The sequence below is a fragment of the Aotus nancymaae genome, unplaced genomic scaffold (genome assembly GCF_030222135.1).
Source record: "Aotus nancymaae isolate 86718 unplaced genomic scaffold, 86718_ANA_hifiasm-v0.15.2.pri h1tg000058l, whole genome shotgun sequence".
In the NCBI taxonomy this organism is placed as follows: domain Eukaryota; kingdom Metazoa; phylum Chordata; class Mammalia; order Primates; family Aotidae; genus Aotus; species Aotus nancymaae.
The window spans coordinates 10,652,365-10,906,063 of NW_026988472.1; the positions used below are offsets into that span (position 1 = coordinate 10,652,365).

Genomic DNA, 253,699 nt, shown 5'->3' on the forward strand with positions numbered 1-253,699 from the left:
CCCAACATTCATGCTGAAGCTCTAACCCTTAGTACTTCAGAATGTGACTGTTTGAAAATAGGGCCTTTCAAGAGGTGATTAAGTTAAAATGAGGTTGGTGAGGGCAGGTCCTAATCCAATCTGACTGGTGTCCCTATAAGAAGAGATTAGGACACAGACATGCGCAGGCAGAGGGAAGACCGTGTGAGGACACAGCGAGAATGTGACCATCTACAAGCCAGGGACAGAGGCCTCAGGGGACACTAAACTGGCTGACACCTTGAACTTGGGATTTTCCACCTCCGGAACTGTGAGAAAATAAATTTTTATTGTTTAAGCCACAAGGTCTGTGGCATTTTGTTACAGCAGTGCTAGAAAACTGACATAGATCTTGGTCCTGCGAAGTCGGGTGCTGCAGTAACAAATACCTAAAAATGTGGAAGTGGGTTTGGAACTGGGTAATGGGTAGAGGCTGAGTTTTGAGGTGCATGTTAGAAAAAGTCTATGTTGGCTGGGCATGATGGCTCACCTCTGTAATCCCAGCACTTTGGGAGGCCAAGGTGGGTGGATCATGAGGTCAAGAGATCTATTTTTTTTTTCAGAGGTCAAGAGACCTAGACCAGCCTGACCAACATGCTGAAACCCTGTCTCCACTAAAAATACAAAAATTAGCTGGGCGTGTTGGCACGTGCCTGTAGTCCCAGCTACTCGGGAGGCTGAGGCAGGGGAATTGTTTGAACCTGGGAGGCGGAGGTTGCAGGGAGCCGAGATCACACCACTTCACTCTAGCCTGGCAACAGAGTGAGACTCCGTTTCAAAAAAAAAAAAAAAAAAAACCAAAAACAAAACCAACAAACATATGTTGCTGCTATGGTCTTAACATTTGTGTCCCCCTGCCACCTCCAATCCCTATGTTGAAACCTAATCCCCAGTGTAATGATATTAGGAGGTGGGGCCTTTGGGAGGTGATTAGGTCATTCCCTTATAAGTGATGAAGGGACCAGAGTTCTACTCTCCCACCATGTGAGGGTACAGAGAGAAGGAGCCACCTGTGAGGAAGCAGGCCCTCATTAGACACTGAATTTGCCAGCACCTTGATTTTGGACTTCCCAGACCCCAGAACCATGAAAAATCAATTTCAGTTGCCCATAAGCTACCCAGTTGATGGTATTTTGTCAGAGCAGTCCAAACGGACTAAGACAATTATCTTGAAGACTACTGGTAGAAATATGGATGTTGAGGGTGCTCCTGGTGAGGACTCAGATGGAAATGAGGAATATGTTATTGGAAAATGGAGGAAAGGCAAAGAACTTGGTTAATTGTGTTCTAGCGTTTTGTGGAAGGTAGAAGTTGTGAGACGTGAACTTGGGAGATTTAGCTAAAGAGATTTCTAAGCAGTGTGTTATGTGGCCTCATTTCTCTTTGCTGCTTCTAGTAGAATGGAAGAGGAGAGACAGAAATTGAAAAAGAAATTGTCAGGCAGAAAGGAACTTGAATGTGAAGATAAAAAAAAAAAAATTCTCAGCCTATCCAATACTGCAAAAGCTGAGAATGTGCTCTGGTGAGAAGACAAAGGGTGTGGCTAGACAATCATGCCACAAAGAGATCATGGGTGTGACTCTCTGACCTAATCAGCCATCTCAGCAGAAGCCAGAAATAGAGATGGGTAATACCAGCAGAAACACGGCCAGCTGGGACTAAAGAGGACAGAAGACTGCAGGACTTCTGGGATTCAACAGGACAAGACAACAGAGCTTTCTGGCTGTGAGCATGCATTATACTTCAAGAAAAAGGAAGAATAATCCCAAAGGTGAGACTGTCTCCTCCTCAGTTCCAGAGCGCAGAGGGACCTCTGTTTCAGTGGGCCAGGCTGCCACCCAGAGCTCAGGGAGCAACACTGCCTCTCCAGTGAGCCAGGAAAGTGGGGCCCCCAATCTTGTGGGCCCAGAGGACAGAGCATAGAGCCAAATAGGATTATTCTCAAGCCTTAAAAATTTAATAGAATTTGTCTTATTCAGTTTCAAACTTATTTGGGAACTGTGATCCTTTTTTTTTTGAGACAGGGTCTCACTCTGTTGCCCAGGCTGGGGTACAGTGGTGAGATCAGGGCTCACTGCAGCCTCGGCCTCCTGGGCTTAATCAATTCTTCCACCTCAGCCTCCTGAGGAGCTGGGACTATAGGTGTATACCACCATACCTGGCTAAGTTTTTAATTTTTTGTAGAGACAGGGTTTCACCATGTTGCCCTGAGTGGTCTCAAATTCCTGGGTTCAAGTGACCCTCCCATCTTAGCCTCCCAAAATGCTGGGATTACATGCATGAGACACCATGCCTGGCCTGTGATCCGTTTCTTCTTTCTGATTTCTCCTTTTTGGAATGGAAATATCTATCTCGTTTATGCTTGTCCTACCACCAAATTTCGGAAGCAGATAATTTATCTGGTTTCACGGGTTCACAGCTAGAGAAGAATTTTTGCATCGTGATGAATCATACCTCCAGTCTCATTCACACTTGATTCGGATGATATTTACGTAAGACTTGGGACTTAATGTTGGACTGGGTTAAGAGTTTTCAGAGGCTGGGCACAGTGGCTTATGCCTATAATCCCAGCACTTTGGGAGGCCAAGGTGGGCAAATCACCTGAGGCCAGGAGTTCGAGACCAGCCAGGCCAACATAGTGAAACCCTGTCTCTACTAAAAATACAGAAATTAGCCAGGCGTGGTGATGAATGCCTATAATCCCAGATACTTGGGAGGCTGAGGCAGGAGAATCACTTGAATCTGGGAGGCGGAGGTTGCAGTGACCTGAAATCGTGCCATTGCACTCCAGCCTGGGCCACAGAGCGAGACTCTGTCTCCAAAAAAAAAAAAAAGAAAAGAGAGAGAGAGAAAGCATGAGAGAGAGCATAGAACATTAGAACATTGGGTTGCTGGGTGGGCCCTAATCCAACACAGCTTCCCCTACCCTTTTTTTTTTTTTGAGACAGTCTCTGTTGCCCAGGCTGGAGTACAGTGGTGCCATGATATTGGCTCACTGCAACCTCGACTTCCAGGGTTCAAGTGATTCTCCTGCTTCAGCCTCCCAAGTAGCTGGGATTACAGACATGTGCCACCACGCCTGGCTAATTTTGCATTTTTAGTAGAGATGGGGTTTCACCATGTTGGCCAGGCTGGTCTCAAACTCCTGACTTTAGATGATCCACATGCATTGAGCCACTGCACCTGGCAGGCGCCCTTTTGTTTTTTGTTTTTTTTTTAAAGATAGGGTCTCACCATGATCATGGCTCATTGCAGCCTCCACCTCCCCAGCTCAGGTGATCCTCCCACCTTGGCCTCATGATGCCTGGCTAATTTTTAAAAATTTTTTGTAGAGATGGGATTTCATCATGTTGCCCAGGCTGGTCAAATGGTGTCCTCATAAAAGGAAATTTGGGCCAGGCATGGTAGCTCACACCTATAGTCTCAGCTACTTTGGAGGCTGAGGTGGGAGGATCACTTGAGTATAGGAGTTTGAGATCAGCTTGGGCAACATAGTGAGACCGTCTCTACAAAAAATTTAAAAAAAAGTTAATCAAGAATAATGGCATATGCCTGTTGTCCCAGTTACTTGGGAGGCTGAGATGGGAGGATTGCTTGAGCCTAGGAGTTCGAGACCAGCCTGGGCAACATAGTGAGACTCCATTGCTATAAAAAATAAACATAACTAGCAGTGTGTGGTGGTGCACACCTGTAGTCCCAGATACTCAGGAGGCTGAGGCAGGAAGATCGCTGGAGCCCGGGAGGTAGAGGCTGCAGTGAACCATGATCACATCACTGCATTCCAGCCTGGCACATAGTGAGGCCCTGTCTCAAAAAAAAAAAAAAAAGAGGAAATTTGGACACACCAGGGACACTAGTTCATAGAGACCACGTGAGGATACAGTGAGAATGTGGCCACCTACAAGCTACGGAGAGGGGCTGCAGGAGAAGCCAAACCTGCTGACAGCTTGATCTTGGACTCTGGAACTGTGAGAAAATGAATTTCCGTGGTTTAGGCCCCCTAGTCTGTGGCATTTTTTTTTAATTCTTTTTTTATTTATTTTTTATTTTTTTGAGATGGGGTCTCACTTTGTCAGCCAGGCTGGCGTGCAGTGGTGCAATCTCAGCTCACTGCTGCCTTGACCTCCCAGGTTCAAGTGATCCTCCTGTCTCAGCCCCCCAAGTAGCTGGGATTACAGGTGTGTGCCACCATGCCTGGCTGATTTTTGTATTTTTTGTAGAGACGGGGTTTCGTCATGTTGCCCAGGCTGGTCTTGAACTCCTGAGCCTAAGCAATTCTCCCACCTCAGCCTCCCAAAGTGCTAGAATTACAGGTGTGAGCCACCGTGCCTGGCCTTGCATATAATTCTTTTTTTTTTTAATTGCATTTTAGGTTTTGGAGTACATGTGAAGAACATGCAAGATTGTTGCATAGGTACACACATGGCAATGTGATTTGCTACCTCCATCCCCATCACCTGTATCTGGCATTTCTCCCCATGCTATCTCTCCCCAACTCCCCACCCCCCGCTGTCCCTCCCCTATTTCCTCCCGACAGACCCCAGTGTGTGATGCTCCCCTCCCTGTGTCCGTGTGTTCTCATTGTTCAACACCTGCCTATAAGTGAGAACATGTGGTGTTTGATTTTCTGTTCTTGTGTCAGTTTGCTGAGAATGATGGTTTCTAGGTTCATCCATGTCCCTACAAAGGACACGAACTCATCATTTTTTATGGCTGCATAGTATTCCATGGTGTGTATGTGTCTGTGGCATTTTGTTATGGCAGCTCAAGTTAAGACAAGGTGACTGTGGGGCCAGTGATAGGGTCTGTGTGGTGAGTTATGCGGTCTTGGGAGGTCAGTGATGGAGGTTTGTGAGGTCAGAGATGGGAGGTCTATGTGAGGCCGATGGGGGTCTGTGGGTTCATAGGGCATCTCTGGGGTTAGTAATTAAAGATTGCTCAGTATTACAGTCAAGATCTTTTATTTCCCGATTTTAAAAATTGCCACCATCATAGACCTCCTGGCTTCTCTTGTATCTGTGTCCCAATGGCTCCCAGCAGTGCCTCCACACAGCCCCTTTCTTCCCCATCTCGTGCCCACCCATGAGCCTGAGTGTACAGATCAATTAGCTTTGTCCCTCCAACCTATGGGAGCAGGACTAGACTCTTCTGGCAGGTGGAGAGCTCCTCCTTGGCCAGCATTTGAGCCCGGTCCACCACTCCTCAGTTCTTCTTGCTTTTGGCTTTCGTGGCCTTGGCATCCAGTGTGCTCTGGGCATGACTGAGGTGCTTCACAGCATCAAGCACGAGGACTCCAGGCAGCACCAGCCACAGGCTGTTCATGAAGACAAAGTAAAACCAGAAGTAGAGAGGGTGGCCCAGCTCCCCGTGCTGGAATCCATCACGGTGCTCCGTCAGGAAGTAGAGCACATCCCCATAGATCTGACCTGTGGGTGGCAGGAGGGAAAGCAGAAGCCCCTGTGAGGAAGGAGAAGCTTTCCCCAATTCTATTCCAAGGCACCTTCCAAGTCATCATTTAGGGTCTCAGAGCTAAGTATTTTGAAATCCTAAAGCTGAAAATTTAAGAAATCAGAAAAGTGGGATTCCAGATGGCAGAGAGCTGAGAATTTCTGAACTCAGGAGAGCTCACACCTTCAGATTTAAGGAAGTTCAAAATCCTAGAATCCAAGGCAGCTTAGGATTCTGGGACTAAAGATAACTCATATCTCTAGAACTAAAGAAAGCTAACAATTTAACAATACAAGATGACTGAGGCCAGGCACGGTGGCTCAAGCCTGTAATCCCAGCACTTCAGGAGGCCAAGCCATGAGGATTGCTTGAGCTCAGGAGCTTGAGACCAGTCTGGGCAACATGGCAAAACTCCGTTTCTACTAAAAATACAAAAATTAGCCAGGCACGGTGGCACATGCCTGTCTGTAGTCTCAGCTACTCAGGAGGCTGAGGGGGGAAGATTGCTTGAGCCTAGGAGGTGGAGGTTGCAGTGAGCCGAGATCATGCCATAGCACTCTGGCCTAAGTGACAGAGCCAGACCCTGTTTTTAAAAAAACATGACTGAGCCGGGCGTGGTAGCTCACGCCTATAATCCAAGCACTTTGGAGGACAAGGTGGGTGGATCACCTGAGGTCGAGAGTTCAAGACCAGCCTGACCAACATGGTGAAACCCCATCTTAAAAAAAAAAAAAAGATGACTGAATCTTACAGGAAAAGGATCTCAGAGTCCTGATCCTGGAGGTTCCAGGGGCTTCCTGCCACCCTGAGCCACCTCACGTAACCTTCACAGGAGACTTTGTGATGGAGGAGGAGGAAGAAAAATGAACCCTCCCCACCTGAGAGCACAGGTTCAGAGAAGGGCATGGCCGTTCCAGAGCCTCAGGGGGTTTGTCATTGAGTCTGACTCATCCCTGGAAGGGCACCATTGAGAGATCCCACCCACAGGGATGCACCTGTGTCTGTGGGTCCCCCACCTAGTGCCCAGTGCCCCTCTAGTGCCCTCTCCTCACCCACAGAGACCACGAGCTGTAGAACGAAGCGTAGGGGATGCTGGCGGAGAAAGGCAATCACCACCCACAAGCTGAGTGGTCCCCAAAGGCAAACTGTGATGCTCTCCATGCACACTGTGAAGTTGTCACCCCTGCAGGAGAAAGCATGAGGGGACACTGGCATTGCTGCGCTCTTCCCACAGGTGACCCCTTTAGTGCTCCCCAACTCATCATCCCCCCACAAAACCAATGCCAGTCTCCACTGACAGAGGCAAACACTTACAGGATGTATCGGCTGTCTCCCTTGGAATATTCTTTCCCTGAAGAAAAGAGAGAGACAGGAAGAATAAAGGCAGGGAAAGGAACCCACATTTGTGAGAGCTGGGGGCCCCTGCAAGTGACTTCATAACCTTCCCACACGTCTGCTTCCTCATCAGTGAAATGGGGTAACTGTTTGGATTCTAGTGGTTTATCTAAAACAAGGTAATGTGTGCAAAGCCTGACACAAAACAGTGTGGCTGTGATTGGTACTCAAGAAATATGTGTGGCATAAAAGGAGGCAGGTGTAGAAGATGGGAGTGAGTAAAGTAGCTAATGAGACAGAGAGAATGTAGGTGAACAGATGAGTGAATAAAAGAATGAGCAGAGTAGCCAGGCGTGGTAGTGTGCGCCTGTAATCCTAGCTACTTGGGAGGCTGAGGCAGGAGAACCACTTAAACCTGGGAGGCAGAGAATGCAGTGAGCGGAGATCACGCCACTGCACTCCAGCCTGGGCAACAGAGCGAGACTCCATCTCAAAAAAATTAAAAAAATTATATATTTAAAAAAAGAGCAGAGAATTGGGCTGGGCGTGGTGGCTTATACCTGTAATCCCAACACTTTGGGAGGCTAAGGTGGGATGATGGCTTGCATAAAGGAGTTTGAGACCAGTCTGAACAATATAGTGAGACCCCATCTCTATAAAACATACAAAAATTAGTTGGACATGGTGGCATGCACCTAAGCTGAAGTGGGAGGATGGCTTGAGCCCAGGAAGTTGAGGCTGCAGTGAGCTATGATAGCACCGCGGTGCTCAGCCTGCGTGACAGTGAGACCCTGTCTCAGGAAAGAAAAAAAAGAAAGAAAGAAAAAGACTATCCAATATAAAACTAGGCAGAAGACTTGAATAGGTTATTCACAAAGAGGATTTCTAAATGGCCAATAAGCACATGAAAGATGTTCAAACTTCCATTAGTCACTAAGGAAAAGCAAATTAAAACCAAAATGAGATATCACTCACATCTACTGGAATGACTAAAATTTAAGAAACATCTGACCAGCCATGCTCGGTGGCTCACACCTGAAATCCCAGCACTTTGGGAAACTGAGGCAGGTGGATCACCTGAGGTCAGGAGTATGAGACCAGCCTGACAAACATGGTGAAACCCCATCTCTACTAAAAATACAGAAATGAGCTGGGTGTGGTGGCACACGCCTGTAATCCCAGCTACTCAGGAGGCTGAGGTAGGAGAATTGCCTGGATCGGGGAGGCGGAGGTTGCAGTGAGCTGAGATTGCAGCACTGCACTCCTGCATGGGCAACAGAGTAAGACTTGGCCTCCAAAAAATAAAAACCAAAAAAAAATCTGACCATAACAAGTGTTGGCAAGGATGTGGAGGAACCAGAATTCTTCTACGTTGCTGGTGGAAATATAAAATGGTGAAACCATTTTTGAAACAGTTTGGTAGTTTTCCATAAAATTATACACACACCTACCATAAAATCCAGTCATTCCACTCCTATGTATTTACCCAAGAGAAATGAAAGCAGATGTCCACGTAAAGACTTGTATTAGAATGTTCATAGCAGCTTTATTCCTGAGGCCAAAAAACACTATTGTATATTTATTTTTTATTATTATTATTTTTTGAGATGGAATCTCGCTCTGTCACCCAGGCTGGAGTGTAGTGGTGCGATCCTGGCTCATTGCAACCTCTACCTCCCAGGTTCAAGTGATTTTCCTCCTGAGTAGCTAGGATTACAGGCACCTACCATCACGTCCAGCTAATTTTTGTATTTTCGTAGAGATGAGGTTTCACCATGTCGGCCAGGCTGGTCTCTAACTCCTGATCTCAAGCGATCCAATTGCCTCGGCCTCCCAAAGTGCTGGGATTACAAGCGTGAGCCACCACGCTCAGCCTATTTTATTTTTTTGAGACAGAGTCTTGCTCTGTTGCCCAGGCTGGAATGCAGGGGCATGATCTTGACTCACTGCAACCTCTTCCTCCTGGGTTCAAGAGATTCTCCTGCCACAGTCTCCTGAGCTGGGGGATTACAGGCGAGCGACACCACGCCCAGCTGATTTTTGTATTTTTAGTAGAGACAGGTTTCACCATGTTGGCCAGGCTTGTTTTGAACTCCTGGCCTCAAGTGATCCACCTGCCTGAGCCTCCCAAAGTGCTGGGATTACAGGCATGATCCACTGCACACAGCCTTGTTTATAATGGCAGAAGATTGAGGGAAAATGCCCATCAATACTAGACAAGTCAAATAACTGTATAATGTCTGTTTCAAAAGCTCTTTATGAAATCATGAAGAGTGACCTCATTGAAAAAAGCAGCCGGGCGTGGTGTTATAATCCTAGCACTTTGGGAGGGTGAGGTGGGCAGATCACTTGAAGCCAGGACCCCATCACTAAAAAAATATGTTGTTTTAAAAAATTAACTGGGTGTGGTGACACATGCCTATAATCCCAGCTACTAGGGAGGCTGAGGCAGGAGGATCGCTTGATTGCCCAGGAGTTCAAGGCTGCAGTGAGCTATAATCATGCCACTGCACTCTAGCCTGGGTAACAGAGCGAGACTCCGTCTCAAAAAAGAAAATGGCTTCTTTGGTTTTCTTGTAAGGAAAAAAAGAAAAAGAGAAAAGATCAGAAGTATATATAGCATGTTATCATTTGCATAAAAAGGGAAAAATGCAAACAACGATAATAATAATAGTGAATAGTTACATGGCATCCACTGTTTGCCAAACACTCTTCTAAGTGTCTTACATACAGCTGGTTATTACTATTATCCCCCTTTTACAATTGAGAAAAATTGAGATTTACAAATGTAAATAAACTGGAAAGAAACATAAACAACTATCAATGGTGTCTGGCCGGGTGCGGTGGCTCATGCCTATAATCCCAGCACTTTGGGAGACCAAGGCGCAAGGTCAGGAGTTTGAGACCAGCCTGGCCTACATGAGGAAACCCTGTCTCTACTAAAAATACAAAAATTAGCCAGTTGTGGTGGCAGGCACCTGTAATCCCAGCTACTAGGGAGGCTGAGGCAGGAGAGTCGCTTGAATCCGGGAGGTGGAGGTTGCAGTGAGCTGAGATCACGCCACTGCACTCCAGTCTGGGGGACAGAGCGAGACTCCATCTCAAACAAACAAACAAACAAACAAACAAACAATACCAGTGCCTAATAGCATTTGGGGAAACTTGGTGGATAGAAAGATTTTCACTGCAAATCTCTTTAAATGGTTTTTTGACCCATGTGAATATACATGGAACAAAAAGGTTAAATAACACTGGGCACAGTGGTGCGTACCTGTCATCCCAGCATTTTGGGAGGCTGAGGTGGAAGGACTGCTTGAGCCTAAGAGTTAAAGAACAGCCTGGAAAACATAGCAAGATCCTGTCTCTACAAAAAAGTGAAAATATTAGCCAGGCATAGAGCTATGCACCTATACTCCCAGCCACTGGGGAGGCTGAGGCGAGATGATAACTTGAGCCCAGGAGTTGGAGGCTGCAGTGAGCTACGGCAGTGAGTTATGATCATGCCACTGCACTCCAGCCTGGGCAACAGAGCAAGACCTCGTCTCAAAAACAAGTTATCTACCAGTTTTGGAGAAGGGCGAAAAAAAAAAAAAAAGAATGATAATAATTACAATTTTTTTTTTTTAAGACGAAGTCTCACTCTGTTGCCCAGGCTGGAGTGCAACGGTGTAGTCTTGGCTCACTGCAACCTCTGCCTCCCAGGTTCAAGCAATTCTCCTGCCTCAGCCTCCCGAGTAGCTGGGACTACAGGTGCGTGCCACCACACCTGGTTAATTTTTGTATTTTCAGTAGAGATGGGGTTTCACCATGTTGGCCAGGCTGGTCTTGAACTCCTGATCTCGTGATCTGCCCACCTCGGCCTCTCAAAGTGCTGGGATTACAGGCGTGAGGCATCGCGCCTAGCTAATTTTTGTATTTTCAGTAGAGATGGGGTTTCTCCACATTGGCCAGGCTGATCTCAAACTACTGACCTCAAGTGATCCTCCCACTTCAGCCTCCCAAGGTGCTGGGATTACAAGCGTGAGCCACCGCACCCGGTACATAATAAATTTTTTAAAAGGTTAAATAAAAATTTAAAATAAATCAAACGGAAGAATAGGTGGGTAGGTAAACATCCAAGCCAATCCCTGCCCAGCAAATCCCCTCCCACAGCATATGAAAGAACTCAGGACTCACAGAGTTGGGATAAGAAGGCTTGGTCTCCAAGCAGGTCCTCGTAGTAGAGAATGAACCAGCCCTCAATCACCAGGTGAATGAACCCACACACTGCAAACCAGCACAGGGACAGTCGCCGCCAAGTCCCCAGTGGGACCACCGCAGCACGACCCGACAACAGCCATGTGGTCACAACTAAGACCCCTGTGACAGAGAAGAGGCCAGCCAGTATATGCCAGGTGGGGCGGTCATTAGGCACGAAGTTGTCCAGTCTTAGGTGCTGAGGCCAGTATGGGTGCAAAGGGCCCGTGTTGGTAGTCATGTCTTTGTGGGCTGATGGCTGCGTGTGGATAGGCAGGAGTTAAAAAAAAAAAAAAGGAGCAGGAAAACCTGGACAAATAGAAAGCACAGAATGAGATAATAAAATTAAAATAGTTTATTACCAAAAGAAATGTAAAAGGACCGAATTTACCAGTTAACAGACAGGACTGTAACATTTCCAATTACATTCTGTTTTAAGAGTATGACTAAGGCCAGGCACTATGGCTGGTAATTCCAGTGCTTTGGGAGGCTGAGGCAGGAGTAGCACCTGAGGCCAGGAATTCAAGTCCAGCCTGGGCAACGTAGTGAAACTCTGTCTCTAAAGAAATAAGAAAATTAGCCATGTGTGATGACACATGTCTGTAGTCCCAGCTACTAGGTAGGCTGAGGCAGGAGGATTGCTTTGAGCCCAGGAGTTCAAGGCTGAAGTCAGCCGTGATCACATCACTGCACTCCAGCCGGAGACTCTGCCTCTAAAAAAGAAAAGAATGCCAGGTGCTGTGGCTCATGCCTGTAATCCCAGCACTTTGGGAGGCCGAGGCGAGTGGATCACTTAAGCTCAGGAATTCGAGACCAGCCTGGCCAACATGATGAAACCCCGTCTCTACTAAAAATACAAAAATTATCCGGGTGTGGTGGCTGCACCGGTAGTTACAGCTACTTGGGAGGCTGAGGCAGGAGAATCTCTTGAGCCCGGGAAGCGGAGCTTGCAGTGAGCAGAGATTGCGCCACTGCACTTCAGCCTGGGCAACAGAGCAAGACTCTGTATCTAAATAAAATAAAATAAAATAAAAAAGAAAAGAAAAAGAACATGACTGAAATAAGGCCACAGAAAGACTGAAAGCTTGTTCCAGCCCTGTAAGAGCCATATTATACTGTGGTAGAAACAGTCCCGATCTCAGTCCTTGGGGGTCAAAGTCTGGTGGGAGGCACATGGGAACAACACCTGATCCCAGCCCTCCCTGTCACAGTCTGGCGAGGGAAATACAGGACCAGGCTTGATCTCTTCCTTCAAGGATCACAAACTGGTCACGACCACCAAACCCAGTTCTGTGCTCCGGGGTCACGGTTTGGTAAGAGACACAGGAACCAGGCGTGGTCCCGTTGCACGGGTCAGCGTATTGGACTGTTCAACAGAAAGCTATTCCCTCCCCACGCCGTCCCCGTAGTCCTGAAAACTGCAGCTGGGGGACAGAGGAAAGAAAACGAATCAGAACTACAACCTTCAGTGCCGGCGTTTGGAAAGCCAGAGCCTCCCCGCGAAAGCGTGCAATGCCGTCAACCTGCCGGGAAGTGGCGGAAATTGAAAGGCTAGTAACGGGCGAGGAGAGCTAGAGCGGAACACAAAGCCCTCCAATCCGAACCAGACCCCTCCAGTCCTACTGCCCAATGAGAAGGCGGATCTTGTCGTCCGGACAACCGTGCGGTAGCAGGGGGTGTCGCGCCGGCGCAAGGGGGCGGTGTGTGGGGGAGGGGATGGTAAAGGGTCTCGCGCAGGCACGCCGCCGAGGGCTGGCTGCATAGCCTGGGAGAGCTAGGGGAGGGAGCAGGGTGCCGGGTGGAGGGTACTCACCCAGCCGCGAGACGGTAGCGGCCTCCCACAGGGCTCCGGACTCTCTCTGTGTTGGGTCTGGAGCGCTGTCACATCCCTCGTTCGGGCTCATCCCCCTCGTAGGTTCCCCCGCCTTACGGAGCAGGCCAATGGCGAAGCGAAGAAGGCGGCCCGTGCCGCTCCCAACCAATAGGCGCTCTCTGTGTGCTGCCGGCCCCGCCCCCACGCGTGGCGCCATTTTCACCTGAGTCAGGTTTGGGGTGGAGACTGGGGCAGGCCACGGTTGGTGGGCGTTTTGCGTCCGTAGCCAATCTGCATCGAGTCCTGACTTCAATTTCCCCATTCCCTCTTCAGTCGATGAAAACAGGGACTCATTAAGGGCTGCATCCTCATCATCTGCTGATGAAATCAGCGTTGTGTTGCATCCTCTCACCTCCGCCCTTTTCTAAGTAGAGTAACCCTCATTATAATGCAAGGAAACTGTTACAGGCAGATCACATCCTATACACTGCAACCACCCCCTCCCCAGCTCTTACGTGCTCAGAACTCCTCTGTTCTAATAGCGATCATTCTCTCTTCTCCCAACCACAAGTCAGAAGAACTAATCAGAACCCAAGCCTCTGAGTCCTACTGGCCAATTGGCATGAAGACCCTCAATCTCCCTGTGCCAATTCTAAAAAGTCAATCAAATGCCTAACCACCAGTGGGCCCCCAGACGGAGCAATGAATCAGAATCCAGACCCATCCCAGATCTCCCATCCAATTAGAACCCACAACCCTCAGTCCTAAGGACAAATAGGCACCAATCCATCATCTCTCTTGCTTTCTCTCCTCTGTGTCCCACTCAGAACAACCAATCAGAATGGAGATCCTTCAGTTTTCCAGCCAATCAGGCCTCCTCAACATCCAACTATACAATCTGTCCCTGCCCTACTCAAACCAAGCAGGACCAGGATCCTGCCATCTTCAGGCTCATCATCTAATCTAACAATCATAAACTAACCATGAACCAATCATAGTCTGCTGTCTCCTCATGGTTTCCAGCTTCCAAACCTTTATTCATGCTGTGCCCCCTTCCTCACTCATTCCTATTCCCCTCTGAGCAGTGAAGAAGAAGCCTATTGTATATTTCCTACTTTTATTTGACAATAACAAACTGTATATAAAAAGGAAGACAGAAGGCGGGGAGGCCCTGGATCTCTCCCTCTCAGTTTCCCCAAGTGTCCCCCACCCCTAGGTCCCAGCAGGGACTACCCCCTTCCCGCCTTGTGGTGGGGTGGGGATTGACAGGCATGGAAATAGTGTGACTGTGTGTGTGTGTGTGTGTGTGTGTGTGTGTGTATGAAGGTGTTGGGAATCAAGGATGGAGGGGGCCAAGGAGTAGAGAGAGGGCCTTCCCTCATCTTCCATCAGTGGCACCCTGAGAGGGGTCTTAAGAGGGTTATTAGGGTCCACAGATGTGCCTCAGCCTATGAGACGGTAGAAGATCCAGCATCCAAAAGTGACCCAGTGACTGGCCCAGCTGAGCTCTGACCACTTGTGGAGAGTGTATGCCATGCCGTAGCCCTGTGGGAGAGAAAGAGGTGATGGTCCCACTCAGCAAGGACAAAGAAGGTCTCAGGAAAACCCATCCTTTGCCCAAGGACGTTTCTATGATTGCCCTAGGTGAGGCCCTGCAGAAGGGCCTACGTACATATGAAAGGTGACCAGATATAGTTTTTGTCTTCTTTAAAAATCATTTTAAAAACAAAGTGATCCCATTCTCTGGCCTGTTATCTCCCAAATATATAAAGAGCTCCTAAAAATTTTGAGAAGGTGAATAAGTCATCCCAGTAAAGGAAAAACAAATGGCTCTTAAACATATGAAAAGATGCTCAGCCTCATTCATAATCTTCCTCTTTTAATTATTTTTTTTTTGAGACAGGGTCTCATTCTGTTGCCCAGGTTGGAGTGCAGTGACATGATCTCAGCTCACTGCAACCTCTACCTCCTGGGTTCAAATGATTCTCCTGCCTCAGCCTCCCAAATAGCTGGGATTACAGATGCTGTGCCACCATACCCTGCTAATTTTTGTACTTTTAGTAGAGACGGAGTTTCACTATGTTGGCCAGGCTGGTCTCAAACTCCTGATCTCAAATGATCCACCTGCCTCGGCCTCCCAAAGTGTTGGGATTACGGGTATGAGCCGCTCTGCCCGGCCATCTTCCTCTTTATTGAAGTGGCAAACAAATCCAGGAAGTTTGAGATGCACTCTATGCTGGTGGGGCAGCAAGCACATTCATGCATTGCTGGTGGAAGAACACAAAAGTACTACTCCATTGAGACTATCAGGAACAGATCCTACAGATCTGTCTGCACCTGTGTGGATCCACGTGGGTACAGAGTTCCTGCTGCAGCATCACTTGTAATAGGAAAGGACTAGAAATCACCTGATGTCCACCAATAAGAGAAAAATTAAACTGTGTTACATCCTCACAGTGGAAAAAATGAATGAGGACACTATATACTGATGTGGAAGATTTTCAAAAATTGCAGAATAGTATCATTCGTGTGTTATCTTTAGGGTAAAAACGGGGGGGGGTAGAATTTAAATATATATATATTTTTGAGATGGAGTCTCGCTCTGTCACCCAGGCTGGATTGCAATGGCGCAATCTCTGCTCACTGCAGCCTCTGCCTCCCAGGTTCAAACGATTCTCCCGCCTCAGCCTCCCAAGTAGCTGGGATTACAGATGCCCGCTACCATGCCCAGCTAATTTTTGTATTTTTATAGAGACAGGGTTACACCATGTTGGTCAGCTGGTCTCGAACTCCTGACCTCGTGATCTGCCTGCCTCGGCCTCCCAAAGTGTTGAGATTACAGGCCTGAGCCACTGCACCCAGCCTAAAATACATTTTTATATTTGTGCCCTAGGTGAGGGCACAAATATGCTTAAATTTTGTAAAGATATTTTAATAAAAGGATAAAAGTGGGCCAGGCGCAGTGCCTCACATCTGTAATCCCAGCACTTTGGGAGACCAAGGCGGGTGGATCACCTGAGGTCAGGAGTTCGAGACCAGCCTGGCTAACATGGTGAAACCCCGTCTCTACTAAAATACAAAAATTAGCCGGGCGTGGTAGCGCATGCCTGTAATCTCAGCTACTCAGGAGGCCGAGGCAGGAGAATCACTTAAACTGGGGAGCTGGAGGTTATAGTAAGCCGAGATCGCACCACTACACTCCAGCCTGGATGACAGAGAGACTCCATCTCAAAAAAAAAAAAGGGTAAAAGTGATTACCTGTAAGAGGGTGGGGGGCAGAAGGTGGGAGCAAGTCTTTTCTCTGAATATCTTGACTACTGTTTGGTTTTTGAACCACATGATAGACATTCACTATTTTAAAATATTTTAATGAAAACAAAACAAAAATTTTATTTAAAAAGAAGCAGGCCAGGTGTGGTGGCATATGCCTGTAATCCTAGCACTTTGGGAGGCTGAGGTGGGTGGATCATGAGTTCAGGAGTTTGAGACCAGCCTGGCCAACGTGGTGAAACCCCGTCTTACTAAAAATACAAAAATTAGTCGGGGGTGGTGGCACACGCCTGTAGTCCCAGCTACTCAGGAGGCTGAGGCAGAAGAATCACTTGAACCCGAGAGGCAGAGGTTGCAGTAAGCCAAGATCGCACCACTGCACTCCAGCCTGGGTGACAGAGCGAAACTCCATCTCAAAAAGAAAGAAAAGAAAAAGAAAAAAAGAAAAAAGCCAAGTGTAGTGGCATGCACCTCCAGCTACTTGGGAGGCTGAGGTGGGTAGATTGCTCCAGCCTGGGAGTTTGAGGCTGCAGTGAGCTATGATTGTGCCACTGCACTCCAGCTTGGGTTACTGCCTTAAAAAAAAAAAAAAAAAAAGCAAAACCCAGATTTTGCACACTTAACCTGGATTAAAAATTTTTTTAATGTCAAAAAACATGAAATTTTGTTGTAGACTGAAAAAACTAAAAGAGAAGCAAAAACCTGGATTCTGCAAGAGCCATATGAATAAATGTTATTTTAAAATTGTTGTTAATTTAAAAAGGAATAAAATCTGGAATTTGCATACTCAACATGAACAAAAATAGTGCAGACATTTTAATGAAAAATTTTGAAGTGCAGAATCCAGGGTTTGTATACTCAACCTAAGTAAAATAAAATATATATATATATATTTTTTTTTTGAGACAGAGTTTCACTCTTGTTACCCAGGCTGGAGTGCAATGGCGCGATCTCGGCTCACCGCAACCTCTGCCTCCTGGGTTCAGGCAATTCTCCTGCCTCAGCCTCCTGAGTAGCTGGGATTACAGGCACGCGCCACCATGCCCAGCTAATATTTTATATTTTTAGTAGAGACGGGGTTTCACTATGTTGACCAGGGGGTCTCGATCTCTTGACCTCGTGATCCACCCGCCTCGGCCTCCCAAAGTGCTGGGATTACAGGCGTGAGCCACCGCGCCCGGCCCAATAAAATATTTTTTAAATAAATTAAATAAAACAGGGTGCTCCTGTCTGTTATCCTGGCACTTTGGGAGGTTGAGGTGAGGGGACTGCTTGAGCCTAGGAGTTCGAGATCAGCCTGGACAACGTAGGGAGACCCTGTCTCTACAAAAAAATTTAAAAAAATTAGCTGGGCTTAGTGGCGTGCACCTGTAGTCCCAGTTACTCAGGAGGCTGAAGCAGAAGGATGGCTTGAGCCCAGGAATGTGAGGCTGCAGTCAGCCATGATCACACCACTGCACTTTAGCCTGGGTGACAGACCTTGTCTCAAAAAAAAATTAAGAAGTCTTGCAAATTCTACCTAAATAATAATGAAGTGAAATAATTAACAAAAGTAAAACCTGGATTTTCCACTCCATCTCTATAAAATGATTTTTTTTTTTTGAGACAGAGTCTTGCTCTGTGGCCCAGGCTGGAATGCAGTGGCATGATCTCAGCTCACTGCAACCTCTGGCTTCCAGGTTCAAGCGATCTCCTGCCTCAGCCTCCTGAGTAGCTGGAATTACAGGTGTGTGCCACCATGCCTGGCTAATTTCTTATATTTTTGGTAGAGATGGGGTTTCACCAGCTTGGCCAAGCTGGTCTTGAACTGCTGACCTCAAGTGATCCTCCTGCCTTGGCTTCCCAAAGTGCTGGTATTACAGGCGTGAGCCACTGCGCCTAGCCTAAAATGAATTTTACAAGTAAAATAAATAAACGTATCTTGCACACTTCACCCAAGTAAAAGACCCAACAGTGTCACTCAAGCAGAGGGACTACAGGAAAGGATGGAGGAGCACTGGCTGCCCATGCGAAGCAGCACAGTCTGAGCAGCTCAGGCCTCAGCTTCCCCGCATTTGTCCTCATGGTTTCCCCCTGGCAGGTAGCGCCACCCTTGGTTAACCACCCAGCCCAGGGCCCCGCCTCACCTGCTCCTCTGTGGTGTCGTCCACATCGACATCAAACAGGGAGCCCAGGTAGGCCAGGTGGAAGATGGCCAGGGCTCCAAAGAACAAGTTTAAGGCTCGCACCCCCAGGCCCTGTGGGGGAACAGATGGATACACTTGGCAACTGGACCTACTCACTGTCCCCCACCTCCTCCTGTGCAGGGGAGCCCAGGGGACACACAGGGCACAGTGGGTCCCAGGACAGAGGATGCCCAGGGTACCCCCTGAGATAGGAAAGAGATGGTTCAGGGAGCTTCCTATGGGAGTGCAGAGGCTTCCAAGGATGAGGGTGCTGTCCTCAGTGAGGGCATCCTGGGTTGGGGGAGGGCACGTCTCCAGGCAGAGGAGGAAGAGTGGCGGGGCTTTGAGTCGAGGCTTTATAGTGATAAACACGTTGGAGTCGAGTGGGAGACAAATATGAGGTTGTCTGTACTTCTTATTGCAAACAGAATGAAAAATATAAAACGAAACAAAACCAAATCCCCACCATGACCTAGAGGGCCCATGCCTCCCACCCATCTTCCCTCCCCACCCCACCTCTGCTCAAGCCACACTGGCTGCGTTGCTGTTCCTCAAAGATTCCAGGCCTTTCCTATCTCAGGGCCTTTCCTGAGGGTCCCTCTGCCTGGAACGTTTCCCTCCCTCACCTCCTTCAGTTAAAGGCCTCAAACGTCACCTCACCAGGGAGGCTTCTCTGACCTCCCTATTTCAAATGGAAATCACCCCCATACCTTCCGTCCCCCTTTCCCCGCGCATTTTCTCCTTAGCACTACTTGCAAGCTAACACACTATTATTAGACTTTACTGACTCATTTTTCATCTACTGTCCTGGCTAAAACGTTTGTCCCATAGGACTGGGACTTTGGTCTGTTTTGTTCACCATGGTGTCTCCAGCACCTAGAGTGCCAACAGGTGCTCCACAGATATTCAATGGGGGAAACGAATGGCAGGTGTGTATGCAGCAGATGCTCGATAAATGTCTGTTAGAGAAACAGATGCCAGTGAATAGAGGAGAGGTTATGAGAATGGCACCAAAAGAAGAAGCTGGGCACCCTGAGACAAATACAAGATAGAGACAGAAGGAACATTTTGGATGGGGAGTGTCGGGCACAAGGTTGCCTAGGCTGAACCCTCACCAAGCGATGCCGGTGTGAACAGTCTGGCGGGCACCGCTTTGACAAGACACAGGCACTGAGGATCCGAGCCAGGCGCTTCCGAAGGACTGGGGCGGTGGGGAGAGGCAAGGAGGTCAGGTTAGCCTCAGGGGATGCTGGTTCCAGCCCCCCACCAATCTTCTATCTATTGGCTGGGCTGGGCCATGCACTCACCATGCTCCACATAAGTGATAAAAGCCAGGGACATCAGGACCGCAGCCAGGTGGAAGCTGAAGCCCTGGGGGAGTGGAAGGGACAATGCAATGGGTGAGGAAGAGGCCCTGCCACCTGCCCCCATGCAGCTTCCACCCTGATCCTGCTCCGCCCTGCTCACATGCAAGAGGGCACTGGCTGCATAGGTGACCAGCACAGCTGAGAAGGTCCCCAGTCGGAGAGCATTCTTGAAAACATCTGGAGGGGAAGAGATGTGGGACAAAATTCTCCTGAGAGTCCCCCAGCCCCTCCTGGAGGGCCACCAGCAGGATGAGAGTACCCACAACCTGTTGGAGCCCCCAGGATAAAGTCCTTAGATGACCTCAAACTTCACATGCCCAAAGCCCAGCTCCCGATCTCCCCCCCAGCCTGCCTTCCCAGTCTCATCAAGTTCAGTGGATGTCAACTCCACCCTTCCAGTTCCTCAGGGCAAAAACCTGGGAATCACCCTTGATTTGTCCTCCCCAAACTCCCACATCTAAACTCAGCAAATTGTGTGAGTTCCACCTTCAGAATATGCCAGAATCTGAGCTCTCCTCTCTGTATCCACTGCTGCCACCACCATCACGCCCCCTCCCCTCTGTCTGTCCTCACAGCAGCCAAAGGGATCCTGTTGCAACCCAAGTCATCCCAGGGCCCTCGTCTGCTCAGAGCCCTGCCGTAGCTCTCATCTCTCTCAGAGAAAAAGCCAAAGCCCTTTCCGTGGCCCACAAGGCCCTCTGGGCCCTCCCTGACCTCACTGCCCGCCACCAGCCCCTCGCTCACTCTGTTCCTGCCTCACTGGCCTTCTTGCTATTCCCCACACACCAAGCAAGCTGCTGCCTCAGGGCCTTTGCATCTGCTGTTCCTGCCATCTGTTACACTCCTCCCACGTATACCTGCACTTCCTGCTCCCTCACCTGCCTTGCATCTTTGCTCCAATGTCACCTCCTCCGGGAGACTTGCCCTGACTAATTATTTTTATGATTGCAATACCCCACCCTCCCCACTCCTATCTCATACCAGCACTCCTGGATCACCTTTACCTGCTTTATCTTTTTTTTTAAACCATAGCACATATGAACACCTGAGCTATTAGGTATTTTTTTCTCTTATTTATCATTTGCCCCCCAACAGAACTGCAGCTCCACAAGGGTAGGGATTTGGGGTGCCTAGCATGTGGAAGGTGCTCAGTAAATGTTGTATGAATGTATGAAGGGCCTGGGTTACCAACACAGCTGGAGTGGTGACTTGTTGACTCACAGTTATTTAGCCAATAAGACATGGGCAGGTTCCAGCTTGTGACAACTTCTACCATTGACCGAGGCAGCTCCACATTCAGTGGCTTGGACACCGTCAGATCCCTGTGGGCAGAAGAGACATGCAAATTCATTTGGGATCTCAACTCATCTGACCGCCACACTTCTGTCTAGGCTGTTCCCTCCCCTGGGAGTACCCGCCCTCCTCCCTGCAGCTCCTCTAGGCGACACCCTGTGGGAGAGGGGGGTCCCCAAGCCCTCCCACCATTCCAGGTGATCCTTCTCCTCGGTAAAGCCGGCCCCCGCCAACGTGGCCGTGGCCTCGGACAGAAAGCCCACAAAATAGTTGCTGAAGTGGAAGGAGACAGCACTCTCGTAGGCTCGCAGCCATCTGGGGAGAAAGGGGCAGGGGAGAGAGGCATCACGTTTCGGCCCTAGCATGATACCCCACCACATGTCAGCATCCTGGGTCCCACTCTGTAGACTCACCTTACCATGGTGCCCCTAGGGCCCCCAGGGGTCAGGAAGGCAGCAGAGAAGAAAGAAAAGAGAGTCAGAGAGGCCCTGGAGGCTGGTCTGAATTGTTCAGACAAGACAGACGAAATGTAGCCGCAAAAAAAGGTGAACTATGATAGTCACACACAGACATCCATCCTCAGGTAGTTAGTCTTATGTGGCTCAAACAGATGCACGAGCTGTCCTAAAACATGGCATGGCCTTGCAGGCTCACGTGGCCAGATGGCCAAAGTCACCATCAGAGACCCGACCTCACAGACCTGCCCCCTCTAACAGCCAGACACAAATCTTATCAGACTCCCAGCCTTGCAGTGCTCTAACCTGACTCAGCAACCACAGGACAGTCGAAAATCCCTGAGCTGGGAACAGCATCAAACACCCTGCTGTGCACACACACACCCACTGCTAGTGGCAATCAGACATGGGCAAAAACAGGCAGCATCCTGCGTTGGAAGAAGCATAGGTTCTGAAGTTAGGCCTGGGATTCATGCCTGGCTGCTTAGCTGGGTGACACTGGTCAAGTCACTTGACCTTTTAGAGACTCATTCAGCATTAGACCTAATCAGCAGCCAGGGAGTAGGGGAGGGGCCATAAAAACAAAGAGCCAGATCAAACCCTGTAGTCCAACCAGAGGCAGTCAGTCCTGCAGACAGGCACAGACCAGAGTCGGTTACGACCCCTCAGCTAGATAACACCAAGCCATCAGACAAGGCAGACATACAGGCAGAGGTAGCCCATGAACTCCACAGACAGGCATATGACGTGCTACGGTCAGACCCATTCCTGGCCAAAGCTACAAAATGTCAGAATCATCAACACAGGTTTATCTGATCCAATGACAGCCACGCACCCTATCATTGATGATGGCACAGCCAGACAGCCACTCACAGGCTCACACTCAGGGGGTCAGTGACCAATAGACAAAACAACCCATACATGTCCCTAGCCAGAGTCGCTGACGGGTTAAAGTCACCCAACCAACACACATGTCACTCTCCATGACAGTTATGTGACTTGCTTCTAATAGCGAGACAGCTGAACAGATGGACAGCCAGACACATAGTATGTGTTGGAGTGTCAGTCATAGAGTCACAGAGCCAAGCTTGGTCAGCCAGCCAGCCACAGTCTCTGTCTAGTCGTGGAGTTGACGGTCAGACACACTTGGACACACAGAACCCACTGGTCGCGGGCTCTGCCCCCACTCACGTCAGCCCCACTCCATGAGCCCTTACACCTGCCCCCCACATTTACCTGGCTTTGCGTTTCTTGCTGTAGTAACAGAAGACAGAAAGAAGCATTAAGAGACAGATTCAGAACTGAGGAAACCGCGGGTCCCTACCCAACCCCCTCACTGCTGGGCAGGGGTCTCAAAGGCTATGCTCACTTGCGAAGGAGGCGGTCACCGTCGAGGGGGATGAAGTACGGGAAGAGGTAGGGGCCCACACAAGTGGAAAGCACAAGGCACAGCAGGGCCAGTGCCAGGCTCCGGGCCACCTTCTGCAGCCACTGGCGGCTCTGTAGGGAAGGGATCAAGGCTCCATGAGTGCTGCTCCGGGGCAGCTCCCACAGTCCCTGCCCACCTGTCCACCCAGGACCTCACCAGTGGGCGGCCTTGGACAGCATGTAGGTAGTTGTGGAAGGATATCCAGGGCCCGAAGACAATGGTGCCCACGAAGTAGAGGTAGCCCATGAACTCCACTGGCGAGGGCACTGCACCCACCTCGCCCCGGTCCAGGTCGAAGCCCAGAGACACTGCCTTCATGGCCACGATCATCTGGGCCCCTATGTGTGGTGCCCATGGTCAAATGGATGAGCAGAGGGCAGATCAGCATGGCAGGCAGGAGGTGCGCCAGGTGAGATGTAGTAGGAAAAGGGGGCACAAAGATGGATAGGTGGGCATGGGACAGGTAGGCAGGTAGGCAAGGAAACGCACGACAGATAGATGCCCTTACTCCAGAGAGTCAGGCACGTACATGACATGAGACAGACAGATTTAGGGAAAATGCACGGTGGAAAGAGACATGAACCTGAGGGTAATGTGAGGCCTGCATGTCCAGTGGGGTGGGCGGATGAGCGAGAAAAGCAGGGGAGGAAATGCACAGGGTGGGGCAGTTAGGAGACGTGGAGTGGGGCGGGGGGGGTGAGCAGGTGAGAGGGGCAGGGCTACCCACCTCGCATCTTGTGCCATGTCACGGTGTCTACCATGTGCATCTCACTGAGGAAAAAGGTGTTGGTCTTGGTCCCATGACATTCATGGCCTCCGAGACCACAGAGGTGGGGAACCAAGGTGCCCAGAGGGTTCTGCTTCCTCCCATCCTACCACAGTCTCATGGCTGAAAAATTATCCCAGGCTCCCTCCTCCAGGGGGAGCCCATGCTCAACCTGTCCCTTACAGTCCTGTGAGAGGACAAATCTCCCAGATTCCCTTCTCCACGGACACTCCACGCCCTCCTGTTTCGTGTCTCCTCATAGGTGAATGACTCTCCCAGACTCCCTTCTTTCTCCAGGGAATCTTACCCCCTCCCTACCTTGGACAACTTCATCTGGGGCCTGGGGACCCACCCACACACTTCAGCCAACAGTGTGAGGAGAAGGACGCACATCCATACCCCATGAGTAGGTAGATGAGGATGGTGACGGAGAGGAAGACGCCTCGATGGGAGGAATGTCGGCAGAGGAACAGCACGAGGTAGCACAGGAGGCTGAGCAGCACGACCCAAACCATGTGCAGCTGGAAGAAGTGGTAGAGGCTGAAGAACCCGCCTGCCACGGTGCTTGCATGCTTCAGGTAGGATGGCAACCCTTTGGGCAAAAGGGAGAAAGAAAGGGAGAGAGAACGAGAAAGAGAGAGAGAAAGAAAGAGAGTGTGGGAGGAAGGGAGGGAGGGAGAGAGGGAGAACAAGAAAGAGAAGGTTGGTGGACTGGTAGGAAGGGGAGGATGGCCTGGGCAGAGGCTATAGCCAGGGCAAAGGCCTACAGGCTGGAATGTAGTGGGATCAGAGGGGCCTGGAACAGGCGTTGGGGAGCTGGAGAGGGTGGCAGGGCCTGGGTTTAAAGAAAAGAAACTTCTATAAAGGGTATTTGGGGGACCGTGGAAGAAATTCAAGTATCAATTTATATAGGATAACATTATTGTATCCAGATTCAACATCTCAGGGGGTGATGGTGGAGGATGTGGTTGTGGGGGATGATGTCCTTGTTCTTGGGGCCACACGCTGAAGGATGTGGGGTACAGTGTCGTGATGTCAGCAGGTTATTCAAGCAATTCAGGAAGATGATAGATGGATGGATGGATAGATAGATAGATAGATAGACAGATAGATAGAGCCAGCTAATGTGGCAAGATGTTGAAGTTGGAGAATTTGGTGATGCATGCGTGGGCGCTCATTGTACTATTTTTTCAACTTTTCAGTAGCTTTGAAAAATTTCAAAATAATAAACCTGGGAAAAAATAAACCATCCATTTAAAATAAAATAAAAAGAAAAAAGAAAGTGTAAAACCTTCGGATCTCAGATTTCCAGAAATCTTCACCTCCTATAGGAACCTTGGGGACTTGGAATCTTTCATTAAGATACAGGCCTGCTATGACTGTGGAAACATTTCAGAATCCTAGAATCCAGAAATCGCATCATGCCCTGATTATAGAAATCCACAACGCCAACATTTTAGAAGTCTAGAATGTGAGATTTTCAAATTGTCAGAATCTCCAAGCCCTGTAATCATGGTACTTTGGGATTCCATAACCCTGTGACATCAGCATGCCAGTGTCTTATAACCTTGGGTTGTAGACATTTCAGCTTTCCGGAAGAAGAATCTCAGCTTTCTGGAATCCCAGAAGTCAGGAATACTGAAGGGCATGGCTTGGCATGGCAGGATGTGGCTCAATGTGGTGTGGCATGGGGTGGCTGGCATAGTAGGATGCGGTGTGGTGGAATGGGGTTTGGCCTGGTGGGACGTGGTGAGGCTGAATATGTTGGGGCCCGGCTTGGACATGCTGGGCCCTGGCAGGATGTGGCAGGATATGGATGAATGTGAGAAGTCTGATATGGCCTGGCATGGTGGCACACGGTATGGCAGGCACTTACCGAGCCTCCAGAGGAGGCGGCAGGCAAGGCAGATGGCAAGGAGCAGCCAAATCTGGTCAAGGCCCTGCTGGGCAGTAGGCAGGAGACAGCCTTGCAGTAGCTGTTGGAAAAATTCCTGGCGGCTGAAGGTGGCCATTGCGGACCCCCACGGATGGAAGACCAGATGGATAGATCTGTCAAAGCGGGGACACAGAGGGAGCGGGTGTCCGTGGGGCAGACCTCGCTCAAGGGATGGACTCTGGCACTCACATTTCAGTTTGGGGCTGCCCAACCAATGTAGAGGTACGGTACTGGGGGACTGGGGGAGGGTGTGAGAAGTCAGGTACATCAGGCTGAGCCGCCAACCGTGTGCGTGTGGGTGTTCGTTCGGCACGCACACGCACAGCCTGTGACCTGGAGTGAATGAAGGACCTCTGTCTCTCCAATGCTATGAACAGTCCAGTGCGATGGTGATGGGATGGCATACATTTCAGGCCCATATATCAAACGGGGCGGGCGACGGGAAGGGGAATCCCTGGTTTCCAAGGTAGAGTCGCTCTGGGTGGAGGGCAGAGAGGGGGATTCTGTGACACTTGGGGGCCGTGTGCATCTCTCCTTGTATGGATGCGGCGGGTTGGGGGGTGTCCTGTATCCTCCGTGCGCCCCATCTCATCCTCACCCGGCAAGAGGCCGCCAACAAAGTCCTGCCCAGGTCCGGGGGCTGCAAGGAGGTGGTGGTAGGGGACATAGCCGGAGGGAGAGTCGGAAAGGTGATGGGGAGGGGGTCCCAGCACTCGCGCTACAGATCCGCCAGGGGAGGCCGGCTCAGGGATGGGAGCGGGGGAGTCGCGTGCGCACTACTGGTGACATACCTGGCAGGAAAGAAGCCGTGGTCCTGGGGACCGAAGACGCGCTGCCGCCGCCGCCGCCGCCTCCGGGCAGCCTACCCCGCAGGCCGCAAGGCCGGGACCAGCAGCGGCTCCCAGGGCGGCGCGGCGAGCGGGCCCTTTAAATCCCGGGGCGGCCCGGCCGCTGGCTCGGCCAATGGGAGAGCGGGAGGGGGGCGGGGACGGGGACGCGGAGGAGGGGAGCGGGAGGAACGAGGGAAGGAGGAGCGCGGGGTTGAGGGGAGCCGGGCGCGGGGGGTACGTCGGCGCGCAGGACGTTCACGCCCGCACCTTTCCGGCCTGTGGCCGTTGCAGCCCCGGACCGCTTGCGTCCGGAGGATTTCTGGCCATCCAAGAACAAACTTCCAAATTTACAAGCCTTGGAAGCTGAGAAAGGAAAGAAGGGGGAGGGAGGAGGGAAGCCGCTGCACCCCCAAATGGTCACCCTGGCACGTCCTCTAGATACCGTGGTGGCCCCGTTTCACAGATGGGAAAACAAACCAAGATCTCTCCTTCCCCATCCTTTGAGAGAACCGAAGTAACTTCCAACCCTTCCCGCCTCCGGGGAACGGCCAGGAACATTTATAAATAATGACTGTGTCACCTAGGAACACAAATTAGGCGCCTGTGCTTCCCCTGGGGACAAGCTGTGAGCACTTGGCGTGTCGTCGTTGAGATGATTTGCATGCTTAATTCCCCAGCAGACTCTTTGCACTGAAGGTGACCCCAGCGACTAGTAAATGTTCCCTGTAAGCTAGAAGGAGGCTAGTACGGAGCACGTAAAAAGGGTATTTATAGAGCTCTTACACCTATAATCCCAACACTTCAGGAGGCCAAGGGTAGGAGGATCGCTTGAGGTCAGGAGTTGGAGACCAGTCTGGCCAACATGGTGAAAACCCGTATCTACTAAAAATACAAAAATTATCCGGGAGTGGTGGTGCAAACCTATGGTCCCAGTTACTCCGGAGGCTGAGGTGGGAGGATGGCTTGAGCCTGAGAGGCAGAGGTTCCAGTGAGCCGAGATCGCACCACTGCACTCCAGCCTGGGTGACCGGGCGAGACCCTGTCTCAAAAATAAACAAATGAAGACCGGGCATGGTGGCTCACGCCTGTAATCCCAGCACTTTGAGAGGCGGAGGCAGGTGGATCACCTGAGGTCAGGAGTTCGCGACCAGAACGGCCAATATGGAGCAACCCCATCTCTACTAAAAATACAAAAAAAAAAAAAAAAAAAAAAAAAAAAATTAGCTGGGCGTGGTGGCTGGCGCCTGTAATCTCAGCTGTTCCGGAGGCTGAGGCAGGAACCCCGGAGGCGGAGGTTGCAGTGAGCCAAGATCACACCATTGCACTCCAGCCCGGACAACAAGAGTGAAACTCCTTCTCAAAAAATAAATAAATAAGTAAATAAATAAGAGCAAAACTTCTTCTCTAAATAAATAAATAGATAAATAAGAAAGAAAGCACTTAAACTGGGCCCAACAATGACCCGCATAGGGTTCTATCTGCACCAACACTAAGGATTTATGTAGCACCCTCCTTCTACCTACCCTACTGCTGCAGTTTCTAGGCATTCCACTTTGTACCTAGGGTGATGAAGGGCCTATTTTTCCAAAAGAGCGCTTACTGCATGCTTAGCTGTGAGGTGGAAGGGAGAAGGAAGCCCAGGTCAAGCTGGACTCCACCCTGACCTGGGCAGCCAACTGAAACAAATTTTAATCAGATTAACAACGGCCTGTATGGAACTGGTAAGTCATGTTCATTCACCCGTCTTCAGTGTCATTTTCTGTTAAACAAAAGAGTGGGCTTGGCAGGTTTTTGCTGGGAAACACCAATGGTAACTGAAGAGAAATGTATGTTTTCTCTCTATTTTAACATGCAGTTAAGTGGAGTTCTAGCTCATAAATTAGTATTCATGTATAATAAACAAAAAATATTTAATATGTTTAATATTTTTTTACCTTATATATATAAAATGAATAATAGCTTAGACCAGATGCACAAATCCCAATTCTTTTCCTTAACAGCAGAATACAGGACATGTATTTTATGAATTAAATTTCATTTTAATTTTTTTCTCAGTTGTCAAACACACTCGAGTTGATTCAACAAAGACCCACAGCACCTACCAGAATACTTCCCTCGGCTGCAAGATCTGGCATTTAAAACTGGAAGATTCTTTAGTAAGCTGGTTTTCTCCAACAAGAAAAAAAAAAATCTGGAAGATTCTTACCACATGTGCTTCTGGGCTTTGAAAACTTGATCCTTTCCATCCAGGCTTTTGACCTGTGCAACAAAGAACTAGTATCTAGATTTTAGGGTATGTAACAAACGTCTACAAATCACTAAGAAGAGGACAAACAATACACTTGGCAATAGACATTGAATACAAACAGGTAATTCACAGCAGAAGAAACCGGAAATGGCCAATATGTATAATATATGAAAAGATAACCCAATCTGTTTACTTATCAGGGAAATATAAAATTAAAACAACGGTGAGATATAATACTATTTTACATCTACCAGATGTTGTGCTTCATATTTTTTATCACTGGAGCTTAGTAGAGGGTGGACACTCAGTAAATATCTGTGGTCATTCTGGGTTATGGTTTCTGGGGCGTTTTAAATGAGTAGTCTATACGTAAATAAATACAAATTAAAAACAATGATATACTGTTTTTCTCTTATGGGACTAGCAAAAATGCCAAGCCTTATAATGATAACTTATTTACTCTCTTTCTGTCTCTGTCCTTCTGTTTTTTTTCTCTCTATATATATACATATGTAATATATATATATAATTCTTCTGAATGATACATAGTGATTTTTCTGAATCGATAGTGATTGCAGATATGATGCCCTTTTAACTAAATACTTCAGTATGAATTTCCTAAGAACAATAACTTTTTTTTTTTTTACATTGCTACCAGCATAGTATGAGGCTTCCATTGCTTCACATCCTCAGAAATATTTGTTATCTGACTTTTTGCTTCTAGCCACCCTGGTGGGCATGTCAATAGCATCTTTGTATAGGAAAATCGAATCATAGATTAAAAGACTAATCATAGACTAAAAAAACCTGATAACAGAATCTTGTTATCAGGTTTTTTTGGTCTCCTCCAATGTGGAACAATGTCTTCATCTTCACTTAACTTTCATGATCTTGATGTTTTAGGAGAGCACAGACCAGTTCTTTGGAAGAATGTCCTTCAATTTGGGTTTCTCTGATGTCTCCTCATGATTAGATTTGAATTCTACATTTTTGGCGGGAATTCCACAGAAGTGACGCTGTGTTCTCAGTTTATCAGGAGGCAGGAGGGTTCAGTTAATCCCGAAATTGGCATTAGCATTGATCTTTTGGTTAAAGCAGTCTTCCAGTTTTCACCAGTGTAAATTTACTATTTTTCCCTTTGTAATTCTTTTTTTTTTTTTTTTTTTGAGACAGGGTCTTGCTCTATCACCCAAGTTTGAGGGCATTGACGCAATCATGGCTCACTGCATCTTTGAACTCCTGGGCTCATGTGATCTTCAAGGACTAAAGGTGTGAGTCACTATGCCCGGTTAATTAAAAATTTTTTTTGTAGAAACAGGGTCTTACTGTGTTGCCCAGGCTGGTCTCGGATTCCTGGGCTTAAGCAATCCTCCTGCATCAGCCTTCCAAAGTGCTGGGATTACAGCCATGATCCCTTTTATAATTAATAAGTATCTTGTTGGGAGGTACTTTGAGACTGTAACTCTGCATTTTTTAAAATCAAACTTTTACTCCCTACTTTAGCATCCATTGGTGGTTCTTGCCTGAAGCAATAACTACTCTGATGGTGGCCAAATAATGATTTTTCTTTTATACATACAACGGGATTTTACTGTGAGGAAGACCTTTCTTTCTCTTTCTTTCTCTGGGACTCATAGATTCTTATTTTATTTTTTGTATTTATTTATTTATTTATTGAAACGGAGTCTTGCTCTGTCACCCAGGCTGGAGGGCAGTGGTGCGATCTCCACTCACTGCAACCTCTGCCTCCCAGGTTCAAGTGGTTCTTCTGCCTCAGCCTCCCAAGTAGCAAGGATTACAGACACCTGCCACCATGCCTGGCTAATTTTTGTATATTTAGTAGAAACGGGGTTTTACTATGTTGGCCAAGCTGGTCTCGAACTCCTGACCTCAGGCGATCCACCCACCTCAGCCTCCCAAGGTGCTGGGATTACAGACGTGAGCCACTGCGCTCGGCCAGATTCTTATTTTGTTGATTGACTTTAGGGTCTCACTCTGTTGTACAGGCTGGAGGGCAGTGGCTCAATCATAACTCACTGCAGCCTACAACTCTTAGGCTCAAGCGATCCTCCTGCCTCAGCTTCCTAAATAGCTGGCACTTTTAAAAATTCTTTTCCAAAATGCCAGATATAGGTGATGGGGAGGAAGGCAGCAAATCACACTGCCATGTGTGTACCTATGCAACAATCTTGCATGTTCTTCACATGTACCCCAAAACCTAAAATGCAATAAAAATAAAAATTCTTTTCCAGAGATGGGGTCTTGCTATGTTGCCCAGGCTGTCCCTGAACTCCTGGCCTCAATCCATCCTGCCATGTCACAAATGCTGGGATTACAAGTGTGAGCCACCATGCCTGGCCCCACACTGGATCTTAAAAAAATATTATGAGATCTCAAGGTCAAGAAAGGAAGGGAGGAGGGTTCCGGGTAGCCCAGGTAGTTCCTGACCTGGGCAAAGGCAGAGGGAAATTGTGAGATGGGAATGAGGTGCTCCTGGTGACAGGGTCTGTGAGGGTGCATACTCTGGGACACAGCAGCTGGGCAGGGAATATGAGGCTCCTTTAAGCTGAGACCCCAGTGTGTGAGCCTTCTTGAGGGTAGCCCTCGTTTTGGGGTTCCTTTATCCCTTACCTCAACCTGGGATCTCACTGCGCCATTCTACAGAGAGAATGGTAGGGCAGGTAGAGAGTGAAGCCATTATTCAGAGATGAGCATGTGCGTATCTTGCCGGGTAGTTCTGTGGCCTGTGCAGGGAGAATACTGTTGTGGCCAAGGTGAGCTTGGGACGGGTTCCATGTCTGCAGGACATACCTCACCTTGGGACCAGCAGCCACCCTTTCCTGTTCCTATCCAGCTGCTAGCTTACAATGGGACTTTGAAGAAGTCAATCTGTCTAGACCTCAGTTTCTCCATCTATTTAATGGTGTTACTGATGCTCTAGACTCAAGACTACTTAATTAGAAGTTTGTGGACTAGGCGGATGCATAGATGGGATTCCAAAGAGTCCTTGAGCTTGTAACCAACTCTGTAAGTGTTGTCAAAGTCCTCCAGCCAAAATCCCCCAGGAACACGTGTGGTTGAACAAGTTGGGTTTACTGCCCATTGCAACAAGGGAGAGTGTACACGGGCACCATGGGGTGTCTCAGTAAAAGGGAGTTAGAACTTATATGATTGAGGCTTGTGTTCAGTGATTTTGGGGACAGTTTAAGGAAGCGGGGCTTTGCTTTGGCTAGGAAGTGGTGCTAATTCTTTTTGTTTGTTTGTTTTGTTCTTTTGTTTTTTTTTTTCAGTTTGCGTATTGGTGCTAATTCTATGATTGGCTATCACAATAAATTTTATCTAGAAGGAGGGCAGTCTAACTAGAGTGGAGGCTAAAGCTGTCATTAGCCAAAAAAAAAAATGCATTATATAGCCCAGTCAGGGGATATTTGGTCATTTCTGTGGTTTGGACGACGTATTCATGTGTCTGTGCTGGGACAAGATGACATACTGATCTTGTTTTTGTCTCGATCCATCACAATCAGACTGGCCTTGTCTGATATTGATGTTTTGTGAAATTGTCCATGTTCAATAGGAGGGCATTAAGGCCTAGCTGTGGGTACCAAGCCAGCTCTGGGATGTCAGGGGCTGCTTGTATTTTTCTCAACATGTTCCTAAGGAGCAGGCTCTCAGCTTTTATCAGATTTTCTGGGAAATCTGGAATCTCACAGAGAACCAAATGCTTAGTCTCTAAAACCACTTGTAGCTCAGACAGGTGCCACCCATTTTACAGAGGCTACAACTGAGGCTCAGATGGGATAAGTGGCTCCTATGGGGATGTGAGGTCGTGTGTGTGTGTGTGTGTGTGTGTGTGTGTGTGGCATAGGCACCAGCAGAGCCTGTGATAATGGTGAAATTAAATCACTCTGTAAAAACCAGTCTTTGTGAAATTAAATCCCTCAGTCTTAAAACCAATGCAGACTATTAGATGTCAGCAAGAGAGACTGTTTGGTTTCTTTGGCAAAGATCAGCTTTTCTTATTTGTGCTTTTTAAAAAGTCCTTTTTACAACCTCGATGAAGGGGAATTTGACATCTAACAAAAATGCATGTTTTTCTCTTGCCCCAGCACTCCCACTTCCAAAAATTTACCCTGAAGATACTCCCCCAAACACTGTGAAAATACAAATGCACAAGGTATTCATTGGTTGAATAAGCTGTGGTGCAGTCACACAGTGGAGTTCTATGCAGCTGTAAAATGATTGAGGAAGACATGAGGAATGATTAGGACACACTGTTTTTTTAGACAGAGTCTCACTCTGTTGCCCAGGCTGGAGTGCACTGGCACTATCTCAACTCACTGCAACCTCCACTGCCCAGGTTCAAGTGATTCTCCTGTCTCAGCCTCCTGAGTAGCTGGGACTACAGGCGCACGCCATCAGACCCAGCTAATTTTTGTATTTTTAGTGGAGACAGGGTTTTGCCATGTTGGCCAGGCTGGTCTTGAACTCCTGACCTCAGGTGATCCTCCCACCTTGGCCTCCCAAAGTGCTGGGATTACAGGGGTGAGCCACTGCACCCGGACAGGACATACTGTTAAGTAAAAAAAGCAAAGTGCAGGCCGGGCACGGTGGGTCATGCCTGTAATCCCAGCACTTTGGGAGGCCGAGGCAGGCGGATTACCTGAGGTTGGGAGTTCGAGACCAGCCTGACCAACATGAAGAAACCCTGTTTCTACAGAAAATACAAAAAAAATTTAGCTAGGCATGGTGTCGCATGCCTGTAATCTCAGTTACTTGGGAGGCTGAGGCAGGAGAATGGCTTGAGCCTGGGAGGCGGAGGTTGCAGTGAGCCGAGATTGTGCCACTGCACTCCAGCCTGGGCAACAAGAGTGAAACATCGTCTCAGAAAAAACAAAAACAAACAAACGAAAAAACCAAAGTGCAAGACAGTAAATATAGGATGCAAGCCTTCATGTAAAACAAGATGATATAAGAAAACATACATGTATTTGTTTATCTTTACAACAAGAAACATTGTGGAAAGATAAAGCAGAAACTATTGAGATTGGTTTCCTAGAAGGAGTGGGTGAGAGGGATGGAACAGAGAAGTGACAATAACATTTCTCTGAGTATTCTTTTTGGTCTAGTTCTGACTTTTGAAACCATCTTGTTTCATATACCTTAAAAATAAATAAAATGAACAAGGGTAGGGGAAATTACTGTTAGTGGGGATGTAAAATGGTGCAACAACTGTGGAAAACAGTATGGAGTTCCGGCCAGGCCAGGTGGTTCATGCCTGTAATCCCAGCGCTTTGGGAGGCTGAGGTGGGGGGATTGCTTGAGTCCAGGAGTTTGAAACCAGCTTGGGCAACACGGTGAGATGACATCTCTACAAAAACATTTTTTAAAAATTGGCTGGGTGTGGTGGCTTATGCCTGTAATCCCAGCACTTTGGGAGGCTGAGGTGGGCGGATCACTGGATGTCAGGAATTCAAGACCAGCCTGGTCAACATGGTGAAACCCCATCTCTACCAAAAATACAAAAGTTAGTCAGGCGTGGAGACAGGCACCTGTAATCCCAGCTACTCAGGAGGCTGAGGCATGAGAATTGCTTGAGCCTGGGAGGCAGAAGTTGCAGTGAGCCGAGATTGTACCACTGCACTCCAGCCTGGGCAACAGAGTGAGACTGTCTCAAAAAAAAAAAAAAAAAAAAGAAAGAAAGAAAGAAAGAAAAGAAAAGAAAAAATAAAAAGAAAAGAAATAACCAGGCATGGTGGCATGTGCCTATAGTCCCAGCTACTCGGGAGGCTGAAGTGGGAGGATTCCTCCAACCTAGGAGTTCCAAGCTGCAATGAGCTGTGATTGTGCCACTGTACTCCAGCTTGAGTGACAGAGAAAGACCCTGTCTCTACAATAAAATAAAACAAAAAAGATCCAGTTTGATATCACTTCCTAGGTTGGGGAGACCCTTCCTGCCTCTTGCTTCTGGGATTCCCACGCCCTGGGCAGACCCTGTCTTCATAAACCTCATCACACGGAAGTGTCTGTCTCCCCACAGGCAGTGCTGCATCTCTGTGCTGTCTGTGGCCTCCAGTGCCTGCACTAGGCTCAGCATCTAGACAACGTCTGGCAAGCATTGACTACAGGACTCCATCAACCAGTGAATAGCAGGGGTGACGAAAGGCTGGGTGCTGGCCTCTCCCTGTTTGGAGAGTGCTTGTAATGGGGCCACCACAGGACTTTTGGGTTTTGGGGGACGGTGCTCCTCACCCTGCAGCCCTATTGCCCTTGGTTTTCTACCCCACCTTACCTGCAAACTGCTGCCCCTCTTCCTTCTAGAGCCAGCTAGGGTCTCCCCACAGCTCCTGGCACCCCAGGGCCTCCTGGCACATCATCCCCTGGCCCAGGTTCTTCTGGCCACCCTGAGATCTGACTGCACTACTGTCACACCAAGCTATCAAGGCTAAGGACTTTTCCTGACCAAGCCTGACACCCGGAAAGCTGGCAGCCCTGGACAGAGGGATGGGTTTACTACTGAGCCCCATCCCCTGGCCAGGGTGTCATTCTTAGGACACATCCTCAATTGTCCTCCTGGTTCTCGCTCCCTGTGAAGGACATCATTTGACAGAGCTAACAGTACACAGTTTGAGGCCTTGGGATAGTTTCTTAGCATAGAAATGTAGCTACACTCAGGAAAATTCAGAAGCTGCCCTTGAGGAAATTTTTTTTTTTAAAGATAGAGTCTTGCTCTGTCAGCCAGGCTGTAGTGCAGTGGCACACGATCTCAGCTGACTGCAACCTTTGCCTACCTGGTTCAAGCAATTCTCCTGCCTCAGCCTCCTAAGCAGCTGGGATTAAAGGCACCCACCACCACACACAGTAAACTTTTGTATTTTTGTGAGACGGGGTTTCACCATGTTGACCAGGCTGGTTTTGAACTCCTGACCTCAAGTAATCTGCCTGCCTCAGCCTCCCAAAGTGTTGGGATTACAGGTGTGAGGCACCACTCCCGGCCCCCTTGAGGAAATTCTTAAGTGGCTTTGACCTTCTGGCCCTCTTCCCTCAGCAATGTGGCCATGCATCCTGCAAACCCTCCAAGCCCCGCAGAGCCAGATGAATTGGGGTGCGCATGCCTGATTCCCCTGAGCACATTGTTTCCCTGTTATGTGTCCCCAGAGTGTGTGGTGTGGACCAGAGTTTATGCTTGCATCTGTACACCCACCAGATATCTCAGCATCCCACTGTCCATCTATCTCAGGGACAGTTCCTGTAAATGGCATTCTTCCTGAGGTTTAGGGTCTTTTTCTTTCTTTGAATTGCAAGCTGGAGGTTGGCACACATGTTTCCTTGGGGTCTGGAGCAAGAGTGGGCTGGCTACCCCAGGCCTCTGGCCACACTCTCTGGGTGCTGGCTCTTTTGCTCAAAAGTCATTCCTGGCACCCCAGGGCTAGGAATTAAACCCCCTGCTCAGCTTCCAAGTGCCAACTTCTTTTATTATTATTATTATTTTTGAGAAAGTCTCGCTCTGTTGCCTAGGCTGGAGTACAGTGGTGCGATCTTGGCTCACTGCAACCTCCGCCTCCCGGGTTTAAGCGATTCTCATGCGTCAGCCTCCCGAGCAGCTGGGATTACAGGTGCCCGCCTCCACACCCAGCTAATTTTTGTATTTTTAGTAGAGATGGGATTTCACCATGTTTGTTGGTTCAGGCTGGTCTCTGACTCCTGACCTCGTGATCTGTCCACCCTGGTCTCCCAAAGTGCTGGGATTATAGGCGTGAGCCACTGTGCCCAGCCCAAGTGCCAACTTCTTCCTCAGCCCTTCATCCACCCTGTGCTTCAACCACACTCATTCTCTCTTACACCTCCCAGGGTTTACCTACACTGTTCCCACTTCCAGAAATGACCTTCCTCCTCTTCTCTTCTGGCAATACCAACAGATGTATCAGCACTTGTCTAAAATGTCAGGGTCATAATCAAATTCTCCCGGGGGTAACCACAGCATTGATCACAGAATCATGCAGCGAGATTTGCCTGTGGATGTCTCTCCAGTTAGACTGGGAGGGCTGAAAGAGCAGGAGGGGGTATGACTCATCTCTGTGCTCCCAATGCCTGGCACAAAGCTGGAGCCACAGCAGTGATCGGTTACATGGGTGTGCAGATGGGTGGCTAGATAAACAGATGAATAAATAAGTGGGTAAGTGGGTGAATCGTGGGTGGATGAGTGGGGGCAAGGCTGAGTGGTTGAGTAGATGATCTGTGGGTATCCACAAGAAAGAGCAGGTCGATGACAATTCTAATGTTCTAACCTGCTCCAACTGCTTCCCGATCCTCCTCTCTGACCCTCTCACACAGAACTCATCCTTAATAGTTGGATGAACTGACTTCCCTCTGCTAAAAAATCAGTGTTAGGAAAAAACGCTCGATGAATACACACCTACACAACAGCTTTGCAACAGAGCTGAACAGACAGGCTGATAGCTAGACAGACAGATCCCTCAGAGATGGGAAGCAGAAGAGTTGGGAGCTCAGATGCGCCTGGGAGGGCCATCTGCTCTGAATGGAGACAGAACATGGGAAGGAGGCTGCTCTCTCCTCCCGGGGCTGCCTTTGAGCCGCCTGGTCCATTGAGTACTTGGTACACTGCCTGACAGCTCCCCATCCTTTTGCCACACAGCTCTAAATCTCGCCAGAAGATTAACTCACATCCAGCGAAGCTTTGCCTGCTTCAGACAGACTCTGCCGCTTCTGGTAGTCATTGACATTTTAGTAGAAATTGCCTTTTAATCTGGCATGGGTGGCAGAGACGGGGTTTCACTATGTTGTCCAGGCTGGTTTTGAACTCCTGGCCTTAAGCGATCCTCCTGCCTCAGCCTCCCAATGTTCTGGGATTACACATGTGAACCATCATGTCCAACCTCCATTTTTTTTACTGATCCCCTTCCTCCTCACCTCACTCCAGTGCATGTTGTTCTTGTGGGGCCAACTCCCCCACCCCCCTGCTCCCACGCATATCTTCAGGAGTGTACTGATGACTAGACCAGCCAATCAGAGCAATCTGTCATTGTGACTATAGGGTCAGAATGGGTGTGACTCAAGCCAGGCCACATGATCTAAAGCTGGAACTGAAGGGAAAGAGGCTTTGCTGCCCTCTGGGGCTCCTTGCTGTTTAGGGATAGGCGAGGCAGCCGCCACCTGGGAGAGCCTGCTGAGGGCCAAGCTCTCAAAGAGAAATCAGACCTCCTCCCGGACAGAGAGAGAGTCCTCAGTCACACTGTGCACAGCCAAAGTTCACTCTGTCCCAGGTCTCTTCTATTACCTGAGTAATTCCCTTTTACCTTAAGTTGGTTTCACTGGAGTTTCTGCCACTTACAACTCACAGAACCCTGAAGAATAGAATACATCCATCTACCTGCCCTCTCAGCACACATGTGGTTATCATCCCATTTTGCAGATTTGCCCTCTGAGGTCAGAGCATGCCAGCCACAGAGAAGAGTCTGGACTGGAAGGGACCTCACAGGCCACCGAATCCATCCCTCCGACCCAACCCCCACAATTCCCCAGGTCGGCCTCAGGAGTGGCCTGGCTGCACACTTCCCCTTCACTGGCCACAAAACTTGGGCAACTGGACTCTCAGCCTGCTGGGAAGCTTCTGGTATTGAGGCAGGGACTGAGTTTTCCCTTTGTGTCTGGTATACTTTGTCTCCAGTGGCAGGGCTTGGGCTGGGAGAGGGTTAGCTTCCAGCTGTTACACTCTTGGAGAACATTTGTTCTTCCCCAAAAGGCGGCTGCAAAGGTCTTCAGCAACTCACAGCTTCAAACTATCCATTGTGCAGATGGGGAAACCGAGACCCTAAGAGATGACTTCTCCTAGGGCCCCTCGCCATTTCCTGTCGGGAATTCATCACTCCTTGTGCTCCTCCTCGTTTGTGCCTTGGGCCTCCTGGGTGGCAACATGGGGGTTCCAGAGAGCAAGCCAGGCCTGTCTTCCCTGGCCAGGGGTCTGAGCTCCCTGATCCATCACCCGGGGAGCACTTATTGGGTGTTTCATCCAAGGATGGAACAGCTAGGTCCTGCTAGGCCGGCATCTCGGGAGGAGGGTCCCAAGCATCCCTTCAAAAATGTCCACCACCGGAAGTTCTGCAAAGCAAACAGACCTAATGACTAACAGCTGATACATATTGAGCGCTTACTCTGTGCTGGGCAATTTGAAGAGCTTCGTGTCCATGATCTCATTTAATCCTCTTCACATCATATAAGGCAGGAACCAGAACTAACTACATTTTTTTTTTTTTTGAGACGGAGTTTTACTCTTCTTGCCCAGGCAGGAGTGCAATGGCACGATCTCAGCTCACTGCAACCTCTGCCTCCCGGGTTCAAGCAATTCTCCTGCCTCAGCCTCCTGAGTAGCTGGGATTACAGGCATGCACAAACATGCCCGGCTAATTTTTTTGCATTTTTAGTAGAGGTGGGGTTTCTCCATGTTGGTCACGCTGGTCTCGAATTCACAACCTTAGGTGATCTGCCCGCCTCTGCCTCCCAAAGTGTTGGGATTACAGGTGTGAGCCATTTCGCCGAGCCTACATTTTATGGATAAGGAAGCTGAGGCCAGCAGTTGAAATAATGTGCCTAGAATAAAGCTTTCCTATGGTCATCACAAGCATAGCAGTTCAGGATGGCAATGGGGGCATTTCAGCACTTCCTCTGGCTAGGATCACCTGGGGTGGGGTGGACGGCTGGTTGTGTTTTGAGTCTGAATCAAGGCACAGCACGGAGGGTGGGACCTGACAGATGACCCCCTCATCCAAGAGGGTCACTCCATATCCCCATGGTGGAGGTGTGTCACAGCCCCCGACTCCATACCTGTGTATAGCACATCCCTGTCCCTCCAGGACCAGGCCAGAGCCCAGAGCAGCTCGAGTCCAGCTCTATCTTCCAGTCCCAGTCCCTGAGGGTTACTTCAAGCAAGCCCCTCTCCCCTAACTTGATGATCTCATCTGTACTGGGAGCTGGTAGATGAAATTAAAAAATGATTTCCAAAATGGTAACATCACGACTCCTACAAATATAAAGTGAACATGTGTCAAAGATTTTTAGATCATTTATTTATTTATTTTTGAAACAGAGTCTCACCCTGTCGTCCAGGCTGGAGTGAAGTGGTACAATCACGGCTCACTGCAGCCTTGACCTTCCCGGGCTCAGGTGATCCTCCCACCTCAGCCTCCTGAGTAGCTGGGACCACAGGCACGCACCACCACACCCAGCTAATTTTTGTACTTTTTGTAGAGTTTTGCTATGTGGCCCAGGCTGCTCTTGAACTCCTGGGCTGAAGCGATCTACCCGCTTCGGCCTCCCAAAGTGTTGAAATTACAAGCATAAGCCACCATGCCTGGCCCAGATCATTTATGAATGAGGGAACTGGTAAGATGTTACACTAGACCCAGAGGAGAATGTGAAGAACAAACATATATAAGCTCCCAGAGATGCTGCAATGGATTTGCCAATAGATGCAATATAATATCTGGAATCATCTTTTTCTACAGGATAGAGATCAGTTGTATCTCTACAGCACAAAATTCATTTATTATGGATGGGAGTTATCAGTCCTGCACAGGTTCACTTTTCTCTCTACAGAGTTGCAAAATGGCCCAGCCAAAGACAAAAGTGCAGCCCGTTATAGAACCAGATAAGCCGTAAGGGGATCCACTAGACCACACCCAGTGTTCCATTGAAAGGACACCTTGGGAATAGTTTAGTCCATTTAAAAGGTTTTTAGAATTTTTCCTGATAAACATAGGGCTGTGCTAGACAATGGCTGAGTGTTTTTTTTCTAGCTCAGAGATATCCCGGGTGAAGGCATACCTGGCTCTGGGGCTGTGTCCACTTTCTGCCCATTCTCCAGACTTCCTTTACCTTTAAAAACCTGGACACTGAGAGGCGCCACTAGTTCACATAATGCCTGTGTGAACTTTAGGAAAGAATGCCCCTTCCTCCTGATGGATACAGCCCCAAGTCAGGCCTCAGGGATGCTAGAGGGGCCCAGGCTGTGTTTCTGTTCCCAGTGTCCTCTGTGGCCAGGCAGTTTCTGTTAGACCACAGCCTGCACAACTGTGCCCAGTGACCCGTGGCTGCCTGACCTCTGCAGTCAGTAGTGTTGACCTTCTGGAGGATCTAAAAGAAAGCCGTTGGCTCAGAGCCAGATGTGGTAGCTCGCTCCTGTAGCTGAGGTCAGAGGATCACTTGTGAGATCAGGGCTGCAGTGAGTTATGATTGTGCTACTGCATTCCAGCCTGGGTGACAGAGTAAGACCTCCCCCATCCCAGTCTCTAAAAAAAAAAAGAGAGAGAGAGAGAGAAGCTATTGGCTTGGGGTTGAAATGGGGGCACAAGAAGGTCTTGACCATGCACCTGGGAGTTTTTTGGGGTGAAGCTGATCAGGGCTGGGATGCCATGACTGGAAGGGGAGATTTGTGTCCATGTACCCCTAGGGGCCCATGCATGGGAATGCTTCTGTGTTCAGCTGTGCCAATGGGCTTGGATCTTGGTGTCTGTGTATGTACAGTTTGTGGGACAACTCTACATCCTGGCCAGCTTGAAATTCAGGAGCAGCAGCATCCTTCTCCAACTAGGGTCAGGAGGAGGGTTGTGGGTCCCTGTGCCTCCCCTGCTACGGTCGGGTGGGTTGGTGGGGGACCAGGGTTCGTGGTGGAAGTGCCCCCTCCTAGCCCAGAGTTGAAGCCCCACTAGGCTTCACCCATGCTGACTGGCCGGTGGCCGTGGCTCCCCCAGCCCATTTCCAAGCTTTGCCTCTAGGGCAGGGTATAAAGACTCTGAAGTGGCAGAGGAGCAGGAGGGTGGCCCAATCTTGGGGAGCAGCCAGCTGCCTGCCCACTATCCATGGGCTCCTCTCTCAGGCTAAATCCTTTCCTGGGCTGCAGACAGGCAGGCCATGTGACAACGGAGAAGACCGAGGCCCAGAAAGGGAAAGCAGCTTACCCTGGGTCCCAGGGGCTCGTGGAATCCTCGACAGTTCTATGTTTTTTGTTTTTTGTTTTTGAGACGGAAGTTCGCTCTTGTCGCCCAAGCTGGAGTGCAATAGCACGATCTTCACTCACTGCAATCTACGCCTCCCGGGTTCAAGTGATTCTCTTGCCTCAGCCTCCCGAGTAGCTAGGATTACAGGCATGTGCCACCATGCCCAGCTAATTTTGTATTTTTAGTAGAGACAGCATTTCTCCATGTTGGTCAGGCTGGTCTTGAACTTACGGCTTCAGGTGATTCACCCACCTCAGCCTCCCAAAGTGCTGGGATTACAGGCGTGGGCCACTGCGCCCGGCCTGGATAGTTCTTTAAGCCTAAACTGCCTGTTACAGGGACAGATAGAACCACCTCCGTCCCCAGTTCCAAACTCTGGTTCATCGCTGGGCTCCTCCCAGGCCTGGGTACTTGGTCTCCTACAAATGATAAAAGAGCTGGATGCAGTTTCCTGGGTGAACAAACACTGTTTCCCCACTCCCAGACATTAGCCTTCTGAGTGCCCCTTGTTGTCTGTCCCCCTGCCCCATCCCTGTAGTCTGACTCCTCTCCATTGCTGTGGGCCCTTCACTGCCTCTTCCTACCTCTCCCCTCTAGGAAGCCTCCCCTGAGGCTCCAGGCCAAGTCTCTTTTCCCTAACCCTAACCCTAACCCCTGCTCCCAGGGGCTTCCTGGCCCTTCTGCTTCCTATCATGGTGACTCACAAGCACTGCTCATCTTCCTGGCCCTCTGGAGCCTGGCCACATTGTCTCTGGGGGCTGAAAGAGGGAAGGGGTATTTTCTAAGCTCTAGCTTTGTCTCGAGCAACAAGGTTTGAGACAAGTAAAATGGTCCCAAATTTCACTCCCTTAGTTCTGCTGAAACATGGATTCATGGAGGTAGCTTAATCCTTGGTTTTCCTTATGATAGCCAGCCAGGTGGAGGCGGAGTTAAATCTGCACACAGATTCACCCCACGGTGGCACATAAGCATGCATGAATGCCATCTGTGGTCCCCCAAGGGTACACATACACAGACACCAAGATCCAAGGCCATTGGCGCCGCTGAACATGTGAGCATACTCATGCATGGGTTCCTAGGGGTACATGTACGCACATGCCCAGACCCAGGTCCTTGGCCACACTTGAAACCATGCGCACACACATGTATGAGCCTCCAGAGCTACACGTGCATACATGCACAGGCCTAGGCCAGTGGTGGGCACACTTGTACCCATGCATACACACACACACACACACACACACACGCACCCGAGGTACCTGTACACAAACACTGAGGCCTGGGTCCATGGGCACACCTGATCACATCCACACACCCGTGCATGTTCACACAGGGTATATGTTCTTTGGTTTTTTTTTTGAGACAGTCTCACTCTGTCACCCAGGATGGAGTGCAATCGTGCAATGTCGGCTCACTGCAACCTCCGCCTCCCTGCAACCTCCCCCTCCTGGGTTCAAGCGATTCTCCTGCCTCAGCTTCCCAAGTAGCTGGGATTACAGGTGCCTGCCACCACACCCAGATAATTTTTTGTATTTTTTTAGTAGAAGCAGGGGTTTCATTATGTTGGCCAGGATGGACTCGATCTCCTGACCTCGTGATCCGCCCGCCTCGGCCTCCCAAAGTGCTGGGATTACAGGTGTGAGCCACCGCACCCAGCCCACACAGGGTATATGTTCACAAATACCCAGACTGAGGCCCATGGACAAATATGCACCTGCAGTGCACACTCACACCTTTCTGGGCATCCAGGGGGTATATGTACACAGACAGCCAGACCCGAGCCCATAGGCATGCCTGCACTTTTGCACACATACATGCATGGTGCCCAGAGGTACATGTGTACAGACACCACCATCTAGGTTCCTGGGCACTTGTGCATCTGTGCACACACACACGTGGGAAATCCCTGCAGCCATGGATACAGCATACCCATGCATAAGCTCCGAGGGGTACATGTTCATGGACATCTACGCCCAGGCCTGTGTGGTACCTGTTCACTCACACTTGCACAGGGGTGAGTACCCAGGGTATACATGCATAGATACTAGACTCACCAGCTTGGGTCAATGTGCTCCCCTGCACTTAAGCATGCACACACAGCCATGCACGTGCACCCTGGCATACACATGTATACACACAGATATAAACACTCAGGCTAGCACCCACGGACATAAGGCATTGCACATAGAATCTCATACATAAGAACACCTTCACACATATGCACAATTGCTTTTCACAAACACCCTCGTCAGGGTACAGGTCCCCACGTGCCTGCTGTGCCCTAGCATCTCCATGAGAATACACACTTGAACTTGTGTTGTACACATGCACTTATAACCATACCTGCATTTAAAACAGCAAAGCACGAAGGCACACACATGCCATGTATGCATGCATGCACAAAAGGACTGTCAATGTGCACACACACGGGCATAAACATGCCACGCACTCCTGCATAACTTCACACGTGCTGGTATGCACACGCCTATGTGTGGGCATGCATACTAATTATCCCGAGGCTCTTATCCACCAACCCTGCCTAACTGGTGATGGCTTCCAGCTCCAGCATTGGGCAGAACTTTCTTGAGGTAAGGGCTGTGGCTCATAACTCACTCCAGCTTTCCTCGGCCCCTGTGTCATCTAGAGAGACTCAGACCTCAGAACACTTGCCCCTTCCCTTGGGCTGCCACCGAGCCTGAGATGACACCATCATACCTATTCTCCTGAACCAAGGCATCGACGGCTCTAAAACTGCATACGTGTTCTGCAGGGGGAACAACCTGGCATGAATCAGGTGTGGGTGGAGTGTTAGAGGAAGCGCCAGGGCAGTTCTGAAAGCTCCCCAAGCAATTATTAGTCATCTTGTAATGTGGTGGAGGATATTCCATGGACACCGCCCCCAGAACCTGCAGGAGTGCCACGGATTTCATCCCAAGCTTGCCCTGGGCCCCTCCTGCTGTTCCACAGCCCCCTTCAGCTAGACAAGAAGGATGTGCCGAGTTTTCCTTCCTTCACTCGAGCATTGGCTCCTCTCACTCCTGGCCAACATGAGTCTCCTGAAATCAGCCTTGAAACTGAGAGGCAATATATTAGCTACTCAGACTGCCTTAACAAAATACCTCAAACTGGGTAGCTTAAACCACAGACGTTTATTTTCTCACAGTTCTGGAGGTTGGAAGTTCAAGATCAAGGTGCTAGTAGGGTTGGTTTCTGGCAAGGCTTCCCTTCCTGGCTTGTAGACAGCCGCCTTCTTTCTCTGTCCTCAGGCAGCTTTTCCTCTGTGCACCCACAGGGAGAGAGGGAGGGAGCTTTGGCGTCTCTTCCTCCTTTAATGAGGACACCGGTTCTATCAGATTAGGACCCTGGCCTTATGGCCTCATTTAACCTTAATTACCCCCATCTCCAAATACAGTCACATTGAGGATTAAAGCTTCAAAAAGGAATTTGCTGAATTCACAGTTCAGTTCATAGCAGACAACAAAGGGAGCACTGCCTTGAGCAGTGGAGGGAGGTCCCGGCTCCCTCCTTTTCCTCAGGTGCATTCCTGAGACGTGGCTGTGCAGAAAGGAGAGGAGTAAGGACAGGCATGAGCACAGCCTCTCTTCGCAGACATAGAAATCTTTAATGCTTGCAAAGTACTGCACATTTTTGGTTTTGTTTTTTCTTTGAGACAGAGTCTCGCTCTGTTGTCCAGGCCGGAGTGCAGCACTATGATCTTGGCTCACTGCTGCCTCAATTTCCCAGGCTCAAACGATCCTCCCACCTCAGCCTCCCAAAGTGCCACGCTTACAGGCATGAGCTACTGTGCCTGGCCAGTACTGCACATCTTTCAAAAGTTGTAACTTAAATTTTAAAAGTTATAATTTATATATGATAAAGTTCACCCTAAAAGACATATAGTTCTCCAAGTTTTCACAAACAAAAACAGTTGAGTAGCCACCACCACAGCAGCCAGAGGGATCCTGTTGCAACCTGAGTCAGCCCAGGGCCCTCCTCTGCTCGGAGCCCTGCCACACTCTCATCTGTCTCAGAGAAAAAGTCAAAGTCCTCTCCATGGCCCACAAGGCCCTCCAGGCCCTTCCTGACCTCACTGCCTGCCACTGGCTCCTGGCTCACTCTGCTCCTGCCCCACTGGTCTTCTTGCTGTTCCTCAAATGTGCCAGGCATCTCAGGGCCATTGCCTTTCTGTTTTTGAGACACAGTCTTGGCCTATTATCCAGGCTGTAGTGCAGTGGCACGATCTCAGCTCACTGCAACCTCCACCTCCCAGGTTCAAGCAATTCTCCTGCCTCAGCCTCCCAAGTAGCTGGGTTTATAGGCATGTACCACCACGCCCAGCTAGTTTTTGTATTTTTAGTAGAGACAGGGTTTCACCATGTTGCCCAGGCTGGTCTCAAACTCCTGACCTCAGGTGATCCGCCTTGGCCTCCCAAAGTGTTGGGATTACAGGCGTGAGGCACCGCACCCGGGCCTTCACCTTTCTGTGGATCACTATTCCTCTAGATACAACCTCCCGGCCACACTGATGGGGAAGAGTGCACTCCCAGGTTTACACGGACTGCTGTAGGGCCTTCCCAGGGTCACACAGCCTGGGGTGTGGATCCTCTTGGAATCACACAGGTGAGGGTGTAGACACACATGACATTACTAGATTTTAGACTAAGAAATCCTGGGGTCAGTCTCGGCGTGGTGGCTCACGCCTGTAATTCTAGCATTTTGGGAGCTGAGGCAGGTGGATTACCTGAGGTCAGGAGTTCAAGACCAGCTTGATCAACATGGAGAAACCCCATGTCTACTAAAAATACAAAATTAGCCAGGCGTGGTGGTGGGTGCCTGTAAACCCAGCTACCTGGGAGGCTGAGGCAGGAGAATCGCTTGAACCCAGGAAGCGGAGGTTGTGGTGAGCCAAGATTGTGCCATTGCACTCCAGCCTGGGCAACAAGAGCAAAACTCTGTCTGAAAAACAAAAAAAAAAACCAAAAAACCAAACCAGAAATCCTGGGGTCATGCCGATTGTGGTGTAGCCCCTCCTGAGGTCACACAGAATAGGATGTGGCCACTCCTGAAGCATCACAAACTGGGATGTGTTCTCTTAGGGTTATACAGATTGGTGTGTGGGCAACACTGGAGTCACGTGGACTGGATTTAGGATACCTCTTGGATCACTGAGGTTGGGGTGTGGACACTTGGGGTCACACAGTCTGGAACAAGGACATGGCTGAGGATACATAAGCTGTGAAGTCGGCACCACTACGGTCAAGTGACTGATGTGAACACTCCTGGATTCCCATAGGCTCGGCTGGGGACACTCCTGTGGCTACACAACTTGTGAAGTGGACTCTGCTGGGGTCACACAGACCAGCTGTGGATTTGCTTCATTTTTGTGACTGCGGGGTAAATGCCCTCTGAGTCACAAAGATTGGGGAAGGGACAGCCCTGGGCCCCTAAGACTTGGTGTAGATCCTTCTAGACTCCCACTGACTGGGGGGAGGGACACTCCTGGAGTCACACAGACTGTGTTGTGGACACTGTTGAGGTCACACCCGCTGGAGTATAAACACCTCTCAGGACATGCAGATAGGTGTGGGCACTCCTGTGGTCACACAATTGTGTGAACATTCCTCTGGTCACACTGACTGGGGAATTAACTCCTGGGTGGTCACAGATAGTGGGGTGTGAAGACTCCTATGGTGACACAGACAGGGGTGTGCCCTTCTCTGGGCCACCCAGCCTGGAATGTGGACCCACCTGTAGTCTCTAGCACTGGAGTTGCACACTCCTGTGGTAACAATGACAGGGGAGTCACTAGTCTCCTAGTCATACAGATGGGGGGAGTGCCCCTGCCTGAGGCCATCAAGATGGGTATAGACACACTAATAGCTACAGAATATGGGGTTTGGACAACACCAGGGTCACATACACTGAGAACTGGACATTACTTGTGTCATAAAAACTCGGGTGGGGACACTCCTGAGGTGGCTGGACTGGGGCAACACCACTTCCAGAACACCACAGACGGAGCTGTGGACACCCATAGGGTCACCCAGACTAGAGTTTGGACTCCTCTCTGGTCACAGTTTGAGGTACACATTCATGGCGCCACTAAGATGGCTATGGAAACTCTGGCTGGGGGCGGTGGCTCACACCTGTAATCCCAGCACTTTGGGAGGCCGAGGCGGGTGGATCAGGTCAGGAGTTCGAGACCAGCCGGACCAACATGGAGAAACCCCATCTCTACTAAAAATACAAAATTAGCCAGGCGTGGTGGCACATGCCTGTAATCCCAACTACTTGGGTGCCTGAGGCAGGAGAATCACTTGAACCCGGGAGGTGGAGATTGCGGTGAGCTGAGATCGCGCCATTGCACTCCAGCCTGGGTAACAGAAACTCCGTCTCAAAAAAAAAAAAAAAAAAAAGGAAACTCCAAGCCATTCCACTGCTGGACTCACAGAGCCTGGCGTGAGGACACTCCTGAGGTCTCACAGGCTCTCATGTGAATGCTGCTGAATTTGCACTGTAATAGGTATGGCTACACCTGTGGTCACACGGCCTTTTGTGTGGACACTTCCACCATACACTCTTGGGCTGTGCATATTCATAGATTGGGGTGTGGACATTCCTGTGGTCACACAGACTTTGGTAAGAAGACTGCTGGGTTAAGTCACCATGGTGTGGACACTCCTAGACTGACACAAAGTGGGGTCTGGACATTTCTGGAGTCACATGGACTGGGGTGTGGTTATTCTTGTGGTCAGAAACTGGAGTGTAGACATGCCTAGAAATACACACTCCAGAGTTTAAACACCGTTTCTGACTGGAGATTGGACAATGCTTGTCCCAGACTTGAGTGCGTATACTCCTGGGGTCACACACTGTGACTGGGGTGAGTCACAGTCAGGTGTGGAAACAGCTGGGGTTGCAGACTGGTATGTGGATACTCCGGAGGTCATTGGACTGTGGTGTGGATAGTCCTTGGGTCACTGAGTGAGTGAGTGTTTCTAAGGACACAGGATTAAGCTGTAGAAAACAGTTCTGCTCATGTAGCTGGGGAGTTTCTGTCAGCTCCTGTTTGTCAACTTATAGAAATTTAGGACTGCAGTCCAGGTAGACTTTCTGATGTTTCTTTAAAACAGGTTCTTAACCAAAATAATTTGTTCTGGAGGCCAGGTGCAGTGACTCATGCCTGTAATCCCAGCACTTTAAGAGGCTGAGGCGGGCGGATCACCTGAGGTCAGGAGTTCAAGACTAGCCTGGCCAACATGGTGAAACCCCATCTCCACTAAAATTACTAAAATTAGCTGGGTGTGGTGGCGGGCACCTGTAATCCCAGTTACTCAGGAAGCTAGGGCAGGAGAATTGCTTGAACCTGGGAGGCAGAGGTTGCAGTGAGTTGAGATCACACCACTGCACTCCAGCCTGCGTGACAAGAGCGAGACTCTTTCTCCAAAAAAAAAAAAAAAAGAAAAAAGAGGCTGACGTGGGTGGATCACTTGAGGCAAGAAGTTTGAGACCAGCTTGGCCAATATGGCGAAACCTCCGTTCTACTAAAAATACAAAAAATTAGCTGGGCATGATGGTGCATGCCTGTAATCTCAGCTACTCAGGAGGCTGAGGCAGGAGAATCACTTGAACCCAGGAGGTGGAGATTGTAGTGAGCCAAGATCACGCCATTGCACTCCAGCCTGGGCAACAGAGCAATACTCAAAATAAATAAATAAATTTGTTCTGGGGAACCCTTAGGCATCTGATTAAATCAGTGAACCTCTTCACAGAATATTTTTAAAGGTATACAAACACACACACACACACACACACACACACACACGGTTATAATGGAAGCCAATTGCATTGAACTATAATTACTACTATATATTAAATTGAAACAAAATTGAGATGCAGTAATACATGGGTTTTTAAATTAATACATCAAATTATAAGATCTGCTATCATTCCAAGAGGTGACAAATATGAACAATACTTCAAGATGCCCTTTTTATGTTACATTACAGTTGTAACTGGTTTGTATTGGTGGGAAAATCCCAGGTACTGCTTTTACTATTGTGATTTGTTGCCAGCATTTATAACTTGGGAGTAAGGCTAAATTTCAGTTATATTACTGAAAATGAAGATGTAACATTTTCTTCCATCAAGTTCATGGTTACCCCTGGCTTTTATCCAGGTCTTTAAAAATCCTTCCCATTAGGGGAAATTCTGGATATAATCAGGACACTCCTGAAGATGTTTAAAGAGGTAAGACCTCACCCAAGAATTCCCACTGCCGTGCAGACAGACTTCTGTGGTTTCTTTCCTTGTTGTCTTCAGGGTTGCTGCAGATCCCTCCTCAGACCTTGTTTGTCCAGGCCTCATTGTTGAGATGATATTTTGAAAACAAGTTCATTAACAAGTTCCGGTTTTCCTGACATTGAGTAGTCTCTGAGTTGTATCAGCTTGCCAGCTAAGCAAAAGTCAAAGAAAGTTGTTTTTTTTTTTTGAGACGGAGTTTCGCTCTTGTTACCCAGGCTGGAGTACAATGGCGCGATCTCAGCTCACCGCAACCTCTGCCTCCTGGGTTCAGGCAATTCTCCTGCCTCAGCCTCCTGAGTAGCTGGGATTACAGGCACGCGCCACCATGCCCAGCTAATTTTTTGTATTTTTAGTAGAGACAGGGTTTCACCATGCTGACCAGGACGGTCTCGATCTCTTGAGCTCGTGATCCACCCGCCTCGGCCTCCCAAAGTGCTGGGATTACAGGCGTGAGCCACCGTACCCGGCCTTGTTTTGTTTTTTCACAGACAGGGTCTCGCTCTGTCACCCAGGCTGGAGTGCACTGGTGCAGTCATAGCTCACAACAGCCTCAACCTAAGCTCAAGTGATCCTCCTGCCTCAGCCTCCTGAGTAGCTGGGATTACAGGCAGGCATGTGCCACCACACCCAGCTAACTCTGCTGCTAACACTTCTGTGACATTTCCTCTTACTTTTATGGTGAACTGTAACATATAGAAAATGCATAAAACATATATATGTTCAGTTGAATGAATAAGTACAAGGTGTTACTTGGTATAATTGCAGGATGTTCTGTCATTGTTGCGCAGTTCTTCACCGTGAGTAGACCATGATGGAATGGGCATACTACAGATAGTGCTGCTAGCAACACTCTAGGACTCAATTCTTTTTTTTTTTTTTTGAGATGAAGTTTCATTCTTATTGCCCAGGCTGGAGTGCAATAGCACAATCTTTGCTCACTGCAACCTCCACCTCCTGGGTTCAAGCGATTCTCCTGCCTCAGCCTCCCAAGTAATTGGGATTACAGGCATGTGCCACCATGCCCAGCTAATTTTGTATTTTCAGTAGACAAGGTTTCACCATGTTGGTCAGGCTGGTCTCAAACTCCTGATCTCAGGTGATCCACCCACCTCAGCCTCCCAAAGTACTGGGATTACATGCATGAGCCACCCGCACATGACCTTTTTTTTTTTGAGACGGAGTGTCACTCTGTTGCCCAGACTGGAGTGCAGTGGTGCATTCTCAGCTCACTGCAACCTCCACCTCCCAAGTTCAAGCGATTCTCCTGCCTCAGCCTTCTGAGTAGCTGGGATCACAGGCAGCTGCCACCATGCCCGGTCTCTAGGATTCATTTCTTAGGAGTGGAACTGGCACCCATACAGCTTTAGTAGACAATGCCTAATGGTTTTCCACAGTGGCTGCACCATTTTACATTGCCGGTAGTGTGTATGAGACTTTGAATTGCTGCATATCCTTCCAAATACTTAGTGTTGTCAATATTTTGAGTTTTCACTTCCATTTTCCTGATGAGCAGCTTTTCATATGCTTACTGGCCATTCTCATTTTTTTCCTTATTGATTTATGGGACCCTTTAAATATTAGAAATTGTAAATCTCTTTTCACACGATGACTTGCTGTTTCAATTTCTCTTAAGGTGGCTTCTTGTGGCTGGGTGTGGTGGTTCATGCCCGTAATCCCAACACTTTGGGAGGCCTGAGCCAGGCAGATCTTGTGAGGTCAGGAGTTTGAGACCAGCCTGGCCAACATGGCGAAACCCCTTCTCTACTAAAACCACAAAAATCAGCCAGGTAAGGTGGTGGCACACGTCTGTAATCCCAGCTACTCGGGAGGTGGAGGCAGGAGAATCTCTTGAACCCAGGAGGCAGAGGTTGGAGTGAGCTGAGATAGTACCACTGAACTCCATCCAGCCTGGGCGACACAGCAAGACTCCCTCCATCTCAAAACAAAACAAAACAAAAAAGGTCAGGCGCGGTGGCTCACGCCTGTAATCCCAGAATTTTGGGAGGCCGAGGTGGGTGGATCACCTGAGGTCAGGAGTTCGAGAGCAGTCTGGCCAACATGGCAAAACCCTGTCTACTAAAAATACAAAAATTAGCTATGCATGGTGGTGGGTGCCTGTAATCCCAGCTACTCAGGAGGCTGAGACAGGAGAATTGCTTGAACCCAGTAGACAGAGGTTGCAGTGAGCCGAGACTGTGTCATTGCACTCCAGCCTGGGTGACAAGGCAAGCCTCCATCTCAAAAAAATGGTGGCTCTTTGTGATGGCAGACTTAGTCTGAATATCCTGCTATGTCATTGTCAGAAAGGACCATCCTCTAACATCGCAGTTTTAGCACATGTGGCTATGGATAAACTTTCCTCCTATACCATGTGCAGTTCCACCTTTGGGACTTGGCTATTTCCTTTACCCAGAATGCTCTTCCCTCCGATAAATACACAGCTTCCCTCCAGCAGTGCCTTCAGGTCTTTGCTCAAACATTACACTCTGAGGAATGTCTGAGGCCTTCTATGATAATCCTTTTTAAAAAGTGCAAACTGACTGGGCGCAACAGCTCATACCTATAATCCTGGTACTTTGGGAGGCTGAGGAGGGCAGACTGCTTGAGCCCAGTAGATCAAGATGAGCCTGGGCAACATGGTGAGACTCCATCTCCCCTCAAAATACAAAAATTTGCTGGGCATGGTGGTGCATGCCTGTAGTCCCAGCTACTTGGGAAGCTGAGGTAGGGAGATTGTTTGAACCCAGAAGATGGCACCACTGAACTCCTGGGCGACAGAGTGAGACCTTGTCTCAAAAAACAAACAAACAAACAAAAAAAAAAACACACCAAAAGATGAAAACTGCCATGCCTAGAATTCCTGATTCTCTTCACCCTGATTTACTTTTTTCTATTTTTTTACATCCCATATTGCTCTTACATGTTACATATATTGCAAGGTATGTAAATAGAGAAATGCAAGCTATATAGTGTGTGTGTGTTATGTAAACTCTTGCACTCACGGACTATTTCATTGATTGTTGCCTCTTTCCCAAACTGGAAGCTCTGTGAGAGCCAAGACGTTTGTTTTGCTCCCTGCTCTATCTCCAAACCTAGAACAACGCCTGGCACACAGTATGTGCTCAATAAATGTTTACTGAATGCCTCAAATGTAAAATGCTTAAAGCAGTTCCTAGTATATAACAACAGATATTTAGAAAAGGGCTTATTGATTAAAATCTTATCAGTTGACATAAAAATTTCAAAGGTGAAATTTTACTGAGGTTTTTCATAAAAGTGGCCCTTACTCAAACCCTTAGATGACAAGGCAAACTTACCGTAATGGGTTAAGGTGAACAACTCATTTCATTGTCTTCCAACTACCCAAGAAAAAGAAAAGTGACTCACATGTTTGGTGAAATTTTTCCCTTCATTATACTTGGTTTTACCGATTTTTTATAGCTATTGCGAGGCAGGAAAGAGAATTTTGGCCCCAGAAACCATGAGGTTTGGGTCAGAAAGAGGCAAACGGGGAAGGGGTCAATGCAGGCTCAGAGTCACATTTCCAGACCTCAGGGGCCAGCAGGGTGTGGCACTGAGGGGCAGCTAGGGGCTGGGGAAATGTGTCCACTCTGCTGATGGGGCAGTCCTGGGGGCGGATCTCCTTGGCCAGCTGCCCCTTCTTCTTCAACGTGCAGGCCTCCTGGTATGGTGGTGAGATGGGGGGCTGTGTAGGTGGAGTATACTTGTACTCTGAGCCGTCCTCTAGCTGCAGGGATAGAGGGGTAGGGAGACAGTCAGGACCTAGGAACCTAGGACAGCCCTTCCTCCCACCCACCTACTGTTGGTTGGACACTCACATCCAGTGGGTAACTGCGGTCCGAGTCATAGGAGCTCAGGTCCCCACAGGTCACAAAAGGCACAATGATGCGGGTGGGACCATCCAGCTGGTTGAAATCTGAGTCTTATGAACAGGGGAAGACAACTGAGGACAAGGTCAGGACGCCTGGGGCCAGTCATGACATAGGCAGCGGCATGGGTGCCAAGCCTTCCCTGCCGATCCACCAGCTACTCTCTTCCCACCCCACCATAAATCCTTCATTTGGTTCGGATCACCTCCTCGGGGATGCCCTCCGTAATTACCCCTTCTAAAACATCGGTGCTCTGCTCTTTTTCACTGCACTTATGTCCACCTGACATTGGATTATATGTGCCTGGATGATATCTCCCTCACTCAAATGTCATCCCAGGGGCAGGCTCTCTATCTCTTCCCACTAGAGGCTGAAGGGACCAAAGTTTCACATGGAGGAGGCTTCCACCTGGGGGCATGACTGAGATCGTCCTAGGAGACAGTGTCCTTAGGCAGGTGGAGACTCCACTGGGGCAGGGCTCAGGATCCTGCTGGGATGGAACTTTCACCAGGCCCAAGAGTCACCACTACAGGACTGCCTGGGCTGCAGCTCCCCCCGGGACAAAACACCCATAAAGGGTAGAATTTCTACCAGAAAATGTGGCTGAGGATCTCCTTGGGAAAAAAATTCCCATGGGGGGAATAGAGCCTCCACCAGCGGGTGAGGCTGTGGGCCCTCGTGGGACCTAGATTGCATAAGGTGGGGCAGAGTCCCCCGGGGGTGGCCCGTGCTCCAGCTCTCACCGTAAGAGTGGTCCAGCAGGGGTTTGCTCAGGTCCGGCATGAAGCCTTCGGGAGGGTCATAGCCCTGACAGACAGCGAAGGCCTCTGCCGGGGGAATACAGAGTGAGGTGTGACTTCCGCTTCCTTCTCGTGCAGGCAGCATCCCAGAGATGCCCCTCTGCCTGCCTGGCCCCTCCACCCTACTGACCGATGCTGGAGTTCCGGCTGCTCCTGGGCTTCGCACACAGCACGCTGGAGAAGAAGACCCGCAGCTGGCTGTAGAGGAGCGTCACATCCCGGCCTCGGAATATCTGCAGGGTGGGAAGGCAAAGATACCGGGTGAGGGTGGCCCTCAGCAACCTCTCTCTACTCCACCAGGTTCCTTGAGACTTACCTTGGCCACAAAGCAGCCCCCTGGCTTCAGGACATGTGTAGCGATGTTCAGAGCCTGTGGGCAGGACAGACAACTGAGGCCGAGGTGGTGACAGCCAGGAGAGGGCCAGTGGGTCAGGGGTGGCCAGGGTTACTCACAGCTAGGAGGAGTTGGGCCTGCATATACTCGTCAACATCATGGAGGCCGGTTACTGTGGCAAGAGGAACAGCGTTAGGGGGGCCCATCCGGCTCTGTGCAGCTTCTTGTACCACACAGATCAGAAACTAAAAACATTTTCCAAGCTCTCTTACTGCTAAGGTTCTGGATGCCAATTACTATCTGCCAACTGGATACATATTCTGAGCTCCTAACCTTATAACTCATTTGAATTCTAAAACAACCTCATGTACAAGCATTAGCATTTCCACCTCTAGCCCAGACTGCTCCTCTGAACTCGATTCACAAATCATATTCCACATCTCTAACACGTCCGCAACCAAATTCCTGACCTTCCTCTCCAAACCTGCGCCTCCCACCACCACCACCCCCATCTCATCTGAGCCTTCTAGTCATTGAGGTCCAAAACCTTAGTCATCTCTGATGCTCCTCCCCGCATCCTCTCCTCACACCCACATTCAAGCCATCAACACATCTACTTTCAAAAGATCTGACTTGACCTTCTTCTCCTCTCCACCACTGCCCCCACCATTCTCACTTGCCTGGACTACTCCACCCTGGAGCCCCTGCTTCTGCCCTTGGCCCTCACACAGCTCACAGCAACCCAAGCCTGGCATAGTCCTCTTCTGCTCACAACCCTCTCATGGTTTTCTCCAAGCTGTCATCTCGGTGAAAATGCCAACATCCTCACCATGGCCCATGAGGCCCAAGAGGACCTGTCCCCTGTCACCTCTCTGATGTCACCTCTTACCACTCTCTCCCTCACTCTGTTCCAACCACAGTGATCTCCTTGCCTTTACTCATACACAGCAAACACCCTCCTGCCTCAGGGCCTTTGCACGGGCTGGAATTTTGCCTGGATTGCTCTTCCTCCAGACATATCCATAGCTTACTTCTCCACCTTCTTTAGTCTCTGGTGTTAAGTCAGTGAGGCCTTCCCCATCCACTTCATTTAAAATTCTAACAGGTACTCTCGCCTTCCTCCTGCTCAATGATTTCCCTACGGTACCTATCTCCCACCCCCTTTTTTCAGAGACAGGGTCTCTGTTGCCCAGGCTGGAGTTGTAGTGGTGTAATCATAGCATACTGTAACCTTGACTTCTTGGGCTCAAGTGATCCTCCTGCCTCAGCCTCCCGAGTAGCTGGGACTATGGGCATGCACCACTATGCCCAGCTGATTTTTGAAGCCAGAGTCTTGCTAGGTTGCCCAGGCTGGTCTCAAACTCCAAGCCTGAAGTGTTCTTCTCACCTCATCCTCCCGAAGCACTGGGATTACGGGCGTAAGCCACCATACCTGGCCCTATCCCCTTTTAATGGTACAAAGCTCAGTCATTTATTTACTTTCCCATTTGCTCCCACTAGAACATCAGCTCCATGCGGTTAAAGATTAATGGAATTTTATTCATGAATGTCTTCCCGACACAACAGGTACTCAGTAAATGTATGTTAAATGGATGGCTGGCTGAAAATGAATGAACAGTGCAATGGAACTGGACAGTTGCAGAGAGAAGAGAGCAGGGAAAGGTAGGCAACAGACATGAAACTCAAAGGGTGGGGTGTGAGTGGGAGGAAGAGAGAGGCAGAGAGAGAGCAGGAGCAAAGGGAGGGAGAAGTTGCGAGATGTGGGAGAAAGCTGACAGCAGAAGGGAGAGGCAGGGAGTAATTGAAGAGGTGAAGTCAACCAGGGTGGGAGATCCAGAGAAGGACACACACAGGGACCCCGCCTGGCCTCCCACTTTCTGTTGCTATTTACCATCAGGAGCCCCGTCACACACCACTAGGTCCGCAGGGCAGCCCTTAAAGTGCTGGATGATCTCCTTGGCAGTGGACAGCTATGGAGAGAGGGAGGATGAGTGGCCCCATGGCCTTCCACTGCTGCCCTCAGATCCCACCTGCCCATGATCCTGGCCCACAGACCCTGGGTTAGCCAAATTCCTAGGCTTTGCCTATTTAAGACTGGGCTCCATCTCTGGGGACCCAGCACCATCATTTTCTGCTGTGTCTCTGCAGTGATGACCTGCTGGCTGTTTCTCCATGGTTACTCTCTCATTCTCTTTCTTTCTCTGTTTCTCTTCGACTCTACATAGACCTCAGGTAAGGGCCTTCACCCAGGATATACCCCAGCACCCTCAGCCATGCTCTTACCTGAGTGATGTCGCCCTGGATCTGTACTACACCTGGTAGTGGAGCCATAGCCTGCAGGTCCACAGCCACCACGTGGCCGGACCCTTGGCTCCTGTGGACAACACGGCCCAGGTCAGCCTAGTTTTACTCCCCGGCCCCTCCCACCCAGCCAGCCCTCCTCGGTCTCCCATCTGGAACCCTCACACTTACCCAATCTTCTGGCTCAGCACCTGGCTCCAGCTGCCCGGGGCTGCGCACAGGTCAACTGCCCGTGTCACGCCTGGGCACACATAGTGAAAGCATCCTGGTCAGCTGCACCTACTTCTCCAACCTGGAGACCCTTGCAAAGTTTACCCCTCTCCCCTGGGGAGCACCCACATCTCTCCACTACCCAGGTGCCCAACTCCTCTCCAGTATTCTGCCTATCTTCCTGCCTGTCTCCCTGCCCCAGAGACCCTCTGAGCCAGCCCACCTACCATAGGGAGCTCTGCAGACCCAGCCGACTTGTCTATCTCCTGTGCCCACCTCACCACCCAGTGACCTGCCCGCCAGTCAGGGACCTTGAAAGAGATGGAATTCCTTGTCCAGTTGTAGCAGTTTGAAGGCGCTGCGGGCACGCCAGCCATTCTCCTTGGCCAGGCGGTAGTAGACATCCCGCTTGTCCTTTGACGTCCGTCCCATCTCACACACCAGTTGCCCAAGGACCTGCGGACAGTCAGCTGATGCCTCCCAGTGTCAGTAACCAGATGACTGGGTGACCACCTACCTCTGTAGGGCGGAGAGAACCACACAAACTGAACTGGGCTCATCTGAGCCACATGACAGCTCACACAGAAGATGGGCTGACCGAAGCCCTAGCACTGACCCCACTGACCTTATAGGGCCCGAAGGACCCTATCACTGAACTCTCAGGCTCCACTGCTTATCACACAGACCCTCTGCCCCCATCACTTACCCCACAGTTCCCACAAAAGATCCCATAAACCCAGCATTCATCCCATAGATGGCCCACTTGTGAACCTGTCCACCTCCCATCACTGTCACCCACACTCCACACATTAAACCCTGTAACTGTCAATGTCAACCCTTCTCTACCCATGTCATGCCCATTAACATCTCACTGCCTGTCTCCCCAGTTGTACCCATTGTACCTAGATTCATATAGTCCTATTAGCCCCCCATTAATCCCTTGCTTTGCACCATTATCCTAATACAACCTCATTGTACCTCCCACTCCCTATATCTCTCTCATTCTACCCCATTCCCCATTAATCCCTTAAATAGTCCCATTATGACTACATCCTTATGAACCTCTATTAATGCCTGGAGAATCATGGCTATTAGCTCCCCATTGAGCACTCAATTACTGATTTATCAGGCCCCATTAACTTAGTTTTCTCCAATAGACCCTTCATAGATCACAGCACTAGTCCCCTGCCCTGTAACCCTTTCATCAACAAACACATTACTCCCTGATAATCACTCATCAGTTCCCCATTTTCCCCTCACTGTCTACCCCACTCTCCATGGATCCATCACTGGATGATCACACTCCAACAGTTTATTCACCTACTATGTACCCACAAAAGTTAAATCCCCTCAAAACCCTAGTTTACTACCTCTCTTTGCTCATTCTGTCCCCATTAATTCCTCGATGGTCATGCCACCATAGCCCAACTACTGACTCTGACTACAACACCATCAGCCTCTCATTATCTCTTCTTTCACCACGGCCCCTTGATCATGACCTCCATCGGCTGATTCCCCCGACAGCCTCACCATCATCCTTGCCATTACTACGCCCCATCACTTTCCATTAACCCGTTGAATATCATACCTCCATCAATCCATCGGGGATCACTTTCCCATCTACCACTCGTTGTATTCTAGTTGCTTACTCTGCCACCCTCTCATTAATCAATCAATGAACAGTTCGACTAAAATACTCTTATTCGCCCCCATTGATTCCTCAGTAACACCCGACACTTGCGCTCCATTCAACCTCCCATTAAACAGCCTTCTGACCACACTCCCCGTCCCTCCTCATCAATACCTCAAAGACCACAACTCCATTGGGACCACCAGGTCCCCCTCCAGGCAGCTCTGACCGCTGCATCCCACGTCCCCACCTTGAACCCATCCCGCCTACTGGTCCCTTTCTGCAGACAAACCTTGGGTCTGGAACCCACCAGGTGCCAGCCGCCGGACCTCTCTCCTTCCCCCACCGGTGGGACAGTGCAGGCGTGCCTCAGCAGCCTCCGCCCGCATCCCTGCCCTCCGCACCCCAGGGCCCACCTTAGTTTTTGGATCAGGGTGGTCCTCGAGCAGCCTGTGCCTCCGCGAGAGCGCAAACGGGCAAGTCGTAGGGCTTCAGTTTGTGTTCCTAGTCCACCCGAATGTCCGGCGGGCAAGCCTATGGGCTGTGGCAGCGTGGCAAACTCGGCATCGTAGACCGCCCAGACTCCGGCGTGCGGGACCTGATCTCAACGTACAACGTGAGTCCCGTCGTCTTGTGTCGACGTAACCGGGGCTCGAGAACTGCATTTCCCGGCATGCAACGGGCCCGCCCAAAGCGGCTAAATCCACGCTCTGCGTGGCTGCAGCGCCGCGACGCGCAAGCTGTCAGCGATTCTTTGTTCTTTTTATTCCGAGGCCAAGATCGATTTGCTTCCCCGCCCCTCCCTTCTTGGACCTTGTTTGTCATTGAGCCTGTAAACTACATTTCCCAAGATGCCACGCGCACGATGGCGCCCATTCATTTTTCGCGTGCCGGGAAGCTAAATTACTGCTGGGGGCATAAACGTGACAGTAAGGAAAATGCGTTCTTGAAGTGACTAGCGCCCTGAGGCTGCTCTGCTGCAATTTCAGATCACACTACAGCTAGTGGATGGCGCTGCCTGAGTTTTACCGCTTCAGAACTTCAGTTTCCCTGTCTGGAAAATGGGGATAATCAATAGTACAGACTTCACAGCATTACTTGGAGGTTAAATAGGTGTAGCTTAGCCACTCTCTGACCTTTTGTAATTCTGTCATCTTCAAACATTTTAAATTACAACCCAGACACAAAAAAAGACTATACATCCTGACCCAGTGGACAAACGGAAATATAATGAAAACGTTTATCATAGCGTTTACCATGTACTAGGCTCTAAATGCCCTCAGTGGTGTGCTGGTAAATGCTTAACCACTGGCTGGAGCAGGGGTGGTGGCGGGGGGAAGGGAGGCTGGTTTCTAGCGTTTGTCAATTTCCGTGGCTTAGGTACAATCTTCTTGTTAGATTTCAAGGTACCAACCTGTGGTCACTGAACAGGAGTTCAAAAGATATGCAGTAGTGCACTATCATGTGTTATTTTTACCATACAGATAAAATGGAGCTAAAGAACCTCAAGAACATAGAGAATAGTGGAATGGGGTAAAATAATTAGGAAGTGACGAATTTTGAGTAAGTTTATATCATTTCTTTTTTTTTTTTTTTTGAGATGAAGTCTCGCTCTTGTCCCCCAGGCTGAAGTGCAATGGTGCCATCTCAGCTCACTGCAACCTCTGCCTCCCGGGTTCAAATGATTCTCCTGCACCAGTCACTAAGTCTGGCTAATTTTTGTATTTTTAGTAGAGACGAGGGTTTCACCATGTTGGCCAGGGTGGTCTCGAACTCCTGACCTCAGGTGATCCACCTGCCTCAGCCTCCCAAAGTGCTGGGATTACAGGCCTGAGCCACTGCACCTGGCCACATAATTTCGTTTTTAACCATAGCTGTTTAACCTTAGGAGGCTGAGGCAGAAGGATCTCTTGAGTCCAGGAGTTCAAGACCAGCCTGGGCAATATGATAAGATCCGCATCTCTACAAAAAATAAAAATAGCCGGGCATGGTGGTGTGCATGAGTAGTTCCCGCTACTTGGGAGGCTGAGATGGGAGGATTGCATAAGCCTGGAAGGTCAAGGCTGCAGTGAGCCTTGATTGTGCCACTGCACTCCAGTGTGGGTGACAGAGTGAGACCCTGTCTCAACAAACAAAGCCAGTTGTTAAACCAGCTGTTTAACAAGCAGTTTGCAAAATTCCTGAAAATTGAATAGCTCCTCCCAACTTGTACAAGTTGGCTCCAGCATGTCCTTCCCTTTGTTCATTCATTTTAATCCTGACAACATGCATATGAGTATTAGCCAGGGACTGTGGCATACACCTTTAGTCCCAGCTACTCCAGAGGCTGAATCGGGAGGATCTCTGGAGCCCAGGGGTTCGAATCCAGCCTGGGCAACTTGGCGAGAACACATGTCTCTTTAAAAAATAAAAGGGCCGGGTAAGGTGGCTTACGCTTGTAATCCCAGAACTTTGGGAAGCGAGAGGCGGATGGATCAGTTGAGGTTAGGAGTTGGAGACCAGCCTGGCCAACATAGTGAAACCCTGTCTCTACTAAAAATACAAAAATTAGCGGGGCATGGTGGTTCGCACTTCTAGTCCCCGCTACTCAGGAAGCCAAGGTGGGAGGATCGCTTGAACCTGGGAGGCAGAGGTGGCAGTGAGCTGACATCTTGCTACTAGCACTTTGGGAGGCCAAGGCAGTAGGATTGCTTGAGGCCAGGCGTTCATGACCAGCCTGGCCAACATAGTGAGACCTCATCTCTACAAGAAATAATTTAAAAATTAGCTGGGCATGGTGGTATTCGTCTATAGTCCCAGTTATTTGAGAGGCTAAGGCAGGAGGATTGCTTGAGCACAGGAATTTGAGGTTTCAATGAGCTGATCATGCCACTGCACTCCAGCCTGGGCAACAGAGTGAGACCCTGTTTCAAGAAAAAAAAAAAATAAAGAATGGAATGATTGATTCCTTAGCACACGAACTTCACCAGGCAGGGATTCCTGTTGTGTCATGTTCACTGCTGCCTCCCAGTGCTTGGAACAGGGGTGGTGCACGGTTGATGTTCAATAAATGTTGGTTGAATTCGTCCTTTTGTTGCTTCGTTCCTTCATTTTTACCCCAGTGGTGCGTCCTGCATTTTCATGGAGCCCTGGGTGGAGGTGTAGAGATGCTGAGAATCAGGGAAAAAGCCAGACCTTTGTCAGCAGAACTCAAGGGCATTGTGGGGACTGTGGGAACAGGACTCCCCTGCAGAGGCGAGCAAGTGTGAGAAAGGAAGGGTTCGAGCCACCAGGCCTCCGCTCCACAAGAGAGGAGGGGGTGCCAGGCATTGGGGGCCTATGCTCACCCTGTGGGACGCTTCCCACGTCCTGTTTTCTTGCCGCTCACGAAGAGGATGTTTAACTTTTAGCAAAGGAACTTGCTTCCTCCAGCAGGGCCGGGGGTTTGGGGGACAGGAGCCAGCCTCTGAACTCTCCAGGATCTTCCCGAAGTAGGGTGTCGGCCTGCAGCTCCCACCCGGCACCCCACTGAGTGTAAAGGTGTCCTCCCCTTGGCCTCCTGGAGAGGTCAAGGAAGAGGGAGCTGCCAGGCCGGCTCTTTCCCGGAGGGGGCATCTTAGCAGTGGGAGAGAAAGAGGGGGGTGGCCCAGGGGCAGGGGACTAGGACTTTGCTGCCCAGGGGCTGCTTTGAGGAAAGGAAGCAACTGGAAAGAGTTACTCCGTGGGGAGCCTGCATGAAAGGACAGATTGGAATCCCATATGCAGCCCAGCAAGTGGGACTTGGCTTTCACTGAGAAGAAATCATTAATTCCTTCCACAAATATGTATTGAGCAGTTACTATGTGTCAAACACTGTCTTAAGTGCTTTGCCTGTGGTAATTAATTCAATCGTGTCAATAGCCCAGTGAGTTAGGCGTTATTCTGCCCTTGAGGAAGCTGAGAGGCAGTGAGGTTTAGGAACTTGCTTGTTTAGCCACGCAGCTAATAAGTGGCAGGGCTGAGAAAGCTTTTGCTGTTAACTGCTTCACTGTGTCCCTCCCTCCCCTAGATGCTACTGCGCAGTGACTTTAATCAAAGGTCTCCTTAGAACTGATGAGAACCCCCAAAGTGACTTTTAACGATTTCACAGGACTCCCAAATGTTAGACAAGGGTCTGCTTTACTGAACCAACAAAAACCTTAAATGACCCTGAGAAGGAGTCCTACTTTGATGAGCTAACAAAGTGTTCTTATCCCTGGCGTGGCCTCAAGGCCTCCGTCCCACTTAAAAACATCTGTTCCTTCTACAACAGGTTGCCCCATGCAGCCAGATCACACTTTTCCCTTTGTTTTCCCGCTGCTGTACCGGCTTATGTTGAGCGCCCACTATCTGCAGTGCCCAGAAACTTAGTGGAGCTGTGGGGTTCTTAGAGCTGCATAGAGGTTCATCTCTCCCCTAGAAGAGTTCCTCTGGCAGAAATAAGAGTAATGGTAATAATACGATATTAGATAAGTGGACTTTATTGAGCACCTACTGTGTGCCTGGTAGCCCTGTGTTGGGCCATGCTGGAAGGCCGGTGGGGGCAGGGCCTGGGAGGGAAGGAGAGCAGGAGGCTGTGCCAGGGAGGTGGTGAATGGATGCAGAGGGGAGAGGGGTTGTCTATTTATTTATTTATTTATTTTGTTGAGACGGAGTTTTGCTCTTGTTGCCCAGGCTGGAGTGCAATGGCACGATCTCGGCTCACCGCAACCTCTGCCTCCTGGGTTCAAGGAATCTCCTGCTTCAGCCTCTCGAGTAGCTGGGATTACAGGTGCCCACCAGCACGCCCAGCTAATTTTTGTATTTTTGGTAGAGATGGGGTTTCACCATCTTGGCCAGGCTGGTCTCAAACTCCTGACCTCAGGTGATCTGCCCACCTCAGCCTCCCAAAAGTGTTGGGATTACAAGCGTGAGCCACTGCACCCAGCCCATCTATTGTTTTTTTAAAATCCAGGATAAGGTATGCTAGTTCTTTGGATGGGACACTTCAGACTTGAAATATGGATACCTGTGACCCGCCCCCCACCTTTAGCCACGTGGGCCAAGGCCTCTGGTGACAGGTGTCTCTTTCCCTGGCCAGCTGGTAGCACAGATGTGTAATGACTCTGGGTGGGGGAGGGGTATGAGGGGGAGAGAAATCAGAGTAGATAGGAAAGGGGACAGAGGCAGGAGAAGGCTGGGCAGGGTGTTTGTGTGTGTGTGTGCGTGTGTGTGTGTGTGTGTGAATACGCTGAATGTATCTCACCTGCCTGTTCTCAGCTACAACCACGCGTATGTGAGCTGCACCTGTGTCTTCCTATGTAACTTGCCTGGTTGGTACTGTCTGCCTGAGCGGGTCATCTCTTTGGGGTTGTGTGTGTGTGTTGCTTGGGTGTTTGTCTCCTTTGTAATGGTTGTGGGTGACGAGTGTGTCAGAGTACTTGTCCCTCCTATGTGTGTATCTGTGTGCATGTGTCTTTCTTTGTGTGTCTGCTGCTGTATTTGTGTCTCTCCTTAGCAAGTGGCTGCAGGTATGTGTACCCTCGGGGCGTTTCTTCTGGTGCCATGGTATGAGTACTATCTGCTCCTGTTTCTTCCTTGTGCAGCTTTCGGTGTGGTTTCTGGATTTCTTCTTTGCGACGATAGTAAGCGTACTCTGCATTCCTGTACTTCGTGTTTGTGTGCTGGTATATGCCTTCCCTGTATGTTTCTTTTCTGACTTGATTTGTGACTAGCTGTGTGTGTACACGGCTGTGTGCAGCCATTTGCTGGAATGCAGTTGTGTGTGTGTGTGTCTGTGCTTGCACTCGAGAGAGAGACAGAAAGAGAGAGAGAGAGATTGTGGCTTTTCTTTTTTATTATTTTTTGGCTCCCCCACAATGTAGACTGTGGCTTTTCTGTTTGTACAATCACGTCAGCCTGTGAGTGCCTCTCTGTGTGACTGGAGCTGTATGCGGTTACATGTGGTCACAAGTGCACATGCAAGTTCACATACACAGAGAAATCATTCTAGAGTTTGAACCTGGAAGTTTGCCTCTGGGGCCATCTGAACCTGGATTGTGTGTGGGGGAAAGACCCAGGACCCATGAGCGATGTCATCAGCTGTGTGTAATGGTCTGTGTGCGGCTGTGAGTCTGTGTGCGGCTGTGAGTCTGTGTGTGTGATTTGCCTGTTGGTTGTCTTTGGCATGGCTGTGGGTCCACGGGTGATGATGATCAGGAATCTACAGTGTCTGGAAACCTGCATGAGCCTATCCCTGTTTTAGCTGTGCTCTCTGTGAGCAGCTCTGAGCCTGTGGGTGTTGTTAGCTGTAAGATTATGTATCGTCACTCTGTGTGGCCGCGTGTGGGACTGTCCCATGAGCCTGTGCTCTTCACGTGCAGTGGTGAGTCTGTGTGTGTTCATGTCTGTCAGTCTTTATTCTCTGTGTGTGGCTGCGAGTCTTTGCGCACCTCTGTGAGTGATGGTGAGTTGGCCCCCGTATCTGAGCCCCTCGATGAGACTGTGATTGGGCCTGTTGTGTCGCTACGATCCCTGAGTGTACAGGAGTCTCTCTCCCGCTGTGGGGAAGTAAACGCCCCATCCCTTGTCCTCCTCCAACTGCGGGTGGGGTGAGGGCATCTAGGCCAGCTTTGAAGCCCCAGCCAGCTCCTGGCCTTTCCGGGAATTCTGTGTTCCCTGTGGGGGGTGGGCAGGCGGGCGAGGGGCCCAGACAGAGGCCTCTTGTCCACCTGGGCTTCAAGCAGCCCAGTCGAGGTGGGCCCAGACCCCAAGTCCACCCTGCCTGACATCCTGTAGTGGACACGTGTGTTGTCCTGGACAGGCATGCCTGTCACATGCCTGGAAGGGAGTGAACAGACGGACTCCCATAGAAGACAGACGGACAGACAGATAGTGGGACTTCTCAGGGCTTGGATAAGCCCCACCCCATGCTTGGGGTGGGGTCCAGGACTACAGTGCCCGCCCAGTTTGCAGACAGTGTGAGTTCACAGTCCACATTCCCCACCCAGCCACAAATGCCCTCCCTGCCTCCCTCTGGGGGCCCCCAAGATCTAGGGTCCTCTCGTGACTAGGCTGTCTGCCTGAGGTCTGCCTGGAAGAGCCTGGCTGCTACGCCTGCACCTGTCCCCTGCTGTCCCCAGGCCTCTCTGCCTGAATCTGCCTCTCTCTGCCTCTTCGCTTCTGTCCCCTCCAGGTGTTTCTCTGCCTCAATCACTCTCTCTGTCCCTTCATCTCTCTCTGAGCTGGTGTGTCTGGCCCTACCCTCTGTTTGGGGATCTGTCTGGCTCTGTCCCCCACCTCTCTGCCAGCCCGTGTCTCCTGTCTCTGACTGAGCCTCACTGCCTGTTGCCTTTCTGCAGGTGTTTGCACGAGCCTATCCCTACCTACCTGTCTGTTTCCGAGTCCGCCTGTGGGTCCCTTTCTCCCTGCGGCTGCCCTCTGCCTGTCTACCAAGCTCCCCCAGCTTCCCCTCCTCCTGCCCATCTGTCTTTCTGTCCCTTCTGTGGTCTGTCTGTTCCTGTGCTGTTTCTCCTGCCTGCTTATCTCTCTTTGTAACTTTGTTTCTCCTACTCTGTCTGACTCCTCCTCTCTGCACCTCTTTCTGCCACCCATCCCATTCTGCCCTCTGTCTGCTCGTCTGCTCTGTGAGTCCATCCCCTCTGTCTGCCTGTCACTCTAGCTGTGGGTCTACGCCCTCAGTCTTTCAGGCCATTTTCCCCGCCACCACGACACAAACAAACCTCTGTTTCCCTCCAAGTGGGTCCAGATAGGGGGCGCCCCTTCTCCACCTCTTCCCCCACCCAGGGCCAGAAGGAGGGAAGCGAAATTAAAATTGACATTTCTTCTCAGAAAAAAAAAAAAAGTACCGCGCCAGAGCAGGAGCTGAGTCAGCCGAGAGGGTCCCTGAACCCAAGTCTGAGTTGCCGCCACTTCAGGAGCTGAGAGCAGCAGGTGGGTGAGGAGAGAGCGTGGGCTGCTGCGGGGATGGTATTCCTGGGGGCCCTAAGATCTGAGTAGGGGTCTTGGGAGGGGACTTGGGGTTCCTTGGAGAAATTTTAGCACTTGTGGTGAATGGCATGGCGCGTGTGCATGGCGGTGTGGGGGGGTCCTTTTGGTACCTTGATCCCAGGAAGTGAATTCAGGTGTGGGTGGGAGGCCCCAGAGGGTGCTGGTGGCAGGGGATGGGACTCCTTGAGATCCCTCCCTGTCCCAGGAATGGGATTCAGGACTTGGGGAAAGGATTTCCTGAGCCAGTTTGAGCTCTAACGTGGACCTTGAATGGGGGTTTCTGAGATACCTCCTTCCCAGGGAGTAAGCGTGGGGCTGGGGTTTCTCCAGAAATGCTCTACCCATAAGACAGGGCTCCAGGCTCCGGTGGGGATCGCAGAGGCTCCCCCAGGAAACTCGTTAGGCCACGGAATGGGGACTTTGATGAAGGTCTCAGAGACAGCTCTTCCTCCGGAGGGGAAATGCAGGCTCGGGCCAGGTTCCTGAGACACCCCACGCCCAGGAAGTTTCTCAAGTTTGGAAGCGTCTCCAAATTGACTGCTGTCAGAAGATGAGTGTTTAAGACTTGCTAGGGGCCTTGGAAAATACCTCTAGCCCCTAGAAGGGGGTTAAATGGGAGTCCCTGGGTCATTTCTATCCCTGGGAAGGGGCTCAGTATGGGGACTTGTGTTTGGTTTCTGGTGAGGATATTCAGAGTTGTGGCAGAGAGCAGTTTGCAGCGTCTGGGGCAGGGGTCTCCGAGTCTGCCCCCCACCCTCAGCTCACTCAACAGGTTGCATCAGCTCTGGGCTCGGGCTTGGGGGCCCAGGCGGGAAGGAGGGGGGTGAGGGCATTAGGAGGGGTGGGGCAGCCGGCCGACACGTGTCCCTGCAAGGAGTGAGCCGCCTGGCCACGCGGTGAGGGTGGAGGGAAGTGGGGGGAGGGCGCGGGGGACCGGGGAATGAAAGATACAGACAGCAAGAGAGACAGCGTGCGTGAGTCTGGGGTCTGGGAGGAGAGGCTATCCTTTCTCCACGTGGTCGGCTCATCTGCCCTGGGGTCCGGCTCTCTCTGGAACTTTCTGTCTGTCTCGTCCCCACTATTTCTCTCTCGCTGGTTTCTTTTCTCTGTGTCTCTCTGAGTAACTGTTGGCTTCTCTCCTTCTCTGATTCTTCATTCTCTCTCATCTCTTTCTCTGTTGGCCTGCTTCCATTTCTATCCCTGTCTGTTCCTGCTCCCCTGCCCCATCCTTTTCTCCCTCTTTCTATCTGTCGGTCTCTATGGGGCTCCCCTCCCCCCTTCTTCAGCTCCCCTCACTTTGCAGCACCCCAATAGGATGGAACTGCAGGATCCAAAGATGAATGGAGCCCTCCCTTCAGATGCTGTGGGGTGAGTCAGGGGTCCAAGGAGGTGGGCTCAGGGGTCAGGGGTCAGGGGTCAGGGTTACCCTTTTATCAGCTTCCATTTCCCTGCCCTATCCAGCTACAGGCAAGAACGTGAAGGCTTCCTGGCCAGTCGTGGTCCTGCTCCTGGGAGCAAGCCAGTCCAGTTCATGGATGTGAGTGGCCCCACAGGATCTGGCCTGGTGGCACCTTCCCCAGCTAATCTCCTCCCTGCTCTGCTCCCTCTTCCCTACTCCTCCTCCCTGCTGTTCCCCTGCCCAGCTATCTCCCCACCGCAGCTACGCACTCCTCGGTCCTCCCCTCTCCAAATACTCCTTTTCCCCAGATATGCCCTTTCTAGCTCTCTCCCTGGCCTTGCTTCTCTGCACCCGCTGTTCTGCCCAGTGGCTGCCTTCCCCAGCTGCTCCCCTCCCCCTATTCTTCCTCCTCCAGCACTCCCCATCCTCAGCCCATCCCCACCCCCAGCGTCTCCCCTCCCCAGCTGTTTTGCCTCTGGTGGCTGCTTCACCCTCCCCTGGTCCTCTCTATCCACTTCCAGTGGCTCCCTCCAAAGTTTGTCCTAGTTTCCCCCTTCCCAGCTCTTCTCTTCGCAGCCTCTTCCATTTTCAACTCTTCTTCCCTGCTAGCCTCTTCCCTCCTCGGATGGTCTCTCCTCGACTTCTCTCCACCCCGGCTTCTCTCCACCGTGCTTGCTTCTTCTCCAGTCTTTCCCTGGCCCTGGCATTGGTCTCCTACCCGGTGCCCCCTCCCAATGTGTGCCCGTGCTTTGCTCCTTGCGTGCAGTTCGAGGGGAAGACATCGTTTGGAATGTCAGTGTTCAACCTCAGCAACGCCATCATGGGCAGCGGCATCCTGGGGCTGGCCTACGCCATGGCCCACACAGGGGTCATCTTCTTCCTGTGAGTCCATAGGTGGCCTGCAGGGCCAGTGGTGTTGTGGGGCGGGTGGGAGGCCTGCGGCCAGGTCTGAGCTGTGCCACCTGCCGCAGGGTCCTGCTGCTGTGCATTGCTCTTCTGTCCTCGTACTCCATCCACCTCCTGCTGACCTGCGCTGGTATTGTAGGTGAGACTCAGAGCCTGCATCCCAGTCCCCACAACACCCCTTTGGACCCCAGACTCTGGACCCACATCCAGAGCTCAACCCAGACCTTGGACCCCAGACCCCAAACCCAATTCCTTGACTGCAGCCCCCAGATCCCGGACCCAGCACCCCAGAATCCACCCCCAGATGACTACACTCCACCTCTAACCCCACCCCCCAGTCACCAGATCCCCTTTAACCTGGAAGTCAGCCCCACAACCTCAAGACCCCCCACATCTCAGCCCCTGGTTCCCCAGCTCCCACCATGGTCCCAGTCCATAGTCTGGCTCAGAGACCCCTTACTCTCACCTCCAGCCTTCATCCATTTCCCTGGCCTCAGATCCCACCTCCCAGACTCTGCCCCCAAACTCAACCCCAACTGCTTACCCCCCACCTCCAGCCTCCATCTGTCAAACCTGGTTCCTCTAAGCCCCAGCTCCCCAGCTCCCAGGCCCTCTGGCCTGCACCTCTGGCCTGGCCTCCTGGACCTACAACCTGTTCCTGCCTTCCCCCACTAGGCATCCGAGCCTATGAGCAGCTGGGACAGAGGGCATTTGGGCCTGCGGGGAAGGTAGTGGTGGCCGCGGTCATCTGCCTGCACAATGTTGGGGGTGAGGACTCTGGGAGGTGGGGGTCCGCTTGCAGGGAGAGGGTGGAGTGAGGTGGGCTTCCCTAGTCTGGGCTGGGGAAGATGGGGTGGGGGCATGACGAGAATCCTTCTACTTATACCTCCCCCACCCGCACCAGCCATGTCCAGTTACCTGTTCATCATCAAATCTGAGCTCCCCCTGGTTATCGGCACCTTCCTGTACATGGACCCCGAGAGGTGAGTGAGCAACACCCCTTGGCTGGCCTGCAGCCCCTTGACTCTGCCTGCGAGGCCTGGCCGGTATCTTTGGTGCTGTGTGTGCAGCTGGCTCCCAGATGTTCCAGTTTGAGATGGCTGGGCAGGCCACTTGGGTCAGACTGATTCCTCTGCGTGACTGTTGCTCTGACCACAGGAGTCTAGTTGACCATGTGCTGATTTTGTGACTTATTCTGGCTGCTTCTGGCTGGAGGCTGACCCTTTACGTCCAGTTTACTCTGCTGCTGACCACGTGTGTGTGAATGTACATAGCCGGTGGACTCAGACTCTGCCTGTGGGTTTGACTCCGCGTCTGCCGTCCTGGCTGATTCTCTCGGGCTGGCTCTGTAATTGACTACAGCTGTGTCCCGTATACTGTGATTCCAACCATATGTGTCTGACACTCGGTCACTCTGACTTCCCCGTCCAGCTGATTGTTTGAGCTCGATTCTAGGTTCATTTGGCTGAATCTGTCTAGCTACAAGTGTACGATCGCTGACTCCAACATATGCTGTGGTACCAACTATGTGTGACTCACTCTGACTGTATGTGTCCAGCCAACTCCATCTCTGATTTGGTGGCTGTTCTGGTAAATTCTCTTTGCTGTGTGTGTGTGTGTGTGTGTGTGTGTCTGTGTGTCTGTGTGATTCCTGACTGACGATGTGTCCTCTGTATTATGGTTGCAACCATGTATGCTGGGCTGTTCTGATTATGTATCCGGCTGACTGTGTGTGAGTCTGGATCCACTGCACTGGCTCAGTCTGTGTGGGGGTGTGTGCACGATGGGACTCCAGCAGGTGTGTAGCTCTCTGTGTGTGTTTTATGCACAGCTCTGTGTGTCCAGTGGCTAACCCTGCCTATGGTCCCATAGACTTTGCATAGTGTGTAGATGTGTCTCCGGTTTTGTCAGTCTGACTCTGGGTTAGTTGGTCTCTGTGTCAGTCTGACGGGTTCTTTTTTTCTTTTTTGAGATGGAGTCTCGCTCTGTGGCCCAGGCTGGAGTACAGTGGCATGATCTTGGCTCACTATAACTTCTGCCTCTCGGGTTCAAGTGATTCTCCTGCCTCAGCCTCCTGAGTAGCTGGGATTATAGGTGTGCACCACCATGCCCAGCTAATTATTTTATTTTATTTTTTTGAGACAGAGTCTTACTCTGTTGCCCAGGCTGGAGTGAAGTGGTGCCATCTCGGCTCACTGCAACCTCCACCTTCCAGGTTCAAGCGACCCTTCCGCCTTGGCCTCCCAAGTAGCTGGGAGTACAGGTGCCTGCCACCATGCCTGGCTAATTTTTGTATTTTTAGTAGAGACAGGGTTTCGCCATGATGGCCAGGCTCATCTTGAACTCCTGACCTCAGGTGATCAGCCCACCTCAGCCTCCTGAGTTGCTGGGATTACAGGCATGAGCCACTGCACCCAGCCAGTCTGACAATTTTAACTGAGTGCTTGACTTTTACTGTCTGTGTGTATCATTTAAGATCTTTGGCTTGATTCTGAGAACACTAGGTAGCTGACAATGTGACCAGAGACGTGACATTATTATAGTTAGCTCCCATTGGTTTATTTCTGTGTAACTGTGTATGAGATAGAAAGAGACTGTGTGAATGCCTAGAACACAGGCATTCGATCAAGTTCTTTTGAATGCGTGAGCAGTTGTTTAGCTGATTCTGTCTTAACTGACTCTTGCCTGGTCACCTTCCTCCAACATCTGTACAGATTCCACCCTTTCTCAGAGCTTGGTTCTAAGTTTAGCCAGCTGGTTGATTTCATTTCTATTTCATTCTTTCTTTGACTGTATGGCCAAATCAGTCCACAGGCATACTTTCAGGCATCCAACAAATCTTGAGCTGTTCAAACAAGCATGTGTTTCTGACTTTTTGATTGACTCTGCATCGTGGCTTGTCTACCGGATCATCAGACTGTTGCTCTACCTGTCAAATATACCACGATCATGACTCACTTTCTTTGTGCCTGGCACCTTGTATTGGACTGATTTTCCTTTCTTTTCTTTTCTTTCCTTTTTTTGAGACAAAGTCTTGCTCTGTAGCCCAGGCTGCAGTGCAGTGGCGTGATCTCGGCTCACTGCAACCTCCACCTCCCGGGACCTGGTTCAAGCAATTCTCCTGCCTCAGCCTCCCAAGTAGCTGGGATTACAGGCATGCACCACCGTGCCCAGCTAATTTTTGTATTTTTAGTAGACACAGGTTTTTTCGTGTTGGCCAGACTGGTCTTGAACTCCTGACCTGGTGATCCTCCTGCCTTAGCCTCCCAAAGTGCTGGGATGACAGGCCTGAGCCACTGCGCCCGGCCATGATTTTCTTTTTCTTTCTTTCTTTTTTTTTGAGACAGCGTCTCGATCTGTCTCCCAGGCTGCAGTGCAATGGCGCGATGTTGGCTCACTGCAACCTCCGCCTCCTGGGCTTCAAGTGATTCTCCTGCCTCAGCCTCTTGAGTAGCTGGGATTGCAGGCGCGTGCTACCACACCAGGCTGATTTTTTATATTTTTGTAGAAATGGGGTTTCACCATGTTGGCGAGGCTGGTATTGAACTCCTGACCTCAGGTGATCTGCCTGCCTCAGCCTCCCAAAGTGTTGGGATTACAGGCGTGAGCCACTGCACCTGGCCTGGACTGAATTTCACATTGAGTCTGACCGATTTGGGTTGTTTGACTATCTGGTTGTACATCCACTTGTGAAGTCTGATGGCAAGTTTTGTCCAGCTGAGTATGTATTTTTAGCTGTGTCCCACCGACGGTATCTCACAATCTCATAGTCAGCCTGTTTTTGTCAACCCTATTGTGCCATTTGTCACTGTAACCCCCTGAATGACTTCTCACAGCTGAGGTTGTCAGCTTAACTCTCCTGACTTAGGGCAGAAAGCTGTCTGGCCGGCTGTCTTCTGTGAGTGTCTGCCTGACAGTTTCCTTTGGCTGGCAGCTGGGCACTGTGTCTTCCTGTCTTTCTAGGGACTGGTTCTTGAAAGGGAACCTCCTCATCATCATTGTCAGTGTGCTAATCATCCTGCCCCTGGCCCTCATGAAACACTTGGGTAAGAGGCTCCCTGGGTTGGGCATTGGATAGTGGGATTACACAGAAGGAGCCAGACTGAGAAAACCCCCATTCATTGTCAAGGGCTGCAGAACACCAGGAGAGAGCTTATTTGATGTTGGCTTTAACAGATTAGTAGGAGTTTGCTATGGTTTGCTGTGGAGGGGAGGCTTTTGTGGGTGGAAGTAGAAGCTTATGCAAAGGTAATTGGGGTGGGCAGACCTTGAAGGCCAGACTAGGTGTTTGGAGTTCACTGTGGCGGGGGGGGGGGGGGGCGGTCCATTGATTTCTTTCTTGTGTTTTTTTTTGAGACAGAGTCTCACTCTGTCACCAGGCTGGAGTGCAGTGGTGCTATCTCAGCTCACTGAAACCTCCATCTACCAGGTTCAAGCGATTTTCCTGCCTCAGTCCCCCTAGTAGCTGGGACTACAGACATGTGCCACCATGCCCAGCTAATTTTTGTATTTTTAGTAGAGACGGGGTTTCGCCATGTTGGCCAGGCTGGTCTTGAACTCCTGACCTCAGGTGATCCACCTGCCTCAGTCTCCCAAAGTGCTGGGATTAGAGGCATGAGCCACTGCGCTGGGTCGATATCTGAGACTCTGTTTTGCCCCTCTTAGGCTACTTGGGGTACACCAGTGGTCTGTCCCTGACCTGCATGCTGTTTTTCCTTGTTTCGGTGAGTCACAGAGAAGCGGGGAGAGAGTTTGGGACATTGGAACATAGCCTCCCCCATGACCTGGCTTCTCTGCTGCCCCCATCCTTAGGTCATCTACAAGAAGTTCCAGCTTGGCTGTGCTATAGGCCGCAACGAAACAGCAATGGAAAGCGAAGCTCCTGTGGGACTCCCCAACCAAGGGCTCAACAGCAGCTGTGAGGCCCAGATGTTCACAGTTGACTCACAGGTATGTGTGCAAGCGTGTAGGAGGTTGCAGCACACTCAGGCCCTCTGGTTCTGTCACACGGAGCATCCTGCTCAGAGTGGAGCTGGATATTGGACATTGGGAGCTTCTGTGTATCTGATATGGAGGACGACGACAGGGTGGGAGGGGGATGGGGAGAAGGGGATGGACCACTGTGGGCTCTAATCCTAGGTATTCTGGCATTCCCTAGATGTCTTACACAGTGCCCATTATGGCTTTTGCCTTCGTCTGCCACCCTGAGGTGCTGCCCATCTATACGGAGCTCTGCCGGTGAGTGGGCAGGCAAGTGGGCCTGCATGTTGGGGAGCAGGTGCAGCGGTAACCAGAATGTCTGACACTCCCTCCAGTAGTCCTGGGGCTGTAGCTTGGTGGAAGCTAGGTCGTGCCATGGGAAGAGTTTGGGGTGGCCATGAGGTCTTGGGGAACTCAGGGTAGTGACTGTTTGCTGATCAGGGCTTAAGTATTCTCCTGTTTTAATATCAAGCACAAATGTGGATGGACAGAGTTGAGAAGCAGAGATCAGATGATCAGATGATCAGATGAAGGGAGTGATATGCATGGCTGGTGGTATGGGGATGGGGAGGTACGGACAGACAGAGGGGGAGGCAGGGATGATATGATGGGGTTTGTGTGAATGATCAGACAGAGGGACAGTATGGATGGTCAGATGGAAGAGGCAGTGGAAGCCTGGGCACAGTGGCTCAGGCTTGTAATCCCAGCACTTTGGGAGGCCGAGGCAGGCGGATCACCTGACGTTGGGAGTTTGAGACCAGCCTGACCAACATGGAGAAACCCCGTCTCTACTAAAAATACAAAAAATTAGCCGGGTGTGGTGGTGCATGCCTGTAATCCCAGCTACTCGGGAGGCTGAGGCAGGAGAATAGCTTGAACCTGGGAGTCGAAGGTTGCAGTGAGCTGAGATTGCACCATTGTACTCCAGCCTGGGCAACAAGAGAGACACTTTGTCTCAAAAATAAAAAAAAGGAAGAGGCAGTAGCAGTCAAATGCAGAGCAGAGGCAGAGATGGTCATATGGGGCGAGATATGGATGGTCAGAGAGGGGGTTTTGGCTAGTCACAGGGGAGACAGAGATGGGTGTCCCCGTGTGTACCAGCTGAATGTCAGTCTGGGAGAAGGGGACTCTGGAGGGTGGAGGCTGGCTTTGAGAGACCTGGGCCAAGTCCCAGAGTCTGGGCATGACAGTTGCACAACCTCTACACTTCAGGCCCTCCCAGCGCAGGATGCAGGCCGTGGCCAATGTGTCTATTGGGTCCATGTTCTGTATGTATGGGCTCACAGCGACCTTTGGATACCTCACCTTCTACAGTGAGTGGGGCTGGGGGTAGGGCTGGGGGGAGGGGGAAGGCCTAGGGCGGGAGCCTCTGAGCCCTTTCCTTCCATGACCATGGATCTGTCAGTTTCCAAAGGGAAGGTGTGCCTCACTTGTGTGGATTTTGTCACTGTGCATGTATATATGGATTTCTGGGGCATTGGTCATGGTACTCTTGCCAAATCTTGCATCCCACATCCCCTGTCCCATGGCCCAGGCAGCGTGGAGGCAGAGATGCTGCACATGTACAGCCAGAAGGACCCGCTCATCCTCTGCGTGCGCCTGGCTGTGCTGCTCGCTGTGACCCTCACTGTGCCAGTTGTGCTGTTCCCTGTGCGTGGGGACCATGGGGCAGAGGGACATGGATGGATGGGTAGAGGGCATAGGATATGTAGGTGGAGGCTGGAGACAGGAGTGGATGGATGGATGGATGAAGGAGGCAAGCATAGACAGACAGGAAAGAGCAGCGTTGTCAGATGGACAGAGACGGCAAAAATTGATGGTCAGACAGAAGCAGGAGAACATAGCAGGAAAGAGAGGATCAGGGTACAGCATACTCAGTTGGAGGGAGGAGGCACAGATGGATGGCTAGACAGAAGAGGGAGGCAGGAAGGGTCAGTTGGAGGGTAGAATGAAGAAACAGGGATGGACAGAGAAAGGATGGAGGCTGAAGTGGTGGGATGTAGGAGGGACAAGGCTCTGAGATGGGGAGGTGGAACTAATTAGACAGAGGAGGGAAGTAGAGGTCAGATGGAGAGAGGCAGGGAGCTCAGACAGGGTAGAAGGATGGGTAGATGGTCAGACAGAAGAGGAGACGAAGAGGGTCAGCTAGTGGAGGAGGCAGGGATTTCAGACAGTGGGTGGAAGTGCCGATGGGTGTTCAGACAGAAGGAAGAGATGTGGATTGTCAGAGGATGGAGGCAGGAACTCATTCAGAAGATGGAGACACAGATGCTGGGTTAGGCAGGGTGGAGCCATAGATAGTCAGAGGGAGGGGAAATTAGGGATCGAAGACAGAGGGTGGAGCTAAAGTCAGATGATCACTTGGAAGGGAGCAGCACTTGGGTCCTGACTTCTGTCCCATCCTACTCTGGCCACAGATCCGCCGGGCCCTGCAGCAGCTGCTTTTCCCAGGCAAGGCCTTCAGCTGGCTGCGACATGTGGCCATAGCTCTGATCCTGCTTGTTTTGGTCAATGTCCTTGTCATCTGTGTGCCGACCATCCGGGATATCTTTGGAGTTATTGGTCAGTATCCCTCACCCCAGTCCTATACTCCATCTAATATGGGCTTTGTACCCAAGTCAGGTTGACTCCTGTTCCTTCTTCTTGTCCTCCAGGGTCCACCTCAGCCCCCAGCCTCATCTTCATCCTCCCCAGCATCTTCTACCTCCGCATTGTACCCTCTGAGGTGGAGCCTTTCTTATCCTGGCCCAAGATCCAGGTAAGCATTCCAGGGCAGAACTAGGGAGAGAGGGAGCACTCCAAGATGGCTGGAGGTGAAATGGACATGCAGATGAGGGGCTGGGAGAGCATCTGAAAGAATGGTCTGGAAGAATGAAGGTGATTGTCTTAGGAAGGGGCAGAGGAGACAGCAGCAGCAGGGTCTGGGAAGACAGGGAACACTCAAACAGGGGCTGGCGAGGGAGGATTCTCCAGACAGATGGAAGGAGCACTATTGGGAAGAGAGCTTGGAGCACTTTCAAGAAGAAGGATGGAGGAATGTACTCTCTCATGGGTCCTGGGAAGATGGAAGGAGGACTCACAGGAAGGGGCTAGTTGTAAGGAAGGAGAGGGCACACAGAGGAGGGTCAGGAATGGATATAGCACTCTCTGAAGGAGGTGGAAGACTTGAGAACATTCTCAGAAGGCATTTGGGTGAGGTGTCCCAACTGGCCCCATCTTGTCTCTCTGGCCCACAGGCCCTGTGCTTTGGAGTCCTGGGAGTCCTCTTCATGGCCGTCAGTCTAGGCTTTATGTTCGCCAACTGGGCCACAGGCCAGAGCCGCATGTCTGGACACTGACCAGGCCCTGCTGGCCCGGGTCCTTGTGCGCATGCACATGGAGGGGTCGGGGCTGCTCCCTAGGGTCCCTCCGTGGAGGTGGCTGGTTCCCATGAATGTGGTTTTCAGAGGTGGGGGACAGCAGAGGCTGCAGACTGGCCCACTTCCCTCCTTCCCAGGGATGCCAAGCTTCGATCATGGCCCTAATCCCAACCCCAACCCCACAAGAGGAGGAGGAAGAAGAAGAGGAGGACGCCAGGTCCTGGCAGAGCCTTTGCCTAGCCCAGTCCTCTCTGCCTCCTCCTGGCTGAAGCCATTTGTCAGGATTACCCTTGGGCCAAAGCGGAAAAATAAAGATGTTGAGATACAACTCTGGACTCAGCCTTCTGATCTTTCTCTTGAGACTTGGTGGTGGTGCCTGCTGGAGTCCAGGCTGGAGCACACTGAAACCTTGCGAGTAGGACAGTGTCTGCTCATGCGCTCACTCCCTTCACTTTTCCAGTAACCTGCTACTCAACTTCACATATCACTCACTTGGCCAGGAGCAGTGACACACGCCTGTAATCCCAGCACTTTGGGAGGTCAAGGCAGGCAGATCACTTGAAGTTACGAGTTTGAGACCAACCTGTCCATGGCAAAACCTCGTCTCTACTAAAAAATACTAAAATTAGCTGGGCGAGGTTGTGTGTGCCTATAGTCCCAGCTACTCGGGAGGCTGAGGCAGGAGAATCGCTTGAATCTGGGAGGCAGAGGTTGCAGTGAGCCAAGATTGTGCCACTGCACTCCAGCCTGGGCAACACAGTGAGACTCCATCTCACACATGCAAAAAAACTTCAGTCATTCACTCAGTAAACATCTACTGAAAGCCTACTGGGTGCCAGGCACTGTTCTAGGTGCTGGGGATATAGCAGTGAACGAAGCAGACAATAGTACCCTGGAGTTGATGTTCTGGCACAAGATTGGGCAAATCCAGCCTGCTGCCTATTTAAGTATGGCCCTTGAACTAAGACTGGCTTTCATATTTCCAAATGATTGAAAAAAGGTGGACCCAGCACGGTGGCTCATGCATGTAATCACCAGCACTTTGGAAGGCTGAGGCAGGAGGATCATTTGAGACCAGACTGGGCAACACAGCAAGTCCCCATCTCTACAAAAAATATTAAAAGAAATAGCCGGGTGTAGTAGCGTATGCCTGTAGTCCCAGCTACTTGGGAGGCTGAGGTGGGAGGATTGCTTGAGTCCAGGAGACTGAGGCTGCAGTGAGCCGTGATCACGCCACTGGACTCTAGCCTTAGTGACAGAGTGAGATCCTGTCTCAAAAAGAAAAGGGGCTGGGCGCCATGGCTCATGCCTGTAATCCCAGCACTTTGGGAGGCTGAGGCAGGCAGATCACCTGACATCAGAAGTTCTAGACCAGCCTGGCTAACATGCTGAAACCCCATTTCTACTAAAAATACAAAAATCAGCCAGGCATAGTGACACATGCCTGTAATCTCAGCTACTCAGGAGGCTGAGGCAGGAGAATTGCTTGAACCCAGGAGGTAGAGGTTGCAGCGAGCCAAGATCATACCACTGCACTCCAGCCTCTGTCTCAAAAAAAAAAAGAAAAGAAAAGGAAAAAAATTATTAAAAGAAATAATATTCTGTGACACTTGGAAATTATATGAAATTCAACTTTCAGTGTCTAAATCATTTACATGTCAATTTCAGTGCCTGTAAATTATTTACCTATCATTTACAGTGTCTTCTTCATTTACATATTGTTTATGGCTTTCTTGTGCAGAGCTGAGGAGTTGCAACAGAGACCATATGGCCTGCAAAGCCTGAGCTATTGACTCTCTGGCCCTTTTCCAAAAAGTTAGCTGACCTCTGACCTGTAATCCCAGCTACGTGGGAGGCTCAAACAGGAGAATCACTTGAACCTGGGAGGTAGAGGTTGCAGTGAGCCAAGATCGCGCCACTGCACTCCAGCCTGGGAGACAGAGACTGTCTTGGGGTTCAAAAAAGGTACAGAACATTTTCATCACCACAATGCTATCCCTTGTGCTACTCAGTTTTAATAATACTCTCCTCCCATCCACCATCCCTAACCCCTGGCAACCACTAATCTGCTTTTCATTTCTACAATTTTGTTTTTTCTAGAATGCTATACAAATAAAATATTATAGTATGTAACATTTTAGAGACTTATTTCACTCAGCGTAATTCCCTGGAGATTCATCCAAGATGTTAATATTTGTGTGTCAATAGTTCATTTTCATTACTGAGTAGTATTCCAAGGTATGGATGTACCACAGTTTGACCATTCACTTATTGTAGAAAATATTGATTATTTCCAGCTTTTGGCTATTACAAGTAAGGCTGCTATGAACAATTATGTACATGTTTCTGGATGGGCATAAATTTTAATTTCTCTGAAGTGCAATTGTTGAATTGTGTGCTCATTGCATGTTTAGTTTTATAAGAAACTACCAAACTGTTTTCCAGAGCAGCTGTAAGATTTTACCTTCCCAGCAGCATTTTACGAGATGTCCAGTTTCTCTGCATCCTTGCTAGCATTTGGTGTTGTCACTATGCCTTTTAATTTAGCTGTTGCAATAAGTGAGTAGTGATACTTCATCGTGGTCTTAATTTGCATGCAGTGAAGCAAATTAGTGTTGAACATCTTTTCATGTGCTTATTTGCTTATTTCCTCTTCAGTGAAATGTATGTTTATATCTTTTGATCATTTTCGAATTGGATTATTTGTTTGATTTTTTTTTTTTCAAGACAGAGTCTCACTCTGATACCCAGGCTGGAGTGCAGTGGAATGATCTTGGCTCACTCCAACCTCCGCCTCCCAGGTTCAAGCGATTCTCATGCCTCAGCCTCCTGTGTAGCTGGGATTACAGGTGCACACCATCATGCCTAATTTTTGTATTTTTAGTAGAGATGGGTTTTTGCCATGTTGCCCAGGCTGGTCTCAAACTCCTGGCCTCAAGGGATCTGCCCTCTGTCCACCTCGACCTCCCAAAGTGCTGGGATTACAAGTGTGAGCACCATGCCCGGCCTACAGTTGAGTTTTGAGAGTGCTGTACATACCCATTATAGATTCTGGATGTGAGTCGTTTGTTGGATATGTGGTTTGCAAACATTTTCTCCCAGTCCATACCCTGTTTTTTCATCCTTTTAACAGGATTTCTTGCAGAGAAAAAGTTTTAAATTGGATGAAATCTAATTTATTTTTTTCCTTATGGATTATGCTTTTTGAACCATTCACTGTGCCCTAGATCTCAGACGTTTCTCCTATGTTTTCTTGTAAATGATTTTTTAGTTTTATATTTTAGATTTAACTCTATGATCTACTTGAGTTATTTTTTTTATAAAGGTATGAAGATAAGGTCATTTTTTTTTTTTTTTTGGCCTATAAATATCCAACAGCTCCAGCACCATTTGTTAAGCAGATGATCCTTCCTTTTCTTTTTGTCTCTTTGTAAAAAATCAGTGTGGGGCTATTTCTAGGTTCTCTATTTTGTTCCAGTGATCTATGTGTCTATTCTTCTCCCAATATTACAGTCTTGATTTCTGTAGCTATATAAGAAGCACTGAAACATGGTAGAGACATTCCTCCCACCTTATTCTTCTTTTTCAAAAATTGCCCTAGCTACATAGATATATTTTTTTGAGATGGAGTCTCACTTTTGTTACCCAAGCTGAAGCTCAGTGGGGTGATCTTGGCTCACTGCAACCTCCGCCTCCCAGGTTCAAGCCATTCTCCTGCCTCAGCCTCCCGAGTAGCTGGGATTTCAGGCACCCGCCACCACACCCACCTAATTTTTGTATTTTTGGTAGAGACAGGGTTTCACCAAGTTGGCCAGGCTGGTCTCGAACTCCTGACCTTAAGCAATCCTCTCGTCTTGGCCTTCCAAAGTGCTGGGATTACAGGTGTGAGTCACAGCGCCTGGTATTGTCTTAGCTATTGACAATCTGTTACAGCAACAATCAAAAATGAATACACATAGAAACAGATTAATTAATGAAACAAAATAGAAAGTCAAGAAGCAGACTAATCTATATGCAAACTTCAGCAGGCATTTACAAACAGTGGCCAAAAGATGGGCTGTATGATAAATGATTGCTTGACAAGTGTCTATCCATTTGAAAAATTAAATGTTAAATCCTTACTTTAAACCACATAAAATAATAAATTCTAAAAATTCAGAGACTGGCTGGGTGCGGTGGCTCAAGCCTGTAATCCCAGCACTTTGGGAGGCCGAGGCGGGTGGATCACGAGGTCAAGAGATCGAGACCATCCTGGTCAACATGGTGAAACCCCGCCTCTACTAATACAAAAAATTAGCTGGGCATGGTGGCGCGTGCCTGTAATCCCAGCTACTCAGGAGGCTGAGGCAGGAGAATTGCCTGAACCCAGGAGGCGGAGGTTGCGGTGAGCCGAGATCGCGCCATTGCACTCCAGCCTGGATATCAAGAGTGAAACTCCATCTCAAAAAAAAAAAAAAAAAAAATTCAGAGACTTACATGTGAAAACGTGAGGTCATAAAGAACTAGATGACAATTTAGGAAAACATTACAGTATAATACATCTTGAGTTGGCATAGGCACTTCCTGACATTATACCAAGGCTATGAACAATGAATCTGACATATTGAAAGACGTAAAAATTAAAGTATCATCTAAGTCAAAAGACACCATAAACAACTGTTTAAAAAGGCAAATGTTGGGGAAAATGGTGACACATCCACAACAAATTAAAAGTAACCATCTCTAATATACAACAGCTTTTGCATATCAATAATAGAAACTGGAACAACTCAATGAAAAACTGTGTTCAGGCACGGCACTACTTCACAGTATAGCACAAAAGGATTAAGAAATAGAAAGTATAAAAGGAAAACAATAAAAGAAATGAAGACTAGATCCCAGAAGTTTCAACGTTTATCCAACAGAACTTCCAGACATAGATAATAGAAAGACTGAGCCGTGCACGGTGGCTCATGCTTGTAATCCTAGCACTTTGGGAGGCTGGGGCAGGTGGATTACCTGAGGTCAGGAGTTTCAGACCAGCCTGGCCAACATGATGAAACCCTGACTCTACCGAAAATACAAAAATTAGTCAGGTGTGGTGGTGGGCACCTGTAAATGCTAGCTACTTGGGAGGCTGATGCACAAGAATCACTTGAACCTGGGAGGCGGAAGTTGCAGTGAGCTGAGGTCGTGCCACTGCACTCCAGCCTGGGGACAGAGCAAAATTCCATCTCAAAAAAAAAAAAAAAAAAATACTGGAGAGAAGGCAGTACTTGAAGAAATAATGTTCTAGAATTTTCTGAACTGAACAAAGACAGGAATCTTCAAACTGAAAAGAGCCACCTAGTTTTGAGCCTGCTTAACACAAGTGTGCACACGCGCACGCACACACACACACACCCTAGGAGTAAAATTTCTAGGATAAAGATACAATCTTGAAAGATCCCAGAGAGAAAGAGAGAAGAGAGAATGGAATGGAGAAGTTTTTCAAGCAGCTGATTAAAAATAACTTTGGGCCAGACATGTTGCCTCACGCCTGTAGTCTCAGAACTTTGGGAGGCCGAGACGGGAGGATTGCTTGATCTCAAAAGTTGGAGACCAGCCTGGCCAACAAGGCAAAACCCATCTCTACAAAAAATACAAAAATTAGCCAGGTGTGGTGCCACGTGCTTGTAGTCCCAGCTACTTGGGAGGCTGAGACAGGAGAATCACTTGAGTCTAGTAGGTGGAGATTGCAGTGAGCCAAGATTGTGCCACTGCATTCCAGCCTGGATGACAGGGCCGGACACTGTCTCAAAACAAAACAAAAACAAACAAGCAAAAAAAAGCTGAGCCTAGATATCTATATACAGCCAGGATAATCCAGAATGAGGCCAAAAACTTTTTTTAGAAAATTCATGTTCCATATACTCTTCAGAAATGATTTCTGGTATACAGTCCTATGAGAAGAGAAAAGTAAATTTAAAAGGAAGGAGGTGATTTCAACAAGCAATGGTGAGGAGAAAAATAGTAAAATTTGTTGAAAAGTGTAAACTTTTGATTGTAAATTTAAAAAATTATAGTGTTGAACTAAAATTCCAGGTATTATAACATGGAAGATGGGAGGAGGGACAGGAAGGAAAAGAGAAATTCTTTTGTTGTTCAAGGAATGGATACAGATGCTAATGAATGATAGAATGGTAGCATGGTTAGAAGCTCTAGCATTTTATTTTGTTTTATTTTAGACAAGGTCTCACTCTGTTTCCCAGGCTAGAGTTCCATAGCACAGTCATAGCTCACTGTAGCCCTAGCCTCCTCAGTTCAAGTGATCCTCCTGCCTCAGCCTCCCATGTAGCTGGGACTACAGGTGTGCACCACCATGCCTGGCTAATTAAAAAAAATTTTTTTTTGGTAGAAAAAAGGTCTTGCTATGTTGCCCAGGCTGATCTTGAACTCTTGTCCTTAAGTAATCCTCCTACCTCGGCCTCTCAAAGTTGTGGGATTACAGGTGTGAGCCACTGTGCCCCGTTAACACCAGCATTTTAGAGTACAAACTCTGGAGACACACAGCTTGTGTTCAGTTTCTGGCTTATCAACTTATTAAGCTGTGTAACCTTGTGTAAGTCATATAACCCTTCTGTGTCTCAGGCTACTCAAGAGTAAACTGGGGATAACTATATTATCTCACTCATTTGATTGCTATGATTAAATGGGTAAATACATGCAAAGCACTTACTGTCATGCAGTTAAGTGGTATATATATTTTAGTTGTTGTTAGTAATGACTTCAAATTACTTTTAAAATGTGACGGCATATCTGGTTCCAGAAGAAGATGGTGAACCAGCAATAGATGCTGGCTTCCTTCCTAAACCCAACCCTGCAGATGCCACAGAAGAGGAGAAGAAGTGGCTGGCATTCAGAACAGTTCCCAGTAACAAAACCCTGGATGGTTTGGTCCCCACTGGGGGATGAGATGGCTTAGAGTCAGAAGGCTACAGATGGAGGATCAGCCCAGGTGGAGCTTTCTTTCTTTCTTTCTTTCTTTTTTTTTAAATAGAGACAGGGTTTCACCATGTTGGACAGGCTGATCTCGAAGTCCTGACCTCAAGTGATCCACCCACCTCGGCCTCCCAAACTGCTGGGATTACAGGCATGAGCCACCGCTCCTGGCCTCTAGGTGGAGCTTTCTAAATTGCATTCTTTTCTTCTCCTTGTTTTCTGGAAGGCTTATTACCTGTTCTGTAAACACTATACACCAGACACTTGGCAGGGCTGGTCCAGTGCTAGCCCAAAGTGGCGTGATAGCATTAAGGAATAGTGGAGTTAGAAAGCTCCTAGAAAAAGTGCAGTCTCATCGAAGCTGGCCAGTAACTGAGCATTCCTTTCCTACCCCTCCCTCTGCCCTCTGGGCTAGGCAATTACAACAAATATCACTCACCCATAGACTCCCTCCACACTGGAAGGCAGAAATCCTGGAAGCTTCTCTGGGGGCTCATAGGCTAGGGACTGCAAAGAAGAATTGGCTCAGCTCAGCACTAGAGGCTCTGTACCCTAAGACCTATCAGTCCACAAACCCTGTAACTCACGTGGAATGTCTGGGCTTACACATCTTCCCAGGAACAAAGAGTGATACAGAAAAACTACTGGCTAGGTCGGGTGCTGTAGCTCATGCCTGTAATCCCAGCACTATGGAAGGCCCAAGCGGGAGGATCATCTGAGTTCAGGAGTTTGAAAGACCAGCCTGGGCTACATGGTGACACCCCATCTCTATTAAAAATACAAAATTAGCTGGGTGTGGTGGGGGTGCACTCCTGCAACCCCAGCTACTCAGGAGGCTGGGGCAGGAGAACCACTTGAACTTGGGAGGCAGAGGTTGCAGTGAGCCGAGATCACACCATTGCACTCCAGCCTGGGCAACAAGAGTGAAATTCTGTCTTAAAAAAAAAAAAAGAAAAAAAAATGGCTGGGCCCAGTGGCTCAAGCCTGTAATCCCAGAACTTTGAGAGGCTGAGATAGGCAGATCACCTGAGGTCAGGAGTTTGAGACCACCCTGGCCAACATGATGAAGCCCTGTTCCTACTAAAAATACAAAAATTAGCCGGGTGTGGTGGCATGCACCTGTAATCCCAGCTACTCAGGAGGCTGAGGCAGGAGAATTGCTTGGACTCAGGAGGCAGAGGTGCAGTGAGCCAAGATCACACCACTGCACTCCAGCCTGGGCGACAGAGCAAGACTCCATCTCAAATAAATAAGTAAAAAGAAAACCTATTGGATAGATGGGATATGAAAACATTAACTGCTCAAATAAATAATTCCGTGGAATAGGTTGGATATTAAAACGGATATCATTGAAAAAGCAATTACTGAGCTGAGGAAATGAGTCTAAAGAATTCATAAAAGTAATCGGTAATGGATAAAGATGAAGTAAATGAAAGAAAAGTTAATAGGGAGGATAGAAGACTAAATGTGAAAACACATTTAATAGTAGCCTTATATGAATGAGAATTTCTCAGATTTAGACAAATGACTTAAGATTTAAAGGGATCATGGTACACACACACACACACACACACACACACACGAACAGTAAAATGTAAAACTGTGAAGACAAAAAAAATATTTTAAAAACAATCAGAGAGAAATAGCAGGTTACTTACAGAGGAAAAATAATTAAACTGACATTGGATCTCTCAAACACCACACTGGAGGCAATGGTATAATAACTCCAAAGTGTTGAAAGAAAGGAGTTATTTTTTTTCTGAGACAGAGTCTCGCTTTGTCGCCCAGGCTGGAGTGCAGTGGCATGATCTCGGCTTACTGCAACCTCCACCTCCCATGTTCAAGTGATTCTCCTGCCTCTGCCTCCAAAGTAGCTGGGGCTACAGGCATGTACCACCACACCTGGCTAATTTTTGTACTTTTAACAGAGACGGGGTTTGGCCATGTTGGCCAGGCTGGTCTTGAACTCCTGACCTCCAGTGATCTGCCCACCTTGGCCTCCCAAAGTGCTGGGGTTACAGGTGTAAGCCACTGTGCCCGGCGAAAGAAGGGAATTTTTATACCAGGTGGAGTAAGGACAATATCAGGCATATAAGACTTCAGGAGATTGAAGACATAGGGAAATGTTAAAGCAAACAAGTATCTATGACACTTATTAAAGACCGTAAGGAAGGGCCAGGTGCAGTGGCTCATGCCTGAAATCCCAGCAATTTGGGAGTCCAAGGCAAGAGGACTGGTTGAGCTCAGGAGTTCAAGACCAGCCTGGGCAACACAGTGAAACCCTGTCTACAAAAAACACAAAAATTAGCTGAGCATATCAAGTTCCTGTAGAGAATTAAAAAAAATAGCTGGGTGTGGTGGTGTGTACCTGTAGTCTCAGCTACTTGGGAGGCTGGAGCAGGAGGATTGCTTGGAGTTTGAGGCTGCAGTGAGCTAGGATTGGGTCACTGCACTCCAGCCTGAGTGACAGAGTGAGACTTTGTCTCTGAAAAAAAAAAAAGATCGAAAGGAAGATTTTACTCAGAGGGGACTACTCTGATAGGTACAGGGACCGCTGCAATGGGTCTCGCAGTGGGAGAGTGATATTGGGTTCGACTTCAACCCCACCAAGGACAAGTGGGAATGTATAGTCGAGGAGTAGGGTAGGGAGTCAGAAGATGGGAAATCACTAGGAGAAACATCAGGTGCAGGGGGATTCCGGCTAAACTGACTTCACAGGATGTTTGCTAAAACAGACTAAATGGGCAGAGTCCCTGGATGAAGGATAGAGCTGAGGTTGGAGCCTCGTCAGAAACAGGACTCAGGAGCCCGACTCAACTTTGGTCAAAGGAGAGTGTTTTTGTCTGGAAGTATAAGCAATAAAGACAACAGCAGTAAAATGAAAGGATGACAAAGGAGAATTTTTGTGCATTGCTAAGCAGGAATCTGCTTTAACTATTGTGAAAGTTGATTCTGTGAATTGAATCATTCTGTTTTTTTGTTGTTGTTTTTTTGTTTTTTTTGAGATGGAGTCTCGCTGTGTCACCCAGGCTGGAGTGCAGTGCATGATCTCAGCTCACTGAAACCTCAGCTTCCCGGGTTTAAGTGATTCTCCTGCCTCAGCCTCCCGAGTAGCTGGGACTACGGGCATGTGCCACCACACCTGGCTAATTTTGTATTTTCACTAGAGATAGGGTTTTGCCATGTTGACCAGGCTGGTCTCGAACTCCTGACCTCAAGTGATCTGCCTGCCTTGGCCTCCTGAAGTGCTGGGATTACAGGTGTGTGCCATCGTGCCCTGCCTGAATTGAGTCATTCTTGACATACGCAACTAGGTCAGAGTTGAGGGGCCAGGGGCAAAAGCACTCAGGGCACATTGCATTTGCTCCAAGAATTGAATTTGCCACAAGGCTGGTGGCTGAAACGGCCTGCTGCCACCCTAAGACCAATTTTACCTAGTAACTGCTGAAACCACCTGTAATGACTCTAAGGCTTGTTTTACCTATTGTCCACACTCACCAATCAGAGCTTGCCAGTTCCTAAAACCTTCTCTGGTGCCAATGGACTTTCTTTAAAAAATATAGGTAGCATTTCTCTTTCTAATAAAACTCTCAACTTTCTCTTTGTTCCTTGGACATACCAAAGACTACCCAATTCTATGATTCTCAAATAAAATGTTTAGAGATTCATGGCTGGGCATGGTGGCTCACGCCTGTAATCCCAGCACTGTGGGAGACTGAGGCCGGCAAATTGCTTGAGCCCAGGGGTTTGAGACTAGCCTGGGCAACGTGGTGAAACCTGTTTCTACAAAAAATACAAAAAATTAGCTGGATGTGGTGGTGCATGCCTGTAATCCCAGCTATTCCAGAGGCTGAGTTGGGAAGGCAGAGGTTGCAGTGAGCCGAGACTGCACCACTGCACTTCAGGGTGGGCCACAGAGTGAGACACTGTCTTAAAAAAAAAAAAACCTGGCTATGTTAGACCAGAATCAGAGTTGGTGTTAAAAAAGAAGAAAAATAATAAATTAAAAAAAAAAAACAACTGGTCGGGTGCGGTGGCTCATGCCTGTAATACCAGCACTTTGGGAGGCTGAGGCAGGTGGATCACAAGGTCAGGAGTTTGAGACCAGCCTGGCCAAGATGGTGAAACCCCATCTCTACTAAAATACAAAAAGTTAGCTGGGCTTGGTGGTAGATGCCTGTGATCCCAGCTACTCAGGAGGCTGAGGCAGGAGAATCGCTTGAATCCAGGCAGAGGTTGCAATGAGCTGAGATTGCATCACTGCACTCCAGCCAGGGCGACAGAGCAAGACTCTCTCCAAAAGAAAAAAACTACATAAAATAACATCATTAATATTGTAATTAAAAGAAGAGATTCATCTCCATAGTTTTTGACTTTGATATTTGTGGTGTCAGCAGTGGAGTCCAAAGCAGACTCACCTTGGAGAGATCAATGACCCCTGGAACTAAGGCTTGAGATCTGCACACTTGGGCCACTTGAGCATTTTGTTTTTGTGATTGCCTCTTTCCACCATGGTGAGTGTCTCTTGGATCAAACTTCATTTTTTTGGGGGGGGGGTGAGTTCAGTTTTATTTGGGAATTTGTTAGGAAGGGTCTTTCTCTCTCTCTTGGTTATGAAACCTCCTCTTTTCTCTTTTTTCTTTTCTTCTCTCTCTCTCTCTCTTTTTTTTTTTTTTGATAAGGTCTGACTCTGTCACCCAGGCTGCAGTGTAGTGGCGTGATCTGGGCTCACTGCAACCTTTGTCTTCCAGGCTCAAGTGATTCTCACACATTGGCTTCCCAAGTAGCTGGGATTATAGGCGTGCGCCACTATGCCGTGCTAATTTTTGCATTTTTTAGTAGAGATGGAGTTTCACCCTATTAGCCAGGCTGGTCTTGAACTCCTGAGCTCAAGTGATCCACCTGTCTCGGCCTCCCAAGGTGCTGGGATTGCAGGCGTGAGCCACTGCACCCAGCCAGAGACGGCTTGTTTAAGAGGGATTTACCCCCTCCTGGTTATGAGGTCTGGTTACAGGGACTTTTCTGTTAGAAAAGGCTTATCATACTTCCTGGTAAGTTTGTACTTTATTTTCTGAATCATTTGCATGCTTAGAGTTTAATTTGACTTTTGTGTATTAGGCATTAAACCAAATCACCTAGATTAATTTATTTACAAACAGGCTCTCAAAATTCAAAGGCATCCCAACGTAGTTCCCTCTTTCGGGGACGCCAGCTGATAATATGTGCCAACTTTATGGGGATCATTCACGCAGTCTGTTTTCCTCAAACTAAACTAAAATAATACTGTCCAAATGGGACTCCTATCTCAGTTGGTATCTTGAGGCTCCAAAACACACTCAAGACTCAAAGACTGCCTCACTGTAAAATACTGTCTAAATTTAGCTGAGACTTTCTTCTCCAAAGCCTTCCCCTCTCCTTCCTATACCACTTCCCCTTTATTCTTCTTTAAGCAAAACTCTTTTTCCAAAACTCCTCAACTACTCTGGCATACTATTAAAATAAAGACACTTGAAAAACAGCAGATACAAAATAAATAAATAAATAAATAAAATCACTGACCTTTGTACTGTTTCTTAAAAGCAAAAGATGAAATTCCCATGTAAAAAATCTTCTTCTTACACTAAAAGGAAAGACAACACTCTTATCTTCAATGATGAGGAGTTGAGACCAAGAGAACTGTATACAAAGCTTATTAGAATACCTCTTATCTTTTGGGCCTCTTCCCATAATTCAGTCACATTTTTTCAGTTAACTATTCTTGGTCTAATTCAATATGTTGGTAACTGACTCAAACTGCTTTACCCAAAATTTGGGTCACCACCTTCATAAGATTATCTATTGAAGAGAAAAATCTTTTTTTTTTTTTTTTTTTGTTTTTAAGACAGAGTTTTGTTCTTCTTGCCCAGGTTGTAGTGCAATGGCATGATATCGACTCACTGCAACCTCCACCTCCCGGGTTCAAGCAATTCTCCTGTCTCAGCCTCCCGAGTGGCTGGAATTACAGGCGCATACCACCACACCCGCCTAATTTTTGTATATTTAGTAGAGACGTGGTTTCACCATGTTGGCCAGGCTGATCTTGAACTCCTGACTTCAGGTGATTCGCCCACCTTGGGCTCCCAAAGTGCTGGAATTAAAGGCGTGAGCCACTGGGCCTGGCTGATAAATACATTTTTATCCTAAAATAAAATGATCAGTTGTTTTAATATAAAAAATAGTCTATGGCCATACCACCCTGAATACACCAAATCTTGTCTGATCTCAGAAGCTGAAAAGGGCTGGCTTGGTTAGTACTTGGATTGGAGTCGAATATACAAAAATGAAAAATTATAGAACTAAGACTGGGGGTAAAAAATTGATGGAACATCTAGGCAAGTTGTTGAGGGTCTATGAAGGATGAGCCTTGTAAAGGGAGTCTTATATATGATCAGGTTGATTGGGATTGAAATGAAATTGTTTATCAGTTTTTCTAAAAATGGAACATTAGTGTCAAGGGTGCACTGAAGCAGGGTGAGTCTGCTCCTCTATGTTTGAAATAAGGTTTGTTAACACGTTGACCTGTTTTTCTTTACCTTTTAAATAATCAGTCTAAAAAAATGGAGATTTTGTGTTTTAAGATAGTTTCTTAGACTGTATTTATTAGACTTTTTATTTTCTGAGGTGGAGTCTCCCTCTGTCACCCAGGCTGGAGTACAGTGATGTGATCCCAGCTCACTGCAACCTCAATCTCCTGTGTACAAGTGATTCTTGTGCCTCAGACTCCCAAGTAGCTCGGATTACAGGTGCACACCACCACACTCGGCTAATCTTTGTATTTTTGGTAGAGATGGGGTTTCACCATGTTGGCCAGCCTGGTCTCAAACTCCTGACCTCAAGTGATCCGCTCCCCCTTGGCATCCCAAAGTGCTGGGATTACAGGCATGAACCACCACACCCAGCTGCCCAGCTGTAATTAGCAATAGCATAATACATTTAGTTTGTACAGTGGTTTTGAACCAAGATCGCAAGCCTAGGGGCCACCAGCTAAACAAATCAAAAGACCATGGGGAAACTGAATGAGGCCTGATGGAGTCTTTGAGTAGCATTTTAGGACTGGGTTGAATTAAAGCTGAGTGCCAATTCTATAAAAGGGACCACTAGGTGAATTAAAGGATTTGGGGGTCAGGTTCTGTCAAGTGAAGAAAAATGTAGACATTGGGGGGTAAGAGTCTCATGATGATATGAAGACTTACTCTGACATCTTGGGAAAAGCTGTCTGCAGTGTGGAAACATCAGCTTCTCATCCCGATTTGTCATTCGAATGTCTCTGGTAATGGCATTGGACAGTTTGGTGATCTTTCTGTGTGGTCCATACATCAGGCACGAGACTTGTTCCTTAAAATGTATGCAGTTTTATCCTATAGCACTTGCAAACCAAAAATAGACTCCTAAGCACCCTCCGCCCCGCTTCCCGCAACCATCTGAATGGACTTCCTCCTCAGCCAGGGCTCTTTTAAAATTGAACCTGAGAGACTGTTTCAGGCCACGACAGGACGTGGGGGCCAGACGTGCCTCATTATACCTCTCTGGCATCAACATCAACACAGACTTTAAGTCTGATAAGAAGCATATTACAACCTATTCTCTCTGAAGCCTAGTACCTGAAGGCTTCCTCTGAAAATAAGAACTTGGGTCTCCACAATCCTTTATCTTAAACCCAGGCATTCCTTTCTGTTGATCCTAGGGTTTTGTTCTGTCTTTGTTTTGAGACGGAGTCTAGCTCTGTTGCCCAGGATGGAGTGCAATGGCGTGATCTTGGCTTACTGCAACCTCCGTCTCCCAGGTTCAAGAAATTCTGTCTCAGCCTACTCAGTAGATGGGATTACAGGTGCCTGCCACCACACCTGGCTATTCTTTTTGTATTTTTAGTAGAGACGGGGTTTCACCATGTTAGCCAGGCTGGGCTCGAACTCCTGTCCTCCGGTGATCTGCCTGCCTTGGCCTCCCAAAGTGCTGGGATTCCAGGTGTGAGCCACCATACCTGGCCAATCCTAGGTTTCTAGATAAACCCAACCAATTTTCAACTAGAAAATTTTAAAATCTACCTATAAGCTGTAAGTCCCTGCTTCGAGTTGTCCTGCATTTCTGGACCAAACCAATATATTTCTTAAATATATTTGATTGAGTCTCCATAAAATGTATGAAACCAAGCTGCACCCCGACCATCTTGGGCACCTCAGGACCTCCTGAGACTGTGCCATGGGCCATTATCACTCCTATTTGGTTCAGAATAAATCTCTTCAAATGTTTTCCAGAGTTTGACTCTTTTCATCAGCAGACGTCAGGAACAGAGCAGTTTCTGGTTTTAGTAATTTTATGAGAAAAAGTTGGATCTAGTCTAGTCTACATGTAGATAATGAGAACTCGGCTGGGCATAGTGGCTCACGCCTGTAATCCCAGCACTTAGGGAGGCTGCGGCAGGTGGATCACAAGGTCAAGAGATCAAGACCATCCTGGCCAACATGGTGAAACCCCATCTCTACTAAAAATACAAAAATTAGCCGGGCATGGTGGCGCATGCCTGTAGTCCCAGCTACTCGGGAGGCTGAGGCAGGAGAATCGCTTGAACCTGGGAGGTGGAGGTTGGAGTGAACCCAGATTGTGCCACTGCACTCCAGACTAGCAACAGAGCGAGACTCCATCTCAAACAAAAAAACAAAAAACAAAAAAAAAACCAACCAAGAACTTGAAACAATGCACAGAGCTACAATCTAATAACTGGTCTATTAGAGCTTTTCTTTAGAAACATAATTTTTCTCTATATATTGATCACTTAGGAATCTCAGATTTAAAAACTTGTTGAGGATAGAAAGTCAAACCAAGGCAGACTTTAGATTTCACTTGCATTCTTAAGGTTCCTGGGCCTGCCAGAAAGGGACTATTTTTATTTACTCACTATAAAGCTAAAAACACTTGAAGTCAGGTATTCCATGCATTTTGATGAAAGCCTTGGTAATATAACCAATGTTTTTTTTTTTTCTTTTTGAGACAGGGTCTTGCTCTGTCACCCAGACTGGTGTGCAGTGGTGAGATTTCAGCTCGCTGCAGCCTCCACCTGCTGGGTTCAAGCAATTCTCCTGTCTCAGCCTCCTGAGTAGCTAGGATACAGGCGTGAAGCACCACATCGGCTAAGTTTTTTTTGTATTTTTGGTAGAGATGTGTTTTGGCCAGGCTGGTCTCAAACTCCTGACCTCAGGTGTTCCACCCTCCTCAGCCTCCCAAAGTGCTGGGATTACAGGTGTGAGCCACTGCACCCAGCCCTATAACCAATGTTTTTCACTGTATGCTTCTCTAAAGAGAGAGCACATTTTTTTTTCGTGTTTAAAAAAAGGGGGCATAACGAGAGAGAAAGAGAAAGAAAGAAAGAGAGAGAGAAAGAGGAAAGGAAAGGAAGAAAGGAAAAGAAAAGAGAAAAGAAGACAAGAAAAGTATGATTTTATTACTACCTGCAGGCAGGACCTGCATGAGGTGGTCGATGTGCTTGGGAGAAGAGAAGAGAGGAGAGGAGGGGAGGGGAGAGGGACGGGGAGGGAACGGTTTCATTACTACCTGTAGGCAGTGCCTGCATGAGGTGATGGGTATGCTGGGCTCAGGGGCCTTTGGGAGGCCAAGGCAGGCGGATCACTTGAGGCCAGGAGTTCAAGACCACCCTAAGCAACATGGCAAAACCCTGTCTCTACTAAAAGGACAAAAAATTAGCTGGGCATGGTGGCCCACACCTGTGGTCCCAGCTACTCGAGACACGAGAATTACTTGAACCTGGGAGACGGAGGTTGCAGTAAACCAAGATCACGCCATTGCACTCCATCCTGGGCAACAGAGCTAGACTCCGTCTCAAAACAAAGACAGAACAAAACCCTAGGATCAACAGAAAGGAATGCCTGGGTTTAAGATAAAGGATTGTGGAGACCCAAGTTCTTATTTTCAGAGGAAGCCTTCAGGTACTAGGCTTCAGAGAGAATAGGTTGTAATATGCTTCTTATCAGACTTAAAGTCTGTGTTGATGTTGATGCCAGAGAGGTATAATGAGGCACGTCTGGCCCCCACGTCCTGTCGTGGCCTGAAACAGTCTCTCAGGTTCAATTTTAAAAGAGCCCTGGCTGAGGAGGAAGTCCATTCAGATGGTTGCGGGAAGCGGGGCGGAGGGTGCTTAGGAGTCTATTTTTGGTTTGCAAGTGCTATAGGATAAAACTGCATACATTTTAAGGAACAAGTCTCGTGCCTGATGTATGGACCACACAGAAAGATCACCAAACTGTCCAATGCCATTACCAGAGACATTCGAATGACAAATCGGGATGAGAAGCTGATGTTTCCACACTGCAGACAGCTTTTCCCAAGATGTCAGAGTAAGTCTTCATATCATCATGAGACTCTTACCCCCCAATGTCTACATTTTTCTTCACTTGACAGAACCTGACCCCCAAATCCTTTAATTCACCTAGTGGTCCCTTTTATAGAATTGGCACTCAGCTTTAATTCAACCCAGTCCTAAAATGCTACTCAAAGACTCCATCAGGCCTCATTCAGTTTCCCCATGGTCTTTTGATTTGTTTAGCTGGTGGCCCCTAGGCTTGCGATCTTGGTTCAAAACCACTGTACAAACTAAATGTATTATGCTATTGCTAATTACAGCTGGGCAGCTGGGTGTGGTGGTTCATGCCTGTAATCCCAGCACTTTGGGATGCCAAGGGGGAGCGGATCACTTGAGGTCAGGAGTTTGAGACCAGGTTGGCCAACATGGTGAAACCCCATCTCTACCAAAAATACAAAGATTAGCCGGGGTGTGGTGGTGTGCACCTGTAATCCCAGCTACTTGGGAGACTGAGGCATGAGAATCGCTTGACCTGAGGAGGTGGAGGTTGCAGTGAGCTGGGATGGCACCACTGCACTCCAGACTGGGCGACAGAGCAAGACTCCATCTTAATAAAATAAAATGATTGCTAATTATTTTTGTATTATGATCTTTGGACTCCGTTCTTGTTGCCTGTCTAATATTTGTTAAGCCAGTTCTCCCAACAGGATAATGTTGGCCCAGTGCTTCGAGATATTTGCTAGTATAGATGGGACTAATAAGATGGAACTTGATGCTGAACTCTAGACAAATCTGCCTGAATTTTTGTTTTTCCTTCTGGCCTTTTTGTTGCTTAAATGTGGCCCGTGTCCCTGATATAGACTCTCTTACCCTTTCCCTTGACGTCGGACAAAGACAACTGCCACAGGTCCACCTTGGCATGTAGGTACAATTAAGCTTACCTTTAAGATGGTTGATCAGTGAGGTTTTCAAAGAAAGATCTTAATCAAAAGAGGGAATGTCAAAGCTGATTGTGTGAATGAACCAGCTTCTCCAGGGCCAATGAGCCCTATTTCAAAACAATATGTAACGTTTTTCGCTCTAATAAAACTTCCAGCTTCTCTTTGTTTGTTGGACATACTGAAGACCACCCCAGTGTGTGTGTACGCCCTGAATTGCAATTTTGTGATTCCCAAATAGAGCATTTAATTTAGGGATTTGTCTCTATAATTTATTTTGACTTTGACACAATTAACCAGTGTGATGTGTTTAAAGGTTCCCCCAACGCTGACAAGGTATTATACTGTATTTAAAAATTCATTCTAGGCTGGGCATGGTGGCTCACGTCTGTAATCCCAGCACTTTGGGAGGCCAAAGTGGGTGGATCACCTGAGGCAAGGAGTTCAAGACCAGCCTGGTTAACATGGTGAAACCCCACCTCTACTAAAAATACAAAATTAGCTGGGCATGGTTGTGCATGCCTGTAATCCCAGCTACTAGGGAGGCTGAGGCAGGAGAATCACTTGAACTCAGGCGATGGAGGTTGCAGTGAGCCGAGATCATGCCATTGCACTCCAGCCTGGGGAAGAAGAGAGAAACTCCATCTTAAAAAAAAAAAACTCATTCTATTGTAATCCTGATAATTGCTTTGCTTTGCTTTGCATCTTACTATGGACTTGTTGGATATCTAGGTGGCTGCAAACTACCCAGAGAAAGGTAGAAACAGCAGTGGAGATAATTAGAAAATTGTCGTGTTACTATAAAATAACAAGAGGAGGAAACTGTAAGGGTAACTAAACATAAAATTGAATTTTTCCTGAAGCCAAAAGGACAAGAGTCCTTTCCCCATTTCACTTTTCTCAGAGCATTTCCTCGAGAAAATTTGTATTTGTAAATTCTTCCTTTGATATATAAGCCTCTTGCCAGCCTATAACCTAGGAATGTCTTGAACTTGAACTCCTTGGCCTCAAGTGATCCTCCAGCCTCAACCTCCCAAAGTGTTGGGATTACAGGAGTGAGTCACCACGCCCGGCCCCTAGAAATGTCTTTCTTCAGGGCCTTGGAGCCATCTCTTTGAAATGTGAACATTGAGGAAGCTGATGTCCCTGTCTCCCTGTCACCAGGAGAGTTTAGCCTAGGTGCCTTGCTCCAAGCTGTAAGCACCTGCTTGTCATAGAGATATGAGTTTTATTTTCCCTTCAGATAAAGGCAATTAACTAGCACAGATGGCTACTCCAATTACTATGTGAACTTAGGACTTGCCTAGGAGTATTTAGTTTTCACCCTTGGCTGCTGCTGTACAACTAGGCCAATTAGCTACATACCTGGACTTTCTGGTTTCTGCTAACACTTTTTGTTTGTTTGTTTGCTTCGTTTTTTTGAGACAGAAAAAACGAGCTCTGTCGCCCAGGCTGGAGTGCAGTGGTGCGATCTCAGCTCACTGCAACCTCTGCCTCCCGGGTTCAAGCGATTCTCCTACCTCAGCCTCCCGAGTAGCTGGGATTACAGGTATTTGCCACCATGCCCAGCTAATTTTTGTATTTTTAGTAGACACAGAGTTTCACCATGTTGGCCAGGCTGGTCTCGAACTACTGACCTCGTGATCCGCCTGCCTTGGCCTTCCAAAGTGCTGGGATTACAGGTGTGAGCCACCATGCCTGGCCTCTGCTACCACTTTTGGATTGTATGAAACACTACACTTCAAAGTGTGGGATCTGGATTCCCAGTCAGCTGCCAAAGGGGCAGATGATGCAATCTAGAAGTGTGGGGGAGTTCATGCCTGTGGAGTAAATTTTGACCAATAAGAAAATAAACCAGGAGTGAGAGCCAGGCACATAAATTCCCTCTCCTCTCCTGTCCCCATGCACTGTTCCAAGTATGGTTTCTCAGTATAGTCTGTCTAGAGGTGTCCTATATGGCCCAAAGCCTGTTTCCTTGGGAACCTGAGCTAAAACAATTGGCATTCAAACACTCAAACACAGTGTCAGCTGTTGTGGAGGACCCAGATACGGGCAGAGGAACATTATCACAATAAGGAAACGGAAAATTTGAGGATTTGGAAAAGAGGGAAGGACTAGAAGAGCCAGTAGTAGAATATCTTAAGGGTAGTATTTTTGGAGAAAAAAGCAGTCCTGGTGATTTTTGCAGTGAACTGCTCAGCTCTGTAAAATATATACTTCCTTTCGGCCGGGGGTGGTGGCTCATGCCTGTAATCCCAGCACTTTGGGAGGCCGAGGTGGGCGGATCACCTGAGCTCAGGAGTTCGAGACCAGCCTGACCAACATGGTGAAACCCTGTCTCTACTAAAAATACAAGAAATTAGCTGGGCGTGGTGGTGCGTGCCTGTAATTCCAGCTACTCAAGAGGCTGAGGCAGGAGCATTGTTATATACTTCCTTTCTTTCCATCAGGCTCCTCTATGAAATCTTTCATAAATTGTCCTTTTATAACTATCTATTGCCTATGAAGTAAATTTTTTTAAGAGATAAGAGTCTCTATCGCCCAGGCTGGAGTGAGTGCAGTGGCACAATCTCGGCTCACTGCAAACTCTACTTCTGGAGTTAAAGTGATCCTCCTGCCTCAGCTGCCCTACTACAGGTGCGCCACCAATGCCCGGCTATTTTATTTTTTGTGTTTTTAGTGGAGATGGGGGGTTTCACCATCTTGGCCAGGCTGGTCTCGAACTCCTGAACTCAGGTGATCCACCTGCCTTGGCCTCCCAAAGTGCTGGGATTACAGGCGTGAGCCACCACAACCAGCCTGTCAATTTTCTTTTGGAGAATAAAACAGATCGAATCTTGTGCCAAAATGCAGGGGAAGCTGCCCCCAGACAGGTAACAAAATATTATATACAATAATAGATAGGTTTTCCACATAGCAATAATAACCATTTAGAAAACCAAATTGAGAAAAATTACACTTATATAGTGACAAAAATACATAAAATATCTAAAAACAGGTGATTGGGGCAGGATGGCAGATATATCCCATGCCCCACTCAACATTCCATTGAACTGAGAAGAAAATGTTTAAGGGTAAATTCTTAACAGTATAGGAAAATAAGAAAATGTGTCAGTGGTACACCAGAAATATCGAGACATTCCTGGGAGATAGAGTAGATGGGATCAGATTGATAGAGAAACCCAAGGAGACGAGACCACAGCTCAAATCACTGTAGGCAAGAGATGCTCTTCGTTTTCTGAGACAGAGTCTTACTTTGTCACCTAGGCTAGAGTGCAGTGGTGTGATCTCGGCTCACTGTGCCTCCTGGGTTCAAGTGATTCTCCTACCTCAGCCCCCACAGTTACTGGGATTCACAGGCACCTGCCACCATGGCCAGCTGATTTTTGTATTTTCAGTAGAGACGGGGGGTTCGCCATGTTGGCCAGGCTGATCTCAAACTCCTGATCTCAAGGGATCTGCCTGCCTCGGCCTCCCAAAGTGCTGCGATTACAGCATCAGTCACCACGTCAGGCCAAGAGATGCTCTTTGTAACAAAGCCTCTGAAAAACTTCAAACCCAGAATCAAAAAAAAAAAAAACACGGAGCAGGAATGGGCCTTAGGCTAATCATCAGGTAGGTTAACCTGAAATTTCGTTAGAAACGTCTGAATCAGCCAGAATCCCCTCCAACACCACACACGGATTGGCTGGCAGTAGCCACTTTTGCCTCTAAGATGAAACTCTGATAATTGTTCATCAAAGAAAGTGAAGGCCTGGCGAGGTGGCTCTCACTTGTGATACCAACACTTTGGGAGGCTGAGGCAGGAGGACTGTCTGAGACCAGGAGACCGAGACCAGCTTGGGCAAAATGGTGGGATCCTGTCTCTACAAAAAATGCAAAAATTAGCTGGATGTGGTGGTGTGTGCCTGTAGTCCCAGCTAGTTTGAAAGCTGAAGTGGGAGAATCCCTTGAGCCTGGGACATCGAGGCTGCAGTGAGCTGTAATTGCATCACTGCACTCCAGCCTGGGCGACAGAGTGTGATCCTGTCTCAAAAAAACACAAAAAAGTCATGTATCAGAACTGGATATAACTTCAGCCCTTCACTGAAGGAGAGAAACACATTTGTGGAGAGGGGACCATGTTCACTCTTTATCCATGATAGTCAGATAGTTGGAAGCTTTATATACCCAAGGAACCCAAGAAAAAATGTTCTCTGTCATGACATCATCTTCCAGCCACCCTTCCTTGCACCTGTCTTGTGGGCTGGGGGACCTAACTTATAGATCCCATTTTCCCAGGGAGAAAGAAAAATCAAATCCGTCAGTATCTCTTTTGGGGGATCCTCTTCTCTATTTGCATGGAGGATACGGCACTCATATCTAGTAGCCGAATGTTACATTTGTGTAATACAGAACTATATTGGGATAAAATAGAATTTGTTTCCTCTGAGCCACAGGTAGAGGTACGTCCACAGTGACCTGGGTGGCAGCCACCTCTTCCGGCAGTTCCAGGCAGAGCATGCTCTCAGATCTGGGGAACGTCTGCTCCTCCTGAAGACCCACAGTCTCCTTCCTGGCACCTTCTCCCTCTGGTGGCTGTGATAGCCCACACTTGGCCTTGGGTCTCCTCTGCTTCTTTGCCTGCCCCTCTTCTGTCCACCCTGCGTGTCTCTGTCTCCCACTGTCACCACTATGACCAGGATTGCCTCTCCCTCCCTGTGCCCTCCCTCTCCAGGGGCTCCTTGTTTTGGGAAAATGATCCCACAGCCTCTACCTTGCAACTGGGGACAGAACCCGAGGCTTGTTCAATTCTCTCGCCCGCCACCATACACACCTGTCCTTAATGTTCCTAAAGTCGTTGAGCTCCAAACTCAGCCCCTCCTGCACCTGCCAGCTGTAGGACCTCTGACAAGATGCCTACCATCTCGCCTAGGCATCTCCTGAGGCAGGAGAATGGCTTGAATCCGGGAGGTGGAGGTTACAGTGAGCTGAGATCGTGCCCTTGCACTCCAGCCTGGGAAACAAGAGCAAAACTCTGTCTCAAAAACAAAAAACAACAACAAGAACAAAAAACACAGCTCCAATCCTGCCTCCACCTGGGGCTGGTGTTTCAAGTCCGTTGTGTGTGAATGAAGCCTTAATTTTTTCCATTCACACACGATTTGTTCTAAAATAGACTCCCCTTTGCCCTTCCCTTCCCCAGAACTGTTTCACCTCTGCACTGTGCAATGGTACACCTGAGAAAGAACTGTCCCATTCCCAAATCATTGTCCCCATCCCAGCCCCCAGGCCCTTAGTTGGTGAGACCCTTGATGGCCAGTCTCATGCTTCTGTACAGTGGACTTTCATGATGGCTCCGCTGCATAGACACTAAGTGGACTCTTCTATTCCCTGCCCACCATAGGGTCTACAGTGGACACATCTTCCTGATTCCTCCACATTCTGCAGTTGACAATTTCATCTGTGTCTCCTCCTACGTACCTCCAAATGGACCATCCCAGCCCTTGAACCCAAAAATCATTAGAGAGCAAAGGCCAAGATGCCTAACCACCTGCTGCAGAATCCTGCTCCAGGACTGAAGTGTATAGGCTCTATCAAAATAAAAACTGGAGGCCAAGTACAGTGGCTCACACCTGTAATCTCAGCACTGTAGGAGGCCAAGGTGTGAGGATCGCTTGAGCCCAGGAGTTTGAGACCAGCCTGGGCAAATAGTGAGACTCTCTTGAAAAAACCTAAAAAAATTAGTGGGGCGTGATGGGGTGTGCCTATAGTCACAGCTACCCCAGAGACTGAGGCGGGAGAATTGCTTGAGCCCAGGAGTTCAAGGCTGCATTGAGCTATAATCACGCCACTGCACTCCAGCCTGGACAGGGCAAGACCCCGTCTCTAGAAAAAACAAACAAACAAACAAAAACCCAACAACTGGAAACATCCTCCTCTAGAATGATAGTCAGGAACATGTCTGCCTTGTTCCCTGATGTCTCTCCAGCACCTAGAACAGCGCTCAGCAGCAGTACGCATTCATTAGGTTTTCACTGAATAAATGACTCCTTTGACACAGCAATTCCACTTTTAAGACTCCGTCCTAAAGAAATACACACGTGCACGGTGCTGTGTGCACAATAATGAGAGGCACAAACAACTGGGGAAAGTTTGCAAATGTTTATTACCTGTAACAGATACAGCAGATACAGAGAATCACTGAGGGAAGTCTGCAGCAGGGAGTGCATGTTGAACAGGAAACAGAGTGAGGGAGGCTTAACCAGGACACATGGCAGTGGGGAAAAGCAGATGGGAGATGCTTATAGTGGTACTTGGGCTGTGTGTGTGTGTGGTGTGCGTGTAAATGCAGAGGAAAGAATCTGAAATTAAACACTCAGAACAGCCCTCAGTAATCACATCTGGGAGGGTAGTGCTGTTCTGTGAAGAGAATACCTGACAATACTACAATACTTGCTTTCTGAGGTAGGTGCATTGATACACAAATTGGAATATGTATTAAGTATATCTTGCTCATCAATGGAAACTCTAGTATCTACCAATAGCACACTATAAGAAAATACAACGGAAACGCTACCATCAAATTCTTGGCACACTAAGAAACATGATGTTCAACTTTTCACTGTTGTGAACACTTGCTATACGCCTGATGACGAGGTGTTCGCAGCCATGCCCATGTTAGCGAAAGGTCACCAAGTTCTGCTTCTCGTCATGGGCATGTGTCATATCCCTGAGGCTGAGGCAAGAAGGGAGAAGGAAAAAAGTGGCAGTGGGTTCCCATTGCCCGATAACTCAATCTCAACTCTTGACCTGCAGACCCTGCACACACCCTCCACTGTTCCTCGAAGTGAACAATGTGCTCATGGCACAGTGACCTCCTCGCCTGGTTTCTCAATTCCTAGGCTAGAGGAAGGTGTGGCCCACGTATCAGGGCTGAGGCTGACATGGGATTTGGGAACCCACAGCATCCTGGGTAGGGAGGATCCCTGGATATTCAGGGCAGGGAGTAGAAAGAGTATGGGAAATCTCACCACTCAGCCTCAGTGCTGTACCCCAGAAAATTATGAGAAGGGAATGATTTGGGGAACAAGTGACAAGATGAGATATCAGTACTGTAACAGAATTGCATATCTGCAGGGATGTGGGGGATGAGCTGAAGATTCACTTACAGAGTTATTCGTCATCTTCCTCAGGGTCGCTGATCTCTTCATAGATCACCAGAGTCTTTCTCTCACGCAGTCTATGGGTCCAGGCATGTTTCGCCCTTTTGGGTTCTATAATGAAGAGTTGGAATATCAGAGTTGGGTAGATTTGAGAGTATTAGGCTCTGCTTTCTCAAAAGAAGGAGCTGCCTCCCTCCTCCCAAGTGCCCATGGCCCTTCTTTATCCAGTTTTCCACATTCTCTGGCTTAGAAAGGCTAAGACCTTAGACCCACACCAATACAGGCCAAATGCCAATTAAAGTTTTAGCTTTGGGCTCCTTCCGCTGTCAGCTTTAGATTCCCAGCCTCTTCACTTATGGGAACATTCACCCATACCTTCTTTCATTCGGCAGGTATTTGTTAAGGGCACACAGGCATACCTTGTTTTATAGCACCACATTTTTACAGTGCTTCACAGATACTGCAAGAAGTTCTCACCAATTTTATACTTTTCCATTATTATTATATCTGCTATGGTGATCTGTGATCAGTGAGCTTTGATGTCATTATTGTAATTGCTTTATAGTCTTTTAAGATGATTTTTTTTTATGTTTGTGGGTCCACAGTAGGCGTATATACTTACGGGGTACGGGAGATGTTTTGATACAGGCATGCAATGCATCATAATCACATCATGGAAAATAAGGTGTCCACCCCCTCAAGCATTTATCCTTTGTGTTACAAACAATCCAATTAGACTCTTTTAGTTATTTTTTAATGTACAATTAAGTTATTATTGACTATAGTCACCCTGTTGTGTGTAATTGTTTTGGGGGTACCAGGAACTGCACCCATAAAAGATGACAAACTTAATCGATCAATGTTGTGTGTGTTCTGACTGCTCCACCGACGAGCTGTTCACCATCTCTCTTCTTTTTCTTGGGCCTCCCTATGTCCTGAGACACAGCAATACTGAAATTAGGACAATTAACAACTCTACAATGGCCGTGTTCAATGAAGTGTTCAAATAAAAGAAAGAATCGCATGTCTCTCACTTTAAATCAGAAGCTAGAAATGGCAAAGCTTAGTGAGGAAGGCATGGTGAAAGCCAAGATAGGCTGAAAGCTAGACCTCTTGCACCAAACAGCCAAGCTGTGAATGCAAAGGAAAAGTTCTTGAAGGTGATACCACAAATACTCTGGTGAACACACAAATAAGAAAGCAAAACAGCCTTACTGCTGAAATAGAGAAAGTGTGAGTGGTCAGGATAGAAGATCAAACTAGCCACCACATTTCTTTAAGCCAAAGTCTAATTCAGAGCAAGAGCCAAACACTTTTCAAGTCTATGAAAGCTGAGAGAGGTGAAGAAGCTGCAGAAGAAACGCGTAAAGCTAGCAGAGGTTGGTTCGTGAGGTTTAAGGAAAGAAGCTGTCTCCATAATACAGAAATGCAAGGTGAAACAGCAAGTGCTGATGGAGAAGCTGCAGCAAGTTATCCGGAAGATCTAGTTAAGATCACTGATGAAGGGGGCTACACCAAACAACAGATTTTCAGTATAGATAAAATAGCCTTCTATTGGAAGAAGATGCCGTCTCGAACTTTCATAGCTAGAGAGGATTGACTTCAACTTTGAAAGAAGTTCTACTGTGGGTAAAATGCTATCAAACAGCACCACATACTACAGAGAAATCTTTCATGAAAGGGAAAGCTAATCGATGTGGCAGATTTCATTGTTTTCAAGAAACTGCCACAGCCACTCCAACCTTCAGCAACCACCACCTTGATCAGCCGGCAGCCATCAACACCGAGGCCAGACCCTCCACCAGCAAAGAGAGTGTGACTCACTGAAGACTCAGAAGATTGTTAGCATTTTAAACAATTACTTTAAAATTAAGCTATGTACATTTTTAGACATAATGCTATTGCACACTTAGTAGACTACATTTTTGTGTAAACATAATGTTTTCATGCACTGCGAAAAAAAATGTGTGACTCACTTTATTGCAGTGGTCTGGAACCAAACCCGCAATATCTCTGAGGCTGTATTGGTTATCAGACATTGAGCTGAGTAAGATATGATCCCAGGTTATCACAGATAGAATTGCTTGAGCACCTTTCATGTCATCAGGCCTTCCTGATTTAATGCCTCCAAACAATTTATCAACTATGATTCTTTATTTCTATCTTATGGACTAGGAATGGACTAGCTCAAAAAATTTAGAAGACTTGCCCCAAGTCACGCGGTTTTTTATATGGATGACAACTCAAGTCTGTGTCTCTGGAAGTCATGTCTAACATCTCATCTGGAGCTGGGCGAGCTCCTCAGCCCAGCCTGGACCCAGGCTTGTCTGGGGTCCATGCCACACACCCAACCCACACACCTGAACATAGGGAAGCCAGAGGGGTTGTTCCCAAATTATTTCCTCTTACCAGGTATCTTGTCCATCTTCTCAGAGGTACTTGGCTTTTCGGAGGAGTACATCGAGGTGCACAGTGGGTAGCACGGCGGTTTCACATCGTTTTGTGTGCCAGAGGTTTCTGGCACTGCCTCCGAATCATTTTCTTTCTCCTCTGGTGGCTCCCCGGGCATGATCTTTGTAATGTGAAGGTCACAGATAAACAGTATCAGTGGCATTTCTATAGTGCTTTAGAGCTTACAAAGTGTCTTCACAGGCATTATCTTAATCAATGTTCTCAACAACGCTGGGAGAGTTATACATACCCAAATTAGGAGAAACCTGGGAGGTTAGAAGGGAAAAGAATGGCCTAAACAAATGGGGTTTCCAGGGCTACAATGCTTATCTTCACATTCTTTTAAGACTGACATCCTTGCCAACAGCAAAAGTCTCCATGTCATTGAGAGTGTGGTGTACAGAAGATTTGGAAAAGAATGGCATTCTATGAATTCACAAGGTCTACAAAAGGAAGAGCTTCTATAAAATACAAGGTATCCCATATAAGCTTGTAGACAGCTGTCGAGTAAATGTAAAAACAGAGAGAGGGGACAAAACACCGCTGGAAAAGATGCTGTAGGGAGATGGATACAGGGAATGGAGAGGCAAATAAATGGTTTGCAGAAATTAGTCTAGGCAGCAAAGAAAGCAGTACCGGATATGGCATACCCCCTACCGAGGCACCAACAGTGAAAGAGGAATTAACTGAGGTGGCACTCATACCAACTTTGGTTGCACTGGGATGTGTCACTGACCAACAGTCTCAAGGTACTTTATTCAGGTATTTCCTCGTTTATGAAATAGTGAAACAATACATGTAAAATAGGCTAAAGGAAAGTCCTCTCTGAGCTGGTAAACACTGTTTGAATGTAATAATAAAAGTTATTATCTTTCATGATCCTTCTTTGAATTTGGTCTCCACACTGGCAACCCAACTCCCAGATCCCTTTACTCTCTAAGAGTTGAATCTGCAGTTGTGGGGTCACTCATTCAGGAGCCTCTGAGGGATCCCCCGGGCTGGGACTGGGGTTTCCCAGATGCCCCAGGTGCAGACAAGGCCCTCAGGCAGCTCACAGTAGGGAGGGGCCAATAGGAAAGTGATTCCTAATCCATGTGAATGGCCCCAGTAAACAGAGCAGAGGCCAGCTGGTCCTTTCCGTTGCAGAGTGGGTGTCTAAATGGAAGCACCAGCAGGCCCTATGGGGTAAAGCCCTGGTGAGCAACAGCTGAACTTCATCAACAAATGAAAACGTGAATGAGCTTTAAATGGCTTGGAGCTCTGGATTAGACTATCACTGCTACTGTGCCTCAGGTAAATTATTTAACATCTATCTCTGTACCACGATAGCCTCATTTTATGATTTTGCTGCTAACTATGATCTATAACATGAACTACGATTCCTTTTTCTTTCTTTTGGAGACAGAGTCTTGCTCTGTCGCCCAGGCTGGAGTGCACTGGCGCAATCTTGGCTCACTGCAATCTCTGCCTCCCAGGTTAAAACTATCCTTCTGCCTCAGCCTCTGGAGTAGCTGGTACTACAGGCACATGCCACTACGCCCGGCTAATTTTTTGTATTTTTAATAGAGACAGGGTTTCACAGTGTTAGCCAGGATGATCTCGATCTCCTGACCTCGTGATGTGCCCACCTCGGCCTCCCAAAGTACTGGGATTACAGATGTGAGCCATGGTGCCTGGCCAACTATGATTCTTTACTTCCAGTTAATGGACCAGGAATCTGGAGCTCAGAGAAATAGAAGATTTGCACCAAGTCGCATGGCTTTTATATGGATGACAACTGAAGTGTGTGACTCATTATTTGGAGATAATAATAGAAACAACGTCATGGAGGTTTTCTTAAGGATTAGATAAATTAATCCATGTGAACTGCTTAATATAATATCTGGCATCACTATGAAAATAAAAGAAGTATTAACCATCTCAACTGTTTGTTAGTATTATCAAGCCATCGATGCTACATCAGGTGTTGTGATAAACACGGGGAGAAGGAGGCAGTGAGGGCATTTTTGATATTCTTCCACTCTTACCAGTGTTTACAATCATGGAGGGACAAAGGTTCTTTGGTACTTCAGATCTGGGAGATACTCACCTGCGGGAAGAGTCCCTGGAACAGGCCAAAAGTCATCGTATGACTTTCAACTGAAAGAGAATATATCAGAATTTTTCTTTGTCAGTAAATATTTCCAAACTCTAGAGAGACTTCCACAGCATCAGGGTATTCTGCAGCAGAGGGTTACGAGTCCACTCATTGTTGAGGAGTTGAGATTTGCTTCTCAGTTATCTTTAGCAATGGTTGGTGCACTTAGCTGTGGCATCAACTCAGAATTTTCCTTCTCATCGTTTAGCAAAGGGGAATAAACCCATCACGGTCTCATCTTATTCCATTACATGTCTTTTACTTTTCCCCAAATGATTAAATTGGTTGGGAATCTGAATTGTATCCACTCAAAATGTGCAACAACTAAAAGTCACTGTACACTTAAAATGGGTGAATCTTATGGTATGTCAATTAAGCTGTGAAATGTGTGATGAACCGTGGATGATTTAGTCCAGTGGCTCTGAAATACTTTCAGTAGAAAGACACTCCTTTAATGTCAGAAACCTGGCAGATACTCAAGCACTGAATTTTCACACCTCTTATAGTGATTATGGGAGATTGTAGAATCTGGCTTGTTTAGCTGGGGAGTAATAGGTCTACCGGACAGTTGGGACATTCCAACCTTGTCTTATAATTGTGTTGTCAGAGCAGAAGAGCAAGTAAACACATATGTCCCATTTATATACTGAAATGCACAAAGATCTCTAACCTGAAATCTTTTTTCACCCTACATTATCTCTGCTCACTGACTAGTGGGAAAGCTCTCTGTATGTTGGATGAGGGATCACTCGTTCAAACTCTCTTCCAAGCTCAACATGGAGAATCGGGGTTGTCTGGGAATGAGAAGACTATTTGGTTTTGATAAAATACAGATAAACAGCAATCTTTGTTACATAATGTGTTTATCATCCTCTTTCATAAGAAATTTATCCAATACCTACATGCTGTTAATGAAACAAACTCTGGTAGTTTTTGGCACATCTACACTTTTAACATTTTCTTTTCACTTTTAACATTTTCTTTTCACTTTCAACTTTTTTTTTTTTTTTTTTTTTGAGATGGAGTTTCACTCGTTACCCAGGCTGGAGTGCAATGGCGCGATCTCGGTTCACCGCAACCTCTGCTTCCTGGGTTCAAGCAATTCTCCTGCCTCAGCCTCCCGAGTAGCTGGGACTACAGGCACGTGCCACCATGCCCAGCTAATTTTTTTGTATTTTTAATAGAGACGGGGTTTCACCTTGTTGACCAGGATGGTCTCGATCTCTTGACCTCGTGATCCACCCGCCTCGGCCTCCCAAAGTGCTGGGATTACAGGCATGAGCCACCATGCCCGGCCTAAAAGAAGTATTTCAAACACACAGAAAAGTATGTGGAATAATGTTGAGTCCAGTCAGATCTCAACATTATCCCACAACTATGTTAGATCTGATTTATTTATTCAGAATATTAGAAACACTGTAAACAGGCCAGACGCAGTGGCTCACACCTGTAATCCAGCACTTTGGGAGGCCAAGGAGGGTGGATCACAAGGTCAGGAGTTCGAGACCAGCCTGACCAATATGGTGAAACCCTGTCTCTACTAAAAATACAATAATTAGCCGGGTGTGGTGGCGGGTGCCTCTAATCCCAGCTACTTGGGAGGCTGAGGCAGAAGAATCGCTTGAACCCGGGAGGCGGAGGTTGCAGTCAGCTGACATTGTGCCACTGCACTCCAGCCTGGCGACAGAGCAAGACTCCATCTCAAAAAAAGAAAAACAAAAAACAACAACAACAAAAAAAAACCCACAAAAACCAAAACCCCCAAAACCACTATAAACAAGACACAGTTGAAGCTGTCTGTGCAGCCCTCACCAATCCCTACCCTCCCTCCTCCACTTATAGCCAGTCTCCTGAGTTTGACGGCTTTTTATTCGCATTTATGTTTTAATACATTTACCATTTACTTATTTATTATCCACAACAATATATATTCTTGTTTTGCATGTTTTAGAATTTTATATGAGTGACCTCTGTAGAACTTTCTGAATGCATTTTTTTTCACTCAGCCCTCATGTGTATGAGGAGGCAAATGCCTGAGTATCTTTCCCAGGTAGCTGAGCAGAAAAGCAGCTGGGCTTGAGGAGACCCTTTCCAGCCCTTTCCATCTACTCACCCAGATGCCCAGGGTTAGAGTCTCTATGAGAATCATCCTCCCAGAAGTTTTCGGTCCATTTACTATGCATGAAAAGTGGGAGGGGGATGTGGAAACCTAGAAAGAAGCAAAATGCTTATTCCTTAAGAGACAAGCTTAGGCCTGGCACGGTGGCTCACGTCTGTAGTACCAGCACTTTGGGAGGCTGAGGCGGGAGGACTGCTTGAAGCCAAGAGCTCAAGACAAACCTGGGCAACATAAAGACCACCATATCTACAAAACAAAATAAAATTAGTTGGGCATGGTGGCACATGCCTGTAGCCCAGCTACTCCAGAGTCTGGGGCAGAAGGATTGCTGCAGGAGTTCGAGGCTGTAGTTGAGCTATGACTGCACTACCGCACTCTAGCCTGGGTGACAGAGCGAGACTGACTCAAAAAAAAAAAAAAAAAAAAGAGAGAGAGAGAGAAGCTGAGAGAGAGAGAGAAGCCAAGGGTGGGGGGCCAGGATGCCATGGACAGTTGTACTCATCAGAACAGGTGCCTACGGGGGAACCACGCAGGTCCAGGTATGAGCTCCACTGGCCAGTCCCTGCCCTCAGCCCTGACAGGCTACAGAGGAGCAGAACACCCAGAAGCTGGCTTGGGATTTTTCCCCGCACAAAAGGAAAATGTGGGGTACTTTCGGCAGCCTGAGAAGTAGCCAAAGCAGGAAAAGGGATGCTCATGTGTCCCCAGACTTGGCTGTATCTAGAACTTTGTTACCTAGTCTACGCAAGGACTCATAGTTCTCCTTTATGTACGCATAGGTGCTTTTCTCCGAGTATTTCAGCTTTTCCCACTCGTTCTTAGAGAAGTATTGGGCAATATCATCAAAGTCCTAGAAAATAAAAAGGAAAAGAAATTCTGGCAGTCACTCAGCTAGGCATTTCTGCCATCCAGGGGGAACTGCTTCCTGTGTGCTGGATGTGGGGATGGTAATCCCTCCTGGTTGATGCCACAGCTAACTGAGGCGGCACGGGCAATCTTCCCTAGATTCTCCCCTGGCACACAGTAGGGCTTCAATATTGCTGGCAGGCTCTCTTTCCACCTTCCAGAATGGACTGAGAGTCACCTAATGTAGTGCCAGGTAACAGACTTGTCCTCAAGGATGCTAGGTGATGACAGAGCCAGGGTGGGAGACTCCCAAGGGCCCAAATCTCCCAGAGACCCTGCTCCTTGTCCCCAGCACCTCTGTCTTCCCCTCCTCAGAAACTTGGCCACCCTACACTGTCCCCTGGGCCACTACTCTGCCCCTCCAGGTCACCTCACCTCGCATTTATCCTCTAATATTTGCTCATCATCACCAGGTTTCTTTGCAGAGCTGTTGTCATCTCCGTTCATGGCTCCAGGAGTAGTCTGACCTGTAAGAGAAACAGCCTGAGTTAAAGGCCCTGTGGTGGGGGAAATCACTGAAGGCCGGCCGCAGTCACCTGGAGTCAGGTGCTGCATTTCTCCATCTGTGGCTTATCTATCCCCGAGTAAGGACATGGGGAGAAGTCAGATGAAAACAGGGAGTCAAGGGTCTCAGGGAGAAGTATTGATTGGGGATGACAGCTTTCCTAAGGGCAAAGCAGCCTTGAGTCTTTGGGAGGGGGTTGGCTACTGTTGTTGTCATTTCCCTAGAGGTAGACTTACCGTAAAAGATGTACAGACCCTTGTTGGGGAGGCAGGGACATGGCTGTGTAATTTTATTGAGTGGGGGCGTTCTGACACCTCAACTCACTAAAGGAAGGGAAGTGAGTCCCAGAGATCACATGGTCTCTCTGGTGATGGATCTGATCAGGCAGAGGGATGGGGGATTCTGTTCCGTTAAAGAGAAATGAGAGAAATGAACATTGCTAATATGAATGGATTTAGAGGCTATTACTGGGTTTTGTGTAAATTAATAGGAGGAAGAGAGCTAGAATCTCCAAGACTACGAGAGCCTGCCATCACTTGGAGAGAATATGGGGCATTTCAAGATGCAGCAATCAGCCAGGTGCAGTGGCTCAGGCCTGTAATCCCAGCACTTTGGGAGGCCAAGGCATGCAGATCACTTGAGTCCAGGAGGTCAAGACCAGCCTGGAAAACAGCAAAAAGCCCATCTCTACAAAAAAAATAAAAATTAGCTGGGGGTGGTGGTGTAGGCCTCTAACATCCCAGCACTTTGGGAGGCCGAGGCAGGGGGATCCCAAGATCAAGAGATCGAGACAATACTGGCCAACATGGTAAAACCCCGTCTCTACTAAAACTACAAAAATTAGCTGGAAGTGGTGGCGCACGCCTGTAGTTCCAGCTGCTTGGGAGGCTGAGGCAGGAGAATCACTTGAACCTGGGAGGCAGAGGTTGCAGTGAGCCTAGATGACGCCATTGCACTCTACCGTGGCGACAGAGTGAGACTCCGTCTCAAAAAATAAATAAATAAATAAATAAAAAATATCAGTAGGGGCAGGGTGGTGTTCGCCTATAGTCCCAAGGCTGAGGTGGGAGGATTGTTTGAGACCAGAAGACAGGAAAGAGGAGGTCAAAGCCAGCCTGGCCAACACAGGGAAATCCCATTTCTACTAACAATAACAACAAAAATGTACCGTGGGCAGGGTGGCTCCGGCCTGTAGTTCCAAGGCTGAGGTGGGAGGATTGCTTGGGCCCAGGAGGTGAGACCAGCCTGGGCAACGCAGCAAAATCCCATCTCTACAGAAAAAAAAAAAAAAAAAAAAAAAAAAACAACTAGCAGTAGCAGGGGCGGAATGGCACATGCCTGTAGTCCTGAGGCCAAGGTGGGAGTAGCCCTTGAGCCCAAGAGGTTGAGGCCAGCCTGGCCAACATGGCAAACCCAGTTTCCACTAAAAAAAAAAAAAAAAAATGCCATGGGCAGGGTGGTGCATGTCTGCAGTCCAGAGGCCGAGGCAGGAGCATAGCTTGAGACTAGTAGAAGGCCGAGACCATTCTGGCCGATATAGCGAAACCGTTTCTACTAAAAAAATAAAAAACAAGCAGGACGGTGGCCATGGAAGTCTGGATCTGCTGAGGATTGTGTAACAACTCACCTAACGAAAAACAGGAAAAAAAAACCTTAGTGGGGGCGGGGTGGTGCGCAACTGCAGTTCCGTGGCCGAGGCGGGAGGATTGCTTGAGGCCCGAAGCCAAGGCCAGCCTGGCCAACGTAGCGAAACCCGGTTTCCACTTAAAAAAAAAAAAAAATGCCATGGGCAGGGTGGTGCATGTCTGCAGTCCAGAGGCCGAGGCAGGAGCATAGCTTGAGACTAGAAGGCCGAGACCATTCTGGCCGATATAGCGAAACCGTTTGTACCAAAAAAATAAAAAACAAGCAGGACGGTGGCCATGGAAGTCTGGATCTGCTGAGGATTGTGTAACAACTCACCTAACGAAAAACAGGGAAAAAAAAACCTTAGTGGGGGCGAGGTGGTGCATGTCTGCAGTCCACAGGCCGAGGCGGAGGACTGCTTGAGCCTACGAGGTTGTGACTGTCCTGACCAACAGAGCAAAACCCCGTCTCTATTAAAATACAAAAAAATAAATTCGCGGGGCCGGGATGGCACGGGCCTGTAGACCTGAGGCCGAGGCGGGAGAATCCTCCATCATGGCGGTCCTGAAAGGCTAGAGGACTAGCCGTCTTTGTACTCAAGATTTCCAGAACCCCAAGGACTTGAGGGGTCTCAAGAGGCTTCCCGCTTTTCTATCTGTCCCCCTTAGCCTATCTAGGGTGTTCCTAAAAGAAAACCTACCTCAGAGACAAAGCAGCGGTGGCAAGGCCTACGACAGTGAAGGCGATGTCTCCAGCAAGATGCGAGGTCGGCAGAAACGGCAGTTAAGTATGGCTGTAGGAGGAGATAATATTCTGCAAAGTAACCGCCCAAAGATGATGGACCAATCAGGGTGGGGAGTGAACTCCATCTGGTCAGTCAGAAGTCAGAACAGTAGGCGGGACAAGCACAGCAGGTGTGGGGTCTGTGCGTTCAGGGCCCGGGGACAGGATACTCCGATTATCCCGCCTAAAGCATCTCTTGGGATTGGCTACTCCAAGTTCAGAGTACGCATGCTCTTATTTTCTCTTTCGATTCTCCCTGCACCCCACTCCCGCGACCCGTGCATTTGTTATTTAGTTTCCATAAACAGCGTGTATGAGGCAGGTTGCCATCTTAAATTCTTCCTATCGGTTTCTAACTTTTTCAGGTATGGAATTTTTCCTAGGAACTCTGTAGTAACAAGAAATTTGGCAGGCCAGGCGCAGTGGCTCACACCTGTAATCCCAGCACTTTGGGAGGCTGAGGCGGGCGGATCACGAGGTCAGGAGATTGAGACCATCCTGGCCAACATGGTGAAACCCCGTCTCTACTAAAATACAAAAAAATTAGCCAGGCGTGTCGATGCACTCCTGTAATGCCAGCTACTTGGGAGGCTGAGGCAGGGGAATCGCTTGAACCTGGGAGGCAGAGGTTGCAGTGAGCCGAGATCTCACCACTGCACTCCAGTCTGGCGATAGATTGAGACTCCATATCAAGAAAAAAAAAAAAAGAAAAAAAGAAATTTGGCGGCCGGGGCAATGGCTCACGCCTGTAATCCTAGCACTTTGGGAGGCCGAGGCGGGCGGATCATAAGGTCAGGAGTTTGAGACCAGCCTGAGCAACATGGTGAAACCTCGTCTCTACTAGCAGTACAAAAATTAGCCGGGTTTGGTGGTGGGCACCTGTAATCCCAGCTGCTCTGGAGGCTGAGGCAGGAGAATTGCTTGAACCTGGGAGGCAGCGAGCCATGACATGCAACTGTACCCCAGCCTGGGCAACAGAGCGAGACCCTGTCTCAAAAAAAAAAAGAAATTTATCTCTACAAAAAATAAAAAAATTAGCAAGGCGGAGTGATGTGCCTGTAGTCCCAGTTACTCAGGGGGCTGAGGTAGGAGGATCGCTTGAGCCCAGGAGTACAAGGTTGCAGTGAGGCATGATCCAGCCACTGCTGTCTATCTGAGCCACAGAGCAAGATCTTGTCTAAAAAAAAAAAGAGAGAGAAAGTGGGCCACAGGGCAAGATCTTGTCTGAGAGAGAGAGAGAGAGAGAGAGACAGAGATAGAGATAGAGAGAGAGAGAGAGAGAGAGAAAGAAAAGAAAAGAAAGAAAGATTGATTTAAACGAGTCAGTCCCGGTGGCTCAGGCATGAGCCACCCAACACTTTGAGAGGCTAAGGCAGGAGGTGGAAGGATCACTTGAGGCCAAGAGTTCTAGAACAATCTGGACAACACAGTGAAAGCCCCATCTCTATAAAAAGTTTTTTTTTTTTAGATGGAGTTTCTCTTATTGCCCAGGCTGGAGTGCAGTGGCACAACCTTGGTTCACCACAACCTCTGCCTCCCGGGTTCAAGTGATTCTTCTGCCTCAGCCTCCTGAGTAGCTGGGATTACAGGCATGCACCACCAAGCCTGGCTAATTTTGTAATTTTAGTAGAGACGGGGTTTCTCCATATTGGTCAGGCTGGTCTTGAACTCCCGACCTCAGGTGATCCGCCCGCCTCGGCCTCCCTAAGTGCTGGGATTACAGGTGTGAGCCACTGCGCCCAGCCTAAAAAGTTATTTTTAAAAGAAATTTAAACCTAAAAAAAAAAAAACACTTCCATATATGTTTTTTTCTAGAAGACCAAAGAACCAGAAATATATTTTACCCCTCGATACTAATAATATGTACAATAATAGTATTAAAAAGGATATGTAATTAGGGCTTACTGTGTTCCTCAGGGAGCTCATAAGTCACTTTCTCTGGTAAGTCTCTCCTACCCTCATCCCTAGCACTTCCATCAAGTCCCTATTTCTCGCTGGGCTTTCCATCAACAGCCCTGATCTCTCTAAGATTCTCCCAGAATGACAGTGAGCTCTCTTAGTGCAGGGACAGGGCAGTGGCCCTTGTGCCCAGCACAAAGCCCTTTATGTGCATCTTCCCATTAATTTCCACAATCTTCCTTTGAGTTAAATACTATTATCATCCCCAGTCTGCAGATGTTGAGACTGAGGCTCAGAGAATTAAGCAGTCTGCTCAAGGTCACATAGTCAGTGGGTGGCACAGCTGGGATTCACCCCCAAGATGAATTGAGTCCAAAGCCTGTGCTTTTATTTATGTATTTATTTATTTTTAATTAAAACTTTTTTTTCTAGAGATGGGGTCCTGCTATGTTGCCCCTGCTGATCTGGAAGGAACTCCTGGCCTCAAGCAATCCTCCTACCTTGGCCTCCCAAAACACAGATTACAGGAGTGAACCACCCTGCACCCGGTCTCAAAGTCTGTGCTTTTAATTACTCTACTATATTGCCTCGAATATTTGTTGAATGAATGAATGCATCTTACAACTGCAAAGGTTCTTTAACATAATTTGCATACTTACAGTCACCTCAAATTCCCTCCTGCTGCTATAACAAATCACCACAAACTTTGTGGCATAAACAACATAAATTTGTTCTTTCACAATTTTGGAGGCCAGAAATCTGAAATCAGCTTCACTGAGTTGAAATCAAGTTGTCAGCAGGGCTGCACTCCTCCAGAGGCTCTAGAAGAGAATCTGTTCCTTGCCTCTTCCAGCTTCTGGTGATTGCCCGCATTTCTTGGTTTGTGGCTTGATATGGTTTGGCTCTTTTCCCCCACCCAAATCTCATCTCAAATTGTAATCCCTGAGGATTACAAATCCCCATGGGGGCAGTTTTCCCCATGCTGTTCTTGTGACAGTGAGTGAGTTCTCATGAGATCTGATGGTTTTATAAGCATCTGGCATTTCCCCTGCTTGCACTTCTCTCTCCTGGCACCATGTGAACAAAGTCCTTGCTTCCTCTCCTCTTCACTTTTGACCATGATTGTAAGTTTCCTGAGGCTTCCCCAGCCACGCGGAACTGTGAGTCAATTAAATCTCTTTCCTTTATAAATTACCCAGTCTTGGGCAGTTCTTCTTCTTTTTTTTTTTTTTTTTTTTTTTGACAGAGTTTCGCTCTGTCTGTCACCCAACCTGGAGTGCAGTGGCACGATCTCCGCTCACTGCAACCTCCACCTCCTGGGTTCTAGAGATTCTCCTGTGTCAGCCTTCTGGGTAGCTGGGACTACAGGCGCCCACCACCATGCCCGGCTAATTTTGTATTTTCAGTAGAGACGGGGTTTCACCATGTTGGCCAGGCTGGTCTTGAACTCCTGACCTCAGGTGATCCTCCTGCCTCAGCCTCCCAAAGTGCTGGAATTACAGGTGTGAGCTACTGCACCCAGCTCGGGCAGCTCGTTATAGCAGTGTGGGAATGGACTAATACGTGGCTGCATCACTCTAATCTCTATCTCCACGGTCATTGCCTTCGTTTGTTTTCTGTTACTATAATGGAGTACCACAAACTGGGTGATTTATAAAGGATAGAAGTTTATTTGGAGTACAGTTCAAGAGGCTGGGGGGAGTCCAGGAGTGTGGTGCTGGTAACTGGTGAGGGTTGTCCCATGCTGGAAGGATGAGAGGCAAAACAAAAGCACGTGCAGGAGACAGACAGAGAAAATGTGCCTAAGCTCCCTTTTATAACAAATCCAGTCTGGTGATAGCTAATCCGCTCTTGTGATAATGGCATTAATCATTTCCTAACAGCTTCACCTCTTAATATTGTTACAATGGCAGTTAAATTTCAACACAAGTTTTGGCGGGGACATTCAAACCATGGCAGTCATACTGCCTTCTTCTCTTACGTCTGTGTCAGATCTCCCTGCCTCAATCTGATAAGAACACTCATTCTTACATTTAGGGCCCACCCAGATAATCCAGGAGAATCTCCCCATCTCAAGATCTTTAACATAATCACTTTTGCTGTTGTGCGTTAACACTCACAGGTTCCAGGGGTTATGATGTGGCTTTCTTTTGGAGGGGCATTATTCAGTCTACCACAGTCTGCCCTCTGGCCCCCAAGGATTCACATCTCTCCCACATGCAAAATACATGCACCCCATCCCCAAATCCTCAAATGTCTCAACCCGTGCCACATTAGCTGAAGTCCACTATCTTATCCAAATACAATCAGCTCAAAAGCATCAGATCTCCTCATCTAAAATAGGTATGGGTGAGACTCTGGTTATGAAACATCCTGGGGCAAAATTTTCCAGCTGTGAATTTGTGACACTAGAAAACAAGTTATCTGTTCCAAAAACATAGTGGCGGGACAAGTGTAGGCTAGTAGTTACAGATATTTTCATTTCAAATAGGAGAAAATGGAAGAAAGGAAGCAGTCGCTGCTTCCAACCATTTTGAAATCTAGCAGGACAAATTCCATTTCGTTTCAAGGACTCAGAATAATCCTCTGTAGCTTGAAGCTCTCCCTCTGGTCCTATGGCCCTCCTCTCAGAATGTACGTCATAGGGATTCACACCTTTAGACCAGCAGGTCCTTTGCGTATCTTTCCCAGATAATATCATTTCTATTACTGGCTATGGCTGAGCACAGTGGAAGAGCTCCTTGAGTCACGTGCCTAATCTCTTCAGCACTAGCAAACATTCTTGACTTTCTCTCTAGAGCATGATTCCTGACAGTGCCTCTCTTAAGTTTAGTGTCTTTTGCATTTTTTTTTTTTTTTTTTGACGGAGTCTCACTCTGTTGCGCAGGCTGGAGTGCAGTGGTGTAATCTCGGCTCACTGCAATCTCCACCTCCCGGGTTCAAGCAATTCTCCTGCCTCAGCTTCCCAAGTAGTTAGGACTACAGGCATGTGCCACCATGTCTGGCTAATTTTTTGTATTTTTAGTAGAGACCAGGTTTCAGTGTGTTGGCCAGGATAATCTCGATCTCCTGACCACGTGATCTGCCTGCCTTGGCCTCCCAAAGTGCTGGGATTACAGGCGTGATGCCATGTTGATAGGCTGAGAATTTCCCAAATCACCAAGTCCGGGATCCTTTTTGCTTAATTGTCCTTTCCTCAGTTTATCTCTTTCCTCTCACATTTTACTATAAGCAGCAAGATGAAATCAGGCCATACCCCTAACACTTTGCTTGTAATACCTCTTTAGGTAAATATCCAAGATCATCACTTACAATTTCTCTTTGGATTTCAGATAAATAACACACATTGCTTGTAATTTCTACTTTCCACATAACTGTAGGACACCATTCAGTTAAGTTTTCTGTCAGTATGTAACTAGGGTTGCCTTTCCTCTGGTTTCCGATAACATGCTCCTCATTTCCTTCTGAGCCCTTATTAACACACCTTTGATGTTTCTGTTTCTACCAGCATTCTGCTTATGATGATGTCTGTGTTCTTGAAGACGATATTGGCTTTCTTTCCCATGTTCCTCACTTCTTTCTGAGCCCTCATCAGAACTGCCTTCAATGTTTGCAGTTCTACCAACAGTCTGTTCACGTAAATCGAGGCTTTTTCTATCAAGTTCTTCAACATTCTTCTGGCCCCTACCCAGCCATTATTCAATTTTAAAGCCACCTTCACATTTTTAGGTATTTGCTACAGTAGCACTCCCCCTCTAGGTGCCAAAATTGGTATGAACTTCTGGTGGTTACTGTAATAAATTGCCGCAAACTTGGTGGCAGAAAACAACACACATTTCTTCTCTCAGAGTTCTGGAGGTCAGAAGTCTGAAAACAGTTTTGCTAGGGCAAAACCAAGGTGTTAGAAGGGCCATGTTCCCTTCTTAGGCTCTAGAAAGAATCCTTTCTTTTCTTTCCTTTTCTTTTTTTTTTTTTTTTTGAGATGGGAGTCTCACTTTGTCACCCAGGTTGGAGTGCAGTGGTGAAATCTCGGCTCACTGCAACCTCCACCTCCCAGGCTCAAGTGATTTTCCCACCTGAGCCTCCTGAGAACCTGGGACCACAGACATGCACAAACACACCAGGCTAATTTTTTGTATTTTTGATAGAGACAGGCTTTTACCATGTTGCCCAGGCTGGTCTCAAACTCTTGAGCTCAGGCAGTCCATCCATCTCGGCCTCCCAAAGTGCCGGGATTACAAGTGTGAGCCACCATATGTCTGGTGAGAATCCTTTCTTGCCTTTTCCAGCTTTTGGTGGCTGTTGGCATTCCTTGGCTTCTGGCGGCATTACCATCTTAGTGCATTTTGTATTGTTATAAAGGAATACCTGAGACTGGTTGATTTATAAAGAAAAGAGGCTTATTGGGCTCATGGTTCTGCAGACTGTACAAGCATAGCACCGGCATCTGCTTCTAGTGAGGGCTTCAGGAACCTTCCAATCATGGTGGAAGGTGAAGGGGGAGGAGGCATGTCACATGGCAAAGAGAGGGAGCAAGAGAGATGCCATGCTCTTTTATTTATTTATTATTTATTTTTTTATTGTACTTTAAGTTCCGGGGCACATGTGCAGATCTTGCAGGATTGTTGCATAGGTACACACATGCCATGATGGTTTGCTGCGTCCATCCCCCTGTCACCTACATGAGGCATTTCTCCCAATGTTATCCCTCCCCTAGCTCCCCACCCCCAACAGACCCCAGTGTGTGATGTTCTCCTCCCTGTGTCCATGTGTTCTCATTGTTCAACATCTGCCTGTGAGTGAGAACATATGGTGTTTGGTTTTCTGTTCTTGTGTCATTTTGCTGAGAATGATGGTTTCCAGATTCATTCACGTCCCTGCAAAGGACATGAACTCACCCTTTTTTATGGTTGCACAGTATTCCCTGGTGTATATGTGCCACATTTTCTTTATCCAGTCTATCATTGATGGACATTTGGGTTGGTTCCAAGTCTTTGCTATTGTAAACAGTGCCAGAATGAACATACGTGTGTATGTGTCTTTATAATAGAACAATTTATAATCCTTTGGGTATATACTCAGTAATGGGATTGCTGGGTCAAATGGCATTTCTTTTAAACAACCAGCTCTCGTGTGAACTAACAGTGAGAACTCACTCATTACCGTGCAAAGGGCACCAAGCCAGTCATGAGGGATCTGCCCCCATGATCCAAGTACCTCCCACCAAGCCCCACCTCCAACATCAAGGATCACATTTCAACCTGAGATTTGGAGGGGACAAACATCCAAACTATATCAATCACTCCAATCTTGAAGGCCAAATTTCTCTCTCCTCCATCTTCACATTGTCTTCTCTGTATACCTCTTCAAATCTCCACCTGCCTTTTTTTTTTATAAGGATACACGTGATTGCATTTAGAGCCCACTGTCATGGTTACTATTAGATGTCAACTCGACAAGATTAAGGACTGCATAGATGGCTGGTGAAGCATTGTTTCTGGGTGTGTCTGTGAGGGTGTTGCCAGAGGAGACTGACATTTGAGTCAGTGTTTGACTGTTTGTTAGAGGAAGACCCACCCTCAGTGTGGATGGGCACCATGCAATTGGCTGCCAGTGCAGCTAGAACAAAGCAGGTGGAAGAACAGCAGTTTGCTTGCTGAGTCTGTTTGGTCTCTCTCTTCCTCTCGGCTTCCTCTCCTCCTGCCTTTGGACACCAGACTTGGGTTTGTTGACCTTTGGACTCTGGGACTTGCACCAGCAGCCTCTCAGGGGCTCTTGGACCTTTGGCCTGAGACTAGGGCCTGTACTGTCAGCTTCTCTAGTTTTGAGGCTTTTGGATTTGGACTAAGCTATGTAAGTAGCTTCTCTCTTTCCCCAGTTTGCAGACAGCCTATCATGGGACTTCACCTTGTAATCATGTAAGCCAATTCTCCCTAATAAACTCCCTTTTATATATATATATATATCCTATTGTCTCTGTCCTCTGAAGAGCCCTAACCAGTACACCCACTCAGATAGTCTAGATAATCTCTGTATGTCCATATCCTTAACTTATCACATCTGCCAAGAACCATTTTCCAAATAAGGTAATATTTATAGGTTCTGGAGATTAAACCCTCATATCTTTGGGAGTCATTATTTAGCCCATTGCAAGGAGTAAGTCAGAAACCTTGTTCTAAAGTTCTGGGGTGACTGGGTTTGTAAAGGAGTGACGAGTTTTTTGAGGCCACGTGGGGTAGTAAGCAGTCCAACCTGTTGGGAAATGATATGATTTGGCTGTGTCCTCACTCAAATCTCATCTTGAATTGTAGCTCCCATAATCCCCATGTGTTGTAGGAGGGATCTGGTAGGATGTAATTGAATCATGGGGGCGGGCTTTTCCTGTGCCGTTCTTGCGATAGCAAATAAGTCTAACGAGATCTGATGGTTTTATAAAGGGGAGTTCCCCTGCACATGCTCTCTTGCCTGGCACCATGTTAGATGTACCGTTGCTTCTCCTTTTCCATCCACCATGATTGTGAGGCCTCCCCAGCCATGTGGAACTGTGAGTCAATTAAGCCTCTTTCCTTTATAAATCACCCAGTCTCAGGTATGTCCTTATAGTAGTGTGAGAACAGACTAACACAGGAGGGATATGGGCTGTGTAGTCACACAGACTTGAGTTCACTTCCCAGCCCCAACATTTGATGACCTTGGACAGGTCACTCAACCTCCCAGGCCCTCCAGTTCCTCCTCTGAAATGAGGCAATGATCGCACTTCCCACACAGGGCTGTTGTAAGGTGTGCTTGCAAAGCACTTAGCATAGGACTGGGAACATTGTGAGTGATCAATAAACAATTAGCCGTTGTTATTAAACCACAAACATGAGAATAATACTACGCATTTACTCTGCGCCTGCTCTGTTTCAGGTTTACGGGGAGTCATAAAACATAATCCCCAGAAACATACAATGTAGATGGCCTTATTGCCCCATGCCATAGATGTAGACTCAGAGACTAAGATTTGTCCAAAGTTAAATAGTCAACAAACAATAGAGGAAGGACAAAGACCTGTCTGGCTGATTCTTCCCCCCAACGCGACTCTCCACCATAGGAGATTCTAAACTCCAGTGTCTGCAGAGAGCATGTGTAAATGACAGGGACACATCTACAGGCAGGAAAGTCTGTGGCCAGCTGTGTACAGGGACATGCTGACTGTCAGGGCTGCAGACTGCGGTGTGAGAAACCAGAATGGTGGAGATCTTTTTGTGTAGCACTTTCCCGCAGAGAACAGCAGAGATCTTCTGCCCTGGTGGTGGCAACAAATCTCTGCGTGAGGGCAGGGCCTACCCTGGGACCCAGGATGCTGCAGACCTTCTGACCCAAGGATGGATGGATGAAAAAGCCAGCATTGGCCTGGTGGCTCATGCCTGTAATCCTCCAGCACTTTGAGAGGCCAAGGTGGGCAGATCACTTGAGCCCAGGAGTTTGAGACCAGCCTGGCCAACATGGCGAGACCCCATCTTAAAAAAAAAAAAAGGCCAGCATTATGTAGCTCCTGGAGTTCCCCATGATTACCCAAGAATATTATTTATTGAGCCCCAAATTATTTCAATCCATGATATATTTTCAGTTCTTTTTTTTTGGAAGTAAACTTTGGCCAGGCACGGTGGATCACGCCTGTAATCTCAGTACTTTGGGAGGCTGAGGCAGGCAGATCACTTGAGCCCAGGAGTTCGGGATCAGCCTGGTCAATATGGTGAAACCCTGTCTCTACTAAAAATACAAAAATTAGCCAGGGGTGGTGGTGCACACCTGTAGTCCCAGCTACTTGGGAGGCTGAGGCAGGAGAATTGCTTGAACCTGGGAGGCAGAGGTTGCAGTGAGCTGAGATTGCACCACTGCATGCCAGCCTAGGAGACAGAGCAAGACCCTGTCTCAAAAAAAAAAAAACAGAAGAAAACTTTACATTGGTGAAATATTGCACAAATAGCAACTATATCACTTGAAAAGAGTGGGAAAACCCAAGATGCGGGCGATGGTGTTGTCGTCCTCAAGGTAAACCGTTGCTGTCAAGTAAGACATCAGAAAAATATATGGGTCAGGCTGGGCACGGTGGCTCACACCTGTAATCCTAGCACTTTGGGAGGCCTGGGCGGGTGGATTACCTGAGGCTAGGAGTTTGGGACCAGCCTGGCCAACATGGTGAAACTCCGTCTCTACTAAAAATACAAAAATTAGCTGGGCATGGTAGTATGTGCCTGTAATTCCAGCTACTTTGGAGGCTGAGGCACAAGAATTGCTCGAACCTGGGAGGCAGAGGTTTCAGTGAACTGAGATCGTGCCACTGCACTCCAGCCTGGGCAACAGAGCAAGACTCCATCTCAGAAAAAAAAAAGCCAAAAAACAAAAACCAAAATAATAATGATAATAATAATAATAATAAAATAAAACAAAGTAAAAGAAAAATGTATCTGCCAGTTTTATGGTTCAATAACTTAGACTTTCATTCTTTTTTTTTACATATATTTTTATTTTGTAGAGACAGGGTCTTGCTATGTTATCCATGCTGGTCGCAAGTCCTGGCCTCAAGGAATCTTCCCTCCCTGGCCCCCGAAAATGTTGAGATTACAGGTGTGAGCCACCGCGCCTGGCCAACTTAGACCTTCTTGTATGTATTTCTGGTATAACAGATCGTCACTGGAGAGATTTTGTTATTATCTATAAAGGTTTTTTAAAATACCTTTGTACCATTTTACATTCCAAATAGCTGTGTATGAGAATCCCAGCTCCCACATATCTATGCCAACATTTGCTATGGTTGGCTATTTTTTTTTTTTTTTTTGAGACAGAGTCTCGCTCTGTCACCCAGGCTGGAGTGCAGTGGGTCACTGCCTCCTGGGTTCAAACGATTCTCCCATCCCAGCCTGAATAGCTGGGACTACAGGCACGAGCCACCATGCACAGCTAATTTTTGTATTTTTGGTAGAGATGGGGTTTCACCAAGTTGCCCCAGGCTGATCTTGAACTCCTGGACTCAAGTGATCCTCTTGCCTCAGCCTCCCAAAGTGCCAGGATTAGGGTGTGAGCCACCGCGCCTGGCCTAAATTTAGCTATTTTAATGAGTGTACAGTTGCATATCATTATATTTTTATCTATCCCTAATGACAATGATGTTGGGTAGCTTTTCATGTACTTATTTGTTATCTACATATTTTCTGCTCAAATCTTTTTGGCTTTTTTATTGGGTTACTTTCTTATATTTGAGTTTTGCGAGTCCTTTCTATATTGTGGCTACACGTCCTTTAACAGTTACATGCTTTACAAAAGTTCTTTTCCCTAACACGTGGCTTTTTTTTTTTTCATTCTCTTAACTGTGTCCTTTAAAGAGCAGATTTTTTTTTCGATGAAATCCAATTTATCAATTTGTTCTCTGGGTTGTGCTTTTGGTGTCGAATGTAAGAAATCTTGGCCTGACCCAAGGTCACAAACTTTATTTCCTGTCATTTCTTCTAGAAGTTTTATACGCTTAGGTTTCACATGTAGGTCTAAAATCCATTTGGAGTTAATTTTTGTATGGGATGTGTGAGGTAGAAATCCAGGCACATTCTTTTGTATAAAGCTATCTAGTTGTTCCAGCATCATTTGTGGAAAAGGCTATCCTTTCTCCATCACTGCCTTTGCATCTTAAAAAAGGGCTGTCCACATATGTATGGGTTTATGTCTGGAGTATGTACTTTGCTCTATTTATCTATTTGATTTTAATACCAGTATCACACAGCGCTGATTACTACAGCTTTATAATAATTATTGAGCCGGGTAGTGTTAAACCCTCTAGCTTTGCTTTCCTTCTTTTAAGAGTTGTTTTTTCTCCTCTTGATCCTTTGCATTTCCGTATAAATTTCAGAATCAGCTTGCCATTTTTACCAAAAATCTTGGTAAAGTTCTGACTGATATTGTGTTAAACCCATAGATTAAATTTGGGGAGAATTGACATCTAAACAATATCGACTCTTTCAGCCTATGAACAAGGTATAGCTCTTCATTGATTTAGGTCTTAGTTTCTCTCAGCAGTTCTGTAATTTTCAGTGTACAGGTCTTGCACATCCTTTGTCAAATTGAACCTTAGGTATTTCACATTTTTAACGCTATCGTAAATGCCTTTTTTTTTTTTTTTTGAGACAGGGTCTAGCTCTGTGGCCCAGGCTGGAGTGCAGTGGCGTGATCTCGACTCACTGCAACCTCCGCCCCCAGGTTCAAGAGATTCTAGTGCTTCAGCCTCACAAGTGGCTGGGACTACAGGTGAGCACCACCACGTGTGGCTAACTTTTATATTTTTAGTAGAGACAGCGTTTTACCATGTTACCCAAGCTGGTCTCAAATTCCTGACCTCGAGTGATCTGCCCACCTTGGCCTCCCAAAGTATTGGGATTACAGGCATGAGCCACTGTGCTGGGCCAGCTATTTTGTTTGTTTGTTTGTTTTTGAGAGTGGATCTTGTTCTGTCACCCAGGCTGGAGGGCAGTGGCACAGTCTCAGCTCACTGCCATCTCCACCTCTTGGGTTCAAGCAATTCTTATGCCTCAGCCTCCTGAGTAGCTGGGACTACAGGCATGCACCATCACGCCTGGCTAATTTTTTGTATTTTAGTAGAGACCGGGGTTTCCCAATGTTGCCCAGGCTGGTCTTGAACTCTTGACCTCAGGCCTCCCGTCTTGGCCTCCCAAAGTGATAGGATTACAGGAGTTAGCCACTGTGCCCCACCTATCATCATCATTATTATTATTATTTTGAGATGGAGTCTTGCTCTGTCGCCCAGTCTGGAGTGCAGTGGTGCAATCTCAGCTCACAGCAACTTCCACCTCCTGGGTTCCAGCGATTCTTCTGCCTCAGCCTCCCAAGTGGCTGGGACTATAGACATTTGCCACCATGCCCGGCTAATTTTTGTATTTTTTAGTACAGATGGGATTTCATCATATTGACCAGGCTGGTCTCAAACACCTGAACTTGTGATCTGCCCACCTCAGCCTCCCAAAGTGTTGGGATTACAGGCGTGAGCCACCGAACCCGGCTGACATTATTTTTTAACTTTAACAATGAGCTTACCTTTAACCACAAATTTGTTATTTTAATGTGCCCCTCATTTAATATTTTTTTTTCCTAAAAATAGAAGCCATTCCACAAAACCTTTTACTTACTACTCACTACCACTATCAATAAACTATTGGAGTGGTGGTTCTCAACCAGGGGTAATTTTGCTTTCCAAGGGACATTTGGCAATGCCTAGGAAATTTTCATTTGTCATAGCTGGGACTGGGAGTGCGCTGGCATCTAGTAGGTGGAGGTCAGGGTTGCTGCTAAACATCCAACTATACACAAGACAGCCCTCACAACAAAGAATTATCCAGCATAAAATGTCCATAGCATTGAGGCCGAGAAACTCTGCGTTAGAAGTAGATACACAGATGTGCTCCTCACAATTAATATACTTGGTAGACAACATGGCACGGGCAGATGTGGCAGGGTTTGTGTAATTTCACGTAAGTTTCATCCTTTCCTCAGATCCTATAAGATTTTTATCCTTTCCTTGTTGGGTGAGACATTCCATGGTCCTTCTGGTGTGCAGCCTCCCTCATTGCAAAGGGTTAATAAACTTGACACTGTCAGATTACGGGTTTGTTCCTGGTGCTCTTAGGCTGATAAATCAGGCTTTCTAGCCTGATGTATCAAGCTAGGCTAAATTCATGGTGTGGAATCAGATTATCCATTTCAGGAGGCATTTCTGTGAAACTGGGCTAGTCCAAAGACTGGAAGAATGGGAGTGGAGGTGAGTAACTTCTCAGCTGAGCCTCTGAAGGATAGGCAGGGTGAGCTGAGTGAAGGACTGAATTTATGAGCATCCTTGGCTGAAGCACTCTCTACTTTCAGTGACCTTGCTGCTCCTTTTTTTGCGTCAGCAACCTCCTCAGCACCTGGGGGCTTAATGTCCAGATGGTCGCCCAGCCCTGTGGCCTGAACCTTCTGGCAAAACTGATGTGTTAGTGGGGCTGTGTAACTTGGGTTTCTATGACAGCAGCCCAACCCAGCCGGACCACCAAGCACAGCATCCTTGAAAGGTGGTGGCACTGGTGCCCAGGCTCAGCATCTTTTTCAGGTGAACATTGAGATCTGCACTGCCTGCCGATAGCAAAATTCAGATGCCAATATCCATCAAATCTTGAATAATTCATCAAGTGCTCTTCCTCCTTTGGCCCAGAAGTTCCCACAGCTTCATTGGCCCCTGGCCCCTAGGGGTAATTCCTTTCAGCCTGCAGAGCTGCAAAGCAAAGTAGCTTAGGCCATTTGCTGAGAAATCTGGGACACAGGGTCGTCCCCTGAGGGCTTTGAACCTGCTAGTGCAGCTGGTACATCCTGGTACCTGGGGGAAGAGGCTTGGACAAAATCACCTGCTGAGACACAAACAGCACAGGGAGGGGATACTTTCTGAAGCCCAATCCCAAGTGTGTCAGATGTGGGTCCTTCACTCCTGCCCTGCAGATGTGTCTGCTGCTCTTGGGCAGAGAGGGCAGTTTCTCTACTTTCCTTAGCCCCTTCCCAGTCTTCCCCAGGCCTGTGCAGTGGGAGGGAAGCATTAGCCTGCAGTTCCTGACTTTTTGCCTTGGGAGGGCTCTCCAGGGAGTCCACTAGATATGTGAATTTGTCCTGGAGGAGGGACAGTGGGGGGTCTCAGTGGGACTGACGGCAGGGCAAGGGGTCCTCCAGAGAGGCGCTAGAGTAGCCAGATCCCTGACTTACATCCTCATTGATTCCGTTCCAGTTTCACCTGTGAGTTGGGTGGGTGTGCCTCAGGCAGGAGACTTTCCATACCGCCTTACCAAGTAGCCCACTCTGTCTCTGCCTCTGTTGATTTCTCTTTCTTTCTTTCTTTCTCTTTCTTTCCTTCTTTCCTTCCTTCCTTCTTTCTTTCTTTATTTCTTTTTTCTTTTCCTTCCTTCCTTCCTTCCTTCTTTCCTTCTCTCTCTCTTTTTCTTTCTTTTTGAGACTGAGTCTCTCTCTGTCACCGAGGTTGGAGTGCAGTGGCGTAATCTTGACTCACTGCACTCAGCTCACTGAACTCCGCCTCTCAGGTTCAAGCAATTCTCCTGCCTCAGCCTCCTGAGTAGCTGGTATTACAGGCATGTGCCACCATGCCTGGCTAAATTGTGTGGTTTTAGTAGAGACTGGGTTTCACCATGTTGACCAGGCTGGTCTCGAACTCCTGACCTCATGTGATCTGCCCACCTCAGCCTCCCAAGTGCTGGGATTACAGCCACCACGCCCAGCCCAAGATGGTGTTTTTCTAACTAAAAAATATGAGTTAAAAAATTTCCTCTAAATTAAATCTAGTTAATTATGAAAAAAAAAAACCTTTACAATGTTTGTTTCACAAAAGTGAGAAGCTTGTAGGTGTCAGTAGTGAAAAAAACATCTTTATGAAACCCTGCAGTATTGTAGGGGTGATGGGGAGGGCTGAGCAGATGGGCCCTTTCCAGTTCAGGAACCTTGGTCCCGAGCAGAAATAAGATGCTGAGAGTTCCTCATCTTTCCCTGGCTGCCTCCCTGGTAGTTGGTGCCACGTCTCCAGAGGTGGTTTGTAGTGGATTGTTTCACCGGAGGCTGGAGCGGATGATGCACAGGTGACCTTGGCAGGGTGTTAGGACCCTGCTGGAGTCCCTCAGTATGTGACAAGTACTTAAAGGCAGATGTCACTGGCCATGTTTGTTGTTGCATTAGGATTTGGACATTGGCTACAGATGTAGCAGCTAACATCTTTAACCAAGAGATGAGGAGCAGAGAGAGAGGAAAGAAAAGGAAGAGAGTGTAGGAGGGAGAGGAAAGTCTGAGAGTCTGTAAGAGAGGGTTTAGAGAGCTGGAGATGGAAAGAATGTATCAGAAAGAGATCAGCAGGCCAGGCGCGGTAGCTCACGCCTGTAATCCCAACACTTTGGGAGGCCAAAGCAGGCGGATGACCTGAGGTCAGGAGTCCAAGACTACCCTGGCCAACATGGTGAAACCCTATCTCTACTAAAAATACAAAAACTGCCTGGGCGTGGTGGCAGGTGCCTGTAATCCTAGCTACTCAGGAGGCTGAGGCAGGAGAATGGCTTGAACCCGGGAGGTGGAGGTTGCAGTGAGCCAAGATCACGGTACTGCACTCCAGCCTAAGTGATAAAGTGAGAGTCTATCTCAAAAAGTAAGAAAAGAAGGAAGGAAGACAGGAAGACAACACTTGGTAACCTTTTATTTTCTACTGTTGTAGTAATTGCTCTATAAGTAACGACAATATATTGGCCACATTGGTATTGTTCCGTAGTGAGCAGGCCTATGTAAACCTACACTCAAAGGCCAAGGGCACCGAGAGGCCAAAGAGGCTGACAAATCCAGTTGCTCAGAAAGAAACACTTAATGGGGACCTATGAACAGAAGCTATGTCTCCAGTGGCTGCAAGAGGGTGGAACCCACACCCGTCCTCCAGAAAGTATCCTTTTTTTTTTTTTTTTTTTTTTTGAGTCTCGCTCTGTCGCCCGGGCTGGAGTGCAATGGTTCAATCTTGGCTCACTGCAACCTCTGCCTCCCGGGATCAAGTGATTCTTCTGCCTCAGCTTCCCGAGTAGCTGGGACTACAGGCGCGAGCCACCATGCCTGGCTAAATTTTTGTGTTTTTAGTAGAGATGGGGTTTCACTGTGTTGGCCAGGCTGGTCTCGAACTCCTGACCTCAAGTGATCCACCTGCCTCGGCCTCCCAAAGTGCTGGGATTACAGGCGTGAGCCACCTCGCCCGGCCAGAAGTATCCTTTCTATAGCAAAGTAGCTTAGGCCATCTGCTGAGAAATCTGGGGCACAGGCTAAAACATGAGCACCTGGCCATACTTCACACTTTCTTGTGGAAACTCCTGACCTCCGGAGAGGTTAGATAAGGATCTTTATGAGACATTATCTATGCTACGGGCAGTGTTTAAAGACCTTGTTGCAGAATACCTTGGTATGCGGGAGTCAAACATCTGTCATCATGATGTTTTCCCTTCAAGATGAAATCACTCCAGCCATGCAGCAGGCTGTGTACCTACACTCCACTCCTCAGTACTGGTCCTCGCAATCTCACTTGCCCATCTGTTCCTTGATAGTCCCTGGATCTAGAGGGAGGGTGCTTGATATCGTATAGCTGTAGCAGCAGCTCGCTGGCTTCATTGGAGGAAGACGCTGCAGCAACAATAAAGGCAAAACCAGGAGAATAAGCAACACAGGAGCACAGCACCTAAAGCAAGAAGTAGCTTCTGCCACCAGGTGCCCCAGGACCGAGGCCAGTTATGAAGTCAGTAACGACTAAGGCATTCAAAATGGGGGTTCAGTCTGAGAAATTGGTCATTTATGTTATATATTCTCTCCAATCTCATCCTTGGAAGGGAGATACCCACCACAGCATGCCAGAAACACAGACGAGTGACATGAGGTCGGATATCCAACCAATGTTTTTCTTTTTCTTTTGAGACGGAGTCTCGATCTGTCGCCCAGGCTGGAGTGCGGTGGCGCGATCTCGGCTCACTGCAACCTCCACCTCCCAGGCTCAAGTGATTCCCCTGCCTCAGCCTCCTGAGTAGCTGGGATTACAGATGCCTGCCACCACACCCGGCTAATTTTTGCATTTTTAGTAGAAATGAGGTTTCACCATGTTGGCCAGGCTGGTCTCGAACTCCTGAGCTCCGTCCGGTGATCCGCCCACTTCAGCCTCCCAAAGTGCTGGGATTACAGGCGTGAGCCACTGTGCCCGGCCCCAACAGATGTTTTTCTGTGAGCCAGCAGCATAGTCTTGGGCCCATAGGTGGCAACTGGTGATAGTACTGACAGAACATGACAATTAAGGATGAAAGGAAGCAAACTTAGTGGGTACTTGCAAGGAAAGTTCTTCTCCATCTACTAGAATGACACCAGTCCATTCATTTAGAGTAGTTAGTATAGAGACAGCTCTTGGCTTTTGTAAAGGGGACAGGGTCATATACCATCCATGTTGCCCAAGGGATGAAGTGTCAGAAGCTGTGGTTAAAGTAATTTGATTGAGAGTACAGCGTATTAGAGAGCTCACCACTGTACCATGGGGTATGTGTGTTTCCCCTGACCATTTATAGCGAGTGATCGGGGGCCAGTATTCAATAAGATCAATGGGAACCATGCTAACTGTTGAGGCTATTCCCCTCTCTCTGGCAGGAAATAGCCTATCCAGCCTAGGTGTATTTGCCATTCTAAGCCCCAGTACACTATCCCCTCCCCTGGTAGAATGTTTGTCAGTATCTTCATGCAGAAAATACAGTGGGTGTCAACCAGATCTGAAAGCAAAGCAGTTCCCGTATGTGAACAACAGTAGGCTTGGGGAATGGTGGTCCCAACCTGTCGTATGGGGCAGGCACCTCATCCCTTTGGCTGAAGTTAAAGAAATAAGGGCTTCAGATCACATATTCATCCACCTTTGCAAGGTAGGTGTCTCTAGGAAAGTTTGAATTTGTGCTTTGTTGTTTTTTTTTTTAACTTTTAGGTTCAGTGGTACACGTGCAGTTGTCTCATATAGGTAAATTGCACGTCACAGGAGTTTGGCGTGCAGATTATTTCATCACCCAGGCAGGAAGCTTAGTACCTGATAGGTAGTGTTTCGATCCTCCCTCCCTCCACCCTCAAGTAGGCCCTGGTGTCCGTTGTTCCCTTCTTTGTGTCCATGTGTACTCAATGTTTAGCTCCCATTTACAAGTGAGAACGTGCGGTATTTGGTTTTCTGTTCCTGCGTTAGTTTGCCTAGTATACTGTTTCCCCTGACCATCTATAGTGGGTGATCATGGGTCTAGTATTCGATAGGATAAATGGGAACCACTCTAACTGTTGAGAATATTTCTCCATCTATGGCAGGAAAAAGCCTATCCAGCCTGGGGGTATTTGCCATTCTAAGCCCCAGTGCAGTGTCCTCTCCCCCGATAGTGTATCTGTCAGTGTCGTCATGCGCAAAATATGCTGGTTGTCACCCAGGTTTGGGAGCAAAGCAGTCTTCTCAGTTACCCGTATGCAAACAGTGGTAGGCTAGGGGCACGGTGGTCCTAACCAGTCATATGGAGCAAGCATCCCCACTTTGGCTGAAGTTAAACAAATAAAGCCTGCAGATAACACGTGCATCCACTCTAGCAAGGTAGGTGATAGGTGATATGGTTTGGATCTATATCTCCACCAAATCTCGTGTCCAGTTGTAATCCCCAGTGTTGGAGGTGGGGCCTGGTGGGAGGTGATTGGATCAAGGGGATGGGTTACTCATGAATGGTTTAACCCCACTCCCTTCATGCTGTCCTCACAACAGTGAGTGAGCTCTTGTGAGAGATCTGGTTGCTTAAAAGTGTGTGGCACCTCCTCCCTCTCTCTCTCTTGCTCCTGCTCCTGCCACGTGAGATGCTTGTGCCCCCTTTGCCTTCCACCATGATCAGAAGCTTCCAGAGGCCTCCCTCAAAGCAGAAGCTGCTATGCTTCCTGTATAGCCTGCAGAACGGTGAGCCAATGAATCCTTTTTCTAGTTACCCAGTCTCAGGTATCTTTTTTTTTGAGATGGAGTCTCCCTCTGTCGCCTAGGCTGGAGTGCAGTGGTGAGATCTTGGCTCATGGCAACCTCCACCTCCCACGTTCAAGAGATTCTCCTGCCTCAGCCTCCTGAGTAGCTGGAATTACAGGTGCACACCACCACACCCAGCTAATTTTTTTTGTATTTTTAGTAGAGACGGGGTTTCACTATGTTGGCCAGGCTGGTCTTGAATACCTGACCTCGTGATCCACCCGTCTCAGCCTCCCAAAGTGCTGGGATTACAGGCGTAAACCACCATGCCTGGCTTGTCTCTGGTATTTCTTTATAGCAATGTGAGAACGGATTAATACTGTAGGTTTCCCTAGGAAACTTTTTTTTTTGAGACAGAGTCTTGCTCTATCACTCAGACTAGAGTGCAGTGGCATGCTCTCAGCTCACTGCAACCTCCACCTCCCAGGTTCAAGTGATTCTCCTGCCTCAGCCTCCCGAGTAGCTGGGATTGCAGGTGCATGCTACCATGCCCGGCTAATTTTTTTTTTTTTTTTCTTGAGACGGAGTTTCGCTCTTGTTACCCAGGCTGGAGTGCAATGGCGCGATCTTGGCTCACCGCAACCTCTGCCTCCTGGGTTCAGGCAATTCTCCTGCCTCAGCCTCCTGAGTAGCTGGGATTACAGGCACGCGCCACCATGCCCAGCTAATTTTTTGTATTTTTACTAGAGACGGGGTTTCACCATGTTGACCAGGATGGTCTTGATCTTTTGACCTCGTGATCCACCCGCCTCGGCCTCCCAAAGTGCTGGGATTACAGGTGTGAGCCACCGCGCCCGGCCTAATTTTTGTATTTTTGAATTAGAGACGGGGTTTCGCCATGTTGGCCAGGCTAGTCTCGAATTCCTGACCTCAAGTGATCCTCCCACCTTGGCCTCCCAAAGTGCTGGGATTACAAGCGTGAGCCACCATGCCCAGCCTCCCCAGGAAACTTTGAATTTGTGCTTTCAGAAGACCAGTTTTCCTTTTTGTTAACCCTGATGTTTGGAGGTTACATGGGAGATGAAAGTACCATGATCTGTTGTGTTTCCTGGCCCAGTCCTGCACATCATGTCCAGCAAAATGGATCTTTTGGTTACTGTCAATGTGTCAAGGAAATCCATACGTAGTACTGAGAACCTCTAAACCTTTAATAGTACTGGCTTGATTAGCTCACTTACAAGGACAAACACAGCAGTTCAGTAGCAGTATCTACACAGGCCAATACGTACTTTTTGTCTTGACTTAGAAAAAGAGGCCTTATATAATTCACTTGCTGATCTGTCATAGGGTAGACAGCCCTATGAGTGTGCCTTGCATGATATGGTATACAGTGTGGATGCAATCAAGAATGTCGTAGGCTGGGTGCAGTGGTTCACGCCTGTAATCCCAGCACTTTGGGAGGCCAAGGTGGGCAGATCACAAGGTCAGGAGATCGAGACCATTCTGGCTAACACGGTGAAACCCCATCTCTAATAAAAATACAAAAAATTAGCCAGGCATGATGTCATGCACCTGTAGTCCCAGCTACTCAGGAGGCTGAGGCAGGAGAATCACTTGAACCCGGGAGGCAGAGGTTGCAGTGAGTGGAGATCATGCCACTATACTTCAGCCCGGGCAACAGAGCAATACTTCATCTCGAAAAAAAAAAAAAAAAAGAATGTGGTAAACATTTGTATTAGTCCGTTTCCACACTGGTATAAAGATCTACCTGAGACTGCATAATTTATAACGGAAAGAAGCTCAATTGACTCACAGCTCCACTTGGCTGGGGAGGCCTCAGAAAACTTACAATCATGGCAAAAGGTGAAGGGGAAGCAAAGACCTTCTTCACATGGCGGCAGGAGGGAAAGAGAGCAAGGAGGGACCTGCCAAACACCTTTAAACCATCATATCTCGTGAGAACTCACCCACTATCATGAGAACGGCATGGAGGAAACCGCCCCCATGATCCAGTCACCTCCCTGACGTGTGGGAATTACAATTTGACATGAGATTTGGGTGGGGACACAAAGCTAAGCCATACCGACATTTTTAACAGCTACTGGGAGGTTGCTCTATTTTAGGGGCAATCCTGCCTTCTTGGCTATTTCCCAGCCTACTCTTGCACATCTATGACTACTTTTGTTATGTACCCAGGTCTCTATTGATTGGCTTGGGACAGCACAATGCTTCTAATTGTTCTTAGAGTGTCAGCTTCTATATTTCCTGGAACTGAGTCCTATTGTGTATCATTACATGACGTACCAACTCTTTCATCAGCTGCAGGGTGTTGCCGCTTCTCTATATGTCTTGCCACATGTTTATGCCTTATATGGGTTTGTGCATAAACATTCATTTTTTTTTTTGTTCCCACTGGGTTAGCCACATAATTAGGCCTTTGAATGTAGCCCAGCTATCCGTGCAAAGAGCCAGAGGCCAGGGCTTATGTGTGATTATTAACCAAGCAGCTCGCAACTCAGCCCATTGTGGTGGGTACTTATATCAACCCAGATTGTATCAGTTTGTGGTCACATAGCAACAGCGGTCCAAGTACAGGGGTTTCCCTTGCTGGAGCCATCTGTATACCAAGCATGGTCAGGGATGCTCACTCTTTTTCTTATTGTGCTAGGCACTGGAGTAGGAAGGGGCAAAGAGGTTGCCTGCTCACATGTAACAAGGCCTCACACAGCATGCAATTCTGGCCTTAAGGGATTGGTTACCAGGACACTTCATTGTTGCAAATAGGTGTGCCATTTATTCAAAGTAGATGTTTGAGATTTTAAAGGAGGTGGGTGATTTAAATAATCCTTCTATCTATCCCTTGATTGGTAGACCGGTTCTCACAGTCATGGGAAGGGTCCTTGCCAATGATTCCACCTGCTGTAAAGCATTAAACACTGCTAGCACTTGTTCAATGGGAGAGTAATGATAGGGACAGGAGGCAGAGAGATTCTAGGCAGAAAAGGGTGGAGTTCCTGTCAAGGGCCCTGCTTTCAAGCCTGGAACCACAGCCCGAAGTGAGAACTTTACATCCCCATTTTCCTGCTCGAATGTTGCCTTTTCCAAAACCACCCCTGGCCCACCCTGCTCCCCATCCTGTACCCACAAAAAACCCAGGCTTCACTGGCAGAGAGCAGAGAAGGGGAGAAGAAAAGAAGCAGCTGAACATTGGAGAGAAGCAGTTTGACTTCAGAGGGATGGCTTGAAGGCAGGACTTTGGAGAACAGTCTTGCCGAAGACGGCCAGATTTCAGGGAAGAATACCCTCCCACTGCTTCCCCTTTCCAGCTTCTCTTCCTGTTCACAGCCCACTTCCATCGGCAATAAAATCCCCCGCATTTGCTATCCTTCAATTTGTTCGTGCAATCTGATTTTTCCTGGAGGCTGGACAAGAGCCTGGAATACAAAGGGCTGTCATGCTAACCCTCTGCCCTCACGAGAAGGCAGAGGGTCCACTGAGCTGTTAAACACTTACTTAAGCCATCTGCAGACAGTAAAGCTAAAAGAGTTCACCGTAACACATGGCCTCTGGGGCTTTGGGGGCCGTAGGTGTTTTATCACCCTTAGACGCTGCCTTGGGGCATGCAGAGTTTTGCTCCTGCCAGCACCCAAAAGCACTTGCCCTGGCTCTTACACTTGCTCACCTGCATGCTCCCCATCCCATAAGGGGTTGAGAGCTATGGGCTGAGTAAGCAAGGCACCCCGTCATGAGGCCTATGAAGGGGTCAGGGAGAATTTCCTCTTTCAGTATCTGGTTTTGCTCCTTTCCATAAATGTGACCAGAATCTTAAAGGGATTGATTTACCATACTGTGGTTGCCATAAGGCCCAACTCTTGCCTGCAGGAGTAGCAGTGACATCCAAAGTCATTGCTACTCCTTCTCAAGGGGTGCCTGAGGCTTTTGCCTGCTATACTGGCACTTTAGCCTGTTGAAACTCCCTGCTGTGATGTGTCCCAGTTTCAATGTGTCCTTTTTCTAATAAGTCCATGTGGTGGCCTCAAACATTGGGCTAAGGGTGAGATAAATGCTCTCTAATATCCTAAAAGACCCACAAATGTTTGGATTTCTCTGCTGTTTTCAGAGTTGGAAGTTATTGGACTTTGTCCATTAATGTACCCAATATCAAAGGAATCTTACCCCACTATGTAACCCCTAAAACTTCACTGCAGGCCCTGGGCCCTGGATCTTCTGAAGGGTTGATTTCCTATCCTTGTTCCAGAAGATTGCACAATGCCCTGAGACTTTCCTAATACACGTGAACATCGCAGAGGTTAACATCATATTATAAATATAAGGAGGACCAAAAAAGCAAGTTAGGAGTGAGAGCAAAGACAAGTCTCTAGCTATCATCAGGTGACAAACTGTAGGAGTGTGAAATAGCCCTAGGACAACACTTGAAAGGTACACTGGAAACGTTGCCAGGTAAAAGCAAATTCGTTTTGTGATTATTTGTACAGTAGAATGCAGAAAAAGATATTAGCCAAACCTAAGACAGTGTGATGTGTACCCTGGACAGACACGATGTGGTTGGCTACCTGAGTAATTTAAGAAACTGCAGCTTGTATAGCCAGGGTTACCTTGTTCAATTTCCGGTAACCCGCAGTCATCAGCCAGGAACGGTCTAGTTTGCATGCAGGCCAGATGGAACTGATAATTTTGCTTTGAGCTGGCCAGATAATATGCACCTTCTAAGTTCCTCAATAGCTGCACTTACTATAGCATGCTCCTCGGGAATTTGTATTGTTTAACATTGACAGCCTGCCTAGGGCCAGAGAATTGTACGGGTTTCCATTTTGACCTCCTCTGAGAATACCTGTACTATACCCACCTTTAATCTGAATTATCCCACTGAGGTTTACGCAGTCTTTCCTAACAAAATATCCATGCCTAAAATATTTTATGGAATAGAGGAAGTAGACACCATATATGGGGCAGGGGACACTTTCCCCAAACTGAGATGTGTTAAAGTCCTTTTTACTGGGATCTTTTGTCCCCCATAACCATCAATGGCAGCACACCGACCAAGGGGTCTTTCTGAATGTGTACATGGATTAAAGTACATTCCGTCCCAGTATCTAGTAAGGCAATAGTCTTCTTATTTCTCAGGACCAGCAAATGATGAGCTCAGTATGGGGCTTCTGGTTGCCCCCTATTGGTCAAACATGGGATTAACCTCAGCCCTACTAATTTTGGAGCCTGGGTGGGATCCACCCTGATAGGTTGGGGCATTACAAGAAGGGGTCAAGTCTCCCTCTTCTGCAGGAGGGGCAGAAAGGAAGCAGTGAAATGGCTGTTCAGGCTGTAGTTTCCTCTATGAGGCTGCTAATACAGCAGTAGTTTGTTTGTCTATTTTTTATTGGGGTGTTTCTGCTCCCAGTAAATCATGCCCCATTTACTTAACATGTGCTTCTTATCTCTATCCCTTTCCCTTTTTTTCCTCTTTCTTGCTGTGAGATTTTCTTTTTCCCTTTTGCTAGCCCTCATCGGGTTCCCAAGCTTACCCTGTGCCTGGTTTGCTCAGTTTTTTTCCAAATTTGCAATGGCTTGTCCCACATCATACGCATCTTGTTCCACTCCAGGACTGAAAAAAGACAGCAAAGGGCCATAGCATTCTCTTGGTGCATGCTGTAGCAATTTCTTTTTCACCCTGGCAGTAAAAACTGCTCTATCAGGCTTGCCTCATTCCTAATTCCCAGAGAAGCCCCAGGGCCTATTTGACTGACCACCAGCAGGTAGTCCCTCATGGTAAATCTTTTTCATTAGGCCAAGCCTCTCTGATAGCTAGAATAATCTATTCCACAAGATGATTCTTCCTGCCTTATAAAGGTGTCACCGTAGGGCTGGATGGGTAATGATGTTACTCATTTTTCTCTGCTTGATTCCCAGCTAAAGAAAAACCCTGTGTCTCACAATCGGACCATCCAAGAGGTCAGTGGTTCCTTAGGTGGTTGTTTAAACATCTTTGCAATCTTTATGAGTTCTGTCGCAGTGAGATAGTGATAGTGAGAGTGATATACCCTGATAGTGAGAGTCTCCTGGATTGGTCGACTCCCATTTTGCTGGAGTTGTTCAGCTCTCACTTTCCTGTACATGAGGGGCGAGCTTGCCAATGATCTTCATTCCCTTATCCAGCTGTGACTTCTATGTCATTGGAATATTCCTCTCTGCAACATCCCCAGGGATTTCAAGTTTTCACATCCCAATCGGGCTTAGGTATGCATGGCAGCTCTGATTTCTCGTCATTTCCATTTCATTCCTCCTATGCGGACCAATTTATCTACATGCTAAGGTTTTAATTTTTGTTCTCTTGGTCGTCAATTTTCTTCATGATGTGAGATGCAAGGAGAGAAGTCGAAAGTCACATGTCTTTTTCTCATTGCAATTCTTCCCCTAGCCATTTAGTTTTCGCTTCTGCTGCTAGCTGGGCCGCCGATGCCAAATGAACAGCCCAGAGAAGTGGCTAGCCCACTGGATAGGTTATCCACCATCCTTCCCTACCACAGTGCACTATATGGCTTTCAGGTAATAATTCCTTCTGCGTTTTCGGGATGTCCCGCTACTCATGCAGAGGTCCACAAGCAACTAACAGAGGTATATATAATACCACCCCACATAGATGTAGCTGGCCACCCTGGGATTTCACGCACAGATGCTTCATTCCCCTTAGCCATTTCTTTCTTTTTTTTTCATATCAGATGAATAATGTGCTGATGTTGTAACAAAGTTTGAGAGAGGCACATCTCACATAAGCACATGAACACCCAATCATCATGCTTAGGAACCACAAAAGGATCAATGTTTTGGTTCTTCAGCTCCTGCCTGGCTCAGCAAATGTTCCACAATAGCTGGTATATGCAAACCCACCCCTAAAGACTGAAGAACGAGGCTGACAAACCCAGCTTCTCAGAAAGAAATTTTTTTTTTTGAGATGGAGTCTTGCCCTGTCGCCCAGGCTGGAGTGCAATCACACAATCTCAGCTCACTGCAACCTCCGCCTCCTGGGTTCAAGCAATTCTCCGGCCTCAGCCTCCCGAGTAGCTGGGATTACAGGCACCTGCCACCATGCCTGGCTAATTTTTTGTATCTTTAGTTAGAGACGGGGTTTCACCATATTGGCCAGGCTGGTCTCGAACTCCTGACCTTGTGATCCACCCTCTTCGGCCTCCCAAAGTGCTGGGATTACAGGCATGAGCCACCATGCCCGGCCAGAAAGAAATGTTTAATAGGGACTTAGGAATAGAAGCCATGTCTCAGGGAGCTCTAAGAGGGTGAAACCCTGCACCTGCTCATCAGAAAGAATCCTTTCTATAGCACACTTTTAGAGTGAAGCCATGTCCAGCCAGTCTGGTCTCAGACTTTCTTGCCAAAACTCTTGAAAATTGGGGAGGCCAGGCACAGTGGCTCACGCCTGCAATCTCAACACTTTGGGAGGCTGAGGCGGGTGGATCACTTAAGGTCAGGAGTTTGAGACCAGCCTGGCTAACATGGTGAAACACTGTCTCTACTAAAAACGCAAAAATTAGCCAGGCGTGGTGGCAGGCACCTGTAATCCCAGCTACTCAGAAGACTGAGGCAGGAGAATCGCTTGAACCCAGGAGGCGGAGGTTGCAGTCAGCCGAAATCACACCACTGCACTCCAGCCTGCATGACAGAGTGAGACTCTGTCTCAGAAAAAAAAAAAAAAAAAAGAAAGAAAGAAAGAAAGAAAGAAAAAACTGGGGAGGTTAAATAAGCATTGCTATTAAGGTTATCTGTAGTACAGGAACTGTTTAAAAACCCTGCTGCAGAATACCTCGGTATGCAGAAGTCAAACATTGATCATGATGGTAGGTTTGCTTCAAGATGGCATCATTTTTGCCATGCAACTGGCTGTTTTCCTGCAGCTATATAGAACACACTTTACCTTTTTAAACCCTAAACTAAATAAAATGGTGAAACTCCTTAATTTCTGGGTGATCCCACAATCATGCACTCAGGTGAATTCCCCCACCCTCTTCAATACATTATACCGAGGAAATTTAAAAAGCATGGACATTTGCAGTCAGGACTTTGGATACATTTACTGCAGAAGGGGACCGGAGCATGGAATCATGGGAATCCACCTCCCAGGGCCCAACACATTCACCCTGAGCTTGCACATGAAACAATAATGAACGAGATGTGTTACCTAAAGGGAATGGGATGGAACGTGGTGGAAAGGAGGGGATGGGAAGTAGGAGTGAGCAGGGAGAAACACTTTTATTCTTTTGGTATGGTTTTGCCTCTTTTAGAAGCATAGTAATGTTTCACACATTCCAAAAGTAGATGTAGGAAAGTGAGGAAGTGGGTGAAAACATAAATAAATTAAAATAAACTAGGATTGGGGGGACCCAAAATGGAACAGAAACAGAAACAAAGGAACCTAAGCATATTACAGATGAATAACGTAACCACGCTCACGGGCATGGGGAAGAAAATAAGTAAGTCACTTTGGGAAGCAGTTATTTTGACTGGATACTATAAGACAAAAAGCAAAAATGACTGCACACAAATATTGTCTTTTTATTTTTTATTTTTTATTTTTTTGAGACAGAGTCTTGCTCTGTCACCCAGGCTGGAGTGCAGTGGCCTGATGTTGGCTCACTGCAACCTCTGCCTCCTGGGTTCAAGCTATTCTCTGCCTTAGCCTCCCAAGCAGCTGGGATTACAGGTGCCTGCCACCGCTTCCGGCTAATTTTTGTATTTTTAGTAGAGACGGGGTTTTACCATCTTGGCCAGGCTGGTCTTGAGTTCCTGACCTCGTTATCCACCCGCCTCGACCTTCCAAAGTGCCGAGATTACAGGTGCGAGCCACTGTGCCTGGCCTATTCTTATTTTTTAAATAGAGATGGAGTCTCTGTGTTGCCCAGGATGATCTTGAACTCCTGGGCTCAAGTGATCCTCCCGCCTCAGCCTCCCAAAGTGCTTGGATTACAGGCACGAGTCACCATGCTCAGCCAAATGTTGTACTTTAGTTAGTGATTTATTATTATTATTTTTTACACAGGGGTATGGTTAGGAATTCTGAGACTATGTGTATATGAGGATTGAGCAAATGAGTAAAATATAGATAATGAGAGCCATGTTTCTTACTGTCTGAGAAAGGCGTCGCAAATCTGAAAAGGAGGTAAGGCTAGAATAATCCTGAGACCTTGGACTGGAATCAGAGATGTCAGTGTGAACCCAAGATACATTCTGCAAAACAACCTGCCTATGTCCTTCAAACAAGGCCAATGTCATAAAAGATGAAGAAAGTACAGATTAAGGGAGACTGAGGAGATGAGGCAGGTAAATGCAAAGCATAATTCAGACTGGATCCAGGAACAGAAAAAAAGTCCTCTTTTGCTGTAAAGGGCATTGTTGGGACTACTGGCACATTTTAAATAGTTTTTTGTTTGTTTGTTTGTTTGTTTTTGTTTTGTTCTGCTTTTTTGAGACAGAGTTTCACTCTCATCACCCAGGCTGGAGTGCAGTGGCATGATCTTGGCTCACTGCAACCTCTGCCTCCCAGGTTCTAGAGATTCTCCTGCCCCAGCCTCCCAAGCAGCTGGGATCACAGGTGCCCACTACCACACCCAGCTAATTTTTGTATTTTTAGTAGAGACAGGGTTTCACTATGCATTCCAGGCTGGAACTCCTGACCTCAAGTAATCCACCCACCTCGGCCTCCCAAAGTGCTGGGGTTGTAGGTGCGAGCCACTGTGCCTGGCCTGAAAAGGTTTAAAGATTAGATAATTGTTTTATATCAATGTGAATTGCTTGACTTTGATTATTATATTGTGGTTATGTAAGGCAATGTCCCGTTTTCTTTATTTTTCTTTAGCAAAACCACACTAGTATTTAGGGACATTTACTGTTTTCCTTTCCTTCCTTTCTTCCTTCTTTCCTTCCTTTTTCTTTTTTTTTTTTTGTTTTTTTGAGACAGAGTCTCACTCTGTTGCCCAGACTGGAATGCGGAGTTGTGATCTCGGCTTACTGCATCTTCCGCTTCCTGGGCTCAAGTGGTTCCTGTAAGGTTTGTTCTTGGGTTCTTGCCACGTTTAAAATGAAGAAACTGAGGCCAGCACGAAAATAATCCAATGCAAAGGAATTTAATCAGGCTCCCGGGTGAGGTTCTGCGGTCCGGACAGGAGGGGCCGGAGAAGTCACACGGACTCCTCTCAGGCAGGGGGTTTTATAGGGAGTGGAGGCATCTGATTGGTTGTGCCCAAGGTAAGTGGGACAAAATGGAGGGGAGTAGGGTCCGGATGGAACAAAATGGCAGGGAGTGGGGCCCAGATAGGACAAAATAGTAGGCAGGGAGTGGGGCCCAGATGGGACAAAATAATAGGCAGGGAGTGGGGCCCAGATGGGACAAAATAGTATCAGGTAGGTCCTGGCGGGGCTTTTTTCCCAGGCTCCTGGGTTGGGGGAGGGGGGGGAGGTGTGTCCGAGCTCCCGGAGAGGGAAGGGGGTGTGTCCGAGCCCCCCAGCGAGGGAAGGGGGGTGTGTCCGAGGGGGGTGTGTCCAAGCCCCCAGCGAGGCAACCGGCCTTACAGTTCCCCTGCCTCAGCCTCCTGAGTAGCTGGGACCACAGGTGTGTGCCACTACACCTGGCTAATTTTTTGTATTTTTGGTAGAGATGAAGTTTTGCCATGTTGCCCAGGCTGGTCTCCTGAGCTCAAGTGATCCTCCCACCTTGACCTCCGAAAGTGCTGGGATTATAGGCATAAACCACATTCCCAGCTGATGTTTACTTTACCTTTTTAAAGTAAAAATTCTATCAGAAAAAATTCTGTCACTCTATTTATTATATATACATACATATATATGTACATATATGTTATATATATGTAAAGAAAATGGGGTAAAATAATCACATTTGGGGAGTCTGGATGAAGGGTGTATGGGAGTTCTCTGTACTATTTTTGCAACTTTTTCTATTAGTTTGAAATGATTGCCAAATAAAGCACTAACATAAATGCAGATTATTGGATCTCATTCTTGAGTTATTGGATCAGAAGCTCTGGGTCTAGAATCCAGGAGTATGCATGAAGAGCATTACTTACTGCATCAACAATGTTTGTAAAAATCATTTTATTTACCATTATTGTAAGGCTGGTTGCGTTGCGGAGAGCTCGGACATGCCCCCTACCCTCGCGGGGACCTCGGACATGCCCCCTCCCCTCGCGGGGACCTTGGACACGCCCCCCTCCCTCGCGGGGACCTCGGACACGCCCCCTACCCTCGCCGGGAGCTCAGACACACCTCCCCCCCGCCCCCCGCCGGGAGCCCGGGAAAAAAAGCCCCGTCAGGACCTACCTGATAGCATTTTGTCCCATCCAGGCCCCACTCTCTACTTATCATTTTGTCCTATCCAGGCCCTACTCCATGCCTGCCATTTTGTCTTCCTGCTTACCATTTTGTCCTATCCAGGCCTCAGCATCCCTCAGATCTTTACACTGACTGCAGGCCTCAGTTAAGTCCTCTTCATCTATGATTCTTTGGTGTGTACAGAAAATCAAATCTGTGCTAACTCTTTAGCTACTTGTGCCCCTTCTCCTGTATTCCCCAACTCCAGTCCTCAGTTAATGGTTACTTTTGTAGAGATGGAGTCTCACTATGTTGCCCAGGCTGGTCTTGATCTCCTGGGCTCATGCGATCCTCCTGCCTCAGCCTCCCAAAGTGCTGGGATTACAGGTGTGAGCCACTGTGCCCGGCCCTCAGTTAACCTTTTTTAAAATTTTTACTTTTTGAGATGGAGTTTTGCTCTGTTGCCCAGGCCGGAGTGCAATGGCATGATCTTGGCTCACCGCAACCTCTGCCTCCCGGTTTCAAGCGATTCTCATGCCTCAGCCTCCCAAGTAGCTGGGACTACAGGCGTGCACCACCACACCTAGCTAATTTTTGTATTTGTATTTATTTATTTATTTAGAGATGGAGTCTCACTCTGTCGCCCAGGCTGGAGGGCAATGGCGCAATCTCGGCTCACTGCAACCTCTGCCTCTTGGGTTCAAGTAATTCTCCTACATCAGCCTCCTGAGTAGCTGGGATTACAGGCATGCACCACCCCTCCCAGCTAATTTTTTTGTATTTTTAGTAGAGACGGGGTTTCACTGTGTTAGCCTGGATGGTCTCGAACTCCTGGTCTCAAGTGATCCTTGAGACTGACTCGGCCTTCCAAAGTGCTGGGATTATAGGCGTAAGCCACCATGCCCAGCCATAATTTTTTGTATTTTTAGTAGAGATAGGGTTTTGCTATGTTGGCCAGGCTGGTCTCTAACTCCTGGCCTCAAGTAATCCTCCTATCTTGGCCCCCCAATGTGCTGGGATTATAGGCGTGAGCCACCATGCCCGGCCCTCAGTTAACATATTTATCATGAATGCCATTTGGTTTGACTTTGAAGTCAGGCCTTGATTAATTCTTCCACCATCATCCCCTTTGGTATAGACTGAATTCTAGGCCTCTGTTAACTACGCCACCTTTAACGGCTCTGTGATCTGTAGCTCAGACTTGGGTCTAAGTTAACCTTCCATTCAAGGCCTCTCTGAAATAACTTTGGAATTGGGTTACTATTCCACCACCAGTGCCCTTCTGGTTTGATCTTCAAGCAGGGTATTTGTTAATGTTTTCTCTATCCATACACACTGGTAGAGTTCTTGAATCCTAGGACTTTCTTAACTATTGCAACCATCAGAGCTCCTGTTTTGTACAGAATATGAAACTTTGTTAACTCTGCAATCCCGTTCCGGGCTGACTTCCAATCCAGCCCTTTGTTAAGTCTTCTAAAACCAATGTCCCTTAGGTTTTACCTCGAACCTTTACTCTTAGTTTTGATGTGGGCTGCAAAAGGCCATATAAGCCTACTTGAACTAAGGCGAGCAGAAGTCCAGGCTGTGAATGACAGGTGAAGGCGGGCCCTTCCATGTTCAAAGGAGCCAATGGAGGGCCGAGTGGGCAGTGAGTGACAGATGGGGCGGGTCCTATCGCCTAGAAGAAACAATAGGAGGGCGGGAGGGCGCCGAGGCCAGGTGAGGAGAGGTGGGCGGGTGTGTGTGAGCACCCTGAGTGGCTGCGTGATGTCAAAGGTCTTTTCCCTTTCTTCAGACGTTTTAGTAATCCGCTTCTGCAGAGGAACCCCCCCGGGGGGTGCTCTGTCCGGCCTTTCCACTTCCCCTCCTTCTCACCCGGCCGTGTCACCAACCGCGCCTTTGCTCAGGCCGAGTCTCTTCTGGTGGCCGGGAACGCCCACTCACCCGCCCGGGACAGTCGCGGCCCTTCCAAGCCTCACACTGCTTTTATAGGACCAATTCCGAATACCCGAACTCGGAGATATCACGGGGACTGCCCCCGGACCCCCAAACGCACCTCTCCTTCGGCTGGAATGGGAGCCTCCAGAAGCAGTGCGAGGCCACGGCCAGAGACAGAGGTCCTGGGGCTGGCGGAATGACGCCATTTTTGTTACTGGTAGAGCTTGGCTTCGCGGCTGTTTCGGAGCCAGCGAAAGACAAGCTCCCGCGTCACCCTGACATCTTCCCGCGAGGACTGGAAGGCAAATGGCCTTTCAGGGGATGTTGAATGCATTTGGGCAGGCGGGGGGCGCCAAGCCCGGCTCGAGAGGAGAGCCGAGGTGAGGGGCCTGGCTGAGTGCAGCGGGTCTAAGTGATGAGTGATGGATGGGGACAAGTGGAGGGGCTAAGGAGGGTGACGTGGAGAACAGTGATAGGGGAGTCTGTGGGACCAGGGGTAACAATATGTGGGTTACGCAATTGGAAGTTTGTAGGGTGATGGGGATCTGTGCGGTGTTTGATGATGTCTGTAGGGTGAGTGATGGGGCTTCTATGGGATGGATGGTGAAGGGAGTCCGGGGTGAGTGAGGGGTTGTCTGTAGGATGAGGGATGCTGGTCCGTGGGATGAATGGATCTGGGGATCTGGGTGAGGGATGAGAGTCTATGGGGACAACAGTGGGAGTGTGTGGAGTCAGTGTTGACATTCTGTGGGCTCCATGATGGGTGGCTCTTTCAGATCAATAATATGTCCATGGATAAACAAAAATCTCTGCTCTTGTGGTGTCGACGTTTCGATACAGCGGTTTGATTTTTATTTCCCTCATGACCAGTAAGTTTGAGCACCTTTGCTTATATGGATTCATTACTTGGAGCACCTCTTTTGTGAGAGGCCTGTTCAAGTCTTTTGTTCATTTTTCTGTTGGGCTCTCTGCCCTTTTCTTACTGATTTGTAGGTTTTTTTTTTTTTTTAGACCGAGTCTCGCTCTTTCACCCAGGCTGGAGTGCAGTGACATGATCTCGGCTCACTTCAACCTCCACCTCCCGGGTTATAGCAATTCTCCTACCTCAGTCTCCCCAGTACCTGGGATTACAGTAGCTGGGATCACAGGCGCCTGCCACCACGCCTGGCTAATTTTTCTGTATTTGTAGTAGAGACAGGGTTTGGCCATGTTGGCCAGGCTGGTCTCGAACTCTTGACCTCAGGTGATACACCTGCCTTGGCCTTCCAAAGTGCTGGGATTACAGGTGTGAGCCACCTCACCCGGCCAGGAATTGTTTTAAAATATCCTGATACCACTCCTTTAGTAGTGGTATGTGTTTTGCAAATATCTCTTTACAGTTTTTGGCTTCTCTTTTCATTTTATGGCTTTAAGTATGAAGATTTTAAGTTAATTTTGAAATGTAAAGCACATTCTTCAGTTAAAAAACAGACAATGTCCTGTGGAATTTAGGAGGAGAACTAATTTTTTAGGGCATCTGGAAGCAGTTAGAGTTGTAGCTCTGAAAATCTTAGTGCCAGGACAGCTTGGGAGGAGTTCTTTACTTTTTGTTCTTCTACCACCTCACTCTAAATCACTGGCAGTGGATCTTGGACAACTCATGAAACCTCTCTAGGCCTCAGTTTCCCCACTGTGAAATGAGGATAATAGCAGGGCCTACTCTGTGAGGCTTGGGATGAGAAGTGAGTTAATACCTGATTGTTACCTATTCGCCATAGTTTTTTAGCACCGATGCACCAATTTTGTATATATTTCACGGATCTTCCTTGAACTCAAGGTTACTGCTGCTCATGTAATACCACAGTCTTTAAATACAAAGATTTTGTTGTTGTTGTTGTTGTTTTTTAAGACGGAGTCTTGCTCTGTCACCCAGGCTAGAGTGCAGTGGCGCCATCTCGGCTCTGCAAACTCCACCTCCCGGGTTCAAGTGATCCTCCTGCCTCAGCCTCCTGAGTAGCCAGGATTACAGGCATGCACCACCACGCCCGGCTAATTTTTGTATTTTTAGTAGAGACAGGGTTTCACCATGTCAGCCAGGCTGGTCTTGAACTCCTGACCTTGTGAGCCGCCCGCCTTGGCCTCCCAAAGTGTTGGGATTACAGGCGTGAGCCACCGCGCCCAGTCAGGAATAAGGTTTTGTTAGGTAGGGTTGAGCTTTGGAGGGCCGCAAACCATTGTAATATCTAAGGTTTTTTTTTTTTTTTTTTTTTTGCCTCCAACAACTAAGTTTTGACTCCTTGGGGGCAGTATCACCCCCATTAAGAATGCACGATCTGGTTGTCTTTCTTTTCTTTTCTGTTTTTGTTTTTTTTTTTTTCCCAGACAGGGTCTCTGTCGCCCAAGCTGGAGTGCAGTGGCATGATCTCAGCTCACTGCAACCTCCGCTTTCTGGGTTCAAGTGACTCTCCTGCCTCAGCCTCCCAAGTAGCTGAGCCTACAGGTGTGCGCCACCGTGCCCGGCTAATTTTGTTTATTTTTTGTAGAAACGAGGTCTCACTATGTTGCTCAGGCTGGCCTCACACTCCTGGGCTCAAGCATTCCTCCTGCCTTGGCCTCCCAAAGTACTGGGATGACAGGTGTGAGCCACCACCCCTGGCCTGTTATTCTGTTATTAAACAATTAGGAACACATTCTTGTGTTCTGTCTTTTCTTCATTTTACAGCGATATTTCCATGCCATTAACTTAATTTCCATAGTACTACTTAGATTATTTCTATGGTAATACTTAAATATAAACCTTTCTTATAGAAATTTTCAAACATCCACAAAAATAGAGGGAATCGTATAATGGACCCCCATTATGCCCACCACCCAGTCTCATCAGTCATCAACTCACAGCCAATCTTGTTTTATCTAGACCAGGGGTTGGGAAATTGGGCAGTGGGCCGAATCTGACATGCTGCCTTTTTTTTTTTTTTTTTTTTTTTTAAATACAGCCATGAGCTGAGAATGGTTTTCATACTTTTTATCATTGGAAAAAAATCAAAAGGAGAATAATATTTTGTGACCCATGAAAATGATGTAAAATTCTTTTTTTTTTGAAGAAAAAAAAGGAAGAAAGAAAGAGAGAAAGAAAAAAAAGAATGAAGAAGAGGAAGAAAAAGGAAGAGAAAGAGGGAGAGAGAACGGGGAGTATTGCTTTATTGCCCAGGCTAGAATGCAGTCTAAAAATGGGAATTGAAAATCTCTTTTATGCCAATAATTGTGCTTAACAATGGAGACAGGAAGGAATAAGGGAAGAAAATAACAAACAAACAGCCAACCAATATTTCATTTAAACCTATGAAATGCTATGCAATTATTGAGGAGTGATTTACTTCCAATTATGTAGTCACTTTTGGAATAGGTGTGATATGGTACTGATAAGAATGTATGTTTTGTTTATTTGAAGTGGAGAGTTCTATACATGTTTATTAAGTTTACTTGTTCCGGGTCTGAGTTCAAGTCCTGGATATCCTTGTTAATTTTCTATCTCGTTGATCTGTCTAATACTGACAATGTGATGTTACAGTCTCCCACTATTATTGTGTGGGAGGCTAAGTCTCTTTATAAGTCATTAAGAACTTGTCTTATGTATCTGGGTGCTCCTGTATTGGGTGCGTGTATATTTAGGATCGTTAGCTCTTCTTGTTGCATTGATCCTTTTACCATTATGTAATGCCTTTCTTTGTCTCTTTTGATCTTTGTTGCTTTAAAGTCTATTTTATCAGAGGTGAGAATTGCAACTCCTGCTTTTTATTTATTTATTTATTTTTGCTCTCCGTTTGGTTGGTAAATCTTCCTCCGTCCCTTTGTTTTGAGTCTTTGTGTATCGTTGCATGTGAGATGGGTCTGGATACAGCATAATGATGGGTTTTGGCTTATTATCCAGATAATAATATATATGAGTTTAATAGTGCCATTTGATGCTAGCTGGCTGTTTTGCCCATTAGTTGATGTAAGTTCTTCATTATGTTAATGCTCTTTGCTTTTTGATATATTTTTGGAATATTTTTGGAAAGACTGATACTGGTTGTTCCTTTATATGTGTAGTGCTTCTTTCAGAAGCTCTTGTAAAGCAGGCCTGTTGATGGTGAAATCTCTAAGTATTTGCTTGTTCACAAAAGATTTTATTTTTCCTTCACTTGTGAAGCTTAGTTTGGCTGGATATGAAATTCTGGGTTGAAAGTTCTTTTGTTTAAGGATGTTGAATATTGGCCTCACTCTTTTCTGGCTTGTAGGGTTTCTGCTGAGAGATCTGCTGTAAGTCTGATAGGCTTCCCTTTGTGGGTTACCTGACCTTTCTCTCTGGCTGCTCTTAGTATTTTCTCCTTCATTTCAACCCTAATGAATCTGACTATTATGTGCCTTGGGGTTGGTCTTCTTGAGGAATATCTTTGTGGTGTTCTCTGTATTACCTGGAGTTGAATATTGTCCTGCCTTACTAGGTTGGGAAAGTTTTCCTGAATAATATCCTGAAGAGTATTTCCCAACTTGGATTCATTCTCTTCGTCACATTCAGGTACGCCTATCAAACGTAGATTAGGTCTTTTCACATAGTCCCATATTTCTTGGAGACTTTGCTCATTCCTTTTTATCCTTTTTTCTCTAATCTTGACTTCTCGTTTTATTTCATTAAGTTGGTCCTCGACCTCTGATATCCTTTCTTCTGCTTGATCGATTTGACTGTTAAAACTTGTGCATACTTCGCGAAGTTCTCGTGTTGTGTTTTTCAGCTCCATTAATTCACTTATATTCCTCTCTAAATTGTCTATTCTCGTTAGCATTTCGTCAAACCTTTTTTCAAAGTTCTTAGTTTCTTTGCATTGGGTTAGAACAAGTTCTTTTAATTCACAGAAGCTTCTTATCATCCACCTTCTGAAGCCTACTTCTGTTAAGGGAACGCACTCGTTCTCCATCAAGCCTTGTTCCATTGCTGATGAGGAACTGTGATCCCCTGTAGAGAGAGAGGTATTCTAATTTTGGGTATTCTCAGCCTTTTTACACTGGTTTATTCCTGTCATTGTAAGTTTATCCACCTGTCGTCTTTGTGATTACCGACTTTCAAATTAGGTCTCTGAGTGGACGTCCAACTTGTTGATTCCCAACGCCGAAATCTGAGCAATCCACTGCGCCGGCCAAAACAGTGGTGTTAAGATTGATGGTGCTTTTCTGCACCAAGAACTGCCGCGCCGAGGCACTAGCAAAACCGCCGTGCCGGCCACAAGAGTCGCGCTGGCGACCCGTGGGACTCCTCCGCTGGGAATCTCCTGGTCCTTGAGCAACAAAAATTCGTCTGAAAGTGTGGTGTCCTCTCGTTCTCTGCACTTTCACTGGGAGCTACAATCCCGAGCTGCTAGTGATCAGCGTCTGAAAGTGTGGCATCCTCTCATTCTCTGCACTTTCACTGGGAGCTACAATCCCGAGTTGCTAGTGATCAGCCATCTTGGATCTCTTTATTTATTTATTTATTTATTTATTCATATTAAACTTTTTATTAAAACAGTCCTTACAACATATTTAAAATGTCATGTTCCACAGTCGAATATCTAAGAAAAAAATCTATATGCAATTATTGGCACACAAATTTAAGAACATAATTAAAACCAAGCAAAATCTCTCTCTCTCTGTATTTATATATCTATATACGTATAGATATATACCCATGCAGATAGATACGTCTTCAAATTCATTTCAGTGACCTGGAATATCTGAGGTTTCAAGTTGTTGGTTTTCCAGATAGTACAAAACATTTTCCATCCACTTTATAAGGGACACGGCATATCCAGAAAGAGTAACTTTGGTTAATAAATGCTGTCTCCCAAAGATCAAACAGAAGTCCTGAATGGGATTAAGGCTTATCTTCAGAGGCTTCTTCCAAGTGGAGATTGGTCTGTGATGTAAGGAATGATTCCCACGTAGCAAGGCACTGTTCATAGTAGTGGATATTCTCCTCAGCCATATCTGTAAATGCTAACTTGATATCATTTTGCATATTTTGTTTCCATCTTTCCCAGTCTGCTTTCAGGGCATTATTAGCACATTCCACTTTATCTTCGAGTTTTCCAATCTCCTCTGGAAGCAGATCAGCATCTGCCTTTTTGTAGGTCAAAGCTTCAACTTTGGAATCCAGTAATGATGTAAAATTCAGATCTCAGTGCCCCAAAATTATGTTTTATTGGAACACAGCCAGTGAGCACCTTTAGTTTATGTATTGTATAGTACTACTTTCAACCTGCAATGGCAGGGCTGAGTAGTTACAGCAGAGACCACAGACCCCACAAAATCTAAAACATTTACCATATGACTCTTTTACAGAAAAAGTTATTCAAGTACTCATCTAGGCCACCCTTTCACTTCTTCCTCCAGAATGCCCTCCCTTCCTTCCTTCCTTCCTTCCTTCCTTCCTTCCTTCCTTCCTTCTTCCCTCTCTCCCTCCCTCCCTTCCTCCCTCCCTCTCTCTTCCCTCCCTCTGTTCTTTCTCTTCTTTCTTTCTTTCTCTCTCTCTCTCCCTCCCTCCCTCCCTTCCTCCCTTCCTTCTCTTGCTGATTGCCCAGGCTGAAGTGCAGTGGCTCAATCTTGGCTCACTGCAAACTCCACCTCCTGGGTTCAAGTGATTCTCATGTCTCAGCCTCCCTAGTAGCAGGGATTACAGGCGCCACCACCACGCCCGGCTAATTTTTGTATTTTTAGTAGAAATGGATTTTACGATGTTGGCCAGGGTGGTCTCAAACTTCTGGACTCAAGTTGTTTGCCCACCACAGCCTCCCAAAGTGCTGGGATTACAGGTGTGTGCCACCACGCCAGGCTAATTTTTTGTATTTTTCATAGAGATGGGGTCTCCCTATGTTGCCTAGGCTGGTCTTGAACTCCTGGGCTCAAGCAATTTGCCTGCCTCCGTCTCTCAACATGCTGGGATTACAGGTGCGCACCAACGTGCCCAGCTGATTTTTGTATTTTTTAGTAGAGATGGGGTTTTGCCATGTTTCCCAGGGTGGTCTCCAATTCCTGAACTCAGGCAGTCCACCCACCTTGGCCTCCCAAAGTGCTGGCCCACTGCGCCTGACCTGTATATAGTTCAATGACTTTTTACATGTGTAGTCTTTATTATTTTGAAACAAATTCCAGACACATCATTTCATCTATACACGTTTCATTATGTAAAAAATAAAGCCTTAAAGGTCGATTTTGTTACCCTAAGGTAAAATAATTAACAACAGTATCTTCAGATAATCAATGGTTAAATTCCTTAATGTTATCAAATATCTAGTCGGGGTTCAAACTTTCATGATTATCTAAAAATTTCTTTGTCTGTTCAAATTAAGACCCAGACAAGACCATACTTTACATTTGCTGGCGATGTTTCCTTTGCCTCTCTTAATCATCTAGAGTGTTGCTTTCAAGCGTTGCTTTTTTTTTTTTTTTTTAGGGAGACGGAGTTTCGCTCTTGTTACCCAGGCTGGAGTGCAATGGCGTGATCTCGGCTCACCGCAACCTCCGCCTCCTGGGTTCAGGCAATTCTCTTGCCTCAGCCTCCTGAGTAGCTGGGATTACAGGCACGCGCCACCATGCCCAGCTAATTTTTTTGTATTTTTAGTAGAGACGGGGTTTCACCATGTTGACCAGGATGGTCTCGATCTCTTGACCTCGTGATCCACCCACCTCGGCCTCCCAAAGTGCTGGGATTACAGGCGTGAGCCACCGAGCCTGGCCCCTAAGCGTTGCTTTTTTAAGTGTTGCTTTTAATCATCTAGAGTGTTGCTTTTTACCTGCCTTTCCAGCCTTTGGAGCTTCCATAATTAATTTTCCCATTCTTTAGTGCTGGGCATTTATGTTATTTTCAATAATATGATGTTAAAGACAAAACCGTGTTGAAGGTTTCTGAGGTTAAATATCTGTATGCATCCATGATTATTACCTTAGGGCAAAGTTCCAGATATGGAGTTACTGGCTCAGATGAGAAACACAAGTCAGCAATGAATTAACAAGCAACACATTGTCACATCCAGCTATTGAAGAGTGGTTAACTCAGCTTCAGCTCTGAAGACTCTTTGCACTCCACCCCACCCCCAATTGCTTTCCAAACAGAAACAAAAAATGATTGAGTCCCAGGTAAGTTACTTGTTTGCCACTTGGTTTTCCCACAACAAAATGGGAAAGGGCAATTAGTTGAAAATAAGGATTAGAGAAATTTAGAGAGAGTAGAAGATCAACAGGCAGAATTGCTGTGAAGATACACAGATCATCTGGTCTTACTTCATAGAAACTGAGCTAAACATTTTGACTATGAGCCTTCTGGCAGCTCCAGTGAAAAGGTTAACATCACATGATCAGTTATGTGCTCTTCATTTTCCACAAAGAGAAATCAGTCCAGCTCCTTAGCAAGTCAAGATTTCTGGGACTTTAACTTAAGAAATTTTGTTCCTGAGTTTTCCTGAAGGCCAGTGGTCTTCAGTTCAGGGTGGCATTGTCAGTAGTAGTTCTAAAGAGACTGTTTAATTAAAGTTCTCTGGCAGGGGTTTGGAGGGTGGGAGAGTTTCCTGGTTTATGGCTGCTTTACTGTCATCTCATAGTTTGTGGGGTCTCGACCCAACTCAAGGCCAGTTCCTTCTCTGCTCCTCCAGTTTCAGTCTGGTTTTTTCTTTCTTCCCTCCCTGCAAAGGTAATCCGATACATGGGGCAAAGAACATAAACAATATAGTTAAAAAAAAGAAAGTGAAATATCTCCAGCCTCACCTCTGCCTCCTCCCCTGGCATAACTAGCATTATCTGGTTTGAGGAGAATCTCTTTTCTTTATACATGTGTAACTCCATCTATGTGTGTAGATGCATTGTCAGTGTGTGAAAGTGATATTATTGTCACGCATTTTTTCTTTACCACACACGAAAAATACACACACTGTTTCTGTTCTGTTCTGCAACTTTCTTTTCTCCTAAAATTTAGTTTTTTCTTTCTTTTTCTAAAAATTTAGTTTTTTTACATTTTCTTATGGAAAATTTTAATTTTAAACATATACGAAAGTAGAGATTTTAGTGAACCCCTTTGTAATTACCCATCTGCAAATATTATGAACTGATAGCCAAGCTTGTTTTATGTGTCTTTTATCCCCACCCACTCCTATCATCATCATCATCATCATCATCATGATCTAGCCAATCCCTTGTTAATATTTTGTTTAGGGTTTATACTACTATGTTTATGAGACATAGGGGCCTATCATTTTACTTTCTTGTATTGTTCCCGTCACATTTTGACATCCTGTTACATTGGCCTCATGTTGGAAAGTATTCTCTTTATATTCTCCGGGAAAATTTGGGTAATATTGTTATTATTTCCTTCTTAAATTTTTTTTTGAGATGGAGTTTCGCTCTTGTCGTCCAGGCTGCAGTGCAAAGGAACAATCTCAGCTCACTGTAACCTCCACCTCCCAGGTTCAAGCGATTCTCCTGCCTCAGTCTCCCAAGTAGCTGGGATTACAGGTGCCCGCCACCGTGCCAAGCTAACTTTTGTATTTTTAGTAGAGATGGGGTTTCACCGTGTTGGGCAGGCTGGTCTCGAACTCCTGACCTCAGGTGATCCACCCACCTCAGCCTCCCCAAGTGCTGGGATTATAGGTGTGAACCACTGGGTCTGGCCTATTTTTTTCTTAAATGTTTGGAAGAGTTCTCCAGTGAAGCCATCAGGATATGGAGTTTTCTTTGTGGGAAGGTTTTAAATGATATATCCAATTCATTTAAAAGATATACTACCATTCAGATTTTTGATTTCTTTTTATGTCCGGTTTGGCAAATTGTAATTTTCAAGTGATTTGTCCAGTTCATCTAAATCAGGGGTCAGCAAACTTTTTCTGCAGAGGGACAGATAGAAGTGTCTGAGGCTTTATGGGCCATACGGTCCCTGTTGCAACTCTTCAAATCTGCTGTTTTAGGTAGAAAGCAGCTATCGACAATATGTAAACCAATGAGCTTGGCTGTGATCCAATGACATTTTATTATGGACACTGAAGGTTGGATTTCATATAATTTTCATGTGTCACAAATATTCTTCTTCTTTTGACTTCTTTTCAATCATTAAAAATGTAAAAACTGGGCCAGGTGCAGCTACTCACACCTGTAATCCCAGCACTTTGGGAGGCCAAGTTCTAGAGACGGGAGTTCTAGACCGGCTTGAGCAACATGGCAAAACCCCATTTCTACAAAAAAATACAATAATTAACCGGGCATGCTGACGTGCACCTGTGGTCCCAGCTACTCATGAGGCGGATGTGGGCGAATCACTTGAGCCCTGGAGGAGGAGGTTGCAGTGAGTCAAGATTGTTCCAGTGCACTCCAGCTTGGGTGATAGAGCAAGACGGTCTCAAAAGAAAACGTGTAAAACCAGTTTAGCTTGCAGGCCATTGAAAAACACATGATGGGCTAAATTCAGCCTGCAGGGCATAGTTTGCTGTCCTCTAATCTACATTGTCAAATTAATGTCCATTAAATATCCATTTAATGTTTGCAGGATACCAGAACCTTGTTGTTGGGCTGTAAAAAAGTTATTTCTAAAATATATAATAGTGGTTGGGCATGGTGGCTCACACCTGTAATCCCAGCACTTTGGGAGGCCAAGGCGGGTGGATCACCTCAGGTCAGGAGTTTGAGACCAGCCTGGCCAACATGGTGAAACTCCGTCTCTCTAAAAAAAAGGCATAAAATATACAATAGTAATAGTAATAATGAGAATCATAGCTACTATTTGCCCAGTGCTTACCGTGTGCCAGGCACTGCTATTAATAAAATATCATGGAATTAACTCATTTAATTTACCCAGGAACCCTCTGTGCTAGGTACCATTGTTATTCCCATTTTTCAGATGAAGAAAGTGAGGCAGAGTTCACACAGCTAGTACATGGCCTAGTCAGGACTCTAAAGCAGTGAAGTCACAAATAAAATGACCTTATAAAGACATCTTTTTATATTTGTGAAGTATTTGTGTAGGCCACATTCTTAGACATGAGTGTGCTAGGTCAGAGGCACACATGTTCATAAATTTAAAGAGTATTTTTCATATTGTATATATATATTTTTTGAGACAGAGTCTCACTCTGCTGCCCATGTTGGAGTGCAGTGGTGTGATCTCAGCTCACTGCAACCTTGGCCTCCCAGGTTCAAGCGATTCTCCTGCTTCACCCTCTTGAGTAGCTGGGATTACAGGTGCCCACCACCACACCTGACTAATTTTTGTATTTTTAGTAGAAACGGGGTTTCACCATGTTGATCAGGGAGGTCTTGAACTCCTGACCTCAGGTGATCCACCGGCCTTGGCCTCCCAAAGTGCTGGGATTACAGGCCTGAGCCACTGTGCCTGGCCCAAATTGTATTTCAATACTGTGTAATCAGCTTACACATGTGACCACAAATGGTTTACAAGAAAGCCCACCTATTTCCAGTGTTTCCCCTCCCTCCTGCCACCATTATCCATCATCTGTATTTTTCTTTCCTGTTATTTTTATGAGTAAGTATTATATCTCATTTTCATTTGCTTTTCTTTAGCAATTAAATAAGATTCAGCATCTTTTCACATATTTATTTTCCATTTCATATTTCTCTGTGAATCCCTCTTTCCTTGTCTTTGCTTATTGTTTTCCAGGAGCTTTTTGTATATGAATGATCTTGAAGTGCACATTGCAAACCTTTTTTTTTTTTTTTGGCCAGGTGGTGATTTCTCTCTCAACCTTTTTGTCTGTCTCCCCTCAACAGAATATAAACTCCTTCAGGGAAGGTGTTTTTGCCAGTTTTTTTTCCTGCTGTACCCCCAGTTCCTACAATCACTAGGTACGCAATAACCGCTAGCTGAGTGAATGAATGTTTTTTTTCACTTAACGTTATCTTAGATATTGTGGCATATCAATTAATGTAGAGCTTCCTTGGTGCTTTTTTTTTTTTTTGAGACAAGTTTTCACGCCAGTTGCCAGGATAGAGTGCAATGGCACTATCTTGGTTCACTGTAGCCTTGACCTCCCAGGCTCAGGTGATCCTCTCACCTCAGCCTTCCTAGCTGGGACTATAGGCCTGTGCCACCACACCTGGCTAATTTTTTGTAGAGACAGGAGTTTTTGCCATGTTACCCAGGCTGGTTTTTTTTTTTTTGAGACAGAGTCTCATTCTGTCACCCCAGCTGGAGTACAGTGGCATGATCTTGGCTCACTGCATCCTCCACCTCCTGGGTTCAAGCAATTCTCCTGCCTCAGCCTCCTCCCAAGTAACTGGGACTACAGGCATGCGTTACCATGCCCAGCTAATTTTTGTATTTTCAGTTGAAACAGGGTTTTGCCACGTTGGCCAGGCTGGTCTCGAACTCCTGACCTCAAGTGATCCGCCCACCTAGGCCTCCCAGAGTGCTGGGATTACAGGTGTGAGCCACCACATCTGGCCCCTTCCCTGTTGCTTTTTATAATTGCATATAGTATTCCCTTATGGGGATTGTAGCATCATTTATTCGTCCAATCTCCCATGAGGTTGTTTCCATTTTTTTGCTATTGTAAATAAATAATACTGTAGAGCAGTGTCTTCACATGTGTCATTTGGTCACATTTATGAATATTTATGTAGAATAACTTCTAGAAACCAAATTGCAAGTCAGAGGATGTGTACATTATAAATTTTGACAGGTATTGCCAAATTAATTGCCTTCAGAATATACTGTATACCACAGACAATTTGAGTATGCATTTCTTGACATCTTCACTAACTTGCACTGAGTCACTATGACTTCTCTCACAGTCTTAGCATTTGATCAGTGACTTGTCAAATGCCCATCTTTGATAATATGTAAGGGAAAAATGGTGTCTTGTTTTAGTTTGCATATATCTTCATGTGAGTGAAGTTGAGCATCTTTTTACATGTTTAAAAAACATTTGCATTTTATTTTCTGTGAATTGATTGTCATGTCCTTGACCGTCGTATTGGTGTGTTCTCATGCCACCATAAAGAAATACCCAAAACTGGGTAGTTTATAAAGGAAAGAGGTTTAAATGACTCAGTTCCACATGACTGGGAAGGCCTCAGGAAACTTACAGTCATGGCGAAAGGAGAAGCAAGGGACCTTATTCATATGGTGGCAGGAGAGAGAAGTGCCAGCAAGGGAAACGCCAGACACTTATAAAACCATCAGATCTTCAGAGAACTCACTCACTATTACGAGAACAGCATGGGGAAACTGCCTCCATGATTTAATCACCTCCCTCCCTTGACAAGTGGGGATTGCAATTTGAGATGAGATTTGGGTGGGGACACAGAGCCAAACCATATCAGCCATTTAAAGAAAAAGTTATTGGTCTTTTTCTTCTTGCTTTGTAGGAGCTCTCTCTATATTTGGAGGAAATTAGCTTTTTGTCCATCCTATCTGTTGTGTGTATAATTTTTCCCTAGTTAGTCATGTCCTTTGAGTTTACTTATGATCTGTTTTGCCATGTAACACATAAAGTAGTCACGTGTATCAGTGTTTTCATTTGTGGCATCTGGGTTTTGGGACATGCTTAGAAGAATCTTCTCCACTCAAGGATTATTTTTTAAAACCTCTCCTGTCCTTATTTTATAGTTTCTCTTTTTTCATTTAAATTTTTGTCATATCTTTAATTTCTTTTTGTGTTTAGTGTGATGTAGGAAATCCAGTTACATTTTTTTGCTTCTGATATCTCTCCAGTTTTGAATAATTTGTTTTTCCATATCTGTTTAAAATGCTACCTTTATTATGTATTAAATTTCCCATTTTTATTTGTATCTATTTCTAGACTGTTCTGTTCCACTAACTATTCTTGCTAATGGCAGGATTTTACATTGTTTCTATCATAAAGTATGCTAGGCAAAGTGCAAAGTAGGCATTCTATATGTATTGCTATGGTAAAAATCACCAGAACAAGCAGATTGTACAGGAATGTTCTGTTGTAGGAACCGGTGACATTTGAGGATGTGGCTGTGGACTTCACCCGGGAAGAGCGGCAGCAGTTGAATCCTGCTCAGAAGACCCTGCATAGGGATGTGATGCTGGAGACCTATAGTCATCTGGTCTCTGTGGGTAAGGGCAGATTCCCTTTGTACCAACGAATCAAAGCCTACTCATCCTTCTTTAGGGTTGTCAATATCATGACTTTTATGATATTCCTTTAACAGAATGTGTTCTTTTACAGTTTTAGTTTTTCATGTTTATACTTTTGTTATATCTAGAATTTATTTTTGCGTTGTGGTGTGAGTTAAGGATCCAACTTGGCTGGGAGGTCCCTGCAAGTGCTTCTTTTCATGAATTTCTGAGTTGCCAAGGCCAAAGCCACTACAATTTTCTCTTAACAGGGTGTTCAGGTATAAAACCAGAAGTAATCTTTAAGGTGGAACATGGAAAGGACCCGTGGATCAAAGACAGTGAGTTGTCAAGGTGGATCTACCCAGGTAAGTGAGAGTTGGGTAGATGGTCAAGAGGGGATCTTCTTCTTCCTTGACATCAGTTGCCTTCTTTTTCTCATAATGTATCAGGCCTCCTTTATAACGTTCATTCTACAACAGCCACCTTCCTGGTACCTCTGTTCATTGCCAACTGTTCGTGTGTGTGTGTGTGTGTGTGTGTGTGTGTGTGTGTGTGAGAGTATGTGTGTGTGTCTATTTGATTTTGCCTCTTTCTTCTTCCTTCAGACAGAGAGAAAGGCCTTAAATCTTCCCAGCGGATCATTTCTGGAGAACTTTTATTTCAAATGGAAATACTAGAAAGAGCCCCAGAGGATAATTCATTGTACTCTGTTTTAAAAATCTGGCATATTGATAATCAAATAGATAGACATCAAGGAAACCAAGACAGAGTTTTGAGGCCGGTCACAGTCATCGGCCATGAAACACTGACTGAGGAGACAGATTCCAAATACAGTGCGTTTGGGAAAATGTTCAATCGGTGCACAGACCTTGCTCCTTCAAGTAAAAAATTTAGTAAGTTTGATTCATGTGAAAATAGCTTGAAGTCTAGTTCAGATTTACTAAATTATAGCAGGAGCTATGCAAGAAAGGACCCCATTGACAGATTTGGATGTGGGAGACCACCTAACTATAATGCTTCCTGTTCTGTACCTGAAAAGGAAGGCTTCATTCATACTGAATGGAGCCCTGTGGAGATAGTCAATGTGAAAAAATTCTCAGTCTTAAGCAAGCCCATATTCAGTATAAGAAAGTTCAAGCCAGAGAGAAACCCAATGTTTGTAGTATGTGTGGGAAAGGCTTTATCAAGAAGTCACAGTTCATTATACATCAAAGAATTCACACTGGAGAGAAACCGTATGTATGTGGAGATTGTAGGAAAGCCTTCAGTGAGAAATCAAACCTCACTGTGCATCAGAGGATTCATACTAGGGAGAAATCCTGTGAAAGTACTGAGTGTGGAAGGGCATTCTCCCGGAAGTCACCTTTCATTGTTCACCAGAGAGTCCACACTGGAGAGAAACCCTCTGAATGTTTTGAGTGTCCAAAAGCTTTCTCCCAGAAGTCACATCTACTTATTATTATTATTATTATTTTCATTTCTTTTTAGTCACATCTGATTATACATAAGAGAGTTCATATAAGAGAGAAGCCCTTTGAATGCGGTGAATGCAGGAAAGCCTTCTGTGAGACATCTCACCTTTTTATACACCGGATAACTCATACTGGGGAGAAACCCTATGAATGTACCGAATGTGGGAAGACTTTCCCTCGGCAAACACAGTTCATTATACATCAGAGAACGCATACTGGAGAGAAGCCCTATAAGTGTAGTGAATGTGGGAAAACTTACTGCCAACAGTCCCACCTCATAGGACATCAAAGAATTCATACAGGAGAAAACCCTTATGTGTATACTGACTGTGGGAAGGCCTTTTTTCAGATCTCACACCTCGCTGGCCATCAAACGCTTCATACTGGAGGGAAACCTTATATGTGTACTGAACGTGGAAAATCCTTCTCTCAGAAATCACCTCTTATCATACACCGGAGAATTCATATAGGGGAGAAACCTTATGAGTGTGGTGAATGTGGCAAAACCTTCTCCCAGAAATCACCCCTCATTCATCAGAGAGTTTACACTGGGGAGAAGCCCTGTGAGTGTACTGAGTGTGGGAGGGTCTTTTCCCTGAACTTACATCTCATTCTACATCAGAGAGCTCATACTGGAGAGAAACCCTATGAGTGTAGTGAATGTGGAAAAGCCTTCTGTGAGAAGTCTCCACTCATTATACATCAGAAAACTCATCCCAGGGAGAAATCCCCTGAATGTACTGAGTTTGGGATGACTTTTTATCCGGAAATCACAGATGATTACACATCAGAGAAGACACGCTGGGAGAAGCCCTCCAGATGCAGTGACTGTGGGAAGGCCTTCTGCCAACATGTATACTTCACTGGGCACCAGAATCCATACAGGAAACACACCTTGTATGTATGCTGATTGTGGGAAGGCCTTTTCCCAGAAGTCAGTCCTCATTGTGCATGGGAAAACTCACATTAAAGAGAAATGGTGGCAACTTCTCAACTGCAGAATAGACTCATATGTTCCTCAGGACATATGATCTCCCTTCCACAGAACGATTTGGTTAAGCCCTCAGAATGCTTTCAACACCATAAATATGGAATCGATTTGCTCACCCTCAAACTATCTCAGCCCCTTTCACAGAACAAATATATCTGGAAGAATTAGCGCTACGTTGGTGTTGTCTGGTCCTTCAATGCTTTATAGAACTCTCCTGTGAATTTATTTGGGCATGGTGTATGATTTGAAGGGTATCTGTTTGTCATCTTTCTCTATTTTTTCCATCATATTTTTCTGTTTAGATTATATATGCACTTATTTATTTATTTAGAGACGGAGTCTCACTCTGTTACCCAGGCTGGAGCACAGTGGTGTGATCTCAGCTCACTGCAACCTCCGCCTCCTAGGTTTGAGTGATTCTCCTGCCTCAGCCTCTCGAGTAGCTGGGATTACAGGCACGCACCACCAGGCCTGGCTAATTTTTGCATTTTTGGTAGAGATGGGGGTTTCGCCATGTTGGCCAGGCTGGTCTCGAACTCCTGACCTCAGGCGATCTGCCCACCTCGGCTTCCCAAAGTGCTGGGATTACAGGCATGAGCCACAGCACCTGGCCTATATATGCATTTAGGTTGAGATATTGATATATTAATATATAGATGTAGAAATATGGATTCTTTGTAATTTTTAAAAATCATGTATTTTCTCAAGGTTTTTAATATTTTTGCATCGTTTTGGGTAAAGTGGTCTCATGATTAATTTCCTTTATATCTGTGGCTATTTCTCCAACATAGTTCTCATAGAGTGTATTTGTGATTTTTTCCCCTCAATTAGGTAAACAAATGCTAATATTTTATTTCTTTTACTCTCCCTCACCTGTATCGCCGTTCTTAGATTTTTGCCATTTTTCTATTTTCTAATTATTCATTTATGCTTTTATTTCACTAAAATCCTTCCATCTGCTTTTAAATTTTTTTTTCTAACTTCTTTAGTTTAATGTGTAATTAAATTAATCTCTCTTTCTAGTTTATTATGGGTATATTTGAATTATGTATCTTAGTCTGAGAACTTCTTTAGACATTGTGGTTCAATCTGAGAGTATTCTGCTTTTTAATAGGCAAATCCTATTGTTTAGCCCAATTTTGTTTATAGGTATGACAAATCTATTTGGTCTTAGGACTCCCAGCGTATTTCCTGTTGTACATCCTGTTTTCATTGCTTTTTTCGTCTTTTGACCCTTCATCATGTGGTCCTGATTTCATTTGTACTGTTTTGAATGTATTACTTTGTTCCAGGGTATAACAAAGACAGGGAGTCTCCCAAAGGGTTTTCAGGAAGCTAAGCGTAATCCGGATATCCTTAATCTTGATAATCCATAATACCTGAAAGGTGAGATTTTAAACTGCAAAGAAGCATGATGGCAAGCCAGTGGCTATAAATGTTCAGAGGACATCTTTACCTTTCTACTCAGTGCCAAGATTTTAGATGGATGATTTCCTTATCGTTTATCTCAGTTCACTTTGTACCTCTACAACAGAATGCCTGGGACTGGTAGTTTATGAAGCACGGAAGTTTATTTCTTACTATTCTGGAGGCTGGGAAGTCCAAGATCAAGGTACCAGCATTTGGGTGGGTGAGGGCCTTCTTGCCATGTCCTCACATGGCAGAAGGCAGAAGGGCAAGCTAACAAGCTAGTGAGCTAACTGAACACTTCATGAATCTTCTTAATCTTCTTTTAAAAGGGCATTAATCCATTAGTGAGGGAGCAGCCCTTGTGGCCCAATCACCTCTTAAAGGCCCCACATCTTAATATACTAGTGCATTGGCAGCATCTGAATTTTGGAGGGGACACATTCAAACCATGGCACAGTCCCCTGGGCAGAGGTGTTTTTATTTCAGGCTTATTCTTTCACTGAAATTAAAGCCATTTTTGTTCCCAGATTTATGTCAGCAGTCTTTACCCACCTTGAGCAGGCCATGTTCTTGAGAATTGCAGCTTCAGTAATCTTGGTTTGGCAGATACTCTCAAAGTGAAGGGGTAGCAATAGTGGATGCTATGGTCTGAACATTTGTACGCTCCCCAAATTCGTATTTTGAAACCTAATTACCAATGAAAATAGTTCCTGCTTTGTGGAGGCATGGGTAATAAAAGGTGATATATATATATAGAGAGAGATGTTTTTGCTGTGTGTGTGTTTCTGTGTGTATAAGTATTCATCCTCTGGTGATGGTATGGATGAAAGTAAACCAAGATAGGGAACAAGGAATCACCTGTGGATATGGGGTGGGCAGTAAACAAAGTCTGTTAGGATCTGTTTCAAGTCAGATCATCGTGTCTAGGTTGGGTTGGGAATCAGAAGTTAGATTATGGAGGATATTCCTTGTCCATTTATAGGGGCTTTTCCTTTCCTAATGTTTACCTATTTATGTTGTTTACATATTTTTCTCCACATGTAGATCATATTTGTAGGGAGAAAAAAATAATAAAGACTTTTAGTGGAAGAGTGTAGGAGAAGGAATTTGCCTTGAGTTGAGCACGAACTCACAAACAGAGACAACAGCAAAGAAGCCATGGAAAACCAGGAAATCCCACTCTCTGCTCTACAGGCATCTACCAGAAAAATTTAAAAACAGTTTCATTGGGAGAATCCTGAGTTGAAAAATCACTACTGACTTTTAGAAATAACCAACAATCACATTTCTTAGGCCTAAGTGCCTGGATTTTTTTTTTTTTTTTTTTTTTTTGAGACAGAGTCTCTCTCTGTTGCCCAGGTTGGAGTGCAGTGATGTGACCTTGGCTTACTGCAACCTCCACCTCCCAGGTTCAAGCGATTCTCCCGCCTCAGCCTCCCAAGTAGCTGGGATTACAGGTGCATGCCACTATGTCTGGCTAATTTTTTGTATTTTTAGTAGAGACAGGTTTCACCATGTTGGCCAGGCTGATCTCGAACTGCTGACCTCAAGTGATCCACCTGCCTTGTTCTCCCAAAGTGCTGGGATTAAAGGCGTGAGCCACCACACCCAGCCTCGAAATTTTTACTTCCTAAGAAGTTATTTATTTTCTCTTTATGGAGAATGAAATCATGTAGCTGATGATGTTTGCCCTTTTCACAGACAAATGTGCAGTTTATATAAAAGTAAAGTTATATGAGCCGTTAATCTCACTCTCTCTCTTTTTTTTTTTGTTTTTTGTTTTTTTTTTTAGACAGTCTCCCTCTGTCACCCAGGCCGGAGTGCAGTGGCGTAATCTCAGCTCACTGCAACCTCTGCCTCCTGGGTTCAAGCAGTTGTCCAGTCTCAGCCTCCTGAGTAGCTGGGATTATAGCACCACGCCTGGCTAATTTTTATATTTTTAGTAGAGACGAGGTTTCACCATGTTGGGCAGGCTGGTCTTGAACCTGTTGGCTAGCCTGGTCTCGAACTTATTAATCTCTTTATTCTCTCTAAATTTCTCTGATGCCTGCTTTTCAATTATTTTCCTTTTTCTATTTTGTTGTGTGGAAAACCAAATAGGGAATCCTGTGTTGGGGGTCCCCTAGACTACTCTCAAACTTGATAATTTACTAGAAGAACTCACAGAACTCAGAAAAATGGTTATATTCATGGTTATGGTTTATTATAGCTAAAGATACAGATTAAACCGGCAAAGAAAAAATGTGCATTGGAGCAGAGTTCAGGAGAAACCAGGTAGAAGCTTCCAGTTATCCTCTCTGAGTAGAGTCATGTGAATAGCACTTAATTTTTCCAGCAATGATATGTGACAGCACGTATAAAGTGTAGCCAACCAGGGAAACTCACCTGAGTCTTGTTGTCTAGGGTTTTTTTACTGGGGATCAGTTCTGTAGGCATGGAATGTCCATATGACTTGACCTTAGCCACTTAGACCCCAGCTTGCCAGAAGTCGAAGTGATACAGTGTGACCCAAAGTCCCAAGCATACAAAAATACGCATTTATATAGATCACATTGTTAGCAATAAATTACTTGTCTTGCCCCAAGATTTCAGGTATACAAAGAGACTCTTATCAGGCAAGATATTCCAAGGGCTCAGAGATTATGTCTTAGGAATTGGTCCAGGGTCAATTCTAAAGACATTTGAAATGTGCAGGGTTTGGGCAGCCTAGGCCTGCTGAGTTAACACTTTACTGCAAAGTCCACTCTTCTGGCCCTTGGCCTAGGCTCTCTTACAGCAAAGTGATAAAATTTGTTTGAGCATCTACATTTAGTTTAGTATTTAATACAGCATATACTAGACATAGCAATAGTATCTGTTTGCATATTCCTAACATTTGAAAGAGCCAGTGTGGGGTAGGGGTAGATTTAAATAGGCAACTAATCCATCTTACAAAACCGTTACATTTCATACTAATTTGATTATTTATTTCTTTAGAGCCACAGTCTTGCTCTGTTACCCAGACTGGAGTGCAGTGGCAAGATCTTGGCTCACTGCAACCTCTGCGTCCTGGGGTCAAGTGATCCTCCCACTTCAGCCTGCCAAGTAGCTGGGACTACAGGTATGTGCCACCGTGCCCAGCTAATTTTTGTATTTTTTGTAGAGACGAGGTTTCACTGTGCTGCCCAGGCTGGTCTCAAACTGCTGAGCTCAAGCAGTGCACCTGCTTCAGCCTCCCAAAGTGCTGGGGTTACAGGCGTGAGCCACTGTGCCTGGCCTAATTTTATTATTTATTTACCCTCTTGATCTACTGCTATTTGTACCTTATGATAAATTTATACAGAACTATTCAGGATAAAAAGTAGCTGATGGTTAGCTAAATCTAGTTTTTCCTCAGACCAGTGACTCCCCATGAGTATTACATCCTGAATAAGCTTTAACTCAATCTTCCAATAAATTTGATTATTAATATCTGTATTATCACATGAGTTATTCATATAAGACAGCTGAATCTTATTAACAATGCCAGTGTTACACCCTATCACAGTATGGTCAGAATATGGGTTCATTTCAAGTCAGTAAGAATTATAGAGGTATTTGCTAAACCGTCCTAACAGAATCAGCACTTGTGCGTATACCAGATGTTATTCCTGACAAGTATTATTACAATTAGCTATAACTTGGTTAATTCTGGGTTCTAAGACAATTGAGGACAAAATTCGTCATCTTATCTCAATCTACAGGCTTGCACTGAGACTGATTTCCATTATGTGCTGTGATAAATCAGGGCCCATCTCCCTTCTATGGGGAGGACACAGGTGTCCTTATGGCCATTTTGGCCTCCATCTATATTAAAATAGTCAAGAGGCCCTTGGGTCTGGGTACAAACCCTCTCCCAATACTGGATCCTAGCATTACCCAGCATTATTTGTTGAGCCCGCCTGCCCCACTTCACTAAAGCCTTATTATCTTTCCAGGCTGACACCCATCCTTTGTCTTTCTCTTGGAAGAGAATCCCTATAGTCTATGCATTCTAGTTAATGCATCTTTTCTTCTGAGTGCTACTTCTCCTTAAAAGTGAATTCAACTTGTCCCACGATGCCTAGACCAGCACCTAGCTCCCCTAAAGCCCTTTTCTGTTCCATGAATCAACGCTGTTTAATCCACTGTGCATGTTGTTGCCATTGGGCACTGCTGGCCTGAGTGCAGCTAGGGCACAAGTTGTGTATCCCAAAATGTTGGGATCCCCATAGCAGGGTTAGATGATTGGTAATCACATCTAGATGTAATTTAGTCTGAGTATGACATAAGGGCTCACATAGCCTTCCTCATCTCAGGGTGGGGCACTTCCCTAGGGAATTTGAGCCTACCACCTGATGTCTACTGCTTTAATCCTATGGGAAACCCATTTTTTTTTTTCTATTCTGGTTAATATTAGGTTGGTGCAAAAATAATTGCAGTTTTAGCCATTACTTTTAATGTAATGTAAAACTGCAATATTTTGCACCAACCTGATAACTTTCCATCCACAAAAGAAGGGTGATATACATTTGTGCATGGCTAACTGGAGCATGTCAGATGCGCTGCTGCTATATTTTGTCTCTTATAACCAGGGACCTTTCTAAGCATTCTATCATTAAGGTCTATGGTTACACAGTAATCAGTCTGCTGGGACTTTTACACCACGCAGTCCGACAGCCTGGCAGGGTGTAGCTCCTAGAAATTCCTTCCCAAATGATATCTTTTTTGTTTTTTTTGGGACAGAGTCTCTCTCTGTTGCCAAGGCTGGAGTGCAGTGGTGCAATCTCGGCTCACTGCAACCTCTGCCTCCCGGGTTCAAGTGATTCTCCTGCCTCAGCCTCCGGAATAGCTAGGATTACAGGCACCTGCCACGATGCCCAGCTAATTTTTGTATTTTTAGTAGAGACGGGGTTTCACCATGCTGGCCAGGCTGGTCTTGAACTCCTGACCTCAGGTGATCTGCCCAACTTGACCTCCCAAAGTGCTGAGATTACAGGTGTGAGCCACTGTGCCTGGCCCCAAACGATATGCTTTTGACAAGAGTCGAAAGATACTGGCATGTTGAGTTTCCCTCGGTCATCAACAATTGGTCCAGTTCATCATCATATGATGTAACCAAAATGTCTCCCAGAATGATGTCACTGAGGTTTGCAGGCTTCCATTCAACCTTGCCAGTTTCCAAAAGGAGAGGTAGTCTCAGCAGACATATGACTTCACCTTTTAGGCATCTGGTATAATTGTGCTAGGAGGAGACAATATTCTCTTGATCTGAGCCTCTCTCGAGGCACCAGTGTAATACTGGATTTCCCCCATTGCATAAACCATTTATTCATTCATTTCCCCTCAACTACCATTTATTTTTCTCTCCAGTTGTCAATTATTTCTATGCAAACTTTTTTGCCTTTGGAAGGGATGTTAGGTTCAGTCACTGTACTGACCCGGATTTCTGTCAGTAATGCCAGTGTAGCAAGTGCCTCCCCCTCAGTTCATTCCCATTCATATGGGGTAGGGTTACATAGGTACGGAACTACTGAGCTATTAATATTTTACCACTAGGTAATACAGCTGTATTCACTGTCAACTCCAATTTTGCCAGAGATGTAGGTGGTTTGAGGGATTTGGGGGCCGATGGAGGAAAATGATATAACCACGAGGTGGCAGTAGCATGCACAGCTTTAGTGGGTGGTGCCTTGACAGACTTGTATGTGGCAGATGTCCCTCACAGCAGGAGTCTGTACAGAAGTTACTCAGAAGGGAAGGAAGGCAAGGAATTCTTAGGGGAGATGGGGGTCAGAGAGGAGACTTACGTGCCTAGGTGATGTTGCTTAGCCAGCAGCATGGAGTTATTGGGTCAGACAGCTCATAAGGGCTGTAGAGGCTTGGGGTCTTTATGGCCCAGGGCTTATCTATTGTTAACAGATGTGGGGTGAAATTTTGTGAAGCACACATATATGTGTGTGTGTGTGTGTGTGTGTGTGTGTGTGTGTGTGTGTGTGTGTATATATGTGAAAGCATCCTGGGCCCGGCGCAGTGGCTCATACCTGTAATCCCAGCACTTTGAGAGGATTGCTTGAGGCCAGGAATTTGAGAGCAGCTCGGGTGACAATGGTGCAGTGAGCTATAATTGTGCAACTGCATTCCAGCCTGGGGGTCTCAACAAATAACTAAGTAGCTAAATTCATAAAAATAAAAATCCATACACTGGGCACACGTGGCTTTATAATCTTTTCTTTTCTTTTTTTTTTTTACCACACCCAGCTAACTTTTGTATTTGTAGTAGAGATGCGGTTTCGCCACGTTGGTCAGGCTGGTCTCGAACTCCTAACCTCGTGATCCACCTGCCTCGGCCTCCCAAAGTGCTGGGATTATAGGCGTGAGCCACTGCACCGGGCCTATAATCTTAGTTGTATGTTATTTCATAATAACTGATTTTGGTGTCAGTGATAAAGCAACCTATAAGAGTTGTATAAGATTCTTGGTCTTATAGGCCACAAACTAAGATTTCATAGCCTATTTGCACCCAGTCTGCCCATTTAGTGGGGGAAAGCCAGAAGAAAAGCTCAGAAAGGGAGAAGACTTTGATTTGTTTGTCTCTTCGGTGTACCTGGCTGGCTGTAAGCCTTGGAGAGTGTCATCGACCCTGACCAAGGGTTCACAGTTGCCCATTGCTTACCCTCTGCTTGTCCTTAAACCTGAACACAAAGAACCGGGGCATGCCCCTTGCTTGTCCAGCTTCCTTTCCAAAGATTGCTTATCTCTGCTTGCCTCCTCCTTCCTCTATAAAAGAAAAGCCTTTTTCTGTTTGGCTTTGAGAGTCTTGCGGACCTTGTAGTCACAGCATTCTCCCTATTGCAATCATCCTCCTCTCCCTACTGCAATAGTGCTTTTCCTTCCCTTGTAATAATCCCTTTAAATAAAAGTCTCTCCTTACTAAATCCTGATTTGTGTTTCTTTGAATACTAATGCTGGCATGACTCAGATGTAGTGCTGGCTGTTCCCTCTGACCCTGTGTCTTCACCCAGGTATTCATGCTGGCTTCCTGGACCCTTTGACACGGTATTTTTGTGTCTTTTTTTGCCTGGAAAAGTAGGAATCGGTGGTGGTGAGTCATACTTCCTAATCTAATCCAGTGCTTTGAAGGTTTATCTGGTGTAATGTGGTAGTCAGGAGTTACGTTTATTCTTTCTGGCAAAAAGACTTCTTTATCCCTTTCTGTGAGGCCTTTTCTGTTTTTCTTCTTGGCTCTCTAAACTGGGGGATTATGCATAAGAATTTTCTTGGCATCTCAGACATGGGGATTGTATGTGGGAATTTCCTTAGCTCCTCAATCCCTGGCGATTGCACGGGGCGGGGGGTTCACTTGACTCCATCCCAGAAATTGTGCGTGGGAGTTCTCTGGGCTTTCTGCCATGGAGATTACATGAAGTGTTCCCTTGGCGATTCAATCTTGGCTTATTATCTGTTAATCCCACGGGGAACTCATTCTCTTAGATGCCTTCCGTCCTCTTCTTTCCTGTTTACTACACACTGGTTCAGTCTAATATATTCATGAATGGCCAAAGAATTACCAGAGACAATTTGGAACTTCAGTAGTGTCTTTAGGGAGCTTAAGATCTCCAAAAGTTAGCTCATCTAAGACTTTTCCCTTCTCCTGGGCTCCACTCCTCCTTCCTTCTCTTGCCACCTTTGATCTTCCTTTCAGTTTCCTTGGATCCTTTGATGTGTCCCCATTCATACATCTACCTCCTCCACCTGTCTCCCCCTGCCAGACCTTTCCCTTCTGAAACCAGTATCTCAACTCCTCATAGTCGTTAGTGCCTTAGTCCCTCTGCCACCACTGGGGGACTCTTGAGGGGCTCAGGGACCCCAAAAGCAAGCACCAGAGGCTGAAAAAACTAACTGGAAACAGACTGGATATTTTATCTACTCAGGTGGTCTTTGGAGATACCCAGATGGCTGCTGAGTGTCTGTTTGGTCTGTCACCAAACATTTGGTCCACAACATCCATCAGATTACACATCAGGGCAAAGAAAATCTTAAAAGTCTCCTCCACAAATATTGAGGGGAAGCTTTAGCCCTCATATTGAATAGGTAAACCTCAACTTGTCCCATCTGCCAGGAACATAATTCTGATAAAAATACAAAGTGGGGGTAAAGACGAGAGCCAGCTCTGTTGCTCTGATCGTGGCTAAAATTTTAGAATGAAAGCTGTAAGATCTTTATTTGCATCTGTCTCTATGTTTATGCATTTATTAGATGCATATGTGATATTTTTCTACCTCTGGATGATATTATCGAATTAATTTGTAAAATTCCTTAAAAACCCTAAAACTCTCAGGAAAAAAATTCTGAACTTCTAATACTTCCAGTGTGGGGGAAAAAGTATTCCCTAAAACCTAACATAAATGTTTTAAAAATTCAAGTTGCATAATTTAGGTAAATCTTTGGCAAACAAGATTAGCTTAATATTATTGATTTAATAAAAACAGCTATGTTTTATGAGTTATTACCATTAAGTATAACAGTGTCAGATAAGGGGAAGCTTGTGATAAGCCCTTTGATTCCCTTACAGGTTCACCAGGGTCCCTCTGCTGCCTGTATTCTCTGTTCCTATGAAGGGAAGTTTGTGTGGCTTAGGGCAAATCCAGGCGGTGTTAAATAGGAGCTTATAATGTTATAGGGAAGCAAACGTGCATGTTACCCACCTCATATTCAGCACCTGGGTCAGCTCAGTTGGTTATGGGCTCAGCCCACCATTGTCCACATATTTGCATGAGATTAACCTCCGGACATTGCTGTTGGATGTCTATAGCCAGGGGATTAGGCTCATCTTGATAAGTGAGGTTCGTTGGGGAGCTTGGCTGGGAGAGAGGAATTACACTATGTGGATTAAAATCAGGTTGGCAGAAGCAAGCATGCAGTTAAATTTGCCATTTGTGGATGGCTGTGGCTAAGGCTATATCTATGCACGCTCGGTTTGGTGGACAATTATTATTTTCCTCTTTGTTCTCATTGGTGTGCATTGGTATCCGAGTTTCTTGCCAATTGCCAATATTACATAGCATGTTTGTACTTCCATGGGTACGGGATAAACATTGCAAGTGTTCTGAGCATTTTTTAAACAGTTGTTAATTAAGCCCCATACCAAAGTAGATTCTGTACTATGGGGCACTCGCATATGGTATCTTCACAGGGGCATCCAAGTTATTTCAAACATAGACATCAATTGTATTCTATGTTTGAGCCATATCTGTCCTGCGTTTAAGAGACTAGGAATTCCCAATTGTGGGGGTCAATTGCTCCATCCATCTCATCCTTGGCAAAACTGTTCTAGAGCAGCCATTTGTACAACTTTTTTTTTTATTTTTTAGATGGAATCTCACTCTGTCGCCTAGGCTGGAGTGCAGTGGCACCATCTCAGCTCACTGCAACCTCTGCCTCCTGGGTTCAAGTGATTCTCCTGCCTCAACCTCCTGAGTAGCTGGGATTATAGGCAACCACCACCACACCCAGCTAATTTTTGTATCTCTAGTAGAGATGGGGTTTCCCCATGTTGGCCAGGTCTCCAACTCCTGACCTCAAGCGATCTGCCTGCCTCAGCCTCCCAAAGTGCTGGGAATACAGGCATGAGCCACTGCGCCCTGCCATTTGTATAGCTTTAATAGCCTCTGGGGTGCCCCACTGGGAGCAAGTGGTGTGGTGTAAACATTTAGTTGCCAATTTGAGTGGAGAAAGTCCCATGTAGAGAGTGGTTAGATTTCTCCATGGGATCACATGTGGCTTTTTTTTTTTCTTTTTCAGAGACAGGATCCCACTCTGTTGCCCAGGCTGAAGTACAGTGATGTGATTACAGCTCATTGCAGCCTCGAAATCCTGAGCTCAAGCAACCCTCCTGTGTCAGCCTCCTAACTAGGGATAGGCGGTGTCACCACACCTCACTAATTAAAAAAAAAATTTGTGGCCCGGTGCGATGCCTCACACCTGTAATCCCAGCAACTTGGGAGGCCGAAGAGGGCAGATCACAAGGTCAGGAGATCGAGACCATTCTGTCCAACATGGTGAAACCCCATCTCTACAAAATACAAAAAAAGTAGCCGGGCGTGGTGGTGTGCCCCTGTAGTCCCAGCTACTTGGGAGGCTGAGGCAGGGGAATTGCTTGAACCTGGGAGGTGGAGGTTGCAGTAAGCCAAGGTCACATCACTGCACTCCAACCTGGGCAACAGAGAGAGACTCTGTCTCAAAAAATAAAAATAAAAAAAAATTGTAGAGATGGGGGGGTCTCACTTTGTTGCTCAGGCTGGTCTCGAACTTCTGGGCTTAAGTGATCCTCAGCCTGGCCTCTCACAGTGCTGGGATTACAGGTGTGTGCCACCTCGCCCAGCCCAAATATGGGATTTGGTAAGAACTGTCTTTGCTGTAACCTCCAGAACTCTGGTGGCTCACTGTGGACAGCCAGTGCTACAATTGTTGCAGAGCATGATACCCATTTCCATTGAGTGTGATGCAAAACTGGCCGTTGGTATTGTGAGGTTAAGTTAGGAAAGAATTCCTAAACTGGTTGTAATCCCTGATATTGTAGACATGCCTTGGTGCAGATAACTTGGTGTAACGTGCATAACTTTCCTTGTATACATTGAAGAGGCCAGGGAGAGGCTTCATGGAAAGATGCCCCTGGCCACTTGGTTAGTGCAATTTCTTTCTCAGCAAGTGGGGCTGGTACTGGAGGGGGATAGAGATCACTAGGAAAAGTAGAAAAAGAGGCCAGGAGTTGTAAGGGTGTACGCTGGAGGCAGGGTTTACACTCATCATCACCCCAGGGATTTGTAAGAGCTAGGATTGGATCTCCGTAATCCTTAGGGTTTGCTGGTATTGGCTGGATTCAGCATTTTTCCTTTGATTGCACTAGTCAGGAGCAGCTGGTTGCAGTGTCAGGCGCATAGTGTCTCTGGGCATGCCTTCAATGAGACTCCATAGGTGTGGCCCATTGCTCTGTTTGATGGCACTTGTTAATAATGGTTTTATTGGATGTGAAGCAAAAGTTGCACTATAGGATTTACCAGGCACCCAAGATTCACAAGTGGTGTCTGAGTCTAGCTTAGTTGGAATGGGTGCTGGTTGCGGTAGCAGAGAGAGGGGGAGGCATGCTAGCCTCAGGGTTGATTTCTGGTTGTGTTAGCAGGAATGACCAGCTCAAATAGTCAACAGTGTGGTTCCCATCATCCTCAGATGCCTCGTGTCATGTGTTACTCCGTGGGGTGCATGTGAAATAGTATTTCCAGACATACCTTGGTCAGCAGTAGCATATAGATGACCAGGGTAGGGTGATCCATCCGTGGATGTGTACTTGACACTGGCGAAGGTACCAGCTTCTCAGGTAAGAAAAGGGCACAGCAACACAATAGGGATTAAAGTCAGAGGTCATCTGTGGCCAGGAGTAGGGATCGGATTGTCCCTTGGGTATCACTCAAGTGGCATTAGTGGTTTGGAGGGATAAACCGTTTGGGTGTGGGGAACAGGTCCAGGTGCGTCCTATGGTACCTTCCGTGGAGGACGTGGGTGGCAGATGAGGGCATCTCTCTCGGCAGATGCCTGCTCCACGGGGTGAGGAGACACAGGCCGAGGATGGTCCTAGTGGGTGGTCCTCGTGAGATCCTCATCGGGATTGAAGGGAAGTGGCTCGGCCCTGCGCTCTCCAGGAGGGAGGAGGTAAAGATGAAAGTACCAGCTGGAAGTTCCTTTGCTGTGGTACCAACGCTGGGCTCCCATGTCTTGTGAAAGCCGGTAGGTAACTGTCTCTGGTGTTGGTGTGTACACCAGCAGGGGTGGCAGTGTCCTGTTGGCGGTCTCTTCATTTATTGTCAATTTCAATATGGTGTAGTCATGGCATAGGCATGTGGCATAATGATCGGGCCTATGGGCAGTACTTTCTTTTTACCACTTGGGGACGCCATTTTCCTACAGATTCTCTCGCAATAACATGAATAGAGGTGGCTGCCTTGCATGGGTAAGCCGACAGATGCCTGTGTAGGTATCCACTACTGTTTGGGTGTATTTCACGGTTCCAGCTGCTGCAGGGAGATGCCCAATGAGTCAATTTGCCAGTTTTGATGTAGCCCCTCTCTCTAAATTTTTCCTCCCATGTGGTGGCCTCAATGTCTGGATTGCTGGCACTGGTACGGTCCCTAGTGACTCTGTTTAAATGTCCCCCGGCTGGGTCAACTCCTCTCTTCACAACCCATTTTCACAACCTCATGGTGTCCAAGTGCCTTGACCTCATGTGCCCATTGGTAGAAGGGGTCAGGTGGCTTGTCCCCAGGGACTGAGGACTTGCCCTCCTTCGCAGCCCTGCCTGCTTCGCTGGTTTCGCTAGCTTGTCCTTGGCATGGTATTGCGCCTCCTCCGCGTCTTGCTTAAGGTTAGCGAAGGTACGGTGCACAACCATGGGCAGAGCAGGGTGAATTTGGCAATTTACAGCCCCCCATCTCTTTATCCCAAATGTCTGGGTCTTGTATTTTCAGCCTTGATTTTGCCAGTGCCCCAACTATGTAGTCAGCCCATTAGCCTCTGACCTGGAGTCAGTGAAATACCTTAGGGGCGTATTTGCCAAGAGCATGGTCTGTTGCTAGGAGTAGTGCACGCAGCTCAGCCCGCATGGAAACTGGACTGGTTGACTGAGGTTCCGGGCTGCGGGTGTCATTGCCTGGCTCCCATATTCCCCATGTGTCTCCATCTGTAAAGGGTGTTGCTTTTCTTGTTTTGAGAGTGCTGCGGTCTTCCTCCTTCTGGTGTCCTCGAGCAAGGGGTGGAGGCATTTCTTTTTCTTTTTCTTTTTAGATCATGCAAGATGGTTCATAGGTACATTCATGGCAAGGTGGTTTGCTGCCTGGGGGTGGAGGCATTTCTAGGGTTTGGCAAGTTTGCCTCCCCAGCAGGTCACGTGGCAATTTGCTCATGGGCTGGTGGCACTCCAGGAGGGCAGAGTTTAGCTGGAGCCCACGGAGCCCATTTCTATTTTGATCAGGGGCTTCTGTTGCGGATTCGGTTTTAGGGGGAGCTTCTCCCATTGCGCCGGCCAGACTAGGAATCTCAGTGTACAGAGTGACGGGCTGTGTCCCAGGAAGGGCCTCCGTTTCCCGAAGTGCCCAGGGCGCTGCCAGGTGGTGCCTCTCTCGTGGCGAATACCTTTGGGCTGAGGCTGGCAGCCGCCTACAGAAGCCCATGGGTAGGTGCTCGCCTGTGCATTTGGGGCAGAGGCTCCGGGAAGCAAATTCGGAGGCGGCTGGATCTTCTCACTGCGAGTCCTACCGTCAGGGCAGGTCGGGGAGCTGACGTAACAGCCCCCATGTGTTTATGTGGCCTCTGTTGCTCAGGTCCCTCCCGGCTGGAGAGTGGAATAGGTAAGGGAGACTCTACAGATAGCACCCAGCAAATATTGGAAGTGGGGAATGTGGTTGCACTGGAATCCAAACCTGCCTGCCACAGTTGGGCTTCCTTGCCAGTGTGGGAGACTGCAGCTCTGGGAGCTTGTCTTTTACAGGATTGGGAAGTGTTTACCCTTCTGAGTTTTACAAGTAGCCCCCACATTCAACAGACTGGGAAGGGTCTTGGACTTTTGAAGGGGTAGTTGCCCATCCCCTTGCAGTGAGGTACACACTCAGGGCTGTGACTGCCTGTGGGACAGCATCTTGGTGCCTTTCAGTGAGGAACATGTTGCAGATGTGATGACAAAGCCGAGCTGTGCTGGGGGTGCAGGCGGCACGCAGGTCCTGTGTGCAAAGCCCATATGCAATCAGGGGTGGGGGTGGGGAGCTGAACGATCCCAGGGTCAAGCAGTGCAAGGTGCCCTGTTGGCCCCAAAAGGGGAAGGCAATTGCAGTGAGTCTCCTGGGACATTTTCACGGAACAGAACCTGTCAGCAGAGTCTTTAGCTCCAAACTATTTAGCCAGGTTGTTTTGAATGTCGGCTTAAGGCGACGATGTCTGGTAGAAGCGCTCCAAGCCAAGGGACAGCCTTGTGTAAGGCTCCGTAGTCTGGAGTTCGCCTCACTCTTTAGTAGTGGCTTTCAGCACAGCTCATACCAGGGAGCTGGAAGGCGAGATGGTAGGAGTTCGTTCCCCTTCCCTAACCAAGTCAGCGCAGCAGGCCTTGCCTCCGCTGCTGTGGGGCATGTGGACCCTGACACCCGCAGGGAAAGGGGCTTGGTTAACCGGCTGCCACCCAGCAGCGGCACTCAGGAGCCTTAGGCTGTTCTCTGAGCTCACCCGCTGACTGAGAGGGCCCGTTCCAGCGATGGGACATGGGGCGGATTGGGGACAACAACCAGGACAGAAACGTCTTTTAGCAACCCTGGGCCAACTGGAATGGGAAGTGGGAGATGATGCTTTCCTGGCTCCTTCTCCCCAGCGGGCCACCTCCTGGGGAGGGCCCTTTAAACTGGAATGCTGCCTGGGATGAGGGAGATTCCAGCACCCGTGTTGACAGCCCGCCCAGGGCATTCATTTGCGGAAGAGCAAACGTCAGTTAATGTGGTAGAGGGTGATCGTCTGCCAGAGGGACCTGCTTCCAAAACCACGGGATCTGTGTGGGGCGGGCCCCTGCCATTGGCAGAGATCAAGGCAGGTGCTGAAGGTGAGGCCACCTCGGAAGCAGAGGCCTGCCACGCCGCCCCCCAACCCCAGCTCGTACTGTGTTGTTCCACCGATTTATCAGAGCACATCGCATGTGGGATCCTCTTGTCCCTTAGGACTCCATACAACCCGTGATGGTGAATTTTACATGTCAACTTGCCTGGGCCACAAGGGTGCCCAGACATTGGGTCAAACTGTTCTGGGTGTGGCTGTGAGGGTGTTTCTGGGTGAGATTAACCTTTCTCTGGAAGACCGAGTGAAGCTGACCTCCCTCCCGGATGTGGGGGGCCCCTGCCCAGTCAGTTGAAGGCCTGAGTAGAACAAGACGGCTGACCCTCCGTGAGTCAGAGTCAGCCCCTCCTCCTGCCTGACTGCAGGGGCTGAGATGTCATTTATTCCCGCCTTGGAGCATGAACTAAAACGTCAGCTCTTTCTCGGCCTCAGGCCTGCCGGTCGTCACACTGGACCTGCGCCACCCACTCTCCTGGGTCCCCAGCTCGCCAACTACAGGTCTTGAGACTTGTGGGCCTCTGGATCGGTGTGGGCCAATTCCTTATAATAAATCCTGTATATCGCCACGTAGACGTAGTCACATCACCTCCTATTTGTTCTGTTGCTCTGCAGCACCCTGACTAACAGATGACCTTTTCTGTGCATCTCAGGGTTCCCGCTCAACTGGGGGCCTGGCTGCTAGTGGTTCATTTGGACGAGGAGGGGACGGCCTTGCTGGTGATGCTCCTTGTGATTTGGGCCAGGTGGGGCATTGTTTTCACAATTGCAGGCAACACTGGGCTGGGAGTTTGTCCTCCATGGGTTTCTATTCCATCCAGGGCAGCCATGGGCTGGTGGGTTGTTTAGCCTTAGCCGTCACTGACAGGAAGCAGGACTTGTCCTTGTCGGGCGTCCCCTGAGAAGCTACCGTGTGGACTAAGCACTCCATTCAGCCTCCTCGGAGTACAGAGTCCTCACGCCGCGCCATCTGCCACCAGATAATCCCACTGGAATGTGCCCAGCTGATGGAAAACATCTTTGGCCTCAGCTAGCGTTTTCCATCGCCGTTCTGCCCGGGGGGTTATGAGGCCTCGCATAGGGTGGGCAGCTCTCCAAGCCACCACAATCCACAAAAATGCAAAATCCACACCGACCAGGTGCACATGGACTGCGGTGCGAAGCCTCCTGGGGGCCACTCCCAGCTTCTGCACTAGTTGTACAGAATCCTTTAGTAGGGAAGCCACTTTTCCATCCAGTCCTGGGGCAGCCGAGTGATTCACTTCAGCCCATCAGGTGGAGCTTGCTGTGCTCTGTTGGATACGTTCTCTGTAGCCAGGCAGCTGCTTTTTCATTTGGTTCCTGGGCTAGGTTCTTAAGGACAGGCAGGGCCTCTGGGTGAGACAGAGGGTGTCTCCTCCTCCAGATAGGACATGGCCTCACCTTCTTGACCCTCTCCTGTTGTGTCTTTTGCATTTTTTCCGGCAAAGGACAGGGTCAATTTCCTCTCTCTCATGGTGGTATTGAGCGTCCTCATCCTCTAGAGGGTGCCAGTCCTCTTCTCCGGGGTCCTCTCCGCCTTTTGATCTCCTCTGATGAAAGAAGTCGATATGACCACAAGGTGGCGTAGCACAATAAAGGTTATTTGCCCACCCGGCTCATAAATTAGACAGCCGGGCTTGATGTGGCTAGTATGAATGAGAGACCTACCCTCTTGGCCGCGTTCTGGCGGGAAGCAGCGGTGAGCAAGCCCAGCATGGGTCCCCTGGTTTGGATTCAAGAGGACAGCCACCTCCTTTTGAGTCCTGGTTGGGACAGCAATATAAACATCTCGTCTTTATTCACATGAAGTAACAGTTTTGCCCCACGTCAAGAAATCTGGGGTCTTCATACTGCTCCGGAAAGGAACAGAAATGATGTCATCTGTAATAGCAAATACAAATGCGACAAGAAGAGAGGCATGCTAGCTGTTTATAAAAGAGCCTCCCCAGCTGTGCTTAGGGGATCGACATCAGCCCCGCATCGCTGCTTTATAGCCTTGTTCACATGTCATATGCGTCTCAGAGTACCCTAAATCACAGGGCCAACTCACAGGGCTCCTCCCACTCTAGCCAGTCATGGGGTCAGGGTAGCCCATCCTCAGTCCAGAGATGTGTACTCACCCCACCTTCTGTGTTCAGGTCCACAGGCCTTATAGTGTCCTGTGGGTGCCCCAGCAGTTCCCTGCCTAGTGGGGCCCCAGACGGGCAGGGTGACCTTCTTCCTCAGGCAGTTCCACACCTGATCCCAAAAGTCTAATGAAGTGGATTCATTCAAATACTGGTGTTACTGCTTGGCCAGGCTAGTGAAGCACAGAGAAAATCCACAAATGTAGAGTGTGTGACACAGCACAGAGCAATCCCATGCCAAACTGATGCAATGGGATTCCAAGTTTTGAGTTCCACCGCTCGAGACCATCCAGGATTGTGTTACCAATTAACTGTCCTACTGGCCCCTATCTATTTCATGATTACCAGAAATCCTTCCCTTTTCCTCCTTGTCACTTACAGGGAGTTTGAGCAATTTAGGGCGCTGATGAAGGAAATATATGACCACAAGGTGGCATAGCACAGTAAGGGTTATGGGGTGATTGACAAGTTTGCATGAAGTCCCTCACCACGGGAGTCTGTACAGAGGTTATGGCCACTGGTCAGGTATTCGGAAGGGGAGAATGGCAAGGGAACTGCTGGGCTGTCAAGAGGGGGGCTTATTTGTCTAGGTGATGTCACTCAGCAGCAAAGAGAAAAGTCTCTGGGTCAGAGAACTCTGAAGGGCAGAAGCAGCAGCTTCGGGTATTTTATGGCCTGGGGCTCAATTTATCTATTCCCCAAAGATGAAAGATGTAGTGTCAGGTTTTGTGCTGTATGTAAAGCAGGAAGGCTCTCAATGGCTAAAAATGTGTTTGGGCTATTTATGAAATAATTGGGTGTGTAAAAATTTGTGTGGCACCAGCAAGCTTTTGAGTTAAGGGGTCTCAGCCTGCAGTGAAGAAATAAACAACCTGGGGATCAATACGCAGAGGCCATCTTTGGCTCATTCATATAACAGTGAAGCCGTTATCTATCCTATCTGGTCCTTAGAAATTCTGGCATAAAAGTTTAAGGGCAGAGAGTTATAGGAACAAGATAAAGCTGCCTGCTTTTGTCACTTCTATTAAAGATTGTATTCAAAGTTCTAGCCAGATAAATTTTCAGGCAAAAGAAAGAAATAAAAGGTGCCCAAATTAGAAGGAAAGTAAAACTACTTCTATTCCTAGATGACATGATTTTTTATACATAGAAAATCCTAAAGAATCCACAAAAAAGTATTAGAACTCATAAACAAATCCTGCAAAATGGCAGAATACAAGATCAACACACAACTATCAATTGCATTTCTATACACTATCAATGAAAGCCAAAATGGAAATTAAGAAAACAATTCTGTTTACGATAGGATAAAAATAATAAAATACTGAGAAATAAAGTTAGCCAAGAAGATGTAAGACTTGTACAAAACATTACTGAAAGAAAGAAGGCCAGGTGCAGTGGCTCACACCTGTAATCCCAGAACTTTGGAAGGCCGAGGTGGGTGGATCCCCTGAGGTCAGGAGATCGAGACTATCCTGGCCAACATGGTGAACTCCCGTCTCTACTAAAAATACAAAAATAAACTGGCATGGTGGCACACGCTCGTAATCCCAGCTACTTGGGAGGCTGAGGCCTAAGAATTGCTTGAACAGGGGAGGTGGAGGTTACAGTGAGTGGAGATCATGCCATTAAACTCCAGCCTGGGTGACAGAGCCTTATAAAAAAAAAAGTAAGTAAAGAAAACTAAATAAAAGGGAAAACTAAATAAAAAATAAAGCTAAATAAAAGGAAAGTGTTCGTGGACTGGAAAACTTGACATTGTTAAGGTGGCAATACTCCTCTCTACTCTGTAGAGAGTCAATGTAATCTCTAACAAAATCCCAAAGCCCTTTTGTGCATAAAGGGGAAAGCTAATCCTAAAATTTATATAGAGTTGCAATGGTGCCTGGATAGGTAAAACAATCTTGAAAAAGAACAAAGTTGGAAGATTGACACTTCCCTATTTCAAAACTTACTGCAGAGGTACAGTAATCCAAACAGTGTGGTGCTGGCACCAGGATAAACATACAAATCAATGGAATAGAATTGAAAGTCCAGAAAAAAAACCCATGCAGCTCAAATGATTTTTGATTAGGGTGCCAAGATCATTTAATGGGGGAAAGGATAGTCCCTTCAATAGATGGCCCTGGAAAAAATAGATACACACATGTAAAAGAATGAAGTTGTACCATGACCCCATACCATATATAAAAATTGACTCAAAATGGATCAAAGACCTAAATATAAGAACTAAAACTATAAAATAACTAAAAGAAAATGAAGGAATCCATCTTCATGACTTTGGACTTGGCAATTGTTTCTTAGATATGATACCAAAAGCATAAGGAACAAAAGAAAAAAAATGAATAATTGGACTTAATAAAAATGAAAACTTTTGTGTATCAAATGACATTATCAGGAGAATGAAAAGACAACCTAGAGAATGGGAAAATTATAATCTGATAAGAGTTTAGTATCCAGAACATATAAAGAATTCTTACAATCTAACAACCAAAAAATCCCCAGTTAACACTGGGCGAAGGACTTGAATAGATTATTTTTCAAAAGAAGATATACATGATATACACATGACCAATAAGGCCATGAAAAGATTTGTCATTAGTCATCAGGGAAATTCAAATCAAAACCACAATTAGATACCACTTTACATCTGCTAGGATGGCTACAATGAAAATCAACAAAACAACAAGTGTTGGAGAGGATGTGGAGAAATTGGAAGCCTAATACACTGCTGGTTGGAAAGAAAAATGGTGCAGCCACTGTAGGAAACAGTTTGGTGGTTCCTCAAAAAGTTAAACATAGAAATACCGTATGATCCAACAATTCCACTCCTAGTTATATACCTAATATAATGGGAAACAGGTAGTTATTCAAACAAAAACTTATATATGAATGTTCCTAACAGCACTATTCGCAATAGCCAAAAGGTAGAAACAACTCAAATACCTTACAACTGATGAGTGGATAAAGCAAATATGGTAAGTATATCCATACAATGGAATATTATTCAGCCGCAGAAAGGAATGAAGTACTGTTATACGCTACTGCATGGATGAACCTTGAAGACATTATGCTCCGTGAAAGAAGCCAGACAGAAAAGACCACATAGTGTATGATTCTACCTATATGAAATATCCATAATAGGCAAATCTATAGCACCAAAAAGCAGATTAAGTGGTAGGCAGGCGCTGGGGTGAAAGGGGCTAGGAAATGATTGCTTAATGGGGATAGGGTTTCTTTTGGGGTGATGAAGATGGTCTGGAATTAGATAGTGGTAATGGTTGCACAACACTGTGAATGTCCGAAATGACACTGAATTGTACACTGTAAAATAGTTAAAATAGTTTCATGTTATATATATTTTACCACAATAAAAACAGGTGTTTATATGGGGTACAAGATGCGTGAATGGTGGCCATGAGGCAGAATGAATGAAAGCAAATAGCAGTGTGACTGAATGGGGGGAAATTGGGGGCACCATGGGAGAGAATAGATGTGAATGATTGGTAGAGTGGGAAGGAATGGAAGTCATGAGGGGCAGAGTGAGCTGGAAGGGGGGTGACGGTGTTCCTTTATATCTGAGTGGGCACTGTGCTCCTGGAAAGCAGTCATGGTTATGAAATTCTCACCACCCTCACCTCCCTTTGGTGGTCCAGCAAAGGGCTAACTGCTAAAGTCCCTGGATTACCTGCTTGGGCTGCATTAACAAAATGCCACAGGCTGGATGGGTTAAACTAGAAGTTTGTTGGGCATAGTTCTGGAGGCTGGAAGAAGTCCAAGATGAAGGGGCCAGCTGATTTGGTTCCTGGTGAGGGCTCTCTATAAAAAAAGCCATAAGGCTTGCAGACAACTGGCATCTTACTGTGTTCTCACATCACCTCTTTTTTGTGGAAATGGAGACAGCAAAATGGAGTGAGCAAGCTCTCGGACGTCTGTTTATATAAGGGCACTAATCCCATTAGACCAAGGCCCCATCACATGACCTCATAGAGCCCTCATTACCTCCCAAAGGCCCATCCTCAAATACCATCACATTGAGAATTTGGGTTTCAACTTATGAATTTTTGGGGGGGATGGGGCGCAATTCAGTCCATAGTAGTCCCTAATGTATTTGCATATTCTGAGATAAGACCTATCTCTATCTGTCCTGATGACTCAAGGATGACTCTTTTGCTTACCTGCCTCTATACAACCTGAGGTCTCCTTCCTTTGGGATGTTCCTCATTAATGAAAGTTTTCCCTATTTCAATAGCCTGAAAGGGCTCACCTGTGCATTTTCTTTCAGGTGATCAATTGGTAGAATGTGATTAATAAGGCAGAGTGGTTGAGGTCCGCAACCTGATCACTGTCTGTCTCCTGTTTATTCCCCTAGGCCTCAGAGGGGCCCCATAGGACTGGGACCCTGGAATCTCCGCCCTCTCAAATCTCTGCAACAGGTTCCCAGGAGGTCGATGGAATGTAGTCCTGGCGGGGTCACCACCAGATTTGCCTGGCTTCTTACCTAGTCTCTGACTAAGATTCCACCTCACCCGGGCCCCTTTATCCCTGGGCTTTTGTCTCCAAGTCTCCCTGCGCCTATGTTTACCAATGTCACTTTCTTTGTTTCTTTCTCCAAGGACAGATTGTACCATACCTCCCTATTTGCACCAGTGGTATCTCCCAAAGCGGACTGTACCAACCTGAGCCTTCGCCACAACTAGCTTAATAGTATCTATCTCCCTACTGTTACTTTCTTGAGAGGACTACCAGCTTCACACGTTCTCTCCTTCTCCCTAGTGATACTGACCGGTAGAGGAATGTATTATCACCAACTCTGCATCCCTTCTCCCCGGTAATAGGTCCCAAGGAGGTCCGTACCATTTCAGGCCTCCCCCATCTCCGCAATGGTATCTCCGGCGGGGGTGGGTGGTCTGTGGTCCTGAACTCTGCATTTTTACATACCCGTTCTCTTGAAACTCCCCAAACACGCGCATGATTTGCCAGTCACTAGCTTTGCACAAAGGGCCCCAGTTTTATAGCCAAGTTTTCAAAGTCCTCTCGGAGTTCTATCTTTTCCAAACTTTAAGAGGCATATTACTCTCCTGTACGGAATGGTAAGAGCTGTAAAGGTGCCCGCTCCCTTGACAAGCTGGTTTACTGGCACGGCCATTTTTCTTGCCAGCCAAAGACGTACAGTCATTGCAGCAAAGGAACAAAAAACTTCTGGTGTTCTATAGCACTGTTCGATGTCTATAGTTAGCAATAATTTGTTGTACATTTTCAAATACCTAGGAGAGAGGATTTTGAAAATTCCCAACACAAAGAAATGATAAATATTTGAGGTGACGCACATGCTATTTACCCTGATTTGATCATTACACATTGTATGTATGTATTGAAATATCACTCTGCACCCCACAAATGTGTACAATTAATTTTGTTCAATCCTTAAATTAAAGAAAACCACAAAACAACTTTGGCTGCTAGCGTTGACGACTTTAGGAACGGCTACTGCGCATGAGTAAGTATACTGACCTGCAGTACCTAACGCAGGGTAAAGGTCGGAAGCAGGTAGCTGCCGGAGGAAGTTGTGACTGATTTTGGAAACACGTAGGGACCTTGCCCGAATAAGAATTCGGATCTTAACATCAGAGCAGGGTGTGAGGAGGGGCAGAGTTCACATAGAACGGAAGTGAGAGGGCTGGTGGTCTGCGGGCAGAGTCGTTATTTAACCTCTTTGTACCTTAGTTTCCCTGACTGTAAAATGGGCATGATGATGTTAATGATAATGATAATAATAATACCTACCTTGTATGGTTGTTGTGTAGATCAATTGAGTCAATATAAGTGTTTACAACAATGCCTAGCACATACGTAAGTCTTATATATGAATTTAATAATATTATTATGCTATTATTAATACCATAAAATGGATACGTATAAACTGATAAAAAGGAATAGGGGAGTAGAGCAAAACCAGGGCCAGATTGAACTGTCTAGATGTAGATCGTAGGATTCTGCATAATTATGTTGAGCTGCAGTTACTGTTCTGAACTTCCTAGAAGCCACAACATAGAGGGAAAAAAACTCATTTGCTTTATTTATCTCACCCATACAGAGAAAGTAAGTCACTTCCTCAGAAGCAAATATTTCCTTAATAAGACAGTTCTCTGATGCGTCAGCCAAGTCCTCATCAGCAATTTTGTGATAAATACAGGGATAGGATTGCTCTGCTGTGACTTCAGCAGAAAATGTCTTCATGTCAGCCAAAGGTGTCCTGCTAAAACAGAACTAAAAAGACGTGATTCTTCAGGAAATCAAAGGCATGTCTGCACAAATAACTCTTATGTTCTGGCTCAATATATGGATAAAACCTTGATCATCAGGAAGAATCAGTAAACCCCATGTCCTTCAAATTCTTTTCTGATCTATATGTAGTTTTTCCTCATATGGGGTTTCAGTACAGACTGAGCAACCCAAAGGTCTGCTCTTTTCCTTTCTAAGCTCAGAATTCATGATGTCCCTAAGCATTTTCAGTACTTTCCCTTCTGCCCTGTTTAAGAAAGTCTATATTATTTTGTCATTTTTTCTCTTCTGTAGGAAGATTTTTGGCACACCAAAAATCCAAACTCTTGAGGAATATACAATCTAAAAGGGGAAATTAACTCATAATCTCATATCACCACTCATTCCAGATAACCAATTTCTGATAAATTTGGTTAATTTCCACCTATATACCTCTCTCTCCCCCTTGTTCTTTCTCTTTATATTTACATACACATACATGTGTATGTAATGTCTTCCTTTTGCTAAAATCTGCTCATTATGTAAAACTGGTTTGCAATTCCTTTTTCTCTTTCCAGAATAATATCAATAATGGTCATAGTAGTAATGATAATGATAATATAAATGAAGATAATGATAATAAAAGTGACATAACAGGAGCCGACATGTAGTGAGCTCACACTGGGCCTGACACCATACTAAACATTATATATGCATGATCACTTTTAGTTCTCACAATAACCTTGGGAAGTAGGTACCATTTTTATCTACTTCTTGCAGATAAGGAAGCTGGGTACCAGAGTGGATAAGCAAATGACATGGGCTTGCACAGCTGCTCGCTGGCATAGCTGGGATAGCCCCTACTCAATGAACACTTGTTGATGGAAGGTATTTCAGTATCAGGACATAGAGATATTTTTAAGAGATGCATTTTTTCTTGTATTCATGTACCATGATTTATTAATCGGCCCCATATTGAAGGACTTTTGTGTAATTTCTGCTACAGTGTGGCAGTGATCTCCCTTGTCATCTATCTTTTTCTTCACTTTTATTTTAGCTTCAGGGATACATGTGCAGTTTTGTTATGTAGGTAAACTCATGTCACGGGGGTTTGTTGTACAGATTATTTCATCACCAAGGTATTAAACCTAATATCCAATAGTTATTTTTTCTGATCCTCTCCCTCTTCCCACCCTCCACCCTCGAGTAGGCCCCAGTGTCTGTTGTTCCCCTCTTTGTGTCCATGAGCTCTCATCATTTAGCTCCCACTTATAAGTGAGAACATGCTGTATTTGATTTGGGCTGTGTTAGTTTGTTAAGGATAATGGCCTCCAGCTCTATCCATGTTGCTGCATAGGACATGATCTTGTTCTTTCTAAAATTGTTACCATTTTTTGTAGAGAAGCGGTCTTTCTATGTTGTCCAGGCTGTTCTTGAACTCCTGGGCTTACATGGTCCTTCCACCTCGGCCTCTCAAAGTGCTTGGATTACAGGTGTGAGCCACCACATCTGGCCTGATCTTGTTCTTTTTGATGGCTGCATAGTATTCCATGGTGTATATGTGCCACATTTTCTTTATCCAGTCTATCATTGATGGGCATTTGGGCTGATCCCATGTCTTTGCTATTCTGAATAGTACTGCAGTGAACATATGCATGCATGAGTCTTTATGGTAGAACAATGTATATTCCTTTGGGTATATACCCAGTAATGGGATTGCTGGGTTGAATGATAATTCTCTTTTCAGCTCTTTGAGGAATCGCCACACTGCTTTTCACAATGGTTGAATTAATTTACATTCCCACCAACAATGTATAAGCATTCCCTTTTCTCTACAACCTCAGCAGCATCTGTTATTTTTTATCTTGTCATCTGTCTTTGTACACAGTGGTGAGCACTTCCAGAATGTCTGGTTCAAAAGGTGGGCACATTTTGAACTTTCATAGACATCGCCAAATTGCCTTTTGAAACATTAGTACAAGTTGACACCCTCCACTAATAATGAATGAAAATTCCCTTTCTAATCTTCTTGTCATGGTTTTAATCCTTGCCATTTGAGAGTTGAAAATATCTCATTTCTTTTGTGTGTGTTTGTCAATGAGGTTGAGTATCTTTTAATATATTTTTCTTTTTATATTTCTTTTGTTAATCATTCTTTCACATATGCTACTCTTTTTCCTGTGGGATTTTTAAATCTTTCTCTTACTTTTTTGTTTTTTTTTTTTTGAGATGGAGTCTCGCTCTGTTGCCCAGGCTGGAGTGCAATGGCAATCTTGGGTCACTGCAATCTCTGCCTCTCGGGTTCAAGCGATTCTCCTGCCTCAGCCTCCAAAGTAGCTGGGATTACAGGCATGCACCACCACACCCAGCTAATATTTTTTGGATTTTTGGTATAGACGGGGTTTCACCATGTTGAGCAGGCAGATCTCAAACTTCTGACTTCAGGTGATCCACCTGCCTCAGCCTCCCAAAGTGCTGGGATTACAAGTGTGAGCCACCACGCTTGGCATTTTTTTTTTTTTTTTGAGACAGAGTCTTGATCTGTTGCCTAAGCTGGAGTGCAGTGGCGTGATCTTGGCTCACTGCAACTTCTGCCTTCGGGTTCAAGCGATTCTTCTGCCTCAGGCTCCCGAGTAGCTGGGATTATAAGCACGTGCCAACACGCCTGGCTAATTCTTGTATTTTTAGTAGAGATGGGGTTTCACCATGTTGGCCAGGCTGGTTTCGAACTTCTGGCCTCATGTGATTTACCAGCCTCGGTCTCCCAAAGTGCTGGGATTACAGGTGTGAGCCACTGTGCCCGGCCCTCTTACTGTTTTTTTTTTTAAACCTTTTATGGAAAACTAGCTTAGATAAAAATCTTTTGGGTCAGACTTTTAATTGAAGCAGAATATACGCAGGAAAATGTATAAAATATACGGTTTAATGAATTTCTGCCAAGTGAAAACACCTTTGTAACCCATACCTGGATCAAAAAGCAGGAAATGACAAGCCACCCAGAAGCCTTCGTCATGCCACTTCCAATCACTATCTTTTGATTTATGGCTAATGACTTTCTGATTTCTGTCACCATAGATTTTTTTGCCAGTTCTTAAATATCATATAAATGGAATCATACATTATTATTCTTTTGGGTCTGGCTTCTTTTACTTACCATAATGTTTTTGAGATCCATCCTTGTTATTTCATGTGTCAGTAGTTTGTTCTTTTCTCACACTATTCACTATTCCATTGTATAAATATATCACAATGGTTAATCCATTCCCCTGCTGGTGGATATTCCATTTTAGCTATTAGAAATAGTGTCTATGAATATTCTTGTGCATGTCTTGGTGAACATATGTGTGCATTTCCATTGGTTATATGCTTAAGAGTGGAATTGCTGGATCCTAGGTTAGGTGTATCATTTACCTCTCGCAGATGAGATAAGTTAGATAAACTAATTTAGATGTTAAGTTAGACGCTCAGCTTTAGTAGATTCTACCAATCTGTTAATTGCCTACACTATTTTACTTCCACCAACAATGCATGAGAGCTTCAGTTGCTCTACATCCTGCCAACATTTGGAAGGAGATTGGAAGGGTAGCAGATCCAGGATTTAGGGGAAGAGGGAAGAAGGACTCAAATAGCAAAGAGACAGGCCAGGCGTGGTAGCTCACGTCTGTAATCCTATCACTTTGGGAGGCCAAGATGGGCAGATCACCTGAGGTCAGGAGTTCGAGACCAGCCTGGCCAACATGGTGAAACCCCGTCTCTACTAAAATCACAAAAATTAGGCTTGGTGCTGTGGCTTACGCCTGTAATCCCAGCACTTTAAGAGGCCGAGGCAGGTGGATCACGAGGTCAGGAGTTCGAGACCAGCCTGACTACCATGGTGAAACCCTGAATACAAAAATTAGTTGGTTGTGGTGGCGTGTGCCTGTAATCTCAGCTATGCAGGAGGCTGAGGCAGGAGAATCGCTTGAATGTGGGAGGCGGAGGTTGCAGTGAGCCGAGATCATGCCACTGCACTCCAGCCTGGGTGACAGAGCGAGACGTCATCTCAAAGGAAAGCTGAAGGTTGTTGGTCATATTTTTGGTTTTCTGTTGGCATGTAGTGATATCTAATTGTGGTTTAAGTTTGCCTTTCTCTGATGACTAATGATGGTGAGCACCTTTTCATATGTTTATCGGCCATTTGGATATCCTCTTTTGTGAATTACCTGTTCAAATCTTTTTTTCTGTTTTTTCTATTGGATTATCTATCTATGTTTATCTTATTATTTGTAGGAGTTCTTTATAGTTTCCTTAGTATAAAAGTCCTTTGCTATATATAGGTATTGCAAATATCTCAGAAAAGGCCTTTTGAAATGATTAAAGAGTAGCTTTCCTCTGAATAATATTCCCTTTATTTTAAAAAGTATTATCACTTTAATTTTTATCCAACCAATTGAATAGAAGCATGCAATTACAAGGATCCTGTCATTTGAGGATGTGGCTGTGCATTTCACCCAGGAGCAGTGAAATTGACTGGATTCTCCTCAGAGAACCCTGTGATGCTAGAGAACTATAGAGAGATATAAAGATGTGATGCTACAGAACTATAGCCATCCGGTCTCTGTGGGTGAGGATGGCTTCCCTGAGTAATGCATGGTACATCCAGTAGAATCACTTTCCATCTCTGATGTACTTCGATATTTTGACCTCAGGTTCTAGGGATTAAAGATTCTTAATTCCTTCCAGACTGGACAAGGTGTTTATATTTTCATCTCCCATGTGAAATTTACCCTCATGAATATGTACCTTCCTAACTTTTTAAGGTCCCAAAGCCCACACAGACATGCTCAAGCCTTGTATCATTTTCCGTTACAGGGTATCCTGTGACCAAACCAGATGTGATTGCCTCTTTGGAGGAGGAAGGACATTGGATTACAGAGAGAGAAGTCCTAAGTTTGAATTGTACAGATAAGAAGGAAATGAGCAGGCCAGGCACAGTGGCTCATGTCTGTAATCCCAGCACTTCAGAAAGCTGAGATCGGTGGATCGCTTGAGGTCAAGAGTTTGAGACCAGCCTGGCCAACATGGTGAAACCCTGTCTCTACTAAAATTGCAAAAATCAGCCAGGTGTGGTGGCCACAGCTGTAGTCTCACCTTCTTGGGAGGCAGAGGCACAAGAATCACTTGAACCCGGGAGGAAGAGGTTGCAGTGAACCGAGGTCACACCTCTGCACTCCAGCCTGGGTGACAGAGACCCTGTCTAAAAAAAAAATGAAAAAAAAAAAAAAAGAGAAAGAAAGAAATGAGCAGATGGGATGTGATGAGAAGGAAACTGCAGTGGGTCAGTGAGGGCTGGACATCTTTGAAAGCTCAGAAATATCTTCTTAAAGGATATGAACTTTTGTTGCTAACTGTAAATTGTTAGTTTTGTGAACTATTGTCTCACGGTGATGTTGGAGTGAGATGGTGAAGAGCTAGCCTTACCACAATCTGGCCTCATCCTTCTGCTTATTCTCTTGGTCACCTCAATTGTTTCCAGCTTTCCTAAAAGGCTCTTTGCATTCTAGTTGAGTCCTTCTCCCCACAAGTCCTGGATCTGCTACCCTTCTAATCTCCTTTTCCCCTGCTCATGGCTCCCTAAAACTATTTTTACCTTCTCGCCCCAATTTTATTTTTATTTATGTATGTACTTTTGAGACACAGTTTCACTCCGTCACCCAGGCTGGAGCGCAGTGGCATAATCTCAGATGACTGCAACCTCTGCCTCCTGGGTTAAAGTGATTCTCATGCCTTGGCCTCCCGAGTAGCTGGGATTACAGGTGCATGCCACCACACCTGGCTAATTTTTTTTTTTTGTATTATTAGTAGAGACACGGTTTTGTCACATTGGCCAGGCTGGTCTTGAACTCCTGACTTCAAATGATCCACCCAACTTGGCCTCCCAGAGTGCTTGGATTAGAGGCATGAGGACTGTGCCCAGCCTCTTTCCAATTTTAAAGTATTTTTCTTTCTTTCTTTCTTTTTTTTTTTTGAGATAGAGTTTTGCTCTTGTTGCCCAGGCTGGAGTGCATGATCTCAGCTCATTGCAACCTCTGCCTCCCAGGTTCCTCCTGAGAGGCTGGGATTACAGGCATGCGCCACAACACCCAGCTAATTTTGTATTTTTAGTAGAGACGGGCTTTCTCCATGTTTGTCAGGCTAGTCTTGAACTCCTGACCTCAGGTGATCTGCCTGACTTGGCTTCCCAAAATGCTGGGATTACAGGCATGAGACACTGCACCTGGCCTAAAGAATTTTTCTTGAACAATCAAAGTCACTTATATTTATTTTACTTTCCCATTCCAATTTCTATTAGAGCAACTTTTTTTTTTCTCAAGCTCAGAGTTTAGGAAAGAAATGTACATGGAATTTCTTTCTGACTGGTATGTAAACTTGAAAGAAACATCAATCACACCAGAAGCCTGCTTCTGACAAAGCTGTATTCACAGGGTAGAGTGTGGTTTATTATTCTTCTTTCCATAAGTCTGGCAAGCTGATAACCAGCTAGAGAGGCGCCTTTTGAGGCCTTGAAGACACAAGGGCTGTCAGTTGGAAGGCAAACCTCACCATACATCTAGGCACAGGTATTAAGGGAAACCCAATTAAATTTATTAAATAAGCATAGTCCTTGGAAATGATACATGGAAAATATGTCTCCAGATTTAATACCAAACTCTCATAGAAAAATTAACAAAATCTACTATTATTAAGAATCTCTGTTTTGTCATAATGGAGACTAAGTGCCATACAAGAACAAAAGGGTTTATCAAATGATAGGAAGTTACAGATTTAAAGATAGCCACTAAAGGAATAATAATTAAAAATATATTTTAGGCTGAGTGTGGTGGCTCACACCTGTAATCACAGCACTTTGGGAGGCTGAGGTGGGTGGATTGCCTGAGGCCAGGAGTTCAAAACTAGCCTGCTCAGCATGGTAAAACCCCATCTCTACTAAATATACAAAAATTAGCTGGGTGTGGTAGTGGGCGCCTGTAATCCCAGCTACTCGGGAGGCTAAGGCAGGAGAATTGGTTGAACCCGGGAGGTGGAGGTTGCAGTGAGCCATTGCACTCCAGCCTGGGTGAAAGAGCGAGACTCTGTCTCAAAAAACAAAACAAAAGAAAAGAAAAAAACCAATAAGAAATCAGTACACAAAATGCTGGCACCCTTTATGGACCCACAGGGAGATGTGAGATTTGATTACCTAGGCTGGATGGGGCTGAAGGTAGGTGAAATCCAGCTGGCAGTAAGGAAGGGGGCTCCAGCATTCCTTGGCATGCAGTGGCAGCTAGCTGTTTTCATGATCATCTGTGATTATCTTGGTTGAAATGAACACTTCAAGGCCTCAGGTACTTGAGTAACCACCCCAACCAAAGAGTACAAAGAACATGAGGGACTGCTTCCTGATGGGAGTGGCTGCTTCCAAAGGTGCTGGCCATTGCAAAGAATGGCAAGTTCAAATTCCTAAATTCTCTGCTCAAGACACAAACTGAAACTCAGGCATTCTGTAAGAAGAAATTATTACCGTGTGTGTCCATTGAATGTTTTGCCTACATTCCTACTCTGTCACTTGAAACTTCAGACTTTGATCATGAAAGAGGGTGTGGGGACTAGGAGAATGGTGTTATGTGGGAGGATGTGGGAAAAATGTACCTTTGACTCCTAATTCCCACTGAGCTTCCTGTGTAAGCACAATCCTATTGGATTCATTGTCCCTGAAGAGACTACATCTGCCTTAAATAAAGACCCTGTAGTGACCTGAACTGAGAGTGATTCTTTTTAAGGGAAGCCAATTTTCATCTCTCCCTTCCCACTCCTCTATCTCCAAACCTATAACTGTCTTATGTACCAAGCACTTTATACATTTTGCAAATATTAATTCATTTAATCCTTCCAATAACCCCATCAAGTAGTTACTATCATTATCATCCTTATTTAACACATGAGGAAACTGAGGCACAGAGAAATTCAGTATCTCTTCCAAGGCAACACAGCTAGTAGGTGGTAGAGATGGTTTTTGAACCCAGGAGAACATATGCTTTTGATTCACCACACTGTCATTCCTTCCTGCCCCACCCTGAGTGATCTGGTATTTCTTAATTAGAGCTTTGAATGTATGGAGGAAGTGATGGAATGAGGGTACCTCCAGGCATTGAATAAATGAAGACAGTCAGGCATCAGAGCATCTTTTGCATTGTTTATAGATACTATCCTTTATTAAATGCACAAGAGAAAGGAATGAAAAGGAAATAAAACCTGTCTCTTCGAATCTGAGTCATGGATAATTTTTTGGGTCAGTTTTCACTTGCATGGCACACCCCTTGAGCCATTCAGACAAATCATGGCCAGAACAGTGCCGCCTCCAAGAAGTCCTGGGAAATGAAAGAAAAGAGAGAGGATGAAGTGGACAGGTTGATGGGGTGGCAGTGACACCATCCCTGGCTGCCCATGGTCCAGGCCATCCCCACGAACTTACCAGGCAGACAGCCCGTTCTGTGAGGACACGATCTGCTTGGCACACTTGATGTCATCCAGGATATGGCGATTGAGCAGGTCTGAAGGGGAAGAGAGGGACATGGTGATCTGGTGCATTGGGGATAGGGAAACAGTGAATGGAGGGCCCAGGGGTTTTGGGTTCCTTGGGGCCTGAAGAACCTCAACCACAATGTTGGCTGATTCCAGATGACATAGATTCTCTTGTCAGCTGGTTATGAATGATCTCAATCACCATGTTAGCTGGTTCTGTAGAACCTTAACTCACGTTGATTGATCCTGGATGATCTTGTCGTGTTGTCTAGTCACGAATAACCCCAACCTCCATGCTATCTGGTCCTGGACAACCACAACCTCTATTTGAGCTGGCCCTAAATAACCTCAGTCTCCATTTTTTCCTGTCTTGGACAACCTCAGCCACCATTTTGGCCAACACTGAACAACGTTAATTGCTATTATATTTTGTCCTCAGCAACACCAGTCTTATCTGGAACATTCTGTCATTTCTGCATGAAGGTGATCTGTTTCTGTCTCTAGAACCACACATCTGCTTCTTTCCTCAGGGCCTGGGTAACCTCAACCCCAAATTAGGACAGTCTCTGTCTCTATTCCACATGGAGGTAAGTTTCCTCTTTCCTGAGTCTAAGAAAACTGCAGGGTGCACTCTGTGAGAATTGAGAGCTCTGAGCTCTTCTGTCCTAAACAACCCCTCAGTATAGTCTGGGTACAGGATGGTGTCTCTAACAGCTTAGGCAACTTTTCTCCTTTTCTCATCATTTTTCTCTTGTTGCAGGAGATTATGGCTTAAACAACCTTGTCCTCCATGTGTGGGAGAGTAGGGCCCGGCAGGGCTTCAGTGTGTCCCCAGTACTGACTTACCATGACAATCCATGTGGCAGAGGTTCTTGGTGGGTGTAATACCATTGTCACACCACCAGGCAGAATTCAGTTGGAAAATGCCATAGTCACTGCTCCCATCAGGATTGTGGTTCACGAAGGCGGTGTCAAAGCCACTCTCATAGTGAGCTATGCACAGCCCTGGAGCAGGGAGGAGAGGCAAGAAATAGGTATAGAGCCTGGGAATAGGGAAGGATAGGATCGGGTGAGGACAGGGATGGTTGTCATCTCAGTTGTGAGGGTGGTGATCTTGGTTTGGTGTGGTGATGTTGGTGATTCTGGTGAGGGATCAGTGATGGCGGTAGTGATGGTATTCACGGTGGTAACAGCAGTGATGATATTGATTGTAGTGATCATGTTGACGGCAGAGATGGAGGTGATGGTTGTGAAGGCAATAATGGTGGTGACATTAGAGTTAGTTAAACTACTCAGCACAGTCAGTGAGTGAGTGACTGAAGGGATCATGCCCTGACCTGGAGAGGTGATAAAGGACAAGAGGGGGCCTTGGTCTGAATGTGGTGAGTGGTTTAGGGTATGGGCAGGATTTGGGGCAACTGGATTCTCACAGTCTCTAACACTGTAGCCTTTGTAGCCGTTCAGCCCTGCCCTCTCCAGTCTTGCAGCCAGCTCGCAGCGTTCATAAATCTTGGCATCCACAGTGACAACCATCAGTATGGCCAAGGTCACTACCATAGTGCCCCAGGCCTGCATTATGGCACCTGTAAGCCCTCCCAGGTGACTCGCTTCAGACTTACCCTGCCTGTGGTGTTGGAATTAGAGGCCATCTGGAACTCTGGGCTCTATGAGCAAATGTCTAAGTCATAGATTCTGGAACATGGAACACAGAAACCTAAATGCCTTACAACACTGTTGCACTGGAAATTAAAGGCCCCACCTCCCAACCCTGTTGCATTGGGGATGAAGTCTCTGACATCTGAATTTTGGAAGGGACACATTCAAACCATAGCCCTCATCCTTGGTAGCTTGTTCACCTCTCTGCACTTAAAGTGCTGTTCCATCCTAATTTACTGGAATGTGCCCCACATTTCATATTACAAATGGCATATTACATACAGATTCTTATGCTTGACTGCTTTTTCGCCTTCATTCTCATTCTGTCTTTTGTTCCTGCATTCACTTACACTGCCTCTCAGCCACTTATATTCACCCACACCGGGCCTCGTATTATTGCAGTTCCCCATCTACTTAGCATTACCCAAATTCTCTCATGTCATATTCCTTCTTCGTCCCACTCACTCTTGCTCAGACTCACTTCCTATCTTCATCTCTGTTTCCTGGCTCTCCATCAAAAGACTCCCGCTTACTCACATCTGGCCCAGGCTTCAGCTTCGTTCATTGACTTGGGGCCTTGTTAACTCCCGCATTCCCTCCCTTTCTGCCCCTCCTTCACCTCTATTCTCTCAGATGCTGTCCCCGGAACACCCCCATTTCCTGGAGCTCTGTCCCTATTACTCCCAAACACTAGCTCGTTACCCACATATACTTAGTCTATGTTTGGTCACTGTTCTTTCTGAGCTTTCTCTTCATTGTCTCCATGTACTCTCACTCTGCCTCTCACTGCCTCATTCGTTTAAATCCTTTCCCATTGTAACCCCATCACCCTCTTCTTGCTCATACTCTGCTCCTGATTCATGCCTGCCATTCTGCCTCCCAGTACTCACATTCTGTCACACTATGCCTCAAGTTTGTTACTTTTGCTCACATCAGGCTCTCTGTGTTTCCTTGCTTTACTCACCCTAGGCCATGTTGCCTTCATCCACTCTCTGCCTCGCAATACCCACCTTCAGCCATCCTCTGCTCTTCACTTTCATTCCCTCTCACTCTGCCCAGCATCACCTCCATTCATGTGCACTCTTCAGCTCATTCACATTTGCCGATTCCCACTGGGATCCCTGTACCCCCACGTTCCTGGGCTAGACTACCCTGTATTACCCCCATCTAATCCCAGTCATCTCTAGTCACCCTCCCTCATAGCATCCACACTCAAACTCGGCCTGCTGCACATTCTACCACATATCCATCTCCACTCTTTTATTCTGTCCCTCCTGCACTGTTCTTCTCTTTCTGTCCCACATTACCCCCATTCACTCTGACTGTGTCCCTAAATTCCCCTCTTCATTCATCTTGTGCCTCATAAAACCACCATTCCTTCACACTCTAATCCTTAGTATTCATATCACCTCCACTCACATTCACCCTCTTTAGTTGTCCTATTCATGCAGAGTCTGCTCCCACTTTCACCTTTTTTCTGCTTAGATTGTGGCTCATTTCCAATCATTTACTTAATCTCATCACAATCTCAAATTCATTCATAATTGAATGCATAGTCATTCCCTCACTTCGACCCACATTCACTCCACAATGGTGCTCATTCACCTCCATTCCATTGCCCTTTGCCTCTCTTTGCCCTCATTTGCTCCCAATTTGCCTGTCAGTCACCATTATTCATGCCCCTCGCCCACCAGTCCCATGTGTCTCCTGTTTGCTGACACTCACATTGGCTAACACAGAAGTCTGATGGATTGCTCAGGATTTGATTTGCCTGCACACACCAACCCCACCACAAACACCAGTAGCTTCAAGAGGAGAGAAGTGGATTCCTCTTTTGGAGGCAGGTAATCCAGAGCTGGTGTGGTGGCTCCAAGGTCACCAAAGACCTGGCTCCTTCTGTGCTGTTGCTCTGTCAACTTTGCCTGCTGGGTCTGGTCCAAAATGACTGCTCACAATTGGCAAGACTTTTGTGGTCTTGATAAAATGTATCTTAAGAGCAATTGTAATGATAACTCACTAGCCACGTGGGGGCTTCTCTCATTGTCTTTGGGTGAGAGTGTCATATCGTGCAGATTCTGTGGTGGGACCAGCCACCTGTCAGCTTCTCACACTCCTTCACCTAGCCACCTGCTGCTTAGGCTACTGTATGAGGCGGTCACACCTGTAGGGACTGATGGTAGAGGATGTCCAGGACAGAGAGTGCGGGTCCTGGCTCTGCAGCAGCAAAGCTAGCCTAATAACTTGTGCATGCACACTGTGGGCCCTGGGATAGTTTCTGAGGGGCTGTATCACTGGCTCATCTGCCCCCCAATCCCACCAACCCTAAAGGATTTCCTCCTTTGTGTAGGTGTGTCTGTACAAGGTGGTTGGAGATGATGCTTAGGGATGAGACTGTGATGGGTCCTAAAGGTCCAGCCCTTGCTATTTTCTACCTCCTAATGCATTGAGAGAGTGGATAAGTCATATATCCAGGAGGTGCTGATGCATCAGGGAGCAAGAGATGTGAGTTCCTTTCTTGCTTTCTTTCTTTGTCTTGTCTGCTAGGAAGCTTTCCTTTTTTTTTTTTTTTGAGATGCAGTCTCACTGTGTCGCCCAGATTAGAGTGAAGTGGTGTGATCTCGGCTCACTGCAAACTCCACCTCCTGAGTTCAAGCGATTCTCATCCCTCAGCTTCCTGAGTAGCTGCGATCACAGGCGCATGCTACCATGTCCGGCTAATCTTTGGTATTTTTAGTAGAGACGGCGTTTCACCATGTTGGCCAGGCTGGTCTTGAACTCCTGACCTTAGGTGATCCGCCTATCTCGGCCTCCCAAAGTGCTGGGATTACAGGCGCGCGCCACCGCACCCAGCTCAATATATGTGTATTTTTAACGTTAGTATATAATGCTAGATTTCTTCAGACTGGTCTTTACAAATCGGATCCTTCTTATGGTTTCCCATCATGTCCACAATGAAATATGAGCTCCCTGGCCAAGGAGGTCCTAAAGCACCTGGCCCCTGCCTACACCCCCTACACTCTCAACACACTGACGCCGTCTACTCCAGAAAAAGCAACCTGTTAGCTACCACTTAATACACCCCTTCACCCCTGGTGTGTGCGTCTCACATCGCCGTTTATTTTTCAGCTTGTTTGTGTGCATACCTACATCTACTGTCCTTCAAACGCTACAACGTAAACTCCCAGTCCTGGCCACTGGATGAAGCCAATGGCTTTTCGCTACCTCCTACTCTGTGCACGCAGAGCAATTTAGCCACGCACCCTGTCTTCCCGTTCATTTACACCTGCAACCCTGTTGCTGCCCTCCAAGTTCAAAGTGAGGAATTGCCGCCTGCTAGAATCTTTTCCTTAGTTGGTCACTTCCCCTTCCCGACCTGCCATAAGAAAATCGGTGTCTGAAGTCTCTGCAGAACTAAGTAAAAACCCGCTCAGCGACGTCGTCCCAGAAGCGAAAAGACACGGTGGGCTCGGCCATCTGGCCTCAAGCAGTGACGTCACCAGCACAGCTACCTTCCCTCTGCGCCTGCGCCGCGGCCCCATGTTGACTATTGGCGGATGGGCGTCTCAAAGTCTCCACTGAGCGTGCGCAGAACCGACCGCTGCAGTCCTTTAGGCTACGGTGCCAAAGAGTCGGTCCCGAAGCGGAAGTGCTTGTTAGGGCCGGGTTTTGTAACGGTCTTCTCCTCAGCGAGCAGAAAATCTGTTGTCGAAAGAGTGAGGTTGAGGGGGCAAGTGCTAGGGGTCGTGGGCTGAGTGATGGGGAGTTCTGCGAGATGAGTGAAGTGGGGGTTGGGGGTTGAGTGATGGGGGACCGAGAGGTCAGTGGACGAGGTTCTAGGGGCTTGCTGGTGAACAAAGTTATGGGGGCTAAGCAGGATTGAATGGGGCTTATTAAACTTTGACTTTTACACATTTTCCAGCACAGTGACCTGCGCTAAGGGTTCATGCGCATCCCTCAGGCCCCTCTTTAGACGCGCCCCGCTCCTCCCTCTCCCCTCTCCCCTTGCCCAAGCCCCGAGGTGGGGGTCTGGTGTGAATGCTCCGGCCGAAGTGAACCTGCACCCGAAGGCCTTTTTCCGGCTCCTGGGCAAGGCGGCCCCGGTGAGGTGAGCAGAAGGAAGGAGAGGCACCTGTAAGGTCTCACCTGACCCTGGGCCTCGCCCAGAGTTGGGGGCCTGGGAAGAGGGGTAGGTGCGGGGTCTGAGGGAGATGGGGCTAAAATGTAATTGGAGTAATAGTTTTAGAGTGTAGTTTTTGGCATTTAACAAATAACATTTGAATTATAGATTAATTCAGAAATAGAGGAAAAGAAAATCAAAAGAAACTAATTCCTCCCCGTTCATTGTTAGACATTTTTGTTGTGTATAGGAGTATCCCTTTTAAACATTTCTTTTTTTTTTTTCTTTTTTTTTTTATTGCATTTTAGGTTTTGGGGTACATGTGAAAAACATGCAAGGTTGTTGCATAGGTGCACACGTGGCAGTGTGATTTGCTGCCTTCCTCCCCTTCACCTATATCTGGCATTTCTCCCCACGCTATCTCTCCCCAACTCCCCACCCCGCGCTGTCCCCCCACTCCCCCCAATAGACCCCAGTGTATAGTGCTCCCCTCCCTGTGTCCATGTGTTCCCATTGTTCAATACCCGTCTATGAGTGAGAACATGCGATGTTTGATTTTGTGTTCTTGTGTCAGTTTGCTGAGAATGATGGTTTCCAGGTTCATCCATGTCCCTACAAAGGACGCGAACTCATCTTTTTTGATGGCTGCATGATATTCCATGGTGTATATGTGCCACATTTTTCCTGTCCAGTCTATCATCGATGGGCCCTTTTAAACATTTAACATATAGCTTTAAAATGGATTCCCGAAGTTTTATAACCTACTTTGTTTTCATTTAGAAGTTTAATTCAGGTTAAAATTTTTTTTGTACACCTTTAAAAAATGATTAGTTGAGATACATATAGCACAAAGTGCATAGATACTATGCAGCTCCATATAACGTTTTTAACAGCTTTGTAGCATTTTATCTTTTATATTTCGTTCTTAATCCATTATGGGTCTTAGAGGATTGTTTTAGTTTGGCATTATTAAAATCAATGCTGAAATGTGGGTACGTACAGAGAAATTATGATACATGATGATAAATTATTTCCTTAAGGAAAATACCTAGAAATACAATTTCTGGGTCAGTACACAATTTAATATATGTGTATATAAAACCTTTTGTGTTCAAGGTTCACGTGAAGAGTGAAGAATAAACAGACTGTTAAAACCGCATGGTTGCCCAAACTCTTCCAGAGAGCGGTTTCATGGCCAGCTGATGTGAGGGGATAGCTAGGCAGCTAATTCTGGGCACTGAAAAGTCTGATGGGCTATTTTCATATGCTCTGCTCTTCTCCACTTGTTCCAGCTCAGCCATCACACATCTCTGCTTTTTCCCAAGAAGAGCAGGAAATGGCCAAACCCCAGGTAAGTATGTTGTCTGTTTTTTCATTACTGTGTGTGTGACGAAATATGTGGAAATCCCTGCCACAAAATAGGAAAGTATTTGTAAATAAGGATTAGGATCAGGCAAAATAAGAGACAGCAGATCAAGGCCAAGTTAGAATGTAGAGGTGTACAGGACTTAGGGTGTAACAGGTGTTAATGTTGGGCTGTCAGTTTCTCTTTGAGCCTTCTGGTAGCCAGAGGGAAACATAACCAGCTTATGTTTCAGCTTATGGCTCAGCTTACTCATCAGGAGAGACCACACTGAGTCGTCAGCGGAAGTCAAGGTTGCCTGGAATTGTGTTTAAAGGTGTTTCTTTGCTGGGTTTTCATGTGAATAGTGGAGTTGTCCTCAACTACAGCCTGGTGATAAATGCTTCCCTGCGGATATGTCCTACAGCTTTCTTCAGTGAGCTGGAGACATCATGTCAAAATGTAACTTGGGAATGAAATCTTAGGAAACCTGCTTGTCTTTCCAATGATTTTCCTGAAGCAATTTTCTTAGTTGGACTTTGAATTCTCTTTTGCCCAAGAGGCAAAAATTTTTCAGATATCTGCAGCCCACCATCTTTTTCTTTCACTTTAAACATTTTTATTTTTTATTTTATTTTTTTTTTGAGACGGAGTTTCGTTCTTGTTACCCAGGCTGGAGTGCGATGGTGCGATCTCGGCTCACCGCAACCTCCGCCTCCTGGGTTCAGGCAATTCTCCTGCCTCAGCCTCCTGAGTAGCTGGGATTACAGGCACGCGCCACCATGCCCAGCTAATTTTTTGTATTAGTAGAGACGGGGTTTCACCATGTTGACCAGGATGGTCTCAATCTCTTGACCTCGTGGTCCACCGGCCTTGGCCTCCCAAAGTGCTGGGATTACAGGCGTGAGCCACCGCGCCCGGCAACATTTTTATTTTTTAATTTAACATAGTGTAATTGATTTTTCTGTTAGATTTCTCCCAGCAATGTATGAGTTCCAGTTGTTCCATATTTTTGTCAGTACTTTGTATTGTCAGTATTTTTTATTTAGTCATTTATCTCATAATGATTTTAATTTGCATTTCCTTAATGGTTAAAGATGTTAAGCATATTTATATATGCTTATTTACTTTTTGTCTGTCCTCTTGATGAGTGTCTATTCAAAAGTTTCTGCCTATTTTTAATTGGATTTTCTTATTGTTGAGTTTTCAGAGTTCTTTATATATCCTTAGTCAGATATATGGTTTGTAAATGTTTTCTCCAAGTGTATTGCTTGTCCTTTTCTTCTCATAATGTTGTTTGCAGAGAAAGAATTTTTAATTTGGAAAATTTCCAATTTATGAATCATTTATTTGTGGATCATGCCCTTGGTGTCATGTCTATGAACTTTGCCTAACCCTAGGTCATGAAGATTTTCTCCTATTCTATAATTTTATAGTTATAGATTTTACATTTAGATGATTCCTTTTGCATTATTATTATTATTATTTTTTGAGATGGAGTCTCTCTCTGTTGCCCAGGCTGGAGTGCAGTAGGGTGATCTCAGCTCACTGCAACCTCCATCTCCCCGGTTCAAGTGATTCTCCCGCTTTAGTTTCCCGAATAGCTGGGACTACAGGCATGCCCCACCACACCTAGCTAATTTTTATATTCTTAGTAGAGACGGGGTTTCACCATGTTGGCCAGCCTGGTCTCAAACTCCTGATCTCAGGTGATCCACCTGCCTTGGCTTCCCAAAGTGCTGGGATTACAGGTGTGAGCCACCGCTCCCAGCCCTTTTGCATTAATTTTTGCGTAAGGTGTGAGGATTAGGTCAGGGTTCATTATTTTGCCTGTGAATTTTCAATTGTTCTAACCCCAATTGTTGAGGAGACTTTCTTTTTTTTTCTTCTATTATTTTATTATTTAAGTTTTTAATTTTTTTTGAGACAGAGTCTCGTTCTGTTGCCCAGGCTGGAGTGCAGTGGTGGGATCTCGGCTCACTGCAACCTCCACCTCCCAGGTTCAAGCAATTCCCCTGCCTTAGCCTCCTGAGTAGCTGAGACTACAGGCATGTGCCACCATGCCTGGCTAATTTTTGTATTTTTAGTAGAGACGGGGTTTCACCATGTTGGCCAGACTGGTCTTGAACTCCTTACCTCAGGTAATCTGCCTGTCTCGGCCTCCCAAAGTGCTGGGATTACAGCTGTGAGCCACTGTGCCTGGCCTTGTTAATTTAAATTGACACATACTAATTATACATATTTATGGGGTACACTGGGATGTTTTGATAAATGTCTACAATGTGTAATTATCAAATCAAGATAATTAGTATCATTTATTATTTCTTTGTATTGAGAACATTCAAAATCTTCTTTTCTAGCTATTTGAAAATATACACTAAACTGCTGTTAATTATGGTCACCCTATGGTGCTGTAGAATGCTAGAACTTAATCTTCCTATCCAGCTGTACTTCTGTATCTGTTAACCAATCTTTGGCTACCCACCCCCAAACCCTTCCCTGCCTCTAGTAACCACTGTTCTACTCTCTACTTCTATGAGAACAACTTTTTAAGCTCCTGCATGTGAGTGAGCACATACAGTATTTATTTTTCTGTGCCTGGCTTATTTTACTTAGCATAATGTCCCCCCCAGGTTCATCTGTTGTTACAAATGGCAGAATTTCCTTCTTCTTCTTCTTCTTCTCCTCTTCCTCCTCCTCCTCATCCTTCTTCTTCTTCCTCTTCTTCTTCTCTTCTTCTTCTTCTTCTTCTTTCTTCTTTCTTCTTTCTTCCTTTTTTTTTGAGACAGAGTCTTATTTGTCACCCAGGCTGCTCGGCTCACTGCAACTTCTGCCTCCCAGGTTCAAGGTTCTCCTGCCTCAGTCTCCCAAGTTGCTGGGATTACAGGCACCTCCACCACACCCAGCTAATTTTTGTATTTTTAGTAGAGACAAGGTTTCACCATATTAAACAGAATAATGTTTAATTTTCAAGTTCCTAGAGACTTTTCTGTTATCTTTCTATTATTATAAAAAATTCATTATGATCTGTAGTCCTAGCTGCTTGGGAGGCTGAGGCAGGAGAATCACTTGAACCTGGGAGGTGGAAGTTGCAGTGAGCTGACATGACACCACTGCGCTCCAGCCTGGGCAACAGAGTGAGACTCTGTCTCCAAAAAAAAAAAAAAAAAAAAAGAAAAGAAAAGAATGTATGTTCTGTTGTTTTATGGTGGAGTGTTTTGTATATCTTAACTGCATACAGTTGATGGTGTTTACTTCTATATTCTTGCTGATTTTCTGTCTACTGGTTTTATCAGTTACTGAGAAAGGAATATTGAGTATACAGTTATTATTGCAGATTTGCCTATTTCTCCTGTCAGTTTTATCAGTTTTCCTTCATATATTTTGAAGCTCTGTTGTTAGAGGCATACACTTTTAGGAGTGTTGTATCTTTTTGGTGAATTAATTTTTTTTTTGTTTTGAGATGGAGTCTTGCTCTGTCACCCAGGCTAGAGTGTAGTGGTGCGATCTTGCTCACTGCAACCTCTGCTTCCTGGATTCAAGCGATTCTCCTGCCTCAGCCTCCCAAGTAGCTGGGATTACAGGTGCCCGCCACCACGCCCAGCTAATTTTTGTATTTTAGTAGAGACAGGGGTTCGCCATGTTGGCCAGGTTGGTCTCGAACTCCTGGCCTCAAGTGGTCTGCCCACTTTGGCCTCCCAAAGTGCTGGGATTACAGGCATGAGCCACTGTGCCCACCTGGTGAATTTTTGTATCCTTATGTCATTAATCATCCTGGATGAGTTTTGGCTCTGAAGTCTACTTTGGCTGTTCTTAAATATGGTCACTCCAGTTTTCCTTTCATTGGCATTTCAATGGTATTCTTACTTTTATCCTACCTGTATTATTATATTTGAAGTATTTTGTTTTGTTTTGTTTTGTTTTTTTTTGCCTGATCTCCCTCTGTCACCCAGGCTGGAGTACAGTGGCATGATCTTGGCTCACTGCAGCCTTGACCTCCTGGGCTCAAGTGATCCTCCCACCTCAGCCTCCCAAGTAGTTGGGACCACAGGTGTATACCACCACAACTGGCTAATTTTTTGTAGAGATGGGGTTTTGCCATGTCTCCCAGGCAGGTCTCAAACTCCTGAGGTCAGGTGATCCGCCTACCTTGACCTCCCAAGTGCTGGGATTACAGGCATGAGCCACCTCACCTGGCCAGTATATTCTTTTAGACAGCACGTAGCTGGGTGTATTAGTCTGTTTGGGCTGCCATAACAAAGTACCACAGATTGGGTGGGTTAAACAACATTAATTTTCTCATAGTTCCAGAAACTGGGAAGTCCTGGATCAAGGTACTAACTGGTTTGATTTTAGCCGCAGGCACTCTTTCTGGCTTGCAGATGGCCACCTTGTTGCTTTGTTCTCACATGGCCTTTCCTCTGCTCACATACACAGCAAGCTCTGGTGTCCATTTCTCTTATATGTACACCAGTTCTGCTGGGTTAGGGCCCCACCCTTATGACCTCATTTAACCTTAATTATCTCTATAAAGGTCCAGTCTCTAAATACAGACACCTTGGGGTTTGGGGATTCAGTATATGAATTTGTCAGTCCGTAACAGTTGGGTAATATTTTTAAAATCCATTTTGAGAATTTCTTTTCTTTTAATTGGTACATTCAGTCCATTGACATTTAATGTAATTATTGATACACTTGGATTTAGGTATTTATCACTTTATTATTTGTTTTCTACTTTTTCTCCCTTTTTGTTTCTCTGTCTCATTTTCTGCCTTCTTTTGGGTTGAACATTTTCTTAGATTACATTTTTAGTTGTCTCTTGTGTTTTTTACCGTATCTATTTACAGAGTTACATAGTTTTTTTGGTGATTGCCCTGCAAATTACTGTGTATATTTAAGTTTACACAATATGCATAGAATCAATATTTTACCTCTTTAAGTGGAGTGTGTGAATGTTACCATCTTATAAGTCCCTTTTCCCTCTCCCCTTTATGTTTTTTTTGTCTTACGTATTAATATTACTTCTGCATACATTGAAAATTCTACCAGAAAATGTTATTTCTCTTCCAACTGTCAAATGTATTTTAAAGAACTCAAGAGAAGGATAATCTATTCTATTTACCCAGATTTTTACTGCTTTGATGTTCTGCCTTCATTGTTTACAATCTAAGTTTCCTTCTGGTATCAATTACCTGTTGTGAAGAACTGCCTTTGGCAGTTGTTTCAGAGCAAGTCTGCTGGCAACACAGTCTTGGTTTTCCTTCCTTGAGAATGTCTTCATTTCACCTTCATTTCTGAAGGAGATTTTTACAGCATATAGATTTTTCACTGGACTGTTGTTTTCTTTTGGAGCTTTCACAATGCTGTTCCACTTCTACATGCCCTGGTTTCTCATGAGAAATGCACAGTTATTTAAATAGTTGTTCTTCTGTAAATAATATGTTGTTTTTCACTTGTTCTTAGTTTGCAGCACTTTGATTATGATGTTTCTGAGTGTGGATTTCTTTGGGGTTATCCTGTTTAGGACTTGCTGAGCCTCTTGAACATACAGATTTTTGTCTTTTGCCAAACTTGGGGAAGGTTCAGGAATTATTTCTTTCAGATATTTTTCTGTACGATCCTCTTTCTCCTCTCTTTCTGGAGCTCTGATGATACGAATTTTGGACCTTTTGGTATTGTCCCACAGGTCCCAGAATCTGTTCATGTTTTTGCAGTGTTTTTTCTATTTTTTGGATTAGGTAATTTTTATTGGTTTACCTTGAAGTTTACTTGCCCTTTTCTCTGTTATCTCTGTTGTGTTGAGTCCATCAAGTGGGGATTTATTTCAGTTATCTTTTTCAGTTTCAAAACTTTCATTTGGTTCTTTTTTTTTTTTTTTGAGATGGAGTCTCACTCTGTCGCCCAGGTTGGAGTGCAGTGGTGCAATCTCGACTCACTGCAACCACTGCCTCCCGGGTTCAAGTGATTCTTCTGCCTCAGCCTCCCAAGTAGCTGGGACTACAGGTGTGCACCACCATGCCTAGCTAATTTTTAATAGAGACAGGTTTTTACCATATTGACCAGGCTGGTCTCAAACTCCTGACCTTGTGATCTGCCCACCTTGGCCTCCCAAAGTGCTAGAATTACAGGCATGAGCCACCGTGCCTGGCTGGTTCTTCTTTATATCTTCTGTTTCTATGGTGAAACTTTCTATTTTTCTATTGGTTCTCAGAGTGTTTGCCCTTACTTCTTGGGGCATTTTTATAATACCTACTTTAAAGACTTTCTCAAATAATTCCAACATCTGTGTAATCTCAGTGATGATGTCTGTTGATTGTTTTCTGTCATGTGAATTGAGATTTGATTGGTTCTTTGTGTACCACGTAATTTTGGATCATGTCCTGGACATTTTGAAGATGATGTTATGAGATGGGGTTATATCGAAATCCTGAGGAGAAAGTTGATGTTTTTGTTTGTGATAGGCAGGCAGCCTGGTTGAGTTCAGGCTGCAAGTTCTAATAAGCCTTCTGTGGTTTGTGGTTTCGATGTCAATTCAGTTTTCAAACCTATGCAGTGCCATTCAGACCTGTCCTGTCTGTGTGCAACCCTGTGGCCATTCTGGGACATAGGCAGGCAGTGATTTTTCCCTTAGCTCAGTTCTCAAAGTGTTCACTTTTCTGTATAGGATTAGATCCATCCATGTACAACTTGAGGGTGAGCCCAGAAGTGGATAAATGATTTTATGGGGTGAACTCCTCTCCATGATCTCCTGTGTACTTCTTGGCCCCCTGAGGCTCTCCTTGTCCCTCCTCCTGACAGAAAACTGAGACTCCACTTACTGTGCTATGCTGCAGACTTCCCCCAACTGTGCCTCGTTCTCTTGACCACTCTTCAAGCCAGATCTAGAGGGCTGCTCCTTGAGATCTCTCTCTCTCTCTCTCTCTGTGTGCGTCTCAGTGCTCTATTCTTGGTTTGATGATGCCTTGATCCTGGACCAGGAGATACCAGAGAATAAGTGGCAAACTCACAGTCTATTTAGTGGCACTTTAAATTCTGACCTTTTCCCATAATCTACCCGCTCTTTTATTTTTTTATTTTTTTTTACTTTTCAGAGCCATTAAACTGCTAGTTCATGGATTCTGTCCAAGTTTCTTTTTTCTTTTTGAGACAGAGTCTTGCTCTGTCACCCAGGCTGGAATGCAATGGTGTAGTCTTGGCTCACTGCAATCTCTGCCTCCCAGGTTGAGGTGATTCTCCTGCCTCAGCCTCCAGAGTAGCTGGGATTGCAGGTGCCTGCCACCACATCCAGCTAATTTTTGTATTTTTATTAGAGATGGGGTTTCACCATGTTGACCAGGCTGGTCTCAAATTCCTGACCTCAGGTGATCCACCTGCCTTGGCCACCCAAAGTGCTGGGATTACAGGCATGAGCCACTGCGTCCAGCCTCTGTCCAAGCTCTATTCTTGTATTCAGTGAGAAAGACAGGGTAGAATGGGCTTCCTCCACCTTGCTTGGGACACAGTTTCCGGGTTTTGGGATACAGGGGAGCGCTCGGCTCCCCTAGGAGGATGTTTTTCCAGGCTTGTGGTCTCTCACTCACCCAAGAATGGCAGAGGAGACCACGGTGCAGTACGCTCGCAAGTAAATATCGGACCCCAAAGAGTTTTTGCAGAAAGTGATTTATTTAGGCAGAGAGAAAGAGAGAGAAAAAGATGAGAGAGAGAAAGCTTCCATGAGGATCGTGGAAGGGGACCTAAGTATGGAATCCCGGAGAGGGAAAGCAGCTTCCACACTGAGTAGAAGGGAACCCCAGAGAGGGAATCTAAGGAGGTGAGGAAGAAGGGGACTTTTAACCTGGGAGGAATTCCCACCTTATCCAAGCCCCTGGCCAATGAAAGGAGTTCCTTTAAACTTCTGCTGGAGTGATTGACCTTTGATTCTTCCCACGTGCGCGAAAATTAAAACAAAGACCTTTAAGACCCCGGATGGAGTAGGGGGCAAGATTATGGCACTGGGAAGTTCTTGCCTTTGAAATTACACCCCCTTGTGGACCTGGAAAGAGAATATATTCCCTCAATACCACACTGCCCACAGGCCCAAGATCCCAGGTATGTACCTGTGTGCTCCAGCTGCCTAGCACCAGCCAGAGGGCACCACACCAAACGTGTCTGCCACGTTTACCATCATCACTGTGGTCCTTTGACAAACTATAGTTGCCATACTGCTGAACTGCCAGGCAGATTCCGCAAGCAGTGGGAGGGTTGGCTGTGTGCTCACATATCTTTTTATTGTAGTTTCATTGTGGGAGTTTTTTCTCTTCTGCTGGTCTTATAAAAGAAATGGAACTCTTTCTCATTGCAGATGGAACAGTTGCACCCTATAAAAATACAAACTACTCAGGAATGTAAAAAAGATGTGAATATAAAAGGGCATGATTGGCCGGGCACGGTGTCTCACACCTGTAATCCCAGCACTTTGGGAGGCCAAGGCAGGTGGATCACCTGAGGTTAGGAGTTCAAGACCAGCCTGACCAACATGGCAAAACCCCGTCTCTACTAAGAATACAAAAATTAGTTGGGTGTGGTGGCTGGCGCCTGTAATTCCAGCTGCTTGGGAGGCTGAGGCAGGAGAATTGCTTGAACCTGGGAGGCGGAAGTTGCAGTGAGCCAAGATCGTGTCACTATACTTTATCCTGGGCAACGGAGCGAGACTCCATCTTACACACTAAAAAAAGCACGATTGGTTAAATCACCCTCTGGAGAGGAGGGGACTCATCTTCACAGTTTGCTAAATGTCCCTAGGGAAGTTTGTCTCTCATTCTTTATCTTTCCACTCCTTCCTCTGATTCCCTTTCTCTTCCCTATGTATTTATGTCGAATTGGTCATTTTTCTGCTCTTTCTGTTGTTCCTGGTTCTTTCTTGATGCTTCAAGATTCATTCTTTTATCACTTCCCTTGTGATAGAAGAACTTCCTCTAGGCATTTTCTTAAGAGTAGGTCTTCCAGAGACAAATTCTTTTAGTTTTCCTTCGCCTGAGAATGTCTTAATTTCCCCTTCATTCCTGAAGGATAAATTTGGCAGATATAGAATTGGTGGTAGACATTTTTTCTTTAATACTTGAAAAATATTATGCCACTTCTTTCTAGCCTCCATGGTTTCTGATGAGAAATCTGCTATCATTCAAATTGGTTTTTTTGTTGTTGTTGTTTATTTTTGGTTTTGATTTTTTACCTGTAGGTAATGCATTGTTTTTCTCTGGTTGCTTTCAAAATTTTTTCTGTTTCTGTAGTTTTCAGAACCTTAATTTTGCCATGTCTTGACATGAATTATGGATTTGGTCAACTTCTTGAATCTGTAGGTTTATGTATTTTGCCAAATTTGAGAAATTTTCAGGTATTATTTCTACGAATACTCTTGTAACCACATTCTGTTTCACTTCATCTCCTTCTGGAATGGCAGTGATATGAATTTGTATCTTCTGATATAGTCCCATGTGTTCCTGAAAGTCTGTTCATTTTTTTTTCAGTTTATTTTTTTTCTTGTTTCTCAGATTGAGTAAATTCTATTGATCTTTTCTGAGGTTCATTGATTCTGTTCTTTGTCATCACCACTAAACTATTGATCTCATTCAGTGAGTTTTTATTTGCTTGTGGTATTTTTTGGTTCTATAATCTCCATTTTGTTCTCTTTTTTATGACATCTGTTTCTTTGCTGAGATTTTTTTTGTCTCAGGAGAACTTGCAATCCTGGGAGCATTTTTGTGTTGGCTGCTTTAAGTCTTTGTAAATTGTTACTGGGCTGAATTGTATCCTCCCCAAATTCCTACGTGTGTACCAGAATTAGTGCGGAACCTCCAAGCTAAGGGCTCACTCCCACAAGACTACTTCACTTCAGATGACCAGGCTACCTGCATTTCTGCCTGGTTGACTACAAATTCAGGGATTCCCATGTACCCTTCAGGTTCAGTAATTTGTTAGAATAACTCACAGAACTCAGGAAAGCACTTATGATTATTAGTTTATTATGATGGCTACAACTCCGGAACGATCAAATGGAAGAGTTCTGTAAAGTAGTATATGGGAGGGTGCAGAGCTTCCTTCCGTGGCCTCTCTCTGTGAGCTACCCTTGCAACACAGTGTGTTCACTAACCCGGAAGCTCCCTAAGCCTGCCATTGAGGGGTTTCTATGGTGGTTCCGTTACAAGGGCACGATTGATTAAATCAACGGCCATTGGTGATTAACTCAGTCTGTAGCCCCTTTCACCTCCCCCCAGAGGTCTGGGGGTGGGCCTGAAAGTTCTAACCCTCTAATCATGTGCTTGGCTTTAAATTCTAACCCCATCCTAGTGGGGCTCCAGAGAATGTGATTGCGGGTGTTTACAAATGTGCCTTTCAGAGGATTCTTCTTTATCCTGGTGGGCGGCTTAGTGCCTGTGTCTGACCCACGACCAGGTGTCCCTCTCCCAGGAAACCTGTTTATTCTGGCAGACACCCTTTACCTCTGGTCTGATCTGGGTCCACTTTACTCCTACCAAGATAGCTATTCTCTCGGAGAGCCCTGACTGGGAGAGAAGTTAGTTTCAGGTGGGGCATCTGTGGGGCAGGTGAGATGCAAAGGAGGCAACTCAACAGAACATGGGAAGTCACAGAGGCAGCGTATTCCTTACAGGTCCAAGCGGAAGAGGGCAGCACACCTTGCAGAGCCAGGGGGACACAGGAAGCTGTCCATGACACACATGCTTAGCCAGCAAGTGGGGACAGAGAGGGGAACGGGAGGACAGACCTGTGGGGTGAAGCCTTTTTTGGGATCTAGGGCATTACCCAAGCAGCTTTCCCATGGAGAGTTTTAACTGGTGGGTTTAGAGCAAGCAGGTGCAAGTTCCATAGAGTCACGCTGTCACTGGGAGGTGGTCACTGCAGCATAGCTGTGCAGTCCATGTGGGGTGTGGGGATCAGAAGAGGGGCAAGTCAAGTGGGTTGTGTCTAGCTGTCCCCTAGGGAGGTGGTCACCAGTAGGCAATTGTATAAGGCTGATACCTGAGTCGACCACATTGAGGAACAGGGTGAAGGTAGAAAACTGGAGACCGTGTCAAGGATGACTGAGTCCTGCTTCTTGTATAAGAAAGTCCAACTTATATTCAAAGTGGATGCTAAGGCAACATAAAATTCCAGGAATTCACTACACAGGGGACAAACAGTGCTTCCTTGGCTGGGTGCCTGTTGTGTCCAGTTTCTCCCTGCTGCATCTGCACGGTGTCTGTTCTCTGGGTGAGAGAGCTGGTTCTTTGGCCAGCAGAGATGAAGAGCATTTCCTGGCTGGGTGCTTGTTGTATGGGTATCCCTGCTGTTCTGTTTGACTGCCAGGTGTCTTGAAGTGGAGAGGGAGTGTCTAGATAGGGGAGGGAAGTCTCAGGCTCAGTGGGGAAGAAAAGCACTTCCGCTGGCTGCTTATTGTCAACAAGGCTCCAGATTAATCTCTTTTGCTGGTGTCACAGGCTTGTTGTTGAAAGGACTCCTGCTGATTTGGGGGAAGACAGAGACTACCTGAGCTGTGTTCTGTTGCTAGATTGGGGGTTTAGAGACACGGGCCTAGGTTGCCTTCTGGTGTTGGTATGGGGGGCATCATAAGATGTCCTGCTACTGTTTAAGTCCTCGGGTCCTTAACCTGTGTGCTTTCCACTTTCCTCCTTTCAAAGTCCTCCTTTGGTTGTCTCTTGCATCACTTCCAGGGTTTGTAGTTGTGCTTAGTGGGGAAGAGCAGGGAAAGAGCAGTGTCTGCCATCATGTCAGGACTAGAAATCTACCATTTCTATCTAATGTCCTTGAAACAAGGAAGGCTTGGAAATATACAGTTTGCTACCTTGTGGTTTTCACTCAGCGTGGTAATTTAACAAATACTCATCAAATGAGTAACCAAAGTGTGGTCATCTTTTGCTTCTTAACAATTGCACAAGATTATTGTATTAGTCATTTCAGGCTGCCATTACAGAATACCAGAGATTGGGTGGTTTAAACAACAGAAATCTGTGTTCTCACAGCTGTGGTGGCTGGAAGTCCAGGATCAAGGCACCAGTAGGCTGCTCTTCCTGGCTTGCCGAGGGCTGCCTTCTCACTGTGGCCTCACGTGGCCTTTCTTCTTTGGGTGCAGGGAGAGAGAGAGGGAGCTCTGGCATCTTTTTCTCTTCTTATAAGGACACTAGTCCTCTTGGATGAGGGACGTGCCCTTATGGCCTTATTTAACCTTAATTACCTTCTTAAAGGCTTTCTCTCTATATACAGTCACATTGGGGATTAGGATCTCAACATACGAATTTTGGAGGGATATAATTCAACCCATAACACTTATAATTTAAGCATAAACCATCATTTTTATTTTATTTGATCCCTTATTAATAGAATTTTGGGTTGTTTTCACTTTTGTTGTATCACAGAAAGTTAGGAAGGGAATGAATGTGCATGTCTGTATTCTTGTGGAGACATTTCTGTAGGACAGATTCCATTCCTATAACTGGAATTGCTGAAATAAAGAAATTGTTTTAATTTTTAAGAAGAATTGCCAAATTCTCTTCTAAAAAGGCTTAACAAGGTAATGCTGTCACCAAGAGTGCAACAGAATGCTTGTTTCTGAATATTGTCCCCACAAGCATGTATTATCAGTGTTTTTAAACCTTGCCATTCATATAATTGATGGTTGATTTCTCATTTTCATTTATTTATTAATGAGGTTGACCAAATTCCCAGATGTGCTAGCTATTTCCTGTAGAGAAGTTTCGAGAAAAGTGCAATGAATAATTGTATACCTTTCATCTAGATTCACCAGTTTTTGACCTTTTCCCACATTTATTTTTACTTTATTTCTGTATAAATTGTGTGTGTGTGTGTCCATGTGTTTTCTGTGCATTTCTGCATACACATATATGTATGCACTTATTTTGGGGGTGACAGTTTGATAGTTAATGGCAGACACAATGGCATAATGACACCTTACTCCTGCTAGCCAATTCAGATAGTCTTTATATTAGTCATCACTGTGCAGACCCTAATGGGGCTGTATGTTGAGCCCTGTGCAGCCCAGTACCTGTCTCTCAATTTTTTAGTGAGAAGCCTATCAATCTCTTATTCTGAGATCCCATTATTGAGTAACCAGACCCAGATTTTGGAGGAAGGCTCTTGCCCAGATTGTTTAGGGGAGGGTGCCCGATTAGTATTTTTATTGATATTGTAGATACCAACAAAAATGTATTTGTAGATGTTGGTGATTAATTTTTATTATTTTGGCAGTAGCTGTTTTTTTTTCTTAATGCCTGAGAATTTGTCAGCTATGATTTGAATTTTGTTGTGGACCAGTTGACATGACTTCCTGAGGAAGGCTACTCTGGTCTGGCTCAATGATCGGCAAGAGTGGTGCGAACAAACCAAGAAATTTGAATTAATGATCATCATTCTCCAGTGAAGGTGCCTGGCTTAGGAATACAGATATTTGTAAGACCGGGACTGGCCAGAGGGGCCTGAGTCCTGGACTCTAAGTCTCTTTAGAGACTATAATGTCTTGGCTGTATATTCCAAGTCTGATGTGGGGGCAGATTTCTCCTATAAAGCCTGACAGTTGAAGTCTTTGTAATTGTCATTGGTCAGGCCTTAAAAATCACACATAGAGTTTTAGCTCTGGAGCTGGACTCCTCAGTTTCTTAAGAGCAAGGACATTCTTCTATATCATTAAATTACACTGAACACACTCAGTAGCTCAGCAAGTTAACATTGATATGATACTGTTATGCAGTGTATAGTCTTTATATTTTAATCTGGAAGACTTCCTCAGCATTTCTTTGTTTTTCATGTCTGTGACATTTTTAAAGCACACAGGCCATCCATATTGTAGAACGTCCCTCACTTTGGGTTTGTCTGATGTTTCCTCATGGTTTGATTGAGGTTATACATTTCTGACAGGAAAACAATATAAGTGATGTGTCCTTGTTGTATCACATCAGGGCATATGATGTCAATTTGTCTCTCTCTCTTTTTTTTCTTTTTGAGTTGGAGTCTCACTCTGTTGCCCAGGCTGGAGTGTAGTGGCGCCATCTCAGCTCACTGCAACCTGCACCTCCTGGGTTCAATCAATTCTTGTGCCTCAGCCTCCCAAGTAACTGGGATTACAGGTGTGTACCACTGTGCCTGGCTAATTTTTGTATTTTTGGTAGAGATGGGGTTTCACCATGTTGGCCAGGCTGGCCTTGAACTCCTGGCCTCAAGTGATCTGCCCACTTTGGTCTCCCAAAGTGCTGGGATTACAGGTGTGAGCCACCACACCCAGCCCAATTTGTCTCATTTTTGATAATATTAACTTTGATCACTTGTTTCTCTCACTAGCCACGTTTCTCTACTGTAACATTATTATTTTTCCTTTGTAATTAATAAGCAATTTGTGGATGATACTTTAAGGCTACATAAATGTCCCATTCTTCATCAAACTTTTCACCTATTAATATCCATCGATGAATCTTACCTGAATCAGTTACTGTGATGGTTGCCAAATAACAATTTTCTAACTCTTATTATTTCTTCTGTATTTATTGTCATTTTCCTATGAGGCAGAGCTTCTTTATCTCCTTTATTTATAATCAGGAATAGAAAATTTTTATTTTACTTTTATGGTTTTTATTTTATTTTATTCAATGGATATTACTGTCATTATTTATTTTGATGCTCAGTTGTCCTTGAGTTGGCCAGTGAGAGTCCCTTTAAGCTGGCTTTTGTGTCCTTTCAACACATCCCTATAATTTTCTGAACATTTTCTTTAAAAAAATTATAAAGAAAAGAGGTTTATTTGGCTCACAGTCCTGCAGGCTATACAAGAAGCATGATACCAGCATCTGTATCTGGTGAGGCCTCAGGAAGCTTCTCCTCATGGTAGAAGGCGAAGAGGGAACAGGTATGTCACATGGCAAGAGTGGGAGCAAGAGTGGGGGAGGGAGGTACCAGACTCTTTTTAACCACCAGATCTCGTCTGAACAAATAGAGTAAAAAGTCACTCATCACCAAAGGAATGGCACGAAGCCATTCATGAAGGATCCATTCCCATTACTCAAGCACCTCCCACCATGCCCTCCCTTTAACACTGGGGATCACATTTTTTTTTTTCAACACAGTCTTTCACTCTGTTGCCCAGGCTGGAGTGCAGTGGCATGATCTCGGCTCACTGCAACCTCTGCTTCCTGAGTTCAAGCAATTCTCATGCCTCAGCCTCCTGAGTAGCTGGGATTACAGGTGTGCGACACCACGCCCAGCTAATTTTTGTATTTTTAGCAGAGATGGGGTTTCACCATGTTGGCCAGGCTGGTATCGAACACCTGACCTCAAGTGATCCGCCCACCTTGGCCTCCCAGAGTGCTGGGATTACAAGTGTGAGCCACTGCATCTGACCAGGATCACATTTTAACATAAGATTTGGAGGGACAGATATCCAAACTATATCAGTCCTAACAGTGGAATTTTAAGACTTTGATAGGTTTGGTCCATTTCTAAGCTGAGCATGTTCTTATTTTCTGGCACAAGATGTTCCGGCCTTCATCTTTAACTTTACTTGCCCTAGCCCTGGAATCACCCACTTCTCTAAGGAGCTCTTGTTCCTGTTAATGGATAATTATATTTAGAAACCAAAATTTGGGTACTAGCTGTGCTCTTTGCTGCTGGGGTATCATTACTTCTAGGCCCTTTCAGTGGACAAAGATGTGTGTATATACATATATATCTACATCTGTATGTCTACATATATATGTGTACACATGAACACCACACACACATATATACATACTTTGAGTTCATACAGGATCCTGGGAATCTTAGTCATCCCTCATTGCATATTTGCATCTCCCTTCCTTTTTAACAGTGAGAGCATTGGTTCCTAGCATCAATAATTCACTCATTTGTTGAGTCTACAATATACAGAAAGTAGAGTCAGAATTGCTACACCCACATCACTGTGGAAAACCAACCTACTGAATATCCTTATACACAATTTGTTTGCATGCCTTTTATTTTTAGACTAAGGATAATGTCAGGATCTCAACCTCTGCTTTCTTATTGTTTCCATTTATTTGTCTAGTTGACCATTGCCCATCTGAATTTTTAGACTTTCTGAATCACTTTGTTTTAGTTGTATTTCTTGTATATAGCATACAGTTGGATCTTGCTTGTGTCAATCTGGAGATCTTTTTTTAATAAGCCTTCTTAAGGCCTAATCACATTTACTGATTTGGCTGGTATGTTTGGTCTAAACTCTGACATGTTGTTTCATTTTATAATCGTTATGTATATTATGTTGCAATGACTTCTGTATTAGTCAAGGTTCTCTAGAGGGATAGAATTAATAGGATAGATGAATATATGAGGAGGATATTATTAAGGAGTATTGACTCAAAATCACAAGGTAAAGTCCCACAGTAGGTTTTCTGCAAGCTGAGGAGCAAGGAAGCCAGTCCAAGTCCCAAAACCTCAAAAGTAGGGAAGGTGACAGTGCAGCCTTCAGTCTGCAGCCAAAGGGCCTGGCAAACCACTGGTTGTAAGTCTAAGAGTCCAAAAGCTGAAGAACTTGGAATCTGATATTTGAGGGCAGGAAGCATCCAGCATGGGAGAAAGATGAGGCTGGAAGACTCAGCAAGACAGCTCTTCCCACCTTCTTCTGCCCGCTTTATTCTAGTTGCCCCGGCAGCTGATTAGATGGTACCCACCCAGATTGAGGGTGGGTCTGCCTCTCCTAGTCTATTGACTCAAATGTTAATCTCCTCTGCAACACCCTCACAGACACACCTAGGAATGATATTTTGCATCCTTCAATCCAATCAAGTTGACACTCAGTATTAACCATTGTGAGTCTATCCCTTGTCAACTTGAAAGTATACGCATCTGAAATCACAAATAAATCTTATTTGTCTTTATTTGAAGATTTATTTGTATTAAGTTATGCTAACATAATACAGCTATACTTCATACAACTGGAAGTGCACTAATTCTTAACCTAAATGCCATTACATAAAGTTAACAACACTTAAGTGCCAGTATGAAGTCAGTAAATCTTATGTCACATGGCAAAGGAAAAAGGAAATAAAATGAAGATTTTTCTTAGTACAGGTGTAAACATGCACAAACATATTTTTAACAAAATAAGGAGGAAATACTCATGACAATCACAGTCCTCATTTCTTCATTTGGTCACGTGGTCACAGCTGATATTGATAACTACCTTCTTCTACTACCCATTCTGTATTTCCCCTTGCCTTCAGCAAGCACCTCAGTGGGTTGTGGTTTTTTTTACCCAGTAGAGTGACCCAAACCTTCATTCCTGAAGAGTCTGGGCCATTTGTAGTCCTGCCTGGATTTGGTTGTTGTAGTTTCCCACTGACCTTAATCACAGGGCATGGTAACACTAAGAGACGCCCTAAGGGAGCTCCTGTATTCAACACATACTCTTCCTTACCTCTGTTGTGGAATAGTAGACTGATTTCATCTTGATAGTATGGGTCATCACCCCAGCCAACGCTATTACTCCCTTCGTAGCCTGTTGACTCACAGGCAGGAGGAGCCCAAAGTGGCCAGGTAGCAATCTTAACTTCCAGTTTAATGGAATCATTGTTGTGTCTCCTGGTGGCAGCGTTCTTCTCTCTGGAGCTAAGACCTATAGGCCAGCAGAACATAACGCTGCGGGAACAGGAAGCAAAAATTTTGCTAGTGGGTCACTAGAGGTGATGGTGAGTGGTGCCACTTCCTCTTCCACACTTGATTCAACTTAAGGGTTCTCAGTATACACAGGTTTAATAATTTGGTAGAATGACTCATAGAACTCAGAAAAGTATGTACTTATGATTACAGTTTTATTATAGCAAAAGGATACAAGTAGAACCAACCAAAGGGAGTGATGCATAGGGTGAGGTCTCAGAGGGTCCTAGCCATGAAGCTTCTGTTGTTCACCTTCATGTCACCCTCCCAGCACATTGAAATGTGACAAAATGTACAGTATTGCAGACCAGGGAGGTAGTATTGTTGACAAGGAAAATATGTATTTTCAGTCTTGGCATTTAGTTTTTTGCATTTCCCATAAATGTAATCATACAGTATGCAGCCTTTTGAGTCTGGCTTCTTTCACTTAGCATAATACATTTGCGGTTCATCCATGTTGTTGCATAAATCATTAGTTCTCTCATTTTTATTGCCAAGTGGTATTACATTGTATGGAGAATTTCAGGTTGCTTATCCATGGTTGGAAAGCATTTGATATGTTTCTAGGTTTTGATGATTAAAAATGTAGCTGCTATATAAATGTTCATGTACAGGCTTTTGGGTTTACATAAGTTTGTATTTCACTGAGGTAAATAAACGTGGGAGTGGGATTGCAGGGTTATATGGTAGTATTTGCTTAACTTCATAAACAATTGGAATATTGTTTTCCAAAGTGGTTGTGTGCCATTTTGTATTCCTGCCTATGACAGGAGAGGTGCAGTTGCTCTATATCCTCACCAGCACTTAGTATTGTCAGTTTTTTCCCCATTCTAATAGATGTGTAGTAGTATCTCGTTGTGGTTTTAATTTACAGTTCCCTCATGCCTAATGATGTTAAGCATCTTTTTATGTGCTTATTTGCCATCTGTTTATCTTCTGTGGTGAAGTATCTCTTTGGCCCACTTTGATTTAACTTTGAAGTTTTATATGTATATATATATATATGTGTATATATATATATATATATATATATTTTTCTCAATACAAGTTACTTGCCAGATATTTGATTTGCAGATATTTTCTTCCATTCTGTATCTTTTTAATCTCTTAATAAGTGTTTTTTGAATTTTGCTGTCACATCTAAGAAATACTTGTCTAACCCAAGGTTAAAAAGAGTTTCTTCCATATTTTTTGAGTGCAGGGTGAACCTGCCTCACAATATGCAATTCATTCATTTTTGTTACTATACAACATTCCATTGAATGACTGTGCCACAGTTTACCCATTCTACTGTTGATGGACATTTGGGTTTTATCTGTGATTTAATATTAGAAACAGTGCTGCTATGAACATCCCTATACTTGTTTTCTAAAGCACATGTGCATGATTTTCTCTAAGATGTGTATCTAGCAGTAGAATGTCTGGGTCATGGTGTATGCAAACCATTAACCTTTGTAAATAATCCAAACTGTTGCTAAAACGATTATACCAGCTTACATTCCTGCTAATGGTGTGTGAGAGTTCTTATTTCAACATAATATTATGTTATTTTAGTCTGTTTAATTATAACCTTTCTTGTGGGTGCATAGTGGTGTTTCAGTGTGGCTTAATTTTTCACTTACCTGATTGCTATGGAGTTGAGTACATTATCTTACGTTCTTTTTTTTTTTTTTTCCCCCAAATCACCTTCCAAACCTAATAGAAAAAGATTTCCACAAACCATATACACGATTATTTCCTATGGTTGTAAGAAAAATTTACAGCATGGAGATTATTTACACAGACTTGAGGCTCCAACTCCTTGGGTTCTAATGGCAGTTCTGCCTCTTACTAATTTTAAGTCTTAGGGTTCGTCTTCCCTCTTCTTTTTCTGAGAGCATGTCCATAAAAAACAGTGCTTCTCAATCCTTTCTCTAACCTTTTGATATGCATATAAACCTCATTAGATGCTATGTAAGCCTCTAGCCAGGCTTACAAGCTAGAAGTATGTTTGAAATTTCTGAGATTTGTCCCTTTTGAATGTAAACATCTGAGAAAATAATCGCACTGTCCCTCTATCACTGTAAGAGTTTAACCAAGGTGCCTTTCTTTGAGCTGTAAATCGGCTAGCAGATGAGGTAAGAGAAGTTTTATTATTACTTTGGGTAAAGTTAGTTAACTTAGACTGGATTCTTGAGTAAATTTAGAATAAATTTATGAAAGAATTTGCAGTAAATGATGAGACGAAGTCTTCTTATTTTTTTTATTGTTTTTTTTTTTAAAAAAAAGGAAGAAAGAAAAAAAGAATGAAGAAGGGGAAGAAAAAGGAAGAGAAAGAGAGAGAGAGAATGGGAGTATTGCTTTCTTGCCCAGGCTAGAATGCAGTTTAGTAAAGAGTATTGAAAACCTCTTTTATACCAATAATTATACTTAATGATGTAGACAGGAAGGAATAAGGGAAGAAAATAACAAACAAGCAGCCAACCAATATTTCATTTAAACCTATGAAATGCTATGCGATTACTGAGGAGTGATTTACTTCCAATTATGTAGTCACTTATGGAATAGGTGTGAGGTGGTAATGTATGTTTTATGTATTTGAAGTGGACAGTTCTATAAATGTTTATTAAGTTTACTTGTTCCGGGTCTGAGTTCAAGTCCTGGATGTCCTTATTAATTTTCTGTCTCGTTGATCTATAAAATCGTTAGCTCTTCTTGTTACATTGATCCTTTTGCCATTATGTAATGTCCTTCTTTGCCTCTTTTGTTCTTTGTTGCTTTAAAGTCTACTTTATCAGAGGCGAGAATTGCATGTCCTGCTTTTTTGTTTATTTGTTTATTTTTACTCTCTGTTTGGATGGTAAATCTTCTTCCTTCTCTTTGTTTTGAGTCTTTGTGTATTGTTGCATGTGAGATGGGTCTGGATACAGCATACCGATGGGTTTTGGCTTGATATATTTTTGGGAAGGCTGATATTGGTTGTTCCTTTATATGTATAGTGCTTCTTTCAGAAGCTCTTGTAAAGCAGGCCTGGTGGTGGTGAACTCTCTAAGTACTTGTTTGTTCACAAAGGATTTTATTTTTCCTTCACTTATGAAGCTTAGTTTGGCTGGATAGGAAATTCTGAGTTGAAAGTTCTTTTCTTTAAGGATGTTAAATATTGGTCCCCACTCTTTTCTGGCTGAGAGATCTGCTGTAAGTCTGATAGGTTTCCCTTAGTATTTTCTCCTTCATTTCAACCCTAATAAATCTGGCAATTATGTGCCTTGGGGTTGGTCTTCTTGAAGAATATCTTTGTGGTGTTCTCTGTATTACCTGGAGTTGAATATTACCCTGCCTTGCCAGGTTGGGAAAGTTTTCCTGAATGATATCCTGAAGAGCATTTTCCAACTTGGATTCATTCTCTTCGTTACATTCAAGTACACCTATCAAACGTAAATTAGGTCTTTTCACATAGTCCCATATTTCCTTTTCATCCTTTTTTCTCCAATCTTGTCTTCTCGTTTCATTTCACTAAGCTGTTCCTCAACATCTGATATCCTTTCTCCTGCTTGATCAATTCGACTGTTTAAACTTGTGCATACTTCGCGAAGTTCTCATGTTGTGTTTTTCAGCTCCATCAATTCACTTATATTCCTCTCTAAATTGTCCATTCTCGTTAGCATTTTGTCAAACCTTTTTTCAAGGTTCTTAGTTTCTTTGCATTGGGTTAGAACAAGTTCTTTTAATTCACAGCAGTTTCTTATCACCCACCTTTTGAAACCTGCTTCTGATAATGGAACACACTCGTTCTCCATTAAGCCTTGTTCCGTTGCTGATGAGGAACTGCGATCCCCTGGAGAGGGAGAGGCATTCTGATTTTGAGTATTCTCTGCCTTTTTAGGCTGGTTTCTTCCCTTCATTATATATTTCTCACTCTGTTGTCTTTGTAATTACCGACTTTCTAAGTAGGTCTCTGAGCAGACATCCAACTTGTTGATTCCCAGAGCCGAAATCTGAGCAATCCACTGCGCTGGCCAAAACAGAGGTGTTAAGATTGATGGTGCTTTTCTACCCGGGAATCTCCGGACTCTGCACCAAGAACTGCCACGCTGAGGTGCCAGCAAAACCGCCGTGCCGGACACAAGAGTCGTCCTGGCAACCTGTGGGGCTCCTCCGCTGGGAATCTCTTAGTCCGTGAGCAACAAAAATTCATCTGAAAGTGTGGCGTCCTCTCGTTCTCTGCGCTTTCACTGGGAGCTACGAGCCCGAGCTGCTAGTGATCAGCCATCTTGGATCTCTTATCTTATGTTCATAGATCATTTGCTTTTCCTTTTTAGTGAAGTACCTATTCATTTCTCTTATCCATTCTTTTGTGTGTGTTTCTTATTGATTTGAAGGGGTTGTTTTATATATTCTAGATACAATACCTTTATCCCTCATGAATATTGCCAGTAATCTCCCCATCTGTGGCTTGCCTTTTCATTGTAGTACTTTTGATCTTATAACACTTGCAAGTTTTTTCCTTTATGAGGAGTGCTTTTCATGTTTTGTTATAGAATTCCTTCCCTATTCCAAAGCTTATGAAAACATTTTCCTATATTATTTTGTAGAAACTTTATTGTTTACCTCTCACATTAGATTTACAATTTACCTGTAGCTGATTTTTATGTATGGCTAGAGGGGTTAAATTGCATTTTTCCCCATATAGATACCTAATAACCCATGCACATTTATTGAAAAGGTCGTCTTCTCTCTACTGCTTTACCATGCCAACTTTGTCATAAATCAGGTGTCTACACATGTTTAGATTCTCTTTTTAGTTCCACTGGACTGTTTGTCTATGCTTGTGCTGATATGACATTGTCTCAAATATTCTCTTACTTAATGAAATAGTTTTTTTTTTAACCATGATTTGTGATTCTCCCACAAGGTAGATCACTAACTTGATATGAAGTAGACATCTAGTATTGAGTCATCATGATGAACCAGTAAGCCAATCAGAAGTTCCCCTGCATTTTATCCTCATCACCTAGTGGTCAGCATGTTAAAATAAAAGGAATGTACCGTTACAGGGGCTAGTAACATTTGAAGATGTGGCTGTGGCTTTCACCCAGGAGGAGTGGCAGTACCTGAACCCACTGCAGAGGACCCTGTACAGAGACGTGATGCTGGAGACCTACAGCAACTTGGTCTTTGTGGGTAAGAGTGGCTTCCTTAGGCAATCTTGCTGTTTATGATTACTGCTTCCAATGGAGGGTATTTCCTTTCTCTGTTTCCCCCTTTTCTCTCCTGAAAAAGTGTTGGTGAGCTCAAAACGCAGGTTAAATGGTTTGACTTTACCATTATGTCAAGCAATAGTTCCTTGTGTTGCCCCCAAAATGTAACTTCTTCTGTCTTAGAGGCTGTGAAAGCCAAGGAAGTATCACTGTCATTTCTCATCAACAGGGCAGCAGGTTACTAAACCAGATCTCATCCTCAAGTTGGAGGTAGAAGAATGCCCGGTAGAAGGAAAACTCCCATTTTGGAGCTTTCCAGGTATGTGGAATTTTGACCCAGGCTCTGGGGACATGAAGTTCCACCCTATTAGTCAGAAGTGAGGCCCTCTGACAGGGCTTTCAGGAATATCTTTGGAAAAGGTTCTGGCCCTTGGCACTGTTGGAGGACAGGGACAGAAACACCTCAGACACAACACTGACACTCCCTCTATCCCCCATACACCAGATCACTCTCCTTAAGTTGGTGCTTACTTCAAGTTTCTGCACAGTTCTTTTGTACCATAGGAAAGTGTCTTTTAAATGCCATGAGCCCCTGGCCCTGCCACTTTCACGACTCTCACCTGTCACTGACTTATCTGAGGCCAGGCCCACATTAGTCACAAGCCTGGACTCTAATGCTTTAATTCGAGGTTGAACAACCTGAGTCCAGTCTTCTTGTTCAGTTTAGATATTTGTTAGATTTGCTTTCCTAAAACATCTTGGTTATCTAGTTTTAAAAGTAGCTTTATTGAGATATGATTCACATATCAATAAATTCACCCTTTTAAAGTATACAATTCAGTAGTTTTTAGTATATTCACAGAGTTCAGCAACCATCACTGCTACCTAATTCTAGAAGGTATTCATCACACTGAAAAGAAGTCCCTACTCCCTAGCAGTCACTCTCCCTTACCTCTTCCCCTCACTCCCTGGCAACCACTGATCTATTTTGTCTCTATGGTTTTGCCTATTCTGGACATTTTATTTACATGGAGTCAGACAAAATGTGGCCTTTTATGTCTAGTTTCTTTCACTTGGCATGTTTTCAAGATTCATCCATGTTGTACCACGTATCAGTACTTCATTTGTTTTTATGGAGGAATAAAATTCCATTGTTAGGATAGAACACATTTTGTTTGTCTATTCATCAATTGATGGACATTTTGTCTTTTTCTACTTTTTGGTTATTATAGATAATGGTGCTGTGAACATTCATGTACAAGTTTTTGTGGTGATATATGTTTTTATTTCTTTTGGGTAGATACATAGGATTGGAATTATACCATGTGGTATAAAAGGAACTGTGTGTTTAACATTTTGAGGACATGCCAAACTGTGTGAATACCCTGTTCCTCAAAAACTTTTATCCAATGCTTTTAACATTCACTGATGATTCTTGCCTGAATCAGTTATTACTAAGATGGTTGATATATATTTTTTTTGAGACAGTCTCGCTCTGTAACCCAGGCTGGAATACAGTGGCACGATCTCGGCTCACTGCAACCTCTGCCTCCTAGGTTCAAGTGATTCTCCTGCCTCAGTCTCACGAATAGCTGGGATTACAGGCATGTGCCACTATGCTGGCTTATTTTTGTATTTTTAGTAAAGATGGGGTTTCGCCATGTTGTCTAGGCTGGTCTCGAACTCCTGACCTCAGGTGATCTGCCTACCTTGGCCTCCCAAAGTGCTGGGATTACAGGCGTGAGCCATCACACCTGGCCTAAGATGGTTAATTTTTATTTTTTCAATATCTTATCCATTGCAGTCATTATTCACTTTCATGTTCAAATTGTCTTCAATTTGGCTAGTAGGAGTCTCTTCAGGCTGGCTCCTCTGTCCTTTTGACATGTTCCTATCATTCTTTGAGCAGTCCCTTACTTTCTAGCACAAATGTATATTCCAGATTTACCTTGTATATTCTCTTTTTCAGACCTGGAATCAGCAACTTTTCCAAGGATGTCTGATTCCTATTGGGGGAATGGTATTTAGAAATCAGGATCTGCTGCTGGGTGTGCTCTTAGCTACTCAGATTCTTGTCTCTTACAGTCTATAGATGCTTCCCCTCCATCTCTCTTTTTTCCCCTAATATTTGTTTTTTAAGTAAATTTGTCATTCTATAAAAAGGGTCATTTGTCATTTTGTTTTCCACATTTTGGATTTTGCTGTTAAATACCTCATGGCAGAATTTTAACATAATTCTCTATGTTTCTTGTTAGTTGACATAGAGGCTGGATCAGATTCAGGTTTGGTGATTACTGCTTAAATCCATTAATTCATTTGTGATTGTAAAATGGTGATATTCTATTATTCCTTCTTTGTTGATTAGCTGGAATAATTCTATAAAGAGAACTTGCTTCTCATCTATTACTTGGCTATCATGAGTTACGTATTATACAGAAAAGACAGGTTCAGTGATTGAGCTTTTCCATTTATTTACTAGTTTTCAAAGTAATTAATTGATTTTGTAGCATCATCCAAAGGTGACCAGTCTTTTTTGTGAATCATTTGTGGACTTATGGATGTATACATTTCTATTTTTTAATCCATTGTCTTATTATCCATATTGCACATGACACTGTCCCATATTTGGCCAGTGGAAACTCCCTCAAGTTGACTCCTGAGTCTTTGGTAGCTTCCTTGCTTTCTGGTGTTAAAACATGTCCCAGGCTCCTTTTGTATATTTCCTGCCTCTAACCTAGAATTGGCCATTTCTCCAAGGAGCCCTGGTTCTTTTTAGTGGAAAATAATATTTTAAGTCCACAGTTTAGAGGTTAGAGAATTGTTTCAAGGCCTTTTCATTGACAGAGGTAGGAACTATTATGTAGACATTTTTTACAGAAAAAAATATCTCATATATTCAAATTAATATTTCCAAATCAAATTTTGGACTTAAAGGTTTTTAATTTATTAATCTTACATCTGATAGTAGTATTGCTAGTATTCTTCTTGAGACCATTGTTTGTATATAGTGAGTTGAATGAATTGAGGTAATCATTTTGGTGCCATTGAGAATCAAGACTTTTCTGCGTGGTCATTAGGAAATGCAGAAGAAAGAATATTTACTATTATTAAGGAATCCTTACATGGTTCCAAAGTCCAATATAGAAAACAAGGTATACTCAGAAAAGTCCAGCTTCTTTCCCTTTCCATTCCATTCCACTCCCTTCCTTCCTTCCTCATAGGTAACCTTTATTAAAATTTAAAGGTTTATTCTCCCATCATTTTTTATAACATGAGCCTATGTGAGTATATATTTATTCATTTCCTACTATGCACAGTTTTTAAAAATTTTTAATAAGTTTTATTTTTAGTTGACATACATATTTATAGAGTATAGTGTGATATTTTGATACATGTATACAGTGTGTCATAATCAAATTAGTATATTCATCATGTCAAACATTTATTTCTTTGTGGTGAGAACATTCAAAATCTTTTAGCTATTTTGAAACATATAGTATATTATTGTTAACTACAGACACCCTGCTGTGCAATGTAATACTGAAACTTATTCCTCCTACCTAACTGTATCTTTGTACCCATTTACCAACCTTTCTCTATCCTCTTCTCCACTCTTTACCTCCCAGTGTCTGGTCACTATTCTGCTCTCTACTTCTATGAGATCAACTCTTTTAGCTCCCACATATGAGTGAGATCATACAGTATTTGTCTTTTTGTGCCTGGCTTATTTCACTTAACATAATGTCCTCCAGGCTTATCCATTTAGCTGCAAATGACAGTATTAAATTCCTTTTTATGGCTGAACAGTATTCCATTGTATAAATAGATGACATTTTCTTTATCCATTGATATTCTTTGATGGACACTTAGGTTTGATTCCATGTCTTATAACAGCCTATTGCTTCCTTCAAACCTCTGCTCCAATTTGTTTCTCCCTCTCTTTTAGAAAGTGATCTCATCTCATTCTTTGCTATAAAAGAAGCAAAGTGATGAAACTCATACCACTCCCCCAACATACCCTCCCCCCACTTAAAAAACCCTTCAGCTTCCCTCTCCTGTGGCTCAAAATAACCTCCACCATCACCCAGTTTTTCCCTGTTTTCTGCCTCAGGTAATAGTGTATGCACAGTTTTATTCCCCATTCACCATTTTTCATTTACTATTCTAGAACATATTAAATATATAAAGATACTCTTCATAGTAATGTAGTGATTCTTAAAAATCATAATAGTAGTAGTAGTAATAGTAGTAAACAATTTAAAGCATTTCCTGTGTACCATGCAAGCCCTGTTATAAGTAATTTAATTCTCTCAACACCCATTTGGGTGGGCACTGTTAGAATTCCTTTGTGGGTGGGGAAGTAAGATACAAATAGATTAGATCCCTTGCCTGAGGTCACAGACCAAGTGAAAGGTTGAGCCAGGATTTTCTCCTGGGCCAGAGAGCCCAGAACCCTGGGCCATACTGCTTCTTACTACCTAAGAAGGTTCAGATTCAGCAGATCTTTGGTGGAGCTTGGGTCCCATGGAGAGCATTTTGTAAAAAACTCTTCATGTGATTTTGTTGTTCATCTCTGGTTAAGAACTAATGCTTAACTAGCCAAAGAAAGGAAGTCACAGGAAGAAAAACCACAGCTGCATAATCCATGTTAAAATTCAGTATCACTATAGCAAAATGTTAACACTATTGAATCTAAGTGGTAATATGAGTAGTTATTGTATTCTTCTTTCAACTTTTTTCTATGCTTGAAAATTTTCATATAAAAATTTGGGGAAAAGTAAGAAGAAAAGTAAACTATAAAAAATGATTAAAAATTCACCGTACGTGCAAAAAATACTTGCCATATTTTATTGACTTCAAGATACCATAGATTTAAAGACATACCACTAAGAAAGAAAAATTGCCACCAGTTAACCTATGACATTGATTGTAAGGTGCATCTGGATTCAGAAATGTTAAAATGTTGTGAAATAATGTGCTGCTTGCAATTGATGAAATGAAATTAAAGGCAAAGCTTTGCAATTTTAACTGTTTAAATGAGTAATACAGATGACTGACTACTTCAGAAGTTAATAAATATTTAAGTTATATAGGATGATCAGAGTAAGCTTTTTAGAAAAGAGTGACCTGTCTCTTGAAAGTTATCTAGATTCTGAATATAGCAAAATATGGAAGACAGGGCTATGTGAGTGATGGAACATGAGGATGGGTTTGGAGTTCAAAATAGGCAGAGTTTTTAGTGGAAATAGTATAGACAGGAGCAGAGAAGGTGGTGTTGAAGAACCGTGAATGCAAGCTCTGATGGATACACAGGTGAATCCAGATTGGGCAAATATTTTTAGCTTTTTGTTTTTGTTATCCTAATCATTCTAGATTTTTCTTTCATTCATTGAGAATGTGGATTCAGTGTTACTATTATAAGACATGAGTCTGGGAATCATGCTGTTATATTTCCACCTAGATGGACATTCTGTAAGTCAGGTACAGTTAAGACTTCATATGATCCTGGCCAGGTGTGGTGGCTCACGCCTGTAATCTCAGCACTTTGGGAGGCTGAGGCAGGAGGATTGCTTGGGACCAGGAATTTGAGACCACCCTGGGCAACATAGTGAGACCTTGTCTCTACAAAAAAATACAAAAATTAGCAAGGTATGGTGGCTCATACTTGCAGTCCCAGCTACTCAGGAGGCTGAGGTGGGAGGATTGCTTGAGCTCAGGAGGTCGAGGCTGCAGTGAGCTCTGATTTTGCCCCTAAACTCCAGCCTGGCAACAGAGCTGAGATTCTGTCTCTTAAAAAAAAAAAGAGTTTATATGATAACTGAAGATTAAGGGTATACATTTCCCACAGTTGAAGGAAGTCAGGTATGATGTATAAATAGAGGTAAGAAAGACTGAGGTATCAGGGTAAGATTGTTCTTGGTAACAAAAAAACCAGCAGGTTTGAGTTCAGTAAAATACTCTCTCTCCGGGAACTCTGATAAAATGAGATGATAGTATCCGCTTTCATATAGCAGAATAATTCTAAAGAAGGTCCTTTCCATAATGTCAAGGCATAAAGGTGGTTTATTGTACTTCTTTCTAGAAGTCTGTCAAGTTAATGAACAGATTGAGAGGCAACATCAGGATGACCAGGATAAATGTCTGCTGATGCAAGCTGGATTTTCTGACAAGAAAACAATTACCACTGAGAGTGGTCGTGACTGTCATGAGTTTGGAAACGTAATTCATCTGAGTACAAACCTTGTTGCTTCAATACAAAGACCCGATAAACATGAATCATTTGGAAATAATATGGTGGATAATTTAGACTTATTTAGTAGAATTTCTGCAGAAAATAAATATGATAATGGATGTGCGAAATTATTCTTTCATACCGAGTATGAGAAAACAAATCCTGGAGTGAAGCCCTATGGCTATAGAGAGTGTGGGAAAGGCCTTAGGCGAAAGAAAGGCCTTAGTCTACATCAGAGAATTAAAAATGGAGAGAAACCCTTTGAATGTACTGCATGTAGGAAAACCTTCAGCAAGAAGTCACACCTCATTGTACATTGGAGAACTCATACGGGAGAGAAACCTTTTGGATGTACCGAATGTGGGAAAGCCTTTAGCCAAAAATCTCAGCTCATTATACACTTGCGAACTCATACAGGAGAAAGACCCTTTGAGTGTCCTGAATGTGGAAAAGCCTTCAGAGAAAAGTCAACTGTCATCATACATTACAGGACTCACACAGGAGAGAAACCTTATGAATGTAATGAATGTGGAAAAGCATTCACTCAGAAGTCCAACCTCATTGTCCATCAGAAAACTCACACAGGAGAGAAAACCTATGAATGCACTAAATGTGGAGAATCTTTCATACAGAAGCTTGATCTAATTATACATCATAGTACCCATACAGGAAAGAAACCCCATGAATGTAACGAGTGTAAGAAAACATTCAGTGATAAGTCAACTCTCATTATACACCAGAGAACCCATACGGGAGAGAAACCTCATAAATGTACTGAATGTGGGAAGTCTTTCAATGAGAAGTCAACCCTTATTGTGCATCAAAGAACTCATACAGGAGAGAAACCCTATGAATGTGATGTGTGTGGGAAAACCTTCACACAAAAGTCAAACCTTGGTGTACATCAGAGAACTCATTCAGGAGAGAAACCCTTTGAATGTAATGAATGTGAGAAAGCCTTCTCTCAGAAGTCCTACCTCATGCTACATCAGAGAGGTCATACAGGAGAGAAACCTTATGAGTGCAATGAATGTGAAAAAGCATTTTCACAGAAATCATATCTCATCATACATCAAAGAACTCATACAGAAGAAAAACCCTATAAATGTAATGAATGTGGCAAAGCCTTCAGAGAAAAGTCAAAGCTCATTATACATCAGAGAATTCATACAGGAGAGAAACCGTATGAATGTCCTGTATGTTGGAAAGCTTTTAGCCAGAAGTCACAGCTCATAATACATCAGAGAACACACACAGGAGAGAAACCCTATGCATGCACTGAGTGTGGCAAAGCCTTCCGAGAAAAGTCAACATTCACTGTACATCAAAGAACTCATACTGGAGAGAAACCCTATAAATGTACAGAATGTGGGAAAGCCTTTACCCAAAAATCAAATCTTATTGTACATCAGCGAACCCATACAGTAAAGAAAGCCCATGGAAGAGGCCACACTCGGAACTCAAAGTTCACGGCACATTAGAGAGTTAATCAACAGTGTTTATTATGGACACTGATGGAAAGTTGTGTCAATTTAATTCACATTTTAAAAGTATGTTCTGACTTCTGGTTTAAATATGAGAGTAAAGTCGGCCTTTCTTCTTTTCATCTCAGTCATTACCCAAAAGCTACAGGAGAAAAAGCAGAAGTGTAATCTCTGTATCTGACAAAATTAGGAGGCAGCTGCAACCCTGATGAGAGGGCTGCCATAGGCAGAGGAAATGAAGCACTGGTGCAGGAGATTTCAGAGCAAGCGTGCTCAAGACTGCAGATGCGAGACAGCACTGGTAAGGACTCTTGGCTGAGGTTCAGAATATATCCCGAGGTGCAGAACCATAGATATAACAGTGGTAACAGTGCGTGAGCAGGTAGGAGGTAGGATGTTTCCTAGACCATTTGGGATCTGAGGAGAAACAGGCTGGGGCCTTGAGAAGGAGTCACTCAGACAAGCCATGTTTACAGAAGGTAGTCTACTGATGGGAGCAACAGTTATGGGGGTGCTGGGGGAAGAGAAGGGACTTTCCCTTGTGAAATGCCCTACAGCTGCCCGTATTTGCTGACTTGGGAGAAGTAAAGTCGGAAAGAACTAACAGATGTGGGGGGAAAAAAATCTCAGTTGTCAAAAAAAAAAAAAAACTGATCTGCTTAGAATGTGGCCCTGGTTTCTTTTCCCACGTGAACCTCCAGCAAATAGCAAGTCCAGGAAAAACTCTTCTCATTCAAAGAGGAATGATTCAAAAGTAATCAAAACCACAAATGCATTTGTTTTTTGGGCCAGCAATTCCACTTCTAGGAATGTATATACTCACATATGTAGAAAATGATGAACATACAGAAATATTCATTAATGCATTGTTTGTGAAAAAAAATTGGAAGTTGTCTAAATGACACCACCAGGATTGTGGTTCCCTAAATTGTGGTATATTCATACAGCATACTCCTGGGTAGACAAAAATGAATAAATAAGGAGAACTTGGATACCATTTATGTAGTGATGTGGAATAACCTTCAGGTTACATTATTAGGTAGGAGAAACAAGGTTCAGGACAGTGAGTATAATAGGCTGCCATTTGTATATAGAAAGGAGAAAAATGGTAAGTACATAATTGATTGTGAATGCATAAGTTATCTCTGGAAAGAGACACAAGAACCTGGTAACCCTGATTACCTAGGGAGAGGAAGGAGCAGTGGTGGCTGGGGGTATTGAATTGAAAGGGAGACAGCTATATCCTTTCATAGCTTTTGAAAATGTGGATGTACTTTGTACTATGTGGATGTACCACCTTTACAAAAAATAAAACATTTAAAAAGCTATTTTGTTCTATTACTACTATAGTAAAGTCACAGTCTAGGTACAGGATTTTATAACATTTAATATAGATATGCTCAATGTAGTGTTTATTTTTTAGTGAATAAATTGAATAACCAAGCAGATAGAACAACAGATATTCAATCATTTCCAGAGGCACATAGGCATTATTTTTTTGAGGTTGCCAAATAAAGTGATTCTCAGGTCAGGTGGGACCACATTAGGTAACTAAAGTAATTGAGACTGGAGCATATTTCTTTTTTTTTTTTTTTTTTTTGAGACGGAGTCTCATTCTGTTCCCCAGGCTGGAGTGCAGTGGCGCAATCTCGGCTCACTGCCACCTCCACCTCCTGGGTTCAAGGAATTCTCCCGCCTCAGCCTCCCGAGCAGCTGAGACTACAGGTGTGCGCCACCACGCCCAGCTAAATTTTGTGTTTTTAGTAGAGACAAGGTTTCACCATATTGGCCAGGCTGGTCTCGAACTTCTGACCTTGTGATCCACCTGCCATGGCCTCCCAAAGTGCTGGGATTACAGGCGTGAGCCACCGTGTCTGGCCCCCATATTTCTTATTTAGTATGCACAGTGACATCTGTGAAAAAATACTGTACTAAAGCCCACCGATGTCTTTCCATATCGTAACAAAATGATTTTTATTACATCATTCATACAAACACTTTTTACAAGTGCTACAAAACATGAATCAATATAGAGGTTGAATGACTTGCTCCTCTAAGGTCACACTAGTGCTGATGATATTTTCCAAGGTGAGAGACAGATTGAGAGTGATGGTCTGAATGGACATAGCCAAAGACCACATAATAGGACATTTGCTTCAGAACGAGAAGTCCCACTGGTGAATTACTGTATTCATGGCCCACATGCTTCTGTGGCTTTGCACTGGGGCCATCTCTTTGCTGGAACTGGACAACTTAAACTATGAAAAACTAGGGATGGGCAATGTTTGGATTTATCAAAACAGGTGGGGAGTTAGACCTGAGACCCTCCCCTTTCTGGGCCTTCTTTTTTCCCTGAGTAATCCTGCAAGGAAACAAACCATGGGCTCACTTTAGGAACTATGTAAGGTAAGCATGTTACATTCAGTGCCTTTACAGGGAGAGGAAATGTGGGGCAGACTGGCTTGCTACTGGTGCAGTCTGCTTGAAAGACGCCCAAGGGCACTGGAAATAAAGCTATTTTGCCTTTCTACTTATAGAGAATCTTCCTAGGGTTTCAGATCCATAGAAGGCCATCCTGTAGTGGGGTGAGAGTGAGGGTCAGATCTCACCATTTCAGGTGGATCTTGGACTCCTGCTTCCTGGGACGCAAATGGCAAGCTGATGGGCCACATGTGGGTGAATGGAGGTGAGTGAAGCACCGATGGGAAGGGATGGAGATGAACATCAGCATGTGAATAAAAGGACTGGGATTGGAGGAAGAGAGAGGAGAGTAACGGAGGGCAAAGTGTGGGGGAGTGAATGGAGTAAAGGGGGCAGAAGGGTGGTGAACAGGGAAGAGTAGGATGAAATGGGAGAAATATCCAGTGGAGTGAGTTAATGGAGAAGAAACAGTTGAGTGTAAGTAACCATGAGTAGTGTTGGGGAGAGGAGGGAGTAGAGTGGTAGTGAGTGGACAGAGTGGAGGAAATTGGGAGTGATAAGAGGCACAGTGTGAATGACAGTGGTAAATAGGGTTGGGTGAAGAGCAGTGCAGGCAAGTGGCAAAGCATGGCATGATGCTAATGAGTGAAGAGGGCAAGAATGCTGGGCAGTCAAGGTAGGAAGACTGCTGGAATGGGGTGCACTCTGTGGGGGTGATGGGGATCTGTGGTGTCAGACATTATAGGGTCTTGGGTGACCTTGTGTTGGTGGCAATGGGGAGTTGGGTGGAAGTGGGAGGTGATCACTGGGGTTTCTGCATAAAGAGAAGTTGCCCTGAAGACCCTGCAGTGATCACAGGTGTATGGGATGGGATCAGCCTGTGTTCTGGACACAGTGTTCAATGAATGTCACTTCTGTGTTCCATCTCTGATGTGGTTTAGATCTGTGTCCCCATCCAAATCTCATGTCAAATTGTAATCCCATGTTGGAAGAGGGGTCTGATGGGAGGTGATTGGATCATGGAGGTGGAGTTCTCATGTATGGTTTAGCACCTTCCCCTCCTTGGTACTGTATAGTTAGTGACTTCTGGTGAGATCTGGTTGTGTAAACCTGTGTAGCACCTCCTTCCTCTCTTCCTCCTGCTCCTGCCATGTACGATGCCTGCTCCCTCTTTGGCTTCTGCCATGAGTAATATCTCCCTCAGACTGCCCGGAAGCAGATGCTTCCAGCCTGCAGAACAGTGAGCCAACTTAACCTTTTTTCTTCGTAAATTACCCAGTCTCAGGTATTTATGGCAGTGTGAATACAGACTAATGCAATCTCTTTGTCATTATTATTTATAATAAAGAGAGAGGCCCCACTGCAAGAACTGTCCCTGACACCTCTCCCCCCAAATCAGCTCTGTTGTGCCCCTTGGCCAGTCCTAAGTCCCACCCCCACATTATTTATGCCAGTTACTTAATTTGTCTTATTGCTTTAACTAAAATGTCTAAAATAAAATTAATTATGTTCCTTCTTCACCTTGTTCCTAGGGCTCTCAAAACTATCCTGGATTCCTAAATCAGCCCCATGACCTTTGATTGGCCCTATCACCACCCAGATCAATACTCGGCCCCCAGTATTTTAGCCAATTATTTCATATTATTGTCCTATTTCTTTAGGTAAACTCCAAACTATGAATTATGATCCCTTTTCACTTTATCCATTGGGATCTGTTAATGTGAGAAATTCCCTTGATACAATGATAATCTTCAATATGCGACCAGGCAAGCTACCCCAGAAGTCTCAGAATAGAAAGGCTCACAGACCAAATTGAAATGCTTGAGTCAGGCCCAGCACAGTGGCTCACGCTTGCAAGCCTGGCACTTTGGGAGGCTGACGCAGGTGGATCGCTTGAGGTTGGGAGTTCAAGATCAGCCTGGCCAACATGGTGAAACCTGGTCTCTACTAAAAATACAAAAGTTAGCCAGCCATGGTGGCACATGCCTGTAGTCCCAGCTACTTGGGAGGCTGAGACAGGAGAATTACTTGAACCCAGGAGATGGAGGTTGCAGTGAGCCAAGATTGCCCCCAGCCTGGGTGACACAGTGAGACTCTGCCTCAAAAAATAAATAAAAATATATAAAATGCTTGAGTCACATGGTTTATTAAATCAATTTTTTTGAAAAATGAAAATATACATATACATATATACATGTACATATACATATGTATATACACATACATATATATACATACACACATACACCAAGAACCAAACAGATGGAGTAAGTTCACAGACTTAGGAGAGGGTACAAACAGGATGAAGCACCACATTTCCTGAGTCCTGTGTTATGCAATGTTCATAAACCCTGCCTCTGTCTCTCTGTCTTTGTTTCATCAGCCTTGTTGGTTATGAGGACCGGAGTAGAGGTTTGAAAAGGGGGCCTAATCAGACTGAAGGTGCTCAAGGTCAATTGCATACCTTGCTTACCTAAGCTTATAGCTTATCAATTAGCCTGAACAGTGATGGGTTTTATCTGTGTTCAATGGAACAATACTGAGTGTCACGAGTTGGTGGTTTATTTAAGTATAATATAATTAAGGTGGCAGGATACCTTATGAGTTGGTGTTCCTGTCTCTTTCTGTTTATAAGTAATACCCTTGTTTGTTCTATCATATTCTTTTTTTTTTAAGTCTACTTTCATTTTTTTAATTGTACTTTAGGTTCTGGGGTACATGTGCAGATCATGCAGGGTTGTTGCATAGGTACTTACATGACAAGGTGGTTTGCTGCCTCCATCCCCCTGTCACCTATATCTGGCATTTCTCCCCATGTTATCCCTCCCTAACCTTCCCACACCCCACTGTCCCTCCTCTATTCCCCCTCAACAGACCCCAGTGTGTGATGCTTCCCTCCCTGTGTCCATGTGTTCTCATTGTTCAACACCCGCCTATGAGTGAGAACATGCGGTGTTTGATTTTCTGTTCTTGTGTCACTTTGCTGAGAATGATGGTTTCCAGATTCATCCATATGCTATTTATCTTTAGTACCTCTTACAAGTTACTTACTTGCTAACTATAACACATCTTATCAATTTTGCCTGTCTCAAAAGGTGCTTGTTTACTTACCTATACTTCACACATCCTATGCATTTTCTTCATGTCTCATAAGTCTCTAGCTTACTATCTATGCTTAGCACTTCTTATGAGTTTCCTCCATCACATTTGTTTTCATGACCTCTAGAAGACAAACAACAGCAAAAATCAAAGCTAGTTCTCTGAAAAGATTAAGATACACAAGAAACTCTAGACTGATCACAAATAAAACACAAATTTTCAAATGTCCATGATAAATGTACATCACTACAGATTCTATAAACATTAAAAGGACAGAGAATTATGCAAAATATTTATGCCAATAAATTTGAAAATTTAGTCAATGTAATAGGTTATATGATCTTAGAGATCAAATAACCTATTATTTTGATGATATTGTGTTAAATGTATATGAATATATGAATTCATATATTCTGAATAATAGATTATATAATCTATTATTTTCTCTAAAGAGAAATGGATTTGAGAAAATTCAACACAATATAAATTATTAGCAAACTAGGAATAGAAGAGAACTTTCTTAGCCTAATGAAGGGTGTGTTTTAAAAAAGCATGGCAAAACTTAATGGTAACAGGGAAAAGATTACTTCCTGAGATTGGGAATGAGACAAGGACACCTGGTATGCTCACTTCTAGTCAACATTGTACTGGAGGTCTGAGGCAGTGCATTAAAGCAAGAAAAAGAAAAGGAGTAATGACTGGAAGTGAATAAGACTTCCAATTTCTGCAGATGATGTGTACATATAAAAACCCAAAGTATCTATAGATAAATCATTAGAATTAATAAGTGAATTTAGCAAAGTTGCTAAATATAAGCTCAAACTATATAAATCGTTTTTATTTGCATCAGCAACAAACAACTAGAAAACAAAGACACCTGATTTGGTTTGGATTTATGTCCCCACCCAAATTTCATATCGAATTGTGATCCCCAATGTGAGAGGAGGGACCTGGTGGGAGGTGATTTGATCGTGGGAGTGGATTTTCCCCTTGCTGTTCTGTGATAGTGAGTGAATTCTCATGAGATCCGGTTGTTTAAAAGCGTGTAGCACCTTCCCCTGTTCTCTATTCCTCCTGCACCAGCCATATAAGATATGCCTCTTTCCTCTTTGCACTCTGCCATGATTGTTAGTTTCCTGAGGCTTCCCCAGCCATGCTTCTTGTATACCCTGTGGAACTGTGAGTCAATTAAACCTCTTTTCTTTATAAATTACCCAGTCTCAGTTATTTCTTTATAGCAGTGGGAGAGTAGACTAATACAACACCATAGCTTCAATTTGGGGGAACAGAAAGAAACAACTGATAGGGCCGTCTGATGGAGATCCTTGAAAGGAGGAGTTTTGGGGTGGGATGGAATTTGGTTGTATAACACAAGGAGAAAACACCTGAGCCTTTTCACAGGAATGAGAAAAGGAAGTAGAAGTACAAGTCGCAAATTTGAAAAAGGACAGATCTATAAATGTCTGCGTGCATAAGGAACGGAGTTGATAACTAGTGGTGGGAGGGAAAGTGAAAAGGGCTAGGGAAAGGGAGGATGACCTAGAAAGGCTTGCTCCAGCTGAAGGAGGCAGAGATCAGATCCTGAGGACAAGAAAGGGAAGCAGGGTTTTTCTCAAAGCTAAGCAAGGAATAGAGGGAGACGTGCAGATGTCCTTTCATCTGAGGAACTTGTATCCATGTCCCGTAATGACCAGAGACCACTTTTTTAAAGGAAGATATGGCAGGTCAATGGCAAGCCAAAGGGGTCAATATCTCTCCTTCACCAGCTGGAACCTTCCATCCACCATCTCCAGTGTCTCCACTGCTCACTTAGTGACACAACTTTAGAGATTTTTCTCACACATCCAATGCTGTTCTTTCTCAAATGTGAAAATCAGGTCTGGTTTGGTAACTTGATCCCTGTAAAAGGATGTGATTCAGCATTTAAGTCTCCCTGCTTGGGCTTGGGGGCCTTTGAAGACAGAAAAGGGCAGTTTCAGGTACAGTACAACAAAGCTGTCCATTTACATTTTGACAAAGTCTGGCAATTTCATTTGGTAAGTAAGAGAACAAATGTCTCCTCCAGGGTCTAAAAGAGGTGAGAAATCTTTCAGCCCTGAACATATTCAGCACCCAAGGGTAAGATGTTTCCATATGCCTTTTCCTCATCACCCGGGGATGACCACAGCAGATTGGGCCATCATGTGCTGATGCAGGGACCAGTGACATTGGAAGATGAGACTGAGGACTTCACTTGGCAGCAGTGGCACCTGGACCCTGCTCAGAGGACTCTGTGTGGAGATGTTACAGCCATCTGGTGTCTGGGGAGGAAGGCTTTCCAGGATAATTTGGTATTTATGATTATTGTGTCTAGGTTTTGAAAGCTACCTTAATTTCTCATCTTCCAATGCCACTAATCCTGCAACAACACATGATGGCTCCATCCCTGTGTGATAAGGAAAATATATATGGGAACTTCTTCATTCTTCTCTGTTCACAAAAAGGATGCCTGCAGTCAACCTGGGTTTTGTTACACGTTGGAGGAGAAACAAAAATCTTACTAGAGAAACTTCTTTTGGTGATGACAGACAAGCTCTTGGCATACCAGTGTTCCTACTGAGAGCAACTGGATAAAAGACAAAAACTATTTGGAGGCATCAAAAAGCTGCTGATGCACTTGAGATTTGAGAGGCCAAGAAGCCAGAGAATTAAAAGACCAAGGTTGGCCGGGTGCGGTGGCTCATGCCTGTAATCCCAGCACTTTGGGAGGCCGAGGCGGGTGGATCATGAGGTCAAGAGATCAAGACCATCCTGGCCAACAAAGTGAAACCCCATCTCTACTAAAATACAAAAATTAGCTGGATGTGGTGGTGCGTGCCTGTAGTCCCAGCTACTCAGGAGGCTGAGGCAGGAGAATTGCTTGAACCTGGTAGGCAGAGGTTGCAGTGAGCTGAGATTGCACCACTGCACTCCAGCCTGGTGCCTGGTGATAGAGCAAGACTGTCTGAAAAAAAAAAAAAAAAAGACCAAGGTTGTCAGAGTGAGTGAACACTAAGCCTAACTACAGCATGTGCTACCCTTAAGAGTCATAGCTTTCTTCAGTGCTACCCACAAGTCAGGGCTCCAGTCCCTGTGCAAGGGCCTACCTCTAAGTTTTCTAAATCTCTCTCCAATGCCTAAGACTAGCTGGGGCCATTTCCACTTGGATAGGTCACTGGACCTGGTTCTAGTACTGCAAGAAGATTGCTCTTGCTGCATGTCCCGTATTTCTTTCCTGGATTTTGCGAGATTAAGCCACCAGAATGGTGCTCAGTGCCAAGTTGGGGTGAGGCTCACATGGAGCACAGGATATGTTTTGGGCTTATTATAAAGGGTATGCCACCAATCCTTGGGCTTGAGATACATGTGTGGGCTCATGTATTTCTGAGTACAGCAGGGTACCTTCATTATGAGTATACAAAAAAGTAGAGAGCAAAGATGGAGAAAGATATGTTATGCAAACACTAACCTAAGAAAGTAGGTGTATTTATACCAATATCAGACATGGGAAAGTGAACCTCCAAATTCAGGATAGTCGTGAGCTCTATGGAGACAATGAGGTGAAAGAAGGAAGATGTACACAGGGAGCTTCAACTGCATTTAGCTATAATGGTATGTGTGTGTGTGTTTGTGTGTTTGTGTGTGTGTGTGTGTGTGTGTGTGAAGCAAATATGGCAAAATAATGTATAAAGATCTATCCAAACTGGGCAGAGAGAACCTGTCTTAGTCAGCTTATGCTGCCATAACAAAATACTGTAGATTGGATGGCTTAAACAACAAACATTTATTGCTCATAGTTCTGAGAACTGGGAATTGCAAGATCAAGGCACCAGCTGATCTGAAATCTGGTGAGGGCCACCTTTCTGCTTTGCAGATGGCATCATCTCACATCCTCACATGGCTAAGAGAAACAGCTCTAGTCTCTTTCTTATAAGCACACTGTATTAGTCTGTTTTTGCATTGTTACAAAGGAATACCTGCAACTTGGGTAGTTTATAAAGAAAAGAGGTTTGGCTCATGGTTTTGTAGTCTGTACATAAAGCATGGTGCTCACACCTGTTTCTGGTGATGGCCTCGTGGTGGAAGGTAAAGGGAAGTCAGCATGCCACAAAGGAGAGAGGAGGAGGTATCGGGCCCTTTTCAACAATCAGATCTTGCATTAATTCATAGAGCAAGAACTCACTCATTATTTCAAGAATGGCACCAAACCATCCATGAGGGGTCCACCTCCATGATCCAAACACCTCCCACCAGACCTCATCTCCAACACTGAGGATTACATTTAAATATGAGATTTGGAGGGGACAAACATCTTGTGCATATCATTCTGCCCCCGGGCCCCCAAATCTTACGTCTTCCTCACATTGCAAAATACAACTGTTCCTTCCCAATAGTTCCCCAAAGTCTTAACTCGTTCCAGCATTAACTCAGAAGTCCAAAGTCTCATTTGAGACACGAGGTAAGTCCTTCCACCTCTGAGCCTGAAAAAACAAAAACAAGTTATTTACTTCCAAGATACGGTGGTGGTACAGGCATTGGGTAAACATTTCCATTTCAAAAGGGAGAAAGCAGCCAAAAAAAGGGGGGCAACAGGCTCCACATGAGTCCGAAACCCAGCAGGACAGACATTAAACCTTAAAGCTTCAAAATAATCTTTGACTCCATGTCCTGCATCCAGGGCACATTCATACAAGGAGTGGGCTCCCAACGCCTTGGGGAGCTCTGTATCTGTGGCTTGGTTGCTCTCACAGGTTGGAGTTAAGTGCCTTCAGGCTCAGGGTGCAAGCTACTGGTAGCTCTACCACTCTTGGATCTGGGGGGCAGTGGCCCCATTTGTACAGCTCCACTAAGCAGTGTACCAGTGGGGACTCTGCATGGGGGCTCCAACCCCATATTTCCCCTTGGCACTGCACTAGTAGAGTCTCTCTGTGGGAGTTCTACCTTTGTGGAAGGCTTCTGCTTGGCCATCCAGGCTTTCCAATACATCCTCTGAAACCTGGCTGGAAGCTGCCAAGCCTTCTTCACTCTTGCATTTTGTGCACCTACAGGCTTGACACTACATAGAAGCCACCAAGGCTATGGCTTGTACCTTCTGGAATGGTGGCAAGAGCAGTGTCTGGGGCTCTTTGAGCCAAGGCTGGAGCTGGAGCAGCGGGGATGTGAGGGTTTTGAAAGCTACCTGGGGTTTTGAAAGCAGCCTCCTGGGCTGGCGCAAGGCAGTGGTGCCCTGGCCCTGGCCCATGAAACAATTGTTTCCTCCTAAGTCTCTGGGCTTGTGATGGGAGGGACTCTCCTGAAGATTTCTGAAATGCTTTTGAGGCATTTTCCTCATTGTTTTGGCTACTGGCGCTTGGCTTCTTTTCAGTCATGCTAATCTCTCTAGCAAGCGAGTGCTCTACAGCCCACTTATAGTCTTCTGCTGAAAATACTATTTCCTCCTCTACCACATGCCCAGGCTGCAAATTTTCCAAGTTTTTTTGTTTGTTTGTTTGTTTGTTTTGAGACAGAGTCTCGCTCTGTTGCCTAGGCTGGAGTGCAATGGCGTGATCTCAGCTCACTGCAACCTCCACCTCCTGGGTTCTACCGATTCTCCTGCCTCAGCCTCCTGAGTAGCTGGGGTTACAGGCACCTGCCACCGTACCTGGCTGATTTTTGTATTTTTAGTAGAGACAGGGTTTTGCCATGTTGGCCAGGCTGGTCTCGAACTCCTGACCTCAGGTGATCCACCTGTCTCAGCCTCCTAAAGTACTGGGATTACAGGTGTGAGCCACCATGCCCAGCCAAATTTTCCAAGTTTTTATGCTCTGCTTCCTTTTTAGATATAAGTTCCAACTTTTAAGTCATTTATTTGCTCCCATATCTATCCATATGCCACTTCTCGAATGCTTTGCTGCTTAGAAATTTCTTCTGATGGATACTCTAGGTCATTGCTCTTAAGTTCAACCTTACATAAATCTCTAGGACATGGACACAATGCAGCCATTCTTTGCTACAGCATAACAAGAGTTACCTTCGCTCCAGCTCCCAATAAATGCCTAATTTCCATCTGAGACTTCATCAGCCTGGGCTTCACAGTCCATATTTCTATCAGCATTTTTTTTTCATTGTCAAGACAACACAATCTATCAGCATTTTGGTCACAATCATTTAACCAGTCTCTAACAAGTTTAAAATTTTCCCTCATCTTCTTGTCTTCTTCTGAGCCCTACAATCTCTTCCAACCTCTGCCCGTTACCCGGTTCCAAAGCTGCTTCCGCATTTTCAAGTATCTTAATAGCAATGCCCCACTTCTCAGTACCGATTTTCTGTTAGTCCATTTTTGCATTGCTATAAAGGAATACCTGAGACTCAAGTAATTTATAAAGAAAAGTTTATTTGGCTCATGGCTCTGCAGGCTGTACATGAAGCAGAGTGATAGCATCTGCTTCTGGTGAGGGCCTGGGGAAGCTTACAATCATAATGGAAGGTAAAGGGGAGCCAGCATGTCACATGCTGAGAAAGGGAGCAAGAGAGAGGGAGGGGAGCAGTGCCAGGCTCTTTAATTTTTTTATTTCAATAGCCTTTGGACTACAAGTGTTTTTTTGTTACATGTATGAATTTTATAGTGGTGAATTCTGAGATTTTAGTGCAACCCATCACCCAAGTAGCAAATATCGCACCTAATGTGTAGTTTTCTTTTATCCTTGGTCCCCCCCCTACCCTTTCTGAGTCTCCTAAGTCTATCACGCTGTATGCCAAGCTCTTCTAAACATCCAGATCTCACATGAACTCATAGAGTGAGACCTCAATCATTACCACAAGGATGGCACCAAGCCATTCATGAGGGATGCACTCCCATGACCCAAACACCTCCCACCAGGCCCCACCTTCAACATCAAGGATCACATTCCAGCATGAGATTTGAAGGGGACAGACATCCAAACCACACCAGACACTAACCTCATCATGGGGGTTCCACTCTCGTGACCTCATCTAATCCTAATTACTTCCCAAAGGCCCCACTTCCTAATACCATCCCATTAGGGTTAACATTAAGGGTTTTGACATATGAATTGGGCAGGGGAAGGGGACGCAAAAATGTGATCTGCACACTACCCAACTACTTTTCTCTATACCTTTTGGTTTGTTTGAAATATTTCATAATTTTGAAAAATAACTTTAAAAATAAAAAGGCCAGGCATGGTGGCCATGTGTGCAATCTCAGCACTTTAGGAGGCTGAGGAGGGTAGATCGCTTAAGCTCAGATGTTTGAGACCAGCCTGGGCAAAATGGCAAAACCCCGTCTCTACAAAAAAATATAAAAGTCAGTCAGGCATGGTGTTGCATGCCTGTAGTCCCAACTACTTGGAAGGCTGAGGTGGGAGGATTGCTTGAGCCCAGGAAGTTGAGGCTCCAGTGAGCTGAGATTGTGCCACTGCACTCCAGCCTGGATGACATGGCAAGACCCTGTCTCAAAAAAAATTAGGAAAATGCTAACAAAATGAAAAATGGGTATAAAATTTGAAGGCAAAAACATTAAGTGGGACAAAGGAGGATATTTTCATAATAATAAAAGGTAACGTTCATCAAAAGACATGGTGGTAAATGCATGCTTATGTACCTAACAACATAGATTTAAAGTCAGTGATGAACACTCAATTACAGAGACAGAAATTATCACACATCTCTTAAACAGACAAAAAATAATGACTCCTTTGAGTAGCACAATTATTAAGCTTGATCTATGTATGATACATGGATATGGGTGTACATACACATATTTAAATCCAACGAGGAATACACAGGAAACATTTACAAACATAGATGACTCAGTAAAGATCACAAAGAGAATCCCAACAAATTGTAGAGACACTTTGTTTAAGCACAATGTGATGAAATTAGAAATGGAAAAAGTCTCCCCCCTAAATTATTATTTTATTAAAGAAAAAATCAAAAACAAAATTATGAACATATTAAAAATGGACAGTGAGTACACATTAAATATACAAATATACAGAATGTGGAACAAACTGAATTGAAAATGCACACACTACATAAATTATAAGTGAAATCTAGAAAGAAATGAACCAAACATTTAATATAAATACAGCAAAATTAGTCCAAATAATGTAAAAAGTATAAATTAAGGATAAAATGAGATATTAACACATAGAACAAAATATTAGGTTCCATTAACAAAATCACTGGAGTAGATTTTAAAAATAAGAGGTCAAAGACATCTGATTAAGAAAAAAGATAAAAGAAACATTAGGAATGAGAAAGGGAATATTATTACACATACAAGGAGATTAAAAATAAAAAAGAAACAATCTAAGTCTTCCAATTAAAAAGGGGAATTGACCACAAACATTTAATCTTCTCTCTCCCTAGACACAAATATACTGCCCTTAAATTAATGTGTATTTAAAAAAATTTATAAACCCACCAGAATGAAAGACTGGGAGAGGCATTTCCATTCACGATTAAAAAACTTAGCAAACTAGAAATCGATAACTCCCCTAATCTGATAAAGAGCAGTTACATAAAACCTACAGCAAACAAACATCATAGTTAATGGGGAATGAGTGAAAGTTTCTCCGTAGATTAACAGCAAGGAAAGAATGCCTGTTATTACTATCCCCATTTCTGCTCACCATTGTATTAGAGGTCCTAGACAATGCAATCATCAAGAAAAAGAAATTAAAAATGTAAATGATAGGAAGGAGGAAGTAGAACTGCCATAATATGCAGATGACATTTTTGTGAATGTAAAAAAGCCTAAAAGTATCTTCAGATGATTTAGTACAATTTATAAGTGAATTTATGAAGATCACTGGATACAATGTCAACATATAAAACAATACATACAATTGTATTTCTACGTATCAGGAACAACAAGAAGAAAATGAAACTTTAAGGCTACTTACTAGAACATCAAGAAATTTACAAATAAAACAGGAAAAAATTGAACGAAATATGTACAAAACCCACTGTAGAGAAAATTACAAAATATTACTGAAAGAATGTAGAGACCTACATAAGACATCAAGTACTGGGACAAATAGATACATGGATCGGAATAAACAATCTAGAAATAGATCTACACATAGATTATTGGCTACAACAATGGCTGCAGCCACATTCAGTGGTGACTCTGTTGTTCACTTCTTCACAGCAGGCTGGTGCCAAATTCAAATTCTTACACATCAATTGCTTTAAATATAGCCCAAGTAATATTTTTGGCCATTCAGAACCTGCCTGCTTTGCATACCCTGCAAAAGTGCAGCTAGCCTCTGCCAGCCATAGATAAAACAAACTGAGGCTATAAAAGACCCCAAGCTGCTGGTGCCCCTCAGAGATCTCTGAGCCACATCACCCAGACACATAACCCCTCCTCCAATTCTGTTCTCCACTGGGAGTTCCACTGCCCTCTTCCCTTTTTTGGGTGGTGGCCCCATGCCACTGTCTCAGGACGTCTCCTGCTATAGAGAACTTCCCCTCTTGTACAATGTGTCCTGGTGCCACCCAAATGACAGCTTGTTTTGTAATACTGACATCTCACGATCATGTCTTTTCTTGTCTGAGCCCTGAAATCTTCAAAGTTGCTACATGGAGTGATAAGGATGGGATTTTTGGCAATGATCGAGGAATTGGTCAGTGGGATCATCACTTGGCAAATCGATACCAGATGGCTTCAAGTAGTTAGGGCTCAAATCCGGAATGCCTCCATATCAGTTTGGCGTGGCATTGCTCTGTGCTCTGTTATATTAAGAACGCGGTGATAATTTTAGAGATAATCTCTAAGTCTTTCTAGGCTGGTCTTGGACTGACTGTGTCTCTTCTCCTGTCTCCATTTATTTAGTTATTTTGTCTTGTATTTATGAGACAGGGCCTAGCTTTGTTGCCCAGGCTGGAGTGCAGTAACATGATCACAGCTCACTGCAGCCTCAAAATCCTAGCCTCATGTGATCTTTCTGCCTCAGCATCCTGAGTAGCTGAGACTACAGGTGTGCGCCATTACACCTGGCTATTTATTTTTATTTTTAGTACAGACAGAGTCTCACAATGTTGCCCTGGCTGGTCTCAAAGTCCTGGGTTCAAACAATCCTCCTGCCTTGGCCACCCAAAATGTTGGGATTACAGGCATGAGCCACTGCACCCGGCCTGTGTTATACTATTTTGTTGTGGTCTCTTCCTGTGCTTCATTACCCTGGTCATGCCAGTATTTGAGTGAATTCATCTCATTAGAACTGACTTTTGGGGTCAGAGGTGTGGTATTGCCTGGGGAAGGAGGTCAGCTTGCCTGCCTGGGGCCCCACTAGGCAGGTGCCAAACACTATACGGCCTGTAGGACCGCACACATAAAGGGGAGGAGTACACATCTCTGAACTGAAGGTGGCCTACCCTCACCCCATGATGGGCTAGAGTGGGAGGAGTTCCCTGTGGCCAGGCCAGTGATTTGGGGTACTCTGAGACAAGAGAACATCCCTATTGTTGGGGGCCACTACGGCAGGTACATAAGCAGATCAGGCAGAGACCCTAGACTGAGGCCACTGCCATATGCACAGCTGGGGGAGATGCCTTTACAAGCAGTTAGCATGCCACAGCTGTTGTCATTTTTTTTTCTTTGAGGCAGGGTTTTGCTCTTGTTGCCCAGGCTGGAGTGCAATGGTGTGATCTCAGCTCACCGCAACCTCCGTCTCCCGGGTTCAAGCGATTCTCCTGCCTCAGCCTCCTGAGTAGCTGGGATTACAGGCGCCTGCCACCACACGTGGCTAATTTTATTTATTTATTTAGTAGAGACGGGGTTTTGCCATGGTGGTCAGGCTGGTCTCGAACTTCCGACCTCAGGTGATGTGCCTGCCTCGGCCTCCCAAAGTGCTGGTATTACAAGCGTGAGCCACCGCGCCTGGCCCGACATTCAGTTATTCTTTTGTGGATGTCATCTCTGTAGCCCCTTTGCAGAGAAATATCGATGTCCCAACCCTTGGGCTGAGTCAGATAAAGCATTGCTTAAAGTGACCAGAGGCAAAAAAGTTTATGTCCCAGAACCTCCAGGCTCTCCAAAGGAGGTGGCTGTCCTATTGAATCCCAGCCAGGGGACCCATGTTGGGCTTGCTCACAGCTGCTTCTCACCAGAATGCTTCACACACAGAGTGGGGAGTCCAACCTCCACGGACGACCAGAAGGAGGAGAGGACCTTGGAAAGAGGACTTCCGCCCTCTAGTGGATGAGGCAGCACAATACCACTGTGAGAGAGTGAGGAAATCATTCGTTTCCTTTGCCAGTGACCACCAGCAAAGTCAGAAAGACAGAAGACATAACAGGGGAGGGTCAAGGGGAAGCCATTTCTTTTTTCTTTTTTGTTTTCTTTTGAGGTGGAGTTTCGCTCTTGATGCCTAGGCTGGAGTGCAACGGCGCGATCTCAGCTCACTGCAACCTCTGCCTCCCAGGTTCCAGCGATTCCCCTACCTCAGCCTCCCTAGTAGCTGGGATTACACGTGCCCACCACCACGCCCAGCTTATTTTTTGTATTAAGAGAGGCCATGTCTTATGCAGAGGAGGAGACACCCTCTGTCTCACCCAGAGGCCCTGCCTGTCCTTAAGAACCTAGCCCAGGAACCAAATGAAAAAGCAGCTGCCTGGCTACAGAGAACGTATCCAACAGAGCACAGCAAGCTCCACCTGACGGGCTGAAGTGAATCACTCGGCTGCCCCAGGACGGGATGGAAAAGTGGCTTCCCTACTAAAGGATTCTGCACAACTAGTGCAGAAGCTGGGAGTGGCCCCCAGGAGGCTTCGCACCGCAGTCCATGTGCACCTGGTCGGTGTGGATTTTGCATTTTTGTGGATTGTGGTGGCTTGGAGAGCTGCCCACCCTATGCGAGGCCTCATAACCCCCCGGGCAGAACGGCGATGGAAAACGCTAGCTGAGGCCAAAGATGTTTTCCATCAGCTGGGCACATTCCAGTGGGATTATCTGGTGGCAGATGGCGCGGCGTGAGGACTCTGTACTCCGAGGAGGCTGAATGGAGTGCTTAGTCCACACGGTAGCTTCTCAGGGGACGCCCGACAAGGACAAGTCCTGCTTCCTGTCAGTGACGGCTAAGGCTAAACAACCCACCAGCCCATGGCTGCCCTGGATGGAATAGAAACCCATGGAGGACAAACTCCCAGCCCAGTGTTGCCTGCAATTGTGAAAACAATGCCCCACCTGGCCCAAATCACAAGGAGCATCACCAGCAAGGCCGTCCCCTCCTCGTCCAAATGAACCACTAGCAGCCAGGCCCCCAGTTGAGCGGGAACCCTGAGATGCACAGAAAAGGTCATCTGTTAGTCAGGGTGCTGCAGAGCAACAGAACAAATAGGAGGTGATGTGACTACGTCTACGTGGCGATATACAGGATTTATTATAAGGAATTGGCCCACACCGATCCAGAGGCCCACAAGTCTCAAGACCTGTAGTTGGCGAGCTGGGGACCCAGGAGAGTGGGTGGCGCAGGTCCAGTGTGACGACCGGCAGGCCTGAGGCCGAGGAAGAGCTGACGTTTTAGTTCATGCTCCAAGGCGGGAATAAATGACATCTCAGCCCCTGCAGTCAGGCAGGAGGAGGGGCTGACTCTGACTCACGGAGGGTCAGCCGTCTTGTTCTACTCAGGCCTTCAACTGACTGGGCAGGGGCCCCCCACATCCGGGAGGGAGGTCAGCTTCACTCGGTCTTCCAGAGAAAGGTTAATCTCACCCAGAAACACCCTCACAGCCACACCCAGAACAGTTTGACCCAATGTCTGGGCACCCTTGTGGCCCAGGCAAGTTGACATGTAAAATTCACCATCACGGGTTGTATGGAGTCCTAAGGGACAAGAGGATCCCACATGCGATGTGCTCTGATAAATCGGTGGAACAACACAGTACGAGCTGGGGTTGGGGGGCGGCGTGGCAGGCCTCTGCTTCCGAGGTGGCCTCACCTTCAGCACCTGCCTTGATCTCTGCCAATGGCAGGGGCCCGCCCCACACAGATCCTGTGGTTTTGGAAGCAGGTCCCTCTGGCAGACGATCACCCTCTACCACATTAACTGACGTTTGCTCTTCCGCAAATGAATGCCCTGGGCGGGCTGTCAACACGGGTGCTGGAATCTCCCTCATCCCAGGCAGCATTCCAGTTTAAAGGGCCCTCCCCAGGAGGTGGCCCGCTGGGGAGAAGGAGCCAGGAAAGCATCATCTCCCACTTCCCATTCCAGTTGGCCCAGGGTTGCTAAAAGACGTTTCTGTCCTGGTTGTTGTCCCCAATCCGCCCCATGTCCCATCGCTGGAACGGGCCCTCTCAGTCAGCGGGTGAGCTCAGAGAACAGCCTAAGGCTCCTGAGTGTCGCTGCTGGGTGGCAGCCGGTTAACCAAGCCCCTTTCCCTGCGGGTGTCAGGGTCCACATGCCCCACAGCAGCGGAGGCAAGGCCTGCTGCGCTGACTTGGTTAGGGAAGGGGAACGAACTCCTACCATCTCGCCTTCCAGCTCCCTGGTATGAGCTGTGCTGAAAGCCACTACTAAAGAGTGAGGCGAACTCCAGACTACGGAGCCTTACACAAGGCTGTCCCTTGGCTTGGAGCGCTTCTACCAGACATCGTCGCCTTAAGCCGACATTCAAAACAACTGGCTAAATAGTTTGGAGCTGAAGACTCTGCTGACAGGTTCTGTTCCGTGAAAATGTCCCAGGAGACTCACTGCAATTGCCTTCCCCTTTTGGGGCCAACAGGGCACCTTGCACTGCTTGACCCTGGGATCGTTCAGCTCCCCACCCCCACCCCTGATTGCATATGGGCTTTGCACACAGGACCTGCGTGCCGCCTGCACCCCCAGCACAGCTCGGCTTTGTCATCACATCTGCAACATGTTCCTCGCTGAAAGGCACCAAGATGCTGTCCCACAGGCAGTCACAGCCCTGAGTGTGTACCTCACTGCAAGGGGATGGGCAACTACCCCTTCAAAAGTCCAAGACCCTTCCCAGTCTGTTGAATGTGGGGGCTACTTGTAAAACTCAGAAGGGTAAACACTTCCCAATCCTGTAAAAGACAAGCTCCCAGAGCTGCAGTCTCCCACACTGGCAAGGAAGCCCAACTGTGGCAGGCAGGTTTGGATTCCAGTGCAACCACATTCCCCACTTCCAATATTTGCTGGGTGCTATCTGTAGAGTCTCCCTTACCTATTCCACTCTCCAGCCGGGAGGGACCTGAGCAACAGAGGCCACATAAACACATGGGGGCTGTTACGTCAGCTCCCCGACCTGCCCTGACGGTAGGACTCGCAGTGAGAAGATCCAGCCGCCTCCGAATTTGCTTCCCGGAGCCTCTGCCCCAAATGCACAGGCGAGCACCTACCCATGGGCTTCTGTAGGCGGCGGCCAGCCTCAGCCCAAAGGTATTCGCCACGAGAGAGGCACCACCTGGCAGCGCCCTGGGCACTTCGGGAAACGGAGGCCCTTCCTGGGACACAGCCCGTCACTCTGTACACTGAGATTCCTAGTCTGGCCGGCGCAATGGGAGAAGCTCCCCCTAAAACCGAATCCGCAACAGAAGCCCCT

The 253,699-nt window shown here is 45.9% G+C and overlaps 8 protein-coding genes, 1 long non-coding RNA gene, 1 other non-coding gene and 1 pseudogene across 32 annotated transcripts; 5 read left to right on the forward strand and 6 right to left on the reverse strand.

Moving 5' to 3' along the window:
* Positions 1-297: 297 nt before the first annotated feature.
* On the forward strand, positions 298-7,280 carry LOC135269898 (uncharacterized). Its single transcript, XR_010338154.1, has 2 exons — positions 298-1,789; positions 4,391-7,280. It is a non-coding gene; the product is annotated as an uncharacterized LOC135269898 (long non-coding RNA).
* On the reverse strand, positions 4,963-12,938 carry EBP (EBP cholestenol delta-isomerase). 2 transcript variants are annotated; one of them, XM_012471681.3, is made up of 5 exons: positions 12,851-12,938; positions 10,978-11,346; positions 6,781-6,817; positions 6,519-6,649; positions 4,963-5,444 (listed from the first exon to the last, which is right to left on the reverse strand). In XM_012471681.3, exons 2-5 carry the CDS (start codon positions 11,276-11,278, stop codon positions 5,221-5,223), a joined length of 693 nt encoding a protein of 230 aa, XP_012327104.1. In that variant the 5' UTR covers positions 11,279-11,346; positions 12,851-12,938; the 3' UTR covers positions 4,963-5,220. The 2 variants fall into 2 exon arrangements, with proteins under 2 accessions (XP_012327104.1, XP_012327105.1); XM_012471682.2 differs by lacking the exon at positions 12,851-12,938 and adding an exon at positions 12,501-12,652.
* A 132-nt stretch (positions 12,939-13,070) lies between these two features.
* PORCN (porcupine O-acyltransferase) lies at positions 13,071-26,434 on the reverse strand. 5 transcript variants are annotated; one of them, XM_012471676.3, is made up of 15 exons: positions 26,323-26,434; positions 25,472-25,644; positions 23,995-24,187; positions 23,557-23,600; positions 22,986-23,167; positions 22,770-22,900; positions 22,637-22,654; positions 21,359-21,373; positions 21,135-21,260; positions 20,874-20,974; positions 19,753-19,829; positions 19,593-19,656; positions 19,401-19,486; positions 18,247-18,357; positions 13,071-14,395 (listed from the first exon to the last, which is right to left on the reverse strand). In XM_012471676.3, the coding sequence occupies exons 2-15, from the start codon at positions 25,605-25,607 to the stop codon at positions 14,294-14,296; spliced, it is 1,386 nt and encodes a 461-aa protein (XP_012327099.2). In that variant the 5' UTR covers positions 25,608-25,644; positions 26,323-26,434; the 3' UTR covers positions 13,071-14,293. The 5 variants fall into 5 exon arrangements, with proteins under 5 accessions (XP_012327099.2, XP_012327097.2, XP_012327100.2 ...); XM_012471674.3 differs by lacking the exon at positions 26,323-26,434 and having other exon boundaries at positions 25,472-26,119; XM_012471677.3 differs by lacking the exons at positions 21,359-21,373; positions 22,637-22,654.
* A 26,606-nt stretch (positions 26,435-53,040) lies between these two features.
* FTSJ1 (FtsJ RNA 2'-O-methyltransferase 1) lies at positions 53,041-59,701 on the reverse strand. Of its 3 annotated transcripts, none has more exons than XM_012471686.2 (11): positions 59,505-59,701; positions 57,770-57,914; positions 57,420-57,489; positions 57,231-57,321; positions 56,839-56,917; positions 55,067-55,119; positions 54,930-54,983; positions 54,744-54,846; positions 54,557-54,640; positions 53,763-53,866; positions 53,041-53,671 (listed from the first exon to the last, which is right to left on the reverse strand). In XM_012471686.2, the coding sequence occupies exons 2-11, from the start codon at positions 57,888-57,890 to the stop codon at positions 53,417-53,419; spliced, it is 1,014 nt and encodes a 337-aa protein (XP_012327109.1). In that variant the 5' UTR covers positions 57,891-57,914; positions 59,505-59,701; the 3' UTR covers positions 53,041-53,416. The 3 variants fall into 3 exon arrangements, with proteins under 3 accessions (XP_012327109.1, XP_012327110.1, XP_012327107.1); XM_012471687.2 differs by having other exon boundaries at positions 53,763-53,860; positions 57,770-57,977; XM_012471684.2 differs by having other exon boundaries at positions 57,770-57,977.
* A 6,534-nt stretch (positions 59,702-66,235) lies between these two features.
* SLC38A5 (solute carrier family 38 member 5) lies at positions 66,236-78,046 on the forward strand. 6 transcript variants are annotated; one of them, XM_064364377.1, is made up of 17 exons: positions 66,236-66,710; positions 66,916-67,017; positions 68,378-68,442; positions 68,536-68,611; positions 69,240-69,355; positions 69,445-69,518; positions 70,055-70,147; positions 70,284-70,362; positions 73,343-73,425; positions 74,045-74,103; positions 74,192-74,329; positions 74,538-74,617; positions 75,572-75,672; positions 75,894-76,009; positions 76,777-76,921; positions 77,014-77,117; positions 77,856-78,046. In XM_064364377.1, exons 3-17 carry the CDS (start codon positions 68,390-68,392, stop codon positions 77,985-77,987), a joined length of 1,449 nt encoding a protein of 482 aa, XP_064220447.1. In that variant the 5' UTR covers positions 66,236-66,710; positions 66,916-67,017; positions 68,378-68,389; the 3' UTR covers positions 77,988-78,046. The 6 variants fall into 6 exon arrangements, with proteins under 6 accessions (XP_064220447.1, XP_064220446.1, XP_012327112.1 ...); XM_064364376.1 differs by having other exon boundaries at positions 66,236-67,017; XM_012471689.2 differs by having other exon boundaries at positions 66,236-67,017; positions 68,389-68,442.
* Positions 78,047-86,088: 8,042 nt separating this feature from the next.
* Positions 86,089-155,959, forward strand: LOC135269918 (uncharacterized; annotated as a pseudogene).
* Positions 102,177-111,175, reverse strand: LOC135269931 (putative protein SSX9). Its single transcript, XM_064364579.1, has 7 exons — positions 111,104-111,175; positions 110,558-110,672; positions 109,817-109,878; positions 107,656-107,670; positions 105,525-105,687; positions 103,122-103,226; positions 102,177-102,688 (listed from the first exon to the last, which is right to left on the reverse strand). Exons 1-6 carry the CDS (start codon positions 111,173-111,175, stop codon positions 103,126-103,128), a joined length of 528 nt encoding a protein of 175 aa, XP_064220649.1. The 3' UTR covers positions 102,177-102,688; positions 103,122-103,125.
* On the reverse strand, positions 139,806-139,909 carry LOC135270005 (small nucleolar RNA U13). Its single transcript, XR_010338233.1, has one exon. It is a non-coding gene; the product is annotated as a small nucleolar RNA U13 (small nucleolar RNA).
* Positions 146,922-235,352, forward strand: ZNF182 (zinc finger protein 182). Of its 9 annotated transcripts, none has more exons than XM_064364372.1 (6): positions 146,922-146,937; positions 201,482-201,667; positions 202,796-203,030; positions 225,746-225,872; positions 226,119-226,208; positions 231,972-235,351. In XM_064364372.1, exons 3-6 carry the CDS (start codon positions 202,929-202,931, stop codon positions 233,600-233,602), a joined length of 1,950 nt encoding a protein of 649 aa, XP_064220442.1. In that variant the 5' UTR covers positions 146,922-146,937; positions 201,482-201,667; positions 202,796-202,928; the 3' UTR covers positions 233,603-235,351. The 9 variants fall into 9 exon arrangements, with proteins under 9 accessions (XP_064220442.1, XP_012298596.2, XP_064220441.1 ...); XM_012443173.2 differs by lacking the exon at positions 146,922-146,937 and adding an exon at positions 201,189-201,275; XM_064364371.1 differs by lacking the exon at positions 146,922-146,937 and adding an exon at positions 201,193-201,280.
* LOC135269900 (zinc finger protein 630-like) lies at positions 160,368-162,910 on the forward strand. Its single transcript, XM_064364375.1, is given in 6 exon segments — positions 160,368-160,441; positions 160,714-160,809; positions 161,050-161,499; positions 161,502-162,679; positions 162,681-162,720; positions 162,723-162,910. Coding segments are annotated over 6 exon segments (1,902 nt in total). The 5' UTR covers positions 160,368-160,407; the 3' UTR covers positions 162,827-162,910.
* Positions 195,565-201,001, reverse strand: LOC105710699 (sperm acrosome-associated protein 5). 3 transcript variants are annotated; one of them, XM_064364605.1, is made up of 5 exons: positions 200,936-201,001; positions 197,337-197,598; positions 196,753-196,911; positions 195,857-195,935; positions 195,565-195,752 (listed from the first exon to the last, which is right to left on the reverse strand). In XM_064364605.1, exons 2-5 carry the CDS (start codon positions 197,479-197,481, stop codon positions 195,656-195,658), a joined length of 480 nt encoding a protein of 159 aa, XP_064220675.1. In that variant the 5' UTR covers positions 197,482-197,598; positions 200,936-201,001; the 3' UTR covers positions 195,565-195,655. The 3 variants fall into 3 exon arrangements, with proteins under 3 accessions (XP_064220675.1, XP_012298595.2, XP_064220676.1); XM_012443172.2 differs by lacking the exon at positions 200,936-201,001 and adding an exon at positions 200,785-200,864 and having other exon boundaries at positions 197,337-197,570; XM_064364606.1 differs by lacking the exon at positions 200,936-201,001 and having other exon boundaries at positions 197,337-198,278.
* Positions 235,353-253,699: the final 18,347 nt, after the last annotated feature.

Coding starts and splice junctions, on each gene's coding strand:
- EBP (XM_012471681.3), bottom strand. CDS start 11,278: ATGACTACCAACACGGGCCCTTTGCACCCATACTGGCCTCAGCACCTA. Junction 6,650..6,780: donor GGAGACAGCCGATACATCCT/GTAAGTGTTTGC, acceptor TTTCTCCTGCAG/GGGTGACAACTTCACAGTGT. Junction 5,445..6,518: donor ACAGCTCGTGGTCTCTGTGG/GTGAGGAGAGGG, acceptor TGCCACCCACAG/GTCAGATCTATGGGGATGTG.
- PORCN (XM_012471674.3), bottom strand. CDS start 25,799: ATGTACCTGACTTCTCACACCCTCCCCCAGTCCCCCAGTACCGTACCT. Junction 24,188..25,471: donor CCGCCTCCTCTGGAGGCTCG/GTAAGTGCCTGC, acceptor TTTTGCCCAAAG/GGTTGCCATCCTACCTGAAG. Junction 23,168..23,556: donor GACATGGCACAAGATGCGAG/GTGGGTAGCCCT, acceptor CACCACACATAG/GGGCCCAGATGATCGTGGCC.
- FTSJ1 (XM_012471686.2), bottom strand. CDS start 57,890: ATGGGACGGACGTCAAAGGACAAGCGGGATGTCTACTACCGCCTGGCC. Junction 56,918..57,230: donor TCCAGGGCGACATCACTCAG/GTAAGAGCATGG, acceptor CTCTCTCCATAG/CTGTCCACTGCCAAGGAGAT. Junction 53,672..53,762: donor ACCGCAGTTACCCACTGGAT/GTGAGTGTCCAA, acceptor CTATCCCTGCAG/CTAGAGGACGGCTCAGAGTA.
- SLC38A5 (XM_064364376.1), top strand. CDS start 68,390: ATGGAACTGCAGGATCCAAAGATGAATGGAGCCCTCCCTTCAGATGCT. Junction 68,612..69,239: donor AGCCAGTCCAGTTCATGGAT/GTGAGTGGCCCC, acceptor CCTTGCGTGCAG/TTCGAGGGGAAGACATCGTT. Junction 70,148..70,283: donor CTGCCTGCACAATGTTGGGG/GTGAGGACTCTG, acceptor CACCCGCACCAG/CCATGTCCAGTTACCTGTTC.
- LOC135269931 (XM_064364579.1), bottom strand. CDS start 111,175: ATGAACGGAGATGACAACAGCTCTGCAAAGAAACCTGGTGATGATGAG. Junction 110,673..111,103: donor TATTAGAGGATAAATGCGAG/GTGAGGTGACCT, acceptor TTTATTTTCTAG/GACTTTGATGATATTGCCCA. Junction 109,879..110,557: donor TGAGTCCTTGCGTAGACTAG/GTAACAAAGTTC, acceptor TTTCATGCATAG/TAAATGGACCGAAAACTTCT.
- LOC105710699 (XM_064364605.1), bottom strand. CDS start 197,481: ATGCAGGCCTGGGGCACTATGGTAGTGACCTTGGCCATACTGATGGTT. Junction 195,936..196,752: donor CTGCCACATGGATTGTCATG/GTAAGTCAGTAC, acceptor CTTCCCCTTCAG/ACCTGCTCAATCGCCATATC. Junction 195,753..195,856: donor CAGAACGGGCTGTCTGCCTG/GTAAGTTCGTGG, acceptor TTCATTTCCCAG/GACTTCTTGGAGGCGGCACT.
- ZNF182 (XM_064364372.1), top strand. CDS start 202,929: ATGGGCTATTTTCATATGCTCTGCTCTTCTCCACTTGTTCCAGCTCAG. Junction 203,031..225,745: donor AGGAAATGGCCAAACCCCAG/GTAAGTATGTTG, acceptor GTACCGTTACAG/GGGCTAGTAACATTTGAAGA. Junction 225,873..226,118: donor CAGCAACTTGGTCTTTGTGG/GTAAGAGTGGCT, acceptor TCTCATCAACAG/GGCAGCAGGTTACTAAACCA.